Source organism: Pelophylax lessonae (genome assembly GCF_965119305.1).
Source record: "Pelophylax lessonae genome assembly, chromosome: 4".
In the NCBI taxonomy this organism is placed as follows: domain Eukaryota; kingdom Metazoa; phylum Chordata; class Amphibia; order Anura; family Ranidae; genus Pelophylax; species Pelophylax lessonae.
Window position 1 is genome coordinate 270,840,592 of NC_138771.1, and position 288,358 is coordinate 271,128,949.

The 288,358-nt window shown below is 41.7% G+C and overlaps 1 protein-coding gene across 1 annotated transcript; it reads left to right on the top strand.

The window, feature by feature from the left end:
• The first annotated feature begins 51,860 nt into the window (after positions 1-51,860).
• HMGA2 (high mobility group AT-hook 2) lies at positions 51,861-227,465 on the top strand. Its single transcript, XM_082255551.1, has 5 exons — positions 51,861-52,328; positions 55,465-55,554; positions 93,882-93,932; positions 180,566-180,592; positions 227,301-227,465. Exons 1-5 carry the CDS (start codon positions 52,224-52,226, stop codon positions 227,343-227,345), a joined length of 318 nt encoding a protein of 105 aa, XP_082111677.1. The 5' UTR covers positions 51,861-52,223; the 3' UTR covers positions 227,346-227,465.
• Positions 227,466-288,358: the final 60,893 nt, after the last annotated feature.

The window sequence follows — 288,358 nt, forward strand, 5'->3', positions numbered from 1 at the left end:
TTTTCTCTTGAGTGTTGGTGGTGCTAAAGGAGTTGTAGGGATTAAATCGTCAGGTTCCTATAATTATAAAAGAAGACCATTATCAGAACGGTAAAAACCCCAAATATTTCCATCTGTTTACCTAAAAAATTATGAAGGCCATAAAATGTAAGAAACCTTTTTCAAAAATACTCCTCTAAAAAAGACATTTTATACAAGGCAAAACTACCAAACTATCCATCACTTACCTGAGAGGGTGGAATGTCCTGAGAAATTTCCAGATCAATGTCTGATGTTGGCGATTCTACTGAGGCTGGGGAAGGGTTTGAAAGGGTGCAAAGGGAAGCTCGAGCATCCACTTGTTCCGTCAAGAAGACAAGGCTTTCATAGTACCACAGCCCGTGGAACGTAAACATCCGAGGCTCCTGCTCCTGACTTCTGTGATGCCCGAACTTTATTCAGCTCCTTTTTGAAAACAGTTCTCAAATTAGAGATTTTATTCCACACATATTGGATGTTCGGATTAGGGCAAACTTCTTTGCATAGTTCCGCTAATTTATTGAGGGCCTCATTTTTCTTGTTTCGGTCTGAGTAGTCCTTGGACTTAACTTACCATAGGCAAGGCATTTGCCTGTACATTTCAATAAATGTTTGCAGGAATTCAGGGTTGGTGAACTTGTCTGTCATGGTAACTGCAAAGTAAAATTGGAATTTTTCAGACATTTAGCATGTTGGCGCATACTGAAGTTCAATGCAAACAATGCAAACTTATGGTGAAGCATTAAACATAAACCAGAGTATAGAAATCCTGACCAATAGACAACGATAATTTGTAAGGCCTACTAGCAGCAGTAGCAACGCCAGTGTGTCAACATACAATATGAAATGTTCGCATATGAAAAGTTCAGTTACTTCAGTCGTTGAGGCCTACTAGCTGCAGTAGCAACGCCAGTGTGTCAACGTACAATATGAAATGTTCGCATATGAAAAGTTCAGTTACTTCGGTCGTTGAGGCCTACTAGCTGCAGTAGCAATGCCAGTGTGTCAACATACAATATGAAATGTTCGCATATGGAAAGTTCAGTTACTTCGGTCGTTGAGGCCTACTAGCTGCAGTAGCCATGCCAGTGTGTCATCATACAATATGAAATGTTCGCATATGAAAAGGTTCACTTACTTCGTTCGTGGAACAGATCGATTATGTAGCAGATCAATCAGGGTCGATGCTTGCTGTTTGTCAGATTGTTCGGGTCTGCCGCGTACGGTATTACACAGTGAGCATGCGCACGCACGTTGCTCCGCCTCCTTCTTTTGACTCACGCAGCCATTTGTATGTGTGTAGTACCTGTCGGCGACACTGTAGGAAGACAGCAGGTGTACGAAATGGCAGAGGAGAACGAAGAAGGGCCCAGAACAAAGGGCAAAGGGACATGTGGGAGGAAGATGAAAGCAACAGCTTTGTCCAGAGGTGAAATGGTCGATCTTGTATATCTGCTGGAGAAGCATGATTATGACTGCAAGCTCCAATTTTATGAGAGGCCCAACAGCAGAAAAGATGCAATTTTGGACAAAGTTTTGGAATACCTAAAGGCCCGTACACACGTACCGATCGTCGGCATACAAACGTCGGTGGACGAAGGATCTGCCGATTGTACGCGTGTTAGTATGGTGCCTCCGACAGATGTCTGCGCACAATCCGCGGACAAAAGTCTTTCGTGCAAACATGAAAATATTTGTATGCCGACACCAGAACGGACGATTGTTCGCCTGTCAGTACACAATTCGGCCGACAGACCGCAGATTTGCAAGGCTGGGCATGCTCAGAAAATAGAAAACACAGGGAAAGTTAACCATTACATGACATCACTTCTGCAATCGGCGGACAAAATTCTTGTGCTGTCCTTGTGCTGTCTTTGCACTTTTCAGCAGACACCGACATCCCGGGGAGAAAAGAGGAACATTTGTAAGCCGACCATCGGTACGTGTGTACGGGGCTTAAGAAAGAAGCATGGAGTGGAGAGATCAAAAGACCAAGTCAGGAAGAGATGGTCCAATTTAAAACTGCGTGAGCATGATCATTTGGAACAAATCCATCTCACTCTCCAAAAACGTGAGTATAAATTTTAGGGGTATCTAATGTGAAAAATATGGATTGCAGCAATATTGTATTGTGTCTATGCATGTATGACCTCTAAATTATTCTTTTTTTTTTCTATTATTACAGGAAATAAAGATAAAGCCAAACAGAGGGAGAGGCAAAAAGAAGCAATCCTGACCAGACAAGTAAAGATGATGAGAACCACACAGAAGTTAATATTTGCACAACTAAAAGTAGGTACCCTAGCATATATCAACACATTTTTATTCACATCTAAAAAATGCTAAACATATGTTTTCTTTATTAAAGAGAAAAAATACAAGAAAAGAAGACTACATGTGGGTGATTCCAGCTATGGAAAATCAACAGGTGACCACACTGATGCCGACATTGGCATAACGATGGTAGATCCAAGTACGCCAGAGTCTTGTGTTAAAGGTTGGTTATTTTTTTTTTTTTTATTAAACTGTACCTATACAACCACAATGTATTGACATGGAGGATATTGGGATATTGACATCTTAACTTATATTTGGAAATGCAGATGCTATACCAGAAGAGCATATGGGGGTTCAAGAAATGACCAGTTATGACTGCAAATCGGATAACTTGAATAAAGACACTTTGGAGATTGTGGGTACAGATGTCATGAAGCCAACAGATGTGGACATTGCAGAGCCTCCATTATCCTCCCCTAAGTCACATGATCATGTCTTGTTTCTGTTTGTTATGTTCTATCAAGCATATTAAGGCCATTACTTCCTATACAGAGCACAGTTTGAATCCAACAACCATTGCCCGTCTGTCTGCTGATTTGCTTCACTGCTGCACTCAACTTCACAAGATTCAGGAAGCAACTAGTTCTATACTGTGTTTACTGCAAAATTCCATTGATATATTTGCTAAATTGTAGGCATACAAGGCAGTCGGAATAGGAGTTTGAAAGGGGGTGGGAGCAGTTCCAAGCTTAGTTGATCTAGTCTTGAATTCCTTTTTTTAAGTTGTTCAAAACATTAAGGTTATCATGTTGTTACTTTCAGTAATAATTTTCAAGAAGCACAAGGTCTCCATGCAATACTGCCCAGCATATGTGGTTGATTCATATGTTGTGCAAAGAGAAATATGGAACAATGGAGAGTGGCCTTGCATCTGAAATGATGTCATTTTTTTTTTTTTTTTTTTTGGTAGGTAGGTGGGTGGGGGCGGGTGCAGCTTTACTGAATGTTTAAGGACTGTTTGCATGTGCACCATTTGCCTACCTTGTCAGACTTTTTAGAAGTCTACATTTAGCCGGACATTGTGTGTTTTAATTTGTGCTCTGTTCAGCAAGGACCAGCCAATATTAAAATCATGTATGGGTAGTCTGATTGCACGCAAGTTGGTCAATTGATGAGCTTGGGTACAACCAGCCTGGCAGGTTTTTCATTTAATCTATTGCCAGCGGCGAGAGCTTCTAGCAATAATACCTGTGTGTTCTCCCGGTGGCAGGAATGGCTTCCCGCTCCTCCCTCCAGTAGAACACAATGGCTCTATGGGAACGATGCAACAGTCAGTGAGGATGGGGCATTCATGCGATTTTTCATTTGCAGGATAGACACAATTGCACCGTCTGTGGCCTCCTATAACACTCCAATGCACGAGTGTGTTCTTTAAATTTCGAAACATATCATGTCCTGTTTATTACTGAGAAGGTTTGATCAAACTAAACTAGATGGCTGTAACATGATTGTATGAATCAGAGCATATTACATCATCATGCACCTCCTGACAGTGCAGTATGCTATGTACAGCCACACCTAACTAGATGTTCAAAAGGACATCCATCATGATGGTGAGGGGCAAAGTGCAGGTGATCCAATCTGTCCCAAACAAAATAGGTTCACAATAGCAAAAGATATAGTTGAGCCTTTTTCTGACAAATAATGTATGACAAGTACATGTGCAATGTTGAATTGTTTTGATAATGATATTTAAATTCTTTGTTTTTGAAAAGAATCAGAGCAAGAACATAATGTATGTAACCTCTATTTTTTTGAGAAAAGTGTTTGAATAAAAGTGATTCAAAAATGCAATGACTCTTCACTTCAATAAAAAACCTTTGTCATTGAAATGTGGTATCTGTGAATGTAACTTCCCAAATGTACCCGCTATGGAAAAGACACTTGTGCAGTTTCTTTTACCCTTTTATTTTTAACCATGCAAGTAGTTGATTCAAAACAGTCCAGAAATATATCAAATTCAAAAGTAATAGAAAATGCAAGTACAAAAGCACATATAATAATAACATTACAACTGTACAAATTTACTGGTTCATATTGCAAACATGTTTTTCACACAAAGTATACCATTCTAACTTTGACAGCAGCAAATTACATGTCATTCTGCCAGCTCACTGCACCGATTCCATTAAAATAAGGCAGGTAATCCAGCCTGCTTTGCCGAGCACTTTGTGTTGGAAGCTTGGAATGTACTCGGTCAACAGATGTCAGTCCAGCAAGGCACTCCTGCCCTTCCTCACGGTTATATATGACAAGTCTCTCAGCTTCCCAATCTGGTGCTGAAGCAACATACCCCTGTACATGTCGACGGAGGTAGTTGTGAAGGACACAACATGCCAAAACTATTGTATCTACTTTATACATTGCCAAGTTAATGGCAGTTTGGAAAATGCGGAATCTGTTGGCTAGTATTCCAAAGGCATTTTCGACAACCCTGCGTGCACGGGACAATATAATTGTAAATCCTATAATTGTAGATCCTCTGATCTGTGGTCAAGCCACGCATGGGGAAAGGCTTCAGTAGATGTTCTCCTAACGCAAAGGCATCGTCTGCTATGAAAACAAAATTCAGACCTTCCACATTCTGAGCATTGCTTGGCAAATTAAGTGTCTCATTCTGGAGGCGCCTATAGAATTTGGTATGCTCGATAATACTGGCATCTGAGTGGCGCCCATTTGTACCAATGTCTAAATATAAGAATTCATAGTTTGCATTAACAACTGCCATCATGACAATGCTGAAGAATCCCTTATAGTTGTAATAAAATGATCCAGAGTTGACAGGTGGGGTAATGCGAACATGCTTCCCATCTATTGCACCTCCACAGTTTGGGAAGTTCCACATCTCATGGAAATTTTTGGCCACCTCCAACCATTCATCTGTGTTCTTGGGAAACTGTAAAAAAAATAATAATAATAAATCTGTGCACTACAGACACACAACAGTTAACAAGTATTATTTTAGACAATTGCAGTTGGTTATGGTAATAGCTGAGAGAAATTAGAAAAATGACCTTTATGTATTCATTCTGTAGAGCAGTGATCAGCGCCTTGCAGGTCTCAGGGATGATCTTGCCCAGGGCCTGTGGGGATTTTCCAGACGTAAATTTTAAGTCCTGCAAGCTTTCGCCCTGTTGCCAGATACCGCAGGGTGGCTATCAGCCTTTGTTCTGCACTGATGGCCTCACGCATGGCTGTGTCCTGTTTCTGTATCCGGGGAGTGACAGATGACAGGAGATGCTGGAAGCACTCATCATCCATTCACAAATAATTCCGAAAAACCATCTGGGTTGTTTTCCTGAATCTCACGGATGAGTTGCATGTGGGAGTACTTTGAACGGTTGAGGAGCCATTCTTTACTCCACGATCTTTGCCTTCTCTGTTTCTTCTGCTTGAGAACATTCTGGATAGCCAGAACACCGAGCATAGCAACTGGAAGGCTGGAATCCTCCATATTTGCAGTTATCAGACAGAACGTGTGAGGAAACGAGAGAATAAACGTGGCCATACATGAAAAATCCGAACAGCTCGTCACGAAGGCGCTCAAGGCGTGGCTAGAGGGGTCACACGCACATGACATAATTTCCCCTCACACATTACAGCGTGGTTACGCATACCGGAAGCTAAGAATCATCGTCCGAGAAAATTCGTCTCGTAAGTAACCTCTCCCGTTTGCGAATATTATTGAGAGTTGCTAGCAAACAAAAAAAAAAATGGACGGAACTTCGTCCGATTTTCGGATCGTGTGTACTGGGCATTAGTGAGACTCTCCTTCAGTTTCCAGAAAGCCTGTTCACATTTGGCATCCCACTGAGCTTGAACAGATTCCTTGCACCCTCTAGGTCCTTTCTTGGATGTCCCAATCTTCTGGGAGGGCAAACCCTCTTCCTCAGTTTCTTTCTTCAGCAACTCGTTCAAGGGTTTGGCTATCTGAGAGAAATTCTTCACAAACCTTCAATAATAGGAGCAGAATCCCAAGAAGGATCTCAGTTTGGTCACATTCGTAGGCCTTGGCCAAGTGGTGACAACCTCCAACTTCTTCGCGTCAGAGGACACCCCTGCTGCAGACCACACATGACCCAAATAGGTAACAGACGTCTGGTAGAACTGACATTTCTCCAGAGATAACTTCAGCCATTCCTCTTAGAGCCTTTGAAATACCTTCTCCAAACGAGCTTCATGTTCTTCCAAAATCTTCCCAAAGACAATAATGTCGTCCAAATACACTAGGACTTCAATCAGATGCAAGTCCCCCACAGTATTCTCCATTAGCAGCTGAAAGGTTGCTGGGGCTCCGGCCAGTCCTTGTGGCATGCAGTTGAACTCGAAAAACCCCAACGGTCTATTGAAAGCAGTCTTTTCTCTATCCTCTGGGTGCATTGGTATTCAATAGTACCCACTCTTCAAGTCTAGCACACTAAACCACTTGGCCCCAGACAGGCATTGCAAAGCATCCTCTATTCGAGGGGTTGTGTACTGATCAGTATTGGTTCTGCGATTCAAGGTGCGATAGTCAATACACATCCTGATAGTCCCATTCTTCTTGCGGACCACCACTATGGGCGAAGCATAAGGACTGCGAGACTCCCGTATGACACCTGATTTCTTCAGCTCGGCTAGTTGTTCCCGAAGATCTTCCAGGTCACTCAGAGGTATTCTTTGAGCTCTTTCTCTAAAGGGTCTGTCTTCACTGGGGCGGATCTGATCATGGGCACTCTTAGCACAACCCACATCATATTCGTTCTTGGAAAACAGCTTCTCCCATCGGGACAGTTGGGTCTTCACCTGCTCCCCCCCCCCCCCGCTGACCGCTTTATCTTGTCCTTCTCTTCCTTCAACTCTGATGGAGTTAGCGGAGAGGCCGCACTCACATGCCCCAACACAATCTTAGGCTTCAGGCGGACAGGCTGGGTCGTGATATTCCGAACACTTACAGGAATCTTCCCATCATTCTTCCGAAGGACCTGGGTTGGAACCACTTCTGGGACCAACTCAATCCCACTGTCTTCTCCCAGCAAATCCCCTTCCACCATCACAAAGGGGCCTGGCTGGTCCCAGGACAGCTTCACCACAGCCTTCATGCAGGTCATCTCTCCAGGCTGCAACACCCGCTCTCTGGTGTCCAGTCACCAAAGCTTCCCCACTTCCTCAACAGGAGTCTTCTGTTCCTGCAACACCAGTAGAAAGGCCTGCCTAAGCCTAGGGTGTACCTCTTCCTCCGATAAATCTCTAATCGCTAAGGGATTAAGCATTCTTCGGACCAAGTCTATGTTGGTTCTGATAATCAACTAATTCTGCTTGGCACCCGGAGGTCGATAGCACACCACAGCCAGGGTGTCGAACACTTACATCTTCGCCCCTGTCACGGGCTGGAAAGATATCTTCACAGGGAAGTATCCATCATAAGGGAATTTCTCAGAACTTAAACCCCAGATTTCTAACTCTTCCAACTTACATAGAGAGATATGCTTCAGATGCTTCTTGTAAAAATCTCTGTAGAGTAATGTCATTTGTGCACCTGTGTCCAACAGGGCCTTAGTATAGATGCCCTCCACTTGGAGCGGCACCACAGGGGATGTGAATCAAGTGTCAGCGCTGCTTAACCGGTTGCCGACCGCCGCACGACTATACACTGCGGCGGTCAGCCCCGGCCAGGCAGAGTGACGTATCGGTACGTCACTCGCCTGTCACTGACTTGCGAGCCTATCGCGGGCGGGCGCGCGCCCGCCGCGGCTCGTTCACAGGCAAGTCAGTGCGTGTGACCGGCGGACTCGATGTCCGCCAGTCACACTGCGATCGCTCCTGTGAAGGGAGAAAGACAGAGCAGCTTGTGTAAACAAGCTGCCTGTCAGTTCTCCCTGTGTAAAAGTGAAGATCTGTCCGTTCTACTATGTAGAACGGTTGATCTTTGCTTTTACACCAATAGGAATGTCCCTACACAGTTAGAATCACGCCCCTAGGACACACTTAACCCCTCCCTGTCCAATAAAGTTAACCCCTTCCCTGCCAGTGTAATTTTTGCAGTAACAGTGCATATGTATAGCACTGATTACTGCAGTAATGTCACTGGTAACCCCAAAAGTGTCAAAAATGTCAGTCAAGGGTCCGATCTGTCCGCCGCAATGTCGCAGTACCGAAAAAAAAATCGCAGATCGCCGCCATTACGCGTTAAAAAAAAAAAAAAAAAAAATGACAAAAATCTTTCCCTTTGTTAGTAAACGCGATAACTTTTGCGCAAACCAATCAAAATACGCTTTTTGCGATTTTTTTTACCAAACATAGGTAGCATAAAACAAATTGGCCGAAAAATGTTAAAAAATGTTGATTTTTACTTTTTTTTTTTGGGGAATTTCATATAAAAAAATGTGAAAAATATTGTTATTTTTGCAAAATTTACGCTCTTTTTTTGTTTATAGCGCGTGATCAAAAAATCGCACAGGTGATCAAATACCACCAAAAGAAAGCTCTGTTTGTGGGAAAAAAAGGACGTCAAATTAGTTTAGGTACAGCGTCGCACGACCGCGCAATTGTCCGTTAAAGTCACGCAGTAAAAAAGCGCAAAAAAACCCCTGGTCCTTTAGCAGCCAAATCCTCCGGGGCTTAAGTGGTTAAATGTGCATTTGTGTATCCATATACTAATAAATTAAGTCAATAAACCTTGTGTAATAAATATCATACAATTAAATCAATAATTCATCAATGATAAATAAATTACAAAAAATATTAAATAAATAAATAGTCCATCAACAAATTTTGAATATAATGTGCTCAGTGCTTCTTCGTTTTCAAGAAAAAGTGCTTGGTGCTTTGTGCTCATAATCTTCATCACAAAAAAGTGCCAAAAAGTGCTTGCAATCCGTGCTCCCCTCTTGGTTCCCCACTCACCAGAAAATGGTATATACAGCGCCTGTAACCACACTTGAAAAGACCAAGGGAGACTGCAAATCCTCTTGCTGCACACACTGCAACTACCAATTGTAGGGAAAGGTGGCTCTCGTTATCTTAGATGACCTTGTGGATACTCCCCAGCCATGTGAGAAAAGAAATCTCCATAGTGAAGTACCATTAAAACTTATATTTTATTTGAAATAACATTACACTTACAAACAGATGGAAAACAAATCGCCTTGTATTAGTATTCCATGGAGGTGGGCGCCGCTTCCGCGTTCTGCGCTCCAACCACCGGAAGTGACGTGCGTCGTACGTGCGGGCAACGGCTTTCCATCTGTTTGTAAGTGTAATGTTATTTCAAATAAAATATAAGTTTTAATGGTACTTCACTATGGAGATTTCTTTTCTCACATGGCTGGGGAGTATCCACAAGGTCATCTAAGATAACAAGAGCCACCTTTCCCTACAATTGGTAGTTGCAGTGTGTGCAGCAAGAGGATTTGCAGTCTCCCTTGGTCTTTTCAAGTGAGGCTACAGGCGCTGTATATACCATTTTCTGGTGAGTGGGGAACCAAGAGGGGAGCATGGATTGCAAGAATTTTTTGGCACTTTTTTGTGATGAAGATTATGAGCACAAAGCACCAAGCACTTTTTCTTGAAAAGGAAGAAGCACTGAGCACATTATATTCATAATTTATTGATGGACTATTTATTTATTTAATATTTTTTGTAATTTATTTATCATTGATGAATTATTGATTTAATTGTATGATATTTATTACACAAGGTTTACTGACTTAATTTATTTGTATATGGACACACAAATGCACATTTAAGCAGCGCTGACACTTGATTCACTTGCACTTTAAAGGGACACTCCCTTTTTTCAGCTGCAGCTTATTTATTATACACCATATATTTAATTATTTATTTATTTCACCATAAGCGCAGGTACTCACACCACACCACAGGGGATGGCCCCACTAATTTCTTAGGTACAGCTTCTTTGATGGACTGAAACAAGTTCTGACAAACCTTAGTGTTGGTATCTCTCACCCTCCTGGGGTTCAGTATCCTCAGGAAGTTCTATGGTCTGTACCTTGATGGACTTTGTCCTTGGAGTCTTCAATATCCTCTTTTGAATTGAAGTGGAGGTACCAACCCCCTGTGTCTCTCTACCAAACTCAGGTGGTCCCCACAAGGGTACGGAGATATTGGGGAGGGACGGGGAAGCAAACACCGCCCCGCAGTGACCGTGACCATTATCATGACTGTGGGAGCTCAGGCTTCCAAAGGGACTCTCAATTGGCTCCTTCACTGAGGTCCCCTGAAGTTTTCTGCCTTCTTGTTGAGGAAGAATTTCTGTATGGCCTTCAACAACTCTTCCATCATTTCAGGACTGAGGCCGCCGTTTTGGACACTGGGCCCTGAAGTGTCCCTTCTCTCCGCAAGTGAAGCATCCTCAGTCCCGGGGAGAGAAAAGATTAGACCCTTTAAAGGTTTCCCGCGTCTCAGGGACTGTTCCCTGGGCCTCCATGACTTGCATAAGGGTCTGACACATCTGGGCCTGTGCTTGAGCTACCTGGAGCATCAAATCAGCCGACGGTAAACCTTCCTCAGATTTCTTCCTCTCTGCAGCATCTTCCTGATGGTTCACTTCCAACTCTGCTTTGCTCTCATCTTCTGAGAGGCTGTTTTCCACTCTCACTAGCTGAGCAGTAGCTCTCTCCCTTCTCCCCTCATTGTTTAACAGCTCCTTTACCCCTTGGCTCTTCTCTTCCAGCAGAGCCTCTTCCTCTCTTACCTCCCGCATAAGTTCAGGGTAGGTAGGGGTATCCTTAACTCCTTTCAGGAGCAGCTTCAGGACAATGGGATGATTGGGCCAAGCCCCTGGTAGCACCCGGTCTAATCGCACCCGGCCAGCCTCTTTAGGGTCAACGCCTTTCCTCAAGAGAATCTGGTGCAGCATCTTACCGACTCGGGAGATGTATTCAGATAACTTCTCCCCTCTCTGCTGATGAGTATGGTTGAATTTGTACCACAGATCAGTGGTCTTCTCCACCCGCCCAAACACATCAAAGAGGGCCTTCAAATAATCATCAGTCGTGCAGTTCTTATTTCCCATCCGCAGGTTTCAAATCACTTCTGCCGCAGGGCCTCTCAAGCTCTCACTCAGCCTTTGTCTCTTCACTGACTCAGCTATACTCCACTTGTCCACAGCCTGAGAGGCCTGACTCATCCAGCTTTCGAAGTCCTCTTCTCCTGTGGGGGTGGGTGACTGCCCCGAAAAGAAACGCAGCTTGCGGTAATTTTGCCCAGCCCCACTTGCTCCATTTAGGACCAGACTGTCCACCAATTGGCTCATATCAGCGCAGAATGAGGCAGGGGGTATGGCTGCTTTGTCTCCCTCCTTACCTATGGCGCTAGGTCCCGGGTGGGGGCTGGCTGGAGGGGAGGGGGATCTCCCTTCCTGGCTCTCCTTCTTCTTCAAGGGAAAAAACACTTTAGCTGGGACATTCTCACCCAGCATCACTTCTTCAGCCTGGAACACATCAGGCACATCTTCCCTCCATTCAACCAGTGCTTGAACTTTGTCTAGGCCATAATTAGCCCGAGCATCCAGGATATAGACTGCTCGTCCTGGGGCTGAGGCCCGCACCCACGGTCTAATTTCGATTTCTGTACTTTCGTTCCCAGTTACTTCCAGGACCACGCTTCGGTCCAAACTGGCTCCTTGAGACCGTGCCCAGGACCAGGCAAGAGCTAGATTTATCACTTCTCCCATGACTGGTCCCTGGGGAAGGACATTCAGGGCTGAAGTGGAACCGAGGTCCCCGGACAAGCCCCCAAATGTAGCTCTGCCCCCTGGGGAGTGGCTAAGTGTAGACACATCCTCCTCACTTCGATTCGCCTGAATGTTGTCCAACCCACTTGACACTGTAAGTTCTGTCATTATAAATGATTAGACACTACCAGAGTTTGCAATAAAGAATCAGATTAACCTATTCTTTAACTTGAGCTTAGAAAAATGCACAAACAGTGTCAATAGAACAGTTAACACAAGAACATTAATGACAAAATGGATCCTGAATCCCCAACCGGTGACTGAGTAAGGTTCAGCACTCAGGACCAAAGAAACAATCCTAGCATATATATTTTTATATATACTGGAGGATTGATACATTAAGACATTGTAAATACACTATTTCTTAAGTGTAGTGCGAGAGTGACCACAAATCAATATTTGACAATAATAAAGAATAGTTATATTAATAACTTCTTAGCAGATCTGATGTGATTACACTAAGCTAACTATCAGAGTGCACTCTGTACCCTATAGGGGGCCCCCTTTACACTAGATTGCAAGAGTCTCCTGGATGAGAGAGGCCTCGCTAGTCTATTAAAGGTACAGGCCGTCTTTGCCACATTGAGGGGCCAATGGAAGGGGCCATGTATTGTAAAATCCAGGACGAGAACACTGAAGATGGGTCTTAAATGGGTTTTCCAGCATGACAATGGCACAAAACATACCACCAAGGTAACAAAGGAGTGGCTAAAGAACAAGCACATTAAGGTCATGGAGTGGCCTAGTCAGTCACCAGACCTTAATCTTATCTAGAATTTATGGAGGGGCTGAAACTTTAAGTTAAGAGACAGCCAAGAAACTGTAAGGATTTAGAGAAGATCTGTAAAGAAGAGTGGACCAAAATCCCGTCTCTATCATTTAAAGTACTCCTATGATAAAAATTATAGACTCTTCATTTCTTTGTAAGTAGGTAAGCTTACAAAATCTGCAGGGGATCAAATAATTATTTTCCCCACTGTAGGTATGAGGTCTGCTATAGGTGAATCTACACTAAGCTATATTCCCTGACTAGTCATACAGAGGTGACCATTACAGTACTTTGTTCTCTGAACAGCGTTGGTTGATTTGCGTGATACTCAAGATACAATGTCCAGTACATAATCAGTCCAAAAATCGATAAAGTCTCACACATGTGATATCAGCATAGGCAGAAGGAGTAGCAGAATGTGTGATTCTAAGTATGCCTGTGTCCTGTGTGAAAATATCTTAATAAATTGCCAAATTTGTGTAAAAAAGAAAAATTCATTTAATTTAAATTCTGAATTTTTCAAAAACTTGTGGCAAAAAATGTAAGTGTTCAGAAGACTCACCACGTCTTTTAGCAAATACCTTGGGGTGTTTACTTTCCAAAATGTGGTAATTTTGTGTGTGTTGTCATTGTCCTGGTGCTCTAGGGCCTCCAAAAATGTGATAGGTAGTCTGGAAATTAGATGTGTAATTTATGCCCCTGGAACACCTGAAGGTTCTCCTTAGATTTTGGGTCCCTCTATGTGATTAGGCTTTGAAAGTCTCAGCAAATTTGAATGTGCCACACAAACCAGGGGATCATAGACACCTACATCCCAAAAAATATATACTTTGAAACTAGCAGGCAAATGGGACTTTAAGGGTACCATAACACATCATTTGTAAAAACATTGATCTTTATTTTGTAACAATCTTAGAGTTTTATGTTGTTGACAAATGCTCATCGCCCAACATGTTTCGCCAGTTGACTTCTTCAGGAGCTGCAAAGCATATACATTGTCACAACTATAAATATACAAATACAGAAACGTTAGGACACATTTTTTCTCTTTTTAAAGACCTAATTACAGTGATAATAGTAATTCCAACAACAAAAGAAAAAGACAAGAGTAAAAAATATATATATCTCAATAACAAAACAGTTTATATTGATATCAACCAATATGTAAACTTGACCACACTGTGAAGGACCATATGCCAAAGGGACTCTTATCATCTGTATTCAAAACATTCATTATTAAGGCATTGCAAGGACACACAGCGATTTTTATACAGGAGAGGACCCACCTCTGTCAGGCCATATGGAGAGCAAATCAAAACCAAGAAAATTACTGTAGGGTATAAGGCATATACTTCAATGTATTTTTCTCATCTGGAGCAAAAAAAAACTGCCACCAATGTAAGCAATAGCTATCGCTATATACCATTAAATCAGTCCTAGAAGATCTTACTATTCAGCCCCTGGTGAGTACATCAGAATGAACCAGAAAGGATATTTGGGAAAACTTGAGATATCATACAGATGTGAGCCTAGGTGACCTGACTGCTCCCCCCCCCCCCCCCCCCACAGCAGAACAAACAAATCACTGGATCTATTAAACACAAAAAAAGAGACTCTGTAGTATACTCTACCTACATGGCCAGCACAAAATGTGTTTTTAACTTAATCTGCCCACCTAGCAGTCTTTTTGTCCACTCCCTGCAAGCGCTGTGGCCGAGCTGCCATAAGCCCTGCATTAAATCCTCTCCTCGATCCTCCCGCATCTGACATCACCAGTGGCCCACTCCGGCCCACCTGTGGTCACTGCGAGAGGAGGGGGCCAATGTCCACTTATTTTGTCACTGCGGGGGGGGGGGGGGGGCAGCTAGGGTGGTCACTGCGAGAGGAGGGGGCCGCCTCCTGTCCGCCCATTCTGTCAGTGGCTCAGAGCCTGTAGTGACAGTCCCTCCTACCTGGCATGGATAGGAGACAGCCGATCTTCTCCTACTGCCCCTCTCCTGTGTGCACTATGGGAAGTGTGAATGATCACATTCAGCTGCTGAGCTTCACCCTTCCCGCAGTGCACACAGGACAGGGGCAGGAGGAGAAGAAGCAGAGGGGCTGTCTTGTATCTGTGTGAGGTAAGAGGGACTGTCAGTGCAGGCTCTGAGTCTGAGCTGTATGAGAGAGATACTCTCAGCTCAGAGTACTGCTGATGGGCACTGATAGGCAGCATTGATGAGCACTAATAGGCGGCATTGATGAGCACTGGTAGATGGCACTGATAGGCAGCACTGATGAGCACTGATCAGCGGCAATGTTGAGAACTGGTAGGTGGCACTAATAGGCAGCACTGATGAGCATTGATAGGCTATATTGATGGGCACTGATAGGCAGCATTGATGAGCACTGATAGGTGGCACTGATGGGCACTGATGGGCATTGATGAGCACTGATAGGCAGCACTGATGGGCATTGATGAGCACTGATAGGCGGTATTGATGAGAACTGATTGGTGGCACTGATAGGCAGCACTGATAGACGGCACAGATAGGCAGCATTCATGAGCACTGATAGGCAGAACTGATAAGCGGCAATCATGAGCAGCACTAATGGGCACTGATAGGCGGCATTCATGAGCACTGATAGGTAGCACTGATGGGCAGCACTGATGGGGCTGCACTGATAATCAGGACACTGATGATCAGAGTCCAGCTTATCAGTGTAAACAATGTACTGACAGTCTTGCTGGTTAACGGCTCTCCTTTCCTCATACAGACACAGTGTGGGAAGAAAAGAGTGCCAATAACCGATGAGTCTGTTTACATGTGTTTAGCTGATCACAGGGTAAAGGGCCACTGTGATTGTCCGAAGAATACAGCAGTCACAGAGCATGCTGGATGCGCGCCCCCAGGGGGCACATGGGAGGCAGGATTCTTGGGGGGATGTCCATGGACACCCTCCCAGAGCTGGAAGCCCAGGGCTCAGATGGAAGGGGGTGGGTCATGGGGGCCTTTCATGGTTTCTTGCTCCGGGGACCTGAAGGTTCTAGTTATACCTCTGGTTATTTTGACTTGTTGAAATCACCTACAGTAGCAGTCCGGAAACATTTTTGGGCACCAGGGACTGGTGATCTGGGGGTGTTGTTAACTTTGTATTGACATCCCCAGCGATTCGCATATGGCAGTGTGAAGTGCTTGCGAGTTGAGTGCAATGCGGGAACCCGCAGTGGATTTGCAGGGTTCCCGCATCGCATATGTGTGACCAGCACTTAAGAGTGCAAACCTGTTTTAACATGAAGGAAGACTATATGTTTCTCAAAACATTTTCTAAAGGTAAAATCATTCTATTATTTATCCCACAGCAGCTGTCCCCTTTATAAATATTTGGCTCTTTGGTTTTGGTGATTACAGTCAGCCCCCGTTCACACTCAGGCGACCTGTGAGGCGACCTGGTCGCCTCACAGGTCGCCGTAGGTCGCCTTCCATAGGGAAGCTGCGGACCCGTTCTAATAGGAGCGACACAAGTCGCTCCGACTTAGAAAAAGGGTCCGGAGCTTCTTTGGGGCGACCCGGAGGCGACCGCCATAGACTTCAATGTTATGAAGTCCGTGGCGGCCGCTCCGAGGTCGCGGCGCGCTGCTCGCACCGCGACCTCGGAGGTCGCAGTGCGAAGTAGCGTCGCGTGTATGTGAACGGGGGCTCAGAGTATCTTTACATTTGTTTTGTATTACCTTTTCTAAACATTATTTAAAAAGGCAGGTGTGTATTAACAAGACTCATTTTACTAAACCCACAACAGTAAAATCAGTGTGTACATGCAGTAAAGCATGCTTGTTATACTCACTGTGGAACCTAAGGGGTTAATCCTCTGCATTGTGTAAAACGTCTGCATGATCTTGTATGCACAGATCCTCCTCTTCTTCCACTGACTCCAAAACATGTCTGGATAAGACAGAGCCTTTGGAGTCAGTCTGCACATGCTCAGTTTGGTCTGTATTGTTAGAGAGGTTCTTTTTTTTCTTTATAGTACATGTGATTAGCACAGGGCCAATCAGCACTGTCCAGACAGAGGGTCAGGGGTCCTGGATCCTGATAGGACAGCTCAGTGCAGTATGAAAACTCATAAGATAAAAATAAAACCTGGAGGGTGAGTGGGATCGTCAGACCCATCAAAGTCAGTGGGTCTGGTAACAAACTTAAACCTAGACGGTTGGTATAACCGGGAACCACAGGCAACCAGAAGATTTAGTGATAAAAAAGAAATGATGAGAGGGAAAGAACCATCTCCGAATGGTTGCAAATGCTGGGCTCACAAGTGGAAGGTGCATCAAAAAATACTTTATTGAGGTGGTATAAATACACATAAACAAGTATGATATAGAAATGGGATAAAATTGCTATTGACACTAGCATATGTCATCCATGGTATGGAAAAGACCCTGGGGACCTGTGTGGGTAGAATTGCCGTAATCAGCACTACCCTTGCCAATGCCCCACCCACCCTGCAGACCCTGTGGACACCGATTCAGAAGGTTGGGAGTGATCTGTTACCAGGAACCTGCGATCACATTTATCCAGCCTAAGGGATCAGAGTGCCATAACATGCCAAGTACGGGAACAAAGTCTCAATAGCGAGCTGGGAAATTGTGACCATAATGCTGTGGCTATCTGTTCAAAATTGGCAGGTATCTATGGGGACAATAGACCATGCAGATTGCTGAAGAGTTCAACATGTATAGAGAGCATCACAGTTCACTGATGTGGGATGTCCAATTCACTTGTGCAGAGTAGAGTTGGTGCACATTAGTAACCTATGCGTTGGAGCTCATGTAGCATCATGGATCAGTCTATATGTGTCATGCTGAGTCCGGCGTGTTCATGTTAAATATGTTCAAACAACACATCAGTGTGGACACCCTTAGGAACAACCGCAGGGTAAACTAGGGACGGTGGGGAGAGATGGTGGGGAGAAATGAGTTGGGAGAGCTGCACAGCAATATATTTTACAAGGAACTGTTCCACTGCTGAGGGACCACTGAAGTCATTCCTTCAATTGACTTCAGTACAACCAGCCTCTTGGGGTTTTTTTTTTTTTTTAACCTGATCACTGCTGGTGGGTTATAGTTGCCAGCCATGACCATTTTATTCTGCCAGTGGGGAAGGCTCCGTCTTATTCGATTTCTCTGTCGGCAGAACAACATAGCGCTACGGGAGGGATTACCTAAGATTTTGTATAAATATCAGATGCTATCAGTGGATATCCCTCCTGTATTCTTTAGAAAAATTATAAAACAATGTTACTGAAATATATATGGCAAGGGAAGAAGCTCAGGGTGCAGTATGCGGTTCTAACTAGAAACAAATCACAAGGAGGGTTTTCAGCACCAAATATAGAAAGGTATTACAGAGCGGTAATAATTTCAGGAATGATAGAATGGACAAAGGGAAATTTAGGGAAAAGATGAATAGAAATTGAAAATATACAAAATAACTCTCAATTAGATAAAACCATATGGATTCCACCAAAGTACAGAGAAACACAGCAAGAAATGCCAGAAATCACAAAAAGTAGTTTATAAGATTTGGGACCAGGTCACAAAACAGTTTAAATTGGAATATAATTCCCCCTTGATTTCACTAAATGGCAAAAATTATTGTTTACCGGAAAATGAGAAACACTTTAATAATTGGATAGGTAATACACTGTTAAAAGACATAGTCCACCAATGTAAAATTAGGACATACCAAAATTTCAATTTAGGTGAAAATAAATTGAAACTAGATGAGTGGAGGTATCTCCAGCTAAAGCATTTTGTAAATTCATTACCACAGTCAATTAGATCGGAGAAAGACTTGAATATAATAGAAAAACGATGTATTTCAACCGAAAAGCCAAAACATGGTATATCGCAAATATATGGAATGTTAACGGAGGGCTTTGGCAGGGAGATACCTTCTTCCATCACAAAATGGGAAAAGGAAATAGGGTATCATTGTTAAATCACAAAATAAATATGGTATTGGGAGCCACATACTGCTCTGCTATAGATGCCGGTACCATTGAACTAAGTTATAAATGCTTATCTAGATGGTATATAACTCCAATAATAGCACATAAATACCAACCAGAAAAACAGACCGATGTTGGAGAGATTTTGGGCATAAGAGGACGATGCTCCACATTTGGTGGGATTGCCCTAAAATCTGAGAATACTGGTCAAAAGTAAGGCAAATGATCATGGAGATTACAGGAGTAGATGTCTTAGACAACCACTGGTGGTGTCTATTTCATGGAACAAAAATACAATTTAAACAATACCAAATCACATTGGTTCCAATTTTATTGAATGCAGCTAAAGGAGTTATTCCGAAAAAATGGTTAGAGGTAAAGAGCCCTACTCTGAAGGAATGGTGTAACAGAGTAGACCACATTTATAATATGGAGTATTTAGGCAGTAGAGAAGAGGAACAACCAAATTATGTATTGGAAAAATGGGGAAATGGGAAGACTTCAAAAAAGCTGGTATATATTTGGAAATCTTTGTAAATAGAGAATAACATTCAAATCAGGAAATTGGCTAGCGAGTAGGAGGTGGGATGGAGGTAGAAGGGGAGAGTGGGGAGGGGGGTAAGTGGGGTTTAATCTGTTCTGGCAATGTTACGTGAGATGTTTGCGTATTTCTCTCGTTTTTTTTTTAATAGCAGTTTGGAAAATTAATAAAATATTCATAATATTTAAAATATTTATAATAAAAAAATATATACAAATTGCTAAAATATCAGTTCTGAATAAATTGACTCTTGAGGGCGCATCATGTCCTATTGAAATACATTTGCATTGCAATCAAAGAAGGTCCAACATGACTTTTTGCTGCTTTTTATGTTCACAAATGCATTGTATTGGAACAGAGTTGCATTTGAATGCAAAAGTTTTTGTTCCAAAATGATGCCAGTGTACCAAAGCCCTTAAAGACTGAAAAATATTCAAAACAATTAAAAATGGAGCAATTAATAAGACCAAAGGACATTTTGATTTTGAAGAAATTTGTATTGCATTAGGAACTTGTAGCTTAGAGCAAAAGAAAGAGTAGCAAAAGTGTAGTGTATGTAAGTGTATGCACTGTTCTTTTTTTTCCCCAGGATATGCAATAAAACTGAAACAACTACAGAACTAAATTTAAAACTAGTGTACAAAAGAGACCCATAAAAAGCAGGTTTTAGGAAACAAGAAAAAAAAATTACATTACGAAGTAGTCACATAACGGAAACAAGGATGTGCCTCCATTAAAAGACATGTAAAGAAACATCTGTCTATATAGAGTATGATCTGTTTGATCTGAATACCATGTATGTAACATACACCATACTTCCGTTTTGTGTGTATGTTGATACTTTTTTTTTAATAGTATATTGGGAAATAAATAAATATTTTATACTTATTAGAAGCTGTAATTTACAGGGCTTTTGTGGCATATGTTTACTTTATTTCTCATGTTCTTTTCCCTTGCTTTTACTTTTTTACTGTATTTTTTTTTATAATATCATATTTATCAATAAAACAAATGTTAACTGTTGTATAAAAGCTGATGTTATATAATTAGTGAAATGTTTATATACGGTAATCTTTATGATATATACCATAACATAAATATGCAATTCATTAACAAACACAACTTTTGCATTTTTGGTATTATCTCATTTGATATATCCTTCCTTGTAAAAATGTTATTAATTTCAGAATCTAATTATAGTCAATCTTATTTTAAAAGATTTTTCACAGTCTGCTTAAAAAATAATTGTGGTTTTTGGGCAGTTTTCTGTTAATGTTTTTTTTTTTTTTTTTAAGCAGCATTCCAGTACAGATCTAACTAAACTTAAATTCGCTCCTGCCCCCAACTTCTAACTATAAATAGTAATGAAGCAGCGCTAACTCCAAAAAATAATACCAATTTTGTAAAAACACAACAATATAAATAATGTGCATATATGAATAATTCAGTGATAAGTGTGACAAAATCACAGAAATGTGAAATATAGATCAAAACCAAATGTATAAATATATAAACAAAGTCCCAATTAAAGTTTGTGATTATTAATGACACTGTACGCTTCTATAAACTGAATCTGGGTGTCTCCATGTTCCCACTTCCTGTTAGAAAGAGTGCACTTCTGCCACCTAGTGACAACAAATAAAGGGGGCTTCTTACCAAAAGGTGTTTACCATCAAGTTATAAATGGTCATATACGCTCAGCTATGTCCTCTGGACCAGGAATGACTGGATTCCAAACATGACCACTATCCGATTTAATCCACCAGCATGGCATGTGTATCAAAAAATAAAAGACGGCGCATACCCATAGTGAGGTATGTAGAAAAACAATTTATTTAAAAAACACAATAATCTAGGTCAAAGGAATAACCTGATGGATATAACCTCTTTAAAAATGTGCCAACGTTGGGGCAATATGGCTGTATAGTGAACACACATACCATTTAAATGTAGTCACACACATGCGATGCTGGTGGATTAAACCAGATGGTGGTCGTGGATATTTGAGCGTATATGACCATTTATAACTTGATGGTTAACACTGGACCTGCCCCCCCCCCCCCCCCCAAGCACACTAAACCACTGGGAGGGATGCACTGCAGCTTGACGGCCCATGGTTAAGAAGCCTAATGAGTACAGTAAAGAGGTCTGGTTGCTGGATGCTGGTATGTTTGAATGATGATTCTATTTTAGGGTTATACTGTATATCAGCAAAAAAAAAAACTGAGTAACTAAACCATTCAATTTAAAGTGATTGTAAACCTAACTATTTTCTTTTTCTTTTAAATGACAAACATGTTATATATACCTGCTCTGTGCAATGGTTTTGCAAAGAGCAGCCCCGATCTTTCTTTTCTTGGGTCCCTAGCTGCTTCCTTTGGTGGCACATCTGTGGGCTCAATCCCGAGGTGTGCTGTCTGCCTCTATTGACACAGTGTGGCTCTGCCCCAATCCCTGCTCCCTCGTCACAGGATTTGATTGACAGCAGCAGGAGCCAATGGCTGCAGCTGCAGTCAGTCTGCCCTGTGAGTAGGGGGAGAGCCGCTGCTTTTTTTCACAGAGCTGGATTGCGATTGGGCTCAGGCAAGTATAAGGTGGGGCGGCACACAGAAGGTTTTTTACACTAATGCATATACTGTATTAAGGTAAAAAAAAAAAATCTACCTTTACAATCACTTTAACATGGAAAACCACATCACCATAAAGGAATTTATTTAAGTGGTTAATGACTAAGTAATATCACAGCTCACAAAGGGATGGTATGAGAGACACCTCACATGCTTTCTCTTAGGCCCCTTTCACACGATCGGACTGATCAGGTCCATCTGTCCGTTTTTCAGGTGGACCTGATTGGGCCACCCGTTCTCCTCTTTGGAAAGGCAGATGTCAGCTGAGATGTGTCCGTTGACACCCGTCTATCATCCGATCTGACAAGATCAGAATAAAACAGACGGACGGCGATACGTTACATACATACATCCGATATCCCATATACAAACGAAACATACGTCCAGCAGGTCAGATCGGATAAAAACGGACATGCTGTCTCCATTTATCCGATCCCCCTACAGAGGAGAGCGGGACTCTGACAGGTCTGTCTCTGCACAGTGAGCAGAGATGGACCTGTCATCCGCTTGCTCAGCGGGGATCAACGGAGCGATCTCTGCTGAGCTAGTGGAGCCCGCTGAGCGGATCCACCCCGTGAGAAAGGGGCCTTAAAGAACTGGATTATTCCATTTGCCCATGATGATCCCAAGCTTGTATTTTATTAGGAACTCTATGTGTTGCATGGTGATATTAGCATTTAATCTGGGGATAGTTTTAATTAATAGGGAGGGTGGTTGAAATGACATACCAATTTAAAATGACATCAGCATTGTTAATGAGTGGTTGTTTGGTATGTTACAGATGTTGGTGGAATTTGTTTTAATAAAGATTTTTTAGTTTTGTAAAATCTTTTTGTTTAGAGCTTTAAGAGCACCTTAGAAATCCCATATCGAAAGCTTCAGTAATACACAAATTTCAACACTTCCTAGGGCCATTCACATGATTGCATAACAATGAATACTGCGCTAAATGAATAACAAAAAACACTATGTAGCTGCCAGCATTACAATTGACAAACCATTGCGGACAAATATTATATACAAAAAGTGTAGCGCTTGAAAGACAATATGTAAAATAACAGTGATATTCTCACAGAAACATATATCCTATGTACCAAAATAGTGCACAAGTGTGAAATAATACCATAAAGGAGATAAATCTATTTTGCGTGCCTAAAATCCTTTTGCAAACCAAGTTTTCACCTTGTAAAAAAGAAAAAGTTACATCATCAATGTGCTGTACATAGCCTGTGCAGAGAGCAGAGCTGTGGGAGAAGCCCAGTAGGTCCCACTCACTGAGGGCTCTTTCACACAGGCGGACTGTTCAGATCCGCCTGTCCGTTTTTTTGGCGGATCTGAACGGTCCCTTCATGCATCTCTATGGGGCATCGGATGTCAGCGGATCGGATCGGATGGGATCGGATGAGAACGGACCGACGGTCCGTTCCCATCCGATTCCCCCATAGAGATATATGGGGCTGTGACAGCTGTGTCTCCGCACACAGTGCGGAGAACAGCTGTCATTCTCCTGCTCAGCGGGGGATCGGCGGATCGATCCCCCGCTGAGAAAAGCGGAGTCCGTTTTACGGACACACTGTGTGAAAGGAGCCTAAAGGCTGCCTGCAGAAAACTACAGGAGGGGGCACAGACAAAACCAGTCACCCTGTGCAAGGAGAGTGAGCAATCTTTATTGCAGGAAGCACCTGAACAAAGGTAAAGTCTCACACTGGATCACAGCACAGATCTGGAAAAAATAGACACTAAGTGCACCAAGATTCTAGTACAAATACATATGAATCTTGTATTTAGACAATATTTGCTAATTCTGGTGTTCAGCTTTAACCGCTTCCATACTGCTAAACGTCATATGACATCCTGGGCTTTCAGTGGAGATATCTAAAAGATCCCTGCAGCTAAAGGCACCATTCAGATATCTTTTTTTTTTTGCTGGCGATTCCCTGCACTGTAAAAAAAAATCATAGCAGCAGTTCAGCCGCTTGATTGTTTTTACAGGCGGCGGGAGGGGACGTCTACCATAGAGCTGACCGAGAACCAGATGGTCCTTGGTCATCTCTATGACTCTCAGGGGCAGGGCGCAACGTGATGACATCACGTCTGGCTCCAGCAGTTGTAAAAATTGCCGTATGTTTGGCTAGAAAGCCTGAGATCGTTTTTTTTTTTTCTCAGGCTTTCCAGGCTAGAGGAGAGATGTGGGGTCTTATAGACCCCACACCTCTCCATAAAGAGGACCTGTCATGCCCTATTCCTATTGCAAGGGATGTTTACATTCCTTGTAATAGGAATAAAAGGGATTAAAATAATGAGAGGAAAAGTGTAAAAATAAAAAAATGAAAGTAAAATAAACAATAATAAAAAAAATTAAAGAGCCCCTGTCTTCTCGTGCTTGCACGCAAAAGCGAATTCATACACAGATCACGTCTGCATACTGGAGTTTGGCACCATTCCACGAGTGTGCGCAATTTTAAAGCGTGACATGTTAGGTATCTATTTACTCAATGTAACCCATCTTTCACATGAGTGAGCTATGTAAATTGCAAGAATTTTAACAAACATTGTTGCGGATTCCTACCTTTTGTTATTCTGAAGAAATCTCTGTGCCCCTGTGCTAAGTGAGTCTATTGGGAGTGGTTTCATAATTATCAGTCAGCTGCAGCAGCTGCAGGGCACTAATGAGGAAATCTGCTGGGCCTGCATACCTTTAGACGTGTTCCTATTGGGAGTATCTCACCAAAAATTAAATTTTTGTTGCCAGGGATGCCTGAAATCTGACTTTACAACAAAAGTTCCAGCGCTAACACTGCGGGACCTGTACTGTGAGAAATCCCAAACCAAATCGGGGCAGCTGTCAAGATAAGTACTGATAACCATCCAACAAGCAACCAAAAGGGGAGAACAGCGCTGTACGCATGTTGCTATTATCAGGATGCTGATAACAAGCCGATGGATATAAGAGACCATTTATCTGAAAAATTTGAAAGTTAAAATACAATTAAAGTCAATAAAGCCAATAAAAACTGTTGCTGTACCAGACCAGTATTTTCCGATGATGATCGATAATGACTGCTTGGTCCACTGGGTGAACTGTAGCCGAACTCCTGTTGGTGGAGTACAGGTCAGAGGAGCCGTATGCAAGCAGGAGCCATGCCGGGCCTACCGGCGCTCACCGTGTGACGTCCCAGAGGCACAAGGCGGAAGTCTCAAACTTAGGAAAATGAACCAGCCTGGAATGCACGAAAGAGTTGTTGCCGTAACGACATGTTTTGCGTGCATGCATCTAAGGTAAAGAATAAAACCTCAATACCGCAAATAGAGAGTGGGTAGGAAACAACCCACAAAAAGCCATAAATGTCTATATGGTAGGAAAATGCAGGTATAACACAATAGACTAAATGATGGCTGCAGCTCTTCTGATCAGGATATTGGATCTCCTCTGTGCCCTAGAAAAACACCCAATTTGTGATGTCACCACGCCCGACCTTTTCCGGTTCCGGTCCCAGCGATGGCTTGGGTTCCTCAGCTTGTGGACACCATTGCCTGCCTGTTCGTCTTGTGAAGCCCCTTTTGCCTCTAGGTAGCCTTGCTTTAATCCATGCACGGGCGACACAGTTGCATAACAGCTCCTTCTTAACCCTATGCTTCCTATGGCTGGCCAGTGCCAATTTACTGATAATTTGCTCGTTTTTATTCCACTTTTGTGAGAGCATTTAAACTCTTTGTGTTACTTATGATTTTTTTAAGTGGCGTCTTCTGTCTACTTGTTTTTTTTAAATCGCACCTAAAGCCACATTTTTCAAATACGTTTAGATGTATCAAGCGTTTGGGCACTCATTCATTTAACTGGCCAGAATATTCATTTATTCTGGCCATTGAAATGAATAACCGCTGAAGCGCTAAATGCGTCTTTTCTGCCCAAACGCAATGTTACTTTGCTGTGTTCAGATTTCTGCCCCTGAACACCCTGCCTCTAAACACCTGTAAATGCCTATGTGTGCATGGATACATAGGCGAACATAGAGGGGTGTTCAGGGGCAGAAAAAAAAAAACATCAAACGCCTGAAATCTGGGTATTTGACAGCGGCTGTGTGCATGAGGCCTTATGGCATCAGACTCCTTTCACTATCCTTTTAAATACTCATTTAGAACATACAATCAAATATACAAAGAGTTTTGAGTTGTGAATTATGAGTCACACTTAGCCTTTAGCAGTTGTACAGAACAGAAGCATGAGTCAGTGCTTAGTCACTTATATATTACACAAAACACTAGCATGCACATAGAGTGAAGTCCAATATTTATGAAGTTTGACATGCTGGCATCAGATTAGAGTACTTTACTACTTATCTGCCAGGCCACTACAAGATCTACATAAAATGTTCTTAATATTTCCATATATACTTCGGAAGTACTTAATGACATTATTTTTCTGTACACACACAGAAATGTATATTTCTGGAGAGTAACCGACAGAAAATATGTATATGAGTCATATAGGTTGGCTTCCTATAGTAAGCAACATGCCAACTGGCAATTCAAATCTTATGTTCTAAAGTCTCCACTTTAACACTTTGCAGTCATCAAATATTAATTTCTTAGTAACTAGAGAGGCTTTTTTGACTTTTACCCATTTTACCCACAAGCAAAATTTAAAGTAGAACACTAGACAGATAACAATTATTTCAGTTATATATTAATTAAAAAAATAAATAAATAGAGCTTAAGTTTAGTTAAGCCCCGTACACATGAGAAGAAATTCGGCCGGGAAATTTCGTCCGACGACCGATCTGTGGATTTTCGGCTTGTAAGTACGGTGCTTCCGACAACCGACTCCGACTTTTCAGCCGAAAAAATCCTGGTGTGCAGGCTATATAATTTTTGTCGACCGTCAAAACACGCCCGATTTTCGTCTCATTAGTACAGATTTCGATGGGGAAAAATCTTATGAGCAAGACTAGGCATGCCCAGAGATGAAAGAACACATAGAAAGCAATCCAACACATGACATCACTTCTGAAGTAGAATTCTGTCTTGACGGAAAATTCGTGTGCAGTCTAGAGCACATTCCAACCAACAGACACGCACTCAGGACAAAAGACGGACGACCGGTCGGCAGAAATTTGTTGCGTGTGTACGAGCCTTTAGTTTTCTTTTAACCTCCCTGGCGGTATGATTCTTTCTGATTTTAGGTGCTGAAAGCGGTACCATTATTTTGCATGTAATTCTTAAGAACGAGCAGCCCAAACCAACTATTTACATATGATTTTTTTTTACTGCGCTTTCTTCTTTATAACATCTCGGGTATGATAAAGTATAAAACACAAAATCATAAATTATAATATAATAAATAACTATAAATAAGTTAAAGTATGTATGTATGTACAGTAAAACCTTGGATTGCGAGCATAATTCGTTCCGGAAACATGCTTGTAATCCAAAGCACTCTTATATCAAAGCGAATTTCCCCATAAGAAATAATGGAAACTCAGATGATTTGTTCCACAACCATTTATTCATAAGTCCTTCAGTTTATAGTCCATATAAAAAGATTATAGCATTGCGATAGGTTATATAACCATAAAATGTCCATCCACTAATAGCCGCTTCCACAAGGGGATTTGAAGCGAAATCCAGCAGGAGCTACAGAGTATCAAAGAGAAGAGAGGCGCCTCTAAGTGTAGCAATATGGTTACATTTAATGAAGGTACAACATTTAGCAACTCACATGGTTGATGAATAAAACAGGCATATCTTAGTATGCAGGCATCCGGGGTAAAGCTATCCACATAGACTATCTTCTGCACTGCCGGCTGCCAGTCTGTAATCCTGACCGGAAAGACCACACTGCAGTAAAGCGATCTGAAAGCGAGGGGCAGCATGGAAGGGATGACATAGATGGTGGTGCGGAGGATGGTCCATGTGGACAGCTTTAGCCTGGATGCCTGCATCCTTAGATGTGCCTGTTTCTATCATCAACCATGTGAGTTGCTAAATGTTGTACCTTCATTAAATTTAACCATATTGCTACACTTAGAGGCGCCTCTCTTCTCTTTTCTACTCAGCTGTGACTTGAGGCTACTTGTATATCAAGACATCGCTTGTAAACCAAGTCAAAATTTATTTGAAAATTTTGCTTGTCTTGCAAAGCGCTCTTAAACCAAGTTACTCTCAAACCAAGGTTTTACTGTATATGTATATATATATAGTACAGACCAAAAGTTTGGACACACCTTCTCATTCGAAGAGTTTTCTTTATTTTCATGACTATGAAAATTGTAGAGTCACACTTCAAGAGGTTGTCACCTGAAATGGTTTTCACTTCACAGGTGTCCCCTGTCAGGTTTAATAAATGTGTGATTTCTTGCCTTATAAATGGGGTTATGACTATCAGTTGTGTTGTGCAGAAGTCAAGTGGATACACAGCTGATAGTCCTACTGAATAGACTGTTAGAATTTGTATTATGGCAAGAAAAAAGCAGCTAAGTACCGGAAAACAAGTGGCCATCATTACTTTAAGAAATGAAGGTCAGTCAGTCCGAAAAATTGGGAAAACTTTGAAAGTGTCCCCAAGTGCAGTCACAAAAACCATCAAGCGCTACAAAGAAACTGGCTCACATGCGGACCGCACCAGGAAAGGAAGACCAAGAGTCACCTCTGCTGCGGAGGATAAGTTCATCCGAGTCACCAGCCTCAGAAATCGCAGGTTAACAGCAGCTCAGATTAGAGACCAGGTCGATGGCACGCGGAGTTCTAGCAGCAGACACATCTCTAGAACAACTGTTAAGAGGAGACTGTGTGAATCAGGCCTTCATGGTAGAATATCTGCTAGGAAACCACTGCTAAAGAAAGGCAACAAGCAGAAGAGACTTGTTTGGGCTAAAGAACACAAGGAATGGACATTAGACCAGTGGAAATCTGTGCTTTGGTCTGATGAGTCCAAATTTGAGATCTTTGGTTCCAACCACCGTGTCTTTGTGCGACGCAGAAAAGGTGAACAGATGGACTCTATATGCCTGGTTCCCACCGTGAAGCATGGAGGAGGAGGTGTGAGGGTGCTTTGCTGGTGACACTGTTGGGGATTTATTCAAAATTGAAGGCATACTGAACCAGCATGGCTACCACAGCATCTTGCAGCGGCATGCTATTCCATCCGGTTTGCGTTTAGTTGGACCATCATTTACTTTTCAACAGGACGATGACCCCAAACACACCTCCAGGCTGTGTAAGGGCTATTTGACCAAGAAGGAGAGTGATGGGGTGCTGGGCCAGATGACCTGGCCTCCACAGTCACCGGACCTGAACCCAATCGAGATGGTTTGGGGTGAGCTGGACTGCAGAGTGAAGGCAAAAGGGCCAACAAGTGCTTAGCATCTCTGGGAACTCCTTCAAGACTGTTGGAAGACCATTTCAGGTGACTACCTCTTGAAGTGTGACTCTACAATTTTCATAGTCATGAAAATAAAGAAAACTCTTTGAATGAGAAGGTGTGTCCAAACTTTTGGTCTGTACTGTATATATATATATATATATATATATATATATATACAGTTGGGATCGAAAGTTTGGGCACCCCAGGTAAAAATTTGTATTAATGTGCATAAAGAAGCCAAAGAAAGATGGAAAAATCTCCAAAAGGCATCAAATTACAGATTAGACATTCTTATAAAATGTCAACGAAATTTAGATATTGTTTCCATCATTTATACTTTCAAAATAACTAAAAACCAAAAAATGGCGTCTGCAAAAGTTTGGGCACCCTGCAGAGTTATCTTGTACTGCCCCCTTTGGCAAGTATCACAGCTTGTAAACCCTTTTTGTAGCCAGCCAAGAGTCTTTCAATTCCTGTTTGAGGTATCTTTGCCCATTCTTCCTTACAAAAGTCTTCCAGTTCTTTGAGATTTCTGGGCTGTCTGTCACGCACTGCTCTTTTAAGGTCTATCCATAGATTTTCAATTATGTTGAGATCAGGAGATTGTGAAGGCCATGGCAAAACCTTCAGTTTATGCCTCTTGATGTAATCCCCCGTGGATTTCGAGGTGTGTTTAGGATCATTATCCATTTGTAGAAGCCATCCTACTACTGGCTACTTCAGATGACGTCAGTGTGACGAAACGCGTCGAGATCGTGACCACATCACTTCCGTCTACTGATCCAAAAGCTTGAGACGCACATCCGGCGGTTGGTACGCACGCTGTTTCCAAGCGCGCACCGCGAGAGAGGAAGTTGCGGCTCCTATGCCATACGGACACACGATTTGCAAGCTGTTAATGTGAGTACCTGTCTTTATATATGAAATAAAGGATTTAAAAGCAATCCTTCACTATTGGAAGCATCTTTTCTCTTATACATGCCCCGGGATTGTTCTGGTTATTTCCAACCGATATCGATGCTGTAAACCACTTTTTGTACTAAGTTGGAGTGCGATTGAGGAGACTGGGTGGAACCAGGGACCAGATCACCGCTGTGAGCGAGCGATCCCCAATATCGATCCGTGGGCTACCCCTGTAGGGGTTCTTTGCTCTGGTAAGCGTGGGACCTAAGGAGAGGGGTAGCACCTTATCTTTTCGCCCACTCACTGCACTCCGGGCAACTGCAAAAAAGAGCACCTTAATATCTTCTATGGACTTTGCACTATTATAAGAATATTGGACACTTTTTTATATATAAATCTGTGTTTGCACTTTTTATTGATTTGCAGACTTATATATATTTATTGCAGGTTATATTTATGAATTTTATTATGGATTCATATGCGCTTTTTTAACCTTTGATATAACACCTATTTATTTATTATTATCTAGTATTGTATGGGGCACTAATTGTTACATCACTGGGCCTGCACGTTGTATTGATTTTAATTTATTTTTTACATGCGATCTAACTTTTCAGTGAACATTGGAGTCACACATAATCACGGACATATATCTAGTCAGCCCACCAATTTCTTATTCATTTATCCAGCTGTATTCATCTCCTGTTTGGGGACAGTTGGAATAATTGATTTCTTTATATAATCTTATCTAATTTTGTTATAGGTGACTACACCCGTCAGATATAGCACTTTTTGCACTTTTGGTTTTTTAATTTGAGGCACCACACCTCTCAATTTTGGACACGTTGCACTTTTTCCAGTAGCATATATATATAGCTATTTTACACTGTTGCTACACACCATAAAGGAGTTCTTTATTTATTATATTGATTTTTAATATTTTTCAATTTTAGCACTATCACTTCGCTTCACAAAATTAACCCCATATACTATATTATAGATTGATTAATCATTATTAGACAATCCACCTTATTTATTTGTTCAAAGACCCTACGTTTGGCAGCGCCAATCACTTTCGTTCTTTTATATACATTCGATACATACCTTTTTGGGCTGTATTTTTTAAGTGGGCTGCAGCCAAAGTTTGGTTTTTATAGCTCTTATCCTAAGCGCGGATTCTTTGGTTTTTATCTTTGTTTAGGATCATTATCCATTTGTAGAAGCCATCCTCTCTTAAAACTTCATCTTTTTCCCAGATGGCATCAAGTTACCATCCAAAATTTGCTGAAATTTTATTGAATCCATTTTTCCTTCTACTCGGGAGATGTTCCCTGTGCCACTGGCTGCAATACAACCCCAAAGCATGATTGATCCACCCCCTTGCTTAACAGTTGGACAGAGGTTCTTTTCATTAAATTCTGTGCCCCTTCTTCTCCAAACGTACCTTTGTTCATTCCGGCCAAAAAGTTTAATTTTAACCTCATCGGTCCACAGAACTTGCTTCCAAAATGCATCCGGCTTGTCTATATGTTCATTTGCAAATTTCAAACGCTGATTTTTGTGGTGAGGACATAGAAGAGGTTTTCTTCTGATGACTCTTCCATGAAGACCATATTTGTACCTCTTTATAGTGGAATAGTGTACCACAACTCCAGTGTCTGCCAGATCTTTCTGGAGGGATCGTGCAGTCAAACGTGGGTTTTGAATTGTTTTTTTTCACAATCCTGCAAGCTGTTCTGTCTGATATTTTTCTTGGTCTTCCAGATCTTGCTTTAACTTCCACTGTTCCTGATGACTGCCATTTCTTAATTACATTCCGAAAAGAGGATATTGACATCTGAAAACGCTTTGCTATCTTCTTATAGCCTTCTCCAGCTTTGTGAGCGTCAACTATTTTCAGTTTCTAGACAACTGCTTAGAAGATCCCATGGTGCTGATTGTTGGGGCAAGGTCAGATGAGTCTGGGCATTTAAAACCTTTGAGATTGACAGCACCTGGTCTTCCCAGACGATGATTGAGAACAATCCATGACACTGCCAGCCTTGCAAAGGGGGCAGTGCATGCTATAAATTCTGCAGGGTGCCCAAACTTTTGCAGACGCCATTTTTTTTGTTTTCTGTAATTTTGAAAGTGTCAATGATGGAAATAAAATCGAACTTTTGTTGACATATTATAAGAATGTCTAATCTGTAATTTGATTCCTTTTGGAGATTTTTCCATCTTTCCTTGGCTTCTTTATGCACATTAATACAAATTTTTTACCTGGGGTGCCCAAACTAACGATCCCCACTGTATATATATATATATATATATATATATATATATATATATATATATATATATATATATATACTGTATATATATATATATATATATATATATATACACGTATACATATATTATATACATATATATATATATATATATGTGCATATACGTACTGTATATCTATATATGTATATATATATATATATATATATATATATATGTTTGAATTTGCTGCCGGTTCCACCCCCCTGCGAGCGTCACGTCGCAGGAGACGGAAGCCGGGGCACAGAGCATCGGGAGGAAGATCCGGCCGCCGCACACCGCCGGGATACATCGCTGGATCAAGGTGAGTACCCTCTCTTACAGGATCCAGCGATCTCCCTGGCGGTACCCCAAGTGTGGCTCGGGGTTATCGCTTTTGGCACTGAAATTTAACCCCGAGCTACACTCGGGAATACCGCTAGGGAGGTTAAATCAGCACAAGGGATGGTACTTACATTGAATGAGAAGTGTCCCTCATGTGCTGGTGGCTGCTATGTTCAATGAAATCTTCATTCCCCTGCCCCACTTTTTATTGTTAGAACAGCTTTTATGAAGGGGTGGGCAAAGTAGTCAGGACTTTTGATGAATGCCTGTGACAGGTTCAGTGGCACGATTAACTCCCTGTAGCACCAAAAGTTCACAATTTAGGGCTATCTGGGGGGGGGGGGGGGGGTAGGGGAGGTGGACAGAGGAATGAAGATGTCACTGAACAGAAAAGCCATCAGCACAAGGGACACTTATCATTCAATGTAAGTATGAATTTAAAAAATAAATAAAGGAAATAACTTTAAGCTTAAGGCCCCTTTCACACTTGTCCGACTTGTCCTGCGATTTGGGACTGCAAAGTCGCATGACAAGTTGTACTGCTCATGTCTGTGCGACTTCAAGTTGCAACAACTTTAAAGTAGTCCCTGCACTACTTTGGTCTGACTTTGATGCCTTTTTGAGGTCCATAGACATAGGCATTGCTTCAAGTCCAGTCAAAATCACGGTAAAAAAAATCAGTGTAAAATCGCAGCAAAATCGCGCAGCTATTAGGTCGCACAAGTGTGAAAGGGGCAAGGGGCCTAAAGTGTTACTAAACCCACAACAGTAAAATCAGTCTCTATATGCTGTAAAGCATGCTTGTTATACTCACTGTGGAACCTAAGGGGTTAATCCTTTGCATTGTGTATAAAGGCTGTTTGATCCTGTCTCTGATCCTCCTCTTCTTTCGCTGTCTCCAAAAAATAACCTGATATTTACAGAGCCAGGGGACAGGCTGCACATGCTCAGTTTGGTGTGTATTGCTAGAGAGTTGTTTTTTTTTCTTGGGAGAGTGCATGTGATTAGCACAGGGCCAATCAGCACTGTCCACACAGAGTATCAGGTGAGAATGAAAACTCCTCCTACAAGCCTTGCTAGGAACTGATACAAGTCACAAGGCTGCTATATATACTGCTGATGAGAAAAAGTGTTTATCCGTTTATTTTTACTAAAACAATTGCTTTTCCATGTTCTGTGGGAGACCAGATATAGTGAATGCAGTTTCTGGGTTTAGTAATTTTTTTAATTACTGAATTTTTCTTGATATCATCTTCTGTAATCCTCAGCACAACAGGACAGTGAGAAAAGTGGTCAGCATTGAGCTAAACAGAGCTTTGTTGCTTTGCTCAGCACTGTCAGCCCTGCACAGGAAACATATACAGTATGTAGTCATCAACAGTGTGGTGCTGCTCATTTGTTGTCCATTCACAGGCTGGGGTGGACCAGGCTGTATTGCTTAGCTGCAATGTAGCTGCAATGAGGCGGGTCAGTACTTTGGTGTGTTCTTTGGCAAGTGTGCCTGCATTGCAAGACCAGCAAAATGGATTTACAGATCCCTTTAAAGGTGAAACAGTTCATATACAGTATATGCCTTTCTTTTGTGTATGTAGATGCTTGCCTGGAGGTCTTCCCAAAATGTTAAACTAGTATTTACCTGATGGGTTTTTTTTTTCTTTAAAAGGGTCCAAGATGGATATGCAATAATGTGCAAGTATGCGTCACATATTAGCACATTATGACAGACTTGCCTGTAAAGCAGGGCCCTCCGGGTTTGAGTTGTCACCACTCCCAATGCTTCCATCTTCTTTCCAGATTTGCACTCTGTGACGGGAGTTACTTTGGTTGGGGGGCCCGTGGAACCCAGCTTACCTTAGAGAGGTTGAGAAATCCCTCTCTCAGCTCCCTAGGCCGCTCTTATGTGTAAGTCACCCTGTGTCTATTAGGAGCACAGGGTGACCGAGAAAATGATGGACATCTACTTAATGGACACTGAGAATATGGCTTTGATTACTTCAAATGGGACAGTAATATTCATCCCTCAAGAAATCTATGATACAATAATTCCACGGTATCCGAATGATAGAACATTGTATGAGCATTGCCTCATAGACTATTGTGGACTATTGCCATGAAGTCTTTGACTTCTGAATATTCAAAGCATTGCTTAGATGTGGATTCTTCAATGTAGGAGATGGACAGTCAGCTACTGGGGTCATCTGCTATTGTCTGTTTAATAAGGCGTTCTGTGTTTAAACTTAGGATCATGTATAATGTACTTTGTTTTAGCCTTGTTGCAGTGCTGAGTTGATTAGCATGGTAATTATAAGATTGTCTAGGTCTCGATTCCCATTTACCTTTTTTTTTCTGTCCAGGTGGCTAGTTAATTAGCTCAGATTAATTATGTTTCTGTATACATTTTCATCTGCATACGATAATGTAATCAGGCTCACCGGACCTGGTGGGGTATATATTCTGTGTGGGTTTGTTCAATGGAAGTTCCTGTTGTACCCTTTATCTAGGTTTGACTGATGTTTGGGTATGCGATTGCTGTGTTGCTTTATTCTTCTTCTATGCTCGCTAGGATTTTGGGAACGATCGTCTCAGCGCTCCAGGCGAAAAGGGCTATAGTCACAAAGTCCCTAGCTGGTTCAGGAGTGTCTGAAAGAACGGGTATTCGGGATACCAGCGTTCTTTACACATTCTATGGCCACTTGATTGGCCAGCCAGTGATGATGTCAATCCCATGCATGTGCACAGGTTTCACCAACGTGGCATGGCATTTTCTATATTCACAGCACTCAATATGCTGTGAATAAAGAGTATACAGTGCATGCACCAGTGATGTCATTGGCTGAAGCTGAAGTTAATATCAAACAGCACAAATTTAGGCTGTTTCCCATAGGTAAGACTTAAAATAAGCTTACCTGTAGGGAAAAGTGTAAAATTAGAGTTTAATACCACTTTAAGTGGAACAATATTCTTTTTAATGTTGCTTTAATCTCTTCACACTGGCGCCTCCCGGCCCTTTAGGAGGTTTATTACACTGGGAGGTGGAGCGGGGCTTAGGAGCACGTGACCGCCGTGATTGGCGGTCACGTGATGTGAAAACTTGCGATTGCGAGCTTTTGGTCAGGCATCGGTAACTGTGTCAGGAGCGTGCACCGTTCTTGCATGGACAGCAATTGACCCAAATATGCGACCCCTTGGCGCCAAGGATCAGGCGCCAAGAGGTCACATATTTGCGTGCAGCAGGCGCCAAGGGGTTAAAATACACATGAATGCGTGCAGCTTGAAAAGGAACTTTAGTCTCCTTCCTCCACCACCTTTTTTTTTCTCCCGTCTTGGTTGTTCTCAATTCATATACTAACCTTCCCAGTAACTCCAGGGTTGTCCTGCTGCTATCCGCTGTTATCTTTCTCTTTGATATCTCTTTGAGCAGCTTAATGAGCAGGTACACATTGTTGCCTAGACAGGAATGGTGACAGGGAGTAAAAAAAAAAAAGAAAAAAAGGCTGTTTTAGATCACAGAGGATGGGGTGGGGGGTGCAGGAAGAAAAAGCTGTAAGGTAATTTATCTTGCCACTATGTATTACTTCTTTATAAAAATGTGTTACTGCTACCTGCGCTCCTCTATTGAGCAGGCTTGGTGCTGAGCGGGGTCTATGTCACTCCGCCATACTGGCCAGGACGGACCTAACTTCCCGGGGACCGGAGCACTCTGTACAGCAGTTCCTGATCTGATGCAACATTTGATACATGCCTATGAGATCTCCCTCTGAGAAGTGGATTGGAATGACCCTGAGACAGTGGTTTGCAGCTTGCCAAGTTTTAGCTTGAATGTCTATATATCATATGCGTCTGGTAAGCGTGTTTTGGCACTTTACTTGGTGGCGGATCTATTTCACCCTTATTCGATATTGGTTGCTGTGCATTTTTTCACTGGGATCTCTGAAAACTTTTATGGACTTTTTAACATTTTGTTTTAGCGCTACATATTTATATCTTTTACTGTGTATAGTCTGGATTAATTTATATGAGTACACAAGACTTTGACCTGACAGGAAAAATCTATAATAGTATAGGTAGCCCCCTTTCCCAGCAGCTGACACGCTCCTCTGCTGTCTAGCTCCTCTGGAGTGTGGGCTGGCCTTCATTGTGCTCACATACAATGCAGGACCAGATGACATCAATGACATCAGAGGGTTGCAAACTGGTTGGGCAGTTTCGGGGTACGGGTCTTACAAAAAGAAGAAAGCCTGCAGGAGCAAGGAATAAGTATTTCAATTTTTCTCTAGCCTAAATTTTAGCTTTAATAGTGTACTTTATACTTGGCATATAATAGGTAAAATTACAGCAGCATCTCAAAGCAAGAATTGCCATAAAAAAAAGTGACTCGAAGGCTAGAAAAAGCTCTTTTGACACTCCATCAACCAGTAGATAAACAGATTGGATACAAAGCAGCCTATCTACACCATCTTTTCATCTATCTACGCTACTGATATGGCTCTAATTATGGATTGGAATCCCTCCAATCATAGAATTTTATGTCAGCTCTTCAAGAAGAATGTATAGCAAAAAGCCAATTAAAAGGGAGAAAAAAACCCAAAGCATAGTTTAGGAGGCTGTAATCTTAACACCATTATGATGGATGTAAAGACACAATAATAAAGGACTTTACTTGATATGATAAAAATGATGTCCGCTTCTTCTGCAGGTGACATGATGGAGCTCTGGAAATGTTAATAATTCAAAACAACAAAACTGTACTTTTATTTTTAATCCAATAGGAATATCATATACTGTACTATTGTTGTCATTCCACTTTGATTAATACGATTTATGAATTTTAATGACAGGCTCACTGGGACTATAGCTTTCATTAATTAATGTTATACATCTGCTCACATTTGGGATCACTGCATGTCTGTTTAGGTCAGTGGTCTCCAAACTGCTGCCTAGGGGCCATATGTGGTCCTTTGCTTGCCTTTATCCAGCCCTTGGGGTACTTTTCTTCCCACTCATACAAGACACTATTCTGCCCACTGACATCAACAATGGGGCACCATTTCTATCACTGACACCAACAATGGGGTACTTTTTACTTCAACTGATGCCAAGAAAATGTCCATTCTCACTGGCCACAGTCCCAGTCCCCCTGAAGTTTAAAGGACAAAAAACTGGCTCTTTGTTTAGAAAGTTTGAAGACCACTGGTTTAGATGAAAAGTTTCCAGATCTATCAAATACTGCCATATGCAGAGCAGATGTAAAAGTGGCTCAATAAAAGAAAGTATCATATTAATATCCTCTTGTTAGATTGCATTTTAAAATTGTTCATACTGTATATAGGATGGCTGCTTGATCACAGTCTTCTAGAAAAACAGTCGGACCAGTGACCCTTTGCAATTTTGTGTATCATTATTGCACTATACAGAATTTATTTTTTTAAAAATACAGTGGGCAGCAGGGATATGATTGAACCACCAGTCCAAAGACTGGTGTATGTACTTACGTAATGTGCATGTAAATGTATGAAGTTTGTGAACTTCACATGACGCACATAGGAATACTTGTATGCACATTGCTTCCCACAAAAAAAATATTCTAAATTAGAAGTGCTCAAGCAGTTTTTATTACAGCTTCTTCAGTGCTGAAATTGACTTCAAGCTTTGGGGGAGATTTACTAAAATTGGTGCACAGTTTCTAGGTTTATTGTCAAAGCTTAATTGAACAAGTATGAAGTTAGAAGCTGCACCATATTCTGTGTGCACCAGTTTTAATAAGGCTTCATTCACACCTAGGCAATTTGAATCGTGGGCAAAATTGCGGCAAATTGCAACGCCTGGCGCTGTCTCCCAAAAGAAGCTCCTGCTTCTTTTTGAGCAACACGGTTCATGCTTTGCAATTTTGCAATGATTTCGGTGCGATTTTGCCACACAATCACACTGCGATTGGGGTGCCATTAAGAAGTAATGGCATCACAAAAGCGTCCTGCGTTTTGCCACGACTCCAATCGCCTAGGCGTGAATGGAGCCTAAATCCCTCCTAAATCTCTCTGTGTATTTGTAAGTTGATGGACGACATTTGACCTCATCCTGGTATTCCTAAAACCAATCCTTTAATTATATAGCAGTGTGCATTGGGGCGTTAATATCCTTCACTGTGGAAACATCATCAGTGTGCATGGCAGGGAACTACTATACAAGTAGAAGCAATAGAGTAATATTTCAGTAATTCGGGCCTGTATCTACCCCAGGAGGCAGATTTTGCCGGAGAGGATTCTGGGCTTTCTTCTTGCCACTCTTCCATAAAGGCCAGATTTGTGCAGTATATGACTGATTGTTGTCCTATGGACAGAGTCTCCCACCTCAGCTGTAGATCTCTGCAGTTCATCCAGAGTGATCATGGGCCTCTTGGCTGCATCTCTGATCAGTCTTCTCCTTGTATGAGCTGAAAGTTTAGAGGGACGGCCAGGTCTTCGTAGATTTGCAGTGGTCTGATACTCCTTCCATTTCAATATTATCGCTTGCACAGTGCTCCTTGGGAGGTTTAAAGCTTGGGAAATCTTTTTGTATCCAAATCCGGCTTTAAACTTCTCCACAACAGTATCTCGGACCTGCCTGGTGTGTTCCTTGTTTTTCATGATGCTCTCTGCGCTTTAAACAGATCTCTGAGACTATCACAGTGCAGGTGCATTTATACGGAGACTTGATTACACACAGGTGGATTCTATTTATCATCATTAGTCATTTAGGTCAACATTGGATCATTCAGAGATCCTCACTGAACTTCTGGAGAGAGTTTGCTGCACTGAAAGTAAAGGGACTGAATAATTTTGCACGCCCAATTTTTCAGTTTTTTATTTGTTAAAAAAGTTTGAAATATCCAATAAATTTCGTTACACTTCATGATTGTGTCTCACTTGTTGATTCTTCACAAAAAATTACTGTTTTATATCTTTATGTTTGAAGCCTAAAATGTGGCAAAAGGTCGCAAAGTTCAAGGGGGCCGAATACTTTCGCAAGGCACTGTATGTTGTGTGTCCCCCATACATTGTGCTGTGTGTATATATGTTGTGTGTCCCCCATACATTGTGCTATGTGTGTATATAGTGTATATATGTTGTGTGTCCCCCGTACATTGTGCTATGTATATATATGTTGTGTGTTCCCCGTACATTGTGCTGTGTGTGTTTATATGTTGTGTGTCCCCCGTGCATTGTGCTGTGTGTATATATGTTGTGTCCCCCGTACATTGTGCTGCATATATATATGTTGTGTGTCCCCTATTCATTGTGCTGTGTGTGTATATGTTGTGTGTCCCCCATGCAATGTGTGTGTATATGTGATGTGCCCCCCATGCATTGCGCTGTGTGTAGAGTGCCTTACAAAAGTATTCACCCCCCTTGGCATTTTTCGTGTTTTGTTTCGTGTTACAACCTGGAATTAACATGGATTGTTTGAGGATTTGCATGATTTAATTTAAAGAACATGCCCACAACTTTGAAGATGTTTTTTTTTATTGTGAAGCAAACAACAAATAGGACAAAACAACAGGAAAAGTCAATGCGCATAACTATTCACCCCCCTAAAGTCAATACTTTGTAGAGCCACCTTTTGCGGCAATCACAGCTCCAAGTCGCTTTGGATAAGTCTCTATGAGGTTGCCACATCTTACCACTGGGATTTATGCCTATTCCTCCTTGCAAAACTGCTCCAGCTCCTTCAAGTTGGATGGTTTGCACTTGTGAACAGCAATATTTAAGTCTGACCGCAGATTTTCTATTGGATTGAGGTCTGGGCTTTGACTAGGCCATTCCAACACATTTACATGTTTCCCCTTAAACCACTCAAGTGTTGCTTTAGCAGTGTGTATGGGGTCATTGTCCTGCTGGAAGGTAAACCTCCGTCCTAGCCTCAAATCACGCACTGAGTAGTACAGGTTTTGCTCAAGAATATCCCTGCATTTAGCACAATCCATCTTTCCCTCAATCTGACCAGTTTCCCAGTCCCGGCTGCTGAAAAACATCACCACAGCATGATGCTGCCACCACCATGTTTCACTGTTGGGATGGTGTTCTTTGGGTGATGTGATGTGTTGGGTTTGCGCCATAGTGTTTTCTTTGATGGCCGAAAAGTTTATTCTAGTCTCATCAGACCAGAGCACCTTCCTCCATACATTTTGAGAGTCTCCCACATGCCTTTTCGCAAACTAAAAATGTGCCATTTTGTTTTTCGCTGAAAGTAATGGCTTTCTTCTGTCCACTCTGCCATAAAGCCCAACTCTATGGAGCGTACGGCTTATTGTGCCATGTTCTTTCCATTTGGTTATGATAGATTTGATGGTGCTCGTGGGGATCATCAAAGATTTGGATATTTTTTATAACCTAACTCTGACCTGTACTTCTTAACAACATTGTCCCTTACTTGTTTGGAGAGTTCCTTGGTCTTCATGGCAGTGTTTGGTTAGTGGTGCCTCTTGCTTAGGTGTTGCAGCCTCTGGGGCCTTTCAAAAAAGGTGTGTATACATAATGACAGACCATAGGGCGGCACAGTGGTGTAGTGGTTAGCACTTTCACCTAGCAGCAAGAGGGTCGCTGGTTCGAATTCCAACCACGACACTACCTGCCTGGAGTTTGCATGTTCTCCCCGTGTCTACGTGGGTTTCCTCCGGGTACTCCGGTTTCCTCCCACACTCCAAAGACATGCTGGTAGGTTAATTGGATCCTGTATAAAATTGGCCCTACTATGTATGTATGAATGTGAGTTAGGGACCTTAGTTTGTAAGCTCCTTGAGGGCAGGGACTGATGTGAATATATGTAAAGCGCTGCGTAAATTGACAGCGCTATATCAGAACCTGAAATAAATAAATCATGTGACACTCAGATTGTACACAGGTGGACCATCATTTCACTAATTATGTGACTTCTGAAGGTATTCGGTTGCACTAGAACTTTTTATGGGCTTCGTAACAAAGGGAGTGAATACATACGCACATGACAATTTTCTGTTTTCTATTTCTAAAAAATAGTTTTATGTATATGTTTTTCTCATTTCATTTCACCAACTTAGACTATTGTGTTTTGATCCATCACATAAAATTCTGATTAACAAAACATTGAACTTAAGGCTGTAATGTAACAAAATAGGTAAAAAGTACAGTGCAAGGCACTGTATAGGTTATGTGTCCCCATGCATTGTGTGTATTTATGTTGTGTGTCCCCTGTGCATTATGCTGTGTATATATGTTGTGTGTCCCTCATACATTGTGCTATGTGTATATATGTTGTGTGTCTCCCATACATTGTGTGTCCCCCATGCATTGTGCTGTGTGTATATAGGTTGTGTCCCCACCATGCATTGTGTGTAAATATGCTGTGTCCTCCGTGCATTGTGTGTATATATGTTGTGTGCCCCCCCCCCTGTGCATCGTGCTGTGTGCATATATGTTGTGTGTGTCCCTCGCATTGTGTATATATGTTGTGTGTCCCCCATGCATTGTGCTGTGTGTGTAAATAGGTTGTGTGTCCCCCGTGCATTGTGCTGTGTGCATATTTGTTGTGTTTCCCCCATACATTGTGCTGTGTATATTTGTTGTGTGTCCCCCATACATTGTGCTGTGTGTATATTTGTTGTGTGTATATATGTTGTGTGTCCCCCGTGCATTGTGCTGTGTGTATATATGTTGTGTGTCCCCGGTACATTGTGCAGTGTGTAAATATGTTGTGTGTCCCCCGTGCTGTGTGTATATGTTGTGTGTCCCCCATGTGGTGTGTATATGTTGTGTGTTTCCCCCGTGCTGTGTGTATATGTTGTGTGTCCCCCTTGCTGTGTGTGTATTTTCCCAGTGCTGTATGTATATGTTGTGTGTCCCCCTTGCTGTGTGTATATGTTGTATGTCCCCCGTGCTGTGTGTATATTTTGCGTGTCCCCCCTGCTGTGTGTGTGTATATGTTGTGTGTCCCCTGTGCTGTGTGTGTATGTTGTGTGTCCCCCATGTTGTGTGTGTATGCTGTGTGTCCCCTGTGTTGTGTGTGTATATGTTGTGTGCCCCCCGTGCTGTGTGTGTATAGGTTGTGTGCCCCCCGTGCTGTGTGTGTGTATGTTGTGTGTCCTCCGTGCTGTGTGTGTATATGTTGTGTGTCCCCCATGCTGTGTGCATATGTTGTGTGTCCCCCGTGTTGTGTGTATATGTTGTGTGTCCCCATGCTGTGTGTATATGTTGTGTGTCCCCATGCTGTGTGTATGTCCCCCGTGTTGTGTGTCCTCCATGCTGTGTGTGTATATGTTGTGTGTCCTCCGTGCTGTGTGTGTATATGTTGTGTGTCCCCCGTGTTGTGTGTATATGTTGTGTGTCCTCCATGCTGTGTGTGTATATGTTGTGTGTCCCCCGTGTTGTGTGTTCCCCTTCTGTGTGTATGTCCCCCGTGTTGTGTGTTTATGTTGTGTGTCCTCCGTGCTGTGTGTGTATATGTTGTGTGTCCTCCGTCCTGTGTGTGTATATATTGTGTGTCCTCCGTGCTGTGTGTATATGTTGTATGTGTATATGTTGTGTGTCCCCCGTGTTGTGTGTATATGTTGTGTGTCCCCGTGCTGTGTGTATGTCCCCCGTGTTGTGTGTCCCCGTGCTGTGTGTATGTCCCCCGTGTTGTGTGTATATGTTGTGTGTCCCCTGTGTTGTGTGTATATGTTGTGTCACCCCCCCCGTGCGGTGTGTGTATATGTTATGTGTCCTCCGTGTTGTGTATATGTTGTGTGTCCCCCATGCTGTGTGTGTATATGTTGTGTCCCCTCCCGTGCTGTGTGTTTATATGTTGTGTGTCCTCTGTGTTGTGTATATGTTGTGTTTCCCCTGTGTTGTGTATATGTTGTGTGTCCCCCATGCTGTGTGTATATGTTGTGTGTCCTCCGTGCTGTGTGTGTATATGTTGTGTGTCCCCTGTGTTGTGTATATGTTGTGTGTCCCCCACGCTGTGTGTGTATGGTGTGTGTCCTCCGTGCTGTGGGTATATGTTGTGTGTCCCCTGTGTTGTGTATATGTTGTGTGTCCCCTGTGTTGTGTATATGTTGTGTGTCCCCTGTGTTGTGTGTATATGTTGTGTGTCCTCCATGCTGTGTGTATATATTTTGTGTGTCCCCTGTGTTGTGTGTATATGTTGTGTGTCCCCCGTGCTGTGTGTATACGATGTGTGTCCCACGTGCTGTGTGTATATGTTGTGGGTCCCGACTCGTCAGCCGTGTGTATATGTTGTGTGTCCCCTGTGCTGTGTGTATATGTTGTGTGTCCCCTGTGCTGTGTGTATATGTTGTGTGTCCCCCGTGCTGTGTGTATATGTTGTTTGTCCTCCGTGTTGTGTATATGTTGTGTTTCCCCTGTGTTGTGTATATGTTGTGTTTCCCGTGTTGTGTATATGTTGTGTGTCCCCGTGCTGTGTGTATATGTTGTTTGTCCTCCATGTTGTGTATATGTTGTGTTTCCCCTGTGTTGTGTATATGTTGTGTGTCCCCCGTGCTGTGTGTATATGTTGTTTGTCCTCCGTGTTGTGTATATGATGTGTTTCCCCCCGTGTTGTGTATATGTTGTGTTTCCCCTGTGTTGTGTATATGTTGTGTTTCCCCTGTGTTGTGTATATGTTGTGTTTCCCCTGTGCTGTGTGTATATGTTGTGTTTCCCCTGTGTTGTGTATATGTTGTGTGTCCCCCGTGCTGTGTGTATATGTTGTTTGTCCTCCGTGTTGTGTATATGTTGTGTTTCCCCTGTGTTGTGTATATGATGTGTGTCCCTGTGCTGTGTGTATATGTTGTTTGTCCTCCATGTTGTGTATATGTTGTGTTTCCCCTGTGTTGTGTATATGTTGTGTTTCCCCTGTGCTGTGTGTATATGTTGTGTTTCCCCTGTGTTGTGTATATGTTGTGTGTCCCCCGTGCTGTGTGTATATGTTGTTTGTCCTCCGTGTTGTGTATATGTTGTGTTTCCCCTGTGTTGTGTATATGATGTGTGTCCCTGTGCTGTGTGTATATGTTGTTTGTCCTCCATGTTGTGTATATGTTGTGTTTCCCCTGTGTTGTGTATATGTTGTGTTTCCCCTGTGTTGTATATATGTTGTGTTTCCCCTGTGCTGTGTGTATATGTTGTGTTTCCCCTGTGTTGTGTATATGTTGTGTGTCCCCCGTGCTGTGTGTATATGTTGTTTGTCCTCCGTGTTGTGTATATGTTGTGTTTCCCCTGTGTTGTGTATATGATGTGTGTCCCTGTGCTGTGTGTATATGTTGTTTGTCCTCCATGTTGTGTATATGTTGTGTTTCCCCTGTGTTGGGTATATGTTGTGTTTCCCCTGTGCTGTATGTATATGTTGTGTTTCCCCTGTGTTGTGTATATGATGTGTGTCCCTGTGCTGTGTGTATATGATGTGTTTCCCCCGTGTTGTGTATATGTTGTGTTTCCCCTGTGTTGTGTATATGTTGTGTTTCCCCTGTGTTGTGTATATGTTGTGTTTCCCCTGTGCTGTGTGTATATGTTGTGTTTCCCCTGTGTTGTGTATATGTTGTGTGTCCCCCGTGCTGTGTGTATATGTTGTGTTTCCCCTGTGTTGGGTATATGTTGTGTTTCCCCTGTGCTGTATGTATATGTTGTGTTTCCCCTGTGTTGTGTATATGATGTGTGTCCCTGTGCTGTGTGTATATGATGTGTTTCCCCCGTGTTGTGTATATGTTGTGTTTCCCCTGTGTTGTGTATATGTTGTGTTTCCCCTGTGTTGTGTATATGTTGTGTTTCCCCTGTGCTGTGTGTATATGTTGTGTTTCCCCTGTGTTGTGTATATGATGTGTGTCCCTGTGCTGTGTGTATATGTTGTTTGTCCTCCATGTTGTGTATATGTTGTGTTTCCCCTGTGTTGTGTATATGTTGTGTTTCCCCTGTGCTGTGTGTATATGTTGTGTTTCCCCTGTGTTGTGTATATGTTGTGTGTCCCCCGTGCTGTGTGTATATGTTGTTTGTCCTCCGTGTTGTGTATATGTTGTGTTTCCCCTGTGTTGTGTATATGATGTGTGTCCCTGTGCTGTGTGTATATGTTGTTTGTCCTCCATGTTGTGTATATGTTGTGTTTCCCCTGTGTTGTGTATATGTTGTGTTTCCCCTGTGTTGTATATATGTTGTGTTTCCCCTGTGCTGTGTGTATATGTTGTGTTTCCCCTGTGTTGTGTATATGTTGTGTGTCCCCCGTGCTGTGTGTATATGTTGTTTGTCCTCCGTGTTGTGTATATGTTGTGTTTCCCCTGTGTTGTGTATATGATGTGTGTCCCTGTGCTGTGTGTATATGTTGTTTGTCCTCCATGTTGTGTATATGTTGTGTTTCCCCTGTGTTGGGTATATGTTGTGTTTCCCCTGTGCTGTATGTATATGTTGTGTTTCCCCTGTGTTGTGTATATGATGTGTGTCCCTGTGCTGTGTGTATATGATGTGTTTCCCCCGTGTTGTGTATATGTTGTGTTTCCCCTGTGTTGTGTATATGTTGTGTTTCCCCTGTGTTGTGTATATGTTGTGTTTCCCCTGTGCTGTATGTATATGTTGTGTTTCCCCTGTGTTGTGTATATGATGTGTGTCCCTGTGCTGTGTGTATATGATGTGTTTCCCCCGTGTTGTGTATATGTTGTGTTTCCCCTGTGTTGTGTATATGTTGTGTTTCCCCTGTGTTGTGTATATGTTGTGTTTCCCCTGTGCTGTGTGTATATGTTGTGTTTCACCTGTGTTGTGTATATGATGTGTGTCCCTGTGCTGTGTGTATATGTTGTTTGTCCTCCATGTTGTGTATATGTTGTGTTTCCCCTGTGTTGTGTATACGTTGTGTTTCCCCTGTGCTGTGTGTATATGTTGTGTTTCCCCTGTGTTGTGTATATGTTGTGTGTCCCCCGTGCTGTGTGTATATGTTGTTTGTCCTCCGTGTTGTGTATATGTTGTGTTTCCCCTGTGTTGTGTATATGATGTGTGTCCCTGTGCTGTGTGTATATGTTGTTTGTCCTCCATGTTGTGTATATGTTGTGTTTCCCCTGTGTTGTGTATATGTTGTGTTTCCCCTGTGTTGTATATATGTTGTGTTTCCCCTGTGCTGTGTGTATATGTTGTGTTTCCCCTGTGTTGTGTATATGTTGTGTGTCCCCCGTGCTGTGTGTATATGTTGTTTGTCCTCCGTGTTGTGTATATGTTGTGTTTCCCCTGTGTTGTGTATATGATGTGTGTCCCTGTGCTGTGTGTATATGTTGTTTGTCCTCCATGTTGTGTATATGTTGTGTTTCCCCTGTGTTGGGTATATGTTGTGTTTCCCCTGTGCTGTATGTATATGTTGTGTTTCCCCTGTGTTGTGTATATGATGTGTGTCCCTGTGCTGTGTGTATATGTTGTTTGTCCTCCGTGTTGTGTATATGTTGTGTTTCCCCTGTGTTGTGTATATGATGTGTGTCCCTGTGCTGTGTGTATATGTTGTTTGTCCTCCATGTTGTGTATATGTTGTGTTTCCCCTGTGTTGTGTATATGTTGTGTGTCCCCCGTGCTGTGTGTATATGTTGTTTGTCCTCCGTGTTGTGTATATGTTGTGTTTCCCCTGTGTTGTGTATATGATGTGTGTCCCTGTGCTGTGTGTATATGTTGTTTGTCCTCCATGTTGTGTATATGTTGTGTTTCCCCTGTGTTGTGTATATGTTGTGTGTCCCCCGTGCTGTGTGTATATGTTGTTTGTCCTCCGTGTTGTGTATATGATGTGTTTCCCCCGTGTTGTGTATATGTTGTGTTTCCCCTGTGTTGTGTATATGTTGTGTTTCCCCTGTGTTGTGTATATGTTGTGTTTCCCCTGTGCTGTGTGTATATGTTGTGTTTCCCCTGTGTTGTGTATATGTTGTGTGTCCCCCGTGCTGTGTGTATATGTTGTTTGTCCTCCGTGTTGTGTATATGTTGTGTTTCCCCTGTGTTGTGTATATGATGTGTGTCCCTGTGCTGTGTGTATATGTTGTTTGTCCTCCATGTTGTGTATATGTTGTGTTTCCCCTGTGTTGTGTATATGTTGTGTTTCCCCTGTGCTGTGTGTATATGTTGTGTTTCCCCTGTGTTGTGTATATGTTGTGTGTCCCCCGTGCTGTGTGTATATGTTGTTTGTCCTCCGTGTTGTGTATATGTTGTGTTTCCCCTGTGTTGTGTATATGATGTGTGTCCCTGTGCTGTGTGTATATGTTGTTTGTCCTCCATGTTGTGTATATGTTGTGTTTCCCCTGTGTTGTGTATATGTTGTGTTTCCCCTGTGTTGTATATATGTTGTGTTTCCCCTGTGCTGTGTGTATATGTTGTGTTTCCCCTGTGTTGTGTATATGTTGTGTGTCCCCCGTGCTGTGTGTATATGTTGTTTGTCCTCCGTGTTGTGTATATGTTGTGTTTCCCCTGTGTTGTGTATATGATGTGTGTCCCTGTGCTGTGTGTATATGTTGTTTGTCCTCCATGTTGTGTATATGTTGTGTTTCCCCTGTGTTGTGTATATGTTGTGTGTCCCCCGTGCTGTGTGTATATGTTGTTTGTCCTCCGTGTTGTGTATATGATGTGTTTCCCCCGTGTTGTGTATATGTTGTGTTTCCCCTGTGTTGTGTATATGTTGTGTTTCCCCTGTGCTGTGTGTATATGTTGTGTTTCCCCTGTGTTGTGTATATGTTGTGTGTCCCCCGTGCTGTGTGTATATGTTGTTTGTCCTCCGTGTTGTGTATATGTTGTGTTTCCCCTGTGTTGTGTATATGATGTGTGTCCCTGTGCTGTGTGTATATGTTGTTTGTCCTCCATGTTGTGTATATGTTGTGTTTCCCCTGTGTTGTGTATATGTTGTGTTTCCCCTGTGCTGTGTGTATATGTTGTGTTTCCCCTGTGTTGTGTATATGTTGTGTGTCCCCCGTGCTGTGTGTATATGTTGTTTGTCCTCCGTGTTGTGTATATGTTGTGTTTCCCCTGTGTTGTGTATATGATGTGTGTCCCTGTGCTGTGTGTATATGTTGTTTGTCCTCCATGTTGTGTATATGTTGTGTTTCCCCTGTGTTGTGTATATGTTGTGTTTCCCCTGTGTTGTATATATGTTGTGTTTCCCCTGTGCTGTGTGTATATGTTGTGTTTCCCCTGTGTTGTGTATATGTTGTGTGTCCCCCGTGCTGTGTGTATATGTTGTTTGTCCTCCGTGTTGTGTATATGATGTGTTTCCCCCGTGTTGTGTATATGTTGTGTTTCCCCTGTGTTGTGTATATGTTGTGTTTCCCCTGTGTTGTGTATATGTTGTGTTTCCCCTGTGCTGTGTGTATATGTTGTGTTTCCCCTGTGTTGTGTATATGTTGTGTGTCCCCCGTGCTGTGTGTATATGTTGTTTGTCCTCCGTGTTGTGTATATGTTGTGTTTCCCCTGTGTTGTGTATATGATGTGTGTCCCTGTGCTGTGTGTATATGTTGTTTGTCCTCCATGTTGTGTATATGTTGTGTTTCCCCTGTGTTGTGTATATGTTGTGTTTCCCCTGTGCTGTGTGTATATGTTGTGTTTCCCCTGTGTTGTGTATATGTTGTGTGTCCCCCGTGCTGTGTGTATATGTTGTTTGTCCTCCGTGTTGTGTATATGTTGTGTTTCCCCTGTGTTGTGTATATGATGTGTGTCCCTGTGCTGTGTGTATATGTTGTTTGTCCTCCATTTTGTGTATATGTTGTGTTACCCCTGTGTTGTGTATATGTTGTGTTTCCCCTGTGTTGTGTATATGTTGTGTTTCCCCTGTGCTGTGTGTATATGTTGTGTTTCCCCTGTGTTGTGTATATGTTGTGTGTCCCCCGTGCTGTGTGTATATGTTGTTTGTCCTCCGTGTTGTGTATATGTTGTGTTTCCCCTGTGTTGTGTATATGATGTGTGTCCCTGTGCTGTGTGTATATGTTGTTTGTCCTCCATGTTGTGTATATGTTGTGTTTCCCCTGTGTTGTGTATATGTTGTGTTTCCCCTGTGCTGTGTGTATATGTTGTGTTTCCCCTGTGTTGTGTATATGTTGTGTGTCCCCCGTGCTGTGTGTATATGTTGTTTGTCCTCCGTGTTGTGTATATGTTGTGTTTCCCCTGTGTTGTGTATATGATGTGTGTCCCTGTGCTGTGTGTATATGTTGTTTGTCCTCCATGTTGTGTATATGTTGTGTTTCCCCTGTGTTGTGTATATGTTGTGTTTCCCCTGTGTTGTGTATATGTTGTGTTTCCCCTGTGCTGTGTGTATATGTTGTGTTTCCCCTGTGTTGTGTATATGTTGTGTGTCCCCCGTGCTGTGTGTATATGTTGTTTGTCCTCCGTGTTGTGTATATGTTGTGTTTCCCCTGTGTTGTGTATATGATGTGTGTCCCTGTGCTGTGTGTATATGTTGTTTGTCCTCCATGTTGTGTATATGTTGTGTTTCCCCTGTGTTGTGTATATGTTGTGTTTCCCCTGTGCTGTGTGTATATGTTGTGTTTCCCCTGTGTTGTGTATATGTTGTGTGTCCCCCGTGCTGTGTGTATATGTTGTTTGTCCTCCGTGTTGTGTATATGTTGTGTTTCCCCTGTGTTGTGTATATGATGTGTGTCCCTGTGCTGTGTGTATATGTTGTTTGTCCTCCATGTTGTGTATATGTTGTGTTTCCCCTGTGTTGTGTATATGTTGTGTTTCCCCTGTGTTGTGTATATGTTGTGTTTCCCCTGTGCTGTGTGTATATGTTGTGTTTCCCCTGTGTTGTGTATATGTTGTGTGTCCCCCGTGCTGTGTGTATATGTTGTTTGTCCTCCGTGTTGTGTATATGTTGTGTTTCCCCTGTGTTGTGTATATGATGTGTGTCCCTGTGCTGTGTGTATATGTTGTTTGTCCTCCATGTTGTGTATATGTTGTGTTTCCCCTGTGTTGGGTATATGTTGTGTTTCCCCTGTGCTGTGTGTATATGTTGTGTTTCCCCTGTGCTGTGTGTATATGTTGTGTTTCCCCTGTGTTGTGTGTATATGTTGTGTTTCCCCTGTGTTGTGTATATGTTGTGTTTCCCCTGTGCTGTGTGTATATGTTGTGTTTCCCCTGTGTTGTGTATAAGTTGTGTGTCCCCCGTGCTGTGTGTATATGTTGTGTTTCCCCTGTGTTGTGTATATGATGTGTGTCCCTGTGCTGTGTGTATATGTTGTTTGTCCTCCATGTTGTGTATATGTTGTGTTTCCCCTGTGTTGGGTATATGTTGTGTTTCCCCTGTGCTGTGTGTATATGTTGTGTTTCCCCTGTGTTGTGTATATGTTGTGTGTCCCCCGTGCTGTGTGTATATGTTGTTTGTCCTCCGTGTTGTGTATATGTTGTGTTTCCCCTGTGTTGTGTATATGATGTGTGTCCCTGTGCTGTGTGTATATGTTGTTTGTCCTCCATGTTGTGTATATGTTGTGTTTCCCCTGTGTTGGGTATATGTTGTGTTTCCCCTGTGCTGTGTGTATATGTTGTGTTTCCCCTGTGCTGTGTGTATATGTTGTGTTTCCCCTGTGTTGTGTGTATATGTTGTGTTTCCCCTGTGTTGTGTATATGTTGTGTTTCCCCTGTGCTGTGTGTATATGTTGTGTTTCCCCTGTGTTGTGTATAAGTTGTGTGTCCCCCGTGCTGTGTGTATATGTTGTGTTTCCCCTGTGTTGTGTATATGATGTGTGTCCCTGTGCTGTGTGTATATGTTGTTTGTCCTCCATGTTGTGTATATGTTGTGTTTCCCCTGTGTTGGGTATATGTTGTGTTTCCCCTGTGCTGTGTGTATATGTTGTGTTTCCCCTGTGTTGTGTATAAGTTGTGTGTCCCCCGTGCTGTGTGTCCCGACTCGTCAGCCGTGTGTCCTTCCCTCTCGTCAGGCAGCCTCCTCCTCTTTTTTCCACCCACGGGTAAAGGTGTTTTTTCTAGCCATCCCACTGTAATCCGTGGGCCGTCCTTCTATCACATGCCCTACTCACACAAACACAAGCCCTCCCTTACCCCCCAAATCACACACACGTGTGGGCATCCCGCAATACTTATACGTGCCCAGTAAGTGGAAGTCGCAGCCCTATGTAGGAAAGTTGTGTCACCAGTTCCCTCCTGTGACCTGAACTGTCCCAATCAGATCCCATAGCAGTGTCACTGAGTGTTGTGTGTCTAGTGAAAGCCCCCCGTGCTCAGTCCATAGACACAAATCCCCCCGCTCTCCTCCTCTCTGGCAGCAGCAGGACGTCCGGTGCGGCGGCGGCGGCGGCGGCGGCTCCTCGCGTGGATCCCTCAAGGTGCAGCATAGAGCAGATCGCTGGGCTGTGAGGAGCAGTCACCATGAGCTCAAGGGAAAGTACCCGCCAATCCACTTCCGTGGAGCAGCCTGCATCCCCCTCAGAGTCACCGAAGAGGGCACGAGGGAGACCCCGGAAACCGCAAAAAGTCAGTACCCACATCTTCCTGCACTCTGCATGACACACAATGGAGCCCACACTGCCTCCTGCACTCCCATTCACCCCTCTGTGTGGGCTGCACTCCCATTCACCCATGTGTATGTGTGTGTCCTTATGGGGGGGGTCAGTGCATGCTCTAGTCCTATTCACCTCTGTTTGTGTCCTCATAGAAGTCCTAGCATGCCTGTAGTAACATTCACCCATGTGTATGTGTGTGTTCTTCTTAAGGGAATCCTTACAAGCCTGTAGTCCCATTCACCCATGTGTGTGTTCTTCTTATGGAAGTCTTTGCATGCCTGTAGTAACATTCACCCATGTGTATGTGTGTGTTCTTCTTAAGGGAATCCTTACAAGCCTGTAGTCCCATTCACCCATGTGTGTGTTCTTCTTATGGAAGTCTTTGCATGCATGTAGTAACATTCACCCATGTGTATGTGTGTGTTCTTCTTAAGGGAATCCTTACAAGCCTGTAGTCCCATTCACCCATGTGTGTGTTCTTCTTATGGGAGTCTTTGCATGCCTGTAGTAACATTCACCCATGTGTATGTGTGTGTTCTTATGGTAGTCATTGCATGCCTGTAGTAACATTCACCCATGTGTATGTGTGTGTTCTTATGGGAGTCATTGCATGCCTGTAGTAACATTCACCCATGTGTATGTGTGTGTTCTTCTTATGGGAGTCCTTGCATGCCTGTAGTAACATTCACCCATGTGTGTGTTCTTATGGGAGTCATTGCATGCCTGAAGTCCCATTCACCCATGTGTATGTGTGTGTTCTTCTTATGGGAGTCCTTGCATGCCTGTAGTAACATTCACCCATGTGTATGTGTCACCCATGTGTATATGTGTGTTCTTATGGGAGTCCTTGCAAGCCTGCAGTAACATTCACCTGTGTGTGTTCTTCTTATGGGAATCCTTGCATGCCTGTAGTAACATTCACCCATGTGTGTGTTGTTCCTTTGGGAATCCTTGCAAGCCTGTAATAACATTTACCCATGTGTATGTTACTATAGGAATCCTTGCATGCCTGTAATAAGATTCACTTGTGTGTGTTCTTATGGGAATCCTTGCATGCCTGTAGTAACATTCACCCATGTGTATGTTCTTATGGGAGTCCTTGCATGCCTGTAGTAACATTCACCCATGTGTATGTTCTTATGGGAGTCCTTGCATGCCTATAGTAACATTCACCCATGTGTGTGTTCGTATGGGAATCCTTGCATGCCTGTAGTAACATTCACCCATGTGTGTGTTCGTATGGGAATCCTTGCATGCCTGTAGTAACATTCACCCATGTGTGTGTTCGTATGGGAATCCTTGCATGCCTGTAGTAACATTCACCCATGTGTGTGTTCGTATGGGAATCCTTGCATGCCTGTAGTAACATTCACCCATTTGTGTGTTCTTATGGGGATCCTTGCATGCCTGTAGTAACATTCACCCATGTGTGTGTTCTTATGGGAATCCTTGCATGCCTGTAGTAACATTCACCCATGTGTGTGTTCTTATGGGGATCCTTGCATGCCTGTAGTAACATTCACCCATGTGTGTGTTCTTATGGAATCCTTGCATGCCTTAAGTAACATTCACCCATGTGTGTGTTCTTATGGGAGTCCTTGCATGCCTGTAGTAACATTCACCAATGTGTATGTTTGTGTTCTTAAGGGAATCCTTGCATGGCTGTAGTCCCATTCACCCATGTGTGTCCTCCTTATGGGAGTCCTTGTATGCCCGCAGTACCATGTGTGTGTCCTCATGGGGGTGAGTGCATGCTGCAGTCCCATTCACCTGTGTGTGTCCTTCCTATGGGGGTCAGTGCATGCCTGCAGTCACCCTTGTGTATGTATGGGTCCTCCTGGTATTCCCCGCATGCTCCCAGTCCCATTCTGAGTTCATGTGTGTGTTCACCTTACTGGGAGTCGGTGCATGCAGGGGTTCTCCCATTTGGGGGCAGCCAGACCTCACTTGTCCTTTAGCTAAGCGGCAGGAGATCGCACACACAGAGAGAGAGAGGGGCTTTACCTTCCCATGCTTGCCGCCCCTGCACAAAGCTTCCCTTGCAGACAATGGGAATTCCCCTTTGTGGCATGCATGTTTGCGCTTTGATCCGATTGCCTGTGTAGGTTGGATGGCAAAGCCTTCCTTGCCGTGTCGATCTGCAACAATAAATGTTTCATGCAGTTCTATGCTGAGCTGAGTGTGCTGCCTGCGACTGCTTTCATTCATGGCTTCATTTCAGCTCCTGTGTGCCTAGCTATGGGCTATGTGTGGTTTTGCTTGGAGGGAAAATACATTTACACACAGTTCTCAACAATCCAAGCTATCCCTGGTGCTGTAATTCAGCACAGAATTTTCACATCAGTGCTAGGACTTTTAAATAAAGTGTTGTGGACATTTAATGGTAACGCAGTGCTTTTATCCTGATTATCATACTATGTGCTAACCAAGTCACATGATGCAGTATCAGCAAAGTATGTTTTTTGTTTTGTTTTTTATGGGTTTGTTTTTTTTCTTTATTTTTTTACAAAAACATGCTGACTTGTCCTGAGTAGAAGGTCTTGTTTACAAAAGATCGGTGTTGTTGCAGTGTTTTCCCATGTCATAAAATAGTTCACAACATTCTCCTAGACCGGTGTCATTCAACTGTGCCCAGAATTTGTCACAGTTTGTTTTTGGTCTTTTTGTTTTTCTATCGAAGTATCAAACCTTGTTTTGGAGAGACCACATGCGTGTGTTTGGAAAAGTTCCCCTTTGGATTGCACTGAAAAAAAAAAAAATGCACTTTCGACATTGTAAGGATTGCTATGTTAGGTCACATGCTTTTTTGTTTTTTTTCTATTTCAGGATATAAATTGTAATGAGCTGTATGTCATTGGTTAGGAAAAGTTACAGCCCAGAGAGCACAACTTACATTTTTATTACCTATCTCGGTGTGTAAATGTTTTCCTTTCCTTCAAATCATTGGATTTTGTGCATTAGTTACATATGTTTCCCTGTAAGGGTTTTTTAAATACTACAGTATATCATGGCAAAAGAAGGTTTAGCTGCCTTTGAGATTTCGCAGTGTAGAAGATTTTCTCATGTTTAAATTCTTTCTGGTATATCAAGTTTGTTTCTGTATTTAGGAGCCAGCAACTGGAGAGCCTTCTCCTAAAAGACCCAGAGGAAGACCTAAGGGGAGCAAAAACAAAGGTCCTTCAAAATCTGCACAAAAGGTGAGCTTAGCAGCACATGCTCTCGAAATGTGTGGCCAAAGTGTGTGATTTGTATGGAGCTCTATTTCTCTCATTTAAAGCCCATGCACATTTACTGACATGGTAAAATGTTAAAAAATGTTAAAAAGAATTTCCAAAAAAATAAAATAAAATAAATAAAAAAAGACTGTTATAAAGAATTTACAAAACAAAAAAAAAAATCAAAAACTGTTCCAAAAAAATAAATTAAATAAAAAAAAAAAAGACTGTTCTAAATAATTTACAAAACAAAAAAAATCAAAAACTGTTCCAAAAAAATAAATAAAAAAAAGACATAAATAATTTACAAAACAAAAAAAAAAATCAAAAACTTATATAAAATTTACAAAAAATAAATGTATCAAAATAAATTTATCAAAAATAAATAAAATCAGAGACTGTTGTAGTAAAACACAAAACTTTACTCTTTACATCCCCCTCCCCTCCACTTGACTAGTGATCCACTTCTGCAGCATTGTTTTGCTGTCACCACTTGTTCTTAATTCATGCTCGAATTAGCATATAGTAATCAAAAAGTCAAATTTCTGTATAAAAAAAAAAAAAAAAAAAAAAAAACCTGTTATATAAGAAGATCACCTAACATGGCCAATTATTTATCCATTTACAACAGTAAAGCAAAGGTTTTTTTTTTATAGCATCTCTCAACAAGTAACATTTCACTTAGTTGTCATTCTGTGAAGTAAGAACAGTTGTTCTTATCTTCATTTAACAGTACTGTATAATTGGAACATTTGAGATGTTCCAGGTGGCTAACTCTGTTTTGATATTTTTCTACATTCTTATGGTTTGAGGTCTAATTTAATTGTTGGAGTTGCCAGAAGCACACAACAATGCTTTGTTTTCTTTTGGGAAGTAACAGCAATTACACTGTATGTAATAAAGGATACATGTGCATTATCCTTTTACATGACTCATAATTAGCCAAATCTTACATCCTTCCCTGGTACCTCTCAAACATCTTTATTCAGTTCCAGCTCCATTATTTTCATAAAAATGGTAGATTATAATATTTGAATACTTGGCATTCTGGAAGCCAGTGGAGTTTTTATACAAATGTGTGTAAACACACACACTATATAGACCATACTCTGCCGGGAAAATACAGTGTTTACACATCACACAATTTAAAGTAAACTGAAAGCAATCAGCTGTTTCAAACATCACATTATTGACATAGAAGCAATGACCTGATTGCTTCTTTTATCAATTTTAGTCATTAAAAAAATAGGTTCTGACTTGATCAGAGAATCAAAATGACAGTTTCCTTGAACAACAAATACATGGCCAGCATCTGCAAGTTATTAGATATTTGAAAGGTAAAATATACTGTAAAGTCTGTTTGTTACACAGAAAGTATGGACATATTTTGACTTGTATGAATTATTGTTTTATTTAAGGCTTGCATGTTTGTTGTGTTTCTTTTTCTGTTGTCTGCACATGTATGCTAATTGTTTGTCATGATATACAGCCTATGTAACTATCAGTTAAAAAAGTTCTTGGGTGCATTAGTCTTCCATTGCATAATGGTCTTCTTACATACCCCTCCTAGAGAAGGCGGACTTAAGCATTTTTAAGAAGCTGAGCAAGGTAGAGCAGTGGGAGGAATGGTGTGCAGCTTGTGTCCATAAATGAACTCTGTGGAATTTACTACTATGTCCACAACATGGAAGCTGAGCAACTTTACAACCCACTAAGCAGGCATGAGAAGCTTTTCATGATTAATTGATTGGGTGTTCTCTTGCGAACCATTTACACATCACAATTAAAAATGTATGTGACCTGTCAGGAAAACTAAAAATACCAATTTAAAGGAAAAACAAAAAAAAAATAAAAATAAACATACCTTTTGATCTGAAATGAACCTTAACATTTTTTTCTGAAATGTATGCCCCTTTTAAATATGGAATATCACCAGAAACTGTGTGTGTGTGTGTATATATATATATATATTGCATAATGGGCTTAGAGAGGTGGGGCTGGAAATGTGGAGACTGTAGGGGGTTGTCAATAAGAGGCAGAGAGAGGGAGAGCAATACCCTGATCTTCCTAGTAAAAGCTGCACAAGGAGATATACCAAAACTAGCCTTGGTCATTGGAGGACAGGCAGGCTGTGCTGTCAGACAGAAAACAAATAACACTGGAATAGATGTGCTACCATGCCTAGCGTGATCAGTATGAAATAGGAAAGCAGAGGGACCGGCAAGATCACTAGGTACAAGGTACAACAGACACATATCAGGAATAAGAAATGTTGGGGTATCATACATTTTAAAGTGGAACTTCAGTATTTTGAGCACCACAAACTGAATACACAACTGAATTCATTTTTAATATTCAAAGACAACTCATCTATATTTCCATGCTTTTTGTTGAGAAATCTCTTTGATGAAAAAGCTGTGATGCAAGGAATAATGTAATGTAAGAAAAGCAGCTAGCACGCAGTATAGGATATGCTATACTAGTGCTCAACAAATCTCCGGTGGCCATTTTGACTAGAAATTGCACCCTGGCGCCTGAGTTTGTCAATGACAGATGCCTCTTCTACAGGAGGGGCTGCGGGGTCTTGGCCGGGAACGCGATTAGCAGCGGGGATGGAGCAGGAAGAGGGCAGGGCAGCCACTGCTGACACGGCAGGAGGGAGCAGCCAGCAGAGTGAAGTTCAGTGAAAGCCTGTCATCCCTACTGCTGCTGCCGCCCTCCCCCAGGGTATTGCGGGAGGCAGTGGCTTGGTTCAGGAAGGCGGCGGCCTGGCTCAGGAATATGGGGTATCTGGAGTTGGTATTTTCCTGGCACCAGAGCACTCTGCTCCTTTTGGCTGGAGGAAAGGCTGAGCCTGCGAAAAGAGGTGCTGACCTGGGAGCAGTTCCTAGACCCGGTAGAAGTTTGAGAAGGTAATCCACTTCCTGCCAGCATGTCCAGCCTGGGCACACAAAGCACACACCAAATTATTATTTTTTTTATCCGTTGGATGCAGAATTTATAAATCTGTTTTAGATTTACAAAAAGTAAGATAGACAAGTTGTTTTAGATAAACAAGAGTAGAAACGCCACATGTACTCCACCAAACACTCTTTGGCTTACCAGAGATTGTGTGACTCCCAACAGAGAAGTTAAACAGTGCTTGTTGCCACTATAGCAGTCAATCCCCATAAAGCTTGGCACATTGCATAGTGATTCCTTCCTCCATCTCAATCACCATATGATATGTAAGAGAACCAAAACCACTTCCAGTAGTGTAAATCTGGAAGGTAGTTTTTATTAAAAATCGGTAAGAAACACTTACATGAACACTAGAGTAAAAGCTGCATCAAAACTACAACATCCAGAATCTTTAGTGATGCCCATACGTGTTGGTGTCATGACTTCAGGCTCCACCTAATGCGTTTCGTCAGAAATTACATCAGGAGCAGGGATGACCCCTGTCTATTTACACCTGACTGCTGTTTCCCGCTAAATGGAAGTGGAACGAATTGGATGTAGGTGAGTGTAAATAGACACGTCCTTTTGCAGAGGAGAATGAGGGGGTCCAACTGAAAGACAGAACCCATCATTCCACTCATGTGAAAGGGACCTTACTTTTTAAAAATCACACATTTACTTCCTTGAATTCTGTGAGTAGGCAATGCTGTGTCACAGAATTCACAGAGCCTGCCTTCTGAATTACAGAGGTGCTGAGGGAAGGATTTGTAGGGGATGGAGTCAGTACAGGAATCACTGCTTGCAGGCTGCAAGGTACCATGGGATATGTATTCCCTAGAAATTAAAAATAAACAGCAGAGGAGAAGTTGCAAGCATGGAGGGAATCTAGGAAGTTGTGTAAAGAGATGGCCAGCAGATAGGCAGAACTCACAACATGAAAGGAGTTTGTCCAAGTAAGCTTTTATTCAATTGTCAAATATGGATACAATTTCTAATGCTATTAAAATGCTCGTGTTATGAAATTAAAGTCTATGCTATGACTATAGCTCTTGTTTAAGTGTTTTTTTTTGTAAAGCTTTATTCACTGCACTTCTAAGGGTATTTTTTTGGTTAGAATAAACAGACCTATTGCTTTTAAGCTGTAGCAAGTTATTTTTATAGCATTGTTATCTCTTGGTGCTGTGCAAAGTGCTAGATAGAAGTCAGCACAATGTGATTTATTCTAAAGATTTCATTATTCATAACAAAAAATATATTGCTTTAGAATATTTCTTAAATCTCTGCTGTATAGGATGTTGGACTTGAATATTACCAATTCTTGATCTGTTTATTAAAACTTTAAGCCCCTGTTCACACCAGTGCGACTTGTCATGCGATTTGACCTGTGAATTTCCAAAATTCTGAAGTGTAGAAAAGGTCATTAAAAATATTTTTTTCTAAACAACTCACAGTAAAAAGCCACTGTTCACACCAGAGCAGCTATGAAATTGCGCTATTTCAAAGCCGCACATCAGAACAATTTGAACTGCCAATTTCATTGCGGCTTGCAACTTCATTTAACAGAACCGATCATATAACCGCGACTCCTGTTGCAGCGATTATGAAAAAGGTTCCTGCACAACTTTTCACCGATTTCAATGCGACTTGCATAGACTTCTGTTAAATGAAGTTGCAAGCCGCAATGAAATTGGCAGTTCAAATTGTTCTGATGTGCGGCTTTGAAATAGTGCAATTTTATAGCTGCACCGGTGTGAACAGGGGCTTACTGTGAGTTGTTTAGAAAAAAATGATTTTAATGACCTTTTCTACACTTCAGAATTTTGGAAATTCACAGGTTTTGACCTTTTTTTAGAGTGTTGTTACGGTACTCTAAGGACTAACCAACAATTAGTAGGTGGGCATTGTTTGCTGGTTGAATGATATTTGTTGAAATAATCATGATTGCCTAATTTAAGCAAATTTAATTTGCTATCCAGATGCCTAAGGGTCCATGTACACGGGACGCTGGAAATGGCCGTTTAGGAGCAGTTGGGCGTTTTTTTTAGAAGCCCTTGAACCCATCTACATTTTATCTTATCTGTCCATGTACACCAGGTTGTTTACAGTCATTTGCAGGCAGTTGCGTTCAGGGACTTTTTTTTAGAACGCAATTATTTGCGTTCGAACGTGTGTTTCCCGGCGTTTCAAACGCGTCCGAACGCAACTGAACGCGATGACCCGCGTTTAGCGTTCGCGTTTTTCCATTTTAAAGGGGAATCATTTTTTTGACCTCTAGGAACGCTTCTAAAGGCAAACGCCGCTAAACGCCTGCTAAATGCGGGTACAAACGCGACCGAACGGACGTTTCAAACGTCCTAAAAATTCCAGCATTCAAAGGGACTTTTAACAACGTCCCGTGTACATGGAGCCTTAGAATCAAGACAGCTTTCATAGTGTTTTTCACAGTATTTAGTGTTTGGCCCATTCAAAAGTCAGATATTACAGTAGATCTCAGTAAAAAAAAAAAAAAGTCAAAATCAACAGCTTATAGACATAAATGCAGAATGCATGGCTAGAAATATAACAACATTCCTTGGGATAAATTTATATATATATATATATATATATATTTATATATATATATTATTTTTTTCCCCTGCCTACCCATTTGTATCCAAATATAAAAGTTTGAAATACACTCTAGAGGTGAGGGAAAACAAATCAGATTTGTTTTAATGTAACCAGGGCAGCAAATAAACCTGTGCTTCTAGTTTTTTTTAGAATAGGCTGTGAAGTATGCTTGTAATTCAATGTCATGTAAACTTTGGTTTATTACATCAATTATCTTTTATATTTGCATAGTACATTATAACTGGAGAAAGTATGAATTGGAAGTATATTTGAACCTTCTTTGCCTGTAATCATGTACTTCCAGTTTAGTGGGAATATGGATTATGATTGCAGTCAGTGATGACTGGAATGTTTCAGTGGAAACAGAGCAAGAAAACTTTTAGTTAAGTGGTTCCACTTCCAACATTTACCATTGGGTAAAATCACTGTGTTCTGTTCCTTAAACCTCAGTGGCAAGATATAGGCACTTGACTAATTCAGGGATTCCTGATCTTAATTGCAGATAGCCAGTCAACCATAAAAGCACAAGCATTTTTTTTAATTAAGAATTTGCATCCTACACGTGGCTATAAGCATTTTTATTAAAAAAAAAAAAAAAAAAAAGCCTACTGTGAGCATAAAAAAACACAACAAATGTGGGCGTGGGGGCCAAATTAACCTGTGGGTGTTTTGTTTTCTTGAATGCTAGCATTAGCTGTACTTGGCTCTACAATTGGAATTGAATAGATGCAAGCATGTGTGCTTTGGTATATAAGATACACAAGCATTGTTTCAGCAAACAAACATAAACAAAGCTGAGAATGATATAAAGGCCTGGGTGCCCTCAAAAGATAGTAAGCTAGGTACTTCTCAGGTCTATTCAAGAGGTGCTGCATCCAATTAAATTGTCAGCCATGAGATCATAATTAAACTGTCCACCATCTGTTTTGTTTGTGAAATCACTGGTGAAGTATAGTAAATGTGTTTGGAGCAAAATTTCAAATATTTTTATCTATATGTTTAATCTTTGTCATCGAATGTTACACTTCCCCTCACATTTATTTTGGCCTGTAACTTTTATGAGCATGCCTACTAGCCAGGTAAACTATAGAAGAGCCAGAAGGAGGTAGGTGAGCTTCAGCACTAGGAGGATGTGCCGGAGCTTTGTCTGCTGGTACAAACCAATCAGTAAACCTTACTGCAAATCTTGTGCAGAAACTCTAGATGTCTACACTCTCTGCCTACTGCAGTTTTGCGTTTTTGTTCTTCAGATAACCTCCTAAGTGAAATCGCTGCTCATTACTGGTGGCTTACCCTTTAGTTGATGTCATCTCAGTTGTGATTCAGGCACAATGCTAACTGCCCTGTATGAGAGCTATGAGTAACCTGCAAACATTTTATATGAAATGCCATTACGAGTATTTGGTATGATAAATGAATACAAATGTGACTGCAGAAAGAAATACTTGGGTAGACAGATTTTGTGTACTTTGAAAATTAATGTACTGCTTTATTAAGAAGGGTGTTCTTCTTTTTTTTTTTTTTTCTTTTAACAGTTATCCATAGTCACTAAAAAGAATACATTGTGTACTGATCTAACTTAAACTAAGTTAACTCTGATTGGTTATTCAAATTGGAAGAGAAGAATACACTCTTCTTTAAATATGTGTAATAGTATCACATTAAAATAAGTCTACCTCAATTGGGCTATATACAGGCATACCCCATTTTACGTACACTCACTATACATACACTCGCGAGTAAGGACACAGCTTGGTCAGCTTGACAAGGCACTAATCTCGGTTTTTTTAACATTGGCATCTATGGAAAATCTTCGTCAGCTTGGTAATGCACTGCTCCCCGTCTAACATTGGCGTTTATGGGAAATCTTGGTCAGCTTGACATGATACTGCTCCCAAACCATAAGTAACAGTGACACCAAACTTAGGGAGCATTAAGAGGGGACCCAGAACTACAACATATCCTATTTTGTGGCTGGCCAGCTTGCCTAGGTAACCTACCATGTCATAGTCCTGGGTCCCTTAATGTGCTCCCCAAGTTTGGTGTCTTTGTCACTTATTTTTTGAGAGCAGTGCCATGTCAAGCTGACCGAGATTTCCGTAGAGATAGTGTATTTACATACATTGAGAAGTGGAAAAAAAGTATTGCTTCACTTTAAGTACATTTTCGTTTTACATACATGCTCTGGTCCCATTGTGTACTTAAAAGTGGGGTATGCCTGTATATATATGTGTGTGTTAATAGACCATCAATGGCGATGCTTACTTTGCTCCTAAAGGGTTTTGTTATACAAGCAATTTCCCTCCCCCTTCTTTTTTTTATACAGACCATACCAGGCTCTGCATAATCATATAAAATAAGTGATGGAAAGTTTACATATAAATAGCAGCTACATGAAAAGCAATTAAAATACATGTTTGAGAAGCCACAAATGTAAACCGTTTTTGAATCCCTGGTTAGGTGGTGCTAGTTTCAGGGCAGTAACATTACTTGCATTGAAGCTGAATCTATTAAATATTGCTACTTTAAAACTGTGTAAAGTTTTGAGATTGACCGGTTCCTTTAGGTCAGTGTAATTTAAGATGCAAGATAAGAAAGGAGTTCAATAGGTTTCGTGATTCATAAAAAGGTGTGCAACTATACAAATAATTGTATTTAACGTGTTATGAAAAAAAGTGCACTATTGGCCTTTACTTTTTTCTCAATATCAGCAATTTGGGATTGGCTTTACTAACCTTGAAAATTGTCAAGACTGTAAAAAATGCATATGTATGTGTATTGGTCAGTTCCTTCTTCCTCAGTGGTCTTATCCATGCCCACTGTTCATATCCATAATGTAACTTGCTTTGCCCCTAGCAATGCCCAGATTTCATTTTGTGTGCATTGTCATAACTCAGCACTGGCATCAGTACTATAGGGTTAGATTTTAATATGTGGGGAAAAGATGGCCTGTAAGACAGTTTAGGTATTCTTTCAGTAAAATGGGCTGAAGAATGTATGACTAGTCCTGGTAATCCTCTAATATTTACATTAGACATATATACAAAGTAAAATGGTAACATGGCATGGTCACTTAAAAGGAAAATCTGCATTTTGAAAAGAACAGGATGGAGACAAGATTTCTAAAACGTGTTCATACCATCATTTCCTGTTCAGATTTGCTGTAAGAACAATAAATGTAAATAATGGTAGGGGGTTATGGAGATGTGGACCCAGTATATTGCTATAGTATTCAGCAAAAGTCAGCCAGAAGGTATTGTGCTTTTGAGGACAACAATGCAGATTTTAAGTGGACCCAAACCCACAATATAGTGTCAATTCTACCCCAATTGGTTCAGGATATCCCTCTTACCTGGTATCAAAATTAGACCTAATGGGTGGCTGGTATATGAGGGGAGCCCCCACCTTTAAGCAATTAAGGTGGTTCTAAAGCCTTAAGGTTTTTTACCATAATACATTCTATACATTAAAGTAAAAAAGCCTGAGCCAGAGGACCCCCCCCCCCAACTTCCCCTTATACTTACCTGAGCCTGTTCTCGATCTAGCATTGTGCACGAGAGCAGCGGCTCGCAACCACCTCAATGGGCAGGTTGATAGCAGGGGGAGCCATTGGCTCCCTCTGTTGTCAATCAAATGATCTGATGGAGGCAAGGCTGAGCTGCTCTGTACGAGTCTGTAGATGCAGATCTGGTGGCTCAGGAGCGAGGCTGCACGTGGCCCCCATAGAAAACTGCTTTTTATGATGGGCACTCGCCAAAGAGGCTGAGTCTAGAGCATCTGTGGGGGACTACAGAAGAAGAGGATCAAGGCTTCTCTGTGCAATATGGTTGACATGTTTATTATTTTGATTAAAAAAAGTTAAAGCATTACTATCACTTTAAGTATTTCAGGTGTATAAGTTAAAATTTTATGTGGGGGGGGGGGGGGGGGGTTGGTAAACCTTTCCTGAAGAAAACATGGATTCCACTGCCAAACTCATGCTGATGCTTGTTGAGTGGCTACTACACAGACCTATTGGCTTTAATGTTTGGGTCTGTGACCCTGTACAGTATATGTGTTCCAGGTCTGTGAATGAAAGGGTTTGACTAAAGAGTCAGCCTGCCAGGCCAGTGATTAGAAGTACCAGCTTCTGTGTTTCTCAGAAAAAGGTTTCTTCTAAAAATGCTAGCTCTGAGTGCACTAACCATTTTAAATAATGACATTTGCATAACATTGCTTCACTGGACACAATTCAATGTTAACAGTACTTTTATGTAGGTGCAGCTTTTAAAGCTGCAAAATCATTGATCTTGCCCTGGAGTGACCATGACCTTACAACCATACACTATGTAGTGTGCTATTGCAATCTCTAAATTTCAGTTTTTGTAGTTTGGGATAGTTATCCTCTAATACTCCCATTAGCCATCAGTACATTATCCAGCCTTTTGATTTAAAGTTAGAATGTTAAGATGTTAAATCACAATAAATGCAGTTATATTTTTGGTAAATTGTATTTATTATTTATTTATTTATTACAGGTACTTGTATTGTGCCGTCAAGTAATACAGCACTTTACATACATATATATTGTACATTAAAATCAGTCCCTGCCCTCAAGGAGCTTAAAATCTAAGGTCCCTAATTCACATTCATTTATACATACACAAACTAGTGCCAATTTCGACAGGAGTCTACCAGCATGTCTTTGGAGTGTGGGGGGAAACTGGAGTACCCGGAGGAAACCCATGCAGGCACAGGGAGAACATGCAGACTCCTGGCAGTATTCTATTTTTAATTACAATTATTGAAGGTACCCAATTGCTTGATTGTTTAATCCCCTTTATAGCAGCACTCAGACTGGGAGAGAGGGATGGGCAGCACTTAGTAAGGTTTCTTGCAGGCACATGCAATGATAAAGAATTGAACACAGGACAAAGCAGAGAGGTGATCGATCAGTCTGTGGGCATGGTGACCAAGCTGTACTGCTTAACTGCAGTAGACAAATACAAAAATCAGGTCACCAGGCTAGCTGGGTTGTCTAGAAGGACTGTCTAAATCTCAGGTCTGAATGGGCAGAGTTATATGTTTTGTCAGATGATAAAGCTTGTAAACACAAGTTTCTTGCCAATTTGCATGCACATCTCTAACAGAGTGGTTCTCTTCACATAAGAGATCAAAACCTTAAAGAAAAAAACCAAAGGTGAGCTGCAATGGCTGTATATGTATGTACTGCTTAGCACAAAGGTAGAAAAACATCATTTTCCAACTGAGCAAGGGCAACCCATCTTTGCCTCACTGTACTGAGCACTGGTGAAATTGGCAGGCATTCGTATATGAGAAAAGTACATTTTTTTTAGTGCCTTTAAATTAAAACGTTTAACACTGTGTTTGCTGTATTCATAGTTTATGTTGCATAACAGGTAAACCTTGTATTATTGCACCAGGATTGCTACTTGATGAACACTAGATGCCTGATATATACATTATTTAAAGTGCTCTTATGTGATCAGAGGCTTATTTTCAAACCTGCTTTAAAGCGTCTGTTACCCCAACACTTCATGTTCCTGATATGTGCCTGCTCTACCATGTACTTGGATGAAAAAGTATCCCGTTCTCTTTGTATTGCTTCCTTTGTGTGAAATCCCTGGTCTTCCCGCTAGTCCCTCTGCTTTCCTATTAAAAACTGATTAAACTAAGCAGGAGAACACAGCATAGTCAGTTCGCTAGCTATGCTGGAAACTTGTGTACTATCCTCCAATGATTAGACTTGTCCTGACACGCTCCTCCTGCACAGCTATTCACTGATAAGCTCAATGTTATGCTGTTTCTCCCCCCCTCCCCCAGCAGCTTAGAACAGAGGGAATGCGATAATTTTTTTTTTTTAAATGAAAAAGGGTATGTAAAATGTGTGGTGTGTTTTTTTTTTCTTTTTTCTATATATATATTAGCTATACAAATATGTTTTGCCTTTAATTTCAATTTTAAACTGAATAGGTTGTTTTACAAGGTGATTGTTTACAATCACTTCAATCAACCTTGTGTTTGAATGGCAAAGCAGATTAATTACAATAGGATACATCTTTTTCAATTAACCAATTCTCCATAAACTACACATAGCAATTTGTTTCTTTTTTTACTAATTATGTGTAGGCAGTGAGGTTTATTTACTAAAGCTGCAGAGTGCAAAATCTGGTGCAGCTCTGCATAGAAACCAATAATCTTCTAACATCAGCTTGTTCAAGTAAGCTTTGACAAAAAACCTGGAAGCTGATAGGTTTCTGTGCAGAGCTGCACCAGATTTTACACTCAGTTTTGATAAATCTCCCCTCTGTGTGTGTCTTACATCCCACCCTTCATCATGATTTAGCCACCTACCTCACATCAGTCACCACGACAATGAAAGACCAGTCCATCCTGCTTTCACTCTTCTGATTACTTCAAGCAGATTCTAACTGTGTGTGCCGAAATTAAAGTAAACTTGGGCAAACTGGGTCTATGATAAGAAATGCTTAAGTAAAGGATCGAGTTGGTGAAAAAAAAAACATTCCAAAATGATTAGTAGATTTGTGGATAGGCAACTGAGTAAAAGCTGCAAAAGTCAAGCTTTGTTCCAGCTACTCTCTGCTTTTAGAGCATGTGTATTATTTAAAACAGATCTGAACTGGATAAAATGAAGATTTGCTAGGTTGTAGGTGACCTCTAGAAATCTTAATTGTGCTTAGGCTGTGCCCTGAAAGATTAAATTTTTTTCTTTTCTTGAACTCCTCCTGAAAAATAATGTTGCACTTCCTGGTAAGTGGATGTGCCTAGGCACTCCTATGCCTTCTTCCTCCATAGCTGTGAAATTGAAGGCATAGCTACCTTTTACTGTTAGGATTGTGATTAAATGATTTCACTGTGCTAATCTTTGCTCTTCTTGCTGGAGGTACTACAAAAATGGCTGTTTTCACACAGACACCCTGCAGAACAAGACATGGTAAGTCAGTATAAGAGAGATCATATACAGGGACACTTCCGGCAATACTGGTGTCACATACCTGATCCGAGGCCAAGGTGCTGAGAAGGCTCCCCTCTCAGCTAAGTGCGGCACACCCCTGAAGGTGTGACAGGAGGTGTAGTGCCCAAAGAAGCACAGGTTGCCAACAGGGTTCCATAAAGCCAGGCCGGTGATCACCTGGTGGATGCTGGAGAGAATCGGATATACAGCAAGGCAGATGTCTCTGGGGGAGCTCCAGGTGAACTTGGCAAACTTGTGCAAGCAGGAAACAGGAGTGAAAGCCAGGCTAAAGGGTCAAACGCAGATAATCCATCTGGGGCCTCAGGCAGGTAGCAGAAAAAGGAACTTGGCCGAGGTCACCACAGGAAGGCAGGTAGGTAGTAATGACAGAGTCCTTAAAACAAGCCGGGGTCATACACTGAAGGCCAGGCAGGTAATAGTAGCAAAGTCTGTAAGCCAGGCCGGGGTCATACACTGAAGATCAAACAGGAGCAAGGTTGGTAGAGCATGCCAGAGGGTCAAAGCCGGGAGAAGGAAATCAGACAGGTCAAGAGCAAGCCGGGTCACAACAGGAAATCCAAGGTAAGTATGCAGAGGCTCAGGACACAGGAAGGCTGAGGACAATCCAGCAGTTTGATGGAATCAGCATAGGTCTTATATAGGCCAGCAAAAAGCCTCCTCTGTCTCGTTATGCCTGCGCCATTGTGCGCATGCGTTTACTGATTTGCGCCATTCTTCAGCCGATGCGCATGCGTGCAGGAGTGCGCCGAAATACCAGTTCCTCCACTGCCATTTCCTTCACAACTGGTGATTAGTCCTTTGCTTTTTGTCTGCATTTTTGTTGACAGATTTTACAGTTTAGTCTTTTTTAATATGACTGGTACTTTTTTAAAAAGATTGGGCAAAACTAGAGCTTTACAGCAAACTATTGGTCTGTGAATTTGTTGTGTTTTTAGGTGCTTCCTAAAACAAAAAATTAAACTTTAAAGAAAATCTGTGCTGGGAGAAATATGTTGGCTGCCATTGCTGGCCTCCTATGAATATTAGTTGCTCCGCTGTCTCTGTCCTTTGTTTTTTCAGAGTAACTGACCTAGAACAATTTTATAGATTAGAAAGTCAAAGTAAAGTCTAAACTTCTGATCTGCATATTAGTTTACGGTCTGTGTCTCTCTAATTTTTGAAGCCAATGGATTAACATGGCAGCCAGTCAATACGTATTTAGAGAAAGAGGTCACCAATGGCAGCATTCATATTTCAGTACAGGCTTCCTTTAACCACTTAAGCCCCGGAAGATTTGACTGCTCAAAGACCAGGCCCAATTTTGCGATTCGGCACTGCGTGAATTTAACAGACAATTGCGTACCCAAACAAAATTGACGCCCTTTTTTTCCAACAAATAAAGCTTTCTTTTGGTGGTATTTGATCACCTTTGCGATTTTTTTTTTTTTTTTTTTTTTTTTTTTTTTTTTTTGCGCTATAAACAAAAAAAGAGCGACAATTTAAAAAAAAATATTTTTCACATTTTTTTTTATATGAAATTCTCAAAAAAAAATATGTAAAAATCAAAATTTTTGTTTTTTGCTACATATGTTTGGTAAAAAAAATCTCAATAAGCGTATTTTGATTGGTTTACACAAAAGTTATTGCGTTTGCTAACTACGGGAAAGTTTTATGTAATTTTTATTGTTTTTTTTTTTTTTTTACTAGTAATGGCTGCGATCTGCGATTTTTTTTTTTTTTTTTTTTTTTTTTTTTTTTTTTTTTTGCGGGACTGCCACATTGCAGCGGACAGATCGTACCCCTAACTGACATTTTTGACACTTTTGCGACATTACTACAGTAATCAGTGCTATAAATATGCACTGTTACTGTCAAAATGACACTAGCAGGGAAGGGGTTAACTTTATTGGTGATCAAGGGGTTAAGTGTGTCCCTAGGGGCGTGATTCTAACTGTGGCCCCCCCACAGCTTGTGATGTAACCACAGAGACATGATCCTACATAGCAGGATCGTATAGTCTCTGCACTTACATTAGTGAGAAGCCGTCGGTCACTCGCGCGGGGATGCCTGTGAACGAGCGGGGGCGGGAGCGCGCCTCCGGCGGCGCGCGCTCGCCCCCTACAGGCGGCTGAGTGAGTGATGTACCCCTACGTCACTTTGCCCAGCAGCGGCTGCCTGCCGCGGTATATCTGCGGTGGGCGGTTGTTATGTGGGTAAAGTGAACGTGAACCTAAAATGTTATTGGAGACATTTAGAACTGTTAATTGTGCCTAAGCAATACTCTGAATTCTGCCTAAACTTTCTCCTGGAAAATAGCAGTGCACTTCTTTGTACCTACAAACTCATAGCTGTGTATCTGCAGTGTGCGATCTAAGGCACCACTGCCTCTGACTGCTATTCTCTTTTTCACAACTGTGCAGCTCACATTCTCATTTTTGTAGGAGGCTCTGACATGAAAAATCAAAGCTCTGCTTCTACAAGGCATGGTAAGTCAGTAATGGGGAAAGAGCAGCTCCAGGGAACCCACATACAATGCTGGTGACTAGTCCTTTGCCCTCTCCCTGCCTTTATTTGGGAACAACTTTCAGAGTTCAGTTCCTCTTTTAATTGGCTTCTACCTAAATTGTCTGCATGATTGACAGGACATTGAATTGCAAGCTGTCTTCAGGGTAGGGACTTATGACGAATGGTTTAATGCTGCCTGCAGCTTCTGTCTGTGCTTTGTGATGTCAAATAACCCCTGTCAACTCTGTAAATATTCGATCCTACTGCAGCAGATTGTTTTTGCCATTCATGTTCTTAACCCAGTGAGATTCAGAAAAACACATATGCCTTAAAAGTGGAATTCCATGCAAAACCTACTATCCCTAAAAATGCTCCCTTCCACATCAATAACACCTATTCTGAATAACCTGTGTAAGAAAGCTCATTTACAGGCCATTGGAGCCTATTGGGGATTTCAGTGCTAATAGGCATTACCAGCTATTATCAAGCGCTCTCTCCTCTCCCCTGTAGCTAACACTGACTGACAGAGGGGGGGGGGGGGGGTTCACGTGCCTGTACTGGCCTGAAAATATGTAAGTATGTACATCTTTCTTACACAGGTTAGTCAGAGTAAGACCGCCAGTCGCGTGTATGAAAATGTTGGCTTTAGCTATTGAGCTCTGTAAATAGGATTTTTACAACATATGGTAAGGATCAACAGAAAAACATGTTGAAAGGAGGCTGAAGCTCAAACTGCAGGCTGACAGTAAAAAAAAGTGTGTATATGTGTGATATATGTATGTATGTGTATGTGTGTGTACGTATGTATGTATATGTGTAATTATATATATATATATATATATATATATATATATATATATATATATATATATATATATATATACACACACAATTCCAAGGTGGGACACCTCTGCTGTGTGAAACTTCTTTTAGCAAAAGATTGCATTTGTTGTGGCACTCCTTCCTTACCACAAAGTATCCATCAAATAAAAGGGTATGCAATCTTATTGTTGATCCAAATTTCCTTTACTTCTGTTCTTCATGCATAAAATAAACATACATTTACTAGCGACCTCACAGTTTCAGACATACATATATCCTTCAAACTGCATGTATAGCATTAATCCTCTTAACTAATAGATTAATGCTATTCATGCAGCTTGATGAAGGACATATGCATGTCCGAAATTGTGCAGGCGCTTGTAAATGTATGTTTACTTATTATATGCATGAAGATCAGAAGTAAAGGAAATTTGGATCAGCAATAAGATTGCGTCTCCTATTATTTCATGAGATGGGTGGATGGATAGATTGGATGTGCCTAAATTTAAAAAAGATTGTATTTTCTTGATAAAAAAGCAAAAAAAAAAAAAACAAAAAAAACAACCATTTCCTTTCACACTGAAGCAGAATTTGTTTTTTTTTTAAATTTTCTACTTTCAAATTTGTCGAGGACACAAGATTAGATCTAAGTAAGTAGATCTGTACTTTGTAGGGAAAATATATTAAACTATAATTCCCTCTGGGTAGGAGACATTATAAGGTGCCAGATTGTAACGTTTTTTGTTTTTTTTTCCAAGTTCAGTCTTTTGAAAGGGCTGCAGAAGTCCTTGATATAGCCTGACTTACTGTAAGAGGGAAGAGGAAATCTGGCTGCCCCCCATCCTAGATTTAAAGTGGATCTACCGATTAGTGGAAGACCACATGTAGACGGAATAAACATGGTGCCTATCATTTAATTATGAAATAGTTGAAGTTTGTATTGTGTTTGATTTGTTTTAAGTTTGAATAAACATTTAGGTAGGTTTGTGAAGTCACTGTCATGTTTACATTTGGATGTGCACTAGGTGTATCCATAGGCATAACACTCTGCAAATGGGATGCTGATTATGGCATGTAACTTGTCAGTGGGTAAATATAGAATTTCATACAATACATTTTCTACTTTTTTGAAGTCACAAACATTTTTCAAATCACCATGTACAGCCCCCAGTTCCAAAAAAAGTTGGGATGCTGTGTAAAATTCACAAAATGCAATCTCATAAACCTATATTTATTTATAGAAAAAAGAAAACCTATATATTTAAACCGAAAAAATGTGCCATTTAAAAAAAAAAAAAAAATATATATATATATATTTGAAATTGATGCCAGCAATATGTCTCACAAAATTTGGGAGAGTATAACAAAAAGCTGGCTCAATAGGTGTTACTAAAGCCAGCTATAGACAAGTAGAAAACTAAGCATTCTGTTGATCGAAAATTATTTGTTTCATTTTTCTAAAAGAAAAACAATCCTGTATGTTGGATCAGGCACTTTAGATTGAAGTATGAAAATTGCGTGTCACAGCTAATCCGAAAAATGAACGACCTGATGATTGAATTTACATCCAATTTTCGACTCCTTTATGGCTTAAACAGTTTAACAATGAAGAGCTGGAAGAACACTTGGCAACTAATTAGGTTAAATGGCAGAAGGTCAGTAACATAACTTGTTATAAAAAGGGCATCTTAAATAAAGATGGTAAGAAGTTCCCCAATTGCTGAAAAGCTGCATCTAAAATATAATCTTTAAATATATGATCATCTACAGTGCATAATATCAAAAGCTTCTGAGAGTCTGAAGAAATCTCTGCGCAAGGGACAAGGCCTGAACACAATAATGGGTGCCTTTGATCTTCAGGATTTCAGAAAACACTGTATTAAAAACAGGCATAATTCTGTGATGAACATCACCACATGGGCTCAGGAATACTTCCAGAAATCACTGTCTGTGAACAAAGTTCATTGTGCCATCCAAAAATGCAAGGTATAGTTCTATCGAGCAAAGAATAAGCCATACCTGAACATGATCCAAAAACACTGAAGTCTTCTCATTTAAAATGGTCTGCTGCAAAGTGGAAAACTGTTCTGTGGTCAGACAAATTGAAGTTTGACATTCTTTTGACAACCATGGGCGCGCATTCTTCTGGACTAAAGGGGAGAGGGAAGTTCCAGCTTGCTATCAGCGCTCCGTTCAAAAGCCTGCTTCTCTGATAGTATGGTAATGCATTAGTGCATGTAGAATGGGCAACTTGTACATCTGGAAAGGCAGCATCGGTGCTGAAAGATACAGTGCCTTGAAGTATTCATACCCCTTGAAATTTTCCACATTTTGTCAGGTTACAACTAAAAACGTAATTTGTTAAAAATTTATTTTATTGGGATTTTATGTGATAGATCAACACAAAGTGGCACATAATTGTAAAGTGGAAGGAAAATTACACAAATGGTTTTCAAAATGTTTTACAAATGTCTGAAAAATGTGGCATGCATTTGTATTCAGCCACCCCGGGTCAATACCTTGTAGAACCACCTTTCACTGCAATTACAGCTGCAAGTCTTTTTGGGTATGTCTCTACCACCTTTGCACTGCACATCACCCTGAACACACCATCCCCACGGTGAAACATGGTGGTGGCATCATGTTGTGGGGATGCTTTTATTCAGCAGGGATGGGGAAGCTGGTCAGAATTAATGGGAAGATGGATGGAGCCAAATAATCTTGGAAGAAAACCTGTTAGTCTGCAAAAGACTTGAGATTGGGGCGGAGGTTCACCTTCCAGCAAGACAACGACCCTAAACATACAGCCAGAGCTACAATGGAAGTGTTTAGATCAAAGCATATTCATGTGTTAGAATGGCCCAGTCAAAGTCTAGACCTACAGTAAATCCAATTGGAATCTGTGGCAAGACTTGAAAATTACTGTTCAGACGCTCTCTATCCAATCTCAAAGAGCTTGAGCTATTTTGCAAAGAAGAATGGGCAAAAATGTCACTCTCTAGACTTGCAGCTGTAATTGCAGCAAAGGTGGTTCTTCAAAGTATTGACTCAGGAGGGCTGAATACAATTGCACGCCACACTTTTCAGATACAGTGCCTTGCGAAAGTATTCGGCCCCCTTGAACTTTGCGACCTTTTGCCATATTTCAGGCTTCAAACCTAAAGATATAAAACTGTAATTTTTTATGAAGAATCAATAACACGTGGGACACAATCATGAAGTGGAACGAAATTTATTGGATATTTCAAACTTTTGTTAACAAATAAAAAACTGAAAAATTGGGCGTGCAAAATTATTCAGCCCCTTTACTTTCAGTGCAGCAAACTCTCTCCAGAAGTTCAGTGAGGATCTCTGAATGATCCAATGTTGACCTAAATGACTAATGATGATAAATAGAATCCACCTGTGTGTAATCAAGTCTCCGTATAAATGCACCTGCACTGTGATAGTCTCAGAGGTCCGTTTAAAGCGCAAAGAGCATCATGAAGAACAAGGAACACACCAGGCAGGTCCGAGATACTGTTGTGGAGAAGTTTAAAGCCGGATTTGGATACAAAAAGATTTCCCAAGCTTTAAACATCCCAAGGAGCACTGTGCAAGCGATAATATTGAAATGGAAGGAGTATCAGGCCACTGCAAATCTACGAATACCTGGCCGTCCGTCTAAACTTTCAGCTTATACAAGGAGAAGACTGATCAGAGATTCAGCCAAGAGGCCCATGATCACTCTGGATGAACTGCAGAGATCTACAGCTGAGGTGGGAGACTCTGTCCATAGGACAACAATCAGTCGTATACTGCACAAATCTGGCCATAATGGAAGAGTGGCAAAAAGAAAGCCATTGCTTAAAAATATCCATAAAAAGTGTTGTTTAACGTTTTCCACAAGCCACCTGGGAGACGCACCAAACATGTGGAAGAAGGTGCTCTGGTCAGATGAAACCAAAATCAAACTTTTTGGCAACAATGCAAAACGTTACGTTTGGCGTAAAAGCAACACAGCTCATCACCCTGAACACACCATCCCCACTGTGAAACATGGTGGTGGCAGCATCATGGTTTGGGCCTGCTTTTCTTCAGCAGGGACAGGGAAGATGGTTAAAATTGATGGGAAGATGGATGGAGCCAAATACAGGACCATTCTGGAAGAAAACCTGATGAAGTCTGCAAAAGACCTGAGACTGGGGCGGAGATTTGTCTTCCAACAAGACAATGATCCAAAACATAAAGAAAAATCTACAATGGAATGGTTCACAAATAAACATATCCAGGTGTTAGAATGACCAAGTCAAAGTCCAGACCTGAATCCAATCAAGAATCTGTGGAAAGAACTGAAAACTGCTGTTCACAAATGCTCTCCATCCAACCTCACTGAGCTTGAGCTGTTTTGCAAGGAGGAATGGGCAAAAATTTCAGTCTCTCGATGTGCAAAACTGATAGAGACATACCCCAAGCGACTTACAGCTGTAATCGCAGCAAAAGGTGGCGCTACAAAGTATTAACTTAAGGGGGCTGAATAATTTTGCACGCCCAATTTTTCAGTTTTTTATTTGTTAACAAAGTTTGAAATATCCAATAAATTTCGTTCCACTTCATGAATGTGTCCCACTTGTTGTTGATTCTTCACAAAAAATTACAGTTTTATATCTTTGTTTGAAGCCTGAAATGTGGCAAATGGTCAAAGTTCAAGGGGGCCGAATACTTTCGCAAAGCACTGTATTTATTTGTGGTGTGAACTGACCCTAAATGGTTTTTAAACTGCACATCTGTGTTTAAAATAGTTTCAAACCAACAATATTATATCCTAACCGAACGACTGGAACAAAGACCAGAGTTAGCTTTTCATTTAAACATATACATTGTAATCCTGTTAGTGGTTATAAACCCTTACATATACCCAGTGATGGTACTATCCTCAGATACACAGGGATGAAAGAAATCCTCCTACATAATTTGAACCGGCTTATCTGCAGTCTTCTCTTCTCTACATCCATTCAAAGTGCTGAGTTTATAGGCTTGTCTGAGTCCAGAATAAAAATGGTGCGGAGAGCTCTGAGAGCTGATTGGAGTGAAGAGACACACCCCCTCCACATAGCACACAGGAACAGAGCTGAGGATGTCAGTGAGCTAAAGGTACCTTACCTGTCAGGACAAATTGTCAGAAAATATTCATGCTGATAGCAGAGGAACAAAGCAGCACACATAAATGACACTTTGTGCTTTTAATTGAGACAAGTACACACTATAGAAGGATATGCTTTGTTGTTCATATTTTATGTGTGAGGTTTACAAAAAGGCCAACAGCATTCTTGTTTATTATTTGCCAGATGCTCAGTGTATCAAATGTGGGAACAACAACATTTTCTACTGAAGGTATACTGGACAGCCAATTAAAAATCTAGTGAATATTTAAAATGAACAGACACACCAAAGAGCAGTTTTGCTAAAAAACTTAAGACAAAACTTTACTGGACATCAAAATATATAAAGCTTCTTGCACATAAACGTTACCATATACATTACACAAAATACCACGACTTAAACATACACTCCTATTCCCAATATCCCAAAATATCAAACTCTGGTAGTTAAATGTCAACAGCTTACACTGCATAGCTGGAGGAACAGGACAATAAGAAATTCTGGCTGCATGCTTGGTCTTTCCACGGCTCCAAAAAAAAAGACTATTCCTTATACTATGGACTGTTTTTATAGTCCCGAATATCAAAGACCACCCACAGGATGTAATCAATCCTCTTGACCACTCACCGGTCATTTTGTGGGTGAGGTCAGTAACACATGGTTGCACTTCCCCCCACAACCACATGGCCAATTGGATATGCGGCAGCCATCTTTAAATACACAACGTCAAAAGCTCACTAAACCACCTGTTGGTGAGAGATATTACACATGTATGGAAACATTTGTCATGAATCAGTTAAAAATATCCACAACTGATACAATCCACCTGTCGATCCCATAGCCAATAATTACAATTCATACTATTCTACTTCTCTTAGGGCCCTAGCTTCCCTCAGTGCTTTTATATATGTATATATATATATATATATATATATATATATATATATATATATATATATATATATCACGCACATCACACCATTCATAGTTACAAAAATATGCCTACAACATGCACAAGCTAACTATTTTCAAATAAGCATGCACAATATGTGTGCAATACATATCCTAAACAGTTACTCAACTTCTTATTGTGGCGATGGACTGCTTTCTCCAAAATCCTCAAATCAAGTCTAAAGCAGACTTGTTATTCCTTTTGTGTTCCAAGAACAACTCTCCTTTGTCCGAACACATGCTTGTTTCAAAAATCCTAAACAACCACCTCCCCACACTTCTTGTTCCTCTGTTTAGCTCCTAACCCAATCGGACTGGTTTATTTGCAGATCAATGGTGGGGAGAACCTAGCTTCTTAACACAGAATTTAACTAACAAAAACATTTGCTATAAAATCAAATATCTATAGCAGCACATTCCACCTCTTGATTTTAAAGAATTCTCAATAGCTCTTAAAGCCTTTCTCCCTTTCGAATCCCGTATGTTCTGGACAATTAAAGTCCCTGGAAGCTGCAACATTACTTTGAGCAAGGTTAGCAATGTCCTTGGTAGTCTGGAAAGAAAATCCAAAATGATGAAAATCTCTTGTCCTCCTGGTCATAAGGAAATGCTCAGATGAAAGTCCACTCCGATTCAGCCACCATCAGGAAATCATCCGCATCTTCCTCAGGCTCTCATCCGATCTGGTCTGCCCCATCCCATCTGGCTTGGTCATCTGCTCTGCCTGCTCCACCTCTCGATGCTCAGTACCTTAAAAGAATAAGAGACAAAGCAGATTATATGTTCCTTCTATCTGTGCCACAAAAACATAGCTCACTGCTTACATTTCTCAATCTGCCCATTTATAACAGCAAAACTGTTGTAGGGTGCCCACTGTTGCCTTGTAACACTTTCAGGGAAAGGCATTGACTTCCAACTAAATAAACTTGCATGTCTCTCCATGCTGTCCTGCAAACACTAGCCTGCTGTTGTCCAATCTTCACAGCATGGCAGTATCTAGCAAAATGCCCCATTCTATGACAGCAAAAACACTTAATGTGACTAAATCTACTGTTCCCAACCACTTAAACAAAGCTGGTGCAGGAATCCCATCTATTTCCTCTCTAGAGACCCCTGCCTTAAGTAAATCAGTCCACATGTTTCTTCTGGAGACCATAGGCCTTGCCTTACTTTTATCTGAATCAACTCGGCCCTAGCTAAACAGATGGTCAGCTTCCCGCTTATGGGAAGTAACAGTGCCTCATGTCCTACTTTTACTTACAGGCTTCGGGCCTTTGTCCTTTCTTAGGGCATCATTAGACTTGTTTATGAGGACTGCACACTGCTCATTTAAATCTTCAGCTCTGCCTACAGGGGTTTGAACACACTTCAAAGCTACTGCAGGTTTAACTTTAAATGCGCTATTTCTTAAAAAAATTGCCTTGCTTGCAGTCTCTTCCAAACACTTGTCACCTTTGCAAGCTGTTCCTTGCACTCTGTTTGGGTATACCCCTTTACTACTTCATTTAGTTCATCACGAGCAATATTCTGCAAACCATTCTCTCCACCATGCTAACGAGTTATTTTCCTTTTACTCTGCTGTGTGATTATTGGACGTGCCTGACCCTCATCCAAATCACCACTATCATCAGAATAGGACACATATTCTTCATCTGAAGACAGGAGCATATCTTCAGGATTTCATGTGGGATCTGCAATCATCTTTCTCACTTTACACTTCTCCTCTAGGGCAGCTACTCGACTCGCATTACTTTGCATATATTCTTTGGTCATAACCAACATCTCTTTCAATTCCTGCAACTCTTTCTCAAGCTCTTCATTCTTCTGCATCTCATGGCAAAGAGCCTGCACAACTAACCACCCAGTAGTGGCAGTGGCTTTCTGCTCCTCCTTCGAATATACTCTCAAATCTAAACGCCAGACCTGCGTACCAAGTTCAGCACCAAGGTCTGAATAAATTGGAGCAGCATATTTATTTAATTCCTCTGCAATAAGTTTTCAGTACCCAGAACAGACCCATGTGGGAATTGCCCCATATTTAGAAGCTGATTGCTTCCCGCTCGCTCTCTTGCTTTTTTTAAACAGGGTATGCATCTCTACTCTCAAGTGGAACACAAATGCAAAAACAACAATCACAATCTTTATGTATTATCCTGGCTCAAAGTCACTGTGCTAAGGTCTTATTCACTAAACTGCTGACTCTAGCAGCAGTTCAATGAATAATATTCATACACCCTCTATAACACAATATTTCATCAAAATATTCTATATTTAGTGACCATGCAGTATCCTGCTGAACTTCGCCAGTTGTATAAAATGTGGGAACAACAAAATTTATAATGAAGGTATACTGGACAGCCACTAAAATATCTAGTGAATATTTTAAATGAACAGACACACCAAAAGCAGTTTTGATAAAAAGCATAAAACAAAACTTTACTGGACATCAAAATACATAAAGCTTCTTACACATAAAGGTTACCATAAACATTACACAAACATCCACTACTATTCCCAAAATATCAAAAAATACTTAACTCTGGTAGTTGAATGTCAACAGCTTACACAGGATAGCTGGAGGAACAGGACAATAAGAAAACCTGGCTGGATGCTTGGTCTTTCCACCATTCCAAAAAACAGACTATTCCTCATGCTCTTTTTATACTCCTATATACCAGAGACCACCCACAGGATGTAATAATTCTTTTGACCACTCACAGGTAATTTTGTGGGTGAGATCAGCAACACATGGTTGCACTCCCCCCCCCCCCCCCCACAACCACAAGGTCAATTGGATATGCGGCAGCCATCTTTAAATACACAATGTCAAAAGCTCACTAAACCACTTGTGGGTGAGAGATATTATTACACATGCATGGGAACACTTGTCATGAATTAGTTAAAAATATCCACAACTGATAGACTCAGTCATTTAGCTCCATACCAATTTAGGTAGGCCTGGCACTGGGTACAGTGGCCAAACCTTGGATGCAACATTCGGCCACAGCAGCCCATTTTATTGTGCCCAATATATATTTTATGTTTTCCTATCACAAACAAACACTGGCCTAGAAAACATAGATGCTGGATGCTCTTCTGAGTATAGTAGACCTTTTTATTTCCAAAAGAGTATATGTGGTAATACCTCATAGCATCAACTGTTTTAAATGCACTCCTGCTACATTTTTCCCTTCTAACTATATACCCTGGCTATTAAACAACCAAAAAGGGCAGTGCTATGTAGGCCTGCGGAATATAATCGCCGAATCGATGCATCGCGATGCGACCCTTCGCGATTCTGCATAGATTCGGGGTGACTGCAAAATCGATTGCTAGTGACGTCAGTTCCAGGGGTGGGGCTTGATGAGAGTGGCGGTGGCGTGAGAGTGGCGGCGGCGGCCTGGCTTGTGGAATACGGAGCTCCTCGCGGAAGAGGAGGAGGAGAGCAGAGCTATCAATGCTCTGGCCCCGGGAGGGTTCGGGGCGGCCGCGGCCTTCCCAGCCAGAGATGGGACAGTGGAGGAAGAGGAGGCCTCGTCCGAGCCGGAGGAGAAGCGGCAGAGCCAGGTGAGGGGGCAGACAGGGGGAGCCGGACTATCCGGCATGGTCACAGTACAGAGCACAATGTCACTGTGTTTAGTATACATATCCTCAATATACTGTGATACATCAACCCAGGTTACACATTTTTCTTGTTGGGTTAATGAAAAGTTCATCCTGGCATTGAAAATGCTTTGGAAAGCAAGACTAGCAAAGAAAAAAAGACTGATTTTTTCAGTGAAACCATTTAATTTGTTAGTTTATTGAGACAAATATTATATTCAAGGAAATCTTACATGAGAGAATTATGGAGGCTGCCATGTCTGTTTTCTTCTGGAAATGTTAGTTCCCTCATTGTCATGCTCATCCTTTAGCTTCTATGGTTTCTATGTCACTGACTCAAAACAGAGTAGATCAGGAAGTATAATTAAATCCATAAACAGCCAAGTAATTAGCAGAATCAGGAGGAAGTCAGCAATGGCAGCTCCAATATTTCTTCCCTGGCAACCAGACCGTATTTAATGGCCAAGTACTCAATGGGCAGTGCCTAGGGCAGAAAAGTTAAATGGGGCAGCACCAAGCCCCCAAATTCAAATTTTTTTAAACTTTGCTTCCCACTTCTGCGCACCTTTGGACAAATGTGGATAAATTCAGAAAGAGAGCAGTAGGAGGGCAGGGTTGTAAGGTGATATTAAAAGGAGTCAGAAGTCCTTCCTTCAAGACAGTAAATCTGAAACCACCTTTCTGAAACATTTCCCTTTTTTGTACATGTACAATTGAAAAGTAGGGAACAAGCACAATATATTCCTCTGTATTTACCCTTCACTGTATACATATCTTCTAATTACTCCTCTGTATACTAATCTGTATACATTTTCTCCATATACACTGATCTATAAACATATCCTCTATATACTGATCTGTATATACCCTTCACTGTATACATATACTCCCATATACCCCCACCTCCTGTATTCACCACCATACCTGTCCCCATCCCTGTATACTGTACCCCCCCCCACCACCATACCTGTCCCCATCCCTGTATACTGTAACCCCCACCATACCGGTCCCCATCCCTGTATACTGTACCTCCCTGTCTATACTCCATCCCTAGTATTTACTGTACCCCTTCCATCCTTTCTCATCACTGTTGCCATGTATATAATATATATCACATCCCTGATATCCCTGAGGAGACCTCCATACACCAGTGGTGTATGGAGGTCTCCTCAGGGATATCCAGGATGTGATATATGTATGGGGGTCTCCTCAGGGATGTGATATATATACATGGCGGTGTATGGGGTCTCCTCAGGGATGTGATATATACCCATGGGCTGGGCATTGGCATTGGGCAGTAATCGTGATGCATCGTGATGCATCGCGGAACCGAATCGTATCGAATCGTGACCCTAATAATCGTAATCGAATTGAATCGTGAGGTAGGTGAAGATGTGCAGCCCTAGTGCTATGTGTAGATGTTAATTATCACTACCTTTGTTTACAGAAATATCTGCTGTGCGACAGTCATCCAAAATCATAAAGTGCAAAGAAAATACACTATATTTCTATAGATACACTATATACCGTGATTTGGACCAGTGCACAAACCAGGTCCATAAAGACATGGATGAGCGAGTTTTGGGTAGAGGAACTTTACTGGCCTGCACAGAGTCCTGACCTCAACCCGATAGAACACCTTAGGATAAATTAGAGCGCAGACTGTGAGCCAGGCCTTCTCGTCCAACATTAGTGCATGACTCCACAGATGCATGGACTGAAGTTCGCTCTCTGCTGACGTCACAGATTTCGGTCCAGGCACCGCGTGATCACAACCACGGAGTAAGCCGTTGAGAGCCTAAGCCGGACGCTCCCTACCCCTCTACAGCCCAGCGCTCCAATGAGTGGGGAGGGGACAGAGCAGAGAGCTGCTGTCTGACACTCAGCAGCTCTCTGCTTGGGGAGCTGTCAGAACGGATCGATCGCAGAGAAAACCCATATTTCTCTTTTTTAAAGTTTGTGTGTGTGTAGAGGCAGGCCCACTACTTTTTGGTAATATAGTGTATAGGTGGAGAAATGTCCAAATCCCAGGGCTTATGTGCACCACACCACCTGGGTGAGACAATCCAGGAGCTTACCAGAGCAAAGAGATCTTTAATCTATGGTGGTCAAAAGCGCTTAAGGTTATTTCCGGGGGGTTCTCACATTCCCATAACTCTTCTCCAGATCTTCTGTTGCGAATAAAACCTCCAAACAGGGTGTCTCCCGAAAGCTCAACCTCCAGGAATGCCAGCTCATACATGTGGATATAGATAAAAACAGAGCATCATACCACAATAGAAAGAATAAACATTCTTCATAGTGCAGATCCACATAAAACAAAACAAAAATTCTTTGACCGATGCACTTGCGAGCTTATGAGGATAAAGAGACTATCAATGTTTACAAAGGACATCCATCTGCCAGGTTCCAAAATGGCCACGGCTAGATCCCTCATGTGTGGTTTAGTTTGGGTCCCGACTTTGCCCTACGTGTTTCGTCATACGTGGCGTCATCGTCTTTTCTTTGCGCTTCATGTTTTTGGGGGACTGTCACACAGCAGATATTTCTGTACACAAAGGAACTGATGATTAACATCCATGCATATCGCTTGACCTTTTTGTTTTTTTAATTCTGACTATGCTTTGTGCTAGGGCATGTGTTAGCTGCTTTTTGTTTCATTTTGGTCATAACACAAAATTATTTTCCTTCCTATTTACATTTACCCTGGCTACTGATTTATGCTTGCCACAAGACAGTCATAGGAAGGACAGGTGTGTTTGATATTTGAACAGCAGTTACCAACTGCTACCAACATACGTGAGGTAGCAGCTGCTGTATAAAAGGATGAAATAATTGTGAGTGATTGGTCTGAAGGACCAAATACAGCGCTTGCTGTGATAATTATTAAATATATTAGTACCCAATCAACTGTGATTTAAAACAAATGATATATATCTTATAAAACATCAACTTTCAGTAGTATAACCACTTGCCGACCGCCGCACGCCGATCTACGTCGGCGGTCAGCTCCTCACAGGCAAAGTGACGTAGGGCTACGTCACTAGCTTGTGAGGGTCTAGGGAGCGAGCGCGCGCCACCGGAGGCGCGCTCCCGCTCCCGCGTGGTCACGGACCCCCCCCCCCCCCCGCGCGTGTGACCGGCGGACCCGATGTCCGCCGGCCACTCTGCGATCGGCGGGGGAGAGGGAGAAAGTCAGGCAGCTTGTGTAAACAAGCTGCCTGTCATTCTCCCCTCTGTATGAGAGCTGATCATATGGATCTACTATGTAGATCCGTTGATCACTCTGCATACAGCTGAAGCCACAGCCAATCACAGTAAGAATCACGCCCCTAGGGACACACACAGCCCCTCCCTCTCAAAGTTAACCCCTTCACTACCAGTGTATTTTTACAGTAACAGTGCATATATTTAGCACTGATTACTGTAGAAATGTCACCGGTAACCCCAAAAGTGTCATAAATGTCAGTCAAGGGTCCGATCTGTCCGCCGCAATGTCGCAGTACCGCAAAAAAAATCGCAGATCGCCGCCATTACGCATTAAAAAAAAAAACAACAAAAATGACAGAAATCTTTCCCTTAGTCGGTAAACGCAATACCTTTTGCGCAAACCAATCAAAATACGCTTTTTGCGATTTTTTTTTTTTAACCAAACATAGGTAGCATAAAACAAATTGGCCAAAAATGTTAAAAAATTTTGATTTTTACATTTTTTTGGGGGGGAATTTCATATAAAAAAAAGGGAAAAATATTGCTATTTTTGCAAAATTGACGCTCTTTTTTTGTTTATAGCGCGTGATCAAAAAATCGCACAGGTGATCAAATACCGCCAAAAGAAAGCTCTGTTTGTGGGAAAAAAAGGACGCCAAATTCGTTTAGGTACAGCGTCGCACGACCGCGCAATTGTCCGTTAAAGTCACGCAGTGCCGAATCGCAAAATACCCCCTGGTCGTTTAGCAGCCAAATCCTCTGGGGCTTAAGTGGATAAAGCGCATCAGTGTTAGATTAAAATAAATATATAAATAAATCACAGACAATAATAGGTTAAAATTCAGAATAAACAGTGACTTTTGGTGCTCAGATATAAATACACAAATGTCCTTAGTGGAGGTGATTTTCCAAAGTTCAAATAAAAGTGCTCGTGCTCAAACATGATTGGTATAATCTCAGTTGTTTCTGCTCCCAAGTGGGTAAAAGGTAGGGTCACTTACCTAGTGTCTACATTTTAATGCTTTAACCGCTTGCCGACTGCTCACAGTATATTTACTGCGGCAGTCAGCCCCTCACAGGCAGAGTGACGTAGGTCTACGTCGCTAGCCTGTGAGGCTCTGGGGAGCGAGCGCGCGCCCCCGGACCCCCCCGCGCGTGTGACCGGCGGACCCGATGTCCGCCGGTCACTCGGCGATCGTCGGGGGAGAGGGAGAAAGTCAGGCGGCTTGTGTAAACAAGCTGCCTGTCATTCTCCTCGGTGTAAAAACACTGATCACACGGTTCTACAATGTAGAACCGTTGATCAGTGTCCCTACAGCTAAAGCCACAGACAATCACAGTAAGAATCACGCCCCTAGGGACACACACAGCCCCTCCCTCTCAAATAAAGTTAACCGCTTCACTACCAGTGTATTTTTACAGTAACAGTGCATATGTATAGCACTGATTACTGTAGAAATGTCACTGGTAACTCCAAAAGTGTCAAAAATGTCAGTCAAGGGTCCGATCTGTCCGCCGCAATGTCGCAGTACCGCAAAAAAAATCGCAGATCGTCGACGCGTTAAAAAAAAAACAACAAAAATGACATAAATCTTTCCCTTTGTTAGTAAACGCGATAACTTTTGCGCAAACCAATCAAACTACGCTTTTTGTGATTTTTTTTTCACCAAACATAGGTAGCATTAAACAAATTGGCCGAAAATGTTAAAAAAATTTAGATTTTTACATTTTTTTTGGGGAATTTCATATAAAAAAATTTGAAAAATATTGTTATTTTTGCAAAATTGACGCTCTTTTTTTGTTTATAGCGCGTGATCAAAAAATCGCACAGGTGATCAAATACCACCAAAAGAAAGCTCTGTTTGTGGGAAAAAAAGGACTTTAAATTAGTTTAGGTACAGCGTCGCACGACCGCGCAATTGTCCGTTAAAGTCACGCAGTGCCGAATCGCAAAATACCCCCTGGTCGTTTAGCAACCAAATCCTCCGGGGCTTAAGTGGTTAAACCCGATGTCCTTTTAAAGGAGTTAATACTTGTTTTTCTTTTGGGGATCAGATAACCGAGTAATAGTCAGCCAATAGTACAGTGCAGGACAACTGGTGGCTTCTGGTCCTGCATTGTACGTGATCACATTGGTAGGAGGGGCAGCAACATTACTAGCTGGAGACCAAAAGGAATAGAGGCTTTAGGGGGACTGGATATCCTAACCAGAATAGGCAATGGGAAGGAATACTGCGGGACCTTGGAATAAGGTAAATAGTAGACTTCTATAGGAAGAAAATGATCATTAAATACTTTTTTAGCTAAGGGGAGGGTCATTTTAAAATGTTTTGAATGCTTAGAGTTGGGCTTTAATTTTGTTACGCTAAAACTCTTATCAAGAGGAAAAAGTTACCAAGTCTGCCTCACCGGACTATTCTTCACAGCATCTGTTTACTTAAGTCCATGTCTACTATAGACTCCATTCACACGTGTACAACCCCAAAGTTCTGTGACTTTGGAGTGAAACTTTGATGCAAATTTGACGCAACTTTGGATGGGTGCAACTTGTATGTGACTTGCTGCCCCTCTGCAAATGTGGACCCACTGTTGCAAGTAAAACATTTAGGTAGGACTTTCATGCAACGTTTGGGGATTAACAGTGAAGTATATGGCCCTCAAGTTGCATAAAAGTTGGACCAGTAGTGTATGAACTACTTTGAAATTGTCACCACTTTAAGTCGTACATATATAAATGGTCATCATTTGAAAACGTGAGGTATGACTTGCCAATGTGACTTTGATGACCAAAGTCTGAATTGGGTGTTAGTGACCCCCCCCCTTTTCACTAGAATAGTAACCACTTGCTGTATAGCAGACTCCACAAGAAGTCTCATCTTTCCCATGCTTCTCTGCTGCTTCCATTCATAGCTCAAAAACATCTCCTTGAACTTTTACAAAGTTGTTGCTTAGAGCTATGTAATGTCTGCCCCCATGTAAGAGTACCCAAGCCTGGCAGTTTACTGAGGAGGTACTGCACTGTAGAAAAAAATTGGATTGTCGCTTGTTTCCCCCTATCTGGAAATACAAGGTTTATGATGATGAATTTCAAAATTTGGTGGCAGTGTGTACTGAGGTATGTAAATTGCTTGCAGTGATTATGATCAAGTGAACGTATTACTTTGTTTTGCATCCCAAGCCAAACACTTGCCCTAGAAAACAAAGGTGCTGGATGCTCTTCTGAATATAGTAGATATTTTCAATTCCCAAACATGTAAGTACCCTACAACATAAACAATTTTTTAACTGCACTCTCACTTATCCAGCATCAATCACTTTTAGTTTTTACTTGCCATATGAAAGTCATAGGAAGGACAGGTGTGTTTGACATCTGAGCTGCAATTGACAGCCTGCCATCACCTTCTCTATGTTGTGGCAGAGGACAGATGGTAACACCCAACAGGGAAATACCTAAGTCTCTAGAGACAGGCTGGAGCAGAATTTTGCTCCAAATGATGCAGTGGTCATTTGTAAGCTAGATAGTTTTTTTTTTTATATATAAATTTTATTAATATTCAGCACGATGCAGATATACAAAAATATATTTTAACGATTACATTAAAACATTTTTCCCCTAACTCCCCTTCCTGTGGTCCCTCCCTCATCTCCCTCCCCACTTCTTTTACCATTCTATTCCTTTGTGTGTCTTCTCCTACTTCTCCCTTTACCTACCTCCTCTATCGCACCTCTGATTTACCCATACTTCTGTATATTTGTTAGTCTTTTTTAAATCAACTCATTTTCTCCATTTATTAGAAAGACTCTATATATGTTCTTCGTCTCTGCTGCCTAAATAACCCATATTGTGTATATATATATATATATATATATTTGATTAATTTGAACCGCTCTCTAAGAGTGGGGCTTTCTACATCTAGCCTTTTTTTGGGGATTACCCCCTTTGCTATGTTTATCAGGTTTGCTACTATTGTGCTTTTATAATGTTGTTTTGATTTATCTGTTTTATGGAATAAACGCATCCATGGATTGTCCGTGATGACCACTCCTGTAATTTCCCCAATAAACTGTTGTACCTTCTACCAGTAATCATGGATCTTAGGGCAGTCCCACCAGATGTGGAACATTGTGCCCTGCACATTACAGCCCCTCCAGCACAGTACAGATTTCTCTGGTTGACATTTGTGTACTTTTACCGGCGTTCTGTACCATCTTGATAGAAATTTATAGTTAATTTCAATGGTGTTTACGTAATTTGCGGAATGGTGTACAACCCTCAGTATTGCATTCACTTTGTGCTCGTTTAAACGTGATCCTATCTCTTTTTCCCATGTTTCTATGAATGGAGGTTCCTCAGGCCCACCATCTCGGTTAGCATTTTGTATATCTAAAATATACTATGGTTTGTTTTAGTTTGTGGATTGCAAAGTTTTTCCACTATATTTAAAACCTTCTCGGATCTGATGGGTTGCGGCAGGGTTATCACAAAATGTTTTAACTGAAGATATCTCCATTCATTCAGTTTCATGTTTTCTCCCCTAGTTTTAAGTTTGTGATATGACCTTCTCATTGCACCTTAACTGCGTGTTTTTAATCCAAATACCAAATTGTGTTTCATTCCCAGGTGCAAAATATTTTGTGCCTTCTAGTGGTGGTAGTGGAGAGTTATATTCCCATTTGACTTGTCTGTGTATCATGTCTCATGTCTTATGTACAACTCTCATCATTTCATGTATTTCCCTATATTTTGGTGGGATCCAGATATTTTGTTTAATTGTGTTCTGCTAAGTGTAGTTTCAATCTTAACCCATCTTTTTGTCTAAATTCATTTTTGTCCATTCTATCATACGTGAGATTTTGACTGCTGAGTACTATCTTTTAATGGTGCTGCTAATCCACCTTGTGATTTATCTATACTGAGAACAGTATACTGTATTCTAGGTTTTTTTTCCTTGCCAGATGAATTTTAATATCATTGTTTATATTATTTTAATGTATGCCGATGGTATAGCTATTGGTAACATTTGAAATTTATTTAAGATTTTAGGCAGTATTTTCATCTTGACCATGTTTATTCTACCCAACCAAGAAAGTGGGGGACCTAATATTTTTTTAATACCTGCCTTTATCTCATATAGCATGGGTATATAGTTGACGTGGTAGAGATTTTTTAATGATGGGGTTAGATTTATCCTAAGGTATTTTAATTTCGATTTTGCCCAAGTGAATGGGAATTCCCCCTGTAGTGCTAGTTCTTCTTTCTTATTTAGCCCAATGTTCAAAATTTCAGACTTTTTTGGGTTGATCTTAAAATTAGGTAGTTTGCCATATTTCTGTAACTCTTTAATAACATTTGGGAGGGTTATTCTTAAGTTAGTGATGTAAAACAGAATGTCATCAGTATGTACTGCTACCTTTATGTTCCTCTTGTCCTACCTTTACTTCCCCTAATGTCTACTTTTTTCCTTATAGTCGCTGGTAATGGTTCCAGCGACAGGACAAACGGGCGTGAGAGGACACTCCTGTCTCTTCCCCTTACACATTTCAAACTGGAGAGAAAGATTTCCATTAACCTTTATCAGTGCTGTTGGACTCCTATACAGTGCTCTTATCCATTGGGTCATCCTCAGGCCAATACCTAGATCTTCTATTGTTTCTAGCATAAACTCCCAGTCCACCCTGTGAAATGCTTTTTCAGCATCTATTGACAGCAATAGGTTTGGGGTTTTGAGACCTCTAGCTTTATGTAATAAGAGTAATGTTCTTATCCTGTTGTCTTTCCCCTCTCTGCCTGGGATAAATCCTGTCTGGTCTGCATGGATCCACTCTGGCATTAAATCTTTTAGTCTAGTTGCTAGGACTTTGGCATATAGTTTTATGTCGGCATTTAACAGCGCTCTTGGTCTGTAGCTAGAAAATAGGGTTACATTCTTTCCTTCTTTAGATATTGGCTAGATCAACACAGTGGCTTAGTGGTTAGCGCTCTGATCTAGCAACGTTCAGGGCATGGGTTCACATCCCACCTATGCTACATACCACCCCTCTAAAGTGTCAATGGTGAATGGATATGTGCGTAGGTGTAGGATAGATGGTTTTTGGCAGTACATGTATGTACTATTGTAAAAGTAATGCACTTGTTCTTCGTAACCTAAATGACTTCATCTTTCACATGGAGCAAGCAAACTGGACTCTGTAGCTGGTTCCACTTTGCACCAGACAGTTTTCTGACAGTTTTGTAAATCTACTCTGTGATATGCTGCTATTGTATTTTGGTTGGGTATTTTGGTCTCTTGTATCAGTACAAGTGATTGAATAAAAGCTGTTTATTGTATGCAGTGTCAGTGAATGGTTTATCTGAACACTCTAACTTTATCTTTGTTTGGATAGCTTGGTCTGTTAAAGGAATTTGAAAAATAAGACTTAGAAAACTTTTATACACATGGATGGGACTTTGAATATGCCATAGAGAGTTAAATTCACATCAAGTATATCCTTAAAAAAATAAATTGTATTACAATCATTTAAAAAGTTAAAAAACATTTGTGATATACCATACAATACAATATTTCGTAGCCAGAAAGATATGAAATCTTGATACAAAAGGAGAACAACACTCCAACATACAATAGGTCTACGCGTTTTCCTGAGGGCGCCCGCTTATTTAGGACCGCTGGTATCAAATATGTTATATGTAATTCTGGCTAAAAGGCCAGAATTTTCTTCTTTTCTTCCCTGCCTTGTAGCCAGAATTGCATATAACATATTTGATACTAGCAGTCCTGAAGAAGCAGAAGCCCCTGCGAAACACATAGATCTATTGTATGTTGGAGTAGTGTTCTTCTTTTGTATTAACATTTTATATCTTTCTTGCTATCAAATATTGTATTTTATGGTATCCTAAATAGTTTTTTTTTTATAACTTTTTAAATGATTGTAATAAAATATATATATATATATTTTTTAAAAAACAGATATACTTGATGTGAATTTAACTCTCTATGCCATATTCAAACTTCCGTCTATGTGTGTAAAAGTTTTCTAAGTATAGTTTTCTTTGGGATGATGCCAATAAGTGTTATATCAGGGCTTGACAAATTTGCCTGAAATCTAGGAGCCAGCTAAAAAAGTTAGGAGCCAGTTTTTTTTTTTTTTTTAAATAAACAACCATGCTTTATTTCCAAAAAAATAACATGCTAAATTTACATATAAAGACAACTAGAACCCCACTCTCCTCTATAGCGCAATTGGATGGAAACAGACGATGTCTGATGCCATCTGATCTGATCCACGGGATGGATAGAAAATAGAACCACCATCCGTCTGTTTTTGGCGGACAGGATCAGATGGCGGCAGATTACCGCTCCATAGAGGAGACTGAAGGGTCCGATCAGGTCTGCCTGAAAAACTGACAGGCGGACCTGATCAGACAGCCCGTGTGAAAGGGGCCTTCAGCTGTGTGGCTGTGGCATGGCGATAAGAAATATATATAATAATAATAATAATTTTTTTTTAAATAATTTAAAAACTAAATAAATAATAATAATAACCACACTCCCTGTCCACTTACCTTTAAGCAAAGGTAAGTGGACAGGGAGATGAAGCCTGCAAAAACTTCCCTCTCATCTCCTCTTAGGAAGGAGATGGACAGGCATTGAGGACAGGCAGGGGAAACAGCCATTAGTGACTGCTTGTCAAACTCCCGGCCACCACCAGAGGGGGCCAGTTCCCCGTTCTCTCACTGAAGAAGGCCGAAAAGCCGCAGCCTCAATTATCGGATGGTGCGGTAGTCCGTGCACTCGGTGAGTGGGTTGTGGGGCGCAAAAGGGACAGGACACCTCCTGCAGTGCACCCCAGGCGCCAGATCACTAATTCTAGTCGCCAATGCAACCTGGCGCCCGGGGTTTGTCAAACCTGCGTTATATCAATACCTATAGATGGCATTCCACTCCCTGGTTAAATATGTTCTTGAAAAAACGGACGCAAGCCAGCCACAGATGGTTTGAATCTTGGCTGGTTCAGCAGGGACCTGTCGAAGGTTCGAACCATCTGTGAGCAGGCTGATCGACTTTTGTACAACCAGCATGGCTGGATCATCACTAGGTGAAAATAGGGGGATAAAAGCCCAAAAAGAAAATAAATGCAGCCACAACATGTAAGGATTGGGAAACTGCAATATAATTTTCAACACCCACAACTGATCATCCTAGCTGTGCTTTATATACTTTTCAAGCTTAAAAGTAACATATTTGTACAATATTTTGTCTCTTCTCTTCAAAACACTTTTGGTATATCTTCCAGTTACACCCGCTGTCATAATTTGAAAACACAGCGGCTGTGTGGGGCTCCACCCTCACGCCTGCATCATTCATTCACAGTTTCCTGTAAATGAATGGACTACAACTTCCATTGTGGCAGACGACCGCTTGTAAGTCTCAGTTAACTGCAAGAGTGCTGGTTAGAGCGCTCATAGTTCTTTGATCTTTCTGCTCTTAAGCAACCGTTGCCCATGGGAGAATCAGGCAGACAGCTATCCTTAGTGTCTGCAGCAGCTTGACATTGCACCTGCAATCTGTTGATTATGGGTGCAAATGCTTTACAGGCTCCTTAGAAAAAAGATGAACTTATCTTTAAAATGTAGCTTTTCTCCTGTTCTTTGCACACTGGCTTCCCTTCAAATACACACTATAAGGGCAATTTACTAAGACTGAAGCAGACAGAATCCAGAGCAGTTGTGAATGGCAACTAACTTCCAGCTTTCATGTTCAAAGCTCAAATGAACAAGTTGAAGATAGCAGCTCATTGGTTATTATGCACGGCTGCTCCAGGCTTTGCTCCAGTATTAATACATTTCCTCCTATGTGTTTTGATAAGCTGTAGCACAGGTGCATTGCTAAGTACTGTACTAATGCGTTGCCACATACAGTGCCTCAGTGTTGCATTAACATGTAATAAAATGAATTTTATGTTATTGCAGTGCATATCTGCAGCCATGTGCTTTCTTTGGAGTAAACATGCAAATTGGAAAGCCAGAACCCAAGATATGCATACTTGTCCCATGTCAATGCTTCTGAAAGTATTGAAGCATTGTTTGACTAGCATTACCTCCTGGCAACTAGCATTTTCAAGAGAGGTCAGCAGTGTTATCCTTCATGTTCTCTTATTCAGGTTTACTTTTAGAGCCGTTCACACTTTTTCGATCTTGTGCATTATGTTAATGCAGGTCATCACGTATTAACATGCGTTGTGTTAAGGCAGTCCATTGATTTTTATTAGGCTGGCAATGCACAAGAAGGCACGAAAAAGGCAATGCAGCATTTTTCCCATGCAGCTCACCATAACACACAGTAGTGAGTTTGTGCGTCTTGGGGTGCTGCAACGAATGTGTGTCAGAGTGCCATTCAAATGGAACATAAAAGTAAGTTGCATATTAATGCACCGTATCAAAAAGGTATGTTTTAACCCTGACAGCAATGTTGTGGCATATTTATTAAAGAAGTCAAATGATTCTTATTTTTGGACATGGCTAAATTAAAGTTTTTTTTTTTTTCGTTAGAAAGAAGAGGGTAGTGGCGAAAAACGTCCAAGAGGACGCCCCAGAAAATGGGTAAGTGTACTGTGAAATGTTTATTGGTCTTTGCTGATTGAAAAGCTTGAAAGCCAAGATTCGTGTTCTGTGGGGCAGAATTATGCATTTTGTAAATGGTATTTCATACTTGTTTTCCTGTGATTGTAGTGGCTCTTGAGGCATCAAGTCTATAGCCTGGTAAATGTTTTCCCTTTGCAGCAGATTTGTAGGTCCAGCACTTGAATTTTTAGGGATGTTCATGGATTGAATGTATGAGGACACTTTTGCAGAGCTGTTAGAAATGTGTATGCTGTGTCCACAGTCCCCAATGGCTACAAGCAAACTTTGACCATTTCTTTAGGCACACAAGGAGAGTTCGGAAGCGTGTATTTGGATACTGTACATTTATATTTTAATACTCAAAAAAAGGCACCCTAGCTCTTTAAATATAATAATCAAGCAATCCACATACAAGTCCAGTAAAGTGAAATAGTCTCTAAATCTGAAGTTCAAATTAATTATAACTATTCATAATCCCATGCTAATCCCAAAAGAAGCCAGTGTTGTGTATCCACACCACCAGGAAGATTTTCCAGAAAGATTGGATCTCAGGCAAATGAGATCAAATGAACTCAGCTAACACAGCTATACACCATGAGATATTCCTTCAATCTGTGAGGCTCCTATGGTATCCTCACATTTGCTCTATGGCTCTAACAAACTGGTTCCCTTTCAGCTCCACATCAGCATCATAAATGGTTAGTAAGAGGAAGAACAAAACTTCATAGTGCAACTAATAAAAGCAAGATAAAGTTTATATTGCTTATGTACTTAACATGTAGAAATCGATAACTCGTTATGACAGAAACAAAGATGACTCCTCCAGAACTTCTGCCGGTGTGCGTAATAACGTCACTGGCAAAAGCCCTTTCAACATATTTCCACATAAATGTCGTCATTGGTTTCCCTGACACTGACTTCTTTTGGGATTTTCACAGAATTATAATGATTATTTATTTAAACGTCACTTGTAGAAGCTTTATTCCATTTTAATGGACGCTTTATTCCATTTTAATGGACGCTTTATTCCATTTTAATGGACGCTTTATTCCATTTTAATGGACTTGGATTTTTTCCTCATCTATGTATATGTGGACTGCCTGATTATATTTAGAGAGAGCGCACTTTTTTGAGTATTGTCATGTATATTTTGTATCCAGATATTGTTTGTGTGCAGCTGTCATTACCTTTTTTTTTACAATTTTTTTTTTGTTTACATTCATATTATACTTTAAAGTGAAACATAGAATCAGCAGAGGTAGCTCCTATCTTGAAGATTCAATCTATAGGATTCTCATCCTTATTCTTGCATCATTACTTGCAAAGTCACTAACCTTGGACAAGCAGTCCCTGGAGTTTGTACCTTCAAAGGCAGCGGCAGCTTTTGTGCTTCTAGTGTTTCTGTACTGGTTTGAAACCCATAGACAAATACTAAACTCTGTTCAATCAATGACAGAAATGATTGCAAGATAATACACTCTTTCATACTAATTTTAGGATTATACAGTTTCTGGATTTCATAATTGTGTGTTTGTGGCATTGCCAAATGAGATCTTTATTGTACCACTACCAAGCTACTGCCTTGGCCAAGGACTCAGTATTGAACAGAATTCACTGATCACTTGTTGCATTAGTAGTTGTTGAACTTTTGCTGTTAAATGTGTGTCAGTTTACAGTACATAACTTATCACTAGTGGCTAGCAACTTTGGGTCCTGGGTTTGACTCTCCCAGGGGACCCCACCTGCATCGGGTTTGTATATTTTCTCTGTTTCTGTAGATCTCCTCTAGCTCGCAGTACATACAAAACATACTGGTAGAATAACTGAGATCTGAGCAGATTGTTCTAGAGCTGTGATAAGGACCTTAGTTTGTAAGCTCATTTGGGGGCAGGGGCTAATATAGATGGCTCTATGTACTTTGTAAAGCACTGTATAACATGTTGGTGCTTCGTATATAAAATGCATGTATATTGTAAAAATGGTGTTGTAATGAAGGAGGGTTGGATGAGATACAGTTTGATTATTGCATTTGAAGGTTTGGGTATATTTTGGAGGTGCCATGTCCCCTGAAACTACTTGTATTTTCCTTCCTTTTATTCGCCCACCACCCTGTTTGCCTATGGGTGCAGAGAAAAATACTTAAGGATACAAACGCCCCATAGCATTAAAAGGAGATTGTGGTATGAATGGCCTGACAGTGATATGCCAATGAAATGCCTCTGTTGCCAAGGTGTAACAAACCATGTGAAGCACTCAAAACTGTTGCTGGCCATAATGGAATCTATGATGAAGCTAAATAACTTTCTGATGGAGGCTGTCGTTTTGTGACTCACAACCTGAATGTTAATTCCAGTGCGGTGAATCATCCATTCAGTATGTCTGTGAGTGAGATAATTGACTCACAAACTGCCTACTAGTCCCAAAACAGACAAGATAAGCTTCCAGCGACAGTAGTTTTGCTTCTTCCTGTTGCAATTTTATGTTTACCTGTACAGTGGAAGAAGACCACTGGTCCAAGCCCCATTCTTGATAGTAGTAGGCACCATAAGGCACCCAAACATACCTTTTTGTTGTTGCACTAAAAAGTGATTGTATCAGACATCCCCTTCACTAACAATGCTTGGGGCTGGAATCAATGTGCTCTTGCATTATAAAACATGTCAGTATGGTTCTGTGGAACTCCTTGATTACACTGGCTTCTGGATAGGATGATCTAGCATTGAATATTACATTGTGGGGTGTGCAGATTGCCTATCCTCAAGTACCATTGAATGATATGCCTTACATTTTAAGGTGCTTCTGAGAGTTATTCTGAAGTAGTTAGGCTAGATGCTGGGATCCTACAAAGCCTAAACCTATCTATCATTTTTGTTCCACCTTCTTTTTTACAGTAGGAGTTTGCTTTAAAATATAACCGTGCTTTTCTGGGGATTATGCATTTGCTCATCTTTGCTCATCCCTGCCAATGCACAATACTTTTATGGAATTGAAAAAAAAAAGTATTGTTCATGCTACTTCTTTAGTAATGAAACAAATTATTTTAAAGATGAACTACAGACATTCACAAATAAATTAACATCCCCCCCCCCCCCCCAACAGCTGATGAAAGATTTAATACTTGTTTGTAGGGGGTAAGATAACAGGGTATTAGCTAACCAGTGGTCTAGTTCTCTTCCTTGCAGCACTGAAATGAAATGTTAGTGGGCACTCCTAAGTCATCACATACAATGCAGGGCCAGTGGTGACCTCTTTTCCTGCATTATACATGTTCACCATGGCAAGGGAGATGGCAACAATACTAGTTGTAGACCAGAAAGAAGAAAGGCATGGGGGGGCCCAGAAATCCCAACTAGAACAGATAGTGAAAAGGAATACAGTGGGACCTTGAAATAAGGTAATAGTCTGTTTTACCTCATCCTATATGTAAATGGTAATAACACTAGCGGTAGTTGATATAGAGCATATCCAATTTCCTCCTGGGGGATCACATAGACATTTTTCCCCCTGCTGGAGCATATTATATCAGGCTTTATTGGAGATTTCTTTTGGCCTTCCTCTGGATCAACTGTGGATGTGAGATTGTGTATATGGAAGTTTTCTATTTTGTTTTTTTTTTTTCCTGTTGGTTGAACTATTTTTTTCAACCTGACTAACTATGTAACTATTGGGTAAAAAATGAGCATTAAATAGCTTAGCAGCTGGCATCATTTTAATAATTTTGTGAATGCTTGGAGTTGGGCTTTAATATTGCTACAGTAAAACTCTCTCAACATAAAAAAAAAGTTCCACTTATCCTCCTGCTCCACCCCCCCCTTTTTTCCATAATGTTATTTGCGTTTTTTATTTATTTTTCCTGGAAAGGGTACCTTGTTCTGACCAGTACCCACTCCTATTTCCTCATTTTTCGCCTAGGCAAGAGTTATGAATGTTTGAATGTTTGGATGTGTTGTATGTCTCAAGAGTCTGCAGGACCAGTCTAAAAGCGCAATCTCACACATAGCACAGTGAGGAGCCGGCTGTGAAACAGGAGGTCACAGTTGGTTTCCCACAGCCGAGGATCTGAAGACCAGCAAAAAAACAAACTGATTAAAAGTCAGCAGATACATTATTTGTGGCTGCTGACTTATAATTTTTTTCTCAAACTAGTGTAGTTCCACTTGAAAAGTATGCCCACTTTATAGCAAATCTATTGTTTGCCTGGAATTGTAACCATTTGCTTGATAGCAGAATCCACAAGGAGTCTCTTCTTTCCCACTCTCCTCTGCTGCTTCCATTCATAGCTCACAAACATTTCTGTGATCTTTTATACAGTTGCTTGCTTACAGCTATACAAGCTTCAACTATCCCCATGTGAGAGTACTCAAGCCTGGCATTTAACTGCTCAGACACTGCACTGTAGAAAAAACAGGTCCAATCTACAGCCTTCCCCCTAGCATGCATTCACACCTTAGTAGAGCGTTAGCATTTATAAGCATTTTGAAGCATGTTTTGTTCAGACATTTTTCAGGTGTATTACAGACATTATACAGGCATTTTTCCTCGTGTATCAAGCTTCAGGAGTTTGTTCCTGGGCTGGACAAGGGAAGTAGAGCAGTTCTATAGGTGAGGAGGAATTCTTCAGGCAACAGAAAAATGTGTGTTTCGTGCACTTTACAGGTTCTCCCATTAAGGTTTTTGCGATCAAAAAAAAAAAAAAAAAACTCATGTACTTTTTTGAACATAGGGTGTAGAGCACAGGGTCACTAAGCATATAACTGCGAACAGGGACACAATGGGATTCTGCATAGTCAGGTGTAGGGAAACTAGCACAAAAACACTGAAGTGTAAAAAGGGGCTTAACTTTAACCACTTTCCATCCTGCGACGTTCCCCCATGTTGCTGAACTTTCGGTGGTTGTACTGCAGGCATCACCCCAGTATCGTTTTTTTAGAGCCAGTGGTCGGCTCTCTTGTAACTGCAATTAGAGCAGCTTACTAGCCCTTCGATTGCTATTCAGCAGCTCTCCTGGGCTCTCCCGTCACACCGCCGGCTGGCCAGACAGCCAAGCAAAGCCAGGATCGGCTGTTCGTAACAGTAAACTGGAAGCAATGACTTGACATCACTTCCCGATTTACTCAAAAAACCGTGGGTGCCAGTTTTGAAAAATCAAAAGCATTAAAAAACAGAGATCTTGGTGTTTTTGAATGCTTTTAAGTGCAAAAAAGGGGTTTGGGGTCTTATAGACCCCAGATCTCTCCATAAAGAGTACCTGTCACATGCCTATTGCTGTCACAAGGATGTTCACATTCCTTGTGACAGCAATAAAAGTGATAGGGAAAAAATTAAGCCAACAGTGTAAAAACAAAAAAAATGTAAACTTAATAATTGAAAAGAAATTTAAAGGGCCCCTGTGCTCACGCGCAAAGTGATCGTGCATGTCGGTCCCGCACGCAGGTAAACAGCAGTCGTCCCACACGTAAAGTGTTGCTCCGGCTGGATTAAACATCAACATTGAGTTTTTTGCATTTGATTGTCCTGAAACTTTTATTTAATTTCCCTATATTTTATATGTATGTTTTTTTATCTCTTTAAAATCAATAATGAAGTTTAATAGGAATTAAATGTTTGGATGATTTGAAGGGGGAGCTTTAAATGTATCTGGGTGATTAAGGTTTATGGAATCTGGGTGGGTGGGGGTGACAGTGCTTCCAATATCCTCAACCAATAAAAACATGTCAAAATTAGGCTGTAGGTGATGTCATCAGGGTAGGAGAGGCACCTCTTTTGTTTTTACTTTGGCTGGATCAGCTGTCATACCGTAACTTATTGGAGTGTCCATGGCTGGGACCCCAATGGATATTTTGCACTCTTAAATTACAGCCAGCATTCCACTTTCTTCACTACTTCCCAGGTGTGAGCTGCTTCACCTATGCAGTATACTTTGCAGGATTACAGAGCAGATCATCTAGCTGCACTGATGCTGATGATCTGTGTGAGTTAATGTTGCATACTTATGCAGGCCATACATGGGTCGAATTCCGAACAAATTTTCTTTCAAAAATCAGAAATTGTGTGTTTTGTGATTCGATGGTGCCACCATTGCTTTCGAAATTCAAACAACCAAGCCTTCAATTTTACCTCGTGTTGCTAAGAAACAAATTATCGTGGTGGGGAATCTTCATCTCTTGCGCTCATGCGCATTTCTTTTTCGTTTTATAACTGAGCTTAATTACCTACATTTTATCTATCTTTGTTTAGTCCAAGCACTAGGTTATTTATAACGTACCTTCAATAACAGCTTGCTAGTCCATCTTCACAGATAGCACTCAATTTATACCCTTTTTATAAATCTTTAGCAATGTAAAAGAAAAATATATATATATATAAATAATATAAACAAAAACAGGATTGTCACTTGTTTCCTAAAGCCTGGACATTCCAGGTTTATGATGAGCATTAGCATTTGGGGCAGTGACATGGTAAGGAAGAGATCTAAATATTCATTTCTTGTGGTGCCACTATCAAACAAACCAGGTACTTTGCATAGTATGTTAATTTGTTTTTTTAAAGTTTCAAAGTACTGCATTAATTGTCTCTTACATCTGTTATTAAAGTAGATGCATATGCTTTTACCAGATGCTCATCAGACTTCATATCCGCCAGTGGCATCTGACTTTAGGTTGACCCCCATTCTCCTTCTTCAGCATTTAGCCAGAGTATGGTAAACTCCTTGTAGAATGATGTGGATTGACATAGGTCTCTGCACTGGAGCTTTTTTTGGCTGCTTGCATTGTCTTTGCTGTGATTTCCCTTGCATTTCAGCTTTTCTCTTTAGGGCTGTGGGTTTCCAGGTCCAAAATTGCATTGTAAAGGAAAATTAAAATGACCGTTGTCCTTGGCGATGATTTTTCAAATGGGTCAAGCAAGTGATCAACTGAAGTCTGTACTAGAGGTCCCTGCTGTGTTAAGCTTGGTACACAAGTACATGTTTCATACTTTACGAACCCTGCTGAAGCTGTGCTTTGAAAATAAAGGGTTATCGCTTATTAATCCCTGGTACTAAATAGAAAATCAATTATACTGGTTTATTGACTTTTTTTTCCACAAAGAAACTTATAGGTACTGCAATGTATAAAGCATTTGACAGCATCAAACCACTTTCTTGGAGCCCTTCTAACAAGAGTCAGCCCAGAAGTGTGGAATAAATTTCCTAAAGTGGACCTATCAACAACTTTTCAAGTCTGCATATATAAATTCCTGATGTTACAACAATATCATTTCCAAAAGCCATACCTTACCACTAAAAGCAGTTCTTAACTTTCAGTGACTCTACCTGGGCTGAGTTGATGTCATCAGTCTGCTGCAGGCAAGAGAAAGCATTTTCTCTATCCTCTTTCCTCCAGTGATCAGACTGCAATATTGTAAAGCCTGCTGACATGTTTAACAAAAAATAAATAAAACAGACCCCAACAAAATAATTCTCTGCATCTGTGTCACATTTCTATAGACAGAGTACAACCTCAACACAGCCATCTTCATCCAGGGCCCAAAAAATGCCACGCCTCTTCTCCTGCTCTCAATTCCTTACCTAAGCTGGATCCCGATATGCCTATCCTAGAGGATGCAGAAGCACAACGGAAAAAAAAGGATATTGAGGCAGTATTGGAGTTAATCTGTGGAAGTTTTTCCTTCTCTATATTGTCACTTTATTGAAGAGGGAATGTCACGTACCTGATCAGAGACTGAAATTACGAGGTTGGCCTCTCTTGTACCTTCAGCCCAGGTCCCACTGAAAATGGAACAGAGGGTACCAAGGGAAATGAGGAATACGTGTGACGGCAGGAGGCGTTGATGGGAGTGCTTGCAGCAGGTGATGCAGTCCCATGCAGGCTGGCAGAACATCAGGTCAGGAACTGTAATTGTGCACAGAGATCCAGCCGAAGTTAAAGGGGCACTCTGCATGGGCTGCAGTTTCCAGATGTGAGGTTTGTCAGAGCTTCCAGCTGACTTGAAACAGGAACTCACTGTGGTGAGCAGAGCTGATACAGATGACAGCCAGATAGGCACTTGAACCAGATGTGGGAACAGAGCCACGAACAGAAGCGCGGTCACAGCGATAGCCGAGGTCCTCAGCAGGCTTGCAGTGAGGTACAGAATAATGAGGCAAGAAGTGGTTCGGGAATGGAGCCGGGGTCAGGAACTGGCAACAAGGCAGAATATGGATCCAAGTTGAGGTCAAAGGCAAGCTGGGTCAGTAACAGGGAACAAGCGGCGTGGTAGCAGGACGCAGGGAGTAGCTGAAAGACCAGTCAGCACTTAAACATGACCGGAGCATTCCTAAATATCCTGTCTGTCACCATCGTGCAGTGAGTGAGTGCCCGTGCGCATTCCTGTGCACATGCCCATGCCTGTTCACTATTTTGTTAAGAATTCTGCGTACATGTGCTTTTATGCGAGCTAAACATCTGATTGGCATTCTCTGACAGGGAGTCTCATGCAACATGCTGGATAATGTTGAAAAGCTCATTGCCTCTGTCTAAAAAGCCTTGGCATTGCGCAACCTGACTGTCCTCTCTCGCCATGCCCTTTTGGGTACGAAGACAACCAAAACAATCCATGTTCATAAAAAATGTGCTGTCTATGACGAATGGGTAACTGCTGAAAGAATTTTCACTACCCTCCAAAATCTTTACTGAGCTTCAGAGGAAAAAGAGTTCACCAAGAAGCGGGATATTTCTGTAGCTGATCCTGCAATCTCTGTCTTAAACAAACATCTTACTGTTTCTACTGAAGATGGCCTTCTTTCAAATATTCTGCTAAGTTTGAGATGCTCTTAAAGGTTGTCTTTATTTTTGCAAGCCCGGCCCTGTAACCCCTTTGTGGATAGTGAACAACCAACATGACCCTATATTACACTGTCATGCTGTTTCACAGCAATTACAGCAATTGCCTTCTGATCTTTGTGTAGATGCCCTAGAACTAATCTCCATTCACATGCACAGAATCTTTGGATAAAAGCTAAGACCGCTAAAGCTTCCTGTAAAACACGTATGCCTTTCTAATTAGGACGTCTGTTTGGTGAGGCACTTGACCAGTTCACAAACAGGTTACAAAAGGAAAGGTTTTACTTCCACAGTGGAAGGTCCAGGCCCTTTTTTTTGGTGCAAGGCTTGGCCCACCGAGGCCACCAAGCCTTCTCCAAAGCCTTCTTCACAATGAAAGAGCAATCTCACACCTAAAAGTGGGAAGATGTCTGTTACAATTGCCTCTCTCTGGGTCACAAACAGCCCAGACCTGTGGATTTAATTGGTGGTTTCAGAGGGATACAATATACAGTTTAAAACTCTACTGCTTCATGGTTTTCTTCTTTTCAATCTACAAAAAACAGTCCAAAAGACAGTCCTATTTACATATAATGCCCCGAACCACCTCTTGTCCCAAAGAACCATTATGCCTGTACCACCACCAGACATGTTAAAAGAATTCTACTCAAGCCTGTTCAGGGTATCAAAACCCAATGGGGTATTCATACTATTCTGGATTTAAAATCCCTCAATAAATTCCTTTAAATTCCAAAATTGCACATGAAATCTGCAAGGTCAGTAATTGCCTCTTTAGGTCAAAGGGAACAGATGGCATATGTGGACATCCAAGATTGTCTATTTTCATGTTTCCTTTAAAGTGGAGTTCCACCCAGTGAAAGTTTTTTTTAATAAAAATACCCCCGGGACAGTCAGGGCTAGTGCATTCCACAATGGCTAGCCTCTGATCTGTCCTGGGTTGCACTTACCTGCAAGAAGAAATACTTACCTTGAAAATGTATTCTCCAGCGCTGCCATCTCAGGTGTGGGCAGCTTGAAGCCAGCGCGATCCTCTTCTGTGTCCTCTTCCGTCTTCTTCGGTCCCACGATGCACTGCACCGGCCCCGCCGTCACTTCCGGTGCGCGTGCATCATCCCTCCACAGCTTCTAGCCATGCCCAGAAGCTGTTTTGCAAGGTATGACGGCGCCTGCACCGGAACTGACGTTGGGGCCGGTGAAGGCGCATTGGTTCCTGGGAGCGATGACGTTCAGCTACCAGGAATCATTGCATGCAAGGAAGTGACGACTCGCCGCGGCCGCCGAGGAGAGAAAGAGGAAGTAAGGTAAGTATATTTTCTTCTTAACGAGGTAAGTAAAAAAAAAAAAAAAAAAAATTGTGATTATCCCTTTTTTTTCAGGTGACCCGGAGCGAGAAGATGACGGTAAGTATAATTTTAGGGTGGAACTCCACTTTAACTTACCTCTTCAGCGCCTTCTGCCCTTGCATTAGCAGACAACCAATTCCAGTTTGTCACATTTCCCTTTGGCCTATCCTCTGTTCCCAAAGTGTTCACACCTCACCTTATCACCTCAGCTTGCCCTTCTCAAAATTTCAGCTAAGCCACAGGCTGCTTAGACGAGCTTCTTATGAAGGACTTAGGACAATTTAGATGCTCCAGGCCTTCAGCTGGGTAATCAATTTTTTGCAAATCTGTTCTCTCTCCTTCCCTTCACATAAAATATTTGGGTCTGGTTGTGGACACCTACCAAGCAAACCTCATTCTCCCAGAAAAGAAAGTTCTTTCTCTAAAAGACTAGCTTGAGAATTGAGATTGAATAGACATCCCATGTTAAGATTCACCATGAGAGTTCTTGACCTAATGGTAGCCTCCTTCAAAGCAGTACTATTTACCCAATTCAAAAACTCAACAACAAAACATCTTGTCGAACTGGAAGAAGCAGGCTTCTTCATTTGATTTGTCCATGTTTCTGTCCAACTGAGAAAGGGATTCCCTATCTCCACCCCAGCACTAACAGTGGGGAAGTTCTGCCTTCCCAATCACTGGAAAGTTACCACAACAGACACAAGTCTCCAAGGCTGGGGAGGAGTGTTCCAATCCCTTACAAACCAAGGAACATGGTCATTCATGGATGCCAGCTCCCTAACAACATCTTGGTGCTCAGAGCAGTCAAGTTGACCCTCCAGCATTGGATCCCCTTCTAAAGGGGTAACCAATCAGGGTGCAGTCAGACAATACTATAGAGATGGCCTACATCAACTATCAAGTCTGAGTGCCTTGAAGGAAGGGAACCAGAGAACCAGATCCTCTCTTGGAGAGAAACTGACTGTCCAGCAATCCCAGGAGTGAACAACTGAAAAGTGGATGATCTTGGCCACCATCTCCTGAATCAAGGGGAAAGGGCTCTTCATCCAGGTATCTTCAATCTGAAATTTCAGAAATGGGGGGGATTCTGGATGTGGATATCCTAGCCTCCAGATTCAACAAAAAAACGTACCTCTGTTTGTTGCCAAAACCAGAGATCCGCTAGGTCTAGCCTCAAATGCCTTGACAATTTGTGGTCTCAGTTCAGTGTTATTTATGCCTTAGTTTTAGTGTGAGTCCTACTCCATCTCCTTAAGGAAATGGAGCAAGAGAGGAAAGCCATGATTCAAATTTTACCAAACTGGCCCAGAACAACCTGGTACACAAACATACTCAGACTTCTAGCAGACAACCCCTGGCCTCTTCCCTTTAGACCAGATCTGCCATCTCAAAGCTCCCTATTCCATCCTGTTTCTCAGTCTTTCACCTTATCAGCATGGCTGTTGAAACCCAAGTATAAAAGGATAGAAGTTGAGTCTGTGATTACTACCTTGCTAAAAGCAAGAAAAGCCTTTTCCAGAAAACAGGCACTTAAATCCCAGAGATTACTCTGTACCTCGCATTCTGGGCTTCCCACAATCAGGTGTTGACCAGAAATTGGCCTTAAACAATGTTGCCCCAACATTTCGTATTCCAAATATGTGTTTGTTGTACCGTGTACTTGTGTTTAAAAGTATGCTGTTCTTTGTATTGCTTTCTTTGTGTGAAATACCTGAGTATTCTGCTAGCCCCCCTGCGTCCTATTTTAAACTGACTACGCTAGGCATGGGAGCACGTTCATCCCAGTGTGGACAGCTTTCTGGCTGTGCTGGGAGAACAGCCCTCCTGTCCTTCAATGGCGAATACTTGTGCTGACATGCCCCCCTGTGCAGCAATTACCTGTAAAAGATCTGTGTAATGCTGTTTCTCCATCCCACCTATTGTGCAAAAAATGGGGAGAAAAAGATATTTTGAATGTTTGTTTTTATAAACTGAGTGGATGTGTTTTACAAAGTAAGGGTTCAGATATACTTTAGGTACCCTTAAAGATAAAAACATCTTTTTAACCTATCAAGAATATTCCATAAGAGGATCTTCCATTCAAAGTAGCCTTTTTGGTCACTATCACATCTGCCAAACATTTATCTGAACTGGTCTTTTCCTGTAAAGAGCCTTTCCTCTTCCTTCACAATGACAATGCCATCCTTTCTCCCGAAGATGGTCTAACCATTGCGCCTCAATGAGGAATTTATCCTTCCATCTTTAAGCCCTGCTGCTAAGCATTCAAAGAAAATCCCTCCACATTGCCTGGACATAGTCAGCACCATTGGAGTATACCTCATGAGGAATGAATTCCTTTTTTGTCTTGTCCTCTGAACTTCACAAGGAACACCCTGTTTCAAAGTCCACCATTGATTAGTGGATACAAAACCTGATTTCAAGAGCTTATATTCTCAAAGGGAAGTCTCCTCCTGGAATTTTATTTGCCCATTCCACTGTATTGGTGAGCATTTCCTGGGCATTTCAGAACCAAGCCTCTTAAGACAAATTGTGTAAGGCTGCCACTTGGTCTTCTGTTCATTCTTTTTTCCAAGTTTTACCAGGTGGACGTCTATTCTTCTGTCGATGCAACTTTTGGCCACAAGGTTCAGGCAGCAGCTCTAAAATCGGGTATTCTCACCCTCGTTGTTGGGTCTGTTGGTACAGCTCTGTTTGCCTCATTGTTCCACTTCCTTTTTATTCATTGCTTTGGGATGTCCCATGGTTTATGAATACTCTGCCTGTGTCCTGTACTGTACGATTTCATATCTTGCAGTACAATACAAGACATCGTCCACCCTCCCTTACATTCCTTGGTTTACTTTGCATTGCTTGATAAAAAGCTGAGGACTCAAAGATTGGAGTAAGGCTATAGGGGAACCGGGAGCATTTCCTAAAGCTTTGCCAGTGTCCAATTGGTATAACCCATGATGTATGACTACTCTGCCCATGTCTTGTACTGTACTCCAAGATGTGGTATTTACAGGTAGTTCAAAATTCCCCTTTTTTTCTATCTATGATTAGGATTTTAATATTTTGGTTACTGTCTGTTTTATGTACTGGACAAAACCTGCTTAAAGGTGCCTTTGATCAAAACTTTTAATAGTTTTGGATAGCCTATGGAAGGTTTAGAATTTCTGCCTAAAAAAATATTTTTGGAAAAGTGTAAAAAAAAAAAAAAAAAAAAAAAAAATATATATATATATATATATATATATATATATATATATATATATATATATATATATATATATACACACACAGTATCTCACAAAAGTGTACACCCCTCACATTTTTGTAAATATTCTATTGTATCTTTTCATGTGACAACACTGAAGCAATGACACTTTGCTACAATGAAAAGTAGTGAGTGTAAAGCTTGTATAACAGTGTGAATTTGCTGTCCCCTCAAAATTACTCAACACACAGCCATTAATGTCTAAACCGCTGTCAACAAAAGTGAAAGTATCCAAATAGGGCCCAATTAGCCATTTTCACTCCACAATGTCATATGACTTGTTAGTGTTACAAGGTCTTAGATGTGAATGGGGAGCAGGTGTGTTTAATTTGGTGTTATCGCTCTCACTCTCTCATGCTGGTCACTGGGAGTTCAACATGGCACCTCGTGGCAAAGAACTCCCTGAGGATCTGAAAAAAAGAATTGTTGCTCCACATAAAGATGGCCTAGGCTATTAGAAGATTGCCAAGACTCTGAAACTGAGCTGCAGCATGGTGGCCAAGACCATACAGCGGTTAAACAGGACAGGTTCCACGCAGAACAGGCCTTGCCATGGTCGACCAAAGAAGTTGAGTGCACGTGCTCACTGTCATATCCAGAGGTTGTCTTTGGGAAACAGACATATGAGCCTGTCAGTGCTCAGACCATACACCGCACACTGCAACAAATTTGGTCTGCATGGCTGTCGTCCCAGAAGGAAGCCTCTTCTAAAGATGAAAAGCATGCAAACAGTTTGCTGAAGACTAGCAGACTAAGGACATGGATTACTGGAACCATGTTCTGTGGTCTAATGAGACCAAGATAAACCTATTTGGTCAAGCGTGTGTGGCTGCAACCAGGTGAGGAGTACAAAGACAAGTGTGTCTGGCCTACAGTCAAGCATGGTGGTGGGAATGTCATGGTCCTGCACTGGGGAGCTACAGTTTGAGGGAACTATGAATGCCAACATGTACTATGACATACTGAAGAAGAGCATGATCCCCTCCCTATGGAGACTGGGCTGCCGGGCAGTATTCCAACAAAACGACCCCAAACACACCTCCAAGATGACCACTGCCTTGCTAAAGAAGAATCTGTGGGGCATCCTCAAATTGAAGGTGGAGGAGCGCAAGGTCTCTAACATCCACCAGCTCTGTGATGTCATCATGGAGGAGCGGAAGAGGACTCCAGTGGCAAACTGTGAAATTCTGGTGAACTCCATGCCCAAGAGGGTTAAGGCAGTGCTGAAAAATAATGGTGGCAACACAAAATATTGACACTTTGGGCCCAATTTGGACATTTCCACTTAGGAGTGTACTCACTTTTGTTGCCAGCGGTCTAGACATTAATGGCTGTGTGAGTTATTTTGAGGGGACAGCAAATTTACACTGTTATACAAGCTGTACACTCCCTACTTTACATTGTAGCAAAGTGTCATTTCTTTAGTGTTGTCACATGAATCGTTATAATAAAAATGTGAGCGGTGTACTCACTTTTGTGAGATACTGTGTGTACACACACACAGTATCTCACAAAAGTGAGTGTGTGTGTGTGTGTGTGTGTATATATATATATATATATATATACACACACACACACAATTTATTACTGTGCAAAAGATTTAGGAAAGTGTGAAGAAATGCTGTAAATTAGGAATTCTTTCAGAAATGCAAGTGTTGTTCGTTTATTTTTTATTAGTTAACAAAATAGAAAGTAAATGAACAGAAGAGAAATCCAAATCAATATTTGGTGTGACCACCCTTTGCCTTCAAAACAACATCTATTCTTCGAAGTACACTTGCACACAGTTTTTGAAGGAACTTGGCAGGTAGGTTATTCCAAACATCCTGGAGAACGAACCAGATCCCAGACTCAATTTTGCGATCAGGACTCTGTGGGGACCACACCAGGACTCCTTGTTCTTCTTTATGCTGAAGATAGTTCTTTACCACTTTCATACCGAGCCATTATAAAATGACGTCGGCAGGAAGTCTTTACCGATCCGGGCGGCCGTCATATGACGTCCGCCCGCTCTCACCGCTACTGCGCGCCCCCGAGGGCGAGCAGCGCAGCGATCGGGGGTGAGGCTCGTCCCTCGGACGGAGCTCATCCCCGATCTAGGGAAAGAGCCAATGAAATTGGCTTTTTAGCACGTGACCGGCTGTCAATCACAGCCGGTCACAGAATGTCAACAGAGAACACGGTAACTAGCTGTCACCGTGTTCTCCTCCTCACACACTGATCCCCTGTGTAAGGAGGAGATTGTTGTAACAGCTAAAGAGCACCTGTCACTAGCCCATCAAAGTACCTGTCACTAGCCCATCAAGGTACCTGTCACTAGCCCATCAAAGTACCCGAGTACCTGTCACCAGCCCATCAGAGTATACCTGAGTACCTATCACCAGCCCATCAGGTACTCTGATGACAGGTACTCGGGTACTCTGATGGGCCGATGACAGGTACTCGGGTACTCTGATGACAGGTACTCGGGTACTCTGATGACAGGTACCAGACATCGGAGTACCCGAGTACCAGACATCGGAGTACCCGAGTACCAGACATCGGAGTACCCGAGTACCTGTCATCGGAGTACCCGAGTACCTGTCATCGGAGTACCCGAGTACCTGTCATCGGAGTACCCGAGTACCTGTCATCGGAGTACCCAAGTACCTGTCACCAGCCCATCAGAGTATACCTGAGTACCTATCACCAGCCCATCAGGTACTCTGATGACTCGGGTAGTCTGATGGGCCGGTGACGGGTACTCGGGTACTCTGATGACAGGTACTCAGGTACTCTGATGACAGGTACCAGACATCGGAGTACCCGAGTACCAGACATCGGAGTACCCGAGTACCAGACATCGGAGTACCAGACATCGGAGTACCCGAGTACCTGTCATCGGAGTACCCGAGTACCTATCACCAGCCCATCAGGTACTCTGATGACAGGTACTCGGGTACTCTGATGGGCCGATGACAGGTACTCGGGTACTCTGATGACAGGTACTCGGGTACTCTGATGACAGGTACCAGACATCGGAGTACCCGAGTACCAGACATCGGAGTACCCGAGTACCAGACATCGGAGTACCCGAGTACCTGTCATCGGAGTACCCGAGTACCTGTCATCGGAGTACCCGAGTACCTGTCATCGGAGTACCCGAGTACCTGTCATCGGAGTACCCAAGTACCTGTCACCAGCCCATCAGAGTATACCTGAGTACCTATCACCAGCCCATCAGGTACTCTGATGACTCGGGTAGTCTGATGGGCCGGTGACGGGTACTCAGGTACTCTGATGACAGGTACCAGACATCGGAGTACCCGAGTACCAGACATCGGAGTACCCGAGTACCAGACATCGGAGTACCAGACATCGGAGTACCCGAGTACCTGTCATCGGAGTACCCGAGTACCTGTCATCGGAGTACCCGAGTACCTGTCATCGGAGTACCCGAGTACCTGTCATCGGAGTACCCGAGCACCTGTCATCGGAGTACCCGAGCACCTGTCATCTGAATACCCGAGTACCTGTCACCAGCTCATCAGGTACTCTGATGACAGGTACTCGGGTATTCTAATGGGCTGTTGACAGATACTCAGGTACTCCAATGACAGGTACTTGGGTACTCTGATGACAGTTACTCGGGTACTCCAAGTTCCCGAGTACCTGTCATCAGAGTACCCAAGTACCTGTCATCAGAGTACCCAAGTACCTGTCATCAGAGTACCCGAGTACCTGTCTCCAGCCCAGAGTGCCAGAGTACCTATCTGCATCCCATCAGATTACCCGTCTCTAGCCCATCAGAATACCCAAGTACCTTTCTGGAGCCGATCAGTGTACCTGAGTACCTGTCTGCAGCCCATCAGAGTACCTGAGTACCTATCTATGTAATGTGTAATTTATGCTCCTAGAACACCTGACGGTGCTCCTTGCATGTTGGGCCTCTGTATGTAGCTATGCTGGGACAACGTCCCACATATGTGGTATCGCCATACTCAGGAGGAGTAGTAGAATGTATTTTGGGGTGTCATTTTTGCTATGTACATGCTATGTGTTAGAAATATCCTATGAATTGACAACTTTGTGTAAAAAAAAAAAAAAATGCGTTTTCATTTTTTTTCCACATTTTCCAAAAACTTGTGGAAAAAAATGACATGTTCAAAAGACTCACTATGCCTCATAGAATATACGTTGGGGTGTTTGCTTTCCAAAATGGTGTCATTTTGTGGGTAATTCCCTTGTCCTGGGGTTCCAGGGCCTTTAAAAGTGTGATAGGTCGTTAGGAAATTATATGTGTAATTTATGTTCCTAGAACACCTGACGGTGCTCCTTGCATGTTGGGCCTCTGTATGTGACCAGGCTGTGTAAAAGTCTAACACATGTGGTATCGCCATACTCAGGAGGAGTAGCAGAATGTATTTTGGGGTGTAATTGCAAGTATGCATATACTGTGTGTGATAAATAACTTGTTATTATGACAATTTTGTGTAAAAAAAAAATAAATATTTCTTCATTTTCCCAAGAATTGTGGGAAAAAATTACAACTTCAGAGAAAACTCACCATGCCTCTTACTAAATACCCTGAAATGTCTACTTTCCAAAAATGATAATTTGGGGGGTATTTGTACTGTCCTGACATTTCAGGGCCTCAAGAAATGAGATAGGCCGTCGGTACATCAGGTGTGATCAATTTTCAATGATTCGCACCATTGTTTGTAGACTCTATAACCTTCACACAGACTAAATAATAACCACTAATTTGGGTTATTTTTACCAAAGATATGTAGAAGTATAAATTTTGGCCCAAATTTATGAAAAAAAATTACTTATTTGCAAAATTTTAAAATAGAAACTAAAACAAAATGTGTTTTTTTATAAATTTTCGCTCTTTTTTCACTTATATCGCAAAAAATAAAAAACCCAGTGGTGATTAAATACTACCAAAAGAAAGCTCTATTTGTGTGAAAAAATTATAAAAAATTTGATTGGGTACAGCGTTGTATGATTAATTAATTGTATGAGTAATTATTCAAAGTGCGAGAGCGCCGAAAGCTGAAAATTGGTCTGGGCAGGAAGGCGGTGTAACTGCTCTGAATGGAAGTGGTTAATGACCTTGATTGTATGTCTGGGGTCATTGTCCTGCTGCAGAATAAATTTGGGGCCAACCTCACACCTCCCTGATTATATTGCGTGATGAAAAATTATTAGCCTTTATTTTCATGATTGAGGACACCATTTATTCTGACCAAATCTCCGACTCCATTTGCATGAAATGCAGCGGACACTTATTATTGTACTGCTCTCCAGCCCTTCGAACAAATTGCTTCCTGCTACAGGCAAATATTAAACATTTTAACGATCCAGAGCACCTGCTTCCAGTTTTCTGCACCTCGGTTCCTATGTTTTTGTGCATAGTTTTTTCACTTAGCCTTGTTTCCATGTCAGAGGTATGGCCTTTTGGCAATTCTTCCATGAAGACCACTTCTGGGCAGACTTCTCAAGACCGTAGATGGGTGTACCTGGATCCCACTGGTTTCTGCAAGTTCTGTGCTGACTGCACTGCTGGACATCTTATGATGTTGAGGGGAAGTAAGCATGTTGCTGATGCAGTTTATCTACCTTGTGTAGGTCAATGTCCTCAAGAACCATCTTCAGTGTAAAGGAATCCTGAATGTGATGGTTTGGCCCCACAGAGCTCTGATCTCAACATCATTGGACAAAGATTTTGTTTTTCCTGGAAATCCTTTATCAAAATCAGTAGTTCTCGTCGCTGCATAATCTGACATCGCTATGGCAATTTTATATTATGAAATGCAAATCCCTCCCTATTTCTAGACAATCTGCCAATCGTTTGAAAATTTTAACCATTTTAAATAACATAAGCTCTAAATCAGGGGTGGGGAACCTACGGCCCGGGGGCCATACGCGGCCCTTGAAGTCATTTGGTCCGGTGCCCCGTGCAGCTGAGTCTGTGTCTCTCAGCTGATCTGTCAGAACTGAGCCAATGTTTCCTGTATAGTTCCGGCTCTGTTCTGACAGTCTGAGTGCGTCACAGGCAGAGTGATATCAAATGCACTCCACCTGTGACCAATACAGGAAACATCGTCTCTTCCTCCAGCACGGCGCCGCTGCTAACCAGCATTTCGCGCCAGCAGCACACACAGCAGTACCAGCCAGAGCCAGCAGTACCAGCCAGAGCCAGCAGTACCAGCCAGAGCCAGCAGTACCTACAGCACAGTACCAGCCTGAGTCAGCAGTACCAGCCAGCAGTACCCACAGCAGTACCAGCCAGCAGTACCCACAGCACAGTACAAGCCAGCAGTACCCACAGCAGTACCAGCCAGCTATACCCACCAGCAGTACGCGCCAGCAGTTCTTTTCAAAACTTACCACCACAAAGAGTCAACTGCGCTCCAGACTGACCGACGCAAACCTGGAAAACTAGTTGCGAGTAGCAACATCATCAATACCAGCTAACATCACACACCTCACCAAAGAGAAGCAGTTGCAGCCATCACATTAGGGGTGAGTTAATTAAATGTTTAAACTAAAGATAACAGGCACATTATTAAGTTGATAATTTAGTACGGCCCCCGAATGATTTTATAAATACCCAAATGGCCCTTGGCAGAAAAAAGGTTCCCCACCCCTGCTCTAAATGGTATCTTCAAACATGCAAGGGTGTAGAAGTAACATTTTACATTTAGCCAATACTGCCTTTTTTATTTTTATTTTTTTAACTTTTTTGAAAGCAATTTGTATTTGTTGTGACCTTATCCCCTCTGTTCCACGGCAGCCAAAAGATCTTACAGTTTGTTTTCTATCAAGTATGTGCAGTATAAATGCATATTATACTAGGTATGTCTTATTTCTTGAAAGGCTTTCCTGTAATTTGTAGAATTTAAAAAATGCATACCTGACAGATCTGATCATAAATATTAGCTAAACACTGTTAACAAAATAATCTCAAATAGCAAATTTTATGTTTGTAAAATGTTGAAGAAAAATTTACCAGGACAATTACAAAGTTCATGCTATTGATCTAAATGTTTACCTGCATTTTGTTATACAAATGTTAGAAATGTACAGAAGATACAGATTTGCTGGAACTCCACACAGCATGGACCTGAGATAAAAATCTTTGAACAAAAAGTGTGTTTTATCATTAAACTTCAAAGCATTCCTGTTGTCTGTTTGTGAGATCTACTGCAAGGTCAGGTCACCTAAAACCCAATCATCTGTACTGTCATCATTAAACACCAACTTCCAAAGTGTGTGTATGTGTTTTTTTTTTCTTCTCCAAAATGTAAGCTTAAAGGACCCTACACACAATGAGAATTTTGGACGGTGAAAAAAAATCTCATCTGGATCGATTGTCCGATTAATCTATTTTAGTACACAGCTTTTGAGAATCGATCACAACAGGTCATGGGAAAATATCTGAAGGGACAAGCACAAAAATTTTTCTTTTAAGATAACAGAAGTTGTATTCTGTCTTACAATAATTTTTGTAACTTTAGTAATCTGTTCTTTTTTGTCACAACCGCACACATTATTAATGCCTTTAGAGGCCCTGTACTTGTGTTACTAAATGTAGAATAAAGTAAACCTGGGTATACTCTAGTAAATTTTTGAATGAACGTTCGTATGAATATTTGTACAAGAATTCTCAGTACATTTGACGCCTTGACAGATGTTCGAAAGTAGTTAAAAATTTTGTTTGCTTTTAATAGTTTTTGGAAAGAATGGACTTAACAAAACGAAAAAACACATATGCTGTTGGAAATTCCATTCGAGGAAAAATTTTCCATCCTTCTTTGAATTTTCTCATCAAAAAAGTGTCAGTTTGACCCAATTGAAACAATTAAATATGTCTGTATCAGGAACCTAAAAATAAATACTTTTTATATGTGTGTGTATATTTTATATATATCTATCCAAATCCTCACTTTTTTGGGATTTGAAATACATTTATTTATTTATTTTTTGTACAAATCATTTTATTTCACTGATCCCATGGCATAAAAATGGAAATCCACTGTTTTGTAAGCCACTTTACCAGCTTTTCAGATTTTGTGAAATGTGGCTACTTGTGTACAGAAACAAATGCAACATGGAAATCCTGCATTGTTTATCTCGCCACCCTATCTGAAGCACAAGTGTTTATATGAAATGCAGATTATTGCTATGTAATAATGAATTGTGTAATCTATCTGAGCTGTAGCCTATAGGTCATACATCACCTTCCTGGTTGGCTTTGTTGGCACCTTGTCACATTCTTGTAGGCTAGAGGAATTCATTGTTCTTGTTTGAGCTGATAAGAACAAAAAAGGGTTTTCTGCCTGAGACCTTGGGAAATGCAGAAGGGGTGGAATGTTGACATGGAGCAGCAGGGCTGCACTTTCCCAAGCTTTGCACACTGCATTCTTCTACAACAGCAGTCCTTTCTGACCCTAGGTGTACTGCTCAAACATTGTATTGTCCAGGAAGAAAACTGAAGATTATTGTACGTAATCTGCATGTGAGGAAGTGGATCTCTTGCCTTATCTTTTACTCAAATCGACCTCACTATTGATCTTTGGTGAATTCTGTGGGACCTAATGCCCCTTCTGTAATTAAAAGTTTAGAGTTCACAGTCCCAGTGTATCCCTGTATTGTACAGTGTGTTGAGCAGGACATTTACAGTGATATGTACTAGGAAATGCAGATGCACAGACAGCTGCAAAGTGCTAACAGCATTGGAAATCTTTAATGATGATAATTTGTCCATTGGAATTTGGTCTATGTTTAGAAGTTCACTTTTAATTTAAAGAATTGGCTGTGATAAGGAGGTCTGTGGTTCACATGTTGATCCTTTCTCTAGTTGACATGATTTCTGTTTAAAAATGATGTACGCGTAAAGCAAATCAAACCAAACTGAGCCATTGCTGTGTAGATATCCAAAAACAATTCTACAAAGATACCTGAAAACTACAACCAAACTAGTTTTAGTACTTGCATAGTAAGAGAAATCATGATTAAACTAGCATGCATTTTCCAAGGGTGAGTCATTCGAATACCTATTAGCTGAGTGGCAAATAGGGAGAGAATAATTGTTGTCCATAACTATTTACCAAACTGAAAACCTCTACCAAAATCTTTACTTGGATTGCATGTATCAAAATGTATTGTTTTATGAAAAAAAGTAAAATTGGGCTGAATGCCTAAAAATTAAATGGAAATAATTTAGCAGAATTACAAATATCGAACATAGATTGCCCTTTATTGGTGCATTTGTGTGTTGCACTGCTCCTGTAGTTAGTGTGGCTTGTCCATCTTTAGTTACCCATATGACATTAAAATAGTCAACCTGTATTGTCATACTATAGCTAGCTATTTTAGCAGAGTGAGAATATGACCATTTGTCTATTAAATGACCAAATCTTCAGAAGGTCTACTCCTAAGATGGCATTTACTTATAGTTTATTATGGCAACTTAATGTTTTAGATTGTCTTTATTTTTAAAGTTTTTCTACTACCTTCTTTTATTTTTACAATGCTTTAAATAAAGCCATTGAAAATCAAATTTGCTTTATAAATTAAATAAGTATTCTAATATAGATGCCCATTTAGAGGGGAACCTTTTCACTTGTTCCTGTTACACCTTTCTAAGAAGGGATAATCCCTCACATTGGAAAGGTATTTTCTCACTGATAGTTGATGCTAAAGGACAGGAAATAAAGACAACTTTCCTACTAGGACGCAGGTGGCAAGCAAACTGACAGCAGTTCCCTACGCTTTCTAAAGTTAGAAAAAAAAAGGGCTTTAAATATGATTTAAGTAAGCCCCCAAGTCAAGAAAATATTTTTTTTTGCGATTCGGCACTGCATTACTTTAACTGAGACAGTTGCGTGGTCGTGCGGCGCTGTACCAAAATAATTTATGCCCTTTTTCCCCACAAATAGATCTTTCTTTTGGTGGTATTTGATCACCTCTGCTCTAAAAACAAAAAAAAACAATTCTGAAAAAAAAAAAAAACAATATTTTTCACTTTCTGCTATATACCATTCCCAATAAAGAAAAATTAAAAATCTAATTTGTTCATTATTTTAGGCCAATATGTATTCTGCTACATATTTAGAGTATATTGCTTGGTGTGCACAAAAGTTATTTCATCTACAAACTAGGGGAAAGATTCATGTAATTTTTATTTATTTTTACTAGTAATTGCGGCGATCAGCGATTTTTAGCAAGACTGCAACATTGCAGCGGACAGATCGGACACCTAACTGACATTTTTGAGACTTTTGGGGGGACCAGTGACATTCTACAGTAATCAGTGCTAAAATGATGCACTGTTACTGTACTTAATGACACTGACAGGGAAGGGATTAACACCAGGGGCGATCAAAGGGATAAATGTGTCCCTAGGGGGTGTTTTCTAACTGTGTGGGGGATGCACTTATGGAATAAACACAGGGACTTTTGTTCCTAAATAGGAGGAACACAGGAGCCCTGTGTTCATTGCTGACAGAACAGCGGTCTGCCGTGTTTACAATGGTAGACTGCCGTTCTGTCTCCACGGGGAAGGAACGCAAGTGTCGGATCCGCAGATCAGGTTCTCCTGTGGTGAATAGACGCACACCCCTACTCGCGGTCCCGCGAAGCAACGTACAGTTGCGTCATTTCGCTGGACAGTGCTGCAGTATATGTACTGCTGGCGGTCGGCAAGTGGTTAATATTTTAACATGGGTATGCCTGCCGGATGTGTAGTAGGGTTAGTAAGCCTCTGAATCCAGTCCATAACAGTATTAAACGTTATCCTGCTGAATTAAAGCTTTTGTGGGATGTTTATAACGTTGGTATAGACAAAAAGTCGGAAAGCAGAATACCATTGTGGCAGATCAGTTGTCTTTTACAGAACTGACTGGTTGCTATAAGTCACTGTATTTTTGCACCTTAAGTCGAACTCTAACTTTACCTTGAGTCTTTCACTGTTGTTTAGGCTCCTCTCCTGAACACAAATTACTTACATTGATATTAGTGCTGCACACTATGAGCTTCAGAAACCCATCTATGTACACACCAGTGTCCATGATATAGACACGCTTGCTGTATCTGGATTACCCTACAATTCACCCATTGATGTCGTAGAGACTCAAAAAAGCACATCGTGTTTATCTCATGTTAGTGATTTCTCAGATTTTTTTTTTCCGTTCGAAATTTTGTTTTATTGAGTTTTTGCAAAACAAAAGACACAGAACTGATATAGTCTATGTATGGACACTCATTAACAAAAAAACAAGCTAGCAAATCTAGCTAAGCTCTTTCCCCTCTCGCCCCACCATAAAAAAACAGTTGAATTTTTAAATTCTATGCAGCATGCATACCAAATATAGACTGTGCACATATGATGCAGTTGCATTTACGTTGTTTTTGAATATTAGTTTTATTTTTTAATTCAGTCATCAAGCATAACAAGCTGAAGAGATTCATCCTCACTTGACCTAAACATAAAATTGATGGAAAAAAAAACACTACATTTTTCAGTTACAGAAACAAACATAGAGGGAAAAGTTTCCAATGGGGATACGTGTACAGGTCACAGCTTTCAGTTCACTTAGGACAGATTTTTATTTTTCTTCACATTACTTCTTTGGGACAGGAAGTAAAAGTAAATCTTCCGTGTGGTACATGGACATGGGTTTAGATGTACTTATGATGCCCATTTTAACAAACAGTGCTGTGCATTTTTAGAAAAGCTTAGTGATTTTATCTTGATGGGCACGCTGTCCTAAAAGTTTTTTTGCTATTAAATCCTTTCATATACTTGCATACCAACTGCTTCAGGCTTAATTTAGCGGTGGGTCCCAAATCACTTCTGTCAAAGAAACTGTGGTTCTACCTGAGTAATATATCTTCTATTATCTCCTTATTACGAATGCTGCTCAATTCTCATTTGCAGCAGTCAAAGGTGGCCATATACATGAATGCTATTACCACCCTCGGGCATGTGCATGTTTTTAGTACATTCTAAACTAAAAGATGGGGCATAACCTGTTTTATAGGGTAAAAAATGCTTCACCTCTTACCCTCCCTCAATGAACTTTTACAAAAAGTCTGTTTCATTTTTAGGTGACTGAATAAATTAAAAGCGTAGAAAAATACAAACGAGTACATTAGCGCATTCCTTACCCTTTAAAATGGATGGTATCAGAAGGCCAGCAGCATTCCAAGCTAGAGGGCACTAGTTTGATTTTTGCCTTTGCACGAATTTATCTAAAACTAACCTGAACTCTGTTGGTGTCCGTTGGAGCGTCAATGGAAATACCGCAGACACCTGGCACGTCCTATTGGTGGAAAATCAATAACATTCGGAAAAGGTATTCCAATATTTCCTGTTGCTATTCACCACAAATAGCTTAAAGTGATTGTAAAATGTATTTATTTTTTTGTAAAATAAACATGGTATACTTACCTGCTTGGTGCAATAGAATTGCTCGGAGCGGCCCCGATTCTCCTTTTCTGGGGTGTAGCGCCAGTGCTCTAAGATCTCCTCTTCTCTGTGCAACATTATAGGAAGCTGTTTTCTATTGTAGCGCCCCTGTGGGGTCAATCCTGAGCCACACTGCCTACATCCTTAGCCACAGACAGCGCAGCTGGCCTCGTCCCCCTGCTTCCTTTGTCACAGGATTTGACTGACAGGTGTGGGAGCCAGTGCCTCAGCAAAGCCTGTGAGAGTGGGAAGAGTTGCTACAGATGGGCACAAAATGGAGTGAGGGTTACAATGCAGAGTAAGGGCTCAGGTAAGCATAAGGAGGGGTTGAAGGGAGTGACGGGGGTGATAATATTACCCAAACTTTTTTTACCTTAATGCAGGGAATGCATTAGGGTAAAAAATGTTTAGGCTTTAGAACCACTTTAAACTGTTGCATTCACATCATTTGTGAACTGTCATCTCATGCCCAAGAACCTAACTTAGCAGTTGAACATCTCTTTGTGTTGAGAAGAGTGATGTCCTCCTAGATCTGATACAGCAGGTACAGATAAAAATGCTGAAGTTAGTGCTAGATGCAAATCTAAACGTGATGGCTGGTGTGATAGCATGCCATTACCATTTTCACTGGCATTGGATCTGTGGTAGACAGGGTTTTATCTGAACATATTTCTTTTAATGCCAGTTAGCTGTTGAAAGAATGACCACTGTTTCTCTGCAGTATAGATTTGAACTTTTACATTTCCTCAGCCTTTGTTGTGAAGAATCAAGTGCTTATCTGCATCTGTCTTTTCCCGTAACGTATATGCACAAACATGTATAGTTTTCCGTGTTTTGGGATGACCTCCTTGTATATCATCTGTTGTTGTAATGCCAGCTGACGTTTAGCGTATCACATCCCTAAGCCACACAGATCATGGTAGAGGGGGGCGGGGGTTTCCCATGCTTGAGAATGCTCTAGGTTTCACACACAGGCAGTCTTTCACTGCACTCTGCTGGAGAAGCTATGAGGTAGAGCAGCAGATACAAGCGGAGTCTCCCATCCAGTTGCCTAAAGCACAGGTGCACTACAGGTCACAGGTTTGTGACACCTTTGAAAGGCAGACAGTGAATGACTTGCAATCCCTTATTTAACGAACAAGTAAAATATGTCCTCAAAGTATTTAAGATTTGTTCAGACCACTGTAGAGAGGCTAATAAATATTGAAACACAAGACAATTGCACCTTTGCTAAAATGCCACTGTAAATCTGTTTATCTTCACAATTATTTGGGGAACAAAAATAAGCTATGGGGTGAATTTACTAAAGGCAATAAACTGTGCACTTTGCAAGTATAGTTGCACTTATTTTCCCGAGAGTTTAGTGAATGCGGTGACACTGATTTCCCCAACAATCAAGTGCAAACAAAAAATGCAGTTTTTTTTTATTATTATTTATTTTTCTTGCATCTGATTGGGTATTATTTACAAAGTGAAGGTTCGCCACATTCTCCAAGCGCTGGAGAAAATAAGTGCAACTGCACTTGCATAGTGCACAGTCTAATTGCCTCTAGGTGGATTACAGTGTTCACAGCGTAAGGTACATTGCTTCAGCATATTGCAACTGTTTCCATAACATTAGAGTAATGCTGTGAACTTGATCTTCTACCCTATGTATTTCTGATGGTTCCCTATTGAAAAACAACCAAGTATAAATCTTGGGAAGGGGAGTGTTACTGCAACGTGAAATTGCTATTATACCACATACCTTTTTAAATGAGTTATTGCTCGGCTTTTGGAAAGTGTGTTTATTTTACAGTGGTTTACCAAAAATATGTAAGCGGTTACAAAAATGTAGACTGCAAACGATGGGAGGTGCCACTTGTACGTTCTGACAATAATTTACAAGTTTTAGACTGATCTTTTGATGACTAGGTCATGCTTAATATGAAAGGAAACGTCACTTGTTTTAGCACTTCTTCAGTGTTACAACGACTTGTATGCATATTGTAAAATGGCATTTGTTTTGATAATTTTATTTTAAGGGGCAGAGTGCACAGGTGGATCCCATATAAGTGCCGGGTCACACTTATGCGATGCGGGAAGGCTGCGAATTCGCAGCCTGTTCCCGCCTGGCAAACGCACCCCTGGCAGTTCACACTGCCATATGCGATACGCTGGGGGTGTCAATGAAATGTTAACGACACCCCCAGTTTGATCGCATATCGCAGTGCGATCTTTACAGTTCGCACAGGATCGGATCGCACAAGTGTGAACCACTGTGCGATCCGATCCTGATGCGGCTGAAAAAAAGGGTCCTGTGCGACTTTGCTGCGGGTGCAGTGCGAATTTAGCCATACAAAGTGTATGGCTGAATTCGCACCGCACAGCCGATCGCATGTAATGAAGGAGCAGTGCGCTCCGATATTACATGCAATCGCCCCAGCCGCAAGAATGTGAACCGACACTTAAAGTGGAATCATCAGCAAAATCAAAAGCGACATGTGATGCAGTCTGTCACTAGCGTTAACATAACAGTCTTTGTTTTTCTGAGTCCCCTGTAACATAGTAGTTTTACAGGATGATTCTGCCAGTAGGTTTATTTTTTCAACTTCCTTTAACAGATCAAGCTGTCCAGCAAAAGTGGCGGTCAGTGGTTTGAGACCAAGCATTACAATAACGGGTGCTTACAATGGTCAGCCTCTATTCATTTAGTTAAAACCTTTTTCTCAAATAGAACAAAATTATAGCTGCAACTCCTTAAAAATTGTGTTGGCTGCAGTTAGGCCGGCCATAGACGGTGTAGATTTCTTTCCTTCATCCACAGGTTGCAGGAAAGAAATTTGCTTGATTCCCTCATTAACACAGACAGGGGAATCCCTTCTGCTGAGCAATTGTCTGCTCCCTGCTGGGGTAGACAGGGGAAGTCGTCCCCTCCGGGAGAAGACAGTGATTATTGCTAGCGGCTATAACAGCCGCTGGCGATAATGGCAAGTGAATCTGGCAGGCTGGTTGTGCCCAAGTTTTTCGATCGATCAACTTGTTACATTCAGCCTGCCCATGCACAGTTCGAATCTTTGCTGGTTCCTGCTGAAATGGCCGAGATTCGAACAGTCTATGGCCAGCCTTGGGCATTAATTTGTTAGTCACTTATGTGAAGTTTATTTAAGGTCTCATTCTCACAGGCATACTTTGCCGTACACCCATGCAAGGGCTGTGTTTGCTGTACAGGGATGCATAGGTGTATGTTCTATGCATCCCTATGCAGGTAGCTCTATTCATATCAATTGGCATGAAGCGGCTGCCCTCAATTTTAAAGCAGCCGTTAGGGGTCTAGGCCCTAAATGCACACTGTTTGCGTTTGGGACTGTTGTAATAGGAGCAGTGGGGGATGTATGAAACAAACACCCATTCATTCCCTTGCAGCGAACACAACTCTTGCACAGGCTTACGCTTAAGTACACCCATGGGAACAAGGCCTAAATCTACTAGTCTATCTAACAATTCCCACTCCACATGTTGACAATGTTGCTGCCTAAGGGTGGCTATGTTTCTCCTGCATAGATGTGTGGAGTGAGCATAGTCACCCTCAGACAGGAAGCATTCACACTACCTGGATCTTTAGGTGAAAAGAAATGGGGAGAAAAAAAACTCATGCAGCCACAACAACTTGGTAAGCTGTAATATAAAACTTTGGGGTTTTAGATATTCTTTCAGGCTTTTTTAGACTTGGAGGTGTTTTAAGAACACATAATTGAGCTGTGTTTTTAGTGCCCCCAACCGCCTACCTATAGGCTTCATAGTTGGGGAAGGGGTGTTCACATGCCCCAATCATGATACTTGGCTTTTGTGCCTGTGGCCAGAATGAAACCTTCTGTCACGTTTAGCAGGCAGTACGACCGCTGAGCGCGACCTATTAAATTAAATAGGGATGTGCAGCAAACACACTGGTTCAGAATTTACAGGGTTAAAACAGTCAGCAAAAAGGCTTCAAATTGCCGCCTCATCTCCCATCAAATGTCTCTAAAAACCAATCCAAACACAAATTGCTTTTATAGAGGTGTGGCAATTAGCTACCCATCTAAACCTAGCCTTGGTAAACTTTAGACAAATAGAGACCACAAGTAATTACAGAGTTGTCTGCCTTTTGTAATTATTTTATTTTTCCAGATGCTTCCTATACTTGCATCCTCCACTTTACTCCTTTGATTTTGCTAAATGAGTGGGCTCCTGCGATATATTACATTGAAAGTGGACATAGATATACAGTATTGTTTATTGACTAGACACAAATCACGACACCCTGGCCTATTAATGAACACTTTTGGCTTCCCTTTTCATACCTTTACCAATGGTTAAAATCCAAAACTGGTAGATAGAAATGTTTTTTTCCAGTGCTGAAGTTGTTCTGCTTCTCCAAGATGACAGTGTTTGACAGGTGACTGCACTTCATATACACAAGTATGCTTAGAGTAGAATGTAAGGCTTGGTTTTAGGTGGAAAATAACATTTTGAACAGTCAGTTAATTACTGAATATCTGCCACCCTCAGTTCTTTGCTCCCTTTAGAAAGGCGAAACATGGGATGTGGAGGGGATAAAAATTCTACATCAGATAAAAAAATATTTTGAGCATAAGTTATATTTTTAATGACAATGTTTTTAATGTGGAGAGCCTTGCTAGAACAAGCTGCAGCAAGGGATGTATTGTTCTTTGCCAGTTGGCTTTAGTCCAGGGTTAGAATTTGTACAGACAAGAACATTGCACAGAGGACAGACACTTCTCGGGTAACACTAGGTGAAGTGTAAAGGAACGGCATAATACATAAGTATGTATGCAAGCATGCACAAAACACAACGCTAATCAAACATATTTCTTTTCTGAATATACTTTTTTTTTTTAGGAATAACTTGCTTGTTGACTAATAGACTGGGTCTTCATATATAAGTGGTTAAATATAGTCTTCGAGCCAAAACACCCCTGCCAGCAGAGGTCGTCCACTTAATAATTTAGAGGTTCTTTGACTTTAGCCAAGCAATACTTACATTTTAACAGCCCTGAGATCAAGTGAAAGCCATTTTTGAATTGTACTTTAAATGTCTGTTCCTATCAAAGTGTACAAAACTTTATTTATGTTATAACAATCAAAAAGGACAGATCCTGCACATGCTGATATACAACAAGTACAAAGAGGAGTACTTCACCTGCCCATGGCGCTGTCCATGTGTTCACCTCCTTTGTTTGTATGTTTTATAGCTGAAATGTCCTGGTTGCTGCTGCTCCTCTCTCACTCCACTGGGGGGGGGGGGGGGGCGGATCAAAACAATTCAAATCTGTAAAGAAAAGCGCACGCAACCTCGGGCAATAACGCTTTAATAAAGGACAATAACACAGTACATTGGAATTGCACTCACACTTTTCCTTTAAGGCAATCGCTTTACAGCATTCCAACAGGAGCTACTCGCTCCTCCCGTCCCTCCAGATGGTGACTCTGCGGTCTCCTCATTCGCGGCTGCCGCCGCTATTTCCCCGCTATCCTTCACTTCCTGTGTTGCCTGGTCACCGGATGCCGGTTCTAGCGCGCCTGCACACTATAGCGACGTGATCTACGGCGCCTCAGGAGAGCCTCAGCCAAAGCCGGAGCCACAAGTTTTACGGAGCTGCGAGGTGGGAGATTCAAGACACGGGTGCACTGCCTCTGCTGTTACTACGGACAACGCGTTTCGGAGGCGGAGCCTCCTTCCTCAGGTCCCTCAGGTTCTCCCCCTTCATCAACAGTGACTCTTAAAGCTGTCAGTTGATGGGGCTCTAGTTTCTGTGCCTAAAAATAGGGAACTGAGCATGTGCAGAGCAGGGTGAGACAGTGTATTGCTGAATTTTAAAGAGGAGATCCAGCCTGTAAAAAAAAAAAAAAAAAATTAAATATAGGGAAATTTACCTGTCCAGGGATGTCACGATTTTGGCACCCCCAAGCTGATCCGTCCATCGGCTCCGGGGTGCAGGCATCGGCATCTTCACTAAGGGAAATAGGGAAACATAGCCTGTTTCCGACTGTGCTTGTGCGAGTGCACTGCACATTCTGAATTGTCCCGCTGTCTTCTGGGACCTGTAAGCCTCCTAGAATAAAGCGGGGGGTGGGGACTCATAGATAGCCGCACAAGGATTGCTGCGATCTTACCCAGAAGTGGGAGCGGGTTTGGCAGGTATCTGCTCCTCCCCAAAAGGTGCCAAATGTGGTAGTGGAGAGGTGTGGGGGGGAGGGGATAAGCAAACAAGAAGAGCTCTGCTTTAAACAGTATAGACACTTATTTTTAATGTTTTACATAGTTATACCTGCAAAAGGGGCCAGCATGAAGTGATCTAGCAGGGCTTCATTTTCTGACTAAAGTTCCACTTTAACTAAACTCTGATGTGTTTAGCTAACCTACAAGAAATTTTAATGTGCAATGACCTTACGATACCTTTTCATGGTATTTTCTGTATTCATTCCACAAATTCCATGTCTTTTTTTTTTTTTTTTGCCACGTTAAACGTACTGCGTGTATTCTGCACATATATCTGTAGCTTGTACAGTCTATTTATAATGTGGTTTTAACAGAACCAAACACACTTTGATATATCTGCATGGAATAGGGCCAAGATTCATACGTTCATTCAAGGATTCTCGTCTTCAGTAAAGTGCTATCTTGCAAATTCCCTTTGTGAAACTCTAGGCATGTTATTTTAGCACAGACTTCTGCAAAACCTTGAATTATTCTAAAATAGAACAATGTAAAAATGTTTGTATATTCCTGTCATAATATATTTTCTGTCCCTCAGCAGTTTGAAATGTTTCAGCGAATAGTTAAAACTGAGATTTAAAATTCTCTGTATGGAAAATTACATTTGTTCAAAGTTCCAATTTTAGAAAATTGGGTATGCTTTCACAGAACTTTGTTTACTCCGACTTTGGTTCCTGATAACCATACTTTGGTGAAATGCACTGATGAACATCAATGAAGGTTGTCATGCCCACATAGGGCAGGTTAGTGCAGCTTTCTACTTAAAGTGAAACTTGACTCAAAAAGTGAAGATTTTCTATAGTAAAAGGAACATTTTAAAATGTTATTTGTGCCTAAGTAGTACTCTTAAAAATGTACCTTTTTTTTGTTTTAAATTCCTCCTGAAAAACAGTGGTTCGCAAAGGTGCTTTGGCATACCTTTGCATATAGTCCTATAGCCTTATATCTGCAGTTGAAGATGTAAGACACAGTTGACTCTGACTACTAGTGTCAAGAGATCTGAAGTAAGATATGGTTATACCACTACTGTGGTGCTCATTGTACTCCTTTTTGGAGGTTCTGCCATATGAAAGCAAAGCCCTGCCTCTATCAAGATGGCCACTTCCCTACACAGACACCATACAGGATAAGAGGACAAGCTGTAACTCCGTAATAGGAAAAGGTCATCTGCAGGGAGACCAGAGTGAAAACTGGTGACTAGACCTTTGCCTTTTGCCTGCCTTTTTTTTTGGGCATAGCTTCCAGAGTTCAGTTCCTCTTAAAAGCCCCACCTTGGGATGAAAACCCACCTCTAGCTAATCGCTAGATTAAAAAGAAATCTAGACCTTTCTTAAAGCCTTTTGAACTTGCCTGTAGCCGTGGTCCTGTCACAATCAGGCCCGAGTCTTCTGTTCTGTTACTTGTCTTCCTTCTTTGGGTGCCCACATAGGGTGGCAACCTGACACTTCCTATTCGATGGGCTGCAGTGGGTCCTCCTATGATCCAGAATGGGACAAAGTCATCAGAGGGGGATGTTGCAGGAGGAGGTAGGAAAAAAAGTTATTCTGCAGAATAGGACTTTAAGATGACACAAAAACATACTTCTAACCAGTTTGTGTCCACTTAACAGCATTACAGCACTAGACTTCACTTTGTGAACATGCCACGCTGAATTTTTGGCAGGGACGTAAAAAGCATGCATTGCTGTAGAGCAGGGGTCTCTAAACTTTCTAAACAAAGGGCCAGGTTACTGTCCTTCAGACTTTAGGGGGGGCAGACTGTGGCTATTGGGAGTAGAAATTGTCCTGGCATCTGTGGAATTAAACAATGTATCTTTGGTATTCGGGGGAAGAATAGTGCCTTATTGGTGTAATTAGGAGGAATTGTATCCCATTGGTGTCAGTGGGAGACGTAGTGCCCCATCATTGGTATCCATGGGAGAAATAGTGCCCCATCATTGGTGTCAGTGGGTGGAATAGTGCCCCATCATTAGTGTCATTGGGAGTATAAGTGCCCCATCATTGGTATCAGTGGGAGGAATTTTGTCCCATCGCTGTTGTCATTGGGAGGAATAGTGCCCCATCATTGGTGTCATTGTGAGGAATAATGCCCATTGTTGGTGTCCGTGGGAAGAATGTTGTCTTGTATCAGTGAAAGGAAAGTGCCCCAAGGGCCAGAAAGAGGTAAGCAAAGGGCCACAGTTTGGTGAACGCTGCTGTAGAGGATGTTGGACAAATTTTGCCTTTGTGCTTTAGCACAGTCTTTTGTTGCAATGTAAATATTATTGGTGCACTGGAAGTGACAAAGTTGGGATCTGTCATACACATGCAAACCCCTTTCCTTTGCATTCTGTGCTTTATACATTTTATTCTTGAAAACAAAACACAATGAGTGCTGCCTGTTTGTTTCATTAAGAAAAAAAAATGCCTCCCACTTTCAGCCAATTGATCTTGGCAAGAAGACAAATGTTTGTTGGCAGCACTCAGAGACAGTCATAGTGGTAGCAGAAAAGAGGAATTTGGCAGGGATCTAAGCCACATGATTGTGATTCATTTTGTACTCTTGAAACAGGGAAAAGTTGGAAAGGATTTTTCTGTCAGAGCAGTGAAGATACGGTCACACACAGACATCACATGCTTTTTATAGCACAGGCATGCCTCACATGCAAAATATTTAAATTCATTTCTCCGTTTTCTAAATTACAATCCACTTCTCATGTTTTTTGCCACCTCCATACACAATTAATGGCCAGTTGCTTGTAGGAAACATTCTGTTAAATTTTGTGAGATGATTTATTTTCAGTTTACAGTGTTTTTCTGCCAGACCTTGAAGGAATCCATGGGAATATAGGTAGTATACATCTAGCCTTTCATAAAAAATATCCATGACTGATTAGGCCCCATGCATGATGCATGATTTTTGGATCTATTTTGTGTTGATCTGTGCTAGGCTCCCTACAGTGTAATATATTGCAGCTTAATAGTCGTCAGATGTGGGGGCTGCATTCATCTTCTTTTTTCAGGATTCTTTATTATTTTCACAGGGTGATCTTGCCATTACCACACTCCCTGTGCACTGTACTGCATCTACGGATGAGCAATGTTATCACCCTAAGTCAGGAAGCTTATTAGGACTACAGATCACCTCCCTCCTCATCTGTAACATTAATGGGAGTGGTTCTGTAGTTCTGTAGTTTAGAGAACCAGGCAGGGTTGATAACACTGAAAATGCACTGGTACTTACATTCTTATGGCGCTTTTCCACTGCATAGAACCGTACCGGCTCGGCACGCTTTTGTGCTTTTCCACTGCGGTACCGCATGGTATAGGGTCGGAACGGTTCGGTACGGTACGGTATAGGTTTGCTTTTCCACTGCATGGAACCGAACGGTACGGATCTGAAAAAACAGTACCTACTCGATTGTGGTTCCAACAGGTACCAAACTGGTACCATATCCCACAATCCTTTGCATGTAGTCACTACTAGCCACTGATTGGTCAGAGAATCACACCCACCCCGTTGTTATCCCACCCACTTAACTTTAGTACTACTTTAGTGGAAAAGCAAACCTATACCGTACCGTACCGAACCGTTCCGACACTATACCATGCGGTACCGCAGTGGAAAAGCAAACCGGGCCAAGCAGGGCCGAGTAGAGCCGAGCCGGTACTAGCCGGTACTTGCAGTGGAAAAGTGCCATATGTCTGGATTTCTGACAGAATCAATATGTGTTTTTAGTACAAAAATGTATAAAAAATGGTTTATTTAACAGATCAAAAGGACATTGTTGGGGTTTACATACAGTATCTCGCAAAAGTGAGTACACCCCTCACATTTTTGTAAATATGTTGTTATATCTTTTCATGTGACAACACTGAAGAAGTGACATGTAAAGTAGTGAGAGTACAGCTTGTATAACAGTGTAAATTTGCTGTCCCCTCAAAGTAACTCAGTATACAGCCATTATAGTCTAAACCGCTGGCAACAAAAGTGAGTACACCCCTAAGTCAAAATGTCCAAATTGGACCCAAAGTGTAAATATGCCTTGCTGAGGAAGCTGAGGGTAAAGGTGATGGACTGGCCAAGCATGTCTACAGACCTAAACCCTATTAAGCATCTGTGAGCCATCCTCGAATGGAAGGTGGAGAAGCGCAAGGTCTCTAACATCCACCAGCTCCGTGATGTCATCATGGAGGAGTGGAAGAGGACTCCAGTGGCAACCTATGAAGCTCTGGTGAACTCCATGCCCAAGAGGGTTAAAGCAGTGCTGGAAAATAATGGAGGCCACACAAAATTTTTACAATGTTGGCTTCTTTAAAGTGATATTAAAGGTAAAATTGTTAAAAAAAAAAAAAAACATCATACTTACCTGCTCTGTGCAATGGTTTTGCATAGAGCAGCCCTCATCCTCCTTTTCTCGGGTCCCTCACCGGCACTCCTGGCACCTCCTCTTCTCCGGGTGCCTCCATAGCAAGCCACTTGCTATGGGAGTACTCGTGCACACTCGCTCCTGAGCCAGGCTCAGCCCTCCATCCCCCCCCTCGCTCTCTCCTTATTGGTTCACTGGTTGTGATTGACAGCAGTGGGAGCCAATGATGAGGAAGAGACCTAGGAGAGCAGCCGCTCTTATGCACATCGCTGGATTGGAATCGGGCTCGGGTAAGTATTAGTATGGCTAGGTGGGGGGAGGGTGTCGTTGAGCTGCATACGGAATGTTTTTTACCTTCACGTGTAAAATGCATGAAGGTAAAAAACTTTCAACCTTTTCAACTACTTTAAAGCTATAACCCAGGTAAATACATTTAAGCACTATTAACCACTTCTCCTTAGATGGACGTCATATGATGTCCTGGGGTTTAAGTGGTTAAATCTGAATGATGGCTGCAGCTGCAGGCATCATTTAGATATCATCTTTTTCTGCTGGCGATTCCCTGTCATGTAATAACAATCATAGCGGCTGTTCAGCTGCTTGACTGTTTTTCTAGGTGGCAGGAGGGGATGTCGTCCCTCTAGCCACCTTCCCGTGCTTCTACTGGCTCGCCTGTGCGATCAGCGAGGCGGAGAATAAATCGGCCTGGTGGTGGTCATTTACCATAGAGCTGACCGAGAACCAGATGGTCCCTGGTCATCTCTATAACCTTTGAGGACCGGGCGCGACGTTATGGCGTCCTGTCAGGCCTTAAAGGTTTAAACACTGCCGTTTCTTCAGGTGGTAGGCCGGAATCGTTTTTTTTTCTTTTTTTTTTTTTTTTTTTTTTAATCTCAGACTTTTTTTACATGTAGAGAGGAGTGCCAGAACAGGCCCGGTAAGGTAGTTAATGAAGCTAATATATGAACCTTAATCTAGCTTATTATGAGCCTACTGTAATTTTCTATCCAGCAGCACTAAGAATAAGAGACGGCCAACACAGTGAACCAATGAGTAAGATGGTAACTTGATAGGTAGTGAATCTAAGATCAGGTTGATGGTCGTGGAGGTTGTACTGTTTTAAGCCCAAGCCAGTCATGGAAGCTACCTTATTTCTATTTACACTGGTTTTCTTTTGGCTTGTATAAACCAAACTAAAACTGAATTTATTGCAGTTTAGCACTCCTTAGATGTGGTGGCTGAATGCGTTTTCTTTTTTCAGTCTCTTTTTATTTTTATCACCTGGTGATCCTGTGAGTAAAGCAATTCCTGTCCTAAGGTGGTGTAGCCCCCTACAGGTAGGTGCTAGGTAAATGTATAGTGGGCCTTGCCTGTCTAATAGCAGGGCCGTGATTTCTCTTAGTTAGGGTGTCATGGGTTCCAGATGTGTTTGCTGAGGGGGAAGTCTCCCCCCTGGCTCCTATGAGGGGCTTCTCATAGGGTAGTGGAGGAAGCCCAGTCAGGGGACACATTCAAGCTTGTAGCTACCCCAGGAGACAGATTATGCCGCTAGGGATTCTGGGAGTGGATATAAGTTTGGGGAAAGTGCGTGACACGGTGTCTTTGGTGGGAGCAGAGTCCCAGGAGGGAGAGAACGGCTGTCTCTCCTGTCTGAGGAAGTGGATGTCTCGGGGTGTCATCTGGGAATCCAGAGAGTGCTGAGTTGAGCTGAGGGGATCCGGTGTACTGAGAGCCTGCGGAGAGCGAGTGGGGTCCAGTCCCAAGAAAGCCTACACAGGTCGTGAGTACTGAGGATTTGTAACATTCATGCGTTTTTTGTTAGTGAATGGATTTGCAGCTGCAGAATTATTACACTCAGTAGTCATGTAGAGAATGTGTTGAACAACATATCCAACTCTCAGGACTTCATCACTGTGTACAGCCTGTTATGCAAATATACATACACTCAATATGATGTTCCTGGAGTGATAGAATGTATATGGTAGAATAGAGGTGAGGGACAGGCAATAGAATGGTGAGCACTTAGTAGTAGTATTCAGGAGAGTGGTAGGTGATGATAGTATGCAGATAGGTTTTAGCAATCATGTATAGTAACAGGTGGTAGGGGACAGCAGATGAAGTATGCAAGAGAGAGTAACCTAGTGCAATGATAGGTGATGGTAGTCCCAAGAGCTAGCAATCTATGCAGATGATAGAAATAGCTTAGATAGTAATAGTCCCTTTAGTATGCAGTAGTAGATAGTGAAAGTTAGGTTGAGGAAGGAATCCCCTGCGGGGTACTTATCACTGGATGGGTTAGTAGTAGCAAGGTCCAAGAGTAATGGAGTAATCCGGTAGCGAGATACTGGATCGGTAGCGAGGTTCCGGTCTTGTTCAGGCAAGGGGAATAGCTTGAAGCTCCGGCAGCATTGGACAAGACAAGGCAACATGCGGTTTGAACGAGCAATGAGTGAGAGAAAGCCGGCGATTGAAATAGCCGCTCATAGCGGCGCCCGGCGATGACGTCATTGCCCTTAATGGTGTATGCGTTCCATTTGGATAGCAAGATGGGACGCAATATCAAGAGAGAAATGTGGAAATAAGGGTACCAGAGGTACCAGAACATTACAGTACCCCCCCCTTAAGGCCGGCTCCGGAAGGCCTCTAGAACTGGTTTTTCTGGGTATTTCGAGTGGAAATTGCGAATCAGTCTAGGGGCATGTATATCGGAGGTATCCAGCCAGGTGTCGTCTTGGGGCCCATAGTTCTTCCATCGTACTAGATATTGGAGTCTTCTTCTATAGATACGAGAATCCAGAATCTCCTTTATCTCAAATTCTTCTCCGCCTTCAACTTGTACAGGAGGTGGAGGTGAGATGGTAGGCCTTATTCCTTGGTTAGGAACATGGGGCTTTAGTAGAGACACATGGAAGATGGGATGTATCTTGAGGTCTGTTGGTAATGTGAGTTGTACTGCAGCTTTTCCAATAAGCTTCTTTATTGGGAAAGGTCCCAGGAATAAAGGTCCAAGTTTTTTACTAGGGATCTTTAATCTCAAATTTTTTGTAGAAAGCCAAACAAGATCCCCAATGGCATATTTGGGAGAGGGTTTTCTACGAAGGTCGTAGTACCTCTTTTGTTGGCTATGGGCATGTGAGATGGTGGTGTTGAGTAAACCCAGGGAATCCTTTATTTGGGTAAGATAATCAGAGGCCACTGGATTACTTGATGGCAAGATACGTGGTGGAAGAAGTGTGGGATGAAACCCATAGTTTAAGTAGAATGGACTTTGTTTAGTAGTGCTGTGGCTCGCGTTGTTATAGGCGAATTCCGCCAGCGGGAGGAGGTCCACCCAATCATCCTGTAGATATGAAGTATAGCAACGTAGATATTGCTCAATGCACTGGTTGACTCTTTCTGTCTGTCCGTTGGTCTGAGGGTGGTAAGGAGAAGTAAGTTTTCGCTCTATTCGTAGAATCTGACATAGAGCTTGCCAAAACTTTGAGATAAACTGTGAACCACGGTCAGACAGAAGTGTTTTTGGAATACCATGTAACTTAAAGACATGTTTCACAAGTAATTCCGCTGTTTGCTTGGATGAAGGTAGTCTTCGGATAGGAATGAAATGTGCCATCTTGGTCAGATGGTCCACTGACACTAAAATGGTGTTGAATCCTTTGGAAGGTGGTAGTTCTACTATAAAGTCTAAGGACACCACTTCCAATGGAACCTGGGGTATTGGTAAACTACAAAGTAGACCCGATGGTTTTGTAGTGTCAATTTTGGACCTTGCACAGATGTCACAAGATGAAACGAACTTTTGTACGGTCGTCTTCATGTCAGGCCACCAAAATTGCCTAGTAAGTAAATTGAATGTTTTAGTCATACCCATATGTCCTGCCATAGGTACATCATGCGACAATTCCAAGATCTTGGTTCGCATAGTAGGGGGTATGTATAGTTTATCGTTGTAATAGAGGAAGCCTTCTGCATCAGCATTTAGTTGTGGTGGAGGTGAATCCAGTCCTATGCTGTGCAAAATCTCTTCCTTCAGGGAACGGACAACACCGACAATACGTTCATAGGGTATTATAGGAACTGAGGGAACCTCGGCGTAGCTATCTTCGGTTAATCGTGAAAGCGCATCCGCTTTTTTATTTTTGTCTGCAGGTGTATAGGTCACTAGAAAGTTAAATCTCAAAAAGAATAATGACCATCGTACCTGCCGGTGGGAAAGAGTTCTATTAGTCTGAAGGTATTGAAGGTTTTTGTGATCTGTGTATATAAGGATTGGCAATCGAGGAACCCTCAAGTAGGTGTCGCCAATTCTCTAATGCCAGTTTTATGGCTAGTAACTCTTTTTCACCCACTGGGTAATTCACCTCGGGGCTGCTTAGTGACTTTGAGAAGAAAGCAACTGGGTGAAGTGGTGAAGTGTTTGTTGGTCGTTGTGAGAGAACTGCTCCTACTGCCATATTTGACGCATCTACCTCCAAAATATATTGAAGGGATGGGTCTGGATGGCGTAGTATGGGAGTAGAAGTAAAGCTTGATTTCAACAAGCAGAAAGCTCCATTTGCTTCTTCTGACCATTTGAATTGTTTTTTTGTACTTGTGAGTTGTGTGAGAGGTCTCACAATAGCAGAGAAGTTCTTGATGAACTTTCTATAGCAGTTAGAGAATCCGAGGAATCTTTGTAATGCTTTGCGAGTTGTTGGCACAGGCCAATCTAGAATACAGGATATTTTGCTCATGTCCATTTTGATTCCATTTTTGGATATAATGTATCCTAGGAATAGTACTTCCTCTTTATGAAATAAACATTTTTTTGAATTAACATATAAATTATGTGCAAGTAGTCTTGACAACACGAGTCTTACATGTTTTATGTGTTCAGATAAGGAATGAGAATAAATAAGTATATCGTCCAGATATACTATAACACAAACATCAAGCAAGTCTCTGAATATGTCATTTATAAATCGTTGGAAGGCTGCGGGAGCATTACACAACCCAAATGGCATCACGATGTACTCAAACAGTCCGTATCTGGTTCTGAATGCTGTCTTCCATTCATCCCCGTCACGGATTCGAATTAAGTTGTATGCCCCTTTTAGGTCCAATTTCGAAAAGTAGGAAGCTCCGCGCACCTGTTCTATAAGTTCAGGAATAAGAGGTAAAGGATAACGATTCTTTATTGTAATGGTATTTAATTGTCTGAAATCAATAATAGGCCGGAGACTTGAATCTTTATTGCGGACAAAGAAGAGTCCTGCAGCAGTGGAGGAAGTAGAAGGTCTGATGAATCCTTTCGCCAAATTTTCATCCAAGTATTCCTTGAGATGAGAGAGTTCATCCTGTGAAACAGGATAAACGTGACCGAAAGGCAATTTGCTATTAGGGAGTAGATCGATACAACAATCATAGTCCCTATGGGGAGGCAACACTTGAGCGTTTTTCTCAAGGAAGACTTCCGACAAATCCTGATAACATATTGGTATAATCTCATCCGACACCACAGACAAGATCCTTCCATGTGATGAGAGATTACACGTGGTTTCGCAGTAGTGAGAAGAGAAGGTTAGAGTTCTTGTTTTCCAATCGATGATTGGTTGATGTATGTGTAACCAGGGAAGTCCCAAAATAATGGGAAAATGTGGTGAGGTCAGTACATCAAAAGTGGTGGTCTCCACATGAGACCCGTCAGCAGTGACAAGGAGTGCCTGTGTCTGATTAGTGATGGGACCAGAGGATAACGGAATACCGTTAATGAAACTAACAGAGACAGGTTTAAGTTTTGAAATAATAGGTATTTTATTTAAGGTAACAAAACAAGTATCAATGTAGTTCCCACAAGATCCTGTGTCGACCATAGCCTTGGTGGTGATCCTAGTTTGGTCCCACTGTAATGTCAAATGAATAAAAAGATAAGGATTAGAAAATGAAGTTGTTAGTCCCCCTAGCAAGACATTTGAACACTCACCCTCTTTTTTGCGGACAAGGGGACAGCCGTTTATCAAATGATCCGGGGATGCGCAGTACATGCAGAGATGTTCGGTGTTCCTCCTGGCACGTTCGGAAAAGGTCAAAGGTGGGCGTATCGTTCCTACCTCCATAGGAGTAGGGTCAACAGGCGACATCCGAGAAGGACTGGACAATGGCAATCCCATCTTCTCAGCCTTTCTTTCTCGCAGTCGTCTGTCAATATTGATACTGGTCTGTATCAGGCCATCCAAGGTGTCAGGTAAATCCGCTCGGGCGAGCTCGTCTTTAACAGCTTCTGATAGGCCGAGTCTGAACTGCGTTCGCAAGGATGTGTCATTCCACCCTGAATCAAGGGACCATCTTTTGAAATCTGCCACGAAGTCCTCAACAGGTCTCCTTCCTTGTTTTAAAGCCCTCAATTGGGTATCAGCAGTACTCTGCCTATTGGGGTCTTCATATAAACTAGCGAGTTGCGCTAGGTTAAAAAGGATAGGAGTTAAGAAGTGGGTCATCTTTCTCAAAGAGAGAGTCTGCCCAGGCCCGGGGATCACCCGTCAGATAGAAAATAGTGGTACAGACTTTGATTTGGTCAGTGGGGTAGGTATGAGGTTTCAACAAGAATAGCAATCGACATGCGTTTTTAAATTCACAAAATTTACTCCGATCACCAGTAAACACTAGAGGAGGGTTTATCTTAGGCTCACGGGGCTGAGCAGCAGAGAGCTGCGCAAGACAGCCAACCTGCTGTCTTAAAGCCTGATTTTCGTTTTTTACCTCTGTAAGAGCAAGTATCAATGCATCTACTTGTTTTAATTGCATTACTTGAGTGGGTAATTCTGCTGAATCCATATTTTTTCTGGCTCGTTCAATCTGTAACGTTCATGCGTTTTTTGTTAGTGAATGGATTTGCAGCTGCAGAATTATTACACTCAGTAGTCATGTAGAGAATGTGTTGAACAACATATCCAACTCTCAGGACTTCATCACTGTGTACAGCCTGTTATGCAGATATACATACACTCAATATGATGTTCCTGGAGTGATAGAATGTATATGATAGAATAGAGGTGAGAGACAGGCAATAGAATGGTGAGCACTTAGTAGTAGTATTCAGGAGAGTGGTAGGTGATGATAGTATGCAGATAGGTTTTAGCAATCATGTATAGTAACAGGTGGTAGGGGACAGCAGATGAAGTATGCAAGAGAGAGTAACCTAGTGCAATGATAGGTGATGGTAGTCCCAAGAGCTAGCAATCTATGCAGATGATAGAAATAGCTTAGATAGTAATAGTCCCTTTAGTATGCAGTAGTAGATAGTGAAAGTTAGGTTGAGGAAGGAATCCCCTGCGGGGTACTTATCACTAGACGGGTTAGTAGTAGCAAGGTCCAAGAGTAATGGAGTAATCCGGTAGCGAGATACTGGATCGGTAGCGAGGTTCCGGTCTTGTTCAGGCAAGGGGAATAGCTTGAAGCTCCGGCAGCATTGGACAAGACAAGGCAACATGCGGTTTGAACGAGCAATGAGTGAGAGAAAGCCGGCGATTAAAATAGCCGCTCATAGCGGCGCCCGGCGATGACGTCATTGCCCTTAAAGGTGTATGCGTTCCATTTGGATAGCAAGATGGGACGCAATATTAAGAGAGAAATGTGGAAATAAGGGTACCAGAGGTACCAGAACATTACATGATTGCCCCTGGGGGTCTGCCTAGATTAGAGTCAGAGGGAACCACTCCAGGGGAGGTTCTAGGATCCAGTGCCAGCTAGCTGAGAAAGGGGGTACCTAGGTTGAGGACCCTGAAGTTGCTGAGGGGGTACAGAGTCAGTGAACCCCGATGAGTTCAAGGTTAAAGGGGCATCTGCAGTTTGGGCCCTAAATTGTAAAGAGTGTCAGTTGAGAGTTGCAGCCATACAGGAACCTACAACGAACTACCTGAAGCCAGGCTGGGGGGAAAGTAGTCAGTGACTTTGCAGTACTGCAGTGTCAGTGGTTCTATAATCCACGGTCCTGGATCTTCTGGACTTGAAGGCGAGGATTCAGCACTTCTATCAAGTTACAGTGTGTTCTGAGAGTCAGTGAGCATTGGCTAGCGTCGGTTGGCGTCAAGGCAGTGTTAACTGACATTTTTTCTTTGATAAAGTCCCAAGTGTATTTAGTTTACTTCTCCCATCCTCTTCTCTACAATAAAACCACAAAACCAAGATGCCGGAGTTGTCAATGTCTCAGTTCTCACACCCAGGGTCCCAGCTCACATGGGCTGGAGAGGTAACCGGTAACAATGGCAGACCCACATCAGGCCACAGGCCTGGAAACCTTGCTACAGTGGTTATGCTCATCCTATTTTATCTATAGTGCGAGTAATGGTTGCAACTTAAGCCGGTTCAGCAGGGACCAGATGAGATTCAAACCATGTATGGGCAAACTAATTGTACCCAAGTTGATCAATCGATTACCTTGGTTAGAACCAGCCTGTCGGATTTTAAATGCAATTATTGCTAGCAGCTATAGCCACTAGCAATATTCACTGTGCGTTCTTACAGCCGGGACATCATATAGACTGGTACACTGATGTATGTTCTTGGGTTAAGATCTCCTATTAAAGTGTGTATTGTATAGAGCAGACACATCAAAAGGTCCATATCGCTTTAAAAGATTGGTAGTATTCCATGTTGCATCTTAAAAAAAAAAAAAAAAATCTTTTACATGAAATGTCTAGATGCTGTCTGCTCAATGAACATCAGCTCTGAATCTGTGTGTGTGAATAACGAAGATTTTTAGTTGTGTGTACTGCAGACATTCCTCTTTCTTATTACTTGTGCCTATGACAGATTTATATTGATTACTATGCTGCACTGCATTCACAGACTTCTATTATATTCAAGCTCCAGCAAGCCAGCCCCTGCTTCCTGTTTAAGGTGAGAGGAGGTCTTGTATGAATGAGGGGTGAAATTACAGCTGAACTTTCTAATTGCTGTTAGTACAGCGCAACTTTTAACAAATACAGTATAGCAAGACTATTGTGTGAGTTTTCTCCTCTGAGTTCTTAAGTCTCTCTTTCTGAGTTTTAATTCCGTGTGTGTTTTTGCAGGGTTTTAAATGACCATTTTCCTACATTTTAATCAATAGCATAGCCCATTTTTCTGTTTAAAATCTGAGGTTTTCTGAAAGTGAAAAAATTAAGTACTGGTCACTTAGTAGGGTTGATATCTTCCAGGATAGCCTAAACTTTAACCTCTCCACATTTCCACAGTATTTGCTTAGCTATACTGTCTAGCTGCAAGTAGTCCTATGATCTGCAGATAATACACTGAACAAAATTATAAATGCAACACTTTTGTTTTTGCCCCCATTTTTAATGAGCTGAACTCAAAGATTTAAGACTTTTTATATGTACACAAAAGGCCTATTTCTCTCAAATATTGTTCACAAATCTGTTAGTGAGCACATCTCCTTTGCCGAGATAATCCATCCAACTCACAGGTGCAGCATATCAAGATGCTGATTAGACGGCATGATTATTTTGCACAGGTGTGGGGGGGGGGGGGGTCTGAAAACCAGTCCGTATCTGGTGTGAACAAAATTTGCCTCACACAATGCAACAATGCAACAATCTCCTTCGCATAGAGTTGCTCAGGTTGTTGATTGTGGCCTGTAGAATGTTGGTCCACTCCTCTTCAATAGCTGTGTGAAGTTACTGGATATTGGCAGGACCTGGAACACGCTGTTGTATACGCCGATCCAGAGCATCCCAAACATGCCCAATGGGTCACATGTCCAGGGAGTATGCTGCCCATGCAAGAACTAGGATGTTTTCAGCTTCCAAGAATTGTGTACAGATCCTTGCAACATAAGGGGCGGGCATTATCATGCTGCAACATGAGGTGATGGTCGTGGATGAATGGCACAACAATGGGCCTCAGAATCTCATCAAGGTATCTCTGTGCATTCAAAATGCCATCAATAAAATGCACCTGTGTTCTTTTTCATTAAACATACGCCTGCCCATACCAAAACCCCACCGCTACCATGGGCCACTCGATCCACAACGTTGACAAAAGCAAACCGCTCACCCACACGACACTATACATGCTGTCTGCCATCTGCCCTGTACAGTGAAAACCGGGATTCATCCATGAAGAGAACACCTCTCCAAAATGCCAGAAGCCATTGAATTTGAGCATTTGCCCACTCAAGTCGGTTACGATGACGAATTGCAGTCAGGTCGAGACCCCGATGAGGACGACGAGCATGCAGATGAGCTTCCCTGAGAAGGGTTCTGACAGTTTGTGCAGAAATCCTTTGGTTATGCAAAATTGTTGCAGCAGCTGTTCGGGTGGCTGGTTTAAGACGATCTTGGAGGTAAAGATGCTGGATGTGGAGGTCCTGGGCTGGTGTGGTTACACGTGGTCTGCGGTTGTGAGGCCGGCTAGATGTACTGCCAAATTCTCTGAAACGTCTTTGGAGACTGCTTATGGTAGAGAAATTAACATTGAATTCATGGGCATCAGCTCTTGTGGACATTCCTGCAGTCAGCATGCCAATTGCACGCTCCCTCAAAACTTGCGACATCTGTAGCATTGTGCTGTGTGATAAAACTGCACATTTTAGAGTGGCCTTTTATTGTGGCCAGCCTAAGGTACACCTGTGCAATAATCATGCTGTCTAATCATCATATTAATATGCCACAACTGTGAGGTGGATGGATTATCTCGACAAATGAGAAGTTCTCACTAACACAGATTTAGCCAAATTTGTGAATATTTGAGAGAAATAGGCCTTTTGTGTACATAGAAAAAGTCTTAGATCTTTGAGTTCAGCTAATGAAAAATGGGGGCAAAAACAAAAGTGTTGGGTTTATAATTTTGTTCAGTGTAGGATTAATTTGCACAAGGTGGCACCTGTCACTGCCGAATGTTTGTGTTTTCAAGTGTGTGTAGGTATCCACGTAAGGGTTGATGTCCAAGGATATTGAGTCTACAGAGCTTGACACCTGCTGATTATGTCCTGCTCTGGCATGTTTTGTGGGTGCAGAAAATCTCCTTACCTGTGGAGAACAGATTCATATTCACATGTGCACATATGGGATTTCCATCCATTGACATGTGTTTGGTGAACACTGGGTCATTGGGACATTGGTTTATAAAGGGCACAGGCGTTGTGCATTTAAGAATTAAAAATATCTAGATGGGGACAGCTATAGTAGAAAAGTGGATGTTCTAGGAGGGCACACAACTAGAATTCTGGCCGCCTGTTTATTGTATGTACACTTGCTCCATGTACACCTTTGTGGTCCTACAGGGGCATACCAATAAAACAATTGGGATTGGAACTGTTAAGGGGCAGGGCTTAATAAAACCAAGAGATTTGCCGCTCATGACCTGCTTAATTGTGCTCAATTGCAGGCATCCAAGAGTTGCTGTACTGGAGTCACAATGCAGAGTTAGAGGTCATGCAATACTTCATGTCCGCATGTGTCAGCTTAAACCCTTGTACAGAAAGTTGATATTACAATTCTCTACAAATTCTCAAATATGGTTTTGTACGGTCACTATTAGGCTAGGGCTACAGACGTGACTTTTAGTAAATTAACAGCACTAACCGCACCATATTGCTTTTAATGTAAATTGCTACAAATGCATTTTTCAGTAGCACAATTGATCTCCCATGATTGCACAAAGCCTCAATTTGATCATGTAGGAAAAATGAAAAGCAATTCATAAACCATCTACTTCTCTATTGACTTGAATTGTAGTAAGAGCTTTCATATTCAACAATTTAGTAGATTCTTTCTGAGCTTTTTCTTGTGTGAATAGATCTTATGGGGTTCATTTCACAAGTATAATTTCCCAACAATCTCCTGCAGTGGAACAATTTTTTTAAAAATAAAAAATCGCTTGTGTAGCCCTGGCATAATCTTTTCAAGATCTTGGCCATTAATACTTGCAGAACAACATAATTTGGTTACTGGTGAAAGGTACACCATTTTGCCTTGATTATTTTTTTTTCTTTTTGGAGAAAAATCTTTAGGGATTTACATAGATTTATTCAGCTGATAATTTAGAGCTGTTTTGCACAGATGTATTCTTTGTGAAAAAACGTCTAGGGACTTCAATAAGGCATTAATGACAATGGCAGTAGTACTGGCGCTATCCTTTCCGACACGTGTGACAAATCCATCTAGTTCTTACTACCACCACATTAGGAACCTGTCTCAGAAGGAATCTGCTGAAATTCAAGTCATGTAGGGCTAGATTTACCATTTCACATGGTATCTGTTCTGACTTTACAAATGTTTTGCATTGTATGTTTCTGCAATCAACCTTGCAATGATAATGTTTTTTTATTGCTATTCTTTAAGCTTGTATTTGTCCAGGAAATAAGGTTCTGTACAAATCTAATCTAAAGCCCCTTTCATACAGGCAGACTGATCTTGTCCGTCTGCCAGTTTTTCAGGTGGACCCGATCAGACCCTTAAGTCTCCTCTATGGACCGGCGGGTGTCAACGAACATGTGTCTGTTGACACCTGCCGAAGTCCGATCCTATCTGCTAAAAACCCTAGAATGGGGGATCTGTTCCCCATCCGTTTATCGGATCAGATGACAGTTGGATGTAGAGATTTAATTGGACAGGAGGTCTGTTTACATCTGACCGCCCATAGAGGAAAGTAGGTTGTGTCTGTGTCCACTCTGCATAAGCAGATTGGACAAGGACCTGTCATCTGTCTGCTCAGCAGGGATCAGGTGTATCCACTGATGGAGCCCACTAATGTGAAAGATCCCTAAGAAGAGATATGAGAGGGTGTTTGGGAACCTGTTAAACAAGAACTTCCCTCTTTATCATAAAAATTATAACACCGACACCTTTATCCTGAGTACACACCGGAAGTTTTTTTTTTTTTTTCATTCAACCCAGCAGACTGAAAAAAAAAAAAAAAACTAACATATTTGATGTTACTGCGTGATATCCCCGCTGAGCTATTGTGTTCTGTGGACTGCCCCCATGCCGGAACACAGTGATTCTATGACATCCGCACATTCTTATATTTTTAAGATATGTATTGATTTATCTTACAAATAAAAACTTTTATAAATGAAAAAAAAACAAGGAAAATCTTGCTGCAGTGGGTAACCTTGCCCACGCCCCCCTCCCCCATCCACTAATGTATTGAGGAATAGATTACTGGTATCCTTACAAGGATCTGGTGCCTGGATTTAAGCTCCTGAGCCTCCTATTACCATAGGATCATCATCCTCACAGGTTCTATAGCTTTGTTGTCAATGCCACATACCTGTACTGTGTTTAACAGATCTCTGAAAATGTCTGACTTGTGCGAGACTGTGTAAACTTATCTGAAGATTCGGCTAGTGTAATTTCAAACACCCTAGCCTCATCCAGGGTAGATTTCTACTTTCCAGCATTGTCAGACTGATTCAGGGAGTGTGCAATCTACTTCCACCGATGAGGTCCAGAATGTTTTTTATATGCACATGGTCATTTCCAATTTAATTGATGCAGTATGTTATGCAAACTCATTATTAAAATCAACCTTCTGAAAGGGACTTTTTCAGCTATACTAACACACGGACATTCTCTACCTTTTCTTTTTGGAAATGATCTTTGAGGATTGGGGACTACCAATAAAACCACAGCTCGATTTTTGTCTTGCATGCTGAGGGGAATTTTCCCTTTCATGGGAAATGTCTTGGCTTTAATCTCCAAACACGGAAAGGTTTCTTCACAGTAAGAGCTGTGAAAATGTGGAATAGACTTCCTCAGTGCAATGTATAGCTTTTAACATTCTTCTAAATAAAGGGTTTTACGCAATGGAGCCTTTATTCCTTGCTTTCCACCAGTATCCTGCTGAGTTTTGAAGGGAACTTGGAATTTAAGAGATCTTTTTTTTTTAAAGAGAGCTGAACCTGGGAAGTATTGTGTTTTGATCGACATAAGACCGATCTCGTCATTGCCTTTGGGTAAGGTATTACAGTGGATGGTGAGGAATTCAGAGGGGTGTGCCCTTTGCATCAAGATGGTGAAGATTTTGCACTTAATTGAGGCACTGGAAACTCTTTAATGCACTAGACTTTTATTTACAATATGCAAAGTTTGAATTTGGCACAAACATATACAAGGGCAAGAAATAAGTATGTGAGCCCCTTTGAATTAACAGCTTTTCTGTTGTAATTTGCCATAAAAAGTAATCTGATCCTCATCTAAGTTACATGAATAGACAAACACAGTGTGCTTTAGCTGATCACACAACCAATTCTAATTTATCCTGTCTTTATTCAACACACCCATTAAACATTCACAGTGCTTCAGGAAAGTGTAAGTGAACCCTTAGAGTTATTAGCTGGTTTAGCCTTCTTTGGCAGCAATGACTTCAAGGGGGAATGTTTGACCATTCCACTTACAAAACTGCTTCAGCTAAGACACATTTGTAGAATGTCTGGCTCTTGTTACACACATCTCTAAGTTTAAGGTCTGTCTTCTGACTGAGCCACTACAAAAGGTATATTTTCTTATTCTGAAGCAAGTCTGTAGGATTCAATTCAATGCTTAAGGTCCTTCAATTTTATGGCAAATTACTGCAGAAAACCATTTAATTCCAATGGGTTCACATCCTGTTTTTGACATAAGAAATAAGGCATTGATAGCGCTATCATTTATTTATATTAATTACTACTCAAAGTTTGCCCGAGCCAGCACGAATTGGCCAGTATTTGAGCAGTGTTTGGCCAGCCTAACGCTCTTAAACCTCCCTTGTTGGAGGCATCCTTGAGTTTAATCCTATGCTGTCGGGGAATTCATCCTTAGTCATTCTATTGATGGGATCTCCCCTACCTTGCAGCTGTGAGCTGGTAGTTCTTCTCCAGTGAATGTTCAGCAATCCCCTTGCTACACTGGGTAAAATTCTTCCTTTGACTGACTATACAGTCCTAGTCAGGGAGGAGTTTTCTTGTGCTCGTCCCACTTCTATCTCCTGAATAAGCATACTAACTAGACTTACTGTTCCTAGTCCTGCACTTTTCTGGAGTCCAAAAGGACTTCTTCCCATTTTATCTGTAATCCTTTGTGGAAGATTCCTAAAATTCCTCCACTCTATCACTCTTCAGGGGAGGATTTCACCTCTTTCAGGTATATCCTGAAACATCACACTGTTTTTTCCTGCCAAAATTTGTTTTGTTGACCTACCCCACCCTCTTTCTGAAAAGTTCTTCCTCTTTTTGGAATCAAGGGTCAGGAAATCTTCTGGCTTTTTTTTCTTTTTGGTTTTATATGGGTTCCTCATTAAATTTAAAACTATTAAAATGGCCAAAAGAAAAGCTGCAGAGAAGTAGGTAAGAAGGTCCCATGCACCCAAACCAAGCACCAGTTTCTTTTTTTTTAAGCAGAGTCTTAAGTGTCAAAGTCTAATAGTATGTTTGCCGATTTCCAAACGAGACAACCATAATTATTATAATTATTCTGGACACGTTTTTCTTTTATATTGAAAACATCTGAAAGATGGACTTGCTGTCTACGCTTTTTTTTTTTTCCGTGCTCCTATTGTTAAAGATAAACTCTAGGCAGATATAAAAGACAAAGGAATCAAGTTCTGTAATCATTTATTCAGTGTTTTATTTTTAAAGGGGGAAGTACACCCTAACACTAAAATCACTACATCTACAGGCATCCACGATCTAAGACTAACCTATCTATCCCTGTAAAGAAGAACTCACTATCCATACCTTTTCTGAAGCTGCTTCGGTCCGGTCTCACGTTGAGCTTTCAGTGGTGCCTTTACTGTAGAGGTGGGTGCAGAGGAGGCAGCCGACAATGAAAGCCCCATAGTAACTCTCTGGGTGACGTCACTTTCCATTTATTTCAGAGCCATTGTCGGCTGTTTCCTCTGCAGAGCTTCCGCTGCTGGAGACCAGACTGGATTGGCTTAAAAAAAGAGTATATACTGATTTCTTCTTTACAATGCTAGAGAGGTTAGTCTCAGATCGTGGATGCCTGTAGATGTAACGATTTTGGTGTTAGGGTGGACTTCCCTTTTAAATGCAAGCAATATAAGTACTTGAATTATATTTGGGAAGCAGGAAAACATTCTAGTTAGTTGGTATGCTGACAAGAAGCATGCTGATAGGAGGAGAAAGGTTGACGAAGAGATGAGCCAAAAACTGTGCTTTTCTCATTTACTGTCTAGTCACAGGCTGGGGATGGGTCCTTGAGAACCTGGGTTAAAAATTGTATTAAGTGATGCAGGCCTTCATTGAAGCAGCTCCCCCCCCCCCCCCCGCCTTTGCTGAGCTGGCAGACCAGTTGGTCCAGGGGCTGCAGATTATCTGTGATCCTTCTTTGGATGCGGCTCCCCTGACTTCTAGATTATCTGTTTCGGTAGTGGTCCTTAGGTGCGTATGGTAGCTTAAGGGTTTGTCTGTGGACCAGACCTCTAAAAAGGCCTTAACTGATCGGCCTTTTCAGGGAGAGCCCCTGTTAGGGGCTACCCTGGATGACGTCATTAAAAGTCTCATGGGGTAAGGAAGCTCGTCATAGACCCATTTTTCTCGGCTCACAAGTAGTTTTTTTAGTCCCTCAGGGTCCGCTGACAAGGTTTCAAAGCCTTTCAAGGCTTCTTTGGGAGGATCCAAGTGACCTTGGTCTGACAAGCCGAGAGCGGGGTTCTCCAGACCCACGGACAAGGCTCCCTCAGCGTGAAGGTACGCCCTCATCTGTGCCTCGGGTGGGGGGGCGTCTTTGCAGTTTTCCGGGCCTGTGGACTTCCTTGGTGCAAGACAGGTGGGTCCACAAAGTGAAACGGTCTGGCTACAAAATAAGTTTTGGTCTTACCCTCTAGAAAGGTTCTTTCCTTCCAATGTGGACCTGTCCCCGGACCAATTGCAAACTCTTTGTGACGGTTAAAGACCTGCTGCTTCAGGGTGCGATTTTCCCAGTTCCGACCTCGGAACGTTTTCAGCAGTTTTATTTGAACCTGTTCACAATCCCAAAGAAAGAGGGCTAGGTGCATCCAATTCTGGATCTCAAAGCCCTGAACTGCTTTGTGTGGGTACAGAAGTTCAGAAAGGAGTCCATTTGCATGGTAGTAGTATCCCTGCATCCTTGCCTCAATCGCCCTCAAGGATGCTCACTTGCACATTCCAATCACCAGCGCTTCCTCTGCTTTGCTGTAGGAGAGGACCATTATCCATTTGTGGTGTTACCCTTTGGTCTCGACTCCACTCCTCGGTCTTGACAAAAGTGTTGGCCCGGTTCTGGCATTGCTACGTCAGCGGGGGATCGCAGTACTGGGCTACCTGGATGACCTCCTCCTGCGGGCAGAGTCCTCTGCTGTTCTGGTGGATGACGTGGAGATCACTCTACAGACTCTGAGGGAGTTCAGCTGGCTGCTAAATTACCAGAAGTCTGCTCTGGTTCCCTCCAGAAAGTTAGATTCTCTGGTTCTAATTCTGGACTAGGCTCCAGAGTGTTCCTTCCTCTGAACTCCATGCTGAGATTTATTTCCTGCTGTGCAGCAGATTATCCTCCCTCCGGACTTGCATACCGGTGCTGGGCCTGATGGTTTCTACCTTTTTAAGGCGGTTCCATTTGCACAGTTCCATATGAGGTCCCTGCAAAGGGAGATCTTGGCCAAATGGAACAGGTGACCGAAGTCTCTGGATAATTGGATCCGGCTGAGCCGGGAAACTAAAGGGTCTTTGGTCTGGTTACTTCGCTCTCCAGCTCTTTGACAGGGCAACTCCTTTCTCCCCTTGTATTGGACAGTGGTCACCACAGATGGCAGTCTGTCCAGATGGGGAGTTGTCCTGGGTCAGAGCTCCACTCAGAGTGTTTGGACACTGAAAGTGTCCAGACTCCTGATCAATGTCCTGGAACTCTGAGCGATCAGGCTGTATCTGGATCACTGGACAGATCGTCTTCAGGGGTTTCCAGTGCAAATTTAGTAGGACAGCACCGTGGCGGTTGCTTATGTCAATCACCAGGGTGGAACAAGAAGTGTGTTGGCAGCTCTGGAGGTAACCGGGATTCTACGGTGGGTAGAATGCTTTCTTTCGGCCCTCTCCGCCGTATACATTCCAGGGTGGAAAACTGGCAGGTGGATTATCTCAGTCAGCAGGCGTTGAACCAAGGAGAGTGGTCCCTTCATCTGGATGTGTTTAATCAATTGTGTGTCTGGTGGGGCACCCTGAGGTGGATCTGTTGGCATATCGACTCAACAGAAAGGTTTGTTGCACAATCATGGGATCCTCTGATGTGTTGGTTGCCCAGTGTGGCCAGTATCGTCTGATCTATTCTTTCCCTCCTCTCAAGCTTCTGCCGAGACTCTTGCGCAGGATCAAGGTAGAAGGGGTTCCGATTCTAACGGCCCTGGACTGGCCTCATCAGTCTTGGTACGCCGACCTGGTGTGGCTGGTCGCCGACGTCTCTTGGAGACTGCCTCTCAGGGAGAATCTGTCGTCCCAAGGGCCAATCTTCCATCCTGCTTTACAGTCACTGGCTTTGACGGCTTGGCTGTTAAAAGCCAGGTTCTGAAGGATAGAAGTTTGCCTGGGTCGGTGATTCCAACACTGCTGAAAGCTAGGAAGTCTATCTCTAGGAAGATCTACCATCTTATGTGGAAAGCGTCAATTTTGTGGTGTGAGTCGCTTGGTGTTCACCCTCGCTCTTTCTCGGTAGCTCAGGTCTTGACCTTCCTTCAATGGTGACTTAAGCAGAAATTGGCCTTGAGTACCATCAAGGGCCAGGTGTCAGTTCTTAGCGGTCTTCTTTCAATGACCCCTGGCCACGCACTTCCTAGTGCATACCTTTTTTATTTTGGGGGTTCGACATTTGACACCGGTGCGGTTTCCTCTACCGCCTTGGGATCTGAACTTGGTGCTTTCAGTCCTCCAGAAGCTTCCCTTTGAAAATATTCAGGAGATTCCTCTGCTTACGCTGTCCCAGAAGGTGGCCTTTTTGGTGGCGATCACCTCTGCTTACAGGGTGTCGGAATTGGCAGTGTTATCTTGTTGCACCCCTTACTTGGTGGTTCTTTGCTCCTATCTGTCATTCCTTCCTAAAGTAGTCTCTGATTTTCATTTAAATTAAGACATTGTATTGCCTTCCCTGTGTCCCAGGCTGAAACATCCTAAGGAAATTCCGTTGCATGCCCTGGATGTGGTTTGGGCAATTTGGGTGTACCTGGCAGCTGCGGAGTCTTTTCGGAAGTCAGATTCACTATTTGTGCTCACGGATGGGCCTTGGGAAGGGACCGTCCGATTCTTCTGCGACCATTTCGAGATGGATCAGACAGACGGTGATCTAATAGACGGTGGCCTATTAGATCAAGGGTCTGGTTACTCCTCTCCCTGTAAAGACACACTTTACTCGGGCGCTCAGTGCTTCCTGGGCCTTCCGTCATTAGGCGTCAGTGACGCATGTTTGCAAGGTGACCACTTGGTTGTCGGTGCACACTTTCACAAAGTTCTATAAAGTGAATGTGTTGGCATCTGCGGATGCTTCTTTTGGGCGCAAGGTTTTGCAGGCTGCTGTTTAGAGGGTCTGTTCCCTCTTTGGGGGAATCTATGTTTTAGGTGGGCTCCAACTATTTTTTTGTTGAGCACCTGTTACCTGGTTTGCTACAGTTTAGCCTTGGGAATTTTTTTTTTTGCTGTTCCATCCCTCATGTTTGACACTTCTTTGGGACGTCCCACTGGTCAAGAATCTAAGGAACTGTGTCTGTCAATGAGCGAATGAGAAAATGGGATTTTTGACTTACCATAAAATCTATTTCTCTGATGTTCATTGACCGACACAGCACCCACCCCTCTTTGGAGTTGTAATACTTCTGACACTGCTTGTAACAAAACTGAGTACCTATACCAGAGAGTGGGGGGGGGGGGAGTATACATCCTGGGACTGCCCATAGGTGTAGTCACTTTTTTGTTTCTGCCTAGTGTCCTACTCCTGTAGGGGGCAGTATAACCCACTAGTCAAGAATCTAAGGAGCTGTGTCCAATAGTGAACATCCGAGAAATGGATTTTACGTTAAGTCAAATATCCCATTTTCTGCCACATTGTAGTGCAGCACCATGGACTCTTAAATTACTTAAACATTTTAAAAGTGTCTGACTTAAAATAACACTGCTAGACTAAAACTAGACGGGATTATATACAGTATCTCAGAATGATGATTCTAAAGATTGTATATTATGCTAAACAGATTGATTCAGTTAACAGCAAGGAATGTTTAAATGAACCCTTTGAACATTTTTCCAAATACTTATTGCATCTCAGATCCCTTTTTGTGCCTTTATTTGCTCCAGAATACCACTAGAGTTCCAACAAAGGAGGACCTGTGCTCCCAGGAATTCACTGCATTCCATTTTGGAGTAGGCATTTTTCTGAGCTACAAAGGCCCTTTGGCAAATTCTCTCTAATCACTAGATTTATCCTAGAGTCTGATAGGTGCCATTCATAGACATAGTCTGCTATGTGATGGGGCACAGGCATTAAAGGGATCTTTTCATAGTACAGAAAAAAAATGTGTAACATTACTGGAGGAATCACAAAGCCTCAGTTGCATGAGAGTGAACTGTTCCCCTCCCTTCTCCTTTTGCTGCTTGCTAGTTCTAAGCTATCCCAGGCATGTTTTCCACAATTCTCTAATGCCCCCCCCCCCCACCACCACCAATTGCTTCTAGTTGTGGACTGTGTGACCTGCAATGAACCCAGCAAATTAGTGGGCCAGTTCAAAGTCAGTGTCTAACTCTGAAAGACAGGCAAACAGGAGAGCTGGATCATATATACAGTAGGTCACATTGGAGAATCATCGGGTTTTCAAAAAAGTTTTAGCTTCAGGATTGTTATACATTACAGCTTACCATTCATTCAATGTGGTGCATTAATTTTCTTTTTTCATGCTTTGTTTCTTTTTATTTTCACCTGGTAACCCTTACTGTATCCATGAAGGAGCAGTATTGTCATTGTGGGACAGGATTACAGAACCCCCCACCCCTTTGTCATAGCACGAGAGTGGTGTTTTGTAGTCCACAGAGAGAACTGCAAAAAATGTTGATTAGCAGTGTAGCAGGAAAGTTAGAAGCTCACTGGATTTCTGAAAGGATCAGCTGCTATTAAATATTCATCTGATTTTCCTGCCTAATAAACTTCTTTAGTACAAACATGAAGCCACAAATCACCAATCCAAACAGCGTTTAAACCATTTTATTGATCCAAAAAAAGGGCACTCCACCCACTGCTCCTCTGACCCACTGCTCCTCTGACACTTTACACCCTGTTGGTGCCTCATAATTGAGCAAAGAGTCATGGAAAAAGTAGAAGTATTTATGCATACATTTCTTAATGTGACAAGATCACCTTATTCATATATCATCTATGGACCAATAACTTTCATCACCATTAAAGTGGTTGTAACCCTAATAAAAAAAAAAAAAAAGCAAAATCCTTTTTCCTTATAGCAGGGTAGACAGCACAGTGCGTGTGCTGTCTAACCTGCCCATCTGTAAGCTGATCCTGCCTGTTTCTGCCCTCCCCACTGTAAACTAAGCATGGGTTATCATGGCACTGACACCGTGGTCAGTTTATGTGCCTCCATCATCCGCTGCTCTCTCCTCCTCTCCACACATACCCCCCCCCACCACGCCTGTCAGCTACTGTGTGAGCTGTCTCAGCCCCGCCCCCCTGCTGTTGCTTTTATTAAAAAAAAAATTTAAAATGTCACTGCCAGCCCCTCTCTTTGCAGCCATAACACACACTTTTTTTTTTTTTAAACAAAGCCTTTAAATGTCTTTTTTTTACATATCGCTAGACCGATCACGTGACTCCCGGCTGCTCTCCTCCTACAGTGGGAGGGGCTGAGCGGGCAGCATGGCGGTCACGTGACCTCCCTATCTGACATCAAAGGAAGATCTCGCCCCCTCCTGCTGTAGCCCTAGATTGGAGTAGAAGGGGGGCCGGGAGTCACGTGACCGGCCTGAAGATATCTGAAAAAAAGGTATTTGGAGGCATCATTTAAAAAAAAAAAAACATTTAGTGTGTTATTGCTGCATACGAGAGAGGGGTGGTGGGCAGTTAACCACTTCTTTGGGTTGCAACCGCTTTAATAAACTCCTCTATTTACGATTAGGCCCAACTGGAAATTAAACGCTTTGAAATGTGTGGGGGAAATGTCCTGATTTGTTCTGTATAAATTTTATTTTAAGGCTAAATTCCAGATATGGATATTTTTGCATAGTTACATTTGGCTAGATATAAAACACGCACCCCAGTTATATAAAACTATCCATACCTGGAATTCAATTTTAAGCTGTTTGAATTAGTGGTGTGTGCCTTCATGTTTGTACGACAGGAGTTTTAAATAATGAGGTGTCTGATGAGATAAATGGCTAATATACAAATCCAGTGCAGAAAACGTAACACTTGCATAATATAATTTGTGAATGTGTGTTGAGGAAAGTGCAATTAATCTTTTTTAATGGTTGAACCTGTTCTTAATTAATGAACATCTTCTGCAAAGTCTGAAAGTCGCCTGACTTATGGTGCGACTTCGCTAGTCGACTTTGAAGCGACTTTCAGGGAATGCCTGGGTAATCTTCCTGTAATGTCGGATCAAAATCACATCAATATAGATGAGGATCTGACTTGGAGGCAGCTTTCATTAAAGTCTATGGGCACATGCCACATAGAAGTCACCTTGAAGTAATATAGGAACCTTTTCTGAAGTCGGAGCGACTTCAGTAGTGCTAATTAGGACCGCTCTCATTGCCTAACATGGGATTTCACATGTCATGCGACCTTTGGGTCTAACAAGTCAGATCCTAATTTGTGGCAGTGTGAACTGAGCCAGGACTGTCATTCAACTATTTTATGCTGTCTTTCTGGGCTCCCTGTGATAAAACATAGACTTGTCTGCATTTTCTTATTACCAGAGCCTGCAGCAGCTTGTATTGGTGGCCATCAAGTTTGTATTATGGTCAATAACTTGAAAAAGCAAAATAGTGTAAATTGTGGCCTTACACACGTTTATCCGAGATCTGACCATTTTCTTAAGAATAACAAATATCTACAGTATAAACTGAGATACTTGTGTCTTATTTTGTGAGAACAAATGTAATAGTTGTATTGTTTAGTAATTTCCAGACATGCTAGAAAAAAAAGTACTTCATTGCTTGAAAAAGCACTTTAACCTTCACTTCTGATGCTGTGGAGATTTAACTGTTTGCAAAAATCTGGTTTCACTGTTTTCATTGTAATCCTGTTTTGCCTCACAACTTGTGCATTAATGCCTCTTTTAATTCAAAGTATACTTCCTGGAGAAGTATTAGGCAAAATATGAATGGGTGACCCATTTGGGTGTACCTGAAGAACCCCCACAACTTGAAAGGTTGACCTCAAGTGAACAAAACTGATTGTTGCACACTGTAGTTTGAATAGATGAGAAATTAGCAATGTGCTGTTCAAAAACATTGTATAATGTACAGTATATTATCCAAGAAACAAATACATAAAATGTCAAACGGTGTGGGGAGTCTTTATCTTTCCAAGCTTTTCAAGGGTTTTTGCCACCTTAAGTTGCTATTAGTAATGCAACTCTGCAAATGTGTCATCTGATTCTCCTACTGAGAGAAGTTGGCAATAATTATGTGACTAATGGGTTAAGACTTGCCTTATACCTAATAAAATTATCTATGGAATCTAGGAAATTGTAAGGTGTAGCACAGCCTCTAGGCAGGAAGCTAAAATGTATAGCTTACCATGTTATATAACAAATGGTTATATCAGGTAAAGAGCATGAAACAAAACCTAGTCCTAGTAACCATCTTAGCAACTGCCTAATCCACCTAGGTAATCCCTGTTAACTAATATTTTCTGGTGTTCTAGAAACCTTGGTATATTTCACTCATTTGTATATAGAAATAATAGACTACTTTAACTTGTTGGAATTGGATTATAGATTTTTCTTTTTTTTATCACAATTAAAAAATGTCTTTAATATTTCCTAAATTGCATTAATTTCCTCACTAACTCTAAATATATATTCACATATATTTTACTCTGACGAACTGAAACTTTACTGCTAAGCATATTTGGAGAAGTAATTTAAGTATTTCTGGACCGGAAGATCTTCCCTCTTAATGAACAGGCCATATTTTGCAATTCAGCACTGCGTTACTTTAACAGACAATCATGCCGTCATGCAAGGCTGAACCCAAATAAAGTTGATGTCCTTTTTTTCCCACAAATAGAGCTTTCTTTTGGTGGTATTTGATCACCTGTGCAATTATTATTTTTTGCGCTATAAACAAAAAAAGAGCGACAATTCTGGAAAAAAAATATATATATTTTTCACATTCTGCTTTATAACATTCTAAAAAAAAAAAATTAAAATCTAAATTTTTTAACATTTTAGGCCAATTTGTTTTCTTCTACATATTTTTGGGAAAAAAAATCGCAATAAGCGTATTTTGATTGGTTTGCGCAAAAGTTATCGCGTCTACTAACTATGAGAAAGATTTATGTCATTTTTATTGTTTTTCTTTTCTTTTTACTAGTAATGGCAGCGATCTGCAATTTTTAGCGGGACTGCGACATTGCAGCGGATAGATCGGACCCCTAACTGACATTTTTGACACTTTTGGGGGGACCAGTGACATTACTGCAGTAATCAGTACTAAAAATATGCACTGTTATTGTAATAATGACACTGGCAGGGAAGGGGTTAACATTGTGGATGATCAGGGGTTTAAATGTGAGCCTAGGAGAGTGATTCTAACTGTGGGGGGGCGTGGCTTCTTAAAGGACCATAGAGACCTGTGATCCTATATAGAAGGATCACAGGGGCTCTATGATCATTCCAGGGAGAAGAACGGTCAGCTGTGTTTACAACAGCTGACCGTTCTTCTCTCTCAGCGGGGAACGATTGCGGGTGTCGAATCGAAGCCGCCTGACCCATGCATCGGCTTCCCCGCCGCCTGAATGGGGGCAGAAGCGAGCCACCACCAGCGCAAGCTTGCTCCCTGCTCGCGACCGACGTAGCCCTACGTCGGTTTGCGCAGGAGAGCCACAGTAAATAGGCGGCGGCCGATCGGGAACCGGTTAAAGAGAACCTCCTCAATCAAGTCAGCTTGCCTAAAAAGCAGGTATATATTTTTTCACTAAAGCTCCGGTAGATTTTACCCCCTTCATGACTAGGCCATTTTTGCCTTTCAGCATAGCACTACTTTAATTGGCAATTGCACGGTCATGCAATACTTGGATTTCTATACATTTTTATCACTTTTTTCACACGCACAGAGCTGTCTTTTGGTAGTATTTGATTACCACTGGGGTTTTTTTTTTATGCAATAGAAATTAAAAAAAACACTTAAAATGTTTGAAAAAAAAAAGTTCTATCATTAAACAAAACCTATCCAATAAATCTAATTTGATCATAAATGTAGGCCAAAATGCATTCTGCTACATGTCTTTGGCAAAAAAAAAATCCCAATAAGTGTACCTTTTTTAGTCTGTGTGAAAGTTGTAGCATCCATAAACTATGGTATATATTAGGGATCAACCGATTATCGGCAAAGCCGATATATCGAGGGCTGACCTGCACTTTCCCTGATATATCGGAATCGGCCCCTGAGGTTACCGATATTGCTGATATTTCGGGAAAGTGCTGTATCGGGGTGATGCCTGCAGCTAGAGGCATCACCCCGGTACCGGCATCCATAGCCGACGGTCGGCTGTCTTGTAATGACAACCGATGCAGCTGAGAAGCCGCTCGGCTGTCATTACAAGGAGGGGGAGGGGACACCCCCCTCCCGCCGCCTTCCGCTGCTCACCCAGGTCTCCTATCCCACCGGGAGACCCAGGCATCCTACCTGCACAGCACGGCCACCGAAGACCCGATTAAAGCCCGCATTCGGCTCTGATCGGGTCTCCATGTAAAAACCCGGAAGTGATGTCATGACATCACTTCTGGGTACTCGGCGCCAGATTTAAAAAAATGACAGCATTCAAAACAGTGCAGAGGAGGAGTTTGGGGTCTTTTAGACCCCCAGATCCCTCCTCAAGAGTACCTGTGTAAAAAATAAAAGTTATTATTTTTTTTAAATGTCCGAAAATATCAGCAGATATCGGCCGATACTGATATGTGATGACCAAAATATCGGTATCGGCAATAAAAAAACAATATTGGTTGATCACTAGTTTTTATATTTGAAAATTGATCAGTTCTGATGGTTGATCTAATTTCTTGAGGCCCCTAAAATGTCAGGACAGTACAAATACCCCCCCCCCCCCCTACATTACTAGAGGTGCACTGAATGGAAATTTTGGTGCCAAAACTGAAACCGAAATTTCAGGATGTTCTTGGCCGAAACCAAAAATGACAGTTTTTAAAAATCTATATTTTTGGCTGATAGGTTTCGGCCATGAAATTTCAGTGCCTCTCTACAAATTACCCCTTTTTTGAAAGTAGACAGTCTGGGGCATTAAGTAAGAAGCAAGGCACATTTTTTGTAGGCAACATATTTTGGAAAAAAATAAATAAAATTTGTTTTTTGGTCACTATTTTTTTTTACTTTTTTCTACATACCGTCAGCAGCGCAGTACAATAACATGATGTTGTTATTTCAAAGGTATTTTTATTAATTTTAAATTTGCCACTTTCTTTTAACCACTTCTAGCAAACTGACGTCCCTGTAGAAGTGGTTGTAGTGGGGTGATGCCTGCAGCTAGAGGCATCACCGTGGTACTGTTTTTTAGAGCCGACTGTCAGCTTTCTGGAGATGACAACCGATGCACCTCAGCAGCCGCTCGGCCGTTATAACAGTGAGCAGGAAGGGACGCCTGCCTTCCGCCGCTCTGCCCGGTTCTCTTGTCCCATCGGAAGACCCGAGCAACCAGCCGGCACATCCGGCTGGTTAGAGTCCCGTTCAAAGCCGGATTCGAAAAATAAAAAAGGAATAGGAAGAAAAAAATCTTTTTAAAGCACCCCTGTCTCTGTGAGCTCGCGCACCAAAAAAAAGTGTATACGTAAGTCGCGCCCGCAAATCACACGTGAGGTATCGCCGCAATCGCCAGAGCGAGAGCAATAATTTTAGCAAAAGCCCGCCTCTATAACTCTAAACTGGTAACTGTTAACATTTTTTAAACTGTCGCCTATGGAGACTTGTGTACTGTAGCTTGTAACTATTCCACGAGTGTGCGCAATTTTAAACTGTAACATTTTAAGTATCTATTTGCTCCACTTGAGATAATCTTTCACAATATACAAAAAATTGGGCTAGCTTTACTGTTTAGTTTTTTTTAAGTTCAGTGAAATGTATTTTTTTTTCCAAAGAATTGCGTTTGAAAGACCGCTGCACAAATACTGCATGACATAAAATATTGCAATCACTGCCATTTTATTCTCCAGAATCTTTGCTAAAAAAAATCTGCATGTTTGGGGGTTCGAAGTAATTTTCTAACAAAAAATACTGATTTTACCTTGTAAACAACATGTCAGAAATAGGCTTCATCCTTAAGTGGTTAAAAGAATACATGGCAATCCTACCATGAAGGTCTTTGTTCATGCACCTTCTGTTATAGGCTGACCTGTCTTTGACTCGTGCTCCTGCGTTGTCACCTTGTCACATGGGCTTCCATTTGAGACTACAAGCAGCCAATTTAACATGCATTGTCCACTTTTGCCACTATATGGAAACATGCCCCGAGAAGTTAAATAACTGTGTCTAAAGAAACGTGAAATAATTATCAGTGACACAATAATAATAATCCACATTAGCACAAACAAATCTATCTAAATGTAAACCTAAGAAAAAACAATACGAAATCAGTCCTTAAAGGGTAACTCCACTTTTGTGGGGGGGAAAAATAGCAAATAAAGAAAGAACAATATAGCGTATACAATTGCAAAACAAATCATATTGTAATTGAATGTTATTAAAATGACCTTTCCTTTTCAATCTGCAGCTGTTTTATTTTCTAAAAATGCAATGCAATATGGCTACCTGGAGCTGTTCTGTACACAGAATGTGTACTGACCACACCCCAAAACATTTCCTGCTTGCGTGATTGGCTCACCAATTTTCCTGGAAGTCTAAGATACAGGTCAGATTTCTGGCATCCCCTGCAACAAAAATGTCATTTTAGGTGAGATACTCCCAATAGGAACACATCTAAAGTGATGCAGGCCCAGCCGTTTTCGTCATTAGAGCCCTGCAGCTACCACTGCTGACAGATAATTATGAAACCACTCCCATTAGACCCACTCAGCACAGAGGAACAAACCATGATTTCTTCAGAATACCAAAGGTAGGAATCTGCAACAAAGTTTGTTAAAATCCTTGCAATGTACATAGATCACTCAGGGAGGAATGTTTTTTTCTCAAAAAAAGTGGAGTTACGCTTTAAAGTTAAAGTCCATGTAAGTGTCACAAACAAGTGTTGGATCTTGCTGAAAAAGATGCACTTTGAATCCTTCACCAAAGTGACGAGAATGTGTCCCTCTCTTTTAAGAGTAACTCTCCAAACCCAATTTCCACTCATTCTCATGACTGGCAATAGCGCTTTAACAGTTGATTAAATCCATTCCGAAAACTCAAAATTTCCAAATTTCTTATTTCATTATTTCTCATCTTCTCTGAGTTCTTACAATGAGTAGGGCTCTGGGTGAGCTTGGACTTTCGACATATTCACTGTGAAAACCCAGAGAAGATGAGAACTAATGAAATAAGGAATTTGGAGAGTCGATTTTAAAATTTCTGAATTGATTTGATCAACTGTTAAAGTGCTATTGTGACTCATGGGAATGAGTGGCAATTGGGTTTGGAGAGTGCTACTCTTAAGGGAGAGGGACACATTCTCGTCACTTTGTGGTGGATTCAAGGTGCATCTTTTTCAGCAAGATTCAACACTTGTGAATAACACTTACATGGACATTTACTTTTAGGCTCCTTCCATACTAGTGTTTTTTTATTTATTTTTTTTAAGCTTTTAAAAAAAGCTGGATAAAAAACACTGGTAATTGATTTTTGTAGTAGCCTTTTAAGAGCATTAGCATTTTATTGACGTATTTGCTTTTTCTTGGAAGAAAAACCTCAAATACGCTTTTAGGGCTCTTTCACACGGTCCGCCACCATAGGCGGATCCGTGCTGCTCAGCAGGGGATCGTAAACACAGATCCCACTAAGCAGAAGGTGAAATCTCCCTCTCCGCTCTGTGTGGGGAGAGGGAGATGTCAGAGCCCCGGGCATCTCTATGGGGGAATCGGATGAGAGCAGACCCGATGAAAATGGGGAAATGATTAAAAATATGGGCTAATATTTTAGGGATGCATGATGAAGTCGGAAGCATTCTCCAATGCACAGGCCGGGTTGGGAGGGACACTGGGGAAAATGGTAGCTGGTATCTCTACGAAATCTTCTTTTGCTGCATACGCAACATCTTTTTTGGCGTCTTCGGCCTGCTTTAGCTGGTGGAAGGTTGTTTGGGAAGTGGCGCTCATGAAGTCGGCTAACAGCATCAGCGCAAAGGTTTTTTTGGAGGGGGGGGTCTTTTGTTGATGTGGGACTTGACAATTTCTTTGATTCATTTTTGGAAGGGGGTGGGGCTTTTTGTGGATTTGGTGTAGAAAATATATGCATTATAAATGGCCAAATAAATTAAATAAATCACTACTTGAACCAGAAACGGGACCTCCTTCTTGCCAAGTAGGGCTGAAGCATTTGGTCATTGAAATCCACCCCCCCATGTAAAGATAAAATTCTTGGACGCATGTTGACTTTTGAATGGGACCTCCTCCTCTTTGAACCTGAACTGTGGTGCCATTATCGATGGTGGACATCATATATACATTCATATATACATTCCTGCTATCCTTCCACCTCAAGGCCAGCACTTTGTTGCTTCTCAAAGCTGCTTTTTTCTCCCTTCGCATTTTTTTGTTGACCAAAGATTGTGGAAAGCCCTTCCTGTTCTTTCTGGTGGCTCCGCAGGCCAGGGTTTTTGCAAGGTGTAGGTGTTTGAAAAGGGGCAGGCTGATATAGTAGTTATCCAGGTATATATGATAACCTTTGTTCAGCTCTGGTTGTGCCAGGTCCCATACAATTTTTCCGGTTTTGTCCATGTAGGCCGGGCACTCAGGGGGCTGGAGCTGGGAATCTCTTCCTTCATATATGCGAAAAGCATACAGATACCCTGTGGCTCTTTCACATAACTTGTAAGTTCTGACCCCATATTTGGCCCTTTTGCTAGGAATATATTGTTTAATTCCTAGCCGGCCTGTAAACTGTACCAGGGACTCATCCACACATATGTTCTAATCAGGGACATAAAGTTCTGAAAAATCTTTGGGAAAAAAATTTATGAGTGGGCGAATTTTACAAACATTTGTCATAATTTGGATGGTTTTGGGGAGGGCACTGGGTGTTGTCGCTGAAGTGAAGAAATTGCATAATCACTTCATATCGGGACCTAGACATAATGGCAGAATAAATAGGCATGTGGTGGATGGGGTTGGTGGACCAATAGGCATGTCCTTCATGCCTCTGCAGTGTGTAACTTGAGCTCCCTGCCTACTACTTTCTGGAAGCTCATACAAGCTGTATAAATTCTGCACTTTGACTGCAGATAGATAGGTACAACTTATGTAGGAGGATTTGTTTCATTTTTGTGTATCACCTGAGGATAGTCACTTCAATTGGTTTATATGAGGTTTTACAACCACTCTAAGTATATAAATCAGTTATTCAATTCTGATGAGTTTGAATCCTCTGAACAGATTAAGGGTGTTGCAGGCTTGCATGCTTGGATAAGGGTCTGGTATGAATTTTGGGGTGGATCACACAATTTATTTCTCTTTATTTTGGCGTCGGGCCTAGTATGGATTGAAAGAGGGGGGGGGACCCCATGCTGTTTTTTTCTGTTTATTTTTTATTGCTGGAATTTTTTTTTTTTTTTACATTCAGCTGTCAGTCGAGAAGCCCGCAGACAGGCGATGACTCATTGGTTGTTAAGGACAGGGTGGCCAGCTTCCCAAGCAGCTATTCTTTACACAGAATTGGAATTGGTCGATCCAAATTGTACATGTCTGTCCCTAATTTCTTCTCCCTCTCCCCCCCCTAGTGTTTTCTATTGGCTAAACAAAAACACCTGAAGCTGTAAAAAGCTGCAAAAACGATTAAAAAAAGCAGCAAAAACGCTTGCAAAATGTCTGCGAATCGCTAAGCTCAGGTGTGAATGAAGCCTTAAGTGTGTTATAAAATTTATTGCATTAATCTAAGATTTGGCTTGATTGTTCTACTACACACTGTCGGTGGAAATTTTATTATCTGCCTTCCACTGAAGGTTTAAAAATGTTAGATTGCTATGAGACATTGATTATAGTTCCTATTAAATAAAAAGGTCCAGTGTTTGAAAAGTAGCTCAAAGAATTGGACACCTATTTTCGATGGGAGGTGATTTAGATAAAAATTCTCCCAAAATGTTGGACCTATATATTCTTAAGTAGGGGAAGATAACACAATCTGTCCTCAAATGTCACTAAATCTGGGAGATAAGCGGTCTTCTGTGCCCATCCATGCATTTTACGTTCTGGGATTAGGTATGTGTTTAGCATTTAACTTCAAGCTTTTATTAGAGAAAGCATTAGGCTTTGAATATTTTTTGCAGCTTCTGTGAGAAGTGCAGGTGTTAGACAAAAGTGGGTTCTGCCTCCATCTAGCAGCTGCTTCATGTGGCTGGGGCCTCAGTTTATCAGGATTTTTCCCAGAGATCCTTTTACAAAATACCTTGAAAAGTGTGAACATGACCAAGTGGGAACAAGGCTTTGCAGTTTACTGGCACCTGCACTTTTCATAAATACCACAAAACAAATCTTTTCTATCAACCTCCAGGATTTTACAGGTCTAATTTATAATTAGTTAGTTTCAGAGACTCTGCATCATTGAAACAATGTCATTGTCATTCTAGGTTGGTTCTCTAGATCCACATTGTTAGTTAAGGCTAGTATACAGGATAAGCGTACTTTATATGAAAATACAGTTATCCATCCTGTCTCAGATGTATACTTGCCTGAATCACACAACAGTAGTCTGCAGGAATCCCACAGATTCTTTGGGGTTTTCTCTCACCACTAGGTTTTTTATATTTTGCTAAAAAAAACTAAAAAAGACCAAAAATGTTGGAAACATTTTTTTTCATAGTTTGTTTTAAAATTTTGCAAACCGGTAATGTTTCTCCTTCACTGATGGGTACTGATGAGGCGGTACTGATGAGGGGGCATTGAAACCAGACCAACCATAGGACTCTATGCCTGAGATGGGTCCCACCATTTTATCGCTCGACACTGTTTTGGACCCTCTTCAAGGACCCCAACCTCCACAGCGGCACAAGTGTGGAACCTTACACTTGTGCTCTCCGCCACACCCTGAAAGCCCTCTGGATACCATCCTGTAATCCCAAGGGCCACAGGTCAATACCCACCCCATTGAGATGCACTCCATCCCCTCTCAGGTACAACCATGTGTATGTCTGCAGCACCACATGCCTAACCACTAGTCCACAATTCCTAGCAAATAATCTGCCCACCTCCTTATTCACCTTTTGCTGGGCATTATTTAACTTCTCAACCGACCTGTCCCCTCTCTATGCAGTGCGGGCCACCATACTAAGGTCTTCCGTCCCTGACATGATCAAAGTCACAGGAAGTCCAGTTTCACATCCCTAATGAGTTTCTTCATGAAACGTAGACCTAAGTCGTTCCCACCAGCATGTAAGACCAAAACATCTGGCAGTCTGTGCAGCCGGGCAAATCGGTGAACCTCCCAGTAAGACCCTCTGCCAGACTATCCCTGGCACCCTAATCCATCTAACAATGCCCTCCTCTCTTGAAGCTCCTACCTGCCGTCCATTGGGCCTAACCTCCGCCCTGTTTGCCCCCCAGAACACATAAGAGTGCCCCAGAATCCAGATGTGACACCGGGGAAAATCTGTAAAGACATAAAGATGACCATGCACTAACTGTACTGGAAGTTCCGGCAACAAACAACTTAAATATTACAAAGAACGACAGGAAAAACCGTCAGGAGGAAACACACCACCCATCACTGGTAGACTACAGCAGGTGGCCGCACATATATTTTGTATCTCTTGGACTCCTGCAGCGGCTCTGTCTCCCTATGATGATGTCATCAGCCGGTGCCACCTCCATTTTGGTCGCTTCTCTGGCAGACTGCACAGGCCCCAACCTGGACCACTGGGCTCCCCCAGCGGAGGAGCCGGATATCCCATGCCGCTGTTCTCCCGCAGAATGAGGGCTGCTGGCCGCACCCAGAGGCAGGCCAGCGCCCACTGTGTAGAATCTCCCCTGCCGAACTGACATGCCGACCAGCTCATCACCAGCAAAGCCAGCCGACCGGACTACAGATGAGGGGACCATGGCTGCAGCATGGTCAGCTTCTCTCTCCTGTGGGCTCTGCCTTGGATGGAAATTCCTCCCAGGACCACCACCGGCAGTAGTAGGCAATTGCTTACCAGGAGGGCCCAAAGGGTCCTCTGGGTTAAAGCGCACCGGAGGCCAAGACTTTGAGCTCGTGTGGTGGCAGGCCCTGGCTGAGGGGAGTCCTGCCTGAACCCCTGGCAGTGAAGCTGCAACCTGGCCACCTGTACCTATTCAGGGCCATGTACAGCAGCAGCAGCTCTGAGCTGATTTAATAGCAGCTCCAACTCACTCATTGTTCTCTCTTTACAGGCCAAAAATGCAGGAGATGGCCAGACAGACGTTTCTCCTATGATCTCCAGTCTGCAAGTGAAGCCTCTTCACTCCTCCCCTCCAACTACTCTTTCTCCTGCTCCTCCCCATCACCTCGTCTGCTCGGCCAATTAGGTAAAAGTCCTGACCTCTCAAATCCCAACAACTAATTTAACCCCCTACTTCCTGGTTTTCCTTCCACCCTGTCATGTATGCCCTATGTGTATCATTTCCTTCAAGCTCCAGGCATGTCTTTATTGCTCCAATGACAGAGTATACAGCACACAGGACAGATAAGCTGTTGGTGCATTTCACACAATTAAGAACCTAATCATAATCATTGTTATGCACATGGGACTGCAGCACAGTATACTCACCTGAGTGGTGCACATCTTGTGTTTGGACGAGTGGGGGGGGGGGGGGGGGGTGGAAGTGGGCTAAACCACAGTCTTTCAAGCTGAATTTAGCTTTTTGTATAATACAGATTTCTGGGTATCTTCGTTACATCCTTATATCAATTGATGATGATAAGATCTGTACAGATTTGCTTTAATGTGGAATTAATAATTAAAGCATATTTCCCAAAGCTGCTACTGTGAGCTAGCTTTTACTAAGATCCTTGGTACAGTTAGTTTGTGAGGTTGAAAAAAGAAATCAGTCCATCCAGTTCAACCCATGATGTGTGTGTGTGTGTTTGCTGTTAACCGTACATTGTATACCCACTTATGTTGTGGTCTTTAAGGTGCCCATCTAAAAGTTTTTTGAAACTATCAATGCTCCCTGCTGAAACTATCAATGCTCCCTGCTGATACTACTGCTTGTGGAAGAGAATTCCACATCCTTACTGCTCTGACAGTAAAGAACCCCTTAAGTATTTTAAGGTTAAACTGTTTTTCCTCTAGTTTTAGTGAGTGGCCACGTGTCTTATTGTATTTCCTTTCTCTGAAATGTTTGTTCCTTATGCTAGGGTCACCAGTACAGTATTTGTACATTGATATCATATCCCCCCTCAAGCGTCTCTTCTCCAGAGAGAATAAGTTCAGTGCTTGTATTCTTTCCTCATAGCTGAGGTCCTCCATTCCCCTAATTACTTTTGTTGCCCTTCTCTGGACTCTCTCCAGTTCCAGCACATCCTTTCTGAGGACTGGTGCCCAGAACTGGACGGAATACTCCAGATGTGGCCGGACCAGAGTCTTGTAGAGTGGGAGAATAATCTCTTTATTTTGGGAGTGAATGCCCTTTTTTACACATGCCAGTATTTTGTTGGCTTTGCTTGCAGCGGCTTGGCAATGCATGCCACTGCCATGCCTATTGTCCACTAGTACCCCCAGGTCCTTTTCCTTCTTAGATTCACACAGAGGTTCCCCCCCCCCCCCCCCCCCAGTGAGTAGCTTGCTTTTGTGTTTCTGACGCTCAAGTGCATTACTTTACATTTTTCAACATTAAACCTCATCTGCCATGTAGTTGCCCACCCCATTATTTTGTTCAGGTCTGCTTGTAAGGTTTCCACATTCTGCATAGAAGATATTGGCATGCTTAGTTTAGTATCGTCCGCAAATACAGAGATTGTGCTGGATATCCCCTCCTCTAGATCGTTTATGAATAAATTAAACAGGATCGGTCCCAGGACAGAACCTTGGGGGACCCCACTTTCCACACCCGCCCAATCTGAGTACTCACCATTTATCACCACCCTCTGGACTCACCCCTGGAGCCAGTTCTCTATCCAGGTACTCACCCTATGGTCCATACCTATGTACCTTAGTTTGTACATTAAGCATTTGTGGGGAACTGTGTCAAATGCCTTTGCAAAGTCCAGATACACCACATCCACAGGCTTTCCTTTGTCTAGATGGCAGCTCACTTCATTGTAGAAGGTTAATAGACTGGTCTGGCAAGAACAATTTTTAATGAACCCATGCTGATTACTACTAATAATACAGTCCACTTAAATAAAAATTAAAACATATTTGCAATGGAGCCAACATACCTACATTGGTGCCATCTTGTTTTAGTGCCCATCACTTTTTTCCAGTTTGCATGGTTTTCAGTGTCTTAAAACAGCACACGTGTAGTTGTACATCTACTGTACCCAGGAGCACTGATATTGTGCTATTTCAGGAGTCTGGCAAAGGAGGGACATTGATGTCTGATGTGTTGTGCAGGAGCAATCTATATTCCAGCATACCCCCGATACCAAAAAAATGCAAAGTGGGGTGCATGCGCAGTGTGCAAGGCTGCAATTTTCTAGCTATGAAAACTGATACTTTTCTGATTAGTAACAGCTTTGCGTTTCAAGCATTCATGATTCCCAACATGATTTGGGAAGTTAAGGTTAGGTTTACACTTCTGCAATCTGATTTAGATCTGATTTTTGGTGCGATTATGTAGTGTGACTTGATTGCATTTTTTGGATGTGGTTTGCATATTCTATGAGGCCAAAATCACTCTGGAAGTAGTGTAGGACAGAACATGTTTTCAAAATCGCACCATGCTGAGTTGCATTTATGTGAACGAGCACCATTGAAAATAATGTGATTTCAATTGTCATGGGATTCTGTACCAATAAAAAAAATGCAAAACCATACATTGTATTATGTATGCAGAGTTCCCCATGCTTTATCTTTATCACTTTAAAGACCCTGCAAGTACAGAAAATTACCTTTTGATCTGATAGAAATGCACTTGACTCCTTAATTGTTTTTTTTGTTTTAAAGAGGTTTTTACTCTAATACATTCATGTGTAGAACCTTCTGTGTCATCCAGCCCCTTTTTGACTTACCTGAGCCTGATTTTGATCCAGTGCTATGCACTAGAGCAGCACATCTCTCTGGGGTTGGGGCAAAGGCCCAGTGTCTGTGTCTATGGATGCAGGCAGCAAGGCTTGCGAGAGAGCCCACATGAGTACACCCCTAGCAAGCAGCTTGCTCTAGGCGGTGGAATACTCAGAAGGCAGGAGGAGCCAGGAGTGGCAGCGGGGGGCCCCAGAAGAGGAGGATAGGGGCTGCTCTGTGTAAAACTATTGCACAGAGCATGTAAGTCTGTAATGTTTATTTAAAAAATTTAAAAAAATAAAGGTTTAAAATAAATTTAAGAAACAAACGCCCTGGCTTTTTTGTGAACTGAAAATGAAAGACTTAAGCTGGTCATAGACAGGCCTTTTTTCTTTTAGTCAGTGGAATTCCCTTGTGTGGATGGAGGAAACCCTCCTGCCAGGCATGATATTCTGACAGCAGGGTTCCCAACCATCAGAACACTGATACTGAAGAAAGTTTACCAACATCTCCCTTTAACAGAAGCTGATCAAACGATCGACTTTTGACAAGTAGCTGTGGCCACACATCGATTGAACTTTAGCTCAAGCAGCCGAACTCCAAGCTGGCCATACATTGGTGCATTTTCAAACTAAGTTTCATATTAAAAATTTTGGCAGTACATGCAATGATGCCAACAGGCTTTATAAATATTGTTCAAAAGTATTTAAAAATTGTATATGCTTTAAACAATCAATTTTGGTATGAATAGAATTTCCCAAATTAAAACAACACTCACTGTAAGAAATGAATTTGTTCTAAGAAAAAATTTCGCTCCTTTGAATTTTCTCATCACTGCAGTCCAAAACGAACGTTGATTTGACCCCACTAGCCATTTAAAAATCAAACAAACGTTCTGACAATGAAACCAAAGGATAACAACAGCCCAAATAGTCGCACAGGCAAGTAGACTCTTCACTACTTGTGTGCACCAACAGTTGCAAACTGCTTACCAGATCCTCCAACCTCAAAGAGAAGGAGGTCTGGCTACGCTTTAAGGGAGAAAACCCAAATGGATGGATGTATGATGGCTTCCAAGTGTGTTAAACAGGGCTCAACTTGCCAATTGCAGCTATCCACTATATGATAAGCTGACTCCATATAGGTCAATACCAAGCAAGAGGAAGATCTCTCATGGTAAAGTATTAAAAAAAACACATGTTTTTTTTTTTTTTATTAAATAAGATAATTACTCCCAAGTTTAAAAAGTAAGACAGCATCTTAGCAACAGTAAATCCCGATCTGCACTTCGGTGGGTGTAATGACGTCACTGCTGTAGCTCTGCCCGATGCGTTTTGTCTTATGAGATGTTGTCACCGGGGCAACAGAGTTATCTGTTGATAAACTACAGAATTCATCCCATGCTCCACATCTCCACTGCATAGAAACAAATTGTTTTGTAATGCAAGAGAACAGGGAGGACTCTGAGAAAATACAGAAAGTGTGCACAGGGCAACTACATTTCTGACAATATGTATTTCAGTGCTCTTAAGGAACATGCATAACATAATTATTTCTATAGTGAGTATATAATAGATCAAAAAGGAACACATTAGAGAAGTCATTGTTAGGATTTTGCATACATTTTTAATGGTTCTACATGAAGGGATTTCACTTAATGCCAGCTTTTTTTGGTTCCACCTATATTACTGCCCACACGGTGGCATAACTGTGTATGGATTTTTGCAGAGAGACAGTATTTTTCTACCTGTAGGGTGGTTAACCAAGGTGCTAAAAGCTGCCAGGACAATCTCAGAGCACAGCTCACAAGTATAAATGTTAGTGTGTTGTGGGATTGTCTTTGTTTTAACAGAAATTATGCTTTACAAAATAAGAAAAAATAAAGAACAGGAGGAAAATTATTGTTTTTACATTTTCTATAAAAATACAAAGCAAATGGGGAGACTCAGAATAAATGTTCTAGAAAAGTAAAAAAGAAAATGCTGGTTTTGTTTTTTTCCCTTTTAAACGAAGGTCAATTTATAGTGTGTTAAATGTACTAGAAGTTCAAGAGCATACCATTCATAAATCTAGGAACTGATGAAAAAAAAACCCTTCGAGTAGTGTCTGGAGCCATTTGGTGCCACAAGCTGGAAAAACATGCACATGGTTATAACCCTGACAAGCACTGAAATGTTTCATGGGTCTGTTTGTATGTTGGTCTGCGAAGCATGGAGGGTTTTTTTTTTTTTTTTTAAGAAGGGCAACTTTCAGAATAACTGTGACACATACTGGGCAGTGTGCCAAAGCTGGCCTGATTTCAGACATTGTCTTCCCTCTCATTGAAGTGTCAGAAAGTAATTCATGGAACATTTGGTTGAGCTGGCTCTTTCATTGAGCTTCAGTGTGGCAAAGTCACATGAGTTCAGGACCTGTAGCAGAGTAATGCACAAAGATTTATTTACTGAGGAACAGGGATAGTTGGACTAAAAGAATGTCTGTTTGATGTTGCTTTTACATTATTTCAGGTGTGAATAATATTGCAGTAATGCAGGAAGAATATTATTTTAGATTTTACATTTTGTAAGGTAAAGAATATTGGTTACATCATTTCAAATATTTAGTTATACTGCATAGAATTTTGTTTAGATCTTTTGTAGTTTATCTTGGTTTAGTTCTGCTCCTCTTGGGGCTTTCCTAAACTGGTGTTCTTTTAGCTTTGTTTTGGCTTGAGTTAGTTGTTCATGTAGCTTCATCTACACACAGATAAAACAGGCTAAGAAACTAAGGTGGCCATACACTGTGGAACATTAGCAAGCAAAGAAACCTGTTTAATAAATAGCGTTGCCAGCAGTTCCCCCCCCCCCCCCCCCATTCCCAAACAAGCTTTTATGTTTGGATATCCTTTTTTTTTTTTTTTTATTTAATCCAGAGAAATATTTTGATATCCTTAATGGGCTCCAAATGGAGATAAACTGGACCTGTCACATCACTGCTAAGAGACAAGCTCTTTAAAAGCTAGCTTTGCTAAGTATCTGCTGATATGTCTGTGAAGGGTCTCATTTATGCTAGTCCCATGGTATAGCTCATAGTAGTTGGTCACATTCAACTGGACATGTTCAGTTAAATGTCACTAACTTTTCGCTATATCTTCTAATCTGTTCCATTTTCTCCAATAAGAGTATTGCTGCAGCTCCCGACACATGTTTTGGAGAAGTAAAGGACAGCTGCATCCAGCATTTAATGCACAGTGCAGATCTTTAGAATGCTAAACTGAGGGTACTGGTTGGTAAAATTGTTTTATCTATCTGCCTCCACTCAAACGTATTCGGTGTCCTGTTTTTTCTTAAAATTTACTTTCCTTGAAACAAAACATTGGATCACCCAAGCAATGATCTGTGCTAAAATTGAAGCCACATTGCAAGGGTCCCTACTTATACTGCTTTATGGCAGCCATGGATTGATCACTTACTTCCACTGACTTTTGATTCATCCCTATTGGAACCCATGATAACCTGATTTTGGTTTGCTTTGACTCCTGGATTATCTAGGTTCCATCTTCTGACCAGGTTCCCCTCTCCCCCTCATCTTTCAAACCCTCTTTTTTCCCCCCTCTGTGCCTGTAATACATGATATATTCTTTTGTTGGCATACATGAGAACCAATGCCCTGATACATGCTGTTTTTCTCTTTTGTCGAGCATTAAAACACTGTGATACCTTGGTCCTACCTATGTACTGCAGCCTAAGGACCTCATTGCTATTGTACCTGCTAGTTTCTCAATATAGACCTTTGAACAAGAGTAATTATGATTTTCTTCAGTGTTTCAGTACTACAGAAAAGAAAAATCAATAGTTAATTTTCTCTTGTTTCCCAGCCCCTCTTTTACACAGGTGAAGATAACCTGCTAGTTAGTGACCAGTGCTTTAGTGCTATTTCTTCCCTAACCTGACCAAATAAAAAAAAAAAAACGAAAAAACAGGCCTACAGATTTCTTCAAAGGCTTCTAGATCTTACAATCTATGGCTGGTTCCTTGCAATAGTTCTCGCAGTCAGTCTCTCTTTTTGTTTTTTTACCCAGTATTTTTCTCATGGATATCTTAACGGATAGCAGGACAGTTCTTTTAAACTAAATATACACCGATCAGCCATAACTTTGACCACATGCCTAATATTGCGTAGGTCCCCCTTTTGCCACCGAAACAGCCCTGACCCATTGAGGCATGGATGCCACTAGACCTCTGAAGAAATGCTGTGGTATCTGATCAAGCTTGTCCGTAGCAGATCGTTTAAGTCCTATACATTGTGAGGTGGGGCCTCCATGGATTGGACTTTTTCTAGCACATCCCACAGATTCTCTATTGGACTGAGATCTAAAGAATTTGGAGGCCAATACCTTGTACTCGTTGTGTTCCTCAAACAATTTTTGAACCATTTTGGTTCCAACCTGCCGAAAGAGGCTACTGTCATCAGGGAATACAGTGTCCATGAAGGGTTGCGCCTGGCCAGCAACAATGTTTCCCAGCAGAACATTATTCAAAGCAGAACATTATTCAAAACATTACGCTGCCTCCACCAGCTAGCCTTCTTCCCATAATGCATCCCGATGCCATCTCTTCCTCTGGTTAGCAACACACCCGGCCATCTATATGATGTAAAAGAAAACTAAATTTATCAGACCAGGCAACCCTCTTCTGTTCCTTGGTCCAGTTCTGATGCTCATGTGCCCATTGTAGGCGCTTTTGGCAGTAGACACGGGTCAGCATGGGAACCCTGACCAGTCTGCTGCAATGCATTCCATACACAACTTACTGTGGTACCCATTTTTCCTGCTTTCAATACATCAGCTTCAAGGACAACATGTTCTATTGTTGCCTAATTTAACCTACCAAATTTCAGATGTAATTGTAATGAGATAATCAATATTATTTACCTAACATGACATTGTCCAGTTATGGCTGTTCAGGGTATAGTGCTTTAATATATATATATATATATACTCTATATATTTGTTTTGGATTATAACATGGTTTGGGGGGGGGGAGATAAATCCTTGCATGTGAATGTTATATTTACTATTAGAGCAAGCAAATTGGTTAATTGACTGCAGTATTTGCTGCTAAACTCTCCATTGCCTGCTGTAACTAATCTGTCTATTAAAAAAAAAAAAAAAAAGTCATATACCGGCTCTGTGCAGTTGTTTTGCTCTGACCCTCCTCTTCTTCTTGGGTCCTGCCTATGCTCCTGGCTCCACCCCCTTGACCAGTGCCCCCAATAGCAAGCCAATTGCTATTGGGGGCACTGGTGCATGCTTACTCTTGAGCCTTGCTCTATGCATCCATAAGACACTGTGGCTGAGCTGGTGGCACTGCTGGATGTCTTCCACCGTCCAAGGGAAGTAAGCACGATGTGTCTTTCATCAGCTGCATTAAGTTTCTGGGACTATGGTCATCATTGTTGCCCCTTTTTTGTGCTTCTTCAGAAGAGCTTGAACAGCACATCTTGAAACCCCAGTCTGCTTTGAGATCTTTGTCTGGGAGAAACCTTGCTGATGCAGTAAAACTACTTTGTGTCTTGTTGCTGTGCTGATGCTTGCCATGGTATATGTCCTGTGACATGAACCGGTCTTCCACAACCTCAGCTTAGTAGCGCAGTTTGTATGCTACTCACTCCATTTTAAGCCTCCTACACATCTGTTTCTGTTTCAGTTAATGACTGTGTTTCAATCTACATATGAAAATGATGATCAGCACGTCTTTTTTTAATTGGTTAATCGTGCACCTGACTTTAATTTCATAAAATCTCAGATTTTGCACAAGTGTTAAAAAGTGATGCTGGTTTAAAGCCAATGGGTAGTCACACCAAATATTGATTTGATTTAGATTTTTCCTGTGTTCGTTTGTAAATTTTTTCAAATAAAAAATTAAAATATATATGAAAACATTCTTACAGCATTATTTCACACCTGCCTTAAAGTGGTCCTAAAGCCTTAAGGTTGTTTACCTTAATGCATTCTATGCAGTAAGGTAAAAACCTTCTGTGCTGCAGGAGCCGATCCGATCCAGCGATGTGCATAAGAGCAGCAGCTCTCACCGCTGTCTCACTCCTCATTGGGCAGATCCATAGCAGTGGCAGCCATTGGTTCCCGCTGCTGTCAATCAAATGTGAGGAGGGAGTGGGGGACAGAGCCAAGTCGCCCGGTCTGCGTCAATAGATGCAGACTGGGCGGCTGGGAAGCTAGCAAACATGGGTGCGCCCCAGTGAAAGTGGCTTTCCCTGAGGGCGCACACCGAAGAGGAGGGGCCTGGAGTGCTGGCAGGGGACCCCAGAAAAAGAGGATCTGGGCTGCTCTGTGCAAAACCATTGCACAGAGCAGGGAATTATGACATGTTTGTTATTTTAGTTTAAAAAAAAAAAAACACTTTAAACTTTTTGCATATGGTCGTATGCATCGTATTGCATGCGCGTATGAGCAACCTACTGTGATCTGAATACTATCAATTAATTTAAAATCATGTTTCTGTGTATAGTTTATAAACAGGTAAGAACATGGGGCACACCTATTTGTTCAATATACGTGCACGCTCTGTTACTTGCTTTACTGCCTCTCTCGCAGTGCTAGTAAATAGTAGGGTCTGACCTGGCTAAAAAACAGTAGCTTGTCTAAAGAAAATTTAGATTATTCACAATCCCTACACATGGGAGGCTAATATAAAAATGACCACAAGAAGGAGCACTTACAAATTATATGAATGAAATACAATAATCAAAATGTGCAATAGGAAGCAAAAATGCTAATAAAATTCCAGCAAATTGATATACCTAAAGCATATCTAAACCCCCAAAGACATGGTGGCTGCATTGTTTTCCCTTTAGGTTTTTTCTCCTTAACTTTACCTGATGATCCATCCAGTAACACATTTCCTGTCTTTAGGTGACACTCACTTACTTTGCGTATCTGTGGAAAAGCAACATTTTCCCCCTTGGACAGGATTACAGACCACCTCTCCTCCCTAAAAAAAATAAAAGGGGGGGGGGGGAGTGGGTGTTCTGTAGTTCACAGAGAGCTGTAAACATTTATAACTAATAACAGTGCAGCACAGGAAATTATCATCTTGCATGATTTCAAGCAGAATCAGCATTTTTTTTCACCTATCAAACAGATAAAACATAGCAGTTTTACTTGTATATTTTGTGAAATAAGTGGTGCGCTTTATCCAAGTGATTATATACAATTCAATGTGCATAAATCTCAAATGTGCATAATCAAATTACACGAAATGATAGAGAAACGAAGTATAATGAAAACAAAGTCCCAAACACAACGTATCTAAATTTCTTAAATAATAATCCAGTGATCAAAAGTGTTGTCAGATGGTGATGGAATCAAACGGTGACTTTACAATTCCCTCCACCTGTTAGAATTCCTCCTCCGGACGGATTAAAAGTAAGTGCTCCTCATTGCAATAACCAGCAATCAATCCCTGTGCCCAAACCAAAGAAAATCGTGCTCTCCACCGTGCATGCAAAGTAGCCTGCTTGGCCTCTTACCAGATGGGTATGAATGAAGCACTCTGCCAAAAAAACTCTTGGAAGTGAATGACTCTCTGTCCAGATGATTTTGAGCAGCCGATTGGTAAGACTCAGCAGAAGGATGGTATCACTCCAGCATACCATGTAAAGGAATGACCACTAATAGTGCATTACCCTTAATACATCGTTTATTGAAAATCAAATATGCACTTACATGTTAGTTGACAGAAATTGCGGATGAGATAATATAGCAGTGAGGGATTCCTATGATGCCCGGGTCCGGCTGCAGCCCAGATCCCGAGCGACATGGTGACGGCACGCCTCCTGTCTGACGCGTTTCCACCGATTGGTTATCTTCAGAGATAGGAGGTTCTCGCGCGCCGTCACTTCCGTCCTATTTATTCTAAAGGGAGCCGCGTCACTTCCGTTGTCAGCAGAAAAAGGCTCCGGAAGTCTTTCGTGGGTCCCCTTTGCTTAAAACTTGTCTAATGCATCATATTTTAACCAAATATCAGAATTTTCAGCTGGGTGGTACTTGAGATGGGACGGTTTATTCCCGGCATTACACAAAATTGTATGCTTACCCATCTTCCACCGATTCCTCCCTGCCGACCTCCGATATTAAATACAGGGTATTGCAAAATTAAAAAGGATGGCATTAAGTGTTCCCACTTCCACACCCATTGTTCAATGCATGAATTAAAATCAAGCCCTCAATTGTTAAAATAAAATGTAAAAATTTAAAATTCTAACGGTGACACCGGAAGTGACTTCTATTCTACTTCCTGTCTATGGTGACAACTTGAATGATATATTGCAATACATTTCTTGCATTATTACAACATGACAACATATCTTCTAGTATATATGTCTCCATGTAAATATTAAAATCAATAAAATTCTAAAAACACTTGTTAAAATTATTTTAAAATATATATATCTCCAAGTGTGTATAAAGGGTGAATAAATATACTAGATGTCCCATGCTGATCTGTAATTGAAAGGGAATTTACTGGCTATGTGTTTAGCTGTTATTAATGTGTGAATTGAACCACTAGGCTTTCTTACAGGTAACCCTCATATTCCGGTTCCCACCAGGTGGGAGGGTGCTCTACCCAACGAACCCTTCCAATAGACCCATATTCCCTTGGCACTCCCACGAGCTCTCTATTTTTGCACCTTGGTGCTATATGTCACTTTATGGGTTTGCCTATGTTCTCTTATTGTCCCTCACGTGCATTGTACTGCTTACCTGTATATCACTTTTGTACTTGCTCATTTTTGTGGGCTTTGTCAGATGCCCATTACTGCCTTGCTCTTTTTTGTACTATGTATGCTTTTTACCTTAATAAACTGTTTGGAAAAAAAAAAAAAAATTAATGTGTGAATTGATGTCCCATTCTATATTGTGGCCCCTTGGCCTAAAACATTTGAGCTCATAGATCCAAAAAGTCTCACGTCTCGAAATTGACCTTTCCAGGTTACTGCCTCTCCAATGAGGGACATGTTTCTCAATAACCGTGATTTTCAATTTCTTGGAGTCCTTATGATGGCATGTGGCATAGTGTTGGGACACACTGTGCCCTGGAAAACCATTGTGGATATTGGTCAAATGTTCTCCTATGCGAATGCTTGCTGTTCTTATCGTTCTTCCTACATATTGGAGATTGCATTCGCACTGTAGCAGGTAAATGACCCCTTTGGTGTGACACGAGATAAACTCTCTGATAGGATATTCCTTCCCTGTTACAGTGGAAACAAATTTATTGGTTCTCACTGTCGTGGCTTCTGTACATATCCAACACCTTTTACAAGGATAGAAGCCTTTCATGTCTGGGAGTATCCTTGTCCTGGGCGGTCTTTCGACTGGATTTCTGGCTATTCTTTCAAATTTGTCGCCTTCCTGAAAATTATTTTTGGTTGGGTAGGTATTGCTGGTCCTAGGATTTTATCCTCTTGTAGGACCCCCCAGTATTTCTTAAAGACTTAATTAAGCCATTTATAATTACTGGAAAACCTAGTGGTAAATCATCAAAGTGAGGAGATATTTCTTTGGTTTTGTGTTTTAATTCCACAAGATTCTTCTGTTCCATGGGGGTGACATTTTTGATCTCTTTGTCTAATTCCGAAATGTCATACCCTTTTTCAACAAATCTTTGTTTCAGAGTTCCCACTTGTTGTTGGAAGTCTTCCTGTTCAGTGCAGTTTCTTCTGATCCTCCTAAATTTGCCTCTAGGTACCGACCTGAGCCAATTGGGATGGTGACAGCTGTCAATGGCTATAAAGCCGTTTCTATCGGTGGGCTTGAAAAAAGCCAGAATTTTTCCGATAGATCACCAAATCCAAGAAATTGATGGAGCTTTTGCTGTATTGAAAGGTGAACCTGATGCCCCAATCATTGCAATTTAGGTTCTCCATGAAATTCTTTAGTGAGTTTTCATCGCCTTGCCACACCAGCAATGTATCATCAATATACCTACTCCAAATGACCAATTCCCTGGCTCGGTTGGTAAAAATATTTCGGTCCTCCCAGAGGGCCATGAACAGGTTGGCTAAGCTGGGGGCAAACTTTGCCCCCATAGCCACACCTGTTCGCTGGCGATAGAAATTTTGATTATAATAAAAATAATTGTGGTCCATCCCAAAAATTAGGAGATCTAAAATAAACTGCTTCTGTTTGAACGGAATTTCGTGATTAGCATCTAGGAATGTACTAACGGCTTCGTAACCCATTTCATGCGGTATGATAGCATACAATGAGGTCACGTTGGCCGTAACAAGTAGTACATCACCTTGAACCTCTACCTCAGTTATATCTCTGATGCATTGAGATGTATCTTTGAGGAAGGCAGGTGTCTCTTGTACCAGTGGTTGGAGAAAATAATCAACGTATTTTCCTATCCTCGAAGTTATAGATTCGACTCCACTCACTATAGGCCTTCCCGGGGGATTGTTCAGGCATTTATGCACCTTTGGGAGGTAGTATATAGTGGGAATTCTAGGTGAGACTGGGACTAAAAACTCTTTTTCCTTCTCGTTCAGAACACCCATGGTGAAACCTTTGTGGATTAATATTTCCAGCTTCTTCTTATAAGTGAAAGTAGGATCACTTTTCAGAACTTCATATGTGGTTGGGTCTGCTACCAGGCGATCCATTTCTTGGATATAATCATCCTTATTCAGTAGCACGATCCCCCCACCTTTATCCGCTGGCCTAATCACTAAGTTCTTCTTCTCACATAAAGATTTTATTCCTTTTTGTAAATCACCTTGGGGTTTAAATTCCAGCTTTTTCTCCTCCAGTTCTTTTAATACCAAGTCCCTAAAAACCGTGACGTGATGACTTGGTGCTCCTGGAGGGTTAAATAGTGAGGCGTTTTTCAAGCCTGAAGGGATGATAGATGAAGTTTGGTAGGATACATAGTTCCTTTCTCCAGCTTTTGATAAAAAGTGTCTTTTCACGTTAAGCTTCCTCACATATTTGTGGATGTCCACGAATGTCTCAAATTTATTCAAGGGTTTTTACGGGGCGTATTTTAGCCCTTTGCTCAATGTGTGTTTTTCAGAATCAGAAAGATTTATCTTGCTGAGGTTAAAAATTCCTTGAGTCTCGTGGCTCTTAATTCTTTTCCTTGAGCCTCCTCTACATCCTCTGGTTATTTTCTTCTTCTTTTGCCCTTCTTTGGGCCCTGCCCTAAAAAACTCTTCTTATTAGCTTTGGTAGGTGTTCTTGTCTGTGGAGGTTCAAACACCTCTTCCCTTTCATCATATCCATTATGTTGTAGGGGTTCGAACTTGTTTTGGGTATATTGAGAGTAGACCCTAGGGGTATGGGGAGAATCCGTATAGTTCCCTAGATAGTCCATTGGGACATCTCTTGGTGACCGAGATCTCAACCTTCTAGACTGTCTCTCCCTCGAATCCCTTCGATATTCATGTTCTCTTCTATAAGAGTCATGTCTTGCAGGTCTTACTCTCTCTCTCTTGTTATTGTAATTATCAACCCCATTCTGATGTTTGATATTTTGACCTGAACCATTTTCTTTTAGGGGTTTGAATTTTTCAAAACTCTTGTGTCCTTGTTGCTCCACCCCTCTTTTAGAAGGTTCTTGTATTTTCACCTCTTTCTTGGGTACATCCTTCGGTTCTTTGAAACCAAACGGTTCTAGACTTTTCTTGGAGGTCCCTTCTCCTGGTGAGTTTTGTATTTCCATATTATTTTCTTCTTTATCTATAAGATTCAATTGCCATTTAAATACCTTTGAAACTTGATAGTCCTCCAAGTCCCTCAGGTATTTTTTCCTTTTCTTAACCTTTTGTTCTTCATCTTCCATAGCCAGTATTTCCCTTAATTCCTGATTATATACTTTGTAGGCTTCTTCTTGCATGGATGGTAGTAATTTCTCTTTTATTTCTAGTATTTCTTTATTCAATTTTAAAACTTTTTTTCTCTTCCTATCAATGAGGAAATTCAATAAGCCCATGCCTGCTCCATTGAAAAATTGAAACCATTCAATGAGGTCTTGCTCTCCTTGGTCGGGGTATATGCTCCACCTTAAACTCCTAGGGACCATTTTCTCCTGGATGTATTTCTCAAGAAATGCTATGTCCCAGGAGGCATGTAATTCAGATATCATTACGTTTTTTAATCTCATAAAGATTCCTCTCAAATCTGTGGTCTCATAAGTGGTTTTAGTAAAGATATCCTCTACTAAAAGTTTGCGTGTGCTGTGATATTCAAAAATATCCATATTAACCTGCTGCTACTTGAAAATATATTATGAATGTGTTACTTCTATATTTAACTGACCAAAAGGGAGCAAAAAGGAGAAATTTATTGTTAGATTTTACATACGATCCGCATTAATTGAAAATGCACTATAGTGTCTGATAAACTTCACAGCACTTGGGATCATTTCAGTATATATGTTTGAGGGGATGTTTGCATATGGAATATCTTTAATTCTGGATTTCCTTGAAATATGTTAATGGCAAATGATTGACTGTCATGGACAATTGAACCAGGCATGAAGTCCCACCATTAGTTGTGTCAAAGAAATATGATGTGTATTTTTATTGAGCATAAGTTTGAAAATAGTCAAGAAAAGTCAAAATGCAAAGTGGATCTTGTGAACGCTGAACAGTATTATCCCATGCTGTATGCATTTTTTGATCCAATCATATAAGGCAGGTAACCGTGTAGAACTTTCCCTGTCCTATGGATTTCTCTCTGCCTAAGGCCCCTTTCACACATATGGTCCGTTCAGTTCATCAGTTCAGTCACCTCAAATGTATCCGTTTTCCATCCATTTTTCATCCATTTTTCATCTGTTCTTTTTTTTTTTTTTACACCCACTACCATTGCAAAAACGGATGAAAAACTGACCGTTTGTCCATTTACATCCGTTTTTCGTCCGATCTGTTTTTTTTGACGGATGAAAAATAGGGCACTCATCTGTTCCAAAAAACGGACATTGACGGAAGCGGATGAAAACGGATGTTAATGGATGATCATCCGTTGTCATCCGTTTTTACATAGAGATGCATTGATGTCCATTTTTCATCCGTCAACGGATGGAGGAAAAACGGACAGACGGACCGTATGTGTGAAAGGGGCCTTAGATTGTATTGTGTAGTTTTATATTCTTGTTTGAATATTTCTCTACCTGCTTCAGAGTTCCTGCTCACATTTGTTAAGCTCAGTACTGTAATTTAGAACTGTGTTTTGACTAATAAAATGTACAAATCAAGCCAAACTCCTTTATGTGGAACAAAAAAAAGAAATTAATTAAAAAAAAATCTAAAAATTTCTATTTAGCTCATTTTGCTATTCGGTGGTTATGCAGGTGTATTGTTGAAAGCTTTCTGTAGAGATTCAGTTGGAGTCCTCACAGTTGGAGTCCTCACAGTACAACAGTTTGAATGGGTTTTTATTAAACAAAGGTTAAAAAATATATACCCAAGTACATGAAAGACAAGTGTACGAAGCTGAACTTGTTTAACTATTTTATACAATCTAAACATGCTTTTTTGGTGAATTGGGGGGAGGGGGTAATTTTGCATTTGGGATTTTTATATTTGTAAACTGCAAAGTTAAAGTTTGTTTTTTTGTTTTGTCTTTTCTCTGCAGCCACAACAAGAGAAAAAATCTAGTCAGGTAAGAAACACTTATGTATACCTTTTTGTTAGCTTGTCTAAATAAGAGTCAGTTATTGTCTGTTATGGTTTCTATAGAATAAGCATGCATTGGCATGCAGCTGCCCAAGTCAAGCTAAAACTTTATTCATTTTTTTTATTGAAGTCTTACTCTTTATTTTTGTGACACCAGGACAATAAATGTGGGAAATTGGGAAGTGTTGATTACTATAGCCCGTCCATCTTTCTTCTCTCTGCTGCTTAGCACCACAGTGGTTGATGGGACGTTTTGGGCAAATCCTCCCCTGCCTCAGCCTCAGGTAATAGCATACCTTTGAGATAGGCAAAACTAGCCAGTGACAGAGAATGGACACTTTCTCTGATGCACAGAGACCAGCTGGGTGCAAGGCTTTGTATGGCAGCAGGCAGCTTGCACAGAATCGACCCATATGTCATGTGTCTCGGCAGTGCTTACAGTGGACTGTGTTTAATACTGCCTGTGCCTCCCCAGCACATTGTGAGTGCATTTCTTGTTCTGTGTCTAGATTTACTATATGAGTTGAATAAATTGTGAATTAACTTACTGTAACTTACTGTACCGTAATACTCTTTTGCTCCCTTTATCCTACCTTATTACATAGAAGTGGAAGGCTAGGTAGAAATGTAAGCAAGTAAAAAGGTAAGAAACTATTTCAAATATTTTTTTCAGTTATGCTTTGTGAATGACAGCAAATATAAATTAGATGGGATCCCAATTTGTCTGCAAAAGTGGAAAAACTTTCACACTTAATAGAGAAGCAGAATGAGTAGATGCAGTCAATGTATTACTGGCACTGGCTACTCTGCTCAGTTAAATTGTTACTATACCCAGGACCCTGCATTCACAATAGCTGGTCTCCCACAGTACACAGAACATGGAAATGCAATTATTTTAGTCAATATATACTACTAAATACCTTTTCTCATCAGCAGTTAGAGCAGTCTTGTGACTTCTATCAGTGTCTAGCCGAGCACTGGTTAAAGCTTGTAGGAGGAATTTTCTGACTGTTGAGACTGCAAGACCCCTGACCCTCTGTCTGGACAGTGCTGATTGGCCCTGTGCTGATCTCCCAAGAAAAACCTCTCTAGCAATACACACCAAACTAAGCACATGCAGCTTGACTCCATAGAGTCTGTGTTATCAGGAGATTATTAGGAGTCAGTGGAAGGAGGAAGGGGAGGATCAGAGAAGCCAGGATCAAACAGCCTTTTTGCACAATGCAGAGGATTACCCCTTAGATTCCTCAGTGAGTATAACAAGCATGCTTTACTGCAAATATAGACTGATTTTACTGTTGTGAGTTTAGTAACACATTCAAACACATTGTAGCGATCTACTTATAAAGTTGCTTGCATGGGATAGTAAGCAGGAGTTCCTTTCGCACCTTACCTTTAAATATGTAGACACAACTTGAATCATAGAACACATAAATATAATAAATAAAGCAGACACACCAAATTTGAAAAAATAATTGGCCGCGGCCGTTTATTATTGGTTTAAAATATTTTATCAATCATTCGAATAACCATATTAAAAAACACTTAAACAGCCTAGCCACTATGGCTCAGGATGTATCAATAAATAAAATATCAGTATTTTTTTTTTTTTATAACTCCCAACTCACAATTAAAAAACCACTTCTCCCCCTTTGCATAACTACAAAGATGACCCACCACATAACAGCTGCACACATAGGGAGGGAGGGATTGGGAACACCACAGCTTGATGCCTTCTGAGGCGAATGAGCCCCGCAGAACGGAACCCTCCTTTTATAGGCCCCCCTAGGCTATTCTAGAATCTTTCTCAGAGGTCACTTGTCCCCACAGGTGAGTCCAGTCACCTGCCAATACACGTCACCTCCACATCCCTCAGGCTACCTCAGGAAGTTCTTCCTGCCCTTTTTCCGCTGAGGAAAAAGTAATGGAAAAGCCCGCCTTTATCTGACAGGGGGAACTAGGGAACTTTCTTCCCGCCACTTCTCCCATGAGGAAAAGGGGGCATATACAATGCTTAACCCTTTTCCTATCATTATGAACACAGGCCATTTCATGTCTGATTACCCCTCACCATCTGTAATCTGTATGTTCATTTTCTGGTAAGAATACCTATGCCAAGGATATATTAATGTACACGCTCCCCTTTAAAATAACCAGCAGCTTTGTGACGTGTTGTTCTCAATCCAGCTGTCCATAACACCTGGGGTGCTGACTAAAGATTAGGAATGAATCAAAGAAGTTCCCAAATCATGTGATCACTATGTGAGCTCTGATATAGTGATCACATGCAGGCTGAATGCTCCCTTGACAAAAATGAAATCACTCAGCCTGTAGACGGAACACAGATCTTTTGGCTGCAGTGTTCTGCAGCCATGGAATGACCAGTTTAGCTGTCAGATACAGTTGCACAATTAAAATAGAAAAAAAATTCAAATATTTATACAATTTAACATATTTTTGTTGGGGCATTTGTAAGCCTAGAATAATAACTGAGCAATTTTGTTTTACCAAATAAAGTACCTATGTGTACCTGACAAGATGTTAGCTATGTAGCTGTGCATTTTACAAACACTGATGTCATCTGATTCCATTGTATGATGTGTACATTTTGTACACCTTTTTGTTTCATTACCCACTTCACGCCCTGTTTGTTTTTAGATTATTGTGGTTAAACAGCTGCAGCCATAATACCAGTATCAAAATTTTATACTGCTCAGTTTTCAGCTGTTGATGGGCTTTCATGTAGATGTGATCTAAGCGCCCTACAGCAAACCGATCCCTTCTACAGGGTGCAGAAGGGGGACCTGCCCCCACGTGACATAAGGATTTCATCACTTCTAGGTTTTTTTTACCAGCTTGCAAAGCAATCTCAGTTTAATCAGATGCTTTTTGGGCCAGTAAAGAGTACCATCTTACTCTTAGGGTCTCTGACCTAATATAAAAATGTAAACCATAACCGTGCACAAAACCACATAAAAAACAGAATACCTGTGCACTACAAAATATATTTATTCTGTGTTTACATTGATAAAAATCATTAAAAAAAATCACTAATTACATATAAAGTACAATGAAAAGTTAATTCATACAAGTGTTCATAAAACATATGTAAAAAATAAATAGTGTCCACAAATAGCCCAAAGGGCTGCTGACGCATTGTATGAAACTTGTAAGTTGAAATCAAGCATTCAGTGCTCCCAACTTTCTATACCACCAAAAGTGCCAGCTTCTTACTGGAAATAGAAGATCTCTGCATTGGAGTTCAAATGGGCTTGTGAAAAGGTTTAAACCCCACCAGATTCACTGTATCTTTCACATATTTCTCCTATTGAAATACAGCCAATATCCTAGAATTCACAGCTCACCTTAGGTGTAATAGGAGAAAAAGAAGACCAACATAGGGTAAAAACATTAAGATAGAATATAGCATTTGTGCGTTGAAGTCAAACATTCGGTGCTCCCAACTTTCCAAACCACCAGAAGTGCCAGCTTCCTGCCAGAAATATATGATCTCTATATCATAAAGATATCAAAAACAATTGTGAAAAAAGTTAGACTTTACCGAATCCACTGTATACTTCCTCGTGTCTGCCCTTCTGGACACACAGCTTACCTCAGGAACAATAGGAAGAAAAACATAGGGTAATAACACTAAAACACTTAAATGTTGCAGGTTAAAAATGTCAAGCACCATACCGTTGTAAACTGGAGGGTCGAAGTAATTTTATAGAAAAAAGCAATCAGATTTTAAAATGTATGTCAGACATATCGCAACTGGCCCGGTTTTGAAGTGATTTAATGACTTCAGCCCTGGAAGGTTTTATCCCCTTCATGACCAAGCCATTTTTTTCGATGTGGCACAGCGTTATTTTAACTGACAATTGCGCAATCATGTGATGATCTGACACTAGGTGACACTTTTTGGGGTATCAGGGGTGATCAAAGGGTTAAATTTGTTCCCTGGGAGTGCTTGCTAACTGTGGGGGGGGGGGTGTTTAAACTGTGGGAAGACAGAGATCCGTGTTCCTGCTAAGCAGAAACACAAGATCTCAATCTTCCCCTCTGATAGAACAGCGATCTGCCTTGTTCACATAGGAAGACTGCCGCTCTGTCTCTCTCGGAACGATCTTCATGTTCCTGGCGCATATCAGGTTCACTGGACCCACTGATTGTCTCCCACTGTCTCCAATGACAGTGGAAGATGGTCGCCAGCGGCGTGAATGCGTGCCCCAGACCCATTGCACGAAATTACATACCTGTACGTGATTTCGCAAAATAGAGCCACTGCCCCACATTACATGTGTGTGGGGCAGTCAGCAAGTGGTTAAGGTGGGACTAAACCCTTCTGTCCTTTTTACAGTCAACAAAGCTGCCATCTTAGCCTCTATTTGGTCTGCAGTTGCTATGGTGCTGCACATATGATTAGTTTTGACAGTAGCCATTTGATGGCATGACAGTTCAATTGAGAGCAGAAGCAGCTATGGCAGTTATTATTCATGGCATGTCTTCAATATAACAGTTTTCGCAGTTAAATTGATGGATTAGTTCAGCTTTTGTGCCTTTGTTTGTTGGCAGAGCAAATAAAATATTTTGCAAATGCTGGGGAATGTGGCTGTCCCGGATGATCTGTTTACATATGTTGGACTTGTCCAGTACTATCACCCTTCTGGACAGATGTACAAGTGTTCATAACATGTGTAACTGGTATATCACAAGCAATCACACCTCGGTTGGCTTTGCTGGGTCTGGGCTTGAAAGTTTGGCCCAGGCTCTTCCACGCTTTCTTAAAAACAACACTTTTATTGCAGCCTGCTTATTCATTGCATGAAAATGGAAAAATAACACTTCCCCCAACTATCCAACGATTGATTAACATCCTTAACCAATCCCTTCACTTGGAACTTATGTTTGCCAAAGCTGACTTTACCTTGCCAAAATGTATATCAGATTGGTCCCCCTGAATGACTGACCCTAGATGTCACATGCTTTACTTCTAACAGATCTCAAACTCACACCAAAATCACACACATGTATTATTGCTCTTTGCATTCACACCTGGCCTTAGACACAGCAGAGTCATACTGAGGAACACTAAATTACACACACAGTCTTCAATGTGATTTACAACTATCTACTTCTCTGCACCCCCCCCCCCCACCCCCCCATCTCCCCATCTTTCTTACTTTACTCTTTCTTGATATCTGGATTGGACCTAGATCTGGGTTTATCAGATCTGAACCCTCATGATCGACTAGATCTGAATTTACCAGATTACTCTCTGAAGGTACTCTCAGTTATTACCTGTTATTTTGTAACGTCATCTTTGTTCTCTTTTAAAGTGATCCTGGTCTTTAAGTGCTATAAGACCAAATATAACAGCTTGTTACTTATTTTTACTTGTCTTATGATAATCTTAATAACATTTATTTCTGTTTAGTGACAGAGTTTTCTAGAGCACAGACAGTAATAAATACCCAACAGAGGATCTAACCGGTCCTTGCTCTGTCCAGTTTTTTTTTTTCTTTAAATAGTCTCGCAGTAACATCAGAAACAAAAAACTCACCTCTTCTCCGATGTTGCCCCCTGTTGTTTTTTTTTTTTTTTTTACCACAAGATGCCCTCAGTGTTTGGGAGTGAATGACATTTAAGGTTATTTTACCCAGAATACTGATGACATCCTGTTAGCGTAGGGCATAGCTGGCACTCCCTGTGAGGAGGCGTCATTATGGCACTCTGCACTCCCAGTATAATGGTGCATCATCCTATATTATTAAAAATGGCCCAGTGCAGAGGAAAGGACATAGCTTGACAAATGAGCATTTATAAAAGTGAAAATACTGTGCTGATGTCCCCAAAAACAAAAATGATAAGCAGCCAGCACCAAAAAGGACAAAAAGTGTAGAAAGGGTATAACAATACATGCAGCGCTTATAGAAATGTTAGGAAATAATATTAGGGTACCAACTATATACGTGTTAATATCATTCGTGTTATGAAATGATTGTAAATTTACACAAAATATTGTTTTTTTTTTTTTCAAAATTGTCTGTTTTTTTTGTTTCTAGTGCGAAAAATAAAAACTGCAGAGGTTATCAAATACTAAAAGAAAGCTCTATTTGTGGAAAAAAAAAAAGGACATCAATTTTCTTTGGGTACAGCGTTGCATGATTGCGCAATTGTCAGTTAAAGTAACGCAGTGCCGTATCGCAAAAAAATTGGCCTGGTCATTAAGGGGGTAAAACCTTCCGGTCCAGAAGTAGGCAAAAAGTTAAAAATAGTGGCTTGGCTGTAACTGGGCTAATTTCCCTAAGGACTCCCGGGTGTAAGGCATCTGGACCTGGCAAATTGTTTTTCATTAGGTTTCTCTAGTCTCTTTTGTACCTGCTATTCTGTGAACCACAGAGGTGCTTTTTGATTGTTTTTTTCACCAGAATTTAGTCCCATAATTTCAAGTAATTTTCAATCTAATTATATCTGAAGTTTTCATTAAAATACCTGGTGATCCTACGATAAAGGTCCTTGTCAAACAGTTCCTGTTATAGACATCACCAGTGCTTTAGCACCATCCACTTAGAGTTTTTATCTTCTTTAAAGATTGCATAAGAGTATATAGAAGGGGTTAATCCTAAAGGACAGATTACAAAATGGTTGGGTTTTCTGATGCATACTTTCATTGCAGACAGATCCCTTTAAATTGCACAAACCCACCTTCATCCTGCTAAGCCCCACTCTTTGCACTTGTGCCATGGCTCCACTGCTACATACAAATGGGACTAGTGGAGGTACTGCCCTTCCTACATCTAATCAGATTGACAGCTCATACTGTACATCTGTCACTTTATGAGATAAACTCTTATTTCCAAACAAGTTAAGAAAATCCCATATACACTCCTTTGTTTGAATTAACTGAGCTGGTATTTATCAGCTTTGTCTGAAATGAAAGCAAAATAGTTTTTTCATCTAGTTACTGTTTGTGAAATCTTCCCTGACATCCCTAGTTGTTACTAAAATGATGTTGGACACAAATTGTAAACTTCATAAGCCATGTTCAGTCAGCACCATGGTTCTTTTGTTTTAATTGAGTTTCCCTTTAAAGGAGAAGAGTTCAGACTCAAAACTAACAAGGACATGAGCTCATAAGGACTTCCTAATCTGAACAGTGTAAGGAAATAGTGATAAATTATGTAAACATGCAGACTACATGGAAGTTCATAAAGGATAATGTATATCTTAAACCTATTAACAGGAATCTCTCTTTTTTAATCTATTTCCTTAAGAATATCCCTATTGATCTATTTTTCATGTGGTAGTGTGAAATTATTTTGAAGTTGGTGATGTTTCCGACAATACGGATTGGGGTTTTTTAGACTTCTATTGACGGTTTAGTTTATTAACTAGTTGACGTAAATTAATCTTATTTGAACCACATTTTTCTATTTTTTTCTTTCAACAAATTCCCTTAAAGTAAAATTAGGCATCAACCTCTTTGACTTGGCTATTTTTCCCTAGTCATCTTCTAGGATGGCTTAATGAGAGATAGGCTCCTCCCACCTAGCACAGGAAACACAATCCACATTAGTTTAAATACAGGTGTGAGACAGAGTCCCTCAGTATTTTGTGTTACATCGGCCAGACAGGATCACTACAAGATTGCTGAAATTTTTTTCACTGTCAGGCCTCCGTGCTAGGTGGTAGGAGCCTCCTGACCCTCTCCTTGAACTGGGGCAGTGTCCCTGCGGAGGGTTGTTGGGGAACTCAGTGCCCCCCTGTACCTTGGGCATGGGGGGGAGATTGAGGGACCCCTTCTCCCTGTTATTTTTGTGTAGTCCATTGAAAGGGAGCCACAGTAGAGGCTTACCAGGTCCGTGGAGGGTGGCAGAGCTTGATGTCCCATTGCGGCAGCGTGGTGCTCCTTCTCCTCTTGGTCTCTGGCACCATGGTTCAGGCAGTATGGGCTGTAATAGAGCCAGGAATCCCGTAGCCATGTCATTTCTGGTCGGGCCGAAATGTTGCGACTGAGGTATGGTGGTGTCCATTTTTTTTGGGGGCGCTGGTGTACAAAGGGAAAAACTGGCGAACGAGAGTAGGGTAAGTGCTGCAGCATAGGACCGGCACCCCAGTCCACAGGGGGCCGGTCCAGGTCCTGCTGGGACAGATGGGGCAGTGCTGGTCGGCATTCCAATGCACATAATGATGCTGAAAACCCGGTAATCCCTGCACGGCAATGGAGGTGGCTGCTGCAGAGGAGTTTGATCAGCAGACGCATGCGGATCCTTGCCCTAAGGTAACCGAGTGATGGAGGGTCATCAGCTCTGTTACCTGACACTGCTGGAGGGGCACTGGTAGTAGCTGTGGATATGTACACTACTCAGCTTGCAAGGTGTGGGGGTCACTGGTCTTTCTCTCTCCCTTGTGTTTCTCGGCTTTGCACTTTGCAATTTCTTTACTGCTCAGTGTTCGCTTATGCCTTGCAGGGCAAGAGCCGCAAAGAGAAAGATGGAGCAGTCCCTGGGGAGGTTCTCAAAAATAAATGTGCTTCGTGCAAACAAAAATTGTAATCCGCCTGGAAAAAAGTGCTTTGCCAAGACTGCATAGATGCTTTAACTAAAAAAGAAACTAGCTCTATGTTTAAAAAATTGCTGGACACCATGAATACAGAGATGATTAAAACCTTTAAGTCATTTAGATCTTCTCTGCAAGAACCAAGACCTTCGGACATGTCTCTGCCCAGTACTTCATATGCTAGTGCAGCACCTCAGGCCCATGCATCCGCACCGGTCATAGAGGAACAGGGGGTGGTAGAACAGCTGGAAGACAACTCCAGTGAAGATTCTAGTGCTGAAAGAGGGGAAGTAAGGGAAGAAAAAGCAAGCCGGGTGCAAAATGTTTTGCTCCCCTCTGATGAGACAGATGACTTACTAAAAATTATATACGATACTATGGAGTTAGAAGAAAAAAGAAAGCCAAAGTTTGTCAGTACATAATGAGCTCTATACAGGCTTACAATCAAAACAGGCCAGAACGTTCCCCGTACACGCCGGTTTGAAAGATACCATTCTGCAGGAATGGAGGGAGCCAGAAAAGAAGGTCTCCTTCTCCCCAGAAGTTTGAAAAGAATGTTTCATTTTAAGGAAGAGCATGTGGCGTTACGGGAGAAATGTCCAAAGCTGGATGGAGATCTTTCCAAAGTATCCAGAAAATCAGACCCATCATTTGAAGACACAGGGGAACTTAAAGATGGCATGGATAGAAAGGCTGAAGGTATGGGATGCAGGTGCTGCTAACTTTCAGCCACACTGGATCTCTGGTTGAAGCAGTTGAAGATCGTCCTAGAACAGGATACCCCTAAAGAGGAGATTTTGGATTCTCTCCTCATCCTCAACAAAGCCTTTGCTTATATTGCGAACGCTTCCGCTGAGGCCATCAGGTTTTCCGGGAGATGTGCAGCCCTTAAACAAGGCTAGACGGGCAATCTGGCTTAAAGCCTGGTCAGGAGATGCTGCTTCAAAAGCGAAATTTCGCTCATTACCGTGTAAAGGTAGCCTAATTTGGTGAAGACTTGGATTTGGTTTTGGAGAGATCTGCAGATAAAAAAGGCTTTCTAGTACTGAAGAAACAGTCCAAAAAGCCTTTTTGTCCTTTCAGGAAGATTGGTCAGAAGGACACAGGCAAAAAGGACCAAAATAGACCCTGGCAACAAAGGACGGGCAAAGGCAGATGAAGATAGAAACTTACAATATCCTACTGTTAAAGAACAAGGGTTTGTCAGAAAAAGTGGTTTACATGATCTTAAACATTAGGAAGAAATCAACAAATTTAATTTATAATAAAGTTTGGAAGGAATTCTGCTTTTGGCGGAAGGACAATAACAGAATTTCTGGACCTATTATTCGAGCAGTATTGGACTTTCTACAAAGAGATCTGACCTAGGGTTAGCTCCCAATATTTTGAGAATGCAGGTGGCAGCATTGTCCAATTTTTTTGGATATCAGATTGATGGAACACAAGCTAATAAGATTCATCAAGGCCGTCTCTAGGAGTCGAGTGCCGCGGTCCAATAAGTTTTCTCCGTGGGATTTGTCGACAGTCCTTCAAAGTTTCTCAAAACAGCCTTTGAGCCATTAGAGGAAAGTATGTTAAAAGTATTAACCTACAAGACCATGCTCTTAGTGGCGCTGGTCATGGCTAGAAGAGTCAGCGAACTAAAAGCTATGTCCATAGCAGAGCCATACTGCTCCATTCTGCCCAATAGAGTCATTCTATCGCTGGACCCAAGGTTTCTTCCCAGAGTGTCAACAGACTTTCATTGATCGCAGTAAATCATTATCCCGTCATTTTGTGGGCAAGCCAGTAACACTAGGGAGGAAGATTTCCATATAATTGACGTAAGGCGGTGTTATTTTACATCGAGCGCACCAAAAAATGGAGATAAGTACCTAATTTATTCCTTCTATACTCGGGATACAAGGTTTAGCTGCTTCTAAAACTACTATTGCTAGATGGCTTAAGGCTGCAGTCATGGAAGCTTATGCAACTGCTGGGCTCCAAGCTCCCCAAAATCTTAGAGCCCATTCCACCAGGGCCCTGGCTACATCCTGGGCTGAAAGGGCAGGAGCTACCCCGATTAAAATCTGCAAAGCAGCCAAGTCGAGTTTCCAGACATTTGTCAGGCATTAGTCTAGATCGCTTATCCTCCAACGACCAGGCTTTTGAGAGAAAAGGGCTTCAGGCTGTGGTCCCTCCCTAGCAGGTATGGTTTCTATAATGTCACTCTCCTTAAGCTGTCCTGGAAGATGACTGGGGAAAAACTAAGTTATTACCTGTTAACTTGATTTTCAGGAATCTTCTAGGATGGCACTGCTTCCTGCCCTATTATAGATGTTGTAGTAGGGGTGGTAGGTATGAAATTAGCTGTGCCTTCGGTTATTTGTTATTACTGAGGGACCCTGTCTCACGCCTGTATTTAAACTATGTGGATTGGGTTTCCTGTGCTAGGTGGGAGGAGCCTTTCTCTCATTAAGCCATCCTGGAAGATTCTTGGAAATCAAGTTAACAGGTAATAACTTCATTTTTTCAGAGGTTTTGAAAAAGATTTTCTTTGAATGTGATTACCAGAATATATCTGGTTGGCCGCTTCGGTTGTTATTACAAGAGAGCGTAATGTCAGCTCTTTAAAACAATACCAGAGTGATGCCTGCAGCTGTGGTACAACTACTTGAAGTCAAATGATGTACCAGGTACGTGATTTGACGACAAGTGATTAATAGACTTGTGTCAATCAAGTTCAAACAAAGTTAATATAATTACATTTTGATTGGTCCCACTTACATTGCTAGCATTCCTTGTTTTCGCATTTAACTATCAAGTTATTTAGCTTATTATACTGTAAGAAACAAAATCAGTATTTACCTATATATATATATATATATATATATATATAATGTACAGTATCTGTATAGAGGACACGGCCACAATATATGTAAAAGGCAGAGATCTTGCATTTCTGCTTATTATGGATGACATTGCCTTACGGGAAGGGCTTCCAATGAGCCAGTCAGGTTCTGTTAACCAGTTAGTCAGTACTGGACATTAGGTATGGTAGTTAACTTAAAGTAGATGAAAACCCAGTCACTAAACTCAAATGGTAATATCTAAAAAGTCGTATTTACCATAATTTCATTAAATGAAAGCTGTAAACAGCAAGCACATATTAGGATAGGAAGATAAAAACACTTAATTTTAAAAGAGCACATATCCAAAGCTTAGGGCGGCTCTCCGAGATTTAGACTGGGAGGAAATATGGTCCTTAAAGAACACAGAACAGAAATGGGAAAGCAAATACACACAAAACCTTTAAAAGGCTAAAAATAAAACCTACGTGGCTCACTTGCAAAGTTAAAAAAAACTATAAATAATGAAGGAACACTATCATAATTTAAAAGAAACAAACAAAATACGTGAAAAGTAGTTGAAAACCCAGTCACTAAACTCAAATGGTAATATCTAAAAAGTCGTATTTACCATAATTTCATTAAATGAAAGCTGTAAACAGCAAGCACATATTAGGAAGATAAAAACACTTAATTTTAAAAGAGCACATATCCAAAGCTTAGGGCGGCTCTCCGAGATTTAGACTGGGAGGAAATATGGTCCTTAAAGAACACAGAACAGAAATGGGAAAGCAAATACACACAAAACCTTTAAAAGGCTAAAAATAAAACCTACGTGGCTCACTTGCAAAGTTAAAAAAAACTATAAATAATGAAGGAACACTATCATAATTTAAAAGAAACAAACAAAATACGTGAAAAGGAAATCAAGCCTGAAAAAATTCAAAGCAAATGACAAGTTGCAAAAGCGAGTAGGAGAAATCCCCCAAAATTATTTAAATATATTTAATAGTAAAAATAAGTCAGGTCTGAGCATGTACTGTAGGTCCTTTACAGGATAATTTAGAGTTAATAACTCAGGACAAAGAGAAGGCAAATTTAGTAAATACCATCTTCAGCTCTGTGTATACAAAGGAAAATTGTGATCTCCATAATGGGGATCGTATTGACATAGCTCCAAATTAACCGCAATGGCTCAATTGGTACGGTTCGGAAAAATTTGCCCAAAAAGTTGAATAAAGCACCTGGACCAGATGGCTTACGTGTCCTCAAAGATTTGAGCCCTGTTATTTCAAAGCTATTTCTCATTTTAAAGACTCCTTAATGACTGGTGTGGTACCACTGGATTTTGGCGTAAGGCAAATGCGGTGCCCATATTTAAAAAGGGATCAAAGTCTTTATCAAGTAACTACAAACCAGTTAGCTAACTTCTATAGCCGGGAAGATACTGGAAAGTTTAATAAAAGACCACATAGAAGAGTTTTTGCTAAAAAACAATATTTTAAGCAACAGACAGCATTGATTCACAAAAGTATAAATTTATCAAACAAATCTGACTTTCTTCTTGAGGAAATAAGTAGAAATGTAGACAAAGGAGTGGCTGCGGATATAGCATAGTTGGATTTTGCAAAAACTTTTAACAGTTCCACACACATGGCTAATGTGCAAGTTGAAGCCTACAGACTTATAAAAATTCACTTTGCAAATAGAAAACTGGCTAAAAGATCATATTGAAAGAGTAGTGATTAATTTCTTACACTCTAAATGGTATAAGGATATTAGTGGTGTATCCCAAGGTTCAGTGTTGGGATCCTTACTTTTTACCCTACTTATACATTTTATAGAGTTTGGGATTAAAGGCGACACCTCTTTTTTGCAGGCAAAAAAAAAGTGCATTTATTTTCTCTTTCGTTCATCGATGGACATGATGCTCCATGAATCATAACTAGTGGGTTATATTGCCTCCTCCAGAAGTAGGACTAGGCAGAACAAAAACACCTGGCTATGCCCATGGGCCGTCCTAAGCTGGTATATAACCCCCCTCTCTGTTCTAGGTAATCAGTTTTAATCTGTCTAGTCAGGAGTAAAACCTAGGCTCCTGACTTAGATCTCTGGTCCTAGCAGTTTTATCCTTCCTTACATCTTTTTTGTTTTTCTCTCAGGAGAGCTAAAATCAACTGCCGGGCTAGGCGACGGGCTGGATAATCTAGATCTAGTGGTCCCCCCCAGCCCAGCCAGCGAGCGCGTGCAGACCGCAGCTACGCGCTAGGTCAGCCACGACATAGCCTAATGGACAGAGGCTGGCCTGCGAGTTAAATGTCTCGCAGGGTTGCATACACCTGGGCTTGGGTCTGAGTCGCAGCAGTTCCTTGGCCAACAGCTCCCCTACTTCAGTGGGGAGGAGTTCTGTCTGGCATGTTACCCGCACCATGGAAGTACAGTCCCCCCTCTCCACTTTTGGTGGTTTTCTTGGGGCGGACGCAGGTAACCTCCAGGGACGGTCGGACCTGCCTGCAGGTTCACTCCTTCCATCCTTAAATCCCTCACTGAACTGGGTGGGCTTCCCCCACCCCTCCTGTCTGGACCTAGAGTCTGGTGGGGTCCTAGGGCAGAGGATGCAGCAGAGATCCCTGCTATCCCCACTCTGTAAGGGTCCTGATATAATGTGTGTGTCCTGCCCTGGTAGTCTGAAGGGGTCCCAGTGTAGGAGACCCCTAGGTGCATGCTCTGATGTTTGCAGTGTGGGCATAGTGCAGGGGGGTCCCAGTGCAGAGACCGATGCATAGTGCACAGCAGAGTCTCCCCTAAACGTGTGTCTTACCTTCAGGGGGGGTCCCCTTGCAGAGGGTGCATCGTTGCAGAGGGTGCAGGAAAGATCCTGGCTGCATGCTACAGTGTTTGTAGCTGATGGTGGCCATTTTCCCTTAGTCTGGCTGGTCTCCAGTTGGCGGCCATGTTCGTGTAGTCGAATGATGTCACGGGGGGGCCAATTTCCCTTAGTCTGGCTGGTCTCCGGTTGGCGGCCATGTTCGTGTAGTCGAGTGATGTCACGGGGGGGGGGGGGTCATTTTCCCTTAGTCTGGCTGGTCTCCGGTTGGTGGCCATGTTCGTGTAGTCTAATGATGTCACAGGGGGGCCATTTTCCCTTTAGTCTGGCTGGTTTCTGGTTGGTGGCCCAGTTTGTGTAGCCGGATGATGTCACAGGGGCCATTTTCCCTTAGTCTGGGGGATGCTAGAAACAATTGAAGCCTTATGGGGATGCCGAAGCTCCTCCTCTTTCTCCTCCTCCTCCCTAGTTTCTTCTTCCTGTGCCTGGGACATTTGAACCGGGATAGCGTCCATGATGATGCTGGGTTCGAATTCTCGGCGCACCTCTGGTTGGTAGGGTGAATCTTTTGGGGTTCCTGTTATCTCTCTCTCTGCTGATAGGTACCCTGAGCCTTGAGGGGATCCTTTGAGCGGTACCAAAAGATGTTTTTTTTATACTGCAAGGTCTTCCTTTTCTTATGGAGCCTCCGGGTCACATCTCCCCCACTGACCCCCTCTTGGAGGTGGCAGGTCACTCAGAACCCCAGCTTTCCATGGTTACACTGACGGCGGTCCTCCAGTCCTTCATGTCCCGGGTGGAAGTGGCGTGTGGGCAAAGGCCCAGGAGGAAGCGTCCCCTGCCTTCCCCTACTCAGGCTGTCTCATCTGATTCTGAGCCTGATGTTGCCGTGGACGCAGCCCGTCCAGGGGAATTTAATATCACACCCCCTCATCCATCCGATAGTGAGGGTGGTTTCTCCATGGTCACAGCAGCAAATGAAAAATCGCCGGTAGACGCACTTATCACTGCAGTGCGTGAGACTTTAAAAATGAAGGATACGGCTGATGTAACCACTGACGTAGCTGTGTCGTTTGGTACGCAAGTCGCATCATACTCCGATTGTGTTTCCTTATGTGCCTTATTTTGACAGGTTTTCCTGTAAGGAATGGGAACAACCAAAATTACCCTATGTGGTCCCCCGAACGTTTTGCTGTACGTTACCCTTTTGAGGAGAATCCGGCTGACAAGAAAGCGGAGGCTGTGGTACGCAGCATGTTTACTATGGCTGGTTCGGCATTGCAGCCAGTCTTTGCTTCAACCCTGCTGTCTCAGACCCTAACTGAATGGGCCATGCTTTTGCGCCAGGACCTGGGGGGTGAGCAGGTGCCCACTGCTTATGTTGATTTAGCGGACCAGTTGGTCCATGGGCTGCAGTTTATTTGTGATGCAGCTTTGAAAACAGCTCTTGTGCTGTCCAAATTTTCTGTTTCAGCAGTGGTGATTAGGAGCGTGCTGTGGCTTAAGAATTGGTCCACAGACAAAGCGTCTTCAAAAGCTCTCGTTGAACTGCCCTTTTGAGGCAATCGCCTGTTTGGGGCTACCCTGGCTGACATCATTAAGGGTAGCACGGGGCGGGAAGAGTACCTTCCGGCCACAGTCAAGGAAAGGGAAGGAGCCTCGCCACAGATGAAGGCCCTCTTCTCAGCCCATAGAAAATTATTTTGTGCTTCTGGGATAGAGAATAAGGGAACCAGATCTTTTAAATCTTCCCCGGGAGGTTCCAAGCAACCTTGGTCGGGTAAGCTTAGAGCTAGCTTCCCCGGACCAGGAAACAAGACTCCTTCAGCAGGAAGGTCTGCGCTCACACGTTATTGGGGTGTGGGAGAAATATCTGCTGGTTTCTGGCCCCGTGGACTTCTTTGGTGAGCGTCAAGGAGATCCACAAAATGTTTCTTTTGGGGGTACCCAGAAAGGGGGACAAAGCTGGTCTTTTTCAGGTTTTTTTAAGTCCTGAGTCTCCTTGTGCGGATTTAACCACTTACCAACAGCCCACGGCAGATGTACGTCACTACTTTGACGTCAAATACCATGGTTATGGCAGCAGATAGCTGCCACAACCCCGATATTTTTGAAAACGACGGGCGATCGGCTTTCAGGTAAGGGTGGTCCCAGCGGATTTGCCACAGGATCACCCTTACAGGGCGTGGGAAGAGGTGTTACCCCCCCCCCCCCCCGCTTCTTCCTGGTCCTTTTCCCTGCTTACCGGACCCGCCGGCAGCGGGGAAAACTATCTGGTCCCATATCCTCTTAGACAGGAAGTCGAGTGAGGGCAAGATGGCCCTCACTCGACTCTATGGTCTTGGAGGACCGGAGCGATGTCAAACGTCATTGCCTAGCAACCGGCTTAAAGAGACGATTTTTCTTTTTAACCTTTTTTTTTTTTGTCTTTTTAAGTGTACTTGTGAGATCTGAGGACTTTTTGACCCCAGATCTCACAATAAAGAGGTCCTGTCATGGCTATTTCTATTACAAGGAATGTTTACATTCCTTGTAATAGGAATAAAAATGATCCAATTTTTTATTTTTTTTAAACTGTGTAAAAATCAGAAATAATAAATAAAATAAATAGGAAAAAAAAAATTAAAGCGTATTGTCCCCGTTCGCTCGCACGCGATCGTTGGAGTGAGAGCAATAATTTGAGCCCTAGAACTCCTCTGTAACATTAAACTGGTAACCTGTAGAAATTTTGAAAGTGTCGCCTATGGGATTTTTAAGGTACCAAAGTTTGTCGCCATTCCGCGAGCGTGCGCAATTTTGAAGCATGACATGTTGGGTATCTATTTACTCGGCCTAACATTATCTTTCACATTATGGAAAACAATTGGGCTAACTTTACGGTTTTCTTATTTTTTTTTTAAAAAAAAGTGAATTTTTTTCCCCAAAAAAATCGCGTTTGGAAGACCGATACGCAAATAAGTTGTGATAAAAAATATTGCAACGATTTCCATTTTATTCTCTAGGGTCTCTGCTAAAAAAATATATATATATATATATAATGTTTGGGGGTTTTAAGTAGTTTTCTAGCAAAAAAAAAAATGATTTTAGCTTGTAAACACCAAGTGTCAAAAATAGGCCTGGTCTTAAAGTGGTTAATTCCTGCAAAGATTCAGGTGATGTCTGAACTACCTAAGGTCCCCCTTATCCCTGTCCAAAGAATTGATTTACCTAGGTCTGATTCTATTTCTGACCAGGGTGGTCCTTCCTCTTCACAAACTTCAGAGACCACAGGCTGTGATTCACCGGCTGCTGTCACACAGATAGTTCTCCCTCCTATTTTGCATACAGGTTCTGAGTCTGGTGGTATCCTCCTTCAAAGACAGTTCAGTTTGCACAGTCTTACATGCAGCTCCTTTAGAAGGTTCGGCTCCACAGAAGGATACCAAAGTTTGTTACGAGGTCACAAAGTGCTCTGATAGAAGCCACAGGCGTCCAAGGGCCACGGTAAGGCCTGTATCATTCTCGGCTAAGGCGTCTTCCGCAGTGCCTGTGAAGAATCAAGAGCGAGGATCTTTCAATCATCCTGGTGGCTGTAAACGTCCCTTGGGGGCTTCCTCTCAGAGAGGACCAGTTTTCCCAAGGGCTGATCTACCATCCTGCTTTACATTCGCTGGTTTTAAAGGCTTAGCAATTGAAAGCCAGGTACTGAGGGATAGAGGTCTGTCTGGATCAGTGATCCCTACTATGGTGAAGGCGAGGAAGTCGTCTTCCAGCAAGATATACTATCATACGTGGAAAGCGTACATTTCTTGGTGTGAGTCGATTAGCGCTCATCCTCGACCCTTTTCTGTGGCTCAGATCTTAATCTTTCTTCAACAGATGATCGTTGATCAAATGTTGGTCTTGAGTACCATCAAGGGCCAGGTGTCTGCCTTGGCAATCTCCTTTCATTGACCCATAGCCACGCACTCTTTAGTTTGTACCTTCATTCAGGGGGCTTGACATGTGGCCCCATCTGTACGGTCTCTTTTTTGCTGCTGCGGGGTTTAAATTTTGTGCTTTCGGTTCTCCAGAAACCTCCATTTGAGAATTTTCGGGAGATACCTTTGCCTACGTTATCCCAGAAGGTGACATTCTTGGTGGCTATTACCTTGGCCTGCAGGATATCAGAACTGGCGGCATTATCCTATTGAAGTCCCTATTTAGTGGTCCATTGGGATAAAGTGGTTCTTCGTCCCTGTCCATCATTCCCGCCCAAAGTTGTCTCTGACTTATATTTGAATGAGGACTTTATGTTGCCTTCCTTGTGTCCCAAGCCGGCTCATCCCAAGGAATTTGCCTTGCATATCTTGGATGTGGTTCATGTGATTCGGGTGTATCTGGCAGCTACTGGGTGTCTTCGGAGGTCAGACTCACTTTTTGTGGTTACGGACGGACCAAGAAAAGGGCTGGCTGTTTCTTCGGCTACCATATCCAGATGGATCAGACAGATGGTGACTCAGGCCTATTCCATTAAAGGTCAGGTTCCACCTTTCCCTGTCACGGCGCATTCTACTCGGGCACTGAGTGCTTCTTGGGCCTTCCGTCATCAGGCAATAATATCGCAAGTTTGCAAGGCGGCCACTTGGTTGTCCCTGCATAACTTTACAAAATTCTATAAGGTAGATACTTTGGCATCTGCGGATGCTTCTTTTGGCCACACCGTTTTGCAGGCTGCTGTTCAAGAGGGGCTGTTCCCTTTTGAGGGGTGTTTTTTCTTTAAACATTTATTTTTCAGACGGGGCTCCTGTGACCCGGTTTGGGCTCTTGTGTCCTGGTTAAGAGCTCCTATATTTAGTCTTGGGTTATTTTCCCCACCCCTCATTTTCCTTTTTGCACTGCTTTTGGACGTCCCACTAGTTATGATTTATGGAGCGCTGTGTCCGTCGATGAACGAAAGAGAAAATGGGATTTTTGTACTTACCATAAAATACATTTCTCTGAGTTCATTGATGGACACAGCACCCACCCGTCTATGGAGTTCTGATACTTCTAATACTGCTTGCTACTAAAGAGTGCAGACTCTCAGTACACTGTCTGCCATCACCAGATCATTCATTAACAGAACTATGTGAATAAGCAACGCAGCTGTGGTGGCAGAGCCCGCAAGGCCACGCTGTTTTTAAATTGTGACAGTGGGTGTGGGGAGAAAATCCCCCTCTCGCTGTCAAAAGGAGGAGAGGAGGCAGACGCTGGAACATGTTACATGTTCCACCCTTTTATACAGGTGTTACAGGTAACATGTTCCAAAGGTGAACTTGAATTTCTCCTTTAAAAATACAATTTCAGTGTTTGCATATGACACCAAGTTATGCAGTTGAATAACGTTCCTAGAATGATGCTAATGAAACCTACAAGCTGACCTCTATGCACTATTTAGTTGGGCTACTATGAAGAAAATGTGATTTATTGTTGAAAAATGTAACATTTTGCACTTGAACTAATATCATACATAGACCATATATTCTAGGAGGAGTACAACTAGAGGGGTGTCAATGGTCGAAAAGGATCTGGGTGTTCTGGTAGATCATAGACCTAAAGTTGAACTTTAAGTACAACAAAAGTTGGGGAACAGGCAGTATTTGTAATGCAGAGGAGACATACTGGGGTTTATTTACTAAAGGCCCTTTGCAAGTGCAGTTGCACTCATTTTCCTTAGTAAACTAGTAAACTTCATGTGGTAAAGCTTAGAATATCCAAACTGGTGAAAGGAAATTAAAAAAAATTAATAAAAAAATAACAATCTTATTTGCACATGATTGGATGGTGGGAATCAGCAGAGCTTTACCATGCCCAGGTCAGTGCACAATTTTGGCAATGCCGAGGGGACTGAACTTCCACACGTGCATGGAAGTGATGTCACCTCGACCTGGCCAAGTAAAACAGGCGGTGATCGGTACCCGGAAGACATCTAGCTGAAGTTGACATCAGCTGACAGGAGCTCCTGGACACCACAGTGCTCAAGTGAAGGAAGGTCCGGTTCCATTTTAATAATAGCAAGCAATGCCAAGCTTCAGTTTCTATCTTGTATTAAAAGTTGTAGACCTCTTAGAGAGAAATAATTTTGCCCCTATAAAAATCATTACTAAGACCTTATTTGGAATATGCAGTTTAGTTTTGGGTACTAGTTCACCAAAAGGATATCCGAGAACTGGAAAAGGTGCAGATAAAAGCAACCAAACTGATAAGAGGCATGAAGGAGATAAGTTATGAGGAAATATTAGCTGAACCAAATGTATTCTCTTTTGAGAAGAGGTAATTAAGTGGGGATATAATCAGCATGTATAAGTACATAGATGATCTATATAGTGAAACTGGTGTTGGTATTCATTTTCAGGTCATTACTTAGGACAAGGGGGCACTCTTTATTTCTGGAGGAAAAGACATTTAGGCTTGGTTCACATATATGCAACTTGGATGCGTTTTGAACCGTATCCGATTCGCATGTCACGTGAACAGAACCAGCTTTCTATGGAGCCGGTTCACATATGTGCAAGGCAGCCACGGTGCATTTTTAAAAAGAGCCTTGTACAATTTTCAGTTCGGTTCAGGTGCGATTTCAAGTGTCAAAAATTCGCCCCTGGTGCGTACCTTTATTCAGGGGGCTCGATATTCAACTCGACAAATGCGGTCTCCTCTACCGCCTTGGGATCTAAACTTGGTGCTTTCAGTCCTCGAGAAGCATCCCTTTGAAAATATTTGGGATATTCCCCTGCCTACGCTGACCAAGAGTGGCCTTTTTGGTGGCAATCACCTCTGCTCGCATTATCTTGTTGTACCCCTTACTTGGTGGTCCAGAAAGATAAGGTGATTCTACGCCCCTGTCAGTCGTTCCTTCCTAAAGTAGTCTCTGATTTCCATTTCAATGAAGACATGGTGTTGCCTTCCCTGTGTCCCAGGCCAAAACATCCTAAGGAAGTTGCGTTGCATGCCCTTGATGTGGTTCGGGCGATTCAGGTGTACTTGGCAGCTATGGAGTCTTTTCAGAAGTCAGACTCGCTATTTGTGCTCACATATGGGCCTAGAAAAGAGCTGTCCACTTCTTCTGCAACCATTTCTAGATGGATCAGACAGACAGTGACTCAGGCCCATTCGATCAAGGGTCAGGTTCCTCTTTTCCCTGTAAAGGCGCACTCTACTCGAGCCCTCAGTGCTTCCTGGGCCTTCCGTCATCAGGCGTCAGTGGCGCAGGTTTACAAGGCGGCCACCTGGTCATCGGTGCACACTTTCGCAAAATTCTATAAAGTGGATATGTTGGCATCTGAGATGCTTCCTTTGGCTGCAAGGTCTTGCAGGCTGCTGTTTAGAGGGTCTGTTCTCTCTTTGGGGGAGGATTGTTCAGGTGGGCTCCAGTTTTTTTGTTAAGCTCCTGTTACCTGGTTGGCTAAGGTTTAGCCTTGGGAATTTTTTGCTGTTCCCACCCCTCATGTTTGACACTGCTTTGGGACGTCCCAATGGTCAAGAATTCTAAGGAGCTGTGTCTGCCAATGAACAAAAGAGAAAATGGGATTTTTGACTTACCGTAAAATCCTTTTTCTCTGTGTTCATTTTAACGGACACAGCACCCACCCCTCTATGGAGTTGTAATACTTCTGACACTGCTTGTAACAAAACTGAGTACCTATAGCAGAGAGGGGGAGTATACCTCCTGGGGCTGTCAATAGGCATAGTCAAGTTCTTTTTCTGCCTTGTGTCCTTCTCCTGTAGTATAACCCAATGATCAAGATTCCTAGGGAGCTGTGTCCATCAATGAACACAAAGAAATGGATTTTACGGTAAGTCAAAAATCCAATTTTTCTAAAAGAAAAATACAGTACATAGCAGATTTTTTTTTTTTTTTATACACAATGCTTTAGCAAACTCAGGGCCCTTTCACACTGGAAACCACACGTTTCTTCATGCACATTGATGCGCATAAGATGCACTTTTTTTTGCGTGTAGCTATGTGTCCTTGTGATGCCTTTTCCCTAAGCTTTTTTAGGGGTTGTCTGCTTGTATTTGTTTTGAGACCACTTTCTTTTTATTTGTGATTTTATGTGCACTGCAATGTGTTGTGTTTACATTCATTGTTTGCCTTGTTAACTCCTTCATGCCTAAGCCTTTTTCTGACATTTGTTGCTTACAAGGTAAAATCTGTATTTTTTGCTAGAAAATTACTAAGAACCCCCAAACATTATATATATATATTTTTTTAGCAGAGACCCTATAGAATAAAATTGCGATCATTGCAATATTTTATGTCAAAGGGTATATGCACAGCGGTCTTTTCAAATAAGATTTTTTTTTAAATAAATACACTTTAATGAATTAACACAAAAAAAAAAGTAAAGATACCCCAAACTGTTTTGTAAAATGTGAAAGATGATGTTGCGCTGAGTAAATAAATACCTAACATGTCAGGCTTTAAAATTGCACACACTTGTGTAATGGCGACAAACTAAGGTACTTACATTTTTTTTAAAGCGTCGCCTATGGAGATTTTTAACGGGTACCTGTTTAGAGTTACAGAGAAGTTCTTGTGCTAGAATTCTTGCTCTCACTCTAACGATCGTGGCAATACCTCAAATGTGTGGTTTGAACACTGTTTACATATGCGGGCTTGACTTGCGTATGCGTTCGCTTCTACGCGCAAGCACGACATTTCTTTTTTTCTAAATTCTTTTTTTTTTTTATTTTTTTTTTACACTGTCCCTTTTGAAAAAAAAATGTTGACCAATTTTATTGCTGTCACGAGGAATGTAAACATCCCTTGTGACAGTAGTAGGCAGTGACAGGTACTCTTTATGGAGGGATCTGGGGTCTGTTAAAAGCATTTAAAACGCCATGTTTGGCAGTATGGAATACTGTCTTTTTTTTTTTTTTTTTTCATCTGTCGTCTTCAAGGCTTCAATACCCGGAAGTGATATCATGACATCACTCCCGGGTTTTTACATCGGAGACCCGATCAAAGCCGAATCCGGCTTCGCTCAGATTTTCGACTAGCCAGCGGATGTGTCGGCTGGTTGCTTCGGTCTCCTGGTGGGGTGGGGGGACATCCCCTCCCACTCCTTGTAATAACAACCTGGTGGCTGCTCAGCCGCATCGGTTATTATAAGAAAGCCGACTGTCAGCTCTAAACAACAGTACTGGGGTGATGCCTCTAGCTGCAGGCATCACCCTGGTACAACCCCCTGAATGCAGCATATTTGCGTTCCCTGGTTGTGAAGGGGTTCATAAATGGAGCTTGCTGTACTTTTTTTCAGTGCATTGCAATGGTGATTTTGAATGATTTTGATTTTGGAATGTATATGCAGTGGTAATGCATTAAAAATGCATCCCAGTGCACCTAGTGTTATTGGTTCTTCATATACCTAGGCTTTATCTTAACTTTAAGTTTGACCACATAGGGCAGGGGCCAGTGAGCAAAATACATGCCCTCTGTGAGAGCTAATACAGTGGTTGTTAAAGAGCTAGCTTTTTGTTGTGAAGCTGTGTGTTGCTGAGCTATAAAGTGACACCCAAGATTCCTTAACAGTAGTTCCAGACCTTCATCTTCAGCCACACAAGTATACAGGATTGTCATGTTCCAGTTTAGTGTTCTGAGCAGTTTACAGAATCGTCTTTTGTTGGTTTTGAATATGTCCAGAGTGTCAGGACTGGAGTAGAGGCTCTAGACTCTCTAGAGCAGTGGTTCTTAACCTGGGTTCGATCGAACCCCAGGGGTTCGGTGAGTCAGTCTCGGTTCAGCGGAGGACTCATATGATTCGTGATGACACGCACAACCTCCGCTAGTACCACTTTGCTGTCAGGGACTATATTTCCAATTTCGGGCGAGTCGTTCCGCGCCGTTGTCATGGAAACACACAATATCCCCACAGTACAGAGCCCGGACCTGGCGGAGTGATTCACATGTCATGTGACACTGACACACTGTGAGTCAGTGCACTGACAGCGAGGACAAGGACAGACTGAGCGGAGTGAGAGAGGGGACTCGGAGACTAGAGGGGAGAGAGGTCCAACTCCTAGGCATAGGAGGAGGCTTAGTGAGTGGTGGCTCACTCAAGTGACTCACTGAGTGAGTCTGACACCAGTCTGGCACCAGACCCAGGCCAGAGCAGGCCGCCCACAGGCCACGCACTACTAGGCCAGCGCAGCAGCCAGCCCAGAATCAGGAGGACTAAGGTAGGTAGATGTGGTGGTGTGGTGTTCTCTGCAGAGAAGTGTTTTACTAAAAAGGCGCCCACCCACTGTGTATAACAGTTATACACAGTGAGTGAGTGTGCAGTATTGGTATGGCATTTTTTTTTTTTTTTTAAATTAGGAGAGACTTTTTTTTTTTTTTCTTTGGTTAGTTGGTTGGTAATGCAAATGGTCAGTGCTCAGTATTAATGCAAATGGTAAGTGCTCAGTATTAATGCAAATGGTAAGTGCTCAGTATTAATGCAAATGGTCAGTGCTCAGTATTAATGCAAATGGTCAGTGCTCAGTATTAATGCAAATGGTCAGTGATCAGTATTAATGCAAATGGTCAGTGCTCAGTATTAATGCAAATGGTCAGTGCTCTGTATTAATGCAAATGGTCAGTGCTAATGAAAATGGTCAGTGTTAATGAAAATGGTCAGCGGTCAGTGTTAATGAAAATGGTCAGCGGTCAGTGTTAATGAAAATGGTCAGCGGTCAGTGTTAATGAAAATGGTCAGCGGTCAGTGTTAATGCAATGGTTTTGTTCTTTAATGGTTTTGTTCATTTTGTGCACCTATGTATAAATATATACCGTCCTAAATACAAACCCGATTCCAAAAAAGTTGGGACGTTGTACAAATTGTGAATAAAAACAGAATGCAGTGATGTGGAAGTTTCAAATTTCAATATTTTATTCAGAATACAACATAGATGACATATCAAATGTTTAAACTGAGAAAATGTATCATTTTAAGGGAAAAATAAATTGATTTTAAATTTTATGGCATCAACACATCTCAAAAAAGTTGGGACAAGGCCATGTTTACCACTGTGTGGCACCCCCTCTTCATTTTATAACAGTCTGCAAACATCTGGGGACTGAGGAGACAAGTTGCTCAAGTTTAGGAATAGGAATTTTGTCCCACCCTTGTCTAATACAGGTTTTTAGTTGCTCAACTGTCTTAGGTCTTCTTTGTTGCATCTTCCTCTTTATGATGCGCCAAATGTTTTCTATGGGTGAAAGATCTGGACTGCAGACTGGCCATTTCAGTACCCAAATCCTCCTTCTACGCAGCCATGATGTTGTAATTGATGCAGTATATGGTCTGGCATTGTCATGTTGGAAAATGCAAGGTCTTCCCTGAAAGAGACGACGTCTGGATGGGAGCATATGTTGTTCTTAAACTTGGATATACCTTTCAGCATTGATGGTGCCTTTCCAGATGTATAAGCTGCCCATGCCACACGCACTCATGCAACCCCATACCATCAGAGATGCAGGCTTCTGAACTGAGCGCTGATAACAACTTGGGTTGTCCTTGTCCTCTTTAGTCCGGATGACATGGTGTCCCAGTTTTCCAAAAAGAACTTCAAATTTTGATTATTCTGACCACAGAACAGTTTTCTACTTTGCCACAGTCCATTTTAAATGAGCCTTGGCCCAGAGAAACCCCTGCGCTTCTGGATCATGTTTAGATATGGCTTCATTTTTGGCCTTTAGAGTTTTAGCTGGCAACGGTGAATGGCACGGTGGATTGTGTTCACCGACAATGTTTTCTGGAAGTATTCCTGAGCCCATGTTGTGATTTCCATTACAGTAGAATTTCTGTATGTGATACAGTGCCGTCTAAGGGCCCGAAGATCACGGGCATCCAGTATGGTCTTCTGGCCTTGACCCTTATGCACAGAGATTGTTCCAGATACTCTGAATCTTTGGGTGATATTATGCACTGTAGATGATGATAACTTCAAACTCTTTGCAATTTTTCTCTGAGAAACTCCTTTCTGATATTGCTTCACTATTTTTCGCCGCAGCATTGGGGGAATTGGTGATCCTCTGCCCATCTTGACTTCTGAGAGACACTGCCACTCTGAGAGGCTCTTTTTTTACCCAATCATGTTGCCAATTGACCAAATAAGTTGCAAATTGGTCCTCCAGCTGTTCCTTATATGTACATTTAACTTTTCCGGTCTCTTATTGATACCTGTCCCAACTTTTTTGGAATGTGTAGCTCTCATGAAATCCAAAATGAGCCAATATTTGGCATGACATTTCAAAATGTCTCACTTTCAACATTTGATATGTTATCTATATTATATTGTGAATAAAATATAAGTTTATGAGATTTGTAAATTAGTCCATTCCTTTTTTACTCACAATTTGTACAGTGTCCCAAATTTTTTGGAATTGGGTTTGTATATACCTATGTTTTGAATTTGTAAAAAATCATATTTTATGTTTCCAATTAAGAAGGGTTCGGTGAATGCGCATATGAAACTGGTGGGGTTCAGTACCTCCAACAAGGTTAAGAACCACTGCTCTAGAGCATGGTGCACTATCTTCATATAACTTATATGTGCTGTGCATGTGGGTTACGCATGACTACCAACTTAGTGTTCACAAAGGGAAAATCAAAAAGTAAATGTGAATCTCGTGTATGAGAATGGTGACCTCCACACTATAGATAAAGGAATATATATTGGCTGGGAATCCCTGGTTTCACACATCAAAAGACTCCATTTTAAAAAATAAAGAGGAGTAAGTAAAAATATCAAGAATGATATTAAAAGGGGGAGGGAGAGATGAGAAGATAATAGTTTACATTCAATTGTTAATACTTAATGTATATTGGTCCTTATTGTGGTTTTTGTGTGGTGAGAACATTGGGGAAGAGGGGTACATATTGGGATGAGAAATGATTCAAACCAGGCCCCCATTCACAAGCTAGTCCATATGTCTCAAAGGTGGAAGCATTCCTTGTGTTTTGGTTTCTTGTTTTTACTAAATTCATGTCCATGTCTTGGTCTGCTGCTGTTCCCAGCAGGACTTTGGCTGTTTATTTTGAAATCCTCTCCCACTGGGTGGTGAACCACTCACTGAAAAAAAAAACACCCTATCCACATGTTTTTAGTACAAGACATCACTGAATCAGTAGCAACACCATTGCAAAGCTGGACATGTCATGTTTATCATGTGAAAATGTAAGCAATATATAAACATTTTACGAGCAGACTAATGGCTATAACAAAAGCAATTAAAAAGCAGCAATGTTTTATTCTACAGTGCGATGATGTTACTGCACTGGCAGAGGAGACTATTTTTTTCCTCAGACACCATTGTACTGTATGCTTTGTCCTGTCTCCCAGGCTTTCACCATAGCATGCTATGCAACAGAGATTAACTTGACCCTGGAGAGAGACTACCAAGTCCCAACAACCAGCCTTGGCCATCTGTCTGCCTGTTCTGTGAGGATTGCTTGTTAAAGTAGTATAAAAAACAGTGTTGTAAGAGGTTTAGTAACATATAACAACCAGGCATTTGTCCCTCACCAGGGGGTGCAGTTGTCCTCAGTAGTATAGATCTTTATAATGTGCATAATGATAGTTTCCTTTTAAGCTAATTCGGTAGCAACGTTTTAATTTATTTTTTAAAAATACATTATTACCTTGTTATCTTCTGGGCTGCAGAATAGAAAATATGATAATGCAGCAGAGCTGAAAGCAAGTACATCAAATTTCATTGTGGAAAATAAATCAGAAGTATTACCTTTTAATATTTATCAGTTCTAGTACATAATTGATGATGCTGAATGGGTCTTGTTAAACGCAGAAAATGTCAGAGCACAAAGGGTTCTCAGAAAACGCTACCTATCCCGGCTTCTCTCAGCCTCACAATACCCCCACCTAAAGAATGTTCTTTGCATTGCTGCAGTGTTCATTTTCTTTGTGAATTGGTTGTGGAAGTGACTGTGCAAGCTGTTCAGTGTTCAGCAGCCCTCATGCCTGGTACTCATAAAAACATCACTGTGCACTTCCACTTTGAAAGGGCCTTTTATGTTACTTTGCTGAAGTCCCTTTCCAATGGTTAAATACCCTGACCTGGAAGCTGCAACTTGGCCTTCCAACACAGCTAGATTTTAATGAGGTGTGTATGTATGTCTCTTGGTTACAGATTATCTCCTATTTTTTCAGAACTCTTCCTTTAAAGATCTAAAATGTAGATCATTTTATCGTAAGCAATGTGGCATATATAACATAACAGGGTAACTCCACTTTTGTGGGGGAAAAAATAGCAAATAAAGAAAAAATATATAGTGTATACATTTGCCACGCAAGTCATATTGTATGTGAATGGTATAAAAAAATTACCTTTCGTATTCAATCTGCAACGCTGTTATTTTCTGAAAATGCAATGTACAAAACGCCCCCCAGAAACATAATTTCTTGATTGTGTGATTGGCTCACTGATTTTCCCAGAAGTCTACACTAATGGCCCGTACACACGATCCGAAAATCGGACGAAAATTAACGCTTGTGAAAGGATCGGACGATAATCGGATCGTTAGTACACAGCTTACGAGAGGCGATCACAACAGTTCACCCGATATTATCCGGTCGTGCAAGCATAAAAATTTTGATCGTATTATAACACATCGTACGATAATCGTATTATCAGTATGTTGTTCGTCCGAAAAAAATGGTGAGCAGTAGACAGCGCATGAGCAGTAGACATCATTTTCCCCTCACACGCTACAGCGTGGTTACGCATACCGGAAGCTAAGAATTATCGTCCGAGAAAATTTGTATCATGAGTAACCTCTCCCTTTAAGCGAATATTATTGAGAGCTGCTAGAATACGAAAAATAACGGATGGAACGTCGCCCGATTTTCGGATCGTGTGTACTGGGCATAAGGCTGGCCATACATGTTCAATTTTTTTCTACAATTTTATTTTAGATTTACCAAAAACCATAAATTATGAGGTCAAACTAAACAACACCTTTAATTGTATCCAAATAGGCAGGCCCATGCACTACATAGTTGAAGGTAAACCTAAAGAAAATTGTACAGAAAACTGTATAATGTATGGCCAACCTAAGATACAAGTCAGATTTCAGGCACCTTCTGCAACAAAAATTTCATTTTTTTGATAAAATACTTTCAATATGAAATATTGTAGAAAGGGATGCAGGCCCAGCAGCTTTGCTCGTTAGTGCCCTACAGGTGCTGCAGCTGGTTGATAATTAAGAAACCACCCTCATTAGACTCACTTTCCAACATGGACACAGACAAACACACAGGGATTTCTTCAGAATAACAAAAGGTAGGAATCTGCAAAACAAAATTAAAATGCTTGCAATGTACATAGATCACCCAGGAGGGAATGTGCTTTTCTCAACAAAAGTGGGGTTACACTTTAAGGAATATAGCTATTAGAAGTGTGCATGTGGTGCAGTAAATCAAACCTCTAAAGGCTGAATCAAACTGCCTGCATGCTAAATGCTCCATTTTAGCATTGGGGCAGCTCTCAGTTTTTACTAGTAGTGAGCTGCTTGGGGTGACAAAGTGACACTTGACATATGTCTCCACACAGTGGTGCGGTGTGCTGCTGTGTGGTGACGTGTGATGGCGTCCTGTTTGCTGCGGTAAAACGCTACATGTCTGCATTTTACTGCAGCTCACCACACCTCCCATCTGTGTTGCAGTGTGAATGGGGCACACAGAAAACAGTTGTTTTCTATATGCCCTAGCAATGACTTGACTTTAACCAGTGCAGAAAACCGCCAGTAAACAAGTTTCCTTCTGAGCACAGACTGCTTGATATTTTTTTCAGCAAGTATATATAGTAGATTTCAAGCAAGGATACGCACTTTTCACATATCTTATCTACCTATGGATAAGCACCCCAAAGAGATCTTTAAAGCTGAACCCCGTGGAAGAGGAAAACCCTCCTTGCATTGGGGCTCCCACCATACTGCAAGGGTAAAATGCCCACTTATACCTAGGGTACCAGTAGCAGAGTTGTATAAAGTACTCGAAACCCATACTTGAGTAAACGTACAAGTGCTCGATCAAAAAGTGACTTGAGTAGAAGTGGAAGTGCTCAATCAAAAAGTGACTTGAGTAGAAGTACTAAAGTATTCAACATTTTTTTTACTTAAGTATTGCAAGTAGTTTTTTTTTTTTAATTTTGCTACTCAAGTACTGAAAGTAAAAGTACCAGTAGTTTTGAAAAAAAAATTGCTACTCAAGTACTGAAAGTAAAAGTACAAGTACTGTGTTATGTAGTTATTAAAGAAAGAAGTCAAAAGTTTGAACATCATATTGTTTTTTATTATTTCAAATGCAGCTTTTATTTATGCATACAGTAGCATTTATTTTCGTATGCGCTGATAATACACATGTTTTGAGCTTCATGAAACCTGCCATCTACTGTTCTGGCAGTAGTAATTTTTATAATAGTAACGAGTAACTATGCAGCACAAAAAAAAATATTGGAGTAGCAGTATTGAAATCATCGAAAAAATGTAGTGAAGTAAAAGTGGAAGTAGGAGAAAAAAATTCTACTCTAGGAAAGTACAGATACCGCCTTTCGGTACTTAAGTACAGTAGTGAAGTAGTTCTACTTAGTTACTATACATCTCTGACCAGTAGATAGGAATTTTATTATCCTAATGCCTTGCTTTTGAAAGGATTCTCCAAGCCATACTACTTGCCTTTACAGGCTTTTTCCTTAAGGCGCTCCAGAGGTCGCAAGCAAGCTGATGTCATCAAATACAATGCATTGTTAATAGCATGCTTGTAATTTACAAAATGTAACTGGCCATAACACTATACAATTTAAAATTATTTGCATTATATGGACTATGCTGCTGTCTTTTAGTGAGTGGTACTCAAGCATAAAACTGTGAAATCTATAATTTGTTAACCCCCTCACACCGAAGGAAAGCAAATATGCGGTCTCGGCTTCAGGGGGTTGTACCGGGGTGATGCCTGCAGCTAGAAGCATCAAACCAATACTGTGGTTTAGAACTGAGGGTCAGCCTTCTTGCAATGACAACCAACGCAGCTCAGCAGCCGCTCCGTTCCACTGGGAGACGCAAGCGACCAGCAGGCATGTCCGTTGGCTGGCCGAAGATCCGAACAAAGCCGGATGTAACGCCCATGTAAAAACCCGGAAGCGATGTCATGACATCACTTCCGGGTACTAAAACCTTAAATACGCCAGATTAAAAAAAAAAAAAATGACAGCATTAAAGACAGCCAAACTTACCTCCTAAACATCTCCATAGGCGACGCTTTAAAAAATGTTAAGTACCGAGTTTGTTGCTGTTATTCCACAAGTGTGCGCAATTTTAAAGCATGACATATTGGGATTCTTTTTACTCGGCGTAACATCATCTTTCACATTATACAAAAAAATTGGGCTAACTTTACTGTTTTTTGCTTTTTTTTAATTCATGAAAATGTATGCGCAAATACCATGTGAGATAAAATATTGCAATGATCGCCATTTTATTCTCTAGGATCTCTGCTAAAAAAATATATATATATAATGTTTGAGTAATTTTCTAGCAAAAAATACTGTTTAGGCTCCAAGGGGTTAAAGTAATCCATCAACAGTCAACCTTTTCTACAGCATTAACCACTTCTGGACCGGAAGATTTTCCCCCTTAAGGACCAGGCCATTTTTTGCGATTCGGCACTGCGGTACGTTAACGGACAATTGCGCGGTCGTGTGCCGCTGTACTCAGATAAAATTGATGTCCTTTTTTCTTACAAATAGAGCTTTCTTTTGGTGGTATTTCATCACCTTGCCATTTTCATTTTTTGCGCTATAAACAAAAAAAGAGCAACAATTCTGGAAAAAAAAAAAACAATATTTTTCACATTCTGCTATATAACATTCCTAATAAAATTATTTAAAAATCTGATTTCTTCATCGTTTTAGGCCAATTTGTATTCTGCTACATATTTTTGGTAGAAAAAATCCCAATAAGCGTATTGTGATTGGTTTGCGCAAAAGTTATCGCATCTATCAAACCAAGGGAAAGATTTGTGTAGTTTTTATTTATTATTTACTAGTAATGGCGGCGATCAGTGATTTTTAGCAATACTGCGACATTGCGGCAGACAAATCGGATCTCTAACTGACATTTTTTTACACTTTTGGGGGGACCAGTGACTTTACTACAGTAATCAGTACTAAAAATATGCATTGTTACTGTAATAATGACACTGGCAGGGAAGTGGTTAACCCGGGGCGATCACAGGGTTAAATGTGAACCTATGAGGTGTTTTCTAACTGTGAGGAGGATGGGCTTATGGAATCAACACAGAGACCTGTGTTCCTAAATAGGAGGAACACAGGAACTCTGTATTGATTCCTGAGAGAACTAGGGTCTGCTGTGTTTACAACAGCAGACTGCCGTTCTCTCTCCACGGGGAGCGTATGCGAGTGCCCGGTGGAAAGTCACGGCCGCCGACCCCCGTGAATCTGCTTCCTCACTGGCGAATGGGGGCATGCGCGCGAACCGCTGTAGGGGAAGGCGATTTGCGGGGACCTGCCGCCGTATATAGGCAGCGGCTGGTCGGCAAGTGGTTAATTACACATTTCATAACATCCAAAACAAAGAAATGTCAGTCTTTTACCAGCAAAATATCCTTATGTTATGATAAAAAGTTTAAAGGATAAATTCACTTTTAAAAAATAAACAAATTCACATTTTTTTGCAGGTAATAAAATGTGCATTTACTATTTTTATTTTATTTTTTTAGGAGCCTAGAAAGCATTGCACAAGTGATCAGCAGATTGCTGGTGCCATGCAGGACTCCTGCAGAATGTCAGTGTAAGCTGTCTGCTGGCACCTCACACACTGACCGCAAGAATCGATGAACTACCGGAGCGTTTAGGAGGGTGTTGTAGTTTATTAAGAACTACAAACCAACATCCGCAAAGGATGTCGATACTTGTAGCTAATTCATTTACAGAACATGGCTCAGATCACTGAGCTGCTGGAGCATGTTAAATGTTCACCCTAAAAACAGGTGGAAATTTTTGTTAGGGTAAGAAACTTAAGAGGAAAATGGACTCCACTGACAAACAAATGTGAAATATCATCAAAACTGCAAACACTTCACATACAGTAAGTTTATTCATGCAGTACAGAGCAATTGTTGTACCCCATGAGCACTTCAGCCATGCTAGCTTAAAGAAATTGGATGAGAATGGTACCCATTTATTGTCAGATCCAGTATATGGTATATTGCAATTTCTTTATTATTTTTATTATTTTTTTTTTAACTCTAGAAAATAACATCCTGCAAAAGTTTACACCACTCTTTATCAAACACAAGTAGGTAGGGTTTTAGCATATACTTTTGCCAGCCACACCTAACGTTGTAAAATAAAGATCATAAAGGATCACTTGAAAAGTGTGCTTCTAAGAATATTGATAAACGTAAAGCCTAATAAGTCTCCATTCACACTACCGCGACTTGTCAGGTGACTTGTCAGCCTGACCAGTCGCGGTCCGTCGCGGTCCATGCAGTGCTACAGGACCCGTTCTAACTCAAGTCGCTCCGACTTAGAAAGAGGGTCCTGTACTACTTCGGGGTGACCTCGGAGCGACTTGCATAGACAATCATTATATGAAGTCCGTGCAATTCGCGCCGAAGTCGCGGTGCACGGGACTTCACAGGTCGCCCCCGAAGTCGTGCAAAGTCATGCCGCTGCAGTGTGAATGCGGTCTAAAAGGTAAAAAAGTCACTCCCCAAAAATCTCAACGGTATGATACAAAAATACCTGGTAGGTTCCCCAATAAGGGAATCAAGAATGTCCGTGTTGTATTCAGTCTCTCTCATAAAATGACCTGTGAGGAGAAAATAAAGCACTCATAGTATAGCATATAGATGAAACGGTAAAATCTTGCACAGCAGATAGAGAAGGGCACCCATGATGAAAGGCAAAAAACACAGACTTCAGTGTTTCACTCATGTTGCCCCACATGCAATGCATACTCACCAGATAAATGATTACACAGCGCTTATCACTATGAGCATATCACCGATCGTCCTGTCACCGGGGTCTCAATAACGGTGGGTCACACACTGTCCTCTCCACATGACAACCAGATAGAGTAGATAGTGTGCCACAAATAAATCCATTTATTGAGATCCTCCAGATATAGAGAACATTATTTATAAAGGCCACTCACATGATAAACAGATAACACATAACATTCAGTGTGTTACAAATCATGATGGTGCTGATAAAAGTTGGGAAGGTTATAGTGATTCCCATGAAACATATTTGGTATAATAGTGGTATGTAAAATGTATTTTTCTGAGCAAGAACGGCCCCTTAGGAGATTACACATGACCAATTATGTTATGATATTTAGGCAGTTTGGTCTGCCAGCGACCTGGCAATTGGAGCCTGTCACTGAAACTCTGGGTATGCTCAAGGTGAATAGTGAATTGATTCACTTCAAATTCTGCTACAAACTAGCTTCCTATGCACATTTCTCATTTTAGGACTAAAAACCCTTGTGTCTAAATGTCTTTTTCAAACCTGGGCATAGAGGTTCTTGCCTTGCTAGCCAGTTAATGGATGTGACCTAAGCTGGAATTTTTGTAGGATATTTTGACTCAGAAAGGGCTTTTTTTCATGCTTGTTATATTTCCCACATTGGTATAGGCTGATCAAAGTACCAGTTAGTGTGAAATTTCACAGCTTGATGCTGTGGTCCTATCTGTGCAGCTGTCAACCTTTTCTGTGCGTGTTTATCCTCACAGTATATGGTGTTTCTTGCTTTGAAGGGGTTTCTTTTCTGTCACAACAAAGACTGTGTTTTTCAACATATTGCACAAGGTTTTTTTAAGTAAGTTTTAAAGGCCAGAGCTTTGTTTAGTATCCTTAACCAGGGTGCCCTACTGTAGCAGCGTCACACGTGGTAACGTTTAGCAGCTCTTTCACAGCTGAAGTGTTTCAAACACTAATGAATGAAAGCCTGCTCATGTAATGCAGAGAAACTTGAAGGCGTGCTTTATTGAATGGGGTAGTGTAGCAGCCTGGGAAAGGAAGAGGGTTATAAATTCTGTCACTTAGCCACCCAGACAAAATGAAGCCATGTGGAAAATTAAATCTATTTAAAGTATGAAGACTTTTATAATCTGGTTTAGCTAGTGGTGAAGGAGATTATTTTTTTTCTATTTAGATAAATGTGTTTTTCCTAGGTTTCTTACTGTGTACATCTTGATTAAAAAAAGAAAAACAAAACTACTAGCCTGGTAATCCTAATGGGCAGGCTCGAGTTCCACTGAAGGACCCATTGACCATTTTACAATGTGGAATCCATGACCACATCTTAGTGTTTATACCTAGTAAAAAGTAATTCTACTCTATTTGTAACTAAAGGGTCTGCTTGACTGATTTTATCATATTCCTTAAATTTTTAGGGAATATACATCGTTACAGGTACAGTGATTTTTTTTTTTTTTTTTCTCAACTTTTCAGCATTTACTGGCAAATGGAACTGCTGAATAGTTGCATTAGTCCATGATTTCCAGGGTATATAAACAGATATACAACTGCTTCAGGACAAAAGACCCTATTAAACGTGTACTGTATTAGATCCTATATACTTTGTAATGTTGCTTTTGCTATCTGTCTAGGTAAGTGTCTATTTCTAGCTCCCCGTTAGGCAGTCAAGCACACTTTAGGGTATTGGGCAATTTACATGGGGGAAGTTGATTTGCTAAAAGCAAATATACTGTGTATTGCAAATGCAGTTGCTCTAGATCTCAGGGAAAGCTCTGCTTATTTCTATCATTCAATCATGTGCAAGCAAAAATGCTGTTTATTTTTTTTATTTTCCTTGCATCTGATTGAGCCCCGGTTCACACTTGTGCGAGTGCCGGGTTCGCATGTAATGTCGGAGCGCACTGCTCCGACATTACATGCGATCAGCTGTGCGGTGCGAGTTTAGCCATACAAACTGTATGGCTAAATTCGCATCGCACCCGCAGCAAACACGCACAGGAGGCATTTTTGCAGCCGCATCAGGATCGGATCGCACAGCAGTTCACACTTGTGCGATCCGATCCTGTGCGAACTGCACAATCGCACTGCGATATGCGATCAAACTGGGGGTGTCGTTAAGATTACATTGACACCCCCAGCGGATCGCATATGGCAGTGTGAACTGCCGGGGGTGCGTGTGCGATGCGGGAACAGGCTGCGAATTCGTAGCCTTCCCGCATCGCATAAATGTGAACCGAGCCTTAAGAATGGGAATGGCAGGCAAGATGTATTAAGTATAATAAATTAAATAAACTTACTGACTTGATAACCTTAATAAATAAAAACACCGGACATCGCTTGGATATAAAAAAGGCCGTGGCTGCTTTAATTAATGGCTTAACATACATAAATAAAAACTTCAGACTTTATTTACATTTTAAACCTCCGATCACATAAACAACAACCTAGCCACACGGCTCAGGTTGACAAACATGACTTAAACTTTTGTAGCCATTATCCACTTTACTTAAAATACTACTTTGACTTAACTTTCGTCCACCTAAGCAACCAATGCTAAGGCGACCGTGTGAGCCAAATAAATAATAGCAGGCCGCGACGACCTAAAAAGGGGGGGGGGGAGGGTGGGGGATCTTGAAAGCGTAGGTCTTGAGGTGAAAATGTGACCCGGAGCCCCGCGGCCACCTGTTTAAATAGTCCCACTAGGGCTAGAAAAAACTGGTTTCTTGACAAAAGAGCGGGCTATTTGAGCGGGAGACACACTCCACGCGCAAAACTGCCCAGAAACAGCTGATAAAGAGCGGGAAGGACCCCTACAGTTCAAAAAACTGCCTAGATACTGACTCAGTTTCAGGCGGGAAAACCAAAGCTCCTGACCTGGGTCAAAAGTTCACCTCCTCACAGTGCCCTATACCTGACAGACTGAATTACCCAGACCTACACCTAAGCTAACCTCAGAACCTAATGTTAAAACCATGTCTCTTTTCCCTTACCGCCATCCCATAAAGAAAAGGGGGCAAATAAAGCACCCCATTTCTTTTTATTCTTTGCAAAGTGAAGCTTTACCTCATTTACTAAGCCCTGGAGCAAGTGCACTTGTAGTGCACAGTATATTTACCTTTAGTAAATCAACCCAAAGGTATAGTAGATACAGTTGTGCTCATAAGTTTACATACCTTGGCAGAATTTATGATTTCTTGGCCATTTTTTCAGAGAATATGAATGATAACACAAAAACTTTTCTCTATCGCTCATTGACAGACGTAGTCTTCTTGATTCTCAAGAGCTGGGTTATGTTGTCTCCGCAGGAGTAGGACTAGGCAGAAAGACAAAACGTTCTGGCTCCACCTTAGGGGCAGTCCCTGAGGGTATATCCTCCCTCTCTCTGCTACAGGGAATCAGTTTTTTTCTGTCTAGTCAGGAGTAAGGACCTAAGTTCCTTGCTGGGATCTTTTGGTCCTGGCAAGACTTTTTTTCTTTAAGAAAAAGACATTTTTTAGGTAGTTTTCTCCAGTATTGTTTCCTGTGAGATCTTCAAGCAAAGAATGCCGGACTGGGCGACACTTGTGGTCACCCCAGCCGGCCTACGAGCGCGCGCAGACCATGGCATTGCGCTTGGTCGGCCGCGACATATTCAAGTAAGTATGCGGGGCCGGGCGACGGGCTGGATGTTGAGATCCAGTGGTCACCCCGGTTTCTGCCTACGAGCGCGTGCAGACCAGAGCTCCGCGCTGGGTCGGCCGCGACGGAGTCCCAGTGAAGGGACTGACTTTGCGAGTTAAAAGTCTCGCTTGGACGCCAGGTACCAGAGAGTCGAGGCGTCCTGAGTGGTCCACAAACCCCCACCCCGGTGGAGAGGGTATTGTGAAGAGAGGGTGCCTGTCGGTTCGGTATGGTGAGTAAACGTTCCCTTTTTTCCTCGTTATGAGGCAGTATGTATTATGGGCCCCTCCATATATGGTCAGTATATATCTGATACTTACAAGTCCCCCTTGTAATACAGCATGTGTTTGTGGGAAGTGGACTTGGTTTAAGAGCTAACACTCTACCCAGCAGACTGTAACATTACAGCAGACATAGGAGGTATAATCCTACCTTATGTGTAGTGTATCTTCTGTAGATCCATATATCGCCTCTTAGCAGAAATGCAGGTGGATGTGCTGGGAAAACGATTTCGGCGGTCCGCCGCCATTTTGCCGTAGACCGAATGCATGTATGTCCTCAGGTCACGCCGGCCGCCATGTTTTTGGAGTCTTATGTCTCTTCTATGGGGGCGGCCATGTTTTGTGAGCCCAGCTACCTCGTGGAGAGCTGGGAACGCCGGAAGGCGTACACAGGGGGCGGAGCCACGCCTTCTACCCGGGAAAAAGCAAACAGCTCCTTCCAGTCTGTGTAAGACAGACGCTGACTGCAGTTGGTTGGAAACTGCACTGCATCGGTTGGTGAGCCTTGGGGGGGTTCCTCTCTCTCTCTCTGTGGGATCGAGAAGCAGGTACTCTGAGGGGCGCTATTGCGCTGGGGGCAGACACACAAAAAAAAAAAAGTTTTTTTGTTTTGCTGGCAAAGGTGTCCTGTATTAACATGGACCCTGCCACTCATGTATCTACTCCGGATCCCCTCGAGGGGTCTGCGGGATCCTCCAGCACCCCATTGACAATTGAATCATTGTCAGCTATTATGGAAACTTTTGTGTCCCGGGTGGAAGTGGCTTGTCAGGGACAGGGCGCAAGAAAGCGACCCCCGCCTAACCCCTTATTATCTGAAACCTCGGATTCAGACTCTGAGCCTATTTCTGCAGTTGCAGGTACTTCATCTGGGATTGGTGTCTCGGGTCCTGTCTCTTCAGACAGTGAGGAGGATGTTTCGGCATCCGCCATAGCCCGAGAGGAAGCGTTGGTAAACGCACTCATTGTATCTGTTCAAGAGACCTTAAGGTTACAGGGTATTCCATCGGAAATAGCTGAAACTGAAATCCCTTTTGGGACTAAAAAACGCATCAAAGTGGCGAAGGTTTTTCCATTGCCCAAATGTTTTGGCAATCCAATCGAAGAAGAATGGCGTCTGCCAAAACGCACTTTTACTATTTCTAAACGCATTGACAGGCGTTATCCGTTTGAGGAAACCCTTATTAAGAAATGGACAGAACCACCTGTGGTGGATTCACCAATTGCTAGATTGAATAAAGCCACGGTTATTCCTTTAGAAGACGCTCCGTCTTTTAAAGATCCAGTGGATCGCAAGATAGAAGCTATGTCTCGCACCATGTTTTCCTTGATTGGATCAGCTTTCAGACCTATAATAGCTATTGGTCTGGTTTCGCAGGCTGTAACTGAATGGACCAAGTGGTTACGCCGGGACTTAGAAGAGGTCCCTCAGGCGGTATCAGATTTGTTGGAACAAATGATACAGGGGTTACAGTTTCTGTGTGATGCGGCGTTAGACGCCACTCCATTATTGGCGCGAGCATCAGTCTCAGCAGTGGTACTCAGGCGTACACTGTGGCTAAAAGGTTGGTTAGCCGACCAAGGTTCCAAAAAAGCATTGGCTAATATCCCCTTTTCAGGAGAGTGTCTATTTGGAGCCAACTTAGATGAGATCATTAAAGATCTCACGGGTGGAAAGAGCACCTTTTTACCGCAAAATTTTAAAGGTAGAGGAACTCGTCAAAGACGAGGGCCTTCTTTTTCTGCTCACAAGAGGTTTTTTCGTCCCGCGGGTGAAAAAACTAAGTCCTCCAAAGCTCCTGCAGGAGGCGTCAGGGGTCGTTGGTCGGGCAAGCAAAAGCCCGCCCCCTCCAGACCTGAAGATAAACCATCCAAAGCCTGAAGGTGCGCCCCCACCCATAACTGGGGTGGGGGGACGTCTTCGCCGGTTCCCGGATCCATGGCTTTCCAGAATCCCGGACAAATGGGTTTGCGAAGTCATAAGGTCAGGGTACAAGATCGAGTTTCGATCTCTCCCACCGGCGCGATTCTTCCCTTCCAATATCCGACTATCCTCAGATCGTTTAGAAGATCTGCGGAGAGCAGTCACAGATTTACTACAACAAGGAGTGGTAGTCCACGTTCCTTGGACAGAACGGTTTCAAGGGTTTTATTCAAACCTATTTACAATACCCAGGAAAGAGGGCAAAGTGCGTCCAATTCTGGACTTAAGAGCACTCAATTCTTTCGTCAACATAAGAAGATTCAGAATGGAGTCCATTCGCACGGTAGCAGCCTTCCTGCATCCAGGGGATGTCCTAGCGTCCATAGACATCAAGGACGCCTATCTTCACATTCCCATTTTCGCAGGACATCAGCGGTTTCTACGCTTTTCCGTAGAAGAGAACCACTATCAGTTTGTGGCGTTACCTTTCGGTCTCGCCACGGCTCCGCGGGTCTTCACAAAGGTGTTGGCCCCAATGTTGGCACTTCTGCGCCAAAGAGGTATATCGATCCTTGGTTACCTAGACGATCTTCTGCTTCATGCAGAGTCTCCTCAGACCTTGCTACAAAACATAGAAATTACTATGATTTCTTTACAGGAATTCGGGTGGCTGGTGAACCAGCAAAAGTAATTTCTGGTTCCCACCCAGAGGCTCGAATATCTGGGTCTAATTCTAGACACAGTCAGGACAAGAGTTTTTCTTCCGGTAGGGAAACTCCGAAAGATTCAATCAGCAGTCCAGTTGTTACTGTCCAACAGCTGGTCTTCCCTTCGGACTTGCATGAGGGTTCTGGGGTTGATGGTGGCTTCATTCGAAGCAGTTCCATTTGCCCAGTCCCATACCCGAATTCTTCAGCAAGAGATTCTTCTCAGATGGAATCGGAATCCGGAATCCCTGGACAATCAGATCCGATTGAGCAAACAGACCAGAGAGTCTCTGGTCTGGTGGCTTCGGTCTCCGATGCTCAGCCAGGGAAAGTCATTTCTGCCAATATATTGGACGATAGTGACCACGGATGCCAGTCTATCCGGATGGGGAGGAATTCTCGGTCAGTTATCTGTCCAGGGACTTTGGTCCCCGGAAGAATCCAGGTTACCGATAAATGTATTGGAACTGAGAGCGATCAGACTTTGTCTGATTCACTGGACCGAGCAGCTCCAGGGCAGCCCGGTTCGGATCCAGTCGGACAATGCCACGGCCGTGGCTTATGTCAATCACCAGGGGGGCACCAAGAGTGTCCGAGCGGCCAAAGAAGTGGCTTGCATTCTTCGCTGGGCGGAGCGATTTGTTCCAGCAATCTCTGCGGTGTTCATTCCGGGGGTGGAGAATTGGCAAGCAGATTATCTCAGCCGTCAGACCCTGGATCAGGGGGAATGGTCCCTCCATCCAGACGTTTTCCACCAGTTGTGCCTACGGTGGGGCACCCCGGATGTGGATCTGTTGGCATCACGATTCAACAGGAAAGTTCAGAGATTCGTGGCTCGCTCCCGCGATCCTCTAGCAGAAACCGCAGACGCACTGATCGCCCCGTGGGGGCAATACCAGCTAATATATGCCTTCCCTCCTCTCGCGTTACTGCCAAGACTTCTTCGCAGGATAGAGGAGGAAGGAATTCCAGTAATCCGGGTAGCTCCGGACTGGCCTCGTCGAGCTTGGTACGCCGACATGGTCAGACTGGTGGCGGACGTCCCGTGGAGACTTCCTCTCAGGGAGGATCTACTGTCTCAGGGACCGATCTTCCATCCTGCTTTACGATCGCTGGCTTTAACGGCCTGGCTATTGAGACCCAGGTGCTGAAGGACAAAGGTTTGTCAGCTTCAGTTATTCCTACTCTAGTTGAAGCAAGGAAAGCGACTTCCAGAAAGATTTATCATCGCACATGGAAGTCCTACATTGCATGGTGTGAACCTTTGGGGTTCCGTCCTCGGTCTTATTCGATTAGTCGAATATTGGCTTTTCTGCAACAAGGGGTTGAGCAGAAACTGGCCTTGAGTACTATCAAGGGTCAGGTCTCAGCATTAGCCATCTTCTTTCAGAAGCCTTTGGCTACTCATTCCTTGGTGCGGAATTTCATCCAGGGGATGCGACATCTGGCTCCGCCAGTGCACGCGCCGTTACCCCCCTGGGATCTTAATTTAGTGTTGTCGGTTCTTCAGAAACCTCCCTTTGAAGATATTAGGGAGATTCCTCTACCCACGTTGTCCCAGAAGGTGGCCTTCTTGGTGGCTATTACTTCTGCACGCAGGGTGTCAGAACTGGCCGCATTATCTTGTCGTTCACCATATCTGGTGGTTCATAGAGATAAGGTGGTTCTTCGTCCGAATCCATCCTTCCTACCAAAAGTGGTTTCAGAATTTCATCTGAATGAAGAAATTGTATTACCTTCCCTGTGTCCTAAGCCCAGTCATCCTCGGGAGTTTGCTTTACACTCCTTGGATGTGGTCCGGGCAATCAGGGTATACTTGAAAACGACAGACTCGTTTCGCAAGACGGATTCACTTTTTGTGATCCCAGATGGACCCAAAAAGGGGTTGCCTGCATCTGCCGCGACCATTTCCAGATGGATCAGACAGACGGTAGTACAGGCTTATTCTATTAAGGGTCGGGAGCCCCCGTTCCCTGTTAAGGCGCACTCCACTCGGGCACTTAGTGCGTCATGGGCCTTTCGCCATCAGGCGTCAGTGGTCCAGGTGTGCAAGGCGGCTACCTGGTCGTCGGTGCATACCTTTACTAAACATTATAAAGTTGATGTAATGGCATCGTCTGATGCCTCGTTTGGCCGCAAGGTTTTGCAGGCCGCAATTTGAGGAGACCAGTGGTCTACCTCGAGGGTTTTTTCCGTTGGAAAATTTTTCTTTAGTCTCATTCTTTGTTTTTAATGAGCCTTTAAAACTTCTAGTTTGGCACCGGTTGGGCCTTCTAGATTGTATTTGATTTTGTCAATCCCACCCCTCATTTGTGGTACTGCTTCTGGATGTCCCAGCTCTTGAGAATCAAGAAGACTACGTCTGTCAATGAGCGATAGAGAAAAATGGATTTTTGTAAGATCTTACCGTAAAATCCTTTTCTCTTAAGCTCATTGACAGACGTAGTACCCGCCCCTCTATCATTGAGTTGGGTTGGGTTAAATTCTCTGTACTGCTTTAAAACAGAACTGATTCCCTGTAGCAGAGAGAGGGAGGATATACCCTCAGGGACTGCCCCTAAGGTGGAGCCAGAACGTTTTGTCTTTCTGCCTAGTCCTACTCCTGCGGAGACAACATAACCCAGCTCTTGAGAATCAAGAAGACTACGTCTGTCAATGAGCTTAAGAGAAAAGGATTTTACGGTAAGATCTTACAAAAATCCATTTTTCTTTCACTCATGGTTAGTGTTTGGCTGAAGCCATTTATTATCAATCAACTGTGTTTAATCTTTTTAAATCATAATGACAACACAAACTAGCCAAATGACCCTGATCAAAAGTTTACATACCCCCAGTTATACCCCACCTTAATACAGTGTATTGCCCCCTTTAACATCAATGACAGCTTGAAGTCTTTTGTGGTATTTGTGGATGAGTTTTTTTATCTTCTCAGATGGTAAAGCTGCCCATTCTTGCTGGCAAAAAGCCTCCAGTTCCTTGTAAATTTTTGGCTTGTCTTTCATAAACTGCACGTTTGAGATCTCCCCAGAGTGGCTCAATGATATTGGTCGGGAAACTGAGATGGCCACTCCAGAACCTTCACTTTATTCTGCTGTAGCCAATGACAGGTTGACTTGGCCTTGTGTTTAGGATCATTGTCATGTTGGAATGTCCAAGTACGTTCCATGCGCAGCTTCCGGGCTGATGAATGCAAATTTTCCTCCAGTATTTTTTTAAAAAATACTGCATTCATCTTGCCATCAATTCTGACCAAATTTCCTATGCCTTTGTAGCTCACACATCCCCAAAACATCAGTGATCCACCTCCGAGTTTCACAGTAGGAATGGTGTACCTTTCATCATAGGCCTTGTTGACTCCTCTCCAAATGTAGCATTTATGGTTGTGGCCAAAAAGCTCAATTTTGGTCTCATCACTCTAAATGACTTTTTGCTAGAACGTTTGAGGCTTGTCTCTATGCTGTTTGGCGTATTGTAAGCGGGATACTTTGTGGCATTTGTGTAGTAATGGCTTTCTTCTGGCAACTTGACCATGCAGCCCATCTTACTTCAAGTGCCTCCTTATTGTGCATCTTGAAACAGCCACACCACATGTTTTCAGAGTCCTATATTTCACCTGAAGTTGTTTGTGGATTTTTCTTTGCATCCCGAACAATTTTCCTGGCAGTTGTGGCTGAAATTTTAGTTGGCCTACCTGACCGTGGTTTGGTTTCAACAGAACCCCTCATTTTCCACTTCTTGATTGGAACTTGAACTCTGCTAATTGGCATTCTCAATTCCTTGGATATCTTTTTATATCTCTTTCTTGTTTTATACAGTTCAACTACCTTTTCCCGCAGATCCTTTGACAATTATTTTGCTTTCCCCATGACTCAGAATCCAGAAACGTCAGTGCAGCACTGGATGAAAGATGCAAGGGTCTGTCAGGAGTCCAGAAACTCATTGACCTTTTATACACACACACTAATTACAAGCAAACAGATCACAGGTGAGGATGGCTACATTTATTAGCCATTCAAACCCCTTTGTGTGAACTTATGTGCATGTTATCAGGCCAAAATCACCAGGGTATGTAAACTTTTGTTTAGGGTCATTTTGGTAGTTTATGTTGTCATTATGATTTAAAAAGAGTAAACACAGTTGATTGATAATAAATGGCTTCAGCCAAACACTAACCATGAGTGAACGAAAAGTTTTTGTGTTCTCATTCATATTCTCAGGAAAAGGGCCAAGAATTCATAAATTCTGCCAGGGTATGTAACTTTATGAGCACAACTGTATCAATGGGTTGTGGTGGTCAAGATGGAAGGAGCAGTCCCTTCTGTAAAGTAGACCTTAGATTCATTTTAACAAACAGATGTAATTAGCATTCACCATTTTCCATTCAGAATGTAATTTGCATTTACTTACCATTTTCTATTCAGAATATGTATAGAGGGTGTTAAGCTGTAGAGCCAACTGTATGTAAAGGAAGAAAGAAATGGATTACAAAAGCATTGTCTTGGCACAGAAGGAAAAATATGATTATAATTCCAATGGATTCAGCTAAACAGATAATAAATATATTACTTAAAGTTTCAATTTAACATCAGAATGAGGTTGTTATGCCAGTCTTGTTTGTTTCTTGTTGGGTGTTGCGAACAAGTATTAATTTAGAAAGTTGACAGATATTTGAAGATTAAAATGCATATCAACAATTTGTTGTGTTGCTAGCATGACCAGTTTTCTATTTATCTGTCCTTTGATTTTGCTATAAAGACCCCCAATCTTGGGTCATTATAGGCTTTACATATATAGCATAGTACTTTTCTATTTTTTTTTTTTTTTTATTACCCGATGTATTTGCACAAAACACTTATACCAGTTTGAGCCACCTTCAGTTTCTTTTGCGGTTATTGGTCCAATGTCTAAAAGTTTATTAAATACACGAGTCATGATCCATTGTGCGAAAATGTACAAGATCATTTTAATACATTTTGACATGTATCTGAACCTGCATCTCCTATCCTGTTCTCATTGGCTGTCTTTCTTAGGACGCATCATGTAGCATCAAGGCTTTCTAAAAATGTAGGTAGATGTTTAGGCACTATAACTCCTACATTTTAAATGCTTCTGCCTTCCAAATGCTTGTGCTGCCTACATGGCCCCTTTGTGTGATTTAGGTAGGAGGAGACTGTCTTCCCCTTGACAACATCAAGAGCAGTGGATGCAGGTGGGTGATGTCACTGCTGTAAGGGAATTCCACCCCGTTTTCAACCCTGCAAATTAATCAGAGAGACTGGAGCTTTGCAGTCATGTCATAGCATGGAAAATCAAAAGAAAAGTATTTGCATTTTGATTTGTGCTTCCTTGTGTGCATTGTGGGAAATTGAAAGTAACATTATTTAAATGGTAGGAGTTATTGTACCTAAAACTTCTTTTAAGTGATTTTTTTTTAATATATTGATTCTATGCATGGTTCTTTTTTTTTTCATTAGCTATGAAGGATCTAGGTAGGACCTGCTTCACTATGACTTTGTTTTACTGCTTCTCCAATCTATGATAAACCGTACCCTCCCTTTGTTGTTGAAGGATAACTTCACTTTCATGGGAAAAAAATAGCAAATAAAAAAATATATAGTATATTAAAGTGCTACACAAGTCATATTGTAATTGAATGTTACTTACCTGGAGGCAGAGCCTTTAAAATTCTGCAGCAAATGCAAATCATAGTTGTTAGGATATCCACTGATCCAAAAAGGTGCTGCATATAAAAGCTGTGGTAAAAAAATAAAATATAGAAGATATCGGTGATTAACCATATGCCCATTTCTTATAAAGATGTTTTTTTAAACAATTGTTGGTCTGTACTTTTATAACACATATCAATAATTAACCTTGATCTTGTCTTTTGTCAATTTCAGGAAGAAACTGAAGAGGCCTCCTCACACGAATCTGAAGAGGACTAGACAACCGCCAACATGCATTTCTACCTCAGACAGCAGTTTTTCTTAGATTCAGATTCAGTCCCTTCAACTTTTCTGGATCTCAGAAATGAAAAGACGCTGCTTTGACCACTTAATTTGTACTACCCCATCTCTCCACTTGTTGCCTATTGGGCAGAATTCAAAAATGATTCAACCTCTCCAAAAACTTTTTCATTACTTTCTTTCTAATCCTTTTCACTGTCCCAGGTTTAGTTCTAAAATACTGCTGTAAGACAGGGGATACAGATAAATGGTAACTTTTTAAAAATGCTGTTTTTATCTTTAACCTACTAATCAATAACGCTGTTGAGAAAAGATGTGTGGGTCAAACATTCTTGAATCAGGTTTTAGTCATTGTCACTCACTGCACTGCATACACATAAGGACTTTAAAAACAAAATGGGCATTGAAATGGGCAAAGCTCGGTGTGCAAAGATGAGTATTTCACACCAGCTAACACCCAAACTTGACAAAACTCCCTTAGAACACCAAAGATGAGGGATTTTTTTCCCCCAAAGTTTCTTGTAGATCTTTACTTTTTGCTTAGTAGCTTCATATGTTTCTATAAGGAAGCAACATGCTTAAAACCTGTGTTTCTAACAAAACAGTTCTACCGTATGGTTTATGACAGAAAAAAAGACTTCATTACATATCCAGTAAACGCTTAAAATATATACTTTACCCTCATGCAGCCATTTTTCATTAGAAATGGAAATTTTCATAGAAATGGGGGAAAAAAGGATCCTTGAGCAATCACATACTTTTGTTGTTAGGCTTGAATCATTTTAATAAGAAAGGTGCTTTAAATGCTTGTGGGGTATCGATTTTTGAGGGCAATGGGCACAGATATATTTCTTTGTTTTTGAGTGTTTGTGTCTTATAACTTCCAATATTAGGATTATTTCATGGCCAAAAAAACATGATTGCTCGTATTTAGAATGTTTAGAGTTCAGGACTCTTTGATTTTAATATACATGTTCTTCATAATACAACCCTATACTAAAAGCCATAGTGCAAATCTCAGCACTCCACACAGCTGTTGACATTTGTTGCCAAGGATGACCTTGAAAATGTTGTTATAAGTATCAGATCTACTATCTTTGTTTTAGTATATTGGGGCGAGATTGTTTTTTTTTTTTTTTATTTTATTTTTTTCAATTTAACCACCTTTGTTAAGATTCATCACATTTCACTTAACTATACAAAATCCATCACCTTGCCAAACCTAATAGGTGTTGCATCCTACAGAAAAGGTAAAGGTACTATCAACTTGTCTTTTAAAAAGACAGTGCATTTACATGTTATTTCTGGTTCATCAGCTAGGTCCCCAACAAGCAGCATGAATCAGAAAATTGGGAATATGTGATGCTGAATATTTTACTTATCTTGGAAGAGGGGGGGGCAACATAAGGTTTATTTATGAATGTTTTTTACCCAGGATACACACATTTTTTTTTCTAATTAAATCTTGGATGATAAAGCTGTGAATTTTGCATGAAAACATTTATAAATAGACCAAAAGTCTTATGCTATCTTTTATGGCTCTGACTGGTGATATAAGGATTGGTCTTCCTGTAACACTAATTGAATGTTTCCAAACACATAAAATTTGAAAGACTATTGGTAACAAAAACAAAAAAAAGACTTTTGAATTTGCCCCAAAAGGAGACTGTCTCGTTGTTCTAGTTTAAGCAGAATTCTGTAGGAACAACTTGGAAAATATGGTTCTTTTTGTTTATGGTTGAAAATGCTTGAATAATAGACTACAGCATACAGATTAAAATACTCAGTAATCCCGCAATTCTACCAAGATCTGTACCTCAGCAAAGCGAATAACACAGCAGAAGCTTTATGTATTATATATGTTGACCATTAATGTTTGGTTAAATAAGTCTTAAATCTTGTTGTAATGATTACTTTAAGCAGAACTAAACTCTACTATCCTTTACAGCCATGGAAGCTGCCATGCTAGCCCTTGTTGCTATGGTGCTGCACACATGATTAGCTATGATACTAGCCATTTGAGAGCTAACATAGGCACACTAGTAACTACAACAGTTATCATTCAAGGCACGCCTTAGATTTAACTGTTTTGGGAAACTGTTTAATTGGGGGGGTTTAGTTCTGCTTTAAAGGAGATTTCAACCTCCAGTGTTTTGGTCCACTGGTGGAATTTCTTGCATTAATATGTCAGTCATTTAATATCTTTTGGCTGTGAAATATTCAAACTCTGCCCTCTGAATTACTCCATGAAATAAAGAATTCAGAAGGTAAGGTTTCTACCTAGTTTACTAAATCTATGTGTGGTAGTAAAAGAAGCCTCAGAGAGATCCAAAGGAGAGGATTATGCCTCACAGGTTAGCATGACCCCCCCTTAATTGAATAACATGTTTTTGTTAACCTTCTAAAAAAATGAATTTAAGATGCAAACTGAACCGTCTTTAACCAAATGTACTGCAAATGCTTGCATCATTTTAGCAAACATTTTTTATTTTCTGACAAACATCCAAGATGACAAAAGAAAACCCCATACAACAATTTTGTAAATTATGTATTTTCATAATTTAGTCCAATGCAAAAATGTATGGTTTAACTTTCAGGGTCATGTATTAAAAAGGATGTGCCTATCACATGCCATTGCTTGGCAAGCAACATTTAAACCCTTCACTACTCATGACTACCTCTGAATTTTACAGATCCCTACAGCCTAAAGACTTAATGCTGCTATACTCTGCTATACAATACAGAAAATGTTAATAGTACTGTTAGTTATCCCTTTTTATCAGTTTGTCTACCTAAACACCTTTATACAGTTATGCAAAAAATCTTTGTTCAGCAATAACATTTTGTTCCTTTCAACTTCGTATTTGGATTTCTGTTTATTGAACTGTTAACTTGAATATATTTTTGTACTGAATTCTTTTTAAGGTTTTTAAGGATATTCTTTCTGATTTTACACAATACAAATGTAAATCCTTTTGTTGAAATATTACTGTCCATATATTTACCTCAGATTTGTATTGTTAAAGGAGAATGGACTAATTAATTTACAAAAACAACAGTACCTCCAGACATCAGATTCTAATAAAATATTCATACTTTTAGGACTGCAATTAATCCCCAACCATTGTATTTCTGTAGGACTTCATTCCAAGTAAACACACATATAGGTCTGTGTTTATTGCAAGGGAACCCAGACTAAATTAAAATTTGATCCCTGCTGGAGTCATCTCTGCAACAGTGTGGGGTTTCATTATACTACATAGCTTTAATTGTGCTACGTTGATTGACTGACACCCAGTGTAGGTCTAAAATAGGGCAAAAAACGCACACTATGCCCATGGAGATCACTGTTGGGCCTCCTCTATATTTACTGTTCTAAATACAGTGCAGTTGCACTGCTGGCAAACAAGTTCCACTTTAGTCTGACTTTTGAAAATAAGCCTCATTTAATGTCAATGGTTGCACTGCAATATTAGGTTTCACCACCTGATTGTTAAAATTAGGGTGGGTGAGCTCTTCAGAGGGGGGCCTCCAGCAAAATAAAATTTTTGCTTCATCTTGTAGAATCCCTACTACTTTTCAGTTACTATGAGTTGAGAACAATGTCATTTCATATCACTCGTAAGCATGGACCTCAATGCCTTCTAACAAAAACCTTCAAAGAAACTTGAAGCTTTGTAGGCGGGAAGATGCAAGCTTTGCTTTTGCATAATGCAATCATAAGTATGTGTTTAATGTAGTGGATTGAATTGTATTTTCATGTATTTTACACAAATGTGATTTTTTTTTTTATATTGAGTTGCATTAAGATGTATTTTAAGTTCTCAAGCAGAATTTTATTCTCTGTTTAGCCAGTATTTACAAGTTCTTAACATTGTATTAATAACTGGGCCAGAGAGAGAGTTCCTTGGGAGTGCTTATAAGTGCATGGTTTGGTAAACATGGAGACAAATATAGTTAGTATTGCATGTGATGGAATTTATAGTGGCATACTTTGTAATGGTACAAAACAGCTTGGGAAAAAAAAGATAAATTCTATTCACGAGTTAGTGACTACCTATTTGTGACAACATTTTTACATATGACTGCATATGTAATGCTCCATCCCTGCTTTTTTTGCCAAAACTGTAGTCCAATTGGAATTTTATAATGTTTGTAGAACATTTGTGAGAAAAGGCTTACATCTATATAGTGTTAAGAACTTTCTTATATAAAAGCTTATAGTGCTATATAGGTGCATCCAAAATGATACAAAAGGTTCTTCCTGTGAAAGTCCTTGTTCCATTTTGTCAAACTTAAACACATCATTTCTCTTTCGTTCATTGACAGACACAGCTCCTGATATTCTTAATCAATGGCTTATACTGCCCCCCACAGGAGTAGGACAGGAGGCAGAAAAGAATTCTGGCTACACCCATGGGCAGTCCCAGGGGGTATACTCCCTCTCTACGCTATAGCCACTAATTTTTTTTTCTGCCTAGTCAGGAGTAAGGATCTATTTCCTTGCTGGGATCTTTGGTCCTGGCACATTTTTTTAGATAGGAAATTTTTTTCCTCCTGGTTTTTTTCCTGTGGGATCTACAAGCAACTGCTGGACTGGGCGACGGGCTGGATAATGTAGATCCAGTGGTCACCCTAGCTCCGCGCTAGGTCAGCGGCGACATAGCCCCACTGGGTGGGGCTGGCCTGCGAGTTAAATGCCCGAGCGGTCGCATACGACCGGGTGTCAGCCCGAGTGTCAGCATTCCTCCTGGCTGACAGCCCCCCCCCCCCATTTCGATGAAGAGGGGAATCTGTCTGGAGCGTGTCCTTCTTGGTTCCTGGTATGGTGAGCAGCTGCCCCCCCTCTCCCTCTGGAGGGTTTTGGGGTGGACGTGGCCCCCTCCTTGGGACAGTCAGACCCCCGGGTTCCCCTCCTTCCCACAGGCATCCCCCCCTGCCAAGTCCCTTATCCTGACCCCCCTCCACATTGGGCCTTTTTGGGTGGTCTGGTCACTTTCCTGGGATGGGGCAGGGCGCTAACTGGCGATTGGAGCCGGGGGAGGGGGGTTGCACCGACGACCAGCCGATCGATTGTGCTGAGGGGGGTTGTACCGGATGGGGGCTCCTGCCAGGGCCCCCCATCCTGCCTGGATCTGTCCTTGAGGCCTGGTCTCCCTCCTGGGTCCCTGTAAGTCTCGTAGTGCCACCATTTTGTTGGAGCCTGTGTTTTTCTATACACAGTGGCCATGTTTGTGTAGTCTGGCGGCCTGTTTGTTGTGGTTTGTCATTGGAAATAGCAGGCCATGACAGTGGAGCCCTGTGGGTGGCAGTTTCAGCAAAGGTAGCAACTCCTCATCCCCTGCTACTGACTCCTGGATCATTTTACTTCTTGATTGCCACACATGTAGTGCAGATTCCCCTGGTGGCTGCAGGTGCCTGTTTTTGTGGGTGGTTAGTCTGGTGGGATCCTCTCCCTCTCTGGTGAGGATCGCTTGGTGCTTTGTGCCTGGCGACCGGTTGGTGCTTTTGTGGGGTCCCCCTGGTGACTCATGGAGTCTTTGGAGCAGGTTTCCCCACCTGATCCCCTCTCTGAGGCTGTGGGGCCCTCCGGGTCCCAACCATCTACCGATGCGCTGACGGCGGACCTGGAGTCCCTTGTGTCCCGGGTGGAGGTGGGTTGTGAGCTAGCAAAAAGCCCCCCCCCCCTGCCTTCCCCTGCTTCATCTCTCAGATCCTAAATCTGATTCGGCCACCGTGAACATGGGTCCCCCTGCTGGGTCTGCAACCACGCGCCTGGAATCCTCTGATAGTGAAGATGATTCCTCCACGTCTATGACCGCGCACCAAAAGGTGCTGGTGTATGCACTGATTGTATCTGTGCCTGAGATCCTGAAGATGGAGGACTCAGCTGAAGCTGCTATAGAGGCACAGGTGGTCTTTGGCACTCACAAGCCATCCAAAGCAGGAAATGTTTCCTTTCCCTGCCTATTTTGACAGAATTGATGCTAAAGAGTGGGGACAACCAAAGTGTGGGGAGTGGTCCCTTCATCTGGAGGTATTTCATCAGCTGTCTCCCTGGTGGGGCACCCCAGAGGTGGACCTGTTGGCGTCTCGGCTCAACAGAAAAGTGCAGAGGTTTGTGGCTTGGCCAAGGGATCCTCTGGCAGATGCCACAGATGCGCTGGTGGCCCCGTGGGGTCAGTATCGTCTGATTTACGCCTTCCCTCCTCTCAAGCCTCTGCCCAGACTTCCATGCAGGATCTGGTGCGGCTGGTCGCCAATGTTCCTTGGCAGCTTTGTCTCAGCGAGGATCTGCTGTCCCAAGGACCGATCATCCATCCTGCGTTACAGTCGATCGCTGACAGCTTGGCTGTTGAACGTCAGGTGCTGAAGGATAGGGGTTTATCTGAGTTGGTGATTCCTACACTATTGAAAGCTAGGAAATTTACCTCTAGGAAGATCTACCATCATACCTAGAAGATGTACATTGCGTGGCATGAGTCTCTTGTGGTTCTTCCTCGCTCCTTCTTGGTGGCTCAGATCTTGACCTTTCTTCATCAAGGGGTTGAACAGAAATTGGTCTTGAGTAGCATCAGGTGTCAGCTTGCTCGGCCTTCTACCAAAGACCTTTGGCCACACACTCCCTGGTGCGTACCTTTCTTCATGGTGTCTGACATTTGGCTCCTCTGGTGCGGGCTCTGTTGCCACCTTGGGATCTTAATTTGGTGCTTTCAGCTGTACAGAAGCCTCCCTTTGAAAATATTCAGGAGATTCCCCTGCTTAGGCTGTCCCAGAAGGTGGCCTTTTTAGTGGCTATTACTTCTGTGCGCAGGATGTCGGAACTGGTAACGTTATCCTGATGTTCGCCTTACCTGGTGATTCAAAGGGATAAGGTGGTTCTTTGCCCCTGTCCGCCATTTCTTCCAAAAGTTGTCTCTGATTTTCATTTGAATGAAGACATTGAGTTGCCTTCCCTGTGTCCCCAGCCTAAACCTCCAAAGGAAATTGCCTTGCATGCCTTGGATGTGATCTGGGCAATTAGGGTGTACCTGGCAGCTATGGAGTCTTTCAGGAAGTCAGACCCTTTGTGCTCATGGATGGACCTCGGAAAGGGATGTCTGCTTCCTCTGAGACCATTTCCAGATGGATCAGACAGACGGTGGTTCAGGCCTATTCCAATCAGGGGTCAGGTTCCTCCTTTCTCTGTCAAGGCACACTCTACTATGGTGCTTAGTGCCTCCTGGGCTTTCCGTCATCAGGTGTCCGTGACATAGATTTGCAGGGCGGCCACCTGGTCGTCAGTGCACACTTGTACAAAGTTTTATAAAGTGGACGTGTTGGCATCTGCAGATGCTTCCTTTGGCTGCAAGGTTTTGCAGGCTGCTGTGTAAGAGGACCTGATCCTATTTGAGGGATTTGTATTGTTTTTTTCAGGTGGGCTCCAGTTGGTTTGGTTAAGCTCCTGTTTACCTGGTTGGCTATAGTTTAGCCTTGGGAATTTATTTTTTGTTGTTCCCACCCCTCATGATTAGCACTGCTTTGGGACATCCCAATAGTTAAGAATTTTAGGAGCTCTGTCTGTCAATGAACGAAAGTGAAAATGGGATGTTGACTTACCGTAAAATCAATTTCTCTGATGTTCATTGACGGACACAGCACCCACCCCTCTGTGGAGTTATAAATCTCCTGACACTGCATTTAACAAAACTGAGTGGCTAAAGCAGAGAGAGTATACCCCCTGGGACTTCCCATAGGCGTAGCCAGAATCCCTTTCTGCCTAGTGTCCTACTCCTATAGGGGTCAGTATAACCCAATGGTTAAGAATATCAGGAGCTGTGTCCGTCAATGAACATCAGAGAAATGGATTTTACGGTAAGTAAAAAATCCTATTATTGTCACAATGGGCACAGAGAACCTAGATGTGATCATTTTTTTTAGTCAGAACAAGGTTGGTTGTACATGGGCAGTACTGTCAGTCACTGTATCCAATATTCAATTAAACTGAGCTATGAGCTTCTAAAGAATTGTGTGGAGTTCTGCCGGTACTATGTTGTGTATTGCAGTCATTCCAGTGCCAGGCGTACACTTGAGGTTGCAGTTTTTTTTTGTTTTTTAACATCACTGCAAAATATTTGCAGAAATTGAGCTTTGTTTGAAATGCTGATGTGTTTAAAAATAAGCCAATTTTCTACTATCTTTTTCGCCTCATGATTTGAATTCAGTATTTTTTTAATCACCGTTGCAGACCTTACTGCCCATGCATATGGTCAATATTTTCCTTGGCCACTAAACCCATGAACAACTCTGCATTTTAGAGCAAAGGTGTTCATGCTAAACCAATTTGATTGCAATTTTGACAGTCAGACAACTTAAAAGCCTGTCTGTGGTAAGTTTTTGCCTTCCTGCGTAGATATCAAGCCCCAAGGAGCTCTCATCTCTGTAGCACCTAACCGTATGTTTTCCCTTGTTTTAGTACAATCAGAAAAAGACATTACTACCTCTTAGGGCTTACTATACCTCATTTTTTCAGACTGAACAAAAGCAGCTGGTGACCACTCAGACAGAAAGAACATTATAAATTTTTATACATATAGTTTATTTTTGTGGGAGATAAATTTTATAAGACTGTTCTTTGTTGTCCCTGGTCACCTGTAAACAAGACTGGACATTTTACTTTCTGGTTCCTCTTATCACATTAGTGGGATTAAGGGGAAAAGTATCAAGATGCTTCAAGATGACGTTTGCTAATAATTTTGTTTGTCTTCTAACCTTTGCTTTGCTCTTTGCATAGACTTTGTCTGTGATTGTACTTTAAATTGCTTGCTTATTGATCATATTTCTTAAATAGTTTATCATGTTTCTTTAGCACAATAAACATAATAACCTCTGTTATCCCCATGTTGACTATGTTTTTGTTATTTCTTCTGAATTTCAATTGCAATTTTTACATTTTCTGTATAAAGTAACATTTTGGCAAGCCTACGGACATTAAAATATTTGTGTTTTCTTAGCAAAGAGCATAAAAGCTTGAACACAAGGCCTTGCTGACCTCTGTAGCTGCAGGCACTGTGGCATAGTTTATGCTTTATACCTCATCTGTAGTAAGCCACTGGCCTACCAACCTTCCAATTTCTAATGTAATTCTTCAAATTCTGTATAATATTAATAATAAAAACCAAGGATAGGTTGCATGTGTGTGTGGGGGAGGGAGAGTTGAACTTTGTGGATTCATTTTTTTAGTGTCTAGAGCTGGAGATGTCAGCAAAGCCTTTGTTTTAAAGCTTATTTACAATTACAGCATATTAAGAATATGTAAATATTTGTCTAAAGCTTGGTCAAAGATTTAAAATTAAACACGGGCTACCATTCTACAATTTTATATATTGCTGGTCAAATGTTAGAGGTTGATACAGGGTCCGTTTTTTTCACCAGCATTTGAAAATATAAAAAATCTGCTTCCATACTCTTTCAGGTAACCGTAAAGCCTTTACTGATCTGCATACTGAAGCCAATGGGTAGAAGTATTTTCCAAGCAGTCAGACTTGAATTAGTCAGAACTAGCCTAAAAATAATTCCACCTTTATGACCATGTCTCATATTATACCCATATTTAGGGGGAAACCTAAACCATGGTCAGCATGTAATAGCTCTATGCCCCCATTGATTGCACTGTGCTCTTCACCCTGCAGAATCCTGTCAAATTTGAAATTTGCACAGTTTTGAATGATTTTAACCACGTCACTCATTCACTTGAAGTTGTGAATGAAATTACTACAAGTTCCATCTGCCACCCAAGCAGAGGAACTGTAGTGCCCAATGGAGCACAAGTGCAGTGACATCACCACATTTATATATCATTGATGCTTGCTCCAACTCTACAACTGAAAGTCTGTTCCAGGTTGATTGGCCTGTATGGTCTGGATGTTTCCAGTAAAGGTTACTTATAATGGATATATAGTACAAAAACAGATTACTGTCAATGCCACTGCATAAAGACAATTTAGGTGTGTACTTATGCACAAAGCATGGTCCTAAAATATATCGTTTGTTGAATTTGGTGTGGAGGGACTTGAGTGGTCATCGCAAACTATTGGAATACCTCAGGTATTGGAATACCTGAGCAAGGTGTTCTTGTCCAACAACCAAAACTGATCTCACACATGCACTTTTGGCTAAATGGGCACCCATTTCCACAGATGCACTTAAATATTGTAGAAAGCATTCACAGGACAGTGGAGGTTGTTAAGGCTACAGGAGGAATGGTGTGCGTGTGTGTGTGTGTGTGTGGGGGGGGGGGGGGGTGTTGTTTGCCAGGCAACTTATACTAATAATACAAACAGAAATGATAGTGCAGCGCTCAAGTGTTATGCAAATAAACTTCAACAGTTCATAGAGGTGAAAATTATATAGTAATAAAGTCCAAAAAGCCTGAAGGTTCCAGTTTCAGTGATCCCACATCCATGATGGAAAAGGCATGCTTAGAAAAGACTGGTGACAACCTTCACTCTCAAAGACAATACGACATCTTGGGTAGACAGGAGGGTCCCTTTTAGACTTGTGGACAGCAATGAAACAGCGGTAGTTTAGCAATCGTTCCAGATCGGCACCAAACCTAATATAAAAGAGAAGCACTCTTAATATTGTAAAAACCACTTCCCAACAGGCCGAGCTTCCCACAACAAAGATAGCCGTTGTGCGGCTGCACACGCGCGGTGGTGTATGTATGTGGCTCCGCCCTATGCATTTCGTCATCATCGGCACATACACACACCCCACCACGCTCCTTATAATGACACTGACTCAAGAAAGATCCCCGCAATTGGTTGAAATGCAGATAGAGGAATTCAACCCTCCACCCACCTCCCACTGAATTACATGTTGTTTGCTCTCCACTGCCATCTTGTGGTGAAAAAACGGAAATACATTCCCCTCTTTGAGATGCAATGCTATCAGCAATATTACATTAGTGCCAAACACTAATAGAGTCTAATAAGGTGAGTAGATGAATCCTTCCTCAAGTTTCATGCCCCATATTTTAACCCCATAGTGCATACATTCAACATTAAGATAAAAAAATACTTATAAAAAAATATATAAATTTATTTATATACGTATTACAAAAAACTTAAAGACCAAGACTAAATTTGCCCATGATCATTGAGCCAGTAGACCAAAGATTAACCTAATAAGAGGCAGATACTGCCCAAACCCCAGGGTATTGCTATTGAAATAGTGTCACTATCCGATTTGGATCAACTCATATATTCCTGGTATTAAACCCCTTTGCTGTTGTTAATTAAACAAATAATGTCCCATTCTATATTTAGGCCCAGGGCGGCATATGATTTGAATGTCTTTGTATAGGGACACAGTGCACAGCAGCTTTGTACTTTTATTCTAGCGCAAAGTTACACCAGTCTTGCAACTTATAATAATGTCCATAGTTTTCATAGTCTTCACAAACTTTTGGCTATATAGTGATCAGAAGTCTTTATCCTGAAGACTGTTAAGTTTGTTAACATTGTCCTGCAGTCTGTACAATAACCTATTGCATTACAGTAACACTTTATAACAATCTTACAAACCTATGTGAAACCGAAGCTATTCTTCTGTTTAATGAAGGAGTAAAATTTAAAGTGACTTTTTCATTCTAACTAAAGAAAACCAAACTGTTATATACCTGCAGTAGCTTTCAGGGCCCCACTCTGCAGAAATGGCAGGCCGTTTTAAACAAATGAACTTTGTCATTTTCTTGTAGTTTAAAATTCTTTCTGCTCCTTCCCACAAATTCCAATTGGCCAGGGATGTATGACCGCAATCAAGCTTCAACTCTAAGGCCAACATACAAGAGAATAAGGTGACTGAAAGGTGCTGCATCGGTGTATCACATTAAAAAAAGATAAGCATCAGGTCTTCATAGACATCAATTTCTGTGCCTGTGCCTGTGCAGTTTTAGGCAACATGTTATAGCCAGCTTTTTTTTTTTTTTGGGTTGTATCTTTTTGGTTGGTTCCAAGAGAAAGCATTCCCACTGTCCAGGAGCAGAATTGGTTTTATTATCTGTTCTCTCAAAGTGCAAGGCACACTACAGCTGAGCAATTATCAGTTTTACTATAAAAGGCTCTGACATCAGTGTCAACATTGCCAATAGGAATTGTTTAGCCTTTAATAAAAAGGACAGTTGAAATCAGATTAAAACTGGAATCCAAGTAAATTCTATGGAAATATTACGAGCTTGGTTGAGCATGTAACAGGTACCTTCCAGTGGTAAATCCATGTTACAAGTGAAATCCATCAGTGAACGGGAAATACTATCCAGGAAACATTGATTCAGTGCCTGAATTAGAGATTCCAATCAGTTTAACTCAAAGTGAACCAGTATATGTCCTAATTAATCTCCGCTTTATAAAGTTTAGCTTTACAATGGGCTAAAACCACAAGTTGAAACCATAAACACAGCATCCTCCATTTGGCAAGCTTAAATTCACGCTATGTTATATTAGTGGCCCCATAAGATTTACAACACCCCAAAGTCTAGTTCTTGACTGACCTAACCTCAATATAATGCCTAAATCTCAACCTTAAAGTAAAAATGTGCTTCAGCTATTCCTTTTTCCCTTGTGCGAGATGCCAATTGTTACTTGAAGCTTACACACAGGTAAGTACTCTCTTCAATCCCCAATGTGACAGCGCTGGTTGCCCGAGCAGCCAATCACCAAGAACTAGCACCGTAACATAAGAGAGAGGGGAGTAAGGTGCATGCTCTCCATACCTGGAGTGTTTCTTTTCACTCCCAGACATGCAGTAACATTTAAATTTATTGGCTTTATACAATAACTCAAATTCTGGGAGTTGAACAACCTGGACCAAAATTATCAATAAATGTTTGCATGGTTTTACCAGGGTATTGTGCTTATCATATACTGGCTTTTTTAAAGCAAAATGGTGGCATTATTACCATCATGGTGCTATAGGTTTTTTTTCACTGTCATTCAGGGGTTAAGGTTAAAAATACACTATCAAAATTGAAAAAAAAATTCACCTGTGATTAGGGGTGAAAGTTATTGAGAACTGAGTCTGGAAATGCATACAGTACCGAGAACATAGCATACCCCAAGTCCTATTCATTAGAACATCCCTGCTTGTGATGCTGCATTGTTCACACCTTTGCAGAAAGGAATGGCTTTATAAACATCTGCATACTAAGTGGTTACCATAGTTTTAAAAAACACATTAAAATGTATTTTAAAAACATACTCTTACACTAAGAGGCAAAACAAAAATTTAATGCAGTGTAAGCAAAACTGAATCAAGCTGCAGATGTTTGATGAATAGTTAAACATTGTGGTGCATTGGTTGCATGGATCACCAATTAATACAGAGTGTGAAATCCATATGTCTGCCAAAAGAAACTAGAGACTTTATCTTTCGGTTATGTGTCTTCTACTTTATCTTCAGAAGAAAATAAAAACTTGGAAAGTGATCCAAGGGAATACAAAATGAATGTATTGCTCACATACAGTAACATAGATTGCTCCAGCACCCTAGACAAAGTGCATGTTTGGCTTCCCGTTCCCCTCCCGCTTTGGAAGGGAATGGAATGCTTTGGAGAGCGATGTGTTCATCCCCACCCCATCATTTAGGCTTTTAAGGAGTGGAAGAATTTGATTACCACGGGCATTTAAGCAGTGCTGTTATGCACCTAAGTTTGGTAAGTGCTCCCTTGCAGAACATCTTCACATTTTAAGCCAACTATTATGTCTTGAAAAGTATTTTATGCTGTAAAATATTGTACAGTATCATTCACACATCATTAATTTTAAGTATTTTGACATGAAAAGATGTGAACATATTTTTCTGAAGTTTGCTACAACTTCCCCAAAAACATAATCTGCCATATAAAACCAAGAATCATAATTCATAGTAATATCCTGTGTATTTTTTCCTAAATGTTCCATAGGGATATAACATTTAAGATTAAATATTCTTCATAAAACAAAAATACATTTGGATAGATGCCATGTATAGAAAACCAGCAGTATTGTACATTTAAAGTCGAGAAGTTATCTGTACTTAAAGAAAAACTCAACATTTGTGCAAAGAAGTATATAACATAACTCAGTTGCTACATAAGACGGTTCTTAAACGCTGCCATACCATTACAATCTGAAAAGTATATCATTTCTAAAATTGTCAAATTTAAAGGTAGCTTCCCATTAGTATGACAGGTGTTATGTACACCCGTTTCCTGTTTTATGTAATTGATTTAATTCCTTTCTCCAGAAATCCGAACTGAGCTATGAGTGAAATTTCAGGCACACCATGCAATGACCAATTCATTTGCTTCTAAAGGGATGCAGACACTGCAGCTTTTCGAATTACAACACTAATTAGACCTTAGGCTGGCCATACATTATACAATTTTTCTTTAGATTTACCAAAACCATATATGAGGTCAAATCTAAACACTACATAATTGAAGGTAAATCTCAAGGAAATTGAATAAGAAAATTGTATAATGTATGACCAATGTTAGATTTCAGCAGATGGCTAATCAAAACAGTTTGAGAAAGCACACAGTGACTCTAACTGCAGTATTTTAAAAGAAAAAGCTATGAAGCTGCAAAAATCTTTTTCAAATTCCTTGTAACCGTGTAATGTGTAAATAGTTCACTAGAGTAAATTTTTTCTTATTTATGGTGATTCACTTTAAAGGAAGGAACATTAGCATTGCTATACTCTCCGAGGTGAGCAAACCCGTAATAGATTACAATAAGGAATAATAAACTGGAAATTAGTGTAAGAAAAACAACACTAGTTGCGCACAACAAACTTTAATAAAAACAATCCCTATATATTAGAAATGTGTTATAAGTGATAAATCAATATGACTGTGTCCGAATGATCAGAAATATAGTCCATGATATATCGAAAACAACCATCAAATGAACTGAAAAATCCAAAAACCATAATATAATAAGTCCAAAATCAATACTATAGTGATGGTGAAAATGAGTCCATAAAACTGCTGTGGTAGTGATAGACCAGATGATCTTTGTGAGATTCCAGTGCTAATAGGATAAGGTGACACCCAAAAAGAGATCCACCACAGATGTGATCCACACCCCTCAAATTAGCAATTCACCCTCATTTGTTGCCTACCACTCTCGTGGATGAGGCAAATATCGCTGTATATAGTAGTATATAGTAATCCAACTTGGCAATCCAGACAGCAGCCCTCGTAAAGACCAGATAAATGGGGAATTTTCCTCAGCTCCAAAACATGTGGAAAAAACATACAAAAGAGGAGCTGGTGCAATACCATTAAACCACTTTATTGAATGAACAAAACAACTTAAAATGCCCGTACATGTAATCAACTTGCCAAGCGCATATACAAATCAAATAGCACAAATGAGAGGGATAGGAGAGCTCACTCTGGTTCCAGGGTGCTGCAGCGTTGGGTACATTGTGTACATGGAGCCAGAGGGACATCACCGCTCACCTCGATCAATCCTTCAATCTTTCATGTGGCCACGCCACTGACGCGTTTCGTCACCTCCTGACTTTGTCACCCCTTTGACAAAGTGGGGTTTATTTAAGTTGCGGCACATTTATTCACATTTACAAACACTGTTTTTTTTTTATTTCACTTCAAATAGGGTGTGATCATTTAAAGCGCAAGATTCTTCTTTATTATAGGAATAATAAACTGCCTTGGATTAGTGATAGCAGTGTGTGCCAGTTGTTTTTATTCCTTTTTGGTTTACATTTATATAAACTAGAGGTGCTGTTATTTACTATGATCTGTTCTGGGCAGGACTGGAAACATTTGGCTTGGGGGACAAACACAACCAACCAAAGTGTGCAACATTGCCACACTGTTGGGCATAGTGAAAGGTGGGTGTTGTCTTAAAGAGCATGCATTATTGTTATATGGCTAATCCATATATATGCTGAGAATTCACAGTCATCCCTGACAGAAGAATGTAAGCAAACAATTTGACATACTTTTTTTATTTTTTTTAAACTGCTTGCCCCCCCCCCCCCCAGGGAGGTCACTCCAAAATCCATACCAGACCCTTATCTGAGTATACAGGCTGGGAGAGGGGAGGGGAGGGAATGAGCGAGCACCCCCGAACAATAAACTAGGCCACATAGTTACATAGTTAGTGAGGTTGAAAAAAGACATCAGTCCATCCAGTTCAACCTATGATGTGTGTGTGTGTTTGCTTTTAACCGTACATTGTATACCCCTGTATGTTGTGGTCTTTAAGGTGTCCATCTAATCGTTTTTTGAAACTATCAATGCTCCCTGCTGATACGACTGCTTGTGGAAGAGAATTCCACATCCTTACCGCTCTTACAGTGAAGAACCCCTTACGCACTTTAAGGTTAAACCGCATTTCCTCAAGTTTTAGTGAGTGACCACGTGTCTTATTGTATCTCCTTTCTCTGAATAGTTTGTTCCTTATGCTAGGGTCGCCAGTACAGTATTTGTACATTGATATCATATCCCCCCTCAATCGTCTCTTCTCCAGAGAGAATAGGTTCAGTGCTTGTAGTCTTTCCTCATAGCTGATGTCCTCCATTCCCCTAATTATTTTTGTTGCCCTTCTCTGGACTTTCTCCAGTTCCAGCACATCCTTCCTGAGGACCAGTGCCCAGAACTGGACAGAATACTCCAGATTTGGCCGGACCAGAGTCTTGTAGAGTGGAAGAATAATCTCTTTATTTCTGGAGTGAATCCCCTTTTTTATACAACCCAGTATTCTGTTGGCTTTGCTTGCGGCGGCTTGGCATTGCATGCCACTGCCAAGCCTGTTGTCTACCAGTACCCCCAGGTCCCTTTCCATCCTAGACTCACCCAGAGGTTCCCCCCCTAGTGAGTAGCTTGGTTTCTGGCCCCCAAGTGCATTACTTTACATTTTTCAACATTAAATCTCATCTGCCATGTAGTTGCCCACCCCGTTATTTTGTTCAGGTCTGCTTGCAAGATTTCCACATCCTGCATAGAAGATATTGGCAAGCCTAATTTAGTATCATCTGCAAATACTGAGATTGTACTAGATATCCCCTCCTCTAGATTATTTATGAATAAATTAAACAGGATTGGTCCCAGGACAGAACCCTGGGGGACCCCACTTTCCACACCCGCCCAATCCGAGTACTCCCCATTAATCACCACCCTCTGTACTCTCCCCTGGAGCCAGTTCTCTATCCAGGTACTCACCTTATGGTCCATACCTACCTTCCTTAGTTTGTACAGTAAGCGTTTGTGGGGAACGGTGTCAAAGGCCTTTGCAAAGTCCAGATTCACCACATCCACAGGCTTACCTTTATCTAAGTGGCAGCTCACTTCATCGTAGAAGGTTAATAGATTGGTTTGGCACGAACGATTTGGCAATCACCTGGCTGAGCTCATTAAGAACCCTTGGGTGCAAGCCATCCGGTCCCGGGGATTTATTTGTTAAGTTTCTCTAGTTTAGCTCTAAGTTGTAATGTTCCGGTACCTCTGGTACCCTTGTTTCCATATTTCTCCTCTCCTAATTGCGTCCCATCTTGTGTAACAAGGGACGCATATACCTTTAAGACCAGATGACATCATTGCCGAGCGCCGCTATGAGCGGCTATTTCAATCGCCGGTTTGCTCTCACTCATCGCTCGTTCAAACCCACATGTTCATCGCACCTACGCCTGTGAAGTCGGAGCTGCTGACATTTCTCCCTTGCTGAACTGAAGCCGGAAACCTCGCTGGTGATCCGTATCTCGCTACGGGATCACCCCTCTCCAATGGACACTGCTACTCCTAAACCTATCTAAGTGATAAGTACCCCGCAGGGGATTCTTGCTAACCAATCTCCTACTATCATCTACTGCAATTACCAAGACTATCTGTATCTATCTATTCACTATCATCTGCATAAGACTGTTAGCTCTTGGGGCTACCTTGAACTATCCTTGCACTAGGTTACTCTGTCTAAGTATACTCCATCTGTGTCCTCTTACTATCTGCACTATACTTGACATCAGAACCTATCTGCTTTACCATCACCTGCAACTCTCCTAATACTACTTCTAGTGCTCACCATACATAGCCTGTCTCTCATCTATATATCCTCATATACTCTATGCCTCCATTAAACATCTATTAATATATATATAGTATATAACAGGCTGTACACGGTGATGAAGTCCTGAGAGTTGGATATGTTGTTCAACAGATTCTCTACAAGGCTAATGAGTGTAATAATTCTGCAGCTGTAAATCCATCCACAAACAAAAACGCATGAACGTTACAGATTGAACGAGCCTTTAAAAAAAATATGGATTCAGCAGAATTATCCACTCATGTACTACAATTAAAACAGCAAGTAGATGCATTGATCCATGCGCTTACAGAGGTAAAAAATGACAATCAAACCTTGAGACAGCAGCTTGGCCGTCTCACACAGCCTCCTGCTGCTCAGCCCCGTGAGCCTAAGATAAACCCTCCTATAGTGTTTTCTGGTGATCTGAGCAAACTCCGTGAATTTAAAAACGCATGTCAATTGTTTTTTTTGTTAAAACCTCTAACCTACACCACTGACCAAATTAAGGTTTGTACCATCATCTCCTATTTAACGGGTGAACCCCGGGCCTGGGCAGATGTTCTCTTTGAAAAGGATGATCCACTCCTTAATTCTTATCCCTTATTTCTAGCACAACTTGCTACTTTATATGAAGACCCCAACAAGCAGAGTACCGCTGACACCCAATTACGGGCCTTAAAACAAGGAAGGAGACCTGTTGAAGATTTCGTAGCTAATTTTAAAAGATGGTCCCCTGATTCAGGGTGGAACGACACATCTTTGCGAATGCAGTTTAGACTCGGCCTATCTGAGGCCGTTAAAGACGAGCTCGCCCAAGCGGATTTACCTGGCACTCTAGAGGGACTGATCCAGACCAGTATCAATATTGACAGACGACTACGAGAAAGAAAGGCTGAGAAGATGGGCTCACCATTTTCCAGTCCTTCTCTGATGTTGCCTGCTGACCCTACTCCTATGGAAGTAGGAATGATACGTCCACCTCTGACCCTTTCTGAACGTGCCAGGAGGAAAACCGAACATCTCTGCATGTACTGCGCATCCCCGAATCATTTGGTAAACGACTGTCCTCTTGTCCGCAGAAAAGAGGGTGAGTGTTCAAATGTCTTGCTAGGGGGACTCACAACTTCCTTTTCTAATCCTTATCTTTTTGTTCAATTAACATTGCAGTGGGACCAAACTAGGATCACCACCAAGGCTATGATTGACACAGGATCTTGTGGAAACTACATTGACATTTGTTTTGTCTCCCTTAATAAAATACCTATTGTTTCAAAACCCAAACCTGTCTCCGTTAGTTTTATTAACGGTACCCCTTTATCCTCTGGTCCTATCACCAGTCAGACACAGGCACTTCTTGTAACTGCTGACGAGTCTCATGTGGAGACCACCACCTTTGATGTATTAACTTCACCACATTTTCCAATCATTTTGGGACTTCCCTGGTTACACATACATCAACCAATCATCGATTGGAAAACAAGAACGTTAGCCTTCTCTTCTCACTATTGTGAGACGACGTGTAACCTCCCCACACATGATAGGATCCTGTCTGTACTGCCGGATGACATTATTCCTAAGTGTTATCAAGATTTATCGGAGGTTTTCCTTGAGAAAAACGCTCAAATGCTACCTCCCCATAGGGACTATGATTGTTGTATCGATCTGCTCCCTAATAGCAAGTTGCCTTACGGACACGTATATCCTCTCTCACAGGATGAACTCTCTCACCTTAAGGAGTATCTGGATGAAAACTTGGCAAAAGGATTCATCCGACCTTCTACTTCCTCCACTGCTGCTGGGCTCTTCTTCGTCCGCAATAAGGACTCTAGCCTTAGGCCTATCATTGATTTCAGACAATTAAATGCCATCACAATAAAGGATCGTTATCCTTTACCTCTTATTCCTGAACTTATCGAACAGGTGCGTGGGGCTTCTTTCTTTTCAAAATTGGACCTAAAAGGGGCATACAATTTAATTCGAATCCGTAAAGGGGATGAATGGAAGACGGCATTCAGAACCAGATACGGACTGTTTGAGTACCTTGTAATGCCATTTGGGCTATGTAATGCCCCCGCAGCCTTCCAACGGTTTATAAACGAGATATTCCGAGACTTGCTTGATGTTTGTGTGGTAGTATATTTGGACGATATACTTATCTATTCTCATTCCCTACCTGAGCACATAAAACATGTGAGACTTGTGTTGTCAAGACTACTTGCACATAACTTATATGTTAAATCAAAGAAATGTTTGTTTCATAAAGAGGAGGTACTATTCCTAGGATATATTATATCTAAAAGTGGAATCAAAATGGACATGAGCAAAATATCCTGCATTCTGGATTGGCCTGTGCCAACCACTCGCAAAGCATTACAAAGGTTCCTAGGATTCTCTAATTACTATAGGAAATTCATTAAAAACTTCTCTGCGATTGTGAAACCTCTCACACAACTTACAAGCACGAAGAGACCATTTAATTGGACAAAAGAAGCAAATGGAGCATTCTCTCTGCTGAAATCAAGCTTTACTACTGCCCCCATACTATGCCATCCAGACCCATCCCTTCAATACATCTTGGAGGTAGATGCGTCTAATATGGCAGTAGTAGCAGTTCTCTCACAACGACCAACAAACACCTCACCTCTTCACCCAGTTGCTTTCTTTTCAAAGTCATTAAGTAGCCCCGAGGTGAACTACCCAGTAGGTGAGAAGGAGTTATTAGCCATAAAACTGGCATTAGAGAATTGGAGACATCTACTTGAGGGCACTCAATTGCCAATTCTGATATATACTGATCACAAAAACCTCCAATACCTTCAGACTAATAGAACTCTTTCCCACCGGCAGGTACGGTGGTCGTTATTCTTTCTGAGATTTAATTTTTTAGTAACTTACACGCCCGCAGACAAAAATAAAAAAGCGGATGCACTCTCACGACTAGCCGAGAAAGATTGCACTGAGGTTCCCTCAGTTCCTATAATACCACTTGAGCGTATTATCGGAGTCGTTCGCTCACTGAAGGAGGAGATTTTGCACAGCATAGGGTTGGATTCACCTCCACCACAACTAACTACTGACGCAGAAGGCTTCCTCTACTACAACGATAAATTATACATACCCCCTACTATGCGAACCAAGATCTTAGAATTGTCGCATGATGTACCTATGGCAGGACATATGGGTATGACTAAAACTCTCAATCTACTCACTAGGCAATTTTGGTGGCCAGACATGAAGACAACCGTAAAAAAGTTCGTTTCATCTTGTGATATCTGTGCAAGGTCTAAAATTGACAACACGAAACCATCAGGATTACTTTGTAGTTTACCGATACCCCAGGTTCCGTGGGAAGTGGTATCCTTAGACTTCATAGTGGAACTACCACCTTCCAAAGGATTCAACACCATCTTGGTATCAGTGGACCATCTGACCAAGATGGCACATTTCACCCCTATCCGAAAACTACCTTCATCCAAACAAACAGCGGAATTACTTGTGAAACATGTCTTTAAGTTACATGGTATTCCAAAAACACTGCTGTCTGACCGTGGTTCACAATTCATCTCAAAGTTTTGGTTAGCTCTATGTCAGATACTGCAAATAGAGCGTAACCTTACTTCTCCCTACCACCCTCAGACCAACGAACAGACAGAGAGAGTTAACCAGTGCATTGAACAGTACCTGCGTTGCTATACTTCGTATCTACAGGACGATTGGGCAGATCTCCTCCCACTGGCGGAATTCGCCTATAACAACGCTACTCATAGCACTACTAAGCAAAGTCCATTTTACCTGAATTATGGGTTTCATCCCACACTCCTTCCTCCACGTATCTTGCCATCAAGTAATCCAGTGGCATCTGATTATCTTGCCCAGATAAAGGATTCTCTGGGATTACTCAACAATACCATATCTCATTCTCATAGCCAACAAAAAAAGTACTACAACCTCCGTAGGAAACCCTCTCCCCAATATGCCATTGGGGATCTTGTTTGGCTTTCTACAAAAAATCTGAGACTAAAGATCCCTAGTAAAAAACTTGGACCTCTATTTCTGGGACCTTTTCCAATAGAGAAGCTTATTGGAAAAGCTGCAGTACAACTCACATTGCCAGTAGACCTCAAGATACATCCTGTCTTCCATGTGTCTCTACTGAAGCCCCATGTTCCTAACCAAGGAATAAGGCCTACTATCTCACCTCCACCTCCTGTAAAAGTGGAAGGTGGAGAAGAATTTGAGATAAAAGAAATTTTGGATTCCCGTTTCAATAGAAGAAGACTCCAGTATCTTGTACGATGGAAGAATTATGGGCCCCAAGATGACACCTGGCTGGATACCTCCGATATACATGCCCCTAGACTGATTCGCAATTTCCACTCGAAATATCCGGAAAAAACAGTTCTAGAGGCCTTCCGGAGCCGGCCTTAAGGGGGGGTACTGTAATGTTCCGGTACCTCTGGTACCCTTGTTTCCATATTTCTCCTCTCCTAATTGCGTCCCATCTTGTGTAACAAGGGACGCATATACCTTTAAGACCAGATGACATCATTGCCGAGCGCCGCTATGAGCGGCTATTTCAATCGCCGGTTTGCTCTCACTCATCGCTCGTTCAAACCCACATGTTCATCGCACCTACGCCTGTGAAGTCGGAGCTGCTGACATTTCTCCCTTGCTGAACTGAAGCCGGAAACCTCGCTGGTGATCCGTATCTCGCTACGGGATCACCCCTCTCCAATGGACACTGCTACTCCTAAACCTATCTAAGTGATAAGTACCCCGCAGGGGATTCTTGCTAACCAATCTCCTACTATCATCTACTGCAATTACCAAGACTATCTGTATCTATCTATTCACTATCATCTGCATAAGACTGTTAGCTCTTGGGACTACCTTGAACTATCCTTGCACTAGGTTACTCTGTCTAAGTATACTCCATCTGTGTCCTCTTACCATCTGCACTATACTTGACATCAGAACCTATCTGCTTTACCATCACCTGCAACTCTCCTAATACTACTTCTAGTGCTCACCATACATAGCCTGTCTCTCATCTATATATCCTCATATACTCTATCCCTCCATTAAACATCTATTAATATATATATAGTATATAACAGGCTGTACACGGTGATGAAGTCCTGAGAGTTGGATATGTTGTTCAACAGATTCTCTACAAGGCTACTGAGTGTAATAATTCTGCAGCTGTAAATCCATCCACAAACAAAAACGCATGAACGTTACATAAGTCTATCCTCTGTTAGCCATGGCGGCACTTCCTGAGGTGTATTATTTAGTTCGGCCTTACAAGCTGGGTTCGTGTAGCCCCCCGAATCCTTTGTGAAGACTGAAGAAAAGAAATTATTTAACACTTCCGCCTTTTCTCTGTCCTCTGTGGCCATTTTTCCTTTATCATCTTTTATGGGGCCAATGTGCTCTGGCCTCGCTTTCCTACTGTTTATATACTTAAAGAACTTCTTGGGGTTCTTTTTACTCTCCTCCGCTATATGTCTCTCGTGTTCTATTTTAGCCGCCCTGATTTCATCTTTACATTTCTTATTACACTCTTTGTAGTGCTTAAATGCTGCCAATGACCCCTCAGTCTTGTATTTTTTGAAGGCCTTTTCTTTAGCTCTAATATACATTTTTATGTTGGAGTTTAGCCACCCAGGGTTTAGTTTTGCTCTTTTAAATTTATTTCCCTGTGGAATGCACTGGCCCACCCCCTTGTTAAGTATGCTCTTGAAGCACTCCCATTTTTCCTCCGTGTTCTTTGTTCCCAGGGTTCTATCCCATTTGATATTTTCTAGCAGCGAGCGCAGTTTAGGGAAATTGGCTCTTTTGAAATTCAGTGTCCTTATATTACCCTTGTGTTTCCTATTACTGTAATTAATACTGAAACCAATTGACCTATGGTCACTGTTCCCTAAGTTGTCCCGTATTTCTATATCCGTGAGCAGGTCTGTATTGTTGGTAATCAGTAGGTCAAGTAACGCATTGTTTCTTGTCGGTGCATTCACCATCTGACCCACGAAATTGTCCTGCAAAACATTTAGGAACTGCCGAGCCTTGGCTGAATGCGCGGTTCCTTCTGCCCAGTCTATATCTGGATAATTAAAGTCCCCCATTATAATGATGTTTCCCATCCTTGCTGCCAATCCTATCTGTAACATGAGGTCAGCCTCACCCTCCTCCCTCTGGTTGGGGGGCCTATAGCATACGCCCAATATTACCTTCTCCACCGTGCCTTTCCTTTGAAGCTCTACCCATAGGGATTCTGCCTCGTCCTTAGCTCCATTATTAATATCATCCCTCATATTTACCTGTATACAAACATACCCCTCCCCCTTTTTTACCTTCTCTATCTCTGCGATAAAGGGAATACCCCTGAATGGTCGCCATCCAGTCATGAGACCTGTCAAACCAAGTCTCAGTTATCCCCACAAAATCTAAGTCCTCCTCAAACATCAGCAGCTCCAGCTCTCCCATCTTGTTGGCCAGGCTTCTGGCATTGGTATACAAGCCTCGTAATTTTGATCAGTTACATTTATCCTCATTTGATGTTTTTAGGCTGCTCTCTTGATTTTTCCCCGTACCCACCCTGGGTTTAGGAGCTCCGAACACCCTACCGCTAATGCCCCCATTTCTGCCCTCTGAAACTTGCTTTCCACTGGCTAATTCTACATCTGTACCCTCCCCCCCCATTCCCTAGTTTAAACACCTTGTCCCCATGTTGGTGAGCACAAGGGCCTCCTACCCACAACCCTGGCCCAGGGGGATTGGGAGGGAGGTTATAGGTATCTGAAAGCTCCCTTTAAGAAGATCCCGCTTCCCCCCATGTGAATGAGTACAACATAGTACCCCTACTCGTTCACCAAAAAAATGTCATAAGTAAATAAAAATACAGTTTATAAAAGTCCTTTATAAAAAAAAATATATGAACACTGTCCGCCGAATGCACAAAAATAAACTGTCAGACACGACCACTTGACACTCGCTAAATGACAGCGCCACTTCCCCCTTACCACTAAGTAAACAAAGGTGTATGCTCACCTAGTGATGTAACTGGCTGACTCAGCCCCTATGATGTCATTCTGAGACCCCACACTATGATATCATGGGTTGGGTTCACCTGGTGACCACGCCCACTTGTTTACTTAGTGAGAGTGAGAGTCGTGTTTGGAAGGCAGCAGGGGTTTTCTCATGCAGATTGGCAGCCAGCGTTCATCATGATTGAGGCCCTTGTCCTCATCAACATGGGGAAAGGTGCTTAGCAAAGTGGTCAAGTATGGGTTATGAGGGGGTAGGTGCTCGCTCACCCCCCCCCCCCCATTTCTGGACTGCCAGGTTACATGCTCAAAAGTCTGATTTTGATGGAAACCCACACCATATTTTATTCTGGGGGTCCCTGTAATGTACCTGGAGATGTAGTCGGAAGTGCAGCAGAGGTAGGCCTCTCTTACAGCTCTGCCTCAGGAGCCCTGGTAAGGTAACAGGGAACCACCAGAGCACAGAGTGGCATGAGTGCCTGTAAAGTGTTCTGCCAGCGGGTGCAGATGTGCATTGTGATGTGCAAAAAAGGCTGGTGCGAAGACAGGCACGTGTCAGTAGATGCAGGTATGCAGGCCAAGACAAGGTAAGACAGTCCAGGTTGTCAGCGTTCCAGCAGCTAAAGACAGCAGGATAGTCAGGAACCAGGCCAGGGTCGGTACCAGCAAGGCAGATAAATCAGGGAATCAGGCAGAAGAATGGTTCAGAGACAAGCCAGGGGTCGGTACAGGCAGCATTTAGGCAGAGTCAGGTTCAGCAAAGGTTGGCAACAGAGGATCAGATACAGGAACAGATTCTCAAGAGTGGATAAGTCCAAGCGGCACTGATGCAATGACATAGTTTAAATAGCCCGCCTGTGCCAACGTGCGCACGCGCACCAGCTTCATGGCCACGGGCAGGAGTTCTCTGGTTACTGTGCATACAAGAATGACATCTTTCCTGACAGTCCCCTCCAAAATCCATTCTAGACCCAAAAAAGTTGTGGTGGACTGGAGTTTAATTTTGCTGTCAGCAGGGAGTCACTCGCTGACAGCAGGTATGACTCATTGTTGTTAAAACACCGGCGGGTGCCGACTCCTTAACAGCCAATGACCCATCCCTGCTTCTAACAGCAGGGATGAGTCACTGGTTGTTTGGACATCAGCGAGTGCCTGCTCCTAACAACCAACACAAATCGCACACAAAAACGCATGTAGATGCAATTTTGATGCGGTTCTACTGAAGTCTATGGACCACAAAACCATACTGCATTGCACCAAAATAGCACAGGACCCTTCCCTAAAGTTGCATCGCAGTTGTGCTGCTTTGATGTAAATGGGAACCATTGGAAGCAATGTTATTTCCATTATCATGCGATTCATTGCAATTGGTAGAGCGACTTCTGTACATCCAGCCTGCCCATACATGGATAAAAGTTTGTATGGTTGAACTGGCCAAATTTTGATCCATGTACTTTAGTTAAAAAGAAAGCTAGCACTGTCAGATTATGCAAATACAATAAATGAATCAGTGCTAAATTCAAAGTGAACTCAATATCAAATGCTAAATGTAGATATCATAAAAACAATGAACTGTGCAAAATAGTACAAAAAAAAAAAAAAAAAACCCAGATATTTATACAAACAAAAGTGATTTGCAAAGGACCATAAATCAATATTCAAAGGGATGGAAAATGGTCCACATAAAGTGCTGGTGTAGAAAGATATGTGATTCAATAGATGAATGAATAATTTAACAATATAAATATATCACATAATATATTACATCAATACTCCAAAGAATGATAGTCCATATAAAGTGCTGGTGTGAAAAATCTGTGAATAAAAAAATAAATAAAAACTATGTAAATAGGTTCATAATAAACAGGGGTAGGAGGGTGGCTAGTGGATGGTAGCTTCTATTAGGACGGGTCAGCTTATCTCTCTCCCTCATATAAGGACACAACAAGAAAGGGGCCTCATGGTGTAGTAAAATCAAGCATTTTATTGAAACAAAATAGATAACTCACATTTAAAACTGGAATGTAGCTTCCCGCACTCGTGGTGCAGATAAAAACGTCACGGCCGTAGACCAGAAGTGACGTCACTCGGCTCCTCCCAACGCGTTGCGTCACTATCACATGTGACTTTCTCAAGGGTACTGTCAGATTATGTTGATTTTTGCAAGGCTGAATGTGGTAATGACATGTGATACCTATGCCTTACCCAGAATTGCAGAGTCACTGGCTATAATAGGGAAGGCACAATTTTTTTCAACCTTAACAATTAGTTACTGGCAAAACCCAGTGGCATAGAAAGAGCCGCCAAAACCTCCTATATAACCACCATGAGAGTATTGTGTGGATGACTTCAATTTTGAACATTAACCGCTTGCCGACTGCTCACAGTATATTTACTGCGGCAGTCGGCCCCTCACAGGCAGAGTGACGTAGGTCTACGTCGCTCGCCTGTGAGGCTCTGGGAGATGCGAGATGGCATAATATTCTTCTTTTCATTCCAAGAACACCCTAGTAACTCTGAGATAGTGTTCATGAGATTAAAAAGCATAGATTAAAGTTGAAACCAAAAAATGTCATCTGTTGAAAACGTTTTGAGTATTTGGGACATTAGATCACCCAGGAAGGGGTAAGGCCAAACAAAAATAAAATGAAAAAAATTGACAAATGAGAAGTCCCCAGAACTTTGCAGGAGGTATGAGCTTTCTTTCCTTAATGGGCAATTATAGAAGATTCATAGGAGAGTTTACAAGGATAGTTTCCCCTATCCAAGAACTTGAGAAAGAGAAAACTGTAAAAAATGAATGGGGACAAATAGCGAGGCTGTTTAGGAGGTATAGAAAAAAAAAACATTTCTGCACCTGTACTGCCTTATGCCACTTTCAGTCATTTTTTGTCTTTACAAAGGTGCTAAGAACCAGGGGCTAGGAGCGGTGCTATGTCAAGTACAATAAGGTAAAAAAAGTTTTCACTGATCAGCCATATTTTTATGAACACTAGCAGGTTAAGTGAATAACGTTGAATATCTCATATGCAATGTCATCTGGAAGTTGGTGGGATATATTGGGCAGCAAGTAAATATGTTGACCCTAAAGTTGATGTGTTAAAAGCAGTAAAAGTTTGCTTTGCAATTTTTTTCCTTAAGACCTGCAAAGCTGCAGCCCAGTCAGGGTGCCCATTCTAACCCTGGAGCAATGTATTTTTTTTTACCAGCTCACTGGATTTTTTTTTACGTTTGGCTTCCCCAAATCACATCATGTGGATGGCTGGGTGCATGTGCGTCGCTTACCTGGGGAAGAAATGGCACCAGGATGCAGTATGGGACGAAGACAATGTGGTGTATGCAGTGTGATGCTTTGGGCAATGTTCTGCTAGGAAACCCTTGGTCCTGCCATTTATATGAATGTCACTTAACACGTACCACCTACCTAAACATTGTTGCTGACCAAGTTCACCACTTCATGGAAACAATAATCCCTGATTGCAGTGTCCTCTTTCACCAGGATAATGTGCCCTGCCACACTGAAAAAATGGTTTGAGGAAAAGGACAACACATATGAGGTGTTGATTTAACCTCCAATCCATCGAGCATTTGTGAGAAAAAAAGTCTGATCCATGGAGCCCCCACCTCACAACCTGCAGGATCTGCTACTAACGGCTTGGTGTCAGATACCACAGCATACCTTTATTGGTCTAGTTGAGTCCGTACCTCAATGGGTCAGGGCTGTTTTGGTAGCAAAAGAGGGACTCAATAATATGTAAGTGGCCATAAAATTATAACCAGTATATATCTGTCAGTGCCCCCTCTTGAAGTTTTCACTGGTCATAACCCTAAGTTGGGAGAATTGGATCAAAGGTGGGTAGCCCACCTAGCAAGGATTTGGTAAACTATAAAACGCAGGCAAGTCCGATGCTAATGCCTTATCATGCTATCCTCAAGTAACTGTAAAACCAGAAAAATGGGATTGTTGTGGCCCTACAAACTCACAAAACAAATCTAAGTCCTTAGAAGGTAAACAGTATTGCCCTAGTGGATCTATGCAAAAACTGAGCAGACCTAAAGAGTAGGATATTATTATGACACCCTTGCGAAAAGCCATATGCAATGGGCGTGACCTGATGAATAGGAGAGGCAACAGTGGCACAAAGAAAGCCTAAATGGCTTTTACATCGGCTAAAGGCCCATACACAGAATCTGAAAATCGCACAAAAAATACTGCTTTTAAAGTGATTGTCCGATAATCTGATTGTTAGAAGTTTTTTGAAGGGACAAACCCAAAAATGTTTCTCGTATGATACCAGATTGTATGATTTTTGTTTAATCAGTAGTTTTCATCCGAAAATACAATACAAATAGACTAAAACACATTACATCACTTTTTTTTATTAATTATACCTAATTAATTAATTTATACTAAATTTTTATTCTATCGTACAGGAGTTTTTGTAATTTAGTAACCTCTTAATTTTCGATCTGGAAACTACCATGCAAAAAAAAAACGGATGATCATTTGTCCAAAAATCTCATTGCGTGTACTAGGCTCAAGGCTCCAGATCTTCAAAGGGGTCCTGTACCAGAAGGTACACCTTTTTGATCAAGCTTGTTAAATGGTCTTGTCTATAAAAATTGTTGACCCTGTGATCACAAAAGTTCATGACAAAACCTTGCAAAGGGGGGCCAGAAAAAAACGTTGAATTCAAAGAAAATTCCTCTGTGTTAGTCTTGTAACAGGAGTGTCCCATATTTGTCAATTATGAACCGTCTGTAACATCACCAAAAGTATAGAAATTAGAACCCCCATAATGGCATTATGTGGCTGGACTAAAGTCTTGTAGAGTGGAAGAATAATTTCTTAATTCCTGGAGTGAATCCCCTTTTTTATACATGCCAGTATTCGGTTGGCTTTGCTTGCCAGTGGCTTGGCATTGCATGCCACTGCCAAGCCTGTTGTCCACTAGGACCCCCAGGTCCTTTTCCATCTTAGATTCACCCAGAGGTTCCCTCCCCCTAGCGAGTAACTTGCATTCATATTTCTGACACCCAAGTGCATTACCTTACATTTTTCAACCTTAAACCTCATCTGCCATGTAGTTGCTTACCCCATTATTTTGTTCAGGTCTGCATGTAAGGTTACAACATCATGTATAGAAGATATTGGCCTGCTTAGCGGCCTGCTTAGCTTAGTATGGTCTGCAAATACATAGATTGTGCTGGATATACCATCCTCCAGGTCGTTTATTAATAAATTAAACAGGATTGGTCCCAGGACAGATCCTTGGGGGACCCCAGTTTCCACACCCGCCCAATCCGAGTACTCCCCATTTATCACCACCCTCTGGACTTACCCCTGGAGCCAGTTCTCTATCCAGGTACTCACCCTATGGTCCACACCTACGTTCCTTAGTTTGTACAGTAAGCGTTTGTGGGGAACGGTGTCAAATGCCTTTGCAAAGTCCAGATACACCACATCCACTGGCTTTCCTTTATCTAGATGACAACTCACTTCTTCATAGAAGGTTAATAGGTTATTGAAGTATTTTCCTCAATTGTGTGTAAGCATGTAAACATTTACCTCTAAACCAATATCTCAAAGCAACCTAGTTGTTGAAACAGTAAATCTAAAATGGATATACCTGCAAAAGAAGACGGTGAATATTTAACTTTCCTGCTGGCCAAATTGCCAGAATGCAGTCCAGTTCAAGAGAAATGCTTTACTGAAGACCACTAGGAAACCAGCACTACTAGTACTGTCGATTCTTAAGGTCTAGATAAGAAAATATCTTAGGGCCACCAGCTCAACATATGTAATGTGTACTGGCCGGGGGGCAAAAGCCTCCCAGTCAAGACCTCCTCCTACCTTATCTGTAAAGGCAACAACTTCACTATAATGCACTGGTAAGAAGAAATATGTTTTTAACAGCTATATGCAAAATCACTATGGGGCTATATCTTAGACAGCATATGTGCTATATTTCTGAATGCACTGATGGCTACTGGAATGGCTTGCATAGCTCCACCCAATATCCTAAAATGAGCGATAAATGGCTTCTTTAAAAGCTGTGATAGAAGTGGTGATACATAAATACCTACTTTACTAAACATGCAATGTTGTACACAGTCATTTTTAGTTTCTTTTGGACCTTCATGATAAACTCGGGTTGCACTGCCTAGTGGATTTTGTAAGAAACTATAGTTTATATCTGTCTTCTATGTTCATTTGATGTTTTCCTATATTAGACTGACCTGATAATTTCTGTAAACATAAGAATATTACTGCTTCTGGCCCTGAGGCTGGCTGGGAGCTACTACGATACTGAACTACATACCTATTGTCTCATTTGTTCCCAAAAAAGCCAGCCCTAGAACCCTTTTAACCACTTTACCTCTAGCCACTGTGCTGCTTCTGCGGCACAGTGGCTCGTTATCGTCCAGCGACGTAGACCTACATCGCTGGACTCCTCCCCCTGTAGGCGGCGCTCGTGCGCCGCCGGAGGCGCACTCCCGCTGTTTTCATTCACAGCGGGAGTCGGTCCAGGGGAGGAGCGGCGGCGATCGCCGCTGCTCTGTCCCGATCGTCTGGGAATCCAGTTTGGAGATCCGCCCGCCTGTGTAAACACAAGCGGGCTGATCTCCTAAGTGACAGGGAGTGACAGATCGGAGTGTTCAGCATAGCTGAACATCCGATCTGTCCCTGGCTCACTCAGTCACCTCCCCCCACACACGTTAGTAAGCACCAGGCATACATTAACCCCTCCCTCTCCAATAAAATTAACCCCTTCCCTGCCAGTGTCATTTTTACAGTAACAGTGCATATATATAGCACTGATTACTGCAGTAATGTCACTGGTACCCCCAAAAGTGTCAAAAATGTCAGTCAAGGGTCCGATCTGTCCGCCGCAATGTCGCAGTCCCGCAAAAAAAATTGCAGATCGCCGCCATTACTCGTTAAAAAAAAAACACCAAAAATGACAGAAATCTTTCCCTTAGTTAGTAAACGCAATAACTTTTGCGCAAACCAATCAAAATACGCTTATTGTGATTTTTTTTACCAAACATGGGTAGCAGAAAACAAATTGGCCAAAAATTTAAAAAAAAATTGGTTTTTACATCTTTTTTTGGGGGGAATTTCATATAAAAAAATGTTAAAAATATTGTTATTTTTTCAAAATAAACGCTCTTTTATTGTTTATAGCGCAAAAAGTAAAAATCGCACAGGTGATCAAATACCACCAAAAGAAAGCTCTGTTTGTGGGAAAAAAGGACGTAAATTTTGTTTGGGTACGGCGTCGCATGACCGCGCAATTGTCAGTTAAAGTCGCACAGCGCCGAATCGCAAAAAGTGGCCCAGACGTAAGACAGCAAAATGCTCTAGTGGTAAAGTGGTTAAATGATAGCTCCATTTATAATATCATGATTATTAGAAAGGTAGGTGGTGGCCTCTCATCTATATAATCTATAACAAGACTTAAGTATGCCCAAAACACAATATTCTGTTTTGTTTCACAGAATAAGAGAGAAGACAAAAGTTTAAAAACCAGCTATGTAACATTTTTAATAGTTGATATCCAGAGGTTATATTTTATAGTGTATCTTCGTGTATAGAAATAAATCATAGAAATGACCAGGCTTTAAAAATGTTGAACTGATTCCCACATTGCACTGAGCCAAACCTTAACACTCATCCATATGGAAGTTCCTTTCCAGGATAAAGGAATGCATTGTTTTTCGCACTAGTCATTATACACCTAATAACAATATTATCCAATCCATCTTGCTCATAATATTTGTAACAGACATGTAGCATATTCACAATTCATTTGCATCTATTTTGGCATTCATTACTTATAATAAATTGTCTCCATATGTTTTATTGTACATACAAATAAGTATTTATATTCAAAGCCAAATGTGTGTGCCTACAATTCCTATTTTATATTACTCTCTTAGATTTATCAGATATGTTTTGCTGTAAGCTCTGATCACCCGACTGGAGATTTCACTGTTTGTCTACATAAAGCGAAAATAAACCCAAAAGCAAACATTTATTACACTCCAGCTTACCAATTTTTAGATGTTGTGACTACATTAGTTTTCCTTTTTAACCACTTCCCGACCACCCGCTGCCTATTTACTGCGGCAGGGTGGCTCTCCTACGCCGCGGGAAGCTAGGGGGGAACTAGCTCTCGGTCGCACTCGGTCGCACTCGGCAGTGGGGAAGCCGATGCACAGGTCAGGTGGCACCGATTGCCGCCTGACACCCGCGATCGTTCCCCGCTGAGAGAGAAGAATGGTCAGCTGTTGTAAACACAGCCGGCCGCTCTTCTCCCTGAAATGATCACAGAACTCATGGGATCTTTCTATATAGGATCACGTCTCTATGGTCATTTCACAAGCCATGCCCCCCCCCCCCCACAGTTAGAATCACTCCCCTAGGCAGAATGCGAAAAATATTGTTTTTTTTTCAAAATTGTCGCTCTTTTTCTGTTTAGTGCAAAAAATAAAATTTGCACAGGTGATCAAATACCACCAAAAGAAAGCTCTATTTGTGGGAAAAAAAGGACATCAATTTTATTTGGGTACAGCGTCCCATGACCGCGTAATTGTCCATTAAAATAACGCAGTGCCGAATCGCAAAATAGGGCCTGGTCATTAAGGGGGCAAATCCTTCCGGTCTTAACCACTTTCCCACCGGAGGATTTTGCAGCTTAAAGACCAGACCCCTTTTTTCAACTTGGCACTTCGTGACTTTAACTGATAATTGCTCGGTCATGCAATGCTGTACCTAAACGAAATTTACGTCCTTTTTTTCTCACAAACAGAGCTTTCTTTTGGTGGTATTTGATCACCTCTGCGCTTTTTATTTTTTGCGATATTAATAAAAAAAGAGCGAAAATTTTGCAAAAAAATGACATTTTCAACTTTGTCTTTTAAAAAATATCCAATATACTCAATTTATGTCATTTTTTTTTGCCAAAATATATTTAGCTACATGTCTTTGACAAAAAAAAAAATCAATGAGCGTATTTTTATTGGTTTGCGCAAAAGTTATAGCGTCTACAAACTATGGTGTAAATAGTGAAATTTACGCAGCTTTAATTTCTGACTGCCAATCTCATTTCATGAAGTGCTAAAATGGCGGGGCAGTACAAAACCCCCCCAAACTACCACTTTTTGGAAAGTAGACATCCTAAGGAATGTCCTGACAGGCATGTTGAGCTCATTGAATATTTCATTTTTTTGTCACAGGTGTTTGAAAAATGACTAAAAAAAATTTTTTTTTTTTTTTTACACAAAGTTGTCGTTGAAATGATATATTGCTCACACATGCCATGGGTATATGTGTAATTACACCCCAAAATATATTCTGCTGCTTCTCCTGAGTACAGGGATACCACATATGTGGGACTTTTTGGGAGCCTAGCTGTGTAGGGGTCCCCAAAAACAAATCACCACCATCAGAATTTCAAAGGGCGTACATTTTTCATTGCATTTTCTCACTACCTCTAACGGTTTAGGAGGCCCTGAAATGTCAAGATACCACAAAACCCCCCCAAATGACCCCATTTTGGAAAGTAGACACCCCAAGCTGTTTGCTGAGAGGCATGGTGAGTCCATGGAATATTTTATATTTTGCCACAAGTTTTGTGAAAATTACAATTTTTTTTTTTAATTTTTTTTTTTAATTTTTTTTTTTTACACAACGTTGTCACTAAAAGATAAATTTCTCACACATGACATGGGTATATGTGGAATGACACCCCAAAATACATTCTGCTGCTTCTCCTGAGTATGGGGATACCCCATGTGTGAGACTTTTTGGGAGCCTAGCTGTGTACAGGACCGCAAAAGCCAATCAACACTCTCAGGTTTTCTAATGGCGTAAATTGTTCATGTCATCTCTGCACTACCTGTCACAGTTTCGCAGGCCCTAAAATTCCAAGATAGCACAAAACCCCCCCAAATGACCCCATTTTGGAAAGTAGACACCCCAAGCTATTTGCTGAGAGGCATGGTGAGTCCATGGAATATTTTATATTTTGCCACAAGTTCCGGGAAATATATATATATATATATATATTTTTTTTTTTTACACAAAGTTGTCAGTAAATGATATATTGCTCACACATGCCATGGGTATATGTGAACTGACACCCCAAAATACATTCTGCTGCTTCTCCTGAGTACAGGGATACCCCATGTGTGAGACTTTTTTGCAGTCTAGCCGAGTACAGGACCCCGAAAACCAACCTCCACTTTCAGGCTTTCCAAGGGCGTAAATTGTTGATTTCACTCCTGACTACCTATCACAGTTTCGGAGGCCCTAAAATTCCAAGATAGCACAAAACCCCCCCAAATGACCCCATTTTGGAAAGTAGACACACCAAGCTATTTGCTGAGAGGCATGGTGAGTCCATGGAATATTTTATATTTTGCCACAAGTTCCGGGAAATATATATATATATATATATTTTTTTTTTTTTTTTTTTACACAAAGTTGTCAGTAAATGATATATTGCTCACACATGCCATGGGTATATGTGAACTGACACCCCAAAATACATTCTGCTGCTTCTCCTGAGTACAGGGATACCCCATGTGTGAGACTTTTTTGCAGTCTAGCCGAGTACAGGACCCCGAAAACCAACCTCCACTTTCAGGCTTTCCAAGGGCGTAAATTGTTGATTTCACTCCTGACTACCTATCACAGTTTCGGAGGCCCTAAAATTCCAAGATAGCACAAAACCCCCCCAAATGACCCCATTTTGGAAAGTAGACACCCCAAGCTATTTGCTGAGAGGCATGGTGAGTCCATGGAATATTTTATATTTTGCCACAAGTTCCGGGAAATATATTATTATTATTTTTTTTTTGTTTTTTTTACACAAAGTTGTCAGTAAATGATATATTGCTCACACATGCCATGGGTATATGTGAAATGACACCCCAAAATACATTCTGCTGCTTCTCCTGAGTACAGGGATACCCCATGTGTGAGACTTTTTTGCCGTCTAGCCGAGTACAGGACCCCGAAAACCAACCTCCACTTTCAGGCTTTCCAAGGGCGTAAATTGTTGATTTCACTCCTGACTACCTATCACAGTTTTGGAGGCCATGAAATGCCAAGACAGCACAACCCCCCCCCCCCCCAAATGACCCCTTTTCGGAAAGTAGACAACCTGAGCTATTTGCAGAGAGGCATGTTGAGTATTTTGCAGATCTCACTTTTTGTCACAAAGCTTTGGAAATTGAAAAAAGAGGAAAAAAATGCATTTTCCTGTTTTTTCTTCATTTTCCAAAAAAAATTAGAGCTGCAAAATACTCACCATGCCTCTCAGCAAATAGATTGGAGTGTCTACTTTGCAAAATGGGGTAATTTGGGGGGGTTTTGTGCCATCTTGGCTTTTTATGGACTTCAAAAGTGTGATAGGTAGTAAGGAGTGAGATCAACAATTTACGCCCTTGGAAAGCCAAAAGGTGCGCATTGGTTTTCCGGGTCCTGTACGCGGCTAGACTGGCAAAAAGTCTCACACATGGGGTATCATTGTACTCAGGAGAAGCAGCAGAATGTATTTTGGGGTGTCATTTCACATAAACCCATGGCATGTGTGAGCAATATATCATTTACTGACAACTTTGTGTAAAAAAAAATAAAAAAATAAAAAAAAATTTTTTTCCCGAAACTTGTGGCAAAATATAAACTATTCCATGGACTCACCATGCTTCTCAGCCAGTAGCTTGGAGTGTCTACTTTGCAAAATGGGGTCATTTGGGGGGGTTTTGTGCTATCTTGAAATTTCAGGGCCTCTGAAACTCTGACAGGTAGTCAGGGGTAAAATCAGCAATTTACGCCATTAGAAAACCTGAAGATGTGGACTGGTTGTCGGGGTCGCGTACACAGCTAGGCTCCCAAAAAGTCTCACACATGGGGTATCCCTGTACTCAGGAGAAGCAAAAGAATGTATTTTGGGGTGTCATTTCACATATTCCCATGGCATGCATGAGCAATATATCATTTAGTGACAACTTTCTGTAAAAAAACAACAACAAAAAAAATAATAATAATTTTCCCGAAACTTGTGGCAAAATATAAAATACTCCATGGACTCACCATGCCTCTCAGAAAAAAGCTTTGGGTGTCTACTTTTCAAAAAGGGGTCATTTGGGGGGTGTTTGAACTGTCCCGGCATTTTATGCTCAATCTTAGCCACACATCACCCACTCTTCTGACCACTTGAAAATCAAGCCTTTTCTGTGCCTTTTTGTTTACATGAAAAAATATTTTTTTTTTACTAGAAAATTACTTTGAACCCCCAAACATTATATATTTTTTTAAAGCAGAGGCCCTATAGAATAAAATGGTGGATGTCGCAAATTTTTTTGTCACACGGTATTTGCGCACAGATTTTCCAAACGCAATTTTTGCGAAAAAAATACATTTTTTTTTAATTTATTGCACAAATACACTATATAATTCCAATTTTTTTGGTAAAATTTAAAAGATGATCTTATGCCGAGTTCATAGACACCTAACATGACATGCTTTAAAAATTGCGCATGCCTGCGCAGCGGCAAAAACATACGTACATTTTTAAAAACCTTTAAAAGTCTCTACAGGTTACCACGTTAGACTTACAGAGGAGGTCTACTGCAAGAATTACTGCACTCGATCTGGCGATCGCGGCGATACCTCACATGCATGCTGCAATTGCGGTTTACATATGACACTAGACCACCGCTTGCGTGCGCCATTGCGCGCAAGCACCGGGGGAAAGGGGGGGGGCTCAATTTTTTTTTTTATTTCTTTTGCTTTTTTATGTTATTTTGACACCTTTCCTTTCATTTTTTTTTTTTTAAATCATTTTTATTGTTATCACAGTGAATTTAAATATCCCCCATGATAGCAATCTGTGGTGACAGGTACTCTTTTTTAAAAAAATTGGGGTCTTTTAGACTCTAGATCTCTCCTCTGACCTTAACGCATCTGACCACACCAAAATTGGTGTGATAAAATACTTTCCCAATTTCCCAATGGCCCTGCTTATTTCTGGCGAAACAGAAGTCATGAAATGCTCGTAGCCTCCGGCATCTTAGGCCATAGAGATGATTGGAGCCATTCTCATCTCCAATTAGCTCTATGGTTAGACAATTGAACCACCGGCTGCACTCTCGGGTTAACCGGTGGGACAGGAGAGCCCGAGAAAAACCACGGAAGGCTGCGGAAGGCGGCGGTGGGGGGGGGGAGGCCCCTCCCACTGCATGTAAAAGCAGTCTAGCGGCCAATTACCTGCTAGGATTGCTTTTACATGTAAGCCGACCGCTGGCTGTAAAAAACGATACCAAGATGATGCCTAAATCTGCAGGCATCATCCTGGTATAACCACTCAAAGTCCAGCAACGTACCAGTACATTGCTGGTCTTTGTTTGGCATATAGGTTTTTTTTTTTTCATGCAGCCTGTGGGCTGAACGGAAAAAAAGAGAACCTATCAGAAATCAGCACAGGAATAATGCGTAGTATTACTCATCATTAACCGCCCAAACAACCACCCACTGAATTTAATGATGGGTATACACGACACTATCCACTTATACCAAAATAGGATTTTAACTGCAGTGCTGAAATCAGAAAATCACCACAGCTGCTATCAGCAAAGGTATCCATATATGCTGAGCGCAAACACTGTTTGTGTCAGAATATATAAAATCAATGCGTGGTAGCCGACGAGTACCTGCTAGAGAAACAGGTCACAAAAGAATGAAAAAACAAAGGACATTAAAAAAAAGTACAGTAGGAAGAGTAGGACATATAAAATGACTGACACAACAAAAGTTTTTGGATTCTCATCATTAACCGCCCAAACAACCACCCACTGAATTTAATGATGGGTATACACGGCGCTATCCACGTATACCAAAATAGGATTTTAACTGCAGTGCTGAAATCAGAAAATCACCACAGCTGCTATCAGCAAAGGTATCCATATATGCTGAGCGCAAACACTGTTTGTGTCAGAATATATAAAATCAATGCGTGGTAGCCGACGAGTACCTGCTAGAGAAACAGATCACAAAAGAATGAAAAAACAAAGGACATTAAAAAAAAGTACAGTAGGAAGAGTAGGACATATAAAATGACTGACACAACAAAAGTTTTTGGATTCTCATCATTAACCGCCCAAACAACCACCCACTGAATTTAATGATGGGTATACACGGCGCTATCCACGTATACCAAAATAGGATTTTAACTGCAGTGCTGAAATCAGAAAATCACCACAGCTGCTATCAGCAAAGGTATCCATATATGCTGAGCGCAAACACTGTTTGTGTCAGAATATATAAAATCAATGCGTGGTAGCGGACGAGTACCTGCAAGAGAAACAGGTCACAAAAGAATGAAAAAACAAACTAAGGACATTGAAAAAAGTACAGTAGGAAGGAGAAGGACATATAAAATTACTGACACAACAACAGTTTTTGGATCCTTTTATTTTTCTAACTGTTTCTTGATTTGGGACTGCGATCTTCTGCGATCTTCTCTTCCAGCTTGGGTCTCTCAAAATGTCGATGGACATCCAACATCTTTCGAGACCCTGTGTTTGTGTGCCCTACACTGTGTCGTGCTGTACCCTACGCTAATACTCCACTAGTGTATGGTAGCGCTCGAAACATTCCCCGATGCAGAGACCAGGTTGGTCAGGACATTTGGGACAATAATAACGGGTGTCACGCCTAAATCCGCGCCTGCTACAGACACGACATCTTTTTTGGGGGTATCTTTGGGTAGGGGTACTCGGGAGGACATAAGGAAAATGCCTCTCATGCAGCCGGCTCACTGCATCTGGAAGGGGAAGTTGGGCAGGCATGCCTCCTGGGTACAGGTAGGCAAGGATGATCTCTTCCTGGAATTCCCGGAAAGATCCAGTTCGTCCTGACGCCCTGTATAGGACAAAGGCGTTCAGCATAGCCAATTGGTAAAGGTAAACAGACACTTTTTTGTACCAGCGTCTGGCTTTACGGGCAACTAAATACGGCGCCAAAAGCTGGTCGTTAAGGTCCACCCCTCCCATGTTAAGGTTATATTCGTGGACACAGAGGGGTTTCTCCACAACGCCAGTTGCCGTAGTGATTTGGATCGTCGTGTCTGCGTGAAGGGAGGACAGAACATAAACATCCCGTGTATCCTTCCACTTCACCGCAAGCAATTTGTCCGTTTTCAAGCAGGCTCTCGCCCCCCGACTAAGACGGGAATTTACAAGCCGTTGGGGGAAGCCCCGGCGATTAGGTCGCACGGTGCCACATGCGCCAATTTGTAAATCGAGAAGGTGACTAAATAGTGGCACGCTTGTATAAAAGTTGTCCACGTACAAATGGTACCCCTTTCCGGATAAGGGTGACACCAAGTCCCAAACGATCTTACCGCTGCTCCCTATGTAGTCTGGGCAGTTGGGGGGCTCCACACAGCTATCTTTTCCCTCATAGACCCGGAAACTAACTGTATAGCCTGTGGCCCTGTCACACAATTTATACAGTTTGACCCCGTACTTGGCACGCTTGCTGGGGAGGTACTGTTTCATAGCAAGGCGGCCAGTAAATTTAATCAGGGACTCGTCAACGCAGACAACTTGTTCGGGGGTAAACAAGGCTGCAAACCGCTGATTGAAGTGGTCTATGAGGGGCCGAATTTTGTGGAGCCGATCGTATTCAGGGTCTCCCCGAGGACGACAGATTTCATTGTCGCTGAAATGCATGAATCGCAGAATTTGCTCGTATCTCCCCCTGGACATGGAGGCAGAGTACATGCGCATATGGTGAACTGGGCTAGTGGACCAATATAGCCGCAATTCACTCTGTTTAGTTATGCCCATGTGGAGGGAAAGGCCCAGAAAGATCTTAAATTCGGAAACCGTTATAGGTTTCCAGCCGAATTGTCTGGCAAGGTGTGAATTTGGGTTGGCGGCGATGAACTGTTGTGCATATAAATTTGATTGATCCACAATCGATCTGTAAAGATCTTCCGTGAAGAACAGCTCATAAAAGTTCAGGGGCGTAAAACCAGCTGTCTCCACGTGGATTCCAGGTTGGGCGGTGAATGGGGGAAGTACTGGCGCTGTAGTATCGGTGGGTTGCCAATTAGGATATGCCAGCGCATCAGGGAGGGCACTATGGGCTCTACGGGCCTGTCTACGAATACGCGGTGGCTGCGGGCCACTACTTGTGCTAGCCACCGCACCAGCTTCAACTGCACTTAGGGGACTCGCCACGTCACCAGGTCTTACTGCAGTGCTGGTTGTACTAGGTCCAGTTTGTACTAGGCCACTGGCGCTTGCCAGGTCGCCAGAAAAATGAGCGGCACTAGTACCCACACTCTGCTCCATACGAGCACCCTGCGATTCCTGCATCTCAACAACTTCAGAATGGGGTCGGGTACGCCTGGGTCTAACAGGGACCCATCTGTCGTCGGAGCTATCTGTCAGGGAGCCGCTGCCGTCATCAGGTTCATATACTGACACTAATTCGGTCATTGTAGCTTCCCCTTCGCTATCAGATGACTCGGTCAGCATATAACTGATAAGCTCTTCATCTCTGTACGAACGTTTGGTCATTTTGGTAACTAAATTTACCCGTACAGTGATGCGACTCACAGGTAATAAAAGCACCTGGTTGTCGAAGATTATTTCAAGCGCTACCAAAAAAACTGCTAATGCTAGCAGGGATCAGGCCTGACTCTGCTAACACAGCGGTTTTGTGTCTTGTGTTTTTTTGCAAGTGACAGTAATCTATTGATTACTGCACTTGCCTGGGTGAAAGGGTTAAACGCAGGTGCTGGCCGGAATCAGTGCTGATCGTGCAAACACCGCGTTTTGGGAACCCTAAACTATGGGGGCGCTAGTATAGTTCTGATCAGATCAGATATTGATCTGTTCAAACACTATACTAGAAATGGAAGTGTAGGTGCGTGCGTGCGTGCGTGCGTGCGTGTGTGGTAATCAAGGGGTTACTTCTAAACTATGCGCTGGGGATCTGGGGGGGGGGTGGCGGGGACCCTAAACCTCCTTTGGGAAAGAAACTAGCTAGCTAGCGCAACCTCAAGTCACAATGACACTAATACAAAATACAGTAAAAACAGTATATTATGTGTGTATTAGTGCTAATGTGACAGAGGGTGTAGGGGTTAACGGGATGTGATCAGGGGGGGATCAGGGGTTTAAATCTTTATTGGAAGGGGCTGGCGGGTATCCTAAGGATAAAAGGAACGGTGGCAAGCGCTAAACCTGGTCACAAGTCACACTTATACGGGTATATAGAAAATGCTATATACTGTATACAGTGTGCGTTATGGCAGGGGGTGTAGGGGTGATCAGGAGGGGATCAGGGGATTAAATCTTTATTGGGCGGGTGGCGGGGACCCTAAACCTCCTTGGGACAGAAACTTAGTCGCCTGCGCTAATTCTGATCACAATGACACTAATACAAAAATACAAAAACACTGTATATTACGTTTGTATTAGTGCTGATGTGACAGAGGGTGTAGGGGTTAACTAGCGGTGATCAGGAGGGGATCAGGGGGGATCAGGGGCTTAAATCTTTATTAGGGGGGGGTGGTGGGTAATTCAAGTGGAAAAAGGGGGGTCGCAAGCGCTAGACCTGACCACAAATCACACTTATACGGGTATATAGCAAAATGCTATATACTGTATACAGTGTGTGTTATGGCAGGGGGTGTAGGGGTGATCAGGGGGGGGGTCAGGGGCTTAAATCTTTATTGGGCGGGTGGCGGGGACCCTAAACCTTCTTGGGACAGAAACTTAGTCGCCTGCGCTAATTCTGATCACAATGACACTAATACAAATATACAATAACACCGTATATTGCGTTTGTATTAGTGCTGATGTGACAGAGGGTGTAGGGGTTAACTAGCGGTGATCAGGGGGGGGTCAGGGGAGATCAGGGGCTCAAATCTTTATTAGGGGGGGGTGGGGGGTAGTTCAAGTGGAAAAGGGGGGGTCGCAAGTGCTACACCTGTTCACAAATCACACTTATACAGGTATATAGGTATATGCTATATGCTGTATATAGTGTGTGTTGTGTCAGGTGCTGTAGGGGTTAATCGGGGGGGCGATCGGGGGTGAAATGTGCCTATCTAACTGTGTGTGGGTGTGCTTGGTGCAGTACTCACAGTAAGATGTGCTCTCCTCTCACGCTGGATCCAAAAAGACCGTTGTGGGGGGAGGGCACATCTCCTCTAAGCCTGTGTTTACATTTCACAGGCTTAGAGGATGATCTGATTGGGCAGGACCGATCAACAGGTCCAGGCCAAAAATCATTGGCCTGGACCTGATGACTGATCGGTTCTGAACCCAATCGAGCCATCGGTGTCGGCGGGCACGCGCGGGAGCGCGCACAGGACCGGCAGGAAGTAGCGACGTAGACCTACGTCACTCTGCCTGGCCGGGGCCGACTGCCGCAGTAAATATACTGTGCGCAGTCGGCAAGTGGTTAAAGTGGTTAAACCTTTTGGTCTTATATTTTAACCTAAAGATCTGGTCAGTAGGTCTGTTGTTTTTTTTTTTTTTTTGCAAATGTATCAGCTATGGGGATGAGATAAACCATATACCACTGACAGGGGTGCTTACATCGATCGACTTTAATTTATTTATGTAAAACTTTTATCTCAAAAGGAAAAAAATGTTGCTGTAACCGCTCATAAAGTATTAGCTGGTTTTTGGCTTTAGTTTGTTAATGTATCTTAATCTGCTCATACAGATCTAACACTCCTCTCCCCCCAGACTGACAATGCTGCTGTTCAAAGTTGCCCCCCGTGCTCATTTATCCAGAGTGGGGGAGCTGTAATAAAGTAGGTGTGTTACTAGCTGGGTCACCAGGTGAAAACTAAGGGGAAAAAAGCCTAAAAAAAGTAAATGAATGCAGCCACCATAACAAAGGATTAGTAAGTTGCAATATATTATATTTTTGGTTAGGGGTTTATTACCACTTGAAGTGTTACTAAACCCAGGACCCTGCTTTAATTATATCTGGTCTCTCACAGTACACAGAACATGAAAGTGCAATTATTTTAGTAAATATAAACTGCCTAAAACCTTTTCTCATCAGCAGTTAGAACAGTCTTGTGACTTTTATCAGTGTCTGGTTAAAGCTTGTAGGAGGAGTTTTCATTCTCCCCTGATTGTTCAATGAGGCTGCAAGACCCCTGACCCTCTGTCTGGACAGTGCTTATTGGCCCTGTGCTGATCACATGCACTCTCCCAGGAAAAAAAAAAAAAACTCCTTAGCAATACACATCAAACTGAACATGTGCAGACTGCCCTTAAGGCTCTGTTCTATCAAGAGATGGACTGGGGCTGTGGAAGAAGGGGAGGATCAGAGAAGACAGGTCTAAACAGCCTTTTTACACAATTTGTAGGATTACCGCTTAGGTTCCACAATGAGTATACCCCTTAGGTTCTACAGTGAGTATAACAAGCATGCCTTACTGCATTCACAGAATGATTTTATTGATGTGGGTTTAGTAACACTTTAACTTCATATTCCAAAGACCACATTGTTGTCCACAGTACAGAAGTTTGACATATCAAGAAATGCAGGTACAATATAATACTCATCAGCAGCTTTGGTAACATAGGAGAATAACTTGAGGGATCCGAGGCCTGAAGACAAAGTACCACCCAACGGGAACTGTAGTACGGTAGAATTCAGGCAGGTGCTCCCCACAGAAACCAGGTCCTTTGGAGAAGCTTTGCGCTATTGGGGTCCAGTATGGCTGCCCGTACCTCACTTTTGATATTGGAGACCTCCTGCCTGGTTGCAGATCACTTGCCTAGCTACATTGCCTATGCCTTCTATACTATATACGCATGTACACAATGTACAGGTATATATACTACATTATATTATACACATTGTCTATATCTTCACTAGAAAAACATGTCACTCCACCATACACATTTTCTAAATCTTCAATACACACATTAGTACATCCTACATCTCATCTCATCTCATCTCATCATCTACAGTGCCTTGCGAAAGTATTCGGCCCCCTTGAACTTTTCGACCTTTTGCCACATTTCAGGCTTCAAACATAAAGATATAAAACTGTAATTTTTTGTGAAGAATCAACAACAAGTGGGACACAATCATGAAGTGGAACGAAATTTATTGGATATTTCAAACTTTTTAAACAAAAAAAATGGAAAAATTGGGCGTGCAAAATTATTCAGCCCCCTTAAATTAATACTTTGTAGCGCCACCTTTTGCTGCGATTACAGCTGTAAGTCGCTTGGGGTATGTCTCTATCAGTTTTGCACATCAAGAGACTGAAATTTTTGCCCATTCCTCCTTGCAAAACAGCTCGAGCTCATTGAGGTTGGATGGAGAGCGTTTGTGAACAGCAGTTTTCAGTTCTTTCCACAGATTCTCGATTGGATTCAGGTCTGGACTTTGACTTGGCCATTCTAACACCTGGATATGTTTATTTGTGAACCATTCCATTGTAGATTTTGCTTTATGTTTTGGATCATTGTCTTGTTGGAAGACAAATCTCTGTCCCAGTCTCGGGTCTTTTGCAGACTCCATCAGGTTTTCTTCCAGAATGGTTCTGTATTTGGCTCCATCCGTCTTCCCATCAATTTTAACCATCTTCCCTGTCCCTGCCGAAGAAAAGCAGGCCCAAAACATGATGCTGCCACCACCATGTTTGACAGTGGGGATGGTGTGTTCAGGGTGATGAGCTGTGTTGCTTTTACACCAAACATACGTTTTGCATTGTTGCAAAAAAGTTTGATTTTGGTTTCATCTGACCGGAGCACCTTCTTCCACATGTTTGGTGTGTCTGCCAGGTGGCTTGTGGCAAACTTTACACTTTTTATAGATATCTTTAAGAAATGGCTTTCTTCTTGCCACTCTTCCACTCTTCCATAAAGGCCAGATTTGTGCCGTATACGACTGATTGTTGTCCTATGGACAGAGTCTCCCACCTCAGCTGTAGATCTCTGCAGTTCATCCAGAGTGATCATGGGCCTCTTGGCTGCATCTCTGATCAGTCTTCTTCTTGTATGAGCTGAAAGTTTAGAGGGACGGCCAGGTCTTCGTAGATTTTCAGTGGTCTGATAGTCCTTCCATTTCAATATAATCGCTTGCACAGTGCTTCTTAGGATGTTTAAAGCTTGGTAAATCTTTTTGTATCCAAATCCGGCTTTAAACTTCTCCACAACAGTATCTCGGACCTGCCTGGTGTGTTCCTTGTTCTTCATGATGCTCTCTGCGCTTTAAACGGACCTCTGAGTCTATAGCAGTGCAGGTGCATTTATACGGAGACTTGATTACACACAGGTGGATTCTATTTATCATCATTAGTCATTTAGGTCAACATTGGATCATTCAGAGATCCTCACTGAACTTCTGGAGAGAGTTTGCTGCACTGAAAGTAAAGGGGCCAAATAATTTTGCACGCCCAATTTTTAAGTTTTTATTTGTTAACAAAGTTTTAAATATCCAATAAATTGCATTCCACTTCATGAGTGTGTCCCACTTGTTGTTGATTCTTCACAAAAAAATTACAGTTTTATATCTTTATGTTTGAAGCCTGAAATGTGGCAAAAGGTCACAAAGTTCAAGGGGGCTGAATACTTTTGCAAGGCACTGTATATCTTCTCTACACACACACTTCACTCCACCATACACATTATCTATACCTACTCTATACTCAGGGCCGGATTAAGAGCATCATGGGCTTGGTGCTGAGGATTTTGAAGGGCCTTAAGGGCCGTGCCTTGGCATGCACCCAGAGGAGGAAGGGTGCAGCCATGCATGCCTAATTCAACATGGGATGCTGTCTCTGAAGCCCATAAACACATCCATGCATCGACAACTGTCCCTCCTTGTCCGGCCTTCGCGCTGTGTGGGGAGGTTCTGAGGGTGCTGCCTGGGGAAGCGAGCATAGAAGCCAGACTTCTGTGTTTACAAGTGACAGAAGAGCAGTAACAGTGAATATGGCCAACCCGGGGCCTATATAAAAGGTAGGGGCCTGGAGCTGCAGCTCCAATAGCCCCTACGTTAACCTGGCCCTGTCTATACTATACACATTTGGGTTCTTTTACTAAAACTGAAGAGTGCGAAAATGTGCTGCAGCTCTGCACAGAAACCAATCAGCTTCTAGGATTGATTGTCAAAGCTTAACTGAACAAGCTGAAGTTAGAAGCTGATTGGCTACCATGCACAGATGCACCAGATTCTTAGTGCTCCCGTTTTAGTAAATCAACCCCGTCTATACCTTCTATACACAGGTCACTACATCATACAAATCATCTGTATCTTCTCTATACACGTATGTCACTCCACTGTATACATTGATTATACCTTTTCTACACCATACACATTGTCTATACCTTTTATACACACACAACACCACATCATACACATGACATCTATGTCTTCTCTACACACACATGTCACACCTTCATACATATCGTCTACCTTTTCTGCAGCATACACATTGGGGTTTATGTACTAAAGCTGGAGAAGGCAGAATTAGGCTCACCAATTAGAAACCAATCAGCTTCCAGGTTTTATTGCCAAAGCCTAATAGAACAAGCTGAGGTTAGAAGCTGATTGGTTTCTATGCAGAAGTGAGCCTGATTTTGCACTCTCCAACTTTAGTAAATAAACCTCAAAGCCTGTACCTTCTATACACGTCACCATATTATAGACATTGGGGATTATTTACTAAAGGCAAATAGGCTGTGCACTTTGCAAAGTGCAATCGCTCCAGAGCTAGTAAATGAGGTAAAGCTTCCATTTGCAAAGAATACTCAATCACGTGCAAGGAAAATTTTTTAAAAAATAGCATTTTTGCTTCCACTTGATTGGATAATGGAAGTCAGCAGAGCTTCTGCTCATTTACTAAGCGCTAGAGTAACTGCTCACAGCCTATTTGCCTTTAGTAAATCATCCCTTCTGTCTAAATCATTTTTACACACACATCAACCAACTATACACAATTAAGTTGATTTACTAAAGGCAAATGTACTGTGCACATCAAGAGCATTTTCTCTAGACTGAATAAAAAGAACTGAATGAGGGGAAGCTCTGCTGATTTCTACCATCTAATCATGTACAAGCAAAAATGCTGTTTTATGTTTATTTTCCTTGCATGTGATTAAGTATTTTTTTCAAAGTGAGGCTTTACCTCATTTACTAAGCTCTGGAGCAAGTGCACTTGTAGGGCACAGCATATTTGGCTTTAGTAAGTCAACCCTTTTGATTATATGTTCTCTACACACGCGCACATATATGCACAGAGGGGTTGATTTACTAAAGGCAAATAGGCTGTGCACTTTGCAAAGTGTAGTTACACTCTGCGAGAGCAATTGCTCCATAGTTTAGTAAATGAGGTAAACCTTCACTTTGCAAAGAATACCTAATCACTTGCAAGGGAAAAAAAAAACAGCATTTTTGTTTCCACGTGATTGGATAATGGAAGTCAGCAGAGCTCATTTACTAAGCTCTTCAGCAACTGCTCTTGTAAAGTGCAACTGCACTTTGCAAAATGCACAGTCTATTTACCTTTAGTAAATTAACCCCACCCATTGTCTATACCATCTGTACACACACAGAAACACACATATGCTACAACACCCAAGTATAGAGAGACATTGTGGGTGTGATATTTGCTGTACGGAGTTCTATGATTTCCAGAGCCAAACGTATCTGTCCCTATCACTTCTAATTTCCCTTCTGTCCCTTCTGTCCCTTCCATGTCCATCAAGAACCGACAGGTTCTGAAAGTAACCCTGCTTAAAACCTTCCTCGTCTGTGTGCAGCAGTGACCCTCAGCAGTGAAAGTAAGTCACAAAAGGTGATACAATAGGAATTGCCATTGGTGCTGTCAGTAATTGCATGACAAATAATGGCAGTGCTGAAGAACAAAGGGCTGAGGATGATGATGTTGATGATGACAAGCAGTTTGAACAATGAAGAAGGCTCCCTTAATCACCACATCCAAAATTTACTCAAAAGTGGAACTTCCGCTTTAAGTGCTCCTGACCCCCTGACATGCCACATTTGGCATGTCATTTTTTTTGTGGGGGGGGGGGCGGGCACCTAGTTTTGACAGGTACCCGCTCCAACTTCCGCTCGGCCGCCTACGCGGCTCGTACAGAAATTCTCCTCTCCCCCTCCCTCCCTGCAATCTTCTGGGACACGTCACAGGTCCCTGAAGATTACCCTTCCATTCAGGACACGCAGCACGACTTGTGCATGCAGAGTGTGCACCAGGCTGTGAAGCCGCAAGCTGTCACAGCCAGGTGCCCAGACTAGAGATGCCGGTGTCACAGGTAGAAGATGGAGAGAACCGAGGCTCCCCCCCGGCCGCATCGCTGGACCGCAGGACAGGTGAGTGTGTGTTTATTAAAAGTCAGCAGCTACACTTTTTGTAGCTGCTGACTTTTAATAAACATAATTACCAGTGGAACTCTGCTTTAAATAATGACATTGCTGCATAAAAACAAGGTTGAACTAGCACTGGAGCTCTACGACCAGCACTACCAAGGTCTGAGGTGAAACATTTTCAATAATTCTTCAAACACATAAATATCACATAGGTGTGCAATTGGTATTTTTAAGATAATAGTTATTTGGAGAAGAAGTATGGCCAAAGCTTTTTTGGCCTTACTTCTCCTGGGGATCACAGGAGTGCACTTCGTACTGCACACCTATGTCCCTTATTCAGCTGACAGCGGGCTAAAGTCGGCTGGTCTCACTCAGCTGGTTCAGACTCTGGAGAAATTCCAACTTTATTGTCGTGATCCAACCACATGTCTGGCCAGCAGCTGGCTAAGCCTCTCAGCACATTCCTGGGAGACTGAACCGTTCACACCTGCCATCTCCACAGCCCAGGGCTCCAGTGAGTGCTGGAGGGGCAGAGCAGAGAGCCACCACTGGCCTGCCGCTCACTAAAGACCAAGAACTGAGCAATCAGCAGTCTTTGATCTCCCAGTTCTTCGTGTAGGAGTATAAATCTTTTTTTTTTTTCATATCCAGTACTTCTCCTATAATTACTTTTGTTTATCAATAACCAGTATTTTGTCTCAAAAAGTATTGTCTGCAAAAAATTAGATTCCATTTATTGCCCCATCTACAGTTAACAGCCAACCAAGGGCAGTTGTCTAAGCCTCTCAGCCCACTCCTGGGAGACTGAGCCATTCATACCTGCCCCCTCCACAGCCAAGGGATCCAGTGAGTGCTGGAGGGGCAGAGCAGAGAGTCACCACTGGCTCGCTGCTTAACAAAGACCAAGAACTGAGCAATCACCGGTCTTTGATCTCTCAGTTCTCCGTGTAGGGGTATGAATGTTTGTTTTTTTTTCATATCCAGTACTTCTCCTATAATTACTTTTGTTTATCAATAACCAGTATTTTGTCTCAAAAAGTATTGTCTGCAAAAAATTAGATTCCATTTATTGCCCCATCTACAGTTAACAGCCAACAAAGGGCAGTTGTCTAAGCCTCTCAGCCCACTCCTGGGAGACTGAGCCATTCATACCTGCCCCCTCCACAGCCAAGGGATCCAGTGAGTGCTGGAGGGGCAGAGCAGAGAGTCACCACTGGCTCGCTGCTTAACAAAGACCAAGAACTGAGCAATCACCGGTCTTTGATCTCTCAGTTCTCCGTGTAGGGGTATGAATGTTTGTTTTTTTTTCATATCCAGTACTTCTCCTATAATTACCTTTTCTTATCAATAACCAGTAATTTGTCTCAAAAAGTATTTTCTCCAAAAAAATTTGATTTCATTCATTACCCCATCTACACTTGCCAGCCAACCAAGGGCTAGAAGTGTTTTAAAGAAAAACTGAAGCTAAGGTAATAGTTAACGATCATGAAATGTAAGTGAGATTCTACTCCCAAAATTCCACGTTTATTCAAAAACACTCAGATGATAATAAAAAAACACATTCCCAATCTGTGCAGGCTCAAGAATTAAATCAAATAGTCTACACACAGCGCCTCTCTTTCTGCATCTTCTCCTAGCTCACATGTTGAACCGTTCACACCTGCCATCTCCACAGCCCAGGGCTCCAGTGAGTGCTGGAGGGGCAGAGCAGAGAGCCACCACTGGCCTGCCGCTCACTAAAGACCAAGAACTGAGCAATCAGCAGTCTTTGATCTCCCAGTTCTTCGTGTAGGAGTATAAATCTTTTTTTTTTTTTTCATATCCAGTACTTCTCCTATAATTACTTTTGTTTATCAATAACCAGTATTTTGTCTCAAAAAGTATATTCTCCAAAAATTAGATTCCATTCATTGCCTCATCTACAGTTAACAGCCAACCAAGGGCAGTTGTCTAAGCCTCTCAGCACACACACGGGAGTCTGAGCCATTCACACCTGCCAGAGTGATCATGGGCCTCTTGGCTGCATCTCTGATCAGTCTTCTTCTTGTATGAGCTGAAAGTTTAAAGGGACAGCCAGGTCTTCGTAGATTTGCAGTGGTCTGATAGTCCTTCCATTTCAATATAATCGCTTGCACAGTGCTTCTTAGGATGTTTAAAGCTTGGGAAATCTTTTTGTATCCAAATCCGGCTTTAAACTTCTCTACAACAGTATCTCGGACCTGCCTGGTGTGTTCCTTGTTCTTCATGATGCTCTCTGCGCTTTAAACGGACCTCTGAGTCTATCGCAGTGCAGGTGCATTTATACGGAGACTTGATTACACACAGGTGGATTCTATTTATCATCATTAGTCATTTAGGTCAACATTGGATCATTCAGAGATCCTCACTGAACTTCTGGAGAGAGTTTGCTGCACTGAAAGTAAAGGGGCCAAATAATTTTGCACGCCCAATTTTTAAGTTTTTATTTGTTAACAAAGTTTTAAATATCCAATAAATTGCATTCCACTTCATGAGTGTGTCCCACTTGTTGTTGATTCTTCACAAAAAAATTACAGTTTTATATCTTTATGTTTGAAGCCTGAAATGTGGCAAAAGGTCGCAAAGTTCAAGGGGGCTGAATACTTTTGCAAGGCACTGTATATCTTCTCTACACACACACTTCACTCCACCATACACATCATCTATACCTACTCTATACTATACACATTTGGGTTCTTTTACTAAAACTGAATAGTGCTAAAATGTGCTGCAGCTCTGCACAGAAACCAATCAGCTTCTAGGATTGATTGTCAAAGCTTAACTGAACAAGCTGAAGTTAGAAGCTGATTGGCTACCATGCACAGATGCACCAGATTCTTAGTGCTCCCGTTTTAGTAAATCTTTTTTTTTTTTTTCATATCCAGTACTTCTCCTATAATTACTTTTGTTTATCAATAACCAGTATTTTGTCTCAAAAAGTATCTTCTCCAAAAATTAGATTCCATTCATTGCCTCATCTACAGTTAACAGCCAACCAAGGGCAGTTGTCCAAGCCTCTCAGCGCACACACGGGAGTCTGAGCCATTCACACCTGCCCCCTCCACAGCCCAGGGATCCAGTGAGTAATGGAGGGGCAGAGCAGAGAGCAACCACTGGCTTGCTGCTCACTAAAGACCAAGAACTGAGCAATCATCGGTCTTTGATCTCTCAGTTCTCGGTGAAGGGGTATGAATGTTTTTTTTTTTTTCATGTCCAGTACTTCTCCTATAATTACCTCTGCTTATCAATAACCAGTAATTTGTCTCAAAAAGTATTTTCTCCAAAAAAATTAGATTCCATTCATTGCCCCATCTACAGTTAACAGCCAACCAAGGGCAGTTGTCTAAGCCTCTCAGCGCACACACGGGAGTCTGAGTCATTCACACCTGCCCCCTCCACAGCCCAGGGATCCAGTGAGTGCTGGAGGGGCAGAGCAGAGAGCCACCACTGGCTTGCTGCTCACTAAAGACCAAGAACTGAGCAATCATCGGTCTTTGATCTCTCAGTTCTCGGTGAAGGGGTATGAATGTTTGTTTTTTTCATGTCCAGCACTTCTCCTATAATTACCTTTTCTTATCAATAACCAGTAATTTGTCTCAAAAAGTATTTTCTCCAAAAAAATTAGATTCCATTCATTGCCCCATCTACAGTTGCCAGCCAACCAAGGGCTAGAAGTGTTTTAAAGAAAAACTGAAGCTAAGGTAATAGAAATGTAAGTGAGATTCTACTCCCAAAATTCCACGTTTATTCAAAAACACTCAGATGATAATAAAAAAACGTACAATGTTGCTAATATTCAAGAAGAAACCTTGTATCGTAAATTAAACATGACATAATCATCCAGCATTCCAACGTGTAGATCCTGTGCTTAAAATTGTATCGTAAATTAACTACTTAAGGACCGTCCCACGTACATTTACTATTTCAGGGCGGCCCTTAAGCGCAAAATCATGTACCTGTACATGATTTTGTAGATGGGCTCTAGGGGGCGCGCGCGTGCCACTGGAGTCACGTTCCCGCTGTCATCGGACACAGTGGGAGCAAATCAGCAGGTTTGGCAGCTGCAAATGCCGCTGGCCACCCGCGATCGTTCTGGAGAATGTATAGTGAAAAAATACCTGCGCTGCTTCACAGAGCACACTAATAAATAAATCTCAATAAATATTGTGTATAAATTATGTGTGTAAGGTGCTAGTGCTTAACTAAAACCACATGATTCCTATACCATAAATATCAATCAATATACATTAATACATATAACATAAACTTGAAAGTAATAAATGTGAAATAAAATCCTTCAATCAATCACGTGTTCAAATTGTGACAGTCTTTATGCAAAACATAAGTCCAAAGTGCTGCGTGCTCATATAATAAGTGCCGGTGCTCTCTGTACACGGATAGGTGCTCCCCTCTCGGTCCCCTACTCACCAGAAACCAAATAATACACCGCTTTCAGAATTTTCTTTAGATGAGAAGAGCCTTATTGGACCATCAACTGAACAGCTTTACTGTAGATCACAACATCCAGGTATTGCTCAAAAAAGAAAGAGATGCTGGCATCGTGAAGTATGTAACAACTTTATTCCATGCACACAATACAAGATACACTTACAGTGTAGCAGAGGTTCAAACGTCTATACACTCATCCCACGGGTTGCCATACAATGGGCTGTGTTCTTTCCCCGTGTCCCCGTATACCGGAAGATGGATGCGGTCGGGCGTAGTACGTACTCGGACGGACGGCTTGACGCGTTTCGCTCCGCACACAGAGCGTTATCAAAAGCAAGTCCGTTCCGGATATGTACTATATTTATAAGGTAACATAATTGCATAATTGCTGACACCTAGAGGAACCGGAAGTGGAATGCCGCCATCTTGGGACTCCTGTGATGACGAACTTCCTGTTCATCGCCATCTTGCTATGCCCTCTCTGTAATATACATAAGCATTATCCCCACATCTTTTGCTATTCTCCTGCGCTCAGTAGGTGTTTCAAAATATCAGCAGTGTAAATTCCTAAATGGAGGGTTAAAGGCTATTTACAACAGTGTGTTTTTTTTTTTTTTTTTTTTTTATATTCTGATGGCGAAACCGGAAGTAGTTCCGCCATATTGGGACTCACATATTCGTCTTACTGACATGACGAAACCGGAAGTGACATCATCAAATTGGGACTCACCCAATGACGCACCTCCCGCCCATCGCCTCACTATTGGCTACTCCTACCACTCCGAGCATACTCATCTCTCCTATCTATCATTACTAGCTCGGGCCACGCTATATTATTTACCTTAGAAATGGGCTAACTATGCGATATGTGTTTACAATGTTTACATTCTGGAGAATGACAGAAAGGTGGTCTGCCATTCTGTCGGAACAGGAAGAGAGAGGTTTTGTGTTTCTACTAATTGGGAACACAGATCTCTCTCTTTCTGCAGTCAGTCCACCCCCCCCACAGTTAGAAAGCACTCCCTAGGAGCACACTTATACTCCTTGATCGCCCCTGTTGTTAACCCCTTCCCCTGCCAGTGTCATTTATACAGTATCAGTGTATATTTTTAGCACTTATCACTGTATTGGTGTCACTGGTCCCCAAAAAGTGCCACTTAGTGTCAGATTTGTCTGCCACAATGTCGCAGTCCTGCTAAAAATTTCTGGTCACCTCCATTACTAACAAAAACAATAAAAAAAACAAAAAGTTCATAAATCTATCCCATAGTTTGTAAACGTTATAACTTTTGTGCAAACCAATCAATATACGCTTTTTGGGATTTTTTTTACCAAAAATATGTAGCAGAATACACATTTTCCTTAACTGATAAAGAAATTTGATGTTTTACATTTTGTTATTGCATGTGTTTTATAGCAGAAAGTAAAAAATACAGTTTTTTTCCAAAATTCAATCATATGAACATGTCAGCAATCAGACAGGCATTTTGCAGACGGGAGAGACAAGAAAAACTGCTCTATGCAGTTGGTTTTGCACAGAGTGGCCTGGATCCTCCTCTTCTCGGGCACTCTTTTGTGCTCCTTGCTTGCTGTGGGGGCACCCAAGCCAAGTCACAGCTCCCTGTGTCCTTTCAGACAAAACATTTGAGCACGGTCTGTAACCCTTTTGCATATCACTGAGCGTATCTAACGCTTTCTTCACGTGCTGCTCATTTATTTATTTATTTAATAATATATTTACATACTTTTTTGCATTTATGAAATTGATTAATTAATCACGGTTTTGCTAATTTGTAGGTTAGGAATTGTATTGGCACTATACACTTCACATTATTGTCCTATGCGCAGTTGCATTAGTGATTAGCACAAATTTTTTTACTAGTTAAGGAAGTGTGCTACAGTGGTCTAAGCCTCATTAGGGAAGAAGAGTAGATGTGCGCAAACCAGATTGGCTCAGAACCAGGTGGTGAAAGGATTCCCTCTCCTGGCAGTGAGAGTAAACCCCCTCACTGAACATGTGTAAGGTAGCCTGGGCTCCACCGTGTGTCCTAATCTAGACCACAGTAAGGTGCATGGCTCTGCGTGAGATATGCTCTGGATGTATAAGGATAAGTGGTCATGTATCAGCATCTAAGCACATGTAGAGTAGGTCTGCATAGACTTAGGCGGTATATTCTACAGAGTCTGCCCTGAAGAACTCTGTTTTTAGGTGGAACCCAAGCTAAATATTCAGCCATGTGAGTCAAAGCTGAACAGTATGATAACAAGCATGATGGAGTCAGGCAGATAACACATCAACATTAAACTGGTGGAGAACTCATAGTGCAAAATATGTGTGGGCTAAAATAGGTTGGTAATAATTTTCTCCTAGCGTATCCTACAAGACAAGATGAAATTTGTGTTTGATTGACATATTGTCTTCATACATAAGTACTGAGGGAATTCTCTTTCCTCCCATTATGATATGTTATGCCCCACTGCCCAGCCACTGTAGCATATCAACTAGACTTCAGTGTGAGATTGAACAATCTACTACTAATCAGGGTAAGGACTTTTAGAAGAGAAGAAGAGATAAATTGGAAAATCTGTTAAAGCAGAACTTTACTCATAACAATTTGTTTAAAAAAAAAAAGAATGTACTTTAGCAAGTGTAGCACCCTCCTATGTAGGTGCTAGGAAAAGTATGTGTGTGGCCCTGTCTGCTTATCGGGGGGGGGGGGGCTGATCAGTTAGTTAGGCTGTCATGTGTTTCCAGGTGTGATCTGTTGAGTCTGGGGAGTCTCCCCACTGTGTCTAATGAAGGCTCTTGTTGGACAGTGGAGGAAACCTGGCGAATAGCGCACCAGGGTTTATGGCTGTCCCAGTGGGCGGAGTTCGCCGCAATGCACCCTGGGACTGCGTATAAACCTGACAGAAGCATGTGACAGAGCGTCTTTGGCGGGAAGCAGAATCCTAGGAGGAGGCTGCCGGCTGTCTCTCCTCCTGTCAGAGCGAGTGAAGATGTCCTGAAGGACCAGAGGTTGAGCTGGGCTGCAGGGAGGGATCCAGAGTTCTGCTGACCGAGTGGAGCTGCTGGGCAGGAGTTTCCAGGAAAAACAGTGTTGCGAGTACTCGGAATCTGCCCAAGGGTCTGCCTAAGAGAGGGGGCCACTCCAGAAGGTCAAAGGGATCCAGGAGCCAGCTAACTGGTAGTTGTGGCTTACATAGGGGGTGCAAAGTGTTAAGCCCTGAAGATAAGGGAGTAAAAGGGGGCGCCAGTGTGGGCCCTGAAGCATTCAGCACTGCAGCAGAAGTGTACAAGCAGCTACCTCAGGAAGGGGTACCTAAGGCAGCTAAGAGAGGATTTCTTTAGTTGAAGCTCAGTTACAAGAATAGTTCAGCGTTAACCGGCATCCAGCCAGCGTTGGCAGGCATTCAGCCAGCGTCAGGCCAGCGTCAAACAGTACTTCTTAAGTGTCTCTGCCAAATTGTGCATAGTTGAGTTAAAGGAGTATCCCACTAATCCCTTCTCCCATCCAAGTTCCTAAATAAATAAAAAACCCAAAGATACTAGTCTGGTCATTGTCTCAATGCTCACACTTGGAGAAACATGCTTAAATGTGCTGTTGTTGTTAGCGGTAACCGCGGGGGACCCATATCCAGCAAAATTGTCTGGAATTGTGCTACACAAGGGACATACACATGAATACTTATTCTACCTAAGCATTATTCCTGTTTCTTCTTGCTGGAGGCTGAAGCTCAGAGCCTCAGAGCAGCAGAAAATCGTTAGGCTGTCCGCAGATCGGCCTCTTCCTTTTTGGCACAATGTTTAAAAAAAGAGAGCAACTGAGCATGTGCAGAGCAGGGTATTACTAGATTTTAAACAGTATAGACACTTATTTTTAATGTTTAACAAATCTATAGCTGCAAAAGGGTCTAGCATGAAGTGATCTAGCAAGACTTAATTTTCTGACTACTTTCCACTTTAACCACTTAAAGACCACTTAACCACTTTAACTACTTTCCACTTGAACCACTTGCCGACTGCCTGCCGCAGTTTTACTGCAGGCTGGCTCGGCTGCGCGAAACGACGTAGCTCTATGTCGGTCACGCACGTGGTGCTGGTGGGGCAAGCGCCCTGCCGCTGGCACGCTCCCGCCCCCACTAGGCAGCAGGGATGTCGATGCATGGGGCCGGCAGCCGCGATTACCGCCGAGGCGGCCGCGATTGCCACCGGGCACCCATGATCACTCTCCACTGAGAGAGAAGGACGGTCAGCTGTTGTAAACTGTCCTTCTCCCTGAAATGATCACAGAGTGCCTGTGATCCTGCTATATAGGATCATAGGTCTCTATGATTATTTCACAAGCCCCTCCCCCCACAGTTAAAATAACACTCCCCTAGGCTCACAATTAACCCTTTGATCACCCCTAGGTTAACCCCTTCCCTGCTAGTGTCATTATTACAGTAACAGTGTATATTTTTAGCACTAATTACTGTAGTAATGTCACCGGTCCCCCCCCCAAAGTGTCAAAAATGTCAGTTAGGGGTCCGATCTGTCAGTCGCAATGTTGTGGTTCCGCTAAAAATCGCAGATTGCCACCATTACTACCAAAAAATAAATAAATAAAAATGACATAAATCTTTCCCATAGTTTGTAGACACAATAACTTTTGCGCAAACCAATCTAAATGCGCTAAATTTGATTTTTAAAATTTTTGGGGGGAATGTTATATAGCAGAATGTGAAAAATATTGTTTTTTTCCCCCCAGAATTGGGGGATTGGGGGAATCTTTTTTGTTTATAGCGCAAAAAATAAAAATCACAGAGGTGATCAAATACCACCAAAAGAAAGCTTTGTGGGGAAAAAAGGACATCAATTTTATTTTGGTACAGCGTTGCACGACCGTGCAATTTTCCGTTAAAATAACGCAGTGTCGAATCACAAAAAATTGCCTGGTCATTAAGGGGGCAAATCCTTCCGGTCCAGAACTGGTTAAAGATAACTTTAGTCCTACATTTTTTTTTTTTTTTTTTTAAGCATTAATACCTCATTTTAACAGAAACAAACACATTTACAATTATATGGCTAAACAGAATCAGTTACCAATGGGCTTGTGTAATATTCTGAATCTCTACACTTGAATTGTTACAACAGTGTTGTCATATCTTTCTGTCATTGCTTGATTTTTTTACTGTATGTTTTCTCTTTTGGCATAGAAAGCACCCTGGACTGACATTGATAAGGAAGTAGCACAACAAAAATAACATCTCACACAGCTATTTAATATTACTGTTGTTGCTATTATTATTTTTATTATCAGGAATTACGTGTATAGAGGAAGTGGGCACCCCTACAAATAAAAAAGCAAATTGTATTGAATGCAGCACAAAGTTGAAGAAAAACTATGTTTGGCATTTCTGCCGCTGTAAAGGAGTCTGAGAACCTAAAGATGAGCTAACTTCCAGGGGATGATTTTGAGTGTGTTCCAGGCGGAACTACATGAGACGCTTCCTTACTAATCAGTGAGATGCCTATCTCTGCAGTGATGCTTGTCCAAATGATAGTAAATCTTCTAAAATATGAATAACTGTAATGCAATGTGAAATTTAGTCCATAAATATGTCTGTAGAAAATGTTCACTACCTTGATCCTCAAGATGAATGAACCTCTAATCTGTCATTATGCTTGAACATACTTTTCTGGCTCGTTAATGAACATTATTTGCAGGAGGCTTCCACCATGAGATTACTAGTTGAATATGCCAGGATTAGGATAAAATGCCATAGTGATTAAAAATAACTTTAAAAGTATAATAGTAGGCTTTTTATCATCAAAAATGTAGTTAGCTTGTTTTATGGTCATTATGCTGTACCCTATGTGTTATCCTTTCATATGTGAATTGGGCCCCCCACACATGCTCCTGTAAATTGGGTGTATTACAATGTCTCTTTCTCAAGAACAGTCCCAAATCTTTTATAATGTGACCAAGAGCTTCTACATTTTCTGCCAGTGTTTATATCCTGATGGGTTATGTCTTTATCAAGCATATAAACATGGAAAGCTTTTTTGCATGAGCAATGTCAAACAGGTAGACTTAAACCCCATTCTTGTGCACATTTTGCCTCTTGTGAAATGTCTGGATTGCCAGGTTGCTAATATACACAGTATATTACTGTATAAAAGCTTTAGGCAGGTAGGAAGAAATGCTGTAAAGTAAGAATTCTTTCAAAAAGCAGGCTATAAGTTCAAAGCAGACTGGGGTTTCAAAAGCTCTTTTGAAGAAGCACAAAGAAATGGGCAATGATGAGGACTGCAGATGCAGTGGTTGGTCAAAAAAACCTAATGCAGCATATGAAAGACATCATACTTACTTCTCTTCGACATTGGAAGATGCCCAGCAATGCCATTGGAGCAGGACTGGTGAAAACCAGTGCAGGTACACCCATCTACTATCTGGAGAAGTCTGGCCAGAAGTGGTCTTCATGGAAGAATTGCAGCAGATATTTATCTATCATGCCATACTATCAGGGAGGCATGTGATTGGCCCCAAATGCATTCTGCAGCTAGACAATGACCCAAACATACAGCCAATGTCATTAAGAACTATTTTCAGCATAAAGAAGAACAAGGAGTCCTGACAGGGATGGTTTGGCCCCAATAGAGCCTTAATCTCAACATCATTGGGTCGCTTGGATTACATGAAAAGACAGAAGGATTTGAGGCAATCTATATTCACAGAAGATCTGTGGTTTCTCCTAAAAGAGAAGTATGGCTTTTTTTTTTTTTTTAAAGAACAAACATTTCACTCATCTAGGTGGATGCAGCATAGATCTGATGTTGCATCTGTCCCCCACTGACTCTGTAGTGAGAGCTGAGTAATTAATAAGCACTGATCGCTCAGTTCTCCCCCTCCGCTCTGAACAAAAAGCCATACCTGTCAGTCAGTGGCTCTCTGCTCTCCCCTCCAGCATTCACTGGAGCGCTGGGCTGTGGAGGGGGCGGGAGGGGCTGGCTCAGGC

Coding starts and splice junctions, on each gene's coding strand:
- HMGA2 (XM_082255551.1), top strand. CDS start 52,224: ATGAGCTCAAGGGAAAGTACCCGCCAATCCACTTCCGTGGAGCAGCCT. Junction 52,329..55,464: donor GACCCCGGAAACCGCAAAAA/GTCAGTACCCAC, acceptor TTCTGTATTTAG/GAGCCAGCAACTGGAGAGCC. Junction 180,593..227,300: donor AAGAGAAAAAATCTAGTCAG/GTAAGAAACACT, acceptor TGTCAATTTCAG/GAAGAAACTGAAGAGGCCTC.